General features: G+C 39.2%; 1 protein-coding gene and 1 pseudogene across 2 annotated transcripts; both read right to left on the bottom strand.

The window, feature by feature from the left end:
* Window positions 1–46,212: 46,212 nt before the first annotated feature.
* Window positions 46,213–203,977, bottom strand: LOC149163989 (LEAF RUST 10 DISEASE-RESISTANCE LOCUS RECEPTOR-LIKE PROTEIN KINASE-like 2.4). Of its 2 annotated transcripts, none has more exons than XM_089431919.1 (3): window positions 203,080–203,977; window positions 202,945–202,989; window positions 46,213–47,603 (listed from the first exon to the last, which is right to left on the bottom strand). In XM_089431919.1, exons 1-3 carry the CDS (start codon window positions 203,882–203,884, stop codon window positions 46,327–46,329), a joined length of 2,127 nt encoding a protein of 708 aa, XP_089288045.1. In that variant the 5' UTR covers window positions 203,885–203,977; the 3' UTR covers window positions 46,213–46,326. The 2 variants fall into 2 exon arrangements, with proteins under 2 accessions (XP_089288045.1, XP_089288044.1); XM_089431918.1 differs by lacking the exons at window positions 202,945–202,989; window positions 203,080–203,977 and adding exons at window positions 47,678–47,722; window positions 47,814–48,747.
* On the bottom strand, window positions 201,402–202,901 carry LOC149163990 (LEAF RUST 10 DISEASE-RESISTANCE LOCUS RECEPTOR-LIKE PROTEIN KINASE-like 2.5 pseudogene; annotated as a pseudogene).
* Window positions 203,978–288,358: the final 84,381 nt, after the last annotated feature.

Raw genomic sequence — 288,358 nt, 5'->3', positions numbered from 1 at the left:
TTAAAGCTCGACTGAAAAAAGCAATTGGCTTTTCAGCTCCTTGTTCATCCTTTTGCAGCACGACAGCAGCTATCGTATGCTCAGATGCAAATGAAAATATGATGAAATCTTTATCGAACTGTGGACTAGTTAGGACAGGGGTTTGAGTTAAGGCAGATTTGATACTCTCAAATGATTGCTTAACTTCCAATGACCATCTTACCTTGGCATCCTTTTTTAACATGTTGCTTAATAATCTTATTAATTCAGCCAGATTTGGAATGAATCTTCTCAAGAAGTTGATTTTTCCAAGGAATTCTTGTAACTCTTTTATGTTTCTGGGGTATGGGATTTGGAGGATGGCTTGTATTCTCTCAGGGTCAATCCTGATCCCATCTTTTGATATGATGTGGCCAAGTAATTTTCCTTCCTCAAGGCCAAATAAGGACTTCTTAGGATTTAAGGAAATTCCATATTTTCTGCATGTTATGAAAATTTGCCTAAGATGCTTGAGATGTTCTTCATCAGATTTGGAAAATGGGGTTAAATCATTGAGGTACACAACTAGGAAGTCATGTATTTCTTTGGCGAAAGCAATATCCATTGCTCGTTTAAAAGTAACACCAGCGTTTTTAAGTCCGAATGGCATTTTTACATATTTAAATGTTCCCCAGGGTGTGGTAAAAGCTGTTTTGTCTTGGTCATCTGGGTGAACAAGTATCTGGTTAAAACCTGAAAATCCATCTAGTAAAGAGATTCTAGATGATCCTACTACTCTCTGTAATATGTGGTCCATTTTGGTCAAAGGGTAGTGGTCTTTTAAGGAGACTTGGTTTAAGTTTCTGAGGTCTACACAAAGTCTGATTTCACCTGTCTTTTTCCTTGTAGGGACAAAATTGGACACCCACTCGGAGAATCTGATAGGTGCTATAATGCCTGCTTCCCACATCCTTTTTACTTCTTTTTCAATAGGGGGAAGCAGCACGGGGTTGATTCTTCTCAATTTCTGTTTGAAGGGTTTCTGATTGGGCTTCAATGGGATAGTGTGTTGAATTACTGATGTATCATAGGACTTCAAATCCTCATAGCTCCAAGCAAATACATCTTGAAATTCTTTGAATAAGTCAATGTACTTGGGCTTTTGATCGGGTGGCAAGTTTTTGGACAGTTTGATCATTTTTGGATTCTCTGGTGTCCCAATGTTGTGTTCTTCAATTTCCGTGTTTATTGGTTGCAATTTTGGTTTTCTGGGAACATCATTAGAGTCAAACATGTCTTCTAGTGGAGTTAGCCCAGCGGGCAAAAAATTATCCTTTAGGTCAATGATTTCTACTTCTATTTTGTCTATTTCTTCTGCTTGGGTTTGTCTTAGCTGTTCAATGTTTTCATTGTCAAAAACAGTTGGCTTCAGAATCAGTTTGGCTGTTGCAGCATCTAAAGCTTGTTGACTTTCATTTCTCTGCTGTTCAGAATTTGTCATGGCATCCGTATCAATGTGAATATTTGAGAATTCGTTCGCAAGGGTAAGGAAATTGTTAATCTAGGCATCATTCTCGAACACTTGCCAATCTCTTACATTATTTGGGATGGTGGGTCTATGTTTTATTTCATCTGTTAAGTGATGATTTGGGTCAAAAGGGAGCTTGCATGTACTCGCGAAGGTGGCTAGGCTGTGTGCATGAATGTTGTGACTTCTAGAAATCTTGTCAAGCTTGAATTCAGTGAATGACTGGAGCATGCCAATAGAAGTTGTTCTGTAGGCTCTCATTCTATTGTCATTGGTAACAAAATTACCTTTTATCTATTGTATAACTAGATCCAAGTCACCTAAGATGGATATTTTTACAGCACCTAGAGTTTTCAGCAGTTTAAGGCCTAACAGCAGAGCTTCATACTCTGCCATGTTATTTGTGCATTTGAAATTCAGTCTGTAGGCATGTCCTTCTGCATGGTTATCGTGTGTATTGTGAATCCAGATACCTGCGCCTGCTCCTAACTTATTAACAGAACCATCAAACTCTAAGAACCATGTGATTTCTTGCTTGTAATCAGTATCAAGGAACTGAGCTGTTTTAGGATTGGGCAGATTTGGAGTTTCTGTCTGGGGAGGTTCTTGTAACATGCTGGTTGCATTTACTGTTTTGAAAATCTTTTTATCTTGGGTAACCGCTTCGTCACTGATGGGCATTTGTTGTTCTAGAGCGAAAGGTTCCTTATTGGTGGGCAGATCCAAATCATCATTAAACAAAATAAAAGAATCCATATCAGAATGGATTGAATAAATGGGAAAATTCTCAGGCTTGTTTTCACTACTCACTACATATTTCATGAGCGTTTCTCTGTATAGTCTCTTTGGTTGCCCAAAGACTGAAATGGTAGCATAGGAAAGGTCTAGTTGGAGGGATCCTTGAAGCTTTGCTCCCCATGATCTTGATAGGAGCATACCATACTTGGGAGGAATATCGGCGACCACTACATCCATGAGAATGGTCTTGTTCGGATATTGGACTAGGGAAACACATAGGTCTTTGATGAGACCTAGACATTTCACTTGACTCGAGTCAAATGAGTATAAATCTTTGTAAGGTCTTGTAATATCGAGGTTCAGTTTTTCCATCACTTCTTTGGGCATAAGATTGTGTGATGCCCCTGAGTCAAACATAGCATTGTGTAGGACTTTGTCATGTATATGCAGACTAACATAAAAGGGCGGGATAGGTCCATAGGTAGATTTTCCATTAACTTCTGGGCCAAATAGCAGTTCAGGGGAATCATCCAAAACATTTACATCATCTTTATTCTCTGACATTTGCAATGATCTTTGAATTTGTTGCCTATACACATCGTGCTTAGCCAATTCTGAAAGAGGAATGGCTATCTTGAGTTTTCCAATCTCTGTTTCTAAACTAAAAGGCTTCTCCAAGGGAGTCTTGGTATTGGCATTGGCAGTTTTTCCCTCCTCATTTAAATTCTCAGCAACTTTCTCCAGTTTATCAATGCTATGGGATGTATTTGCTTGTGGTTTGGCAATTTTAGGAGTACTTTTTGGGACGCTGTTTGAGTTTTGTTTTGAAAAAGGAGGTGTCAAAGGCTGCTCAACAGCAAGCTGCGTGTCTGTTATATCCTCTACGATCACTTGACTTGAGTTTAAGGCAGTCATGTCAGCTGGCTGGGTTGTGTTCTTAATCTTGTTGGGCTGTTTGGTTTCCTTTGTCTTGCTGGGCTCAGAGATGTCGATGGTCCTAGTTTTGAGCTTATACTGTCTGTGTACTTCATATACAGCAGTATCATAACCTTGTTTAAAATCAAAAGATTCGCAAGTTTTAGTTTGAAATTGATTATCATCATGTTCATTCTGGTCTTCTTGTGTCAGGAAAGTTTGATGCTCACCCTTTAGATCCATTACATTTATGTGATCGTCTTCTATAGGCTGACTGGATGTGGATCCTTCTACGTAGTTATCTTGAAAAGGGGGTCTAATGTCCTGGTCTTGGTTAGGCCTACCAACATTTATGTTCTGTGTTTTCCTAAAATTCGGGTTCCTTATAGTGTTGGACTGTTGCCCTTCCCATGATGCCTTTCTCTCAACGTGTTCTACTCTTTCTCCTAGTCTTTGCAGGCCATTAATGATAGCATCAAGTTTCCGGTCAAAGGCTGAGGGTTCTTCCTTAAAGGTGGTTCTCTTTTCCATTCTTGCTCTGTTTCTTTTGGCAATCAAGTTGGCTTCTACGGTTACAGCAACCTTTTGCGCCTCTTCAAGGGTAGCTGGAGCTCTTTCTTTCAACTGATATGCCATATCAGGGTCAAAACCGTCGGGAAATTTGTACAAGGCTAAATCTGGTGGAGGTCTTAAATTCTGTGGTATCGCATTATATACATTGTTGAATCTTACACAGTACTCCAAAATGGTCTCTTGAGGACCTCGTTTGATTGTATCATATTCACCTAGTACGTGCAAATGATCTTTCGTTTTCTCCCATCTGTTGGTAAAGGCTTGGTAAAGCTCATCAGGAGTGGTTATGGAGTTTGGAGCAAGTGATCTGAACCAAGTTCTTACATCACCTGTCAGGCTCTGAACAAAAATTCTCATTCTTATGCTGTCATCATCTATTTCATTGTTCTCAAAATAGTCTTGCATCATTTTGGCATGCTGAATAGCTGTGAAGGCACCAGTGGAATGAAAATATGTGATTTTGGATTGGTAATCCTGAGGTAAAGCTGCAGCGTTAGCAGGCAACTGCAAGGGTGCGTATCTATTAGCCATATTTGCAGGGTTTATAGGAATGACAAGGATAACTGGGACAACGGGAACGACTGGTACAACAGGGGTGATGGGAACGGTCGAAACAACAGTGGTTGTGATGGGAATATGTGCAGTAAATGAAGGTGTGAAGGGAGGGATTTGAGATGTAGATGATGAACTAGGGTAAGCAAGGGTGGACCGGAATAAAACCTTGACAGGGGTTGGAACAGAGCTAGGGTAAGTTGTTTCAGGACTCAAATCAGCAAAATTTTCCTGTCCTTGTTGCTTCCTAAGGATTTTAGGGATTATGTTAGGGTTTTGAAAAACAGCTGGAGGATCTGGGTTTGGGTTTGACCTTGTATATCGCGGGTTTTTCTTGGGAGCTAGCTTCCAAACTTGTTTTTGGGTATATTTTTGGAATATTTTTGTATTTACTAGGGCCATATTAGATTTTGAAATGGCTGTGTATATCTTAAAACTAGCATGAAGATTGACCGAAGCAGCTTTTATCAAAACCTGTTAATGCAAAACAAAAACAGTTTCAAAGGCTTCCCGGCTGGCATTCAGGCTTCTTCTGTAGTTTTAGGAAATATATAGCAATTAGAAAATCGATTTCTACAGGATGTTTTTAACCTTCTTCGTGAAACTTTGTAAAATTAACTGAGGAAGTTCCCCAGTGGAGTCGCCATTATGTTATCACTTAGGTTGTCCCTGAAGGTTAAGAAAGGGATACGGCTGAGGTAACCACAAACCAACTTTGGACTACAGGTTCTAGCCAACCTGCAATCAGAGAGGGCTCTCTCTTTTAGATTTAACTTTGTTTGAAAGGATTTTAGGCTAGGTCTTGGGTTCAGGGGGTTCTTTGTTTTGTTTTGGTGGGAAAATTGATTTTTCAGGTGGAGAGGCAGTGTATAGTCCAAGTTTCTTGAACCATTGGGCGTGGAGTCAAAGATGAGAAAAGTTGTTATATTTCTTTAAACACAGAGAGGGAAGATGGAGCAGGATAGCTGAGGTTGAAGCAGCTTTTAGGTTTTATGGATGGAAGAGATGCCAAGCAATGAGAGGCAGTTAAGAATCTCTCAATCGACTTAACAGAGAAAGTAACAGGGCGCTACCTAGGGGTAGGTAAGAATCCCTAGGCAATTGGCCAGCACAAGTGAACTGGGGTAAACATGAGCGAGAAGGAATTCAATGTTCATGACCAATTCATTCAGAAGAAAACATCAAGAAACATCAGGAATTGAGCATAGAGAGTATTTAACTAATTCTAGGCTATTCTTTCTTCCTGCTACTTAGATAATGGCAAACACATAAACAGAGATAAGAGGCACTTATTGCTTCAGGCGCAGCGCAGGAATTCCATCTTTAGCTTCTCAAAACATTCATCAACAATAGACAGTTCTTTCTTCGAGCCTTCAGCAATCTTTCATTATGGAAAAACTCAGGTGTACACTGCGAGTCTCTGATGAAATTCTCAATTGACCAACCCTTAGAACTATATAGAGGGTGGTATATATAGGGCAAAACTGTCTATTTACTGCTTTTATTACAACTTGACAATCGGGTCATAAAACATCATTTATTGACCTAACTCTATGTGGAATTAAATGCAAAAAATCTATTGAGCAGCACTGAGGGTCGCCGTATCATGAATAAGTGAATGATGTGGTCCTTGGTGGCTTGCTGTAGTGTCTTCTGAAATAAATATGTATGGGTTCCTGTTCCTTGATGTCTGCCTGCATTTAAGTTTGAGCTATGATTTGAGTGCAGGAATGGGCTTTTAGCCACCTGATTTGACTTCCTGATGGGCTCATTAATTCTTAGCTGCTTCGAGCCACTAAAATATCTTCGGCTGATACTCTTTGGCGTCTTCTCCTTCTCTGATACTCTTTGACAAAATCTTGGCCGCTGATCTGATGTACTGAGGGTCTATTCACGGATTAATGGCTGCTGCTCGGCCTCTGCACCTTTGCAATGGCTTTCTGATCCTTTCGCCATACTCTGTGAAGAAAATGGATCACTTCTATGCCTTTTCGGGCTTCCTGGGGCTTCAGGTGAAGATTCCTTGAAGATTCCCTGAAGATTCCCTCTTGCCCAAAAAATCCTACGATGAGAAATTTGCGATAGGCGCAAATCGCTCATCAAAAACTGCCTCAGAATTCGATTCCGGGGCTCCGAAGTACGATTTTCGCGCCTCTGCATCCAAAAAGGCTGATAACGTCAGTATGACGTCAGCATTGTACGACGGGTGACGTCAGCATGGCGATGTGGCGGGATGACATCAGCATGACGTCATCACGTACGATCGATGACGTGGCAGGAGGCCACGCAGGCAGGTGACTGTGCAGAGCGGTAAGCGGTATGTGTCGCACCGCTTATGGGGGATGGTGATTTCGGAGGGAGGGGCTCCGCCAAAACCAGGCGCTTGACGCATGGCGGGAGTACGGCGGCAAAACCGCCGAACTCCCGGACGTTAAAGGCCGGGCGCTTTGGAGATGGGACGGCCCGCCCACCGTAGATCTGTGGGGCAGGGGATCTAACGGTTGGCGGCAGACGCGAGGTGACGGCGGGTTAGTGCGGGGAATATTCGCAGGAATATTTAGAATTTGACAATGTGCGTGATGGGTTTAGACTTAGGTTTAAGTGGGTTATGGGGGTTATATGCGGCGGGTTAAATATTTAATGGATAAAAACTTTGGATAAGGCGTGGAAAGTGGGTTTTTGTGGTGTTTTTTGCGTCGGGGGTAGATATTTACATGATAAACACTGGGATAAAGGTGAAAACATGGGGTTTTTAGGGTTAGGGTCTAGGGGGAATGGCTGTTATTCTGACTAGATGTCAGAGTAACTCCAGGACACGGATGGGCTAAAAACAGCCCCAGATGGACTGAGATTTCCCGAACTTGGTAGAAAATTATGGCTATAATGCCAGGGATGGGATATTTACATAGGGGAGTGTTAAATACATGATCTTTAGTAGGGGAAAGCGAAAGTTGTTAGGGAGCTATATAATAAAGTTAAAAGTTAATATGGAGATGAAGAGAGGGCGCTAAGGTGTGAGACCTTATGCCATTTGGGGAAAAGAAAGCTCACAGATGATGAGTGAGCAGTCCTTGAGTGAAGGGGATCCTCACCAAGGCACATGTCATGGAAATGGTGTGACTGGGAGGCTCAAGCAGATCTTGACCTCTTGGGGGATGTTAGTAAGTGACTTGGGGGGGAATGAAGAGAGGGGGATGTTAATGAATCTTCAGCCTGAGTACCTCCATGAAACTGCAAAAAGCTGCCTGATAATTGTGATCAGCAAAGATAAGGCATTGTGGAATACAAAATTGATTGCTAGTTATGATTCTGCCACACCAAAGCTACCTAGCCAGCCAACTGTCCTAAAAAAATTTCTTCTTTTTATTTTGGGTGCACTTGGACTTGTAGACCCAGATTCACAGTTTTTTCTTTTGAATTTTCCTATCTAGATCTGCACTTATTTCTGCCAGGGCCCAGATTAAACAGTTGGGTCCCCTTGATTCTCTACCTATCTACAAATCTGCCAAGATTAAATGGTTTGGACAGATTTCATTCTCTATATTCTAAAACAGAAAATTGAAACCTAGGGAGACCAGGATTAGACTGTCTGGACCTCCCTTCAAGAACTTCTTCAAAACTGGAACAATTCACCAAAATTGGAAACAGCAGTAACATTTGTATTGGCATAGTTTATTACTCCTTCTTTGGTTTTCTTCTCTGGAAATATGGAACCTTGCTGCAAGAAAGATGACATATTTGGCATGTAAAAATGTCAATCATGAAATATGAAACCTATTGTAACAGGAGGCTAACACTAACCTAGTCAAGTCAACCATTCTCTTAGCTTATTGTATGATTTTCTGATTATATTTATGCTTATAGGGTGAGTTGAGTTAGTTGTTATGCCATGTGGTCTAACATGTATTTAATGCATATTATTGATGGATTTCGAGGTCAAAGTCAAGGATATATTGGTCAAACTGTAGCAATAAATTGAAGTAATCCCCCTCATTTATTTCTCCTCACTTCGAATTCCCCTTCATTCAGCTTGGAGTACAAGCAGTCGAATCATGCACTAGAAGGTAGCCAAGCAAGTGGAAGATGATTGATAGTTATCTCAAGTTTTGGGAGCCAAGCCTCCTTGATTTTAAGGAAGCTATTGGTAGCTTCAGATGTATAAGTATAGAGTCCTAGGGCCTCACTAGGGTCGACTTTTTTTCTTCTGTAAACTCTGCTCAAATTTCAAGCTTACTATTTTATGACAATTTTATGTAATCTTGCTATTTTTTGATAATGAAGATGGAATCCTTTTTGAGCTAGCACTGAGTTACCTCAGAGGTCTGAAGCTATTGGGTTATGTACCAATCCAAGCAGCTAAGATTCTCTTTACTTGTATTTTTATTCTTTACTTTAGTTTGTAGATTAGTTTGTTGTTAGATGTATTTCTCTTATGGTTAAGAATAGGTTGCTTCTGATGATTTAGTAGCTTGCTTCCATTTGTTCTTTCTATAGTAGGTTAAGTAGTGATCAGAGAAGATTCAAAAGGCTAGAAAAAGTGCCTTGGCCTCTCTTCATCCCTCTAGGACCATGATTTGAGGCAAAGACTCTCTTGCTGCCCCAAAAACACAAATTTTCCTCATTCCTAGGACTTCTAGTGTTTGCAGCTCTCTAGTAGGTTGATAGTCCAACTTTGCTTTTCTTTAGATCTTCTTTATCATGTTCACTTCTAATTCTCAATAGTACTTTCGCATGATTTCCTTTCTTACAACATTTCCCAACATTTCCTTCTATACATCATAATTTAGGCCATTTTAATTTCCTAGGATGCACTCATTTCAATGGTTGCTTGATTTTCTTGATTGACTGTCAGTTTCTATGCAACAGATCTTTTCCAATGGTAGGAAAGCTTACTACAAATCATCTGATCTATGTCCTATAGGTCTCCCAAACCTCACCTCGATTCTGCCCTAGTTTCCTTCATTTTTCATAGATCTTCTTCCTTTCTACTTTGAGCAAACCCAATCATCTTTCTCTCTCCTGGTGATTCATGGTAGACCTTAGGCACCCTAACACCTCATTCCAACCTTCATCCACCTTTCCCACCCACTCTCACACTCTCAAAACAAACAAATTGCTCTCGGCCTCCTCTTGTAAGCCTCCTATAGTTTCCTTGTTTTCCTCCTATAGTTTTCTTGTGTCCTCCTGTAGTTTTTCTTGTAGGCTTTCTTTTGAAGGCTGAGTGTGGGAAAAGCCTCCAAAAGGCCACCTAAGACATCCTAGGACCCATTCACACCATCCTACATCCTCCCAAGCTCCAAAACCACCCACTAACTCCACCTGTTTGCTACCACACTCACACACAATAAATTAAATGCATGTTAAATTCACATAAAAAAACATAAAAATCCAGAATATTTTTTTTCTTATTTACTTCCAGAAATAGCATGGTTAGATTTTTTTACTTGCTTGAGTAGGTAATGGAATTTCTTTCATGGTTTTCATAATGTTTTTGGAAAAAGTAGAATTAGCTTGTTAATTAGGGTTTACTAGGTTTTGCTTTACATTCCATTCTTTCTCCTTTCTGCAGTCACAATAGCATCTGTGGAGTAATATTTCTTTCCTTTCATCACACATAGAGCTTCTTTTGAAATCTATAGAAGTTGGCTTGAGCTCCTAGTGATCTCGCGTTGACTGGCCAAGTGACAACTTGCAGCGAGAACTAGTACTTGTGCATATAGCATCGACGCTTCCAAGTTTGTTATGAACTACCGGGTTGATAAAAGTAAAGTTGGTAGCCCAGGAGTTGCAAAATTCTTGCTGCAATACTAGCACCCACCAGTAACTAGAACTTCCAACAAGAGTTCTTCTATTTTCTACTCCAACTTCTTTTTAACATAGAATTTCACATTATGGATGGTTTTCCTAAACATACCTTGAAGGATTTTTTTTTTTTTCTTATGTGCTTTCAATTCCTTCTTCTAGTACTTCATTAATTACATATTATAAAACCTTTTGTCTTGTTGTACGAGCATGTTCGTCATCTGTTGGTTCTTCCTTTTCGGTACCTATGGGTGCAACATCAATTAGTACAACATCAATGTATTCAACAATATTTTGAATCCTTTTATTATAGCATTTATATTCTTTTCTTCTAGAGAAGTATCCAAGGATAATTCCTTCATCAAATCTAGATTCAAACTTTACAATCTTGTTATCATCTTCAATCAATTACACAAGTCGAGCAGAATGGGAGCAGTACATGACTTCCCTAACATCTCTCTGCTAGAAAACAACATATGTAAATCATGTCAATTCAATAAGAAAACCAGAGTTCAATTTAATGCTCAGGAAGATACTTCAAGTAAGCTACTTGAACTTATTCATACTAATTTGTTGGTCCTATGAGAAATAATTCTCCTCGGGGTGAACAATACTTCATAGTATTCAGCGATGATTTTACTAGAATGTGATGGATTATCTTATTGAAACATAAATATGAATCATCTAATAAATTTAAAGTCTTCAAATATCAAGTAGAGAATGAGTTAGATTTGAAAATCAAATGTCTTGGATCTTATAGAGGAGGAGAGTTTCTATCAAATTATTTTTTCAACTTTTGTGAGCATCATGTTGTCAAGAGGCGATTTTCTATAGATAAAACTCCTTAACAAAATGGAATGGCAGAAAGAATGAACAAAACAATCCAACAAATGGAACGTGCCATGCTTGATAATATTTTCAAGAGATGGGTTTAATCTTGATTCCTTTGATGATTATAACAATACTTCTTTTTTCTTCCTTATATTATTATTGTATAATGTGTGAGCTTCCCAAGAAAACTTCAAATGTAGATTCCTTCTTTGAATGAGGTAGGGCCTTTGAGGTCTTATTCTTCTACAAAGTTCTTATCCTTATAGATGACATGATCCTTGTGATGAGATGGGTAGTACTCTTTGATTCTCCTTAATTATTTCCTTTAATATGATGATCTTCTTCAAGCTACCTTTCCTTGTTGATGATCTTACCTCTCATACAACGTTGATAAGTCTAAGGGTAGCTAGATTAGGTTATTTCTCTTACTTTGATAACTTTTTTTATGTTGTTTTACTTAAATTTATTAGCTTCTTCTTCCACTTGATTATTATTTTGTTTTATATCATCAAACAACTACAAAACAATGAATATCAATGAGGCAAGGGGATACAAAATGCAAGTTGTAAGCCATGGCCAAAACCTCTGCTCTTGAGAGGAAAACCCACAAGAATTCTTCTCTTATTATAGAACTTGAAATGACAAATTCCAAGACTCAAGACCCTTGTCAAAGACCCCTCCAAGACCAAGTCAATCTTCTTCTTGAATAACTTCCTTCTCACAAAGTTAACCCAAGTAAAACTTTCCTTATGAAACTACAACTTCTTTTTTGATCAAGATTTTAGAGCTGCACCTTAAGACTGCGATTTGGACCTGTAGTTGTTGGCTGCTACAGAAACCCTAGCTCACATGTGTGGGTGGAAGATGGTAAATTATTTCTTCTTTGTTCTTTACTTGGGGAAATTTTTCTTGTTTAGAAATTTAGCTTGCAAAAATTCTCTTTTTAGATACCTAATTTCAGGCTTTCACTATTGAAAGGGGAAGGGGCAATCAATAGTGATAGAAAATATAAAAATTTAATTTGTTTTAAAAATTTACTAAATAATCAGTAAACATCATAACATCAGTATATCTAAGCATGTAACATCATCAAATAATCAACACAAATGAAACTTGACAAGCATCAAGAAGAAAAGACACAAGGGACACAAGTGTTTCTAAAGGAACGTCTTAGGGGGAGAAAATCCACCCTGATACTTTATCTCTTTCTTCTCTTATTATCAATCAATCTCGTTTAAATAGTTATTTAGCCACTACTAGTAAGGAGCCACAAGACCTACAATAGATTTTTGACCATTACCAACTATGGAGCCCCAACTCCTTATCAACCATTTACTGGCCACTACAAGCAAGGGATAACTACTCCTATCTTGGAAAGCCACCACACTTTGGAGGCCCAAACCTCCCCAAACTCTATGGGCTACCATTTTATGTATTTTTCAATTAGGCCTGAAAACAACCTGTCATAAGCAACAACATAAATTTATGCTCACACAATCATCACTTAAATTCTAGCACACCAACCCAACATTAACATCAAACTCAATAAACTAAAAAATACTCTTCTAAACCCTAATGTTAACATACAACCAACCGTAGAAAATCTATAAAAAATATATATCCAGATAGTTTGTATTTCTACTTACATAATCAAATCAAAAGAAACTCAGCAACAAATAAAGAAACATAAGTATTTCTCTACAATATTAAGCAACCTCAAAACATAATCCCTTGTAACCACAATGCAATCCCTATATAAACATTGCATCTTCCTCTGAATACATGATATCCTAGACATAACCAACATACAACTATAATCACTTCATCTGTACACACTACAAATACACCAAATTAATCCTCTTCCTTCTATTGATGATGTAACCTCAAATCATTTACAATGCACTTGCACAAGTATACTCTGTTAATCCGTAGGTCAATTTTCCAAAGAATTTGCATGCAATTCCTCCTTTCTCAATTTCTATAGACATGCACATTTACAAAACCTCCTTTTGTAGTTCTTTATCATAGCTACAAGAATCAACTCATTGCATTTGATCCATTGTTTCTTTGGTTCATAAAAATCATGCTATAGTGAAAACATCATAAGCACTCATAATCTACTAATGTTGCACATTATCCAACCTTTTCATAGTCTAGTGCACTACCATTAGTCTTCATAATGTGAAAAACCACCCATATCACACTATTTTTCACCTTTAGTGGCCACTTTCATATCTATTTCACAAAAATCTCAATCTCATCTCATCCATGCACACAAGCATTACTTAACTCTACCATAAATCATGCACTATCCAATTTTATTGTCAAACCATGAAGTGATATTTAACTTTCATACTCAACACTCTCATGATGGAAGAAATCACATACTTTCATTAACTCAATCACAACAATTATCTAGGGGTTTTGGACCATATCAGTTCTGCATTAACAAATAGAATAGACTCTACCACTCTTGGGCTTAGCTACGAAGGTTTCACTTGCTCTCCTTCTATCCATGGGATGCCAATGCACAATCTATCTAGACTTCTCCAATATCCACTACTCCTCCTCCTCCTATGTCCTCTTACCATCTCCTTCACTAGAATTTTGTCAACTATAGGTACTAATGCAAACTTCTCTTTTCTAACACTACCTCCTCTAAACCTTCTACTGTTATGAAAAATACGACCTTCAAACTCCACCTCATTCTACATTTCCTGCAATATTAAACCAAATATTCTTAGCACACCCTCTCTACCATCCTAGTTATTGATCTTTCATGCCTCCATTCTTTGTTTTCTTCTCATCCTATGTCTCAGTCTTGTCCCCATAGATTTACCCCCCAGTGATAACCCAATTCACCCTGACTGCACAATGGCCTTAGTCGCTCATGGCATTAGACTCCATCTTCAACACAACTTTCTCACACAACAACATCTTCATAGAATTCAACGATTATTTTATGAACCATATTGACAGGCCTCCTAAGAACATTCATTCAAAAACCATATATGATATCATAACCTCAATGGAAATCTTTTTGACATACGCCCCAATCATAATCTTAAGCCAAAAATCAATAACTAGATTGATTTGGTTATCCACCGACTAGAGTCTCCAAACTCATTCATGCATCCAATCTCTATGCTAATGCAATCTTGAATGTGGGTTTTTTCATTACCCCTCAAATCCACCCCACAAGTAGCTATGGAAATTCACAAAACAAGATTTCATAAAGGCTGTCTATAAACATATACTTTTCCACCAATTTTCAACACTAATGTCGTGATGCCCAATCATGCTAGAATCAAATTTATCAAAGTTAACTTGAAACCACCTATCAATTTCTTCTTTGGTAAGGTTCCACCATAGAACCATTTGTCGGTGCATTTTCAGTCTCTAACTCGTGTTATTGCACACAATGTGCCTAACAAAATCCCTATTGGTATCGTCCATTGTGGAAACGATTTCTTAATAGGCAATGTCTCACCTAAGGAAACTAGGGAGACTACAATAACTACATTTTTGTAGCTGAGAACGGAATGAGGGTTCGTTCTACACCATTTTCCTTCCAAAGTTGGCCTCTGGATTATGAAAATTCCTAAATCTGGAATCCCTGCTTCAACAAACTGATATTACTTCTCCTAATCTTTTATTCATACAAGTTATTTTTGGTGTTACACTGTAAATATCAAAGTAAACACTACTGAAACCTTCACTATTTAAATAAATGTGGAAATAAGAATTTGAGCAAGAAGAAAATACAACACAGTGACATCGTTATTTTTGGACAAATGTCCACGGAAAAACCCAATGCGGGAAAACCAATGTAGCTTCTAAGGGTTTGTATTATTAAGAGGTAGTAAATCTTAGTCCAATTCATTGGATGACCAAATGGCTATCTAATACATAGAAAAATTGGGAAAAAATAACAGTGAGATCACCTCTCCCTGTGACTAGAAGAACCGACATTGATCTGCACTGGAGATGAGCGTCTGCGTTGTCTCTATGCAAACTTTGCACAATTTTCTATCACTCTCAAGTAGTGACTATGTCACTGCAGCTGGGACTATGTGGCACCTCCTTCTGATCCTCTATTAGCTAGGAATTTAATCTCTCATACCTATTGGTCTCAGACTATGACTCCGACACTAGATCCTGACTATTCCTCAACATAATTTTGATCTCCCTCTAAATCACTGCTTTGACGCAACATAGCTTTGCATGGCCCTACGTCAGCCTGTTTGGATGTCTTTCTGCCCTCTCTACCTTGTACTCTCTAGACCATGAAAAATTCCCTCTGGATACTATCCATGCCGCTCACTACAAGAAATCACTTTGAATCTATCTCTGTGATTTTCTGCACTACTCGCTTTATAAATTTGATCTTTGATCTCTCCCTCGATGTATTTTCCAAATGCCCATCAAGCCTCTTCTTACAATCCTCTTGTTGATCAATTAACGTTCCAGGTTAGATTCTAATCAATGGATTAGATCATTTCGACTTCATCCTCGTCTTCTTCTAGATGTTTCACCCTTAGTTTGATTAATAACCCTTAATTATTTTAATTTCTTAAGTTTAGAATTAGGTACTCATTAAAAATAATTATTATTTTAATAAAATTGTCTCTGGGTGGAATTTCCCAAAACGATTTATGGGTATTGGGAATACATATGTCCAAGCCTCCCTATAAATTTTGAGGCTTAGAGAACATCTGATGCTACCAAAAATAAACACTCCCTCTTAGTGAGGAATGTGCTCTAGTAATGCAACCTGCTAAAGCATCACCTTGACTCCATAACATCTCCCTCTACAGTGCTGATGTCTGAAATCACTTTCCACCAACTACTATGCAAATGTTGCATCTGTATTGTTGTTGTCCCTACCACTGCCAACACTACATTTGTATAGAACCTTCTCCAATTGTTGTTTTTGCTGCAATAGCAATGGAAAAACATCTAAAGTTATTAAACTAGTGTTAAAAATAATGCATCTCCTGCTAGAGTTCAGATTTTTTCTAGTCTCTACGCTGACCGTCTAAAGCCTCTACATTGTTGTTGACTTTGCACTATGAGAGCTGCATTGCTTCCAAATCTTCTTTGTGCTACTCAGTCCCTGGCGCTCCTAGCCACTGCAATTGTCACTCCAACACACCTCTGCATCAACTGACACTAGTACAACCTACTATTTCTGACATGGGCTTCTGTAACAAGGTATTGATACAAGAGGTGGACCCCTCAAGGATCCTACCCAAATATAACTCTCGGAGGCTACAACTTCAAATCACCCCACCTATCCCCTCGAGGTATCTGGGAAATCATGGCAAACTCCTCCTCCTCAATTTTCACAATTGTAGCCTAGGGATCATGTTTCTCCTCATTGTCCTTCTTCTTGAGAGGACACTGTATAGCGCATTGACCAAATTCACCACACCAGAAAAACTTGATCTTTGAGATGTCCTTCTTTCGCCTCTGCCACTCCTGTTTCCCCTTCGATGCAAATGTTCCGTTCTCCTCCTCCTCCTTGGTCTTCATCCCACTATTGTTGTTTCCATCAAGTTTTCACTTGTCCAAGTCTCTCCTCATCTCTTCTTTCTCAAGAGCGGCCCACATCCCTTCCCAATTCAGTAATTTCTCTCTGCCCAGGAATCTCTAGATAAACACTTTCCACTCCTTTGAGACTGAATTAAGGGCCAACCTCACAATCTCGGTAGGCTGAGGTGATGATCCCACAACTACCAACTGATCTCAGATTTCTTGAAGTTTTGCAAGGAATGGATCAACCCACTCCCCCTTTTGAATCATCATGGATCTTCGCTTCTGCTCCAAGTAAATCTTTCACTGCGTGGAAGATCCCTGATATAGTATGGCCAAGGTTTCCAACGTCCCCTTGGAAGTCCCTTTGCTAGAATTATGGCATACAACGTGATACCTCACTCCACTGAGGATCAATCGCTTGGCCTTCTCCATTTTAGCCTTATACTTCTTGAGCGGATCTGCATCTGCGAGTACAACTACCACACTATCGACATACATCTTGAGATCATGCTCATCCTGAAGTTATGAGATCCTTGCCTCCCAGATCACATAGTTGGATGCACCATCTAACCGATCTTAATCTGTTAACCTGTTAGCTGCCATCTCTGCTAGTGAAAATGTTGAACTGCTCCCTCTCTCCTTTGCGTAACTACTGGGATGGCCCACACACTCCCTCCTAGAGTTTGTAGATTTGGTCCCAACTACTTCTTCTCAACAGTGAGAAATCCAACTCCCAGGTCATGAGTTCTCTGAGGAAGAAATTCCCTCAAAAGGTGTTTATTCTCTCTCTCTCTCCTGATGCTTTTCTTACTTGCAACTATTGCAGAAAATTGTGTCCCACCCAAAGCCTTCTCTGCGTTGAAGTTTTTGTTACACTACTCCCTCTGACGCTAACAAATTTCAATCTAGAAATACTACTCTATCGACTCACTCAGACAGATATTTTCCATGAAAATATTTCGCTCCTGCCCTTAACTGTGCAATCCCTCTAGTGATTCAATTTTCTATCTACGTAGCTCTTCGTTCTCCCTCCTTCTCTTCAGCATTGGGCTCTTCTGAGTCTTCTCTCTTGTTTCACCTGCCCTCTAATAGCATGTGAAAATTCCTAAATCTAGAATGCAAACTGCAACAAACTGTTGTTACTTCTCCTACTTGTTTATTCATACAAGTTATTTATGGTGGTACACTATAAATATCGAAGTAAATACTACTGTAGCCTTAACTATTTAAATAAATGTGGAAGCAAGAATCCGAGCAAGAAGAAAATACAACACATTGACACCGTTATTTTTGGACAAATGTCCCTGGAAAAACCCAATGTGGGAAAATCAGTATAGCAACTGAGCATTTGTATTATTATGCAGTAGTAAATCTAAGTACAATTCATTGGATGCCCAACCAACTATCCAGTATAGAGAAAAACTAGGAAAAAATAATTGTGAGATAATCTCACCCTGTCAGTAGAAGAACCAACACTGATCTGCACTAGAGATAGGCCTCTGTGTTGTATCTGTGGATTTGTAACGTCACTCTCATGAAGTCACTGTGTCACTATAGCTAAGACTGAGGTGCACCTCCTTCTAATTCTCTACTGGATGGGACTTTCAGCTCTCAGACCTCCTAGTCTCACACCACGGCTTTAGCACTAGATCCTAACTATTCCTCAACAAAATATTGATCTCCCTCTAAGGCTTTACACTACCACGACGTAGCTCTCTGTGGCCCTATGTGAGTATCTCTGGACGTCTTTCTATCCTCTCTACTTTGTACTCTTCGGATAAGGAAATCTTCCCTCTAGATACTATCCCTACCGCTCACTACAGTAGATCACTTTGAATCTCCCTCTAGCAATTTTTGTGTTGCTCACTTCAAAAATTCAATCTTTGATCTCTCCCTCGATGTATTTTCCAAATTCCCTTCAATACTCTTCTTACAATCCTCTCGTTGATAAATCAAAAACCCAAATTAAATTCTAATCAATGGCTTAGATGATTTTGACTTGATCCTCGTCTTCTTCTAGAAGTTTCACCCTCAATTTGATTAATACCCCTTAGTTATTTTAATTTCCTAAGTTTAAACTTTGGCACCCATTAAAAATAATTAATTATTTTAATAAATTGTCTCCGAGTGGAATTTCCTAAAATGGTTTGTAGGTATTGTAGAATACATGTGTCCAAGCCTCTTTACAATGTTGAAAATAGCAACAAGAAATGCTAAAAATAGCATTCAGAATATTCCAATTTTGATTTGTCCTTGAATTAAAATTTATAATTAAAATTCGAATTTAGTTTCACTAGCTACTTGAAAAATAATTAATTAATTCATCTTGAGTAAATTAGTTGGAGAAACTCAAACATGAAGTCTTTGTGAAGTCATGCAACAATTATCCCTTCGATTGAGGAAGTTATACCTTAATTAAGGAGATAAGGATGATTTGTATTTGCGTTGTAATTAGTTAGCTCAGTTATCTGAGTTAAGTCCAATTAGATTAGTTCCAAATAGTTTGAGGAAGTAATTGTGAGTTCAATTAGTTAATACATGCATGCATGAAACTAGTGTATTCCAGATAACTGAATATTTTCTCGTAAATATCTCATGCATGTCAATTCAGACAAATACGAGTTGAGATTAAAGATAGGAACATTTTACTATCAGTTGGAGGAATTTTCCTATAAAGGAAACTCATCCATGCAGAAGGAACAAGGTTCCTTGAGGATTGCGCAGTTCTGACAGTGTGTTAGAGCAGTGTGTGAGAGTAGTGTTACATTGGGTGAAGGAGATCATCCCAGAGGTAACTACACAAAGAAATGGGAGGCTATGAGGGTAGAGGAGAAGGCTTGTGAGAAGCTTTGTTTTCCTGTGAGCATCCAGGAGGATTGTATTGAGAGCTAGTTAGCTGTGGGAACTAAGGTTTTGAGTAATATTGATGTATTTCCACCTTGTATGATAATACAGATAACGGGGTTTTTAGCTGAGGCTTTCCCTAGAGTATTCTTCTGTGTTTCATGTGTATTGATTCTTCTTCTCTGTTATATCTGTTCTGTTTGATCTTGCTCAAATCGATTAAGCTTCCGCAAGTTTGATTATAGAAGTATATTAAGTATTTTTCTTTAGTTATATTGCATAATCAGTTTAATCTATAGTGAGAATTTCTACATGGTATCAAAAAAAAGGTGATCAGAGCTATGAACAACATACTAAGAAGGGAAAAGTCCAAGTTTGAAGTTCTTGATTGCAGGTACAAAATCGAATTCTTATCACATCTCAACGTTTATCAATGGCGTTCGATGGCTTGAGACTCGAGTATGCACTGGATGGCAACTCGAATTACATAGCATGGAAGGATCTCATGGAAGTAGTATTAGAAGACAATGGTTTGAATAATTTCATTGATTAAGAAATCCCCAAGCCAGCAGTAGCTAATGCCCAAGAATTGGCGGAATGGAAGAAGTGTGTGGCGAAGATGAGGAGGATTATTTTGGAGGTAGTTCGAGACCATATTATCTTGAGTCTCCATGGGAAGGAGGCTCCATTCTCAATGTGGAAGACATTGAAGGACCTATATCAAAATAGTAGCGACTAGAGGAAGCTGGCGCTCAAGGACAAGCTTCAGAAAATCAAGTGTGAAAAGGGCGACACTATTTCTACATATCTGAACAAGCTCACCACCTGCAGAGATGAGCTTGGAAGTGTAGGAATAACAATAGTCGATGATGATATGGTGAGCCTCTCTCTCCTTGGCCTTCTAAAGAGCTAGCATAGTTACCAAGACTTTGTGAATGGAAGGGAGAAACTGCCGTATTGGGAAAAACTATGGTCAGATCTCATGCAGGAGGAGATCAAGAGGAGCACACGAGATGGTTCTTCATCCAAGGAGGATGAAGAAAATCTGGCCTTAGCAAGTAAGGCAAGGAAAGGGAAGAAGAAGGATTCTCATCCCAAAATGAATTCTTCTCATGGAGGGAAGAAGCGTGACAAATCTAAAGTGAGATGCTTTAATTGTCACAAGATGGGTCATTATGCGACTAATTTCCCATCAAAGAAGTCCAAGAAGGGATCCTCGGGAGGATCTGAAGGTGAGGCATTGGCCTCTCAGTTCGAATGGACTTCACCCTCATCACATACATGGTGTCATCGATGATGGGTTGTGGTTGGTTTCTTGACAGTGGAGCCTCATTCCACATGACCGAAGATAAAAGTTTATTTAGTACCTTGGAGGAGAAAGACCTCAAGATACTCATAGAGATGGGTCAAGATGAAAGGTATAGTGTTTCAGGAGTGGGCACAGTAGCGTTTCAGAGGGAGCACGGAGCTCTTATCACCTTGAAATATGTGAAGTATGTGTCTAGACTAAAGAAGGACTTGGTATTGATCGCGATGTTGGAGTACAAAGGCTACGATGTTGTCTTCAATAAGGGAAAGGTTTTCCTTAGACACATCACCATGGGACAGGTGAAACAGATCGGTTCACGGGTACAAAACCTGTATGCTCTTGAGGTTCAAGATGCATGGAAAGCCTTGAGGAGAAAGGCCAATGTTAGAGACTTGGTGGTTGACAGGGAGAATAAATTACCTCTCAACATGCAGCCCCAGAAGAAGTCTCAGACAATTGTGGAGGAGCCACAATTCAAGAAGTTGAGAGGAGATCAAGTGGAGGCATCGACTCATGCAGAGACCTCCAGCAGGGGGAAATTTCGAGCCAAGTGGGCAGAGGGATCACATGTAGCCATACCTCCAGGTGTGAGGTGGGGCAATGTGAAGTGATAGTCCCAAGAAAGCTGAAATTGGGCAGGGTTCATTGAGAGGTTTTATCTCATGGATCGTACCTTACTACGGGAGCCTAAAGTATAGAGTAGCGGGAGAAATCAGTGGGATTGATGCAATCAGAGATCAAAGTGACAGAGGCTAGAGCAGTCAGATAATGAAGAGCGCAAAGAAGGATTGACAACAATGTAGAAAGGTTGAGTCAGCAGAGGCACATATTTTTCAGTCGATAGAGGCAATAGTAGCCAAAGACTTTGATGACAGAGGCATCATACTGATTCAGATTGGATGTTTTTTTGTTTCTGGAGTTTTTAGAGCAACAACACTAGAGAGAAGTGTTGTATGCAGAACATTCCAAAGGTTCAGGATCGATATCGAGTTGAATTCCTTTCTTGTTGAGAGGGAGTGTTGAAAATAGCAACAAGAAATTCTAAAAATAGAAATGCTAAAAATAACATTCAAAATATTCCAATTTTGATTTGTCCTTGAATTAAAATGAGAATTTACTCTCACGAGCTTCTTGAAAAAAATAAATAATCAATTCATCTTGAGTTAATTAGTTGGAGAAACTCAAACATGAAGTCTTTGTGAAGTCATGCAACAATTATTCCTTTGATTGAGGAAGTTATCCCTTAATTAAGGAGATAAGGATGAGTTCTATTTGAGTTGTAATTATTTAGCTCAGTTAACTAAGCTAAGTCTAGTTAGATTAGTTCCAAACAATTTGAGGAACTAATTGCGAGTTCAGTCAGTTAATGCATGCATGCATGAAGCTAGTGTACTCCAAATAATTGAATATTCTCTCATAAATAACTCATGCATTTTATTTCATACAAAGACCCAGTTGAGATTAAACATGGGGATGTTGTACTATCAGTTGGAGGAATTTTACTGTAAATGAAACTTATCCATGCAGAAGGAACAAGGTTCCTTGAGGATTGCATAGTTCTGACAGTGTGATAGAGCAGTGTGTGAGAGCAGTGTTACACTGGGTGAATGAGATCATCCCAGAGGTAACTGTGCAAGGAAATAAGATGCCTGGAGGGTAGAGGATAAGGCTTGTTGGAAGCTTTGTTTTCCTATGAGCATCTAGGAGGATTTTCATTGTATTGAGAGCTGGCTAGCTATGGGAGCTAAGGCTTTGTGTAATCTTGATGTATTTCCACCTTGTATGATAATACAGATAGCGGGGTTTTTAGCTGAGGGTTTCCCCAGAGTATTCATATGTGTTTCATGTGTATTGATTCTTCTTCTCTGTTATATGTGTTCTTCTTGATCTTGCTCAAATCGATTAAGCTTCCACAAGTTTGATTGTAGAATTAGATTAAATATTTTTCTTTAGTTATATTGCATAATCATGTTAATCTATATTGAGAATTTCTACATACAAATCTTGAGGCTTAGAGAACATCTGATGCTACGATAAATCAAGATTGATTACACATTAAATGCACTTATGAAAATTTGAGTTAATTACAACATATCATGATTGATGAAAAATTAAAAGAAGAGGTGCACCAGATGTTCATACAAAATCCTTAACTCATTCATCTTAAGTAAACATTGATATTTAAAGAAAGCATCAACCAGATACAAGAACAATGGAATGCATAACTTTGCCCTCTATTTTTCATTATCAATAAAAGGCATCAAGCATAGTACGCAAGTTTTTATCATTGGTTCCTTCAACACACCAACCTATCTTCTCATCATAGAATTGAGTCGTTACAAATGTCTATACTTCCAGAGGTACAAAGTATTGTCATCACCCATGTCTTAGCTAGCTAGCCAACAAAAATCCTATGATAAGAACCTTATGGAAGGGCTTGAAGTTAAAAGAAAAATAACCAAAAAAGCCCAAAAAAATACTCTACCCGAGTCGACATCCATTTATTTTTACAAAATTACATCCATATATTGTCCATGGGCCATAACTCGATAAAACCCCTAATTATTCATACATGAATATAATGTTACCAAAAATTAGCTTGACCCATAGTCGGGGGTAGAAGATATTTTGTTCAAATTGGGAATTTTCCTGCCTAGTTGCTCCTCCACATTCATGTTATTACCTACATCATGATTCTCCGCCTATGCACTGTTGACGCATGCTCTGATATATCTATGCAAAGCTCGAGCACATTATGTGAACATAACCAAAACTACAAAACTTACATCTAACAAATAACTTTACATTGGAAGCAGATTTCCCTCATGATGTGATTTCTATTTACACTTGTTTTTTCTCCTGTAATTCGTGAGATCCTCCCTCTCACATATGAAATGATGCTTGGTATTGATCCTTGACTTCCTACACAGAAAAGAGAAAACAACCTACTACTTTCCTACAACAACATGACTAGTGCATACAAATGATATCAAACAATGAAAATATAAATAGAAAACATTAATAAACATGGGGAATTATTTTAATTTTCATCAATATCAATGGAATATACAAAGTTGAGGTTCATGCAGCCTTTTCCTGAGTAACTCGCTCACCTACACTCGCTACTATCTGGATTTATGGATGAAATATTATCACAGAAGGACTTTGCCAACATTATTGTATTATGACACCTCCTACTCCTTTGCGACTTGTGGAGAGCTTGTTTATATATATTTTCCTTGAGGATGCTCACATTGTACCTAGATACATTATTGACCATATCTAGTGTTCTTATAAAACATGACCAAATCTATCATGACTTGATCAAAGATGACCATACCAATGTTATCCATGTAAAATATTCTCTCTATTATAATAATCTAGTGAAAAAATATTGTTGTTATCCTTTGTTTCTCCAGTTACACCAACAAAGGGTGTTATTAGGCCTATTGGTGCTCAACAACAACAATAATGAGCGTTGAAGCCCCAAATTCCACTCTTTTAGAGTCTTCCACTAATCACATTTTGACCTCTTGACTTGGAAAGGGTTGTTACCTTCTATTGGACCATAGGGGCTAGATATTTGAGCTATAACACTACCTATTCATGGAAGTTTAAAATTTCACCAAGGTGTGTATTTTGATGCCTTATGGAAAGACCGTCAACGAGCAAGAAGAAGTAAACTTGTTCTTTGGGTGGGTTTGAGTGCACTTTGGGATACCAAGGAGAATAATTTTAGACAAGGACACATAGTGCATATGGGGCTACATTGTGGGAGAAGAAAAACACAAATTTGAAGAGGTTGAGAACATTCCATCCCTAGATAGATGGGAAACTAGAGGTAGTTAACAAGACTTTGGTACAACTTTTGAGGGGTTACAATTAGACGCATCCAAAGACTTGGGATGAAAACCTTCCATGAACATTTTGAGGCAACAAATGACATTTTCTGTGGGTACAAGTTTACCTCTTTAATAAAGCACCTTTATTTCCTCTTCTACATAGCGACCTTTCCAATGGCACAAAAAATCGCCTCAATCAGAGTCCATATGGAAAATGTATGCCATTAAGAAGTTGATCTTAGTGTTTTATCAACTATAATTTAAGAGGATTCCACATTATCCACCATTAGACAAGGAAAATAGGCTAGCCATGTGATCATGATGTAGAAGATTATAGTGGATTCCATATTGTAACCCTCATTAAGAGTTGAGGAATTCAAACATAAGTACTATTATGCTATCGAGCTATGTCATAATTGGGTTTTTAAGAGCAAACAAGGTTCCATTCTTTTCAGGTGAATTTGTTCTGTAGATGAGAAAAGTAGCTAATAGGGATAGGGAGAATGTACACAGAAAGGATTTGTACAATGTACTTTCCCACAGGCCTCAAGTCTTACTTCTTCGTACTTGTGGCCAACTTTTATTCAGAGAAAGAGAGAAGAGTGGCCTCACCTTCCAATGTTTTCTCCTCAAAGGGTTTCCCAGGATATATATCGTGTCAATCATGGTTTGCAATTTTTTATTTCACTATTCTCTAATTTCTATGTATTTATCATTTGCATGCATATAAAATAAATTCAAAGATTCAAAAATCTAAAGAGGAAAAAAGCCTCATAATGTAGATTTTATATTTTTCTAAATATAATTTATCAGATATTATGATGAATTGTCTAGTTGAATAACAATGATAGTTTATCGTTCATTAACTAAAGATTAAGAATATACAAACATAGTTGAATGTTGTTGATTTCATTGTGCAAAGGGTTGAGCACTCTTGTCTATGTATATTTTCCATGCCATTGTTTAAAATGTTGATCACTCCTATTGATCTATAACAATAAAAACTAAGAAGATAGACATGAATGCTAATAAATTTAAGACCATGAATGGAATCATGATTTGATTTATAAAAATGGTTGATCCTTTCAATCAAGATGAAATGGGCGAGTCAAAATATTTTATGTTTCAACAATAACAATCAACAAAGCAAAGAAAAACAAATATCAAGGGATTACCTGTTAAGATATTCTGACACATAGGAAATAGTTAAGTATAACTTGGTCTATTGTAGAGTTAGGTAAAGTGTGTTTCTTTACTATGCACTTTTGTAACCTACAATCTGACGGTCATGATATGTCTTAGACATTAAGTGATCCGACAGTTCATTCTCTCCTCGGTATTACTGACACATGATCCGTGGCTTAACACCCGATTGGTCCACGATGTCTATTTAAAGAGCATGGCGGGTCATTTGTAGGGTGACCATTCATGAGATAAGCTTATGTAAATTTGATTTCTTTTATTAATAAATTGTTTGAAGTGGTCGTGTTGGTTCAGGCCATGGACTGTTTCCCTCTTTGAGGGTTTTAACCACGTCAAAGGTACAGGTGTATTAATTTGTGATCTGTTTGTGAGCGGTATCCTTTGTTGTTCTATTTGATGAACTTACCCTGTAAATTCCTACATGGTATTAGAGCTATTTGACGGCCACATCTATTGGTGATCCAAATCGGAAGCTAATACAACTACATATGCCTGTCATTTCCTAGATCTACTATTTCTGACCGCTTTTAGGCTGAGAGGACTACTCTATTGTGTTAGGAGAATCTGTTCCACTGAGGAACACCTTTCTGATAGCCATAGCTACATCATTTTTAAGATGTGGAGGTATACAGTCTTTATTTGCAATTTTAGTTATTCATCTCTTTGTATATTTCGGTTTATTTAGCTCTCTGTTTTTTATTACCAGATCTACACCTTTCATTTCTATGTATGCTCTTTGCCCCGTGACTCTGTGTGATCTGGGAAAATCAGAAACAAAAGAGAAGGATTTTTCTCATGCATATGCTATTTTCCACCGTGCCTTAGTGTGATCTCGAAAAATGAGAAACATTGAGGAAAATATTTAGTTTTCGGCGAAAGCTAACTTGAAGCCATAAGGTCTGCCTTTTTTTTGCATGTCTATGTTGGGTTGTGTGTTTTTTTGTTTTGTAGGAAAAAAGAGATTTTTCAAGTAAGCACGCACCCCAAAAATATAGTGAGTAAAAAATAAAAAATAAAACCTTTCCTCTTTTCGAAAAATTACTGACCTTTTAAACTAGCTCACTTGGTCCAAAGTTACTTTATGAGAATAGAGGTCTTGGGTTCAAGTCTTTGTTTTTGTTGAGTTACTTTTTCAAAAAGCACATGTAACTTATGTTTTAAAGTTACTTTATGTAAAAGTGTTCTCACCCATTATAAAATGTGAGTCACTTATAATTCCAAAGTCTCTTTATCTTTTATTTAGTGAGTAGCTCATAAAGTACCATTGTAAAAGTGACTTTCACTTGTTTATAAAACTCGGGCACATAAAATATTTTTTAAAGTGAGCTAATTAGATTATGTTTGGACGGGGGGGTGGATTTTTTTTAATATAACATTATCATTCACTTCCGCACATTCATGCACTTCGTCGGAATCTTCAACAACTTTTCTTCAAAAAGCCATAACTTCTTCATCCAGAAGCCGTTTTTAGCGCTGTTTTTTTTAATCGGCCTAATTTTTAGACATATTTCCATTGGAACACTTAGTTTCAGCACCTGTAGCTTTAGATTTTCTTAAAATGGAAAGTCCATGCCAATTTATTCTTGACAGCACCAACTACTTCCAATGGTGGGCCTACATTGTGGATTTACATAGAAGTAAAGGCCTTTACAGAATAGCCTCAGGCCAAGAAACTAAACCTAAAGATGAAGATAAGGTAGACAAATGGGAAAGTAGGCAACATCAAGCATGTGGGTTGATAGGGATGTCTATTTCTCTAGACCTTAAATTCCATATAGCGGAACTTGATACCCCTAATGAAGCAATGAAACAACTCACTAAAGTTTTTGGAATTAAAAATGAAATTAGGGCCCATCAACTCGAACATGAGCTTCTTATGTTGGAACCCAGTAATTTTTCTTCCATTGAATATTTTTTGTCCAAGTTCAAGACCCTTAGACTTCTCTTGGAAGGTGTTAAGGTTAAGAAAGAAGATGGTAGCCTTATCAATTGCATTCTTACTAAGTTCGGATCAGCCTACTCTATGTTTGTTTCCACCTTCCATTCTACTAGAGAAGCCTTTATTTTTGAAGGACAAGACTACAAGTACCCCTATTTTGATGCCTTTTGTGATTCTTTAATAAGAGAACAACAAAAACTCTTACATCTTGGTCTTCGTAATCTTGGAAACTCTTCTATGAAAGCCTTAGCTTCCCAGCAACAACCAAGTTCAAAGAATCCTAAGAATCAGTATCCTAAAAAGAATGGTCCTAAGCCAAACAAGGGTCCTAAGAAATTTCATTATCAAAATGAAAAATCAATTCAACAAAATTATAAGGAAAATAAAAGCAAAGGGAAGAAGATTGATAGGCATTGCAACTTTTGCAATCGAGGTGGCCGCTTCGAATCCAAATGCTTTAAGAGGATGGAAGCCTTTGAAACAACAATGAAGAAGCATAACATCCATTTGGAGCACTCTTAAAATTCAACTTCACCTTTAGGAATAACACTTTCTGCATGTGGTTGTCAAGCCTCTCAGTCTGGTTATGCACTAAATGTATCTTCTTCTTCTTATTTTCATGAGTGGATCATTGATTCTAGAGCTTCTTATCGCATGGCCAAAAAAAAGCCATGTTTTCTTATTTAAATGATTATAACACCAAAAATGTATATGTTGTTGATGATAGATCTCTTAGTGTTGTAGGGACTGGAACTATTAATCTAGACAATGGTCAATTTAATGATGTACTATGTGTTCCAACCTTATCTTGCATTACTTTCTATCTATATATCAGATAACTCATTCAGGTGAAGGTAAAACCGTTGAATTTTCACGTCACGATGTTGTAATTAAGGACATAAGAGATCCTAAATAGATTTTAGCTACTAGAATTACTAATGATTCTACAAGGTTGTATACATTTAACAACTTTGGGTCATCAACAGTTCCCTCGGTATTTGTTGCTCATAATGATGAAGTGAGCAAACTTTGGCATGAGCGATTTCGTCACTTAAACTATCGCTCCCTTCAAAATCTATGTAAATAAAATATGGTGACAGGTCTTCCTATGGCATCTTGTAGAGATGGTGTTTTTTCCAGATTTGTACTCAGAAAACATCATTGGGATAGTTTTGAAAAATGTGCCTCTTGGCATGCCTCAACCCCTTTACAGCTTGTGCATAGTGATTTATGTGGTCCACTTCCAGTTGTTTCATTCTTTGGCTACAAGTATTTATTAACTTTCATTGATGATTTCTCCAGATGCACTTGGGTATAATTCTTAAAACTCAAGAGTGAAGTATTTAACATGTTCTTGGCCTTTAAGGCCTTTATTGAGAAACAATATGGACATCAAATTCTTAAGCTAAGATCTGATAATGGCGAAGAATATGTTAACAAAAAAATCATCAACTTTTGCACTGAAAATGGAATTCAAATGCAACATACTATTCCATATACTCCACAACAAAATGGTGTAGATGAAAGGAAGAATCACACCTTAAAGGAAATGGGTAATTGTATGCTTCAATCTAAAGGATTTAGTCTTAATTTTTGGGCAGAAGCAATTAATTGTGCAAATTACATAGTAAATCACACTCATACTAAGGTTTTAAAGAATATCACTCCAGCAGAAGCATGGAGCTCAATTAAACAAGATGTAAGTCACTTTCATGTTTTTGGAAGTGAAGCATGGGCCCATATTCCGGATGAGAAACATAAAGCTTTAGAACCTAAGAGTGAAAAATGTATTTTTGTTGGATATTGTGAAGATGTCAAAGGATATAGACTTTTTTCACCTAACTCCAAAAATGTTATCATTATAAGAGATGTAAAGTTTGCTGAAAATATATCGGCCTATGAGCGTAGTTTGGCAGATGTGCCACCTCTCTCTATCCCTTCTACTTCTGAAAATAATTCTTCTTCAGATGATGACAGCGAGGATGACAATCCTCCCCCAACTTCTTAAGAGCCTCTTCTTTAATGAATGAAGCTTCCAAAATGGTTCCATGCTACTCAAGACGTAGAAGGTGCTCTTACAGGTGATCCTACAAATCAACGATGTACACGTCCTCAATTCGATAGAGCCTCTTCTTTACTGGCTCAAGCTTCAACGAATTGTGATCCTGACACCTTTGCAGAATCTTCAGGCCATGCAGATTGGGACACAACTATGTGAATAATATCACTCATTATTGGCAAATGATACATGGGATCTTGTTCCTCTTCCAAAGGGACGAACACTTGTTAGATGCAAATGGGTTTACATAACCAAGTATGGACCAAATGGGAAAGTTGATAACATAAAGCTCGTCTTGTTGCTAACGGTTTTTCACAAGTTGAAGGCATTGACCATACTGAAACCTTCTTCCCTATTGCCAAAATGAACTCTATCCGCCTTGTTCTTTTCATTGTTTCCTCTTTCAAATGGGAAGTCCATCAGATGGATGTTAAATTTGCCTTTTTGCATGGGGACTAGCATGAAGAAATCTATATGGAACAACCTACTAGCTTTATAGAAACAGACTCCAGCCTTGTATGTTAGCTTAAGAAATCCCTTTATGATCTCAAGCAAGCCCCTTAGGCTTGGTATGCAAAAATCGATAGCTTTCTTTTAAATACTAGTGTTTCTAGGTGTCATTCTGATAATACTGTCTACACCAAGAAAGTGGGTATTTCTCTTATCATTCTTTTTATTTATGTTGATGATCTTATCCTTACTGTTAGTGATCCCAACCTTATAAACCATGTGAAGTCTAGCCTTAAAAATCAGTTTGAAATGATAGACTTAGGACACTTGTATTATTTTCTTGGTCTTCAGGTCTTGCAAACCAAGGAAGGTATTTCCCTTTCCTAGTCCAAGTATGCTTGTGATCTTCTATGCCACTTTCACATGGAAGATTGTAAGTCAGCCCCTTCTCCCTTTCAATCTGGAGCAAAACTTTCATTCACATATACTTCCCCTGATGTTGATGATACCTTATACCATCGGCTTGTAGGAAAACTTTTGTATCTGACCCATAGTTGTCCTGACCTTTCCTTTGTTGTTGGTCTTATTGCTCGGTTTATGCAAAACCCACATGAAAGTCATTGGAAAGCATCTAAAATAATACTTCATTATGTTCGATGTATAGTTTAGTTTGGGATTCATTACAGTGAAGAAGCATCTCCTTTATTGGTTGGTTTCACTGATTCCAATTGGGCTGGTGACCCTGATGATCAGAAGTCTACTGCAGGTTATGTCTTCACTCTTAGTTTTGAACCTATTACATGGGCTTGCAAGAAACAAAGTGCCATTTCTCTTTCTTCAGCAAAAGCAGAGTATTGTGGTGCCATAGAAGCTAGTAAGGAAGCCTTATGGCTTTGTCAGATCCTTTCAGAGTTTGGCTTTCAGCAACAACATCCGACTACACTTTGGTGTGATAATCAAAGTGTCATTCAACTATGCAAAGATCCAGTCCAACATCAACGCAACAAACAGATTAAACTACACATGCACTTCATCAGAAAGCTCATTCATGACTATGTTCTTGAAGTGTAATATTGTTCAATAGATGATCAAGTTGCAAAGATCTTTACAAAGGCTCTCACAAAGGCGAAGTTTACTAAACTTCGATTTATGGTTGCAGTTCAGGTAGTTGTCGCTAAGGGGGGATAGGCTCTAATGCCTCCTTCCTTCTCTTATTGTGTCATATTTGTACATCCTTCTATCCTATCCCAAGTTGTTCTTAAGGGGGGATGTTAGGATATTCCGACACATAGGAAATAGTTAAGTATAACTTGGTCTAGTGTAGAGTTAGGTAAAGTGTGTTTCTTTACTATGTACTTTTGTAACTTACAATCCGACAGTCACGATATGTTCTAAACATTATGTGATCTAACGGTTCATTCTCTCCTCAGTATTATCGACACTTGATCCGTGGCTTAACACCTGATTGGTCCATGATCTCTATTTAAAGAGAATGGAGGGTCATTTATAGGGTGACCATTCATGAGAGAATCTTCTGTAAAATTTTTTTCCTTTATTAATAAATTGCCTGAAGTGGTCGCGTTGGCTCAGGCTGTGGACTATTTCCCTCTTTGAAGGTTTTAACCACCTCAAGAATACTGGTGTATTGATTTGTGATATGTTCGTGAGTGGTGTCCTTTGGTGTTCTATCAGAGGAACTTACCCTATAAATTCCTACATTACCTTGACTCAAGCAAAACAAATTCCTAAGGCACAATTTGTATTAGAAATATTTTGGTGGAAAATAGATAAATATGCTAACAAGAACAAATATAAAAATTATAATTGAATCTCACTCCCTTTTTTTATGGTCACTTAACCACATAAAGTGAAAAGCTATAATAGTGAACATATATTTGTAAAATCATACTAGCAAAAACTTAACCAAAATATGCACAAATGATAGCATGATATTGAGGTAATTGAAAAAATTATTAATGGATTAGATGTCCAAGATCTCTCAAAGAATTGAATTTCTTATCAAACTATTAGACTACTAATGTTAATAATGTTGAACTTATTCTTTGGTCTTATATTACTGATGATTGGAATATGAGAATGTTTCTTAAAAGTGTACAAGAGTGATCGCTTAGAAAACAATACAATTGAATTGAATATTATGACTCAAATAACATCCCTATCTTAAAAAAGAATTAGCATTATTGTGGTCAAATAAAATTCCAATATTTATAAAAAAATCATTAGTATATATTTATAAAAGTCATTAGTATAAAATATTTTTGTATAGACAAAAAAAAAATCCATAAAAAATATTATTAAAAACAAAATTTGGCTTCAAGGTTTTATCATATCTGATACAAAATGGTAAGTAAGATTAACAAAAAAAAAAAAAACATATATAAAGAAATTATGCCTTAAAAGGTCTCATGATGATAGATCTAGAAAGCATAAAAAAAAATCATTAGAAAAGTAAACATTTCTCTCAAAACAAAGGAAATGGTCTCTTTGAAGGTGTTCCCTCAAAAATAAACTAATAAAAATGGTACTATATACCAATGATAATAATTGGCATAAAATTGAAATTATATATTTATTAATGAATAATCTAGATCGAATAAAAATAAAAATGGAAATGAAAATGAAAATGTATATGATATAGATTGGATATACGATTCAAAAATGATGTGAAGAGGGAAGGAGACTAGAGCTAGGGTTGAAATTGGTGCTAGGGTTTTGAGTTCGGGTGCCATGGCGGGCCGTGTAGGGGGGAGTGCAACTCCATCCTACAGTCAGGTTGCTACAGAAAAAGGTAAGGATAAGGGAAAGTAACATTTTAAAAAACCTCTGGAATGGGTTTCAGAGGCAAGAAGCAAAGGAACATTGGGGAGAAACGGACTGTAGGAATAGGAAGGGGATCAGCTGGAAACTAACAAGGAGGAGGAGAATGTAGCAGTGAAAAACCTACTCCCATAAGAACAATTGGGGTCTGCAAACCCAAGTCGAGCACCATTCCCCGAGTCATTTTGAGTGATCCGGCACTTCAAGCACATAGGGATCATATGATGGAACATGCAATCATATGCAAATTCATGGGGTTATGGCCGACGGAGAGGGCACTACATGTCTGGATAAGGAGCCATTGGAAGCCAAAGGGGGAAATACACCTTCATCTGGGATCTAAGGGATTCTTCACAGTGGTGTTCACAAGCCTGGAGGATAAAGATAGAGTATTCGAAGGAGGGCCATACTTCTACATTGCTGTAGGACTATACATGTGGCCATGGATGATGAACTTTGTCCCGGAACGTGAAACTTTCACATCGGTACCGGTATGGATTAGACTATACTCCCTTCCTCTAGATTATTGGCTACCAGAATCTCTGAAAACAATAGGCAATAAGCTGGGACACTTTCTAAAGATCTTAGAGGAAACTCTGAAAGGAAAATAGACATCCTTCGTCCGTATATGTGTGGAGATGGACTTATCTGGAGGCCTTTCGAAAGCAATAATTTTAGAAGTATATGATGAGGAATGGGTGTAAACTGTGAACTATGAGCACATCCCATTCAGGTGCCACAAATGCCATGAACATGGGCATTTAATCAGAGACTGCCCAACAAACAATATGGAAGGAAATATGAAAACTACTGTGGATAAAAATCACGAGGGTTTCACCAAGGTTGGGGGCAAAGGAAAGGGAGGTAAACGTCCAAAAAAGAAGTTGAATGAGGATAGAAATTCATGACACAATCAGTTCAAGATCTAGACGAAGAAGAGGGGAACAAGGAATTAGTCCTCGATGAGGAGAACATACCAAATGAGAAGGAGAAAGAAGAGGATATGGAAGATATCATAGTAATAAACCAGCAAAAGGATGATCTACCAAGTTGCATGGAAATAAGTAGGGACTTAGAGATGACTCCAAACGAAGCGGATACAGAGGAGCATGAACTACAGGAGATTCTAGACAGGGAAAATCTAGATCTAGAAAAGATTCTAGAACAAGGGACGAGCACATGATTGGATTCCTTACCAAAAGAGGATTATGACAAAGTACAACAGCTCTTTCTATGGATACCACAATCGAAGGGAGCTGGAATCAAAAGAACTCATGAAAGCCAGGAGCATAGTGGGGTCAAAATGATGGAGAATGTACAGGGACAATCTCCAAAGAACTCAGGTAGAAAAAGAGGAAGAAAAAGACAGAATGAGCTGCTAAAAAAATGTGGAAAATTATTGATTAACTCAGGTAAGATGAAAGATCTTACTAGTTATTCCTTTACTAACCTTTCATAATGAAGCTTACAACCTGGAATATTAGAGGCATACGTAATAGAAGGAAACAAAGAAATATCAGCAATAGAATTAAAGAAGATAAACCAGATATGGTTTTTATTCAAGAGACAAAATGCTCAATGAATAAGATTATAGAAATTCATAATAAGTGGCTAAATTTCAAGTATGAGTATCTAGAGGTTAAAGCAGACAACTCGGTGGGGGGTATTCTCACACTGTGGGATCCACAGAAGTTTCAAATCCTGGATGCTGAAGAATATAGGAACTATCTCTCTCTGATATGTCAAACTGTAGGTGATAAGGTAATATACATGATCACAAATGTTTATGGACCTCAAAAGCAAGCAAATAAACTCAAACTTGTCATCTCCCTTGAGGATTCTAGAGCAAGACAGCCCAACATGCCCTGGATCATTGCAGGATATTTTAATATGATAAGATCTCTTTCAGAGAAGAAAGGTGGTATTAGATAGTTAGGAAGAGACTCCATGGCCTTCCAGAACTTCATAATGAACATGGGGCTAGTGGAAACAGAAACAATAAATGGAACCTTCACCTAGAACAACAAGACAGGAGGGGCTTCTCGAGTTGCCTCCAAACTTGACAGATTTATCATTTCAAAGGACATCATTCTCTCAGGCCCTGCCATGACTGCTTCCATTCTGCCCTTTGGAGGATCGGACCACTAGCCTATACAGTTGGAGGCAACCTTTATGGGCAAACCGAGAAACATACCTTTCAGGTTTGAAAACACCTCGCTATCCCACCCCAAATTCACCAGTAATATTGATGAATGGTGGAGGGAGGATTTGAACATTCAAGGCACTAGAATGTTCATGCTCCAGCAAAAACTCAAACACATCAAATCTAGACTTAAAGAGTGGAACAAATTGGAATTTGGAGATATCTTCCAAGCCAAAAGAGAAGCTCAGCCGAAACTCCAGGAGATCAATCAGATTAGCATCGCAGATGGCTTTACCTAGGAGTGGCAAAAGCTTACTGATTCTTTGCAAAAAGAATGGGAAGATCGATGCTTGCAAGAGGAAATTTTCCGGAGATAGAAATCAAGAATACAGTGGATCAGAGAGGGAGAAAGGAACACAAAATTCTTTCATAAATCTACGATGGCTCACAGGGCCCATAACAGAATCACAAAGCTCAAAGATTTTCAAGGGACAGAGCTTGTCTCACACAATGACATGGAATCAATCCTTGTACAACATTTTCTTAATATAGCAAAGGAGCCTCCAGAGGATAGATCCAGGTTCAGCAACCTGTTCACTCAGCATATCCCTCAATTGGTTACCAGAGAGGACAACCATAATCTTAATAAGTTAGTGTCAGAAGAGGAAGTCAGTGAAGTGATTAATGAAATGCAAAATGGAAAAGCCCCAGGCCCAGATGGATTCAATGTAGATTTCTTCAAAGCCTGCTGGGAAACAGTTAAACAAGATATCCTTGAGGTTGTGGAAGACTCAAGAAAATCCAAAAAGATTCTAAGGGCTCTTAATGCTTCCTTCATAGCTTTGATCCCAAAACAGGAAAATGCCATGACTCCAGAGGGTTTCAGACGCATAGCCTTGTGTAATGTGGTGTACAAAATTATTTCCAAAGTGATAGCCAATAGACTCAAGCCCCTTCTACCTTCTCTCATTTTGAAGGAGAAAACCGGATATGTGGAAGGAAGACAAATCCTCAACAACATCATCCAAGCTCATGATGTAGTACACTCTCTCAAATGCAACAAAGAAGCTGGAATGATCATTTAGTTGGACCTAGAAAAATCCTATGACAAGCTAAGTTGGCCTTATATAAGAGAAATTCTAAAAGCCTATGACTTCGACCAGAATTGGATAAGATGGGTTATGGCACTTATCACCATGACTAGTTTTTCCATTTTACTTAATGGAGCTCCATCAAGAACCTTCACACCCTCCAGAGGTCTCAGACAGTGAGATCCACTCTCTCCTTTCCTCTTCATCCTCATGATGGAAGGGTTGGGAAGAGCAATCAAAATAGCAAATGCTGAAGGACGGATCCAGGGAATCAAACTCACCTTGGATGGAGCATCAAACACTCATCAACAATTTGTGGATAACACAATACTGCAGGGCATCCACACAGTCAGGGAAGCCCAAGTGATAAAACATATCTTAAATGATTTTGTTATGGCAGCAGGCACAGAGGTAAGCCTCAACAAATCCAAAGTTTTTTTCTTTAACACTAACATTGCTATTCAAAGAAATATTACCAGAATTCTTGGGTTTCAAAGGGAACAGCTACCCTCAAAGTATCTAGGCATACATCTCACTGAAAAACCTCTGAGCAAGAAAGTGTGGGAGCCATTAATCAATAAACTTCAGGACAAGGTTAGAAAGTGGACATGTAGGGCAAGAAAATTAGCAAGATGACTTGTGCTCACACAGGCTGTCTTGCAGGCAATTCCCATTTTTATGTTCTCAGCTCTTCCTACTCCTAAAGGCATTAAGCAGCAAATCAGGAGCATACAAAGTAACTTTTTGTGGGGCAGAGAAGAAAAAAAGAAGTGGGCTTTAGTTGCCTGGGAAAAGATATGCAATCCTAAAATCCATGGTGGTTTGGGGCTTCATGACCCTGAAACCCTCAGTAGAGTTTCAGGAGCCAAACTTTGGTGGAGATGGATTAAGGAGCTGAAAGCTCACTGGGCTAAGCTTCAGAAACAAAAATATGCCAGGTATTGGCAGGAGAAGGATCACATTAGAATATCAAGGCAAATCAAGGGCTCCCATATTTGGAACCTTGCATGGGAAAATAAAAGTATTGTTCAGCAACACAGCTTTTGGGAAATTCGAGCAGGAATTTTTGGGAGGATAACTGACAACAGGAACCCAACATTTATAAGGAGGAATTAGTAGCTCTCAAGAGGGACACAGATAACAAATGTTTAATTATGGTCAAAGACTTTTGGGACCAGGAAAGGAATGAAGGAAAATGGAGGAAGTGGAAGGATCTAGGCCATAGTGATGAGAGTCCTATGAAAGCCCAAGAAAATGATCTCGCCCAGGAATTACAACATAGAAAGATTCTGGTATCCTCCTTACCTGACCAATTAAGATGGGGAAAGAATTCCGAAGGTGACTTCAACCTCAAAGAAGCTAAACAGGTAGTATCAGGATTTAACTATCTGAATCCTGATCAAGTTTGGAAAAACTTATGGCATAGCCCCCACTAGATGAAAATAAAGCTATTTATATGGCTAGTGCATCAAAGGAAAATCTTAACTTGGGAGAATCTCCTAAAAAAAGGCTTTATTGGACCCTCCAAATGTTACCTCTGTGATTTACATGAGGAGACGATGGAGCACCTTCTCAACCTCTGTCCTTTCATATCCCATGTGTGGGACTGGGTGGCCTCAATTTTTAGACAAACAAATAGGGATAACCTCAACATATCCAACACTTTGAAGCACTGGAGGAGGAACTTCTCAGGGAATGAAATTATCAATTCAGCCTGGACTCTGGTTCCAGGGTTTGTTATCTGGAATTTTTGGAAAGAGCATAACAGTTAGGTCTTCAAAAACAAGGCAAGCACGCCCCAACACATAACTGACCAAATCTTAAGACAGCTCAAAGACACAGTAAAAAGTTTGGTGAGGACACTTCCTAAGGATCCTCCTCTACCCCAAGAGGTGAGTATCATTCTTCAGTTGGGTCTTCAATCCATAAACCCTCAGGGCCTGACCAAGGGAGTAGGACAAATAAATGCAGATAGTATCATTTGGAAGCCTCCTCCTTATGGTTTCCTAAAGGTTAATATAGATGGAGCTTCTAAGGGTAACCCAGGATTAGCTGGTTTTGGGGGGGCTCTCAGAGATGAACAGGGTCAGATAAAGATGATCTTCCATGGCCATCTGGGAAAAGCCACCAATAACATGGCGGAGCTCATGGCATTAGAGCAGTGCTTGGAAATCCTGTTGGAATCAAATTCTCATAATGTTATCATTGAAGCAGATTCGGAATTAATTATCAAAGCTGCCAAGAAAATTTGTAATGGTACTTCTCCAGAAAAAGTTTCGAAGAATTGGAGACTTTTGCAGGTCTTTCACCACATCCACTCCCACCTGCAAACCTTAAAAATTGTTCGCTTTGTTCATGTGAAAAGGAAAGCTAACATGTTAGCAGATCGTTTGGCGAACGAAGGAGTTACCAATATGGCTAGGGACTCTCAATTTATTTGGGAGTTGTTACCTCCAGGAAAATTGTTGGAAGATTATCTCTGTCAGGTGGACAAAGATATGGAGCTATGGACTAACAGGATGAATCAAAATGGTTCAGTAGACAGAGAATCTAGGAGGAAGGAACAAGAATCGTTTGTTGCACCTGTTCAATGGCCAACACGAGGCGAAAGTGCGCGCAAGATAGCCCGCAAGAGTTTCATGCCAAAACACATTAGTGGTTTATCAAACGGGGTTCATATGGTTTCTAGTTTTTTTGGGCAAGGCTCCGATTCCATTCCAAGTATGACACGTAGCAACGAAAGGTGAGAGAATACCGCCCTCATCGGGCAGTTATTCCTCACACTTTTTGACCACCCGATATTAGCGTAGACCATTGGATCCATGTTGGGTTATCAATGGTGTAGATTGATCGTGCAAGTCAGTGTGGAGTCTTGGATTCGAAAAAGTTTTAAAAAGTTGGCCTAAAGTTTTCTTTGGGTCTGTGCTTGACAGGTTTTTTTGTAGGGCCCATGTGAATCAGTTGGTCGGTGGCACTTTAAGCTTACTAGTTTTTTTAGCTAAGCTTTGGTGGTATTCTCGAGGACCCTTGATGGTTCTTTCGAGGCATCTTTGTAAACTTCAGGTTCATGGTCCAGTCTTCCAGGAAGGTCAGGGTTCCTTTTGTGCTTGGAAGTTTCTTTTTTGTTTACTGCTTACTTTTGTCAAGAGTGTTTGGTTGTAATCCCTGGTTTGCCTTTTCGGGCTTCTCCTGGTCTTGGGGGCATGGCTTGGGTTTGGGCCTAACCAGCTGCTTGTTGCACTTTCACAGAGTTGGTGTGGAAACATGTAAATTATGTATCATTGGCTTGATTAATAGAAGGTCCTACTCTTACTTATCGAAAAAAAAGAAAATGTATATGATATAGACCCATCGGAGGGATATGAAGAAGAAATGATGCAGGAGCATTCAGACCAACAATATCATTGTATTTTAGTAGACATGGGGGGTGTTGTGTTTTAAGGAAGTTGGTTTCCTAAGTATTGAATTAATGTGAATATTTAGGCCTTTCAGTGATTTTAATGAGAATAGGAATTAATTAGATATTGTGAGACATATTTGTAAATGTTCTCAAATGTAGGAGAACATGAGAGGATTAGGATTAGTTAGGAATTAGTTTGAAGAAATTATTGAACAACTGAAAAGTTACTGAGGAACAGTGCCTCAACTATAAAGAAACTTCTAATGATGTATTGAAAAGAAGAAAAGAGAAAGGTTAGAGAGGTTAGCTAGCCAGCTAGGGAGAGTATGATTGTAAGCCTACAGGTAGATGAGGAAACAGAGGCCACTGTAAAGAAGAATCAGGCCTGAGAGACAAAGATTTCATTCTGTAATCATTGTTTATGTTTATAGATCCAAAGATTGATTCAAATCTATATAAATGTGTATTTCATGTGTTAGATGATGAATTATGTGTTATCAGAGATTTGTGTAATACAAATATGTGCAAGCAGAGTCGAGAAAAATCCACAGAGGAGAAGAAGAGACATAGCAGCGTAATGGATCATTGAATCCATTAGAAGGATAAAAGCCAAATCTCAGGAGGAAGTGTGTAGTGAAACAGCCAAGGGATCAGAACCCGAAGAAAACCCCAAGAACCACGATAAACATTGAAGAAATGGTGAAAACCAAGTAAATAGGTGGACAAAAGAATGAAGTATCTTTGAACAACAACCATTGGATCTTTAAGATCAATGGACCAGATCCAATCGCAAAGGAGACAGAGGAATATCGTATCGACGGAAACCCTTCAAGTGTTGTTGGATGGCCAAAGGGAATAAGCAATTATGATCATGCGATTAAGCGTTAACCATCGGATTACGAGCCTGATCGATGGTTTAGGTGTAATCGCATATCACAAAAGTTAGGAGTAGAGGGACGAAGTGATTGCAATAGTCGACAGCGATATTGCGATATCGCCGATGAGCGATGAGGCCAATCAGGGATCGGGATGATCAGAGATGCGATAGATTGGAGGCATCGATGATCGGGAATCCGAGGAGGAGCAACGCAGTAGAAGCATGGCGGACCCGACAATAAATATAAGTGAGGACGTATAAATTTTGAGATCCACTTATATGGTTTGGAGCAGAACTTTAGTGTATTTCCTTTGTATTCAATAAAGTGCATTGGCCATGTATTTTAAGGCTTAAGTATTTTTTAATCGCTTCCGATAATCGCATATCAGAGATAGAGAGGCGTTAAGAGTGTATATGTGGTATGGCCACAGTAACTTGCGATGAGTGATTGCGATAAAGGCAATCCTTGGAAAATGTGCAAAGGCTTATGTTTGGCGAAAAAGGTATGTTGGTGCATGTTATTATGTGTATTCTCTTATAAGAGAATTACAAAGGATTAAAGCGTCGATAGAAGGGTTTTATGGTTAAGTCTAGTTATAACCAAAGTTTATAAGATGAAGGTTTAATGTGAGGGCTTAAGGGTTTTATAAAGGTCATGAAGGGTTTTAAAAGTCCCAATAAGAAATATTTGAGGAAGGCTTTAATAAAAGGGTTAATGAAGGCTTGAGGGTTGATTTAATTCCCGATGTGTAGATTTTTCCTAAGAGTTAGGCTATGTTGGGTTTTAGCAAATCATTCAGCATTAAAATTGATAAAGGGGCCTTAACCACTGATGGTTGAAGATTTGACTCCTTAGAGAGTTAAATTCCTAGGGCAAATGTGATTATGCATTTGTATATGCATACTATGGGTAAAGCAAGGGTAACCCTGTGTCAATTGTTATCAGAGCAAGTTAAAGCTCTTTGAGAAAACTTAGAACAGAGTTATGTTTTAAGATGTTTATGTAGGCAACAGAGATCAGATTTTAATCTGAAAAACAGTAAGCACACAGAAGGTGATGTGTAGAAGAATTTGCAGATGCAAGAAGACAGTGAACAATCCATTCAAAGTACAGGAGAATGGTGGAACAAGATCATGCAGAGATATTGAAGGTGAGATGACATGTTTTGTTTTAAATTGATTTGAAGATTGGAGAATGTGTGTTTTTACACTAATACACAGGTAACAGCATAAGAAGGCGAGCAGGTTGTAGCAATCTAGAGTGAGGAGTGCTAAATTGGCTCAAGAGGAAAGAACCAGAGAAATGCTAACAGACTGAGCTAAGAGCAGAGAAGCTTAGTGTGGCATATGTAGCAGGGAGGAGACTTGTTACTGCAGAGGTATTGTTGCATCTCACAAAGGAAATTCCATAGAGGATGTGGGTAAAATTGCTAAGGGATGAAAGAAGGTGGTAAGACTTTCTAAATGAAAGAAGAGGTGGTCAGAACCAAGTATTTCATTGTGATTGTAATACAAGAGACAGTTGTGTTCTAAAAAGATGCAAGTGAGTTGAAGCCTAGAAGGAGTAGAGAGAAGTGCTCAAAGGAGGTTCCAGAGATAGAGAACTAAGTACTTACCAAAATACCAAGTACAGAGGAAATCTTGGTGAGGTAGGTTGCAACAAGGAGGACTTGTTGTTGCGGAGGCTTTAATACAACTCATAGTGAATGAATGAGGAACTTATAGATGTTGAGAAGAAGATGACTACTGATAGTTATAGCAGAGGTTCTGAGGAAGACCACAGTAGAAGAAAGATGAAGAAAGAGGTTTCCAAGGCAAATGGAAAGAGGATGAGTCAAGAGGAGATTGATAAGGAAATTGCAGAGATAAAAGAACAACTCAATGTATTGAGGATGATACTTGAGGAAAAACAAAGACAAGGTTGGGCCTTGAGGAAAAAGGCAGTGAAGTGGTCTAAGCTACATGGAAGACAACAACATAAGAAAGTAAAGTGGCAGGTGGAAGAACTCAGAGAGGCTGAGTTGGAAAATGAAGAATCTATTTGTGAACTAGAAGAGGGTGAAGTTCTGGGTGAAGATGAAGACTTGAAGGTTGAAACTTCAAGTGAGATCAAAAAGGTCACATGATTTTAAATCTGATAAATTGTGTATAGTTGCAAGTGGAACACATGAAGAAGGATGATTTTATGATATTGTCATAAACAAGGAAGAAGATAGGCAAAATCTAAATTATGTTCTAAAAGAAGAAGTAGAGAAGGATATCAAGCAACCAAGTGGGGGGCTTGAAGAGGCTGAGAAGAAGACCAATGAATATTTGTTGACTCATATAGAGGATTTCGAACAACAGGAGGATTTGATGATTGAATTGTCAAACGAGATCATAAAATCTTGTGGGTTTAAAATTGACAAGTTGTGTGTGAATGCAGGTATTGCAGAAGACAAACCATCCTATGGAATTATCTTGAATGAAGCTGAAAGTTTCCAAGAAAATTATGATGATGACTCTCTTTCAAATGAAGAAATAGTGTCACCATTAAGTTATGCTTGTGATAAAGAAGAAGATAGTGAGGACTGTATAAAACGTTTGGGAGAAATTCCTAGTGAGATGGAAAATTTGTGGCATGAGTTAAGTCTTTTGGAAGAAAGGCTAGAAGACCAAAAGATAAGAGTTCAGATTATAAAATCAGAACTGAATGAGAATGAAGAAGTTCACTACAGTGAACAAAGACAAGAAGACATAATTGGAGCAGAAGATGTGGAAGAGAGACTAGCTCACAGTCTCGTGAATTCTGCTGAGAATTCAGAGCAGCATACTGATGTGTTGCCAAAGGAAGAAGAGGCACTGAGGCCTTATGTTTTCTATTTTAATAATTATTTTATGAGTGCAGGTATAGTTGCAGATGCTGGAAGAAATTTGGCACAGATGAGCAGCCAAATGAAAATGAAAGAAGAAGATTCTATGGAAGAATTTAATCCATGGAACAAAGATGTTCAATTGCTAGAGAGAATGCTGGAAAGTCAGGATTTAGTACAGACAGAGATAATCTTGATAGAGGGTAAGGATGAAAGGGAGGTAGCAAGAATAATAGAACAAGTAAGAATGAGAGGAAGAGTAAGAGTAAGTGATAGCATTCGACAACTTCAAGAAGAAGAACATCAGATTGAAGAGTTGGTGGATAGCAGCAACAACCTGAAACAAAGAGAAAGAAGAAAAAGTAAGTGGCAGAGTATGGACCAACCCAAAGATGTGTTGGAAAAAGAAATTGAAGAATTGTGGCAACTGATGATGAAACAAGCCAAAGGGAGAACGTTGATGACAGCAGGAAGGATGATCAATCAGAGTATGAACCTAATTGAAAAGGAGAGAAAGATAAAGAAAAACATAGGAGACATGCAGCAACAACAAAGGAGCAAAGCATTTGGGTGGTTGCAAACTAAAGTTTGGGACCCTGGAGGTTTTTTTCTAACAACATATGAAGACACATGATCAGGAGATCATGATTATTTTCTACCTTGGGAGTCTGATGCAGGAGCATTCAGCCCAACAATATCATTGTATTTTAGTAGACATAGGGGGTCTTGTGTTTTAAGGAAGTTGGTTTCCTAAGTATTGAATTAATGTGAATATTTAAGCCTTTGAGTGAATTTAATGAGAATAGGAATTAAGTAGATATTGTGAGACATATTTGTAAATGTTCTCAAAAGTAGGAGAACATGAGAGGATTAGGATTAATTAGGAATTAGTTTGAAGAAAATGTTGAACAATTGAAAAGTAACTGAGGAATAATTCCTCAACTGTAAAGAAACTACTAATGATGTATTGAAAAGAAAAAGAGAGAAAGGTTGGAGAGGTTAGCTAGCCAGCCAGCCAGCCAAGGAGAGTGTGATTGTAAGCCTATGGGTAGATGAGGAAACAAAGACCATTGTAAAGAAGAATCAAACCTGAGAGACAGAGATTTCATTATGTAATCGTTGTTTATGTTTATAGATCCAGAGATTGATTCAAATCTGTATAAATGTGTATTTTGTGTGTTAGATGATGAATTATGTGTTATGAGAGATTTGCATAATACAAATATGTGTAGGCAGAGTCGAGAAAAACCCGCAGAGGAGAAGAAGAGATGGAGGAGCATAATGGAACATTGAATCCATTAGAAGGATCAAAGCTAAAGTTCAGGAGGAAGTGTGCAGTGAAACAGCCAAGGGATCAGAACCCAAAGAAAACCACAAGAACCACGATAAACATTGAAGAAATGACGAAAACCAAGATAAGATGTGGAACCGTTGGATCTTTAAGATCAATGGACCATATCCAATCACAGAGGAGACAGAGGAGTATCGCATTGGTGGAAACCTTTCAAGTGTTGTCGGATGGCCGAGGGGAATAAGTGATTGCGATCATGCGATTAATCGCCAACCATTGGATTATGAGCTTGATCGGCGGTTGAGGTGTAATTGAATATCACGAAAAGGTTAGGAGCAAAGGGATGGAGCGATAGCGATAGCCGACAGCGATATTGCAATATCACCGATGAGCGATGAGGCTGATCGGAGATGCAATAGATGAGAGGCATCGGTGATCGAGAATCAGAGGAGGTGCAGTGTAGCGAAAGCATGGCGGACTCGACGATAAATATAAGTGCGGACGTATAAATTTTGAGATCCGCTTATATGGTTCGGAGTGGAAATTTAGAGTATTTCCTTTGTATTCTATAAAGTGCATGGGCTGAGTCTTTTAAGGCTTAAGTGTCGTTTAACTGCTCTGATAATCACATATCGGAGTCGGAGAGGTGTTCAGAGTATATATGTGGTATGACCATAGTAACTTGTGATGAGCGATTGCGATAAAGGCAATCCTTGGAAAATGTGCAAAGGCTTATGTTTGGCGAAAAAGCTATGTTGGAGCATGTTTTTACGTGTATTCTCTTATAAGAGAATTAGAAAGAATTAAAGCGTCGATAGAAGGGTTTTACGGTTAAGTTGAGTTATGACCAAAGTTTATAAGATGAAGGTTTAATGTGAGGGCTTAAGGGTTTTATAGAGGTTATGAAGGGTTTTAAAAGTTGGGATAAGAGACATTTGAGGAAGGCTTTAATAAAAGGGTTAATGAAGGCTTGAGGGTTGATTTAATTCCTGATATGTGGATTTTGCCTAAGAGTTAGGCTATGTTGGGTTAAAGAGGTCTTAACCATTAATGGTTGAAGATTTGACTCCTTAGAGAGTTAAATTCCTGGGGAGAATGTGATTATGCATTTGTATATGCATACTGTGGGTAAACCCCTGCGTCAAGAAATGCCTAAAGTAAGTACAGAAAAATCAATAAAATCATACCTAATGGCATAGAAAGTAGGAGAACACTGATATACCAAGAAACAAAACATTTTGTCAATTCCAAAAATGGATAACAAGAAGGCATGAGAAGATAAGGACATAAACAAACTTTGAAATTGTGTGAGGGCTAGAAAGACAATAGAACCCAGAGCATAAAGGGGTTTAACAATAATTCTTCTTATGTAACCATGCAGCATTACTTTATGAAAACATAGTTAATATAAAATAAAAGCAAAAGCATATAGCGAAAAGGTCGAGACAGACTGCATCTTTTGCCTATTCAATTAAATATTAAAATATGGAATACAATTTCACTAATATAAAAACTTAATATTATATTAAAATCTTAACCTACAAATAAATGTAATAAATAACTTTAATTGAATTACAAATAATAACATAACAATTTCATTTCTCTGAAATTGAAAAGCAATACAATCATATTTGAAGCTGATAACTTGAACACCTGTTACATTAAAGTAGCCTTGAGAATCAGTTAAAGTGTCTCAAGAAAAAGAGAAAAGAAATATAATGTATGTTACATTATCTGAAACTATCTGGAGGTTTCACGTTTGGGCAGCGTCAGTACTGTTGGTGTTTTTCTTTTCAACCTCCAAAGAATAAGTTGCTGAAGAAGATGGCTCGACGGAGTCATGGTATTGCATAGCTGTCATCGGTGGATCAACAGGGAGTGGATATGGAGTGGTCGAGGAAGACGGGTCGGAAGCACACTGCTGCATTTGTATCGTCGGTGAGTCAACGGGGAATGGATATGGTGGAATGGTAATGTCTGCCCCTCCTTCGAGCATGTGGATGATTTTGCTCATTGGAGGACGACGAGCTGCATTGAACTGTATGCACCACAGCCCAACTAAACTTAACCTTTTTGCTATGCCCCGCTCTTCCTCTGACATGTTTCCTTCTCTCAAATTCTCAAACTGACCTTTCTCCACTTGCTTGAAAGCCCACTCTGGGTAGAAGAATTTGCTTGATGCACCCTCTTTATTTTGAAGATCAAGATTCTTTCTCGCCCCCACCATCTCCATCACCAACATCCCATAACTGTAAACATCAGATCTATCAGTAACAACTCCATACATCCTAGACCACATCTCTGGGGCAGAGTAACCTAGTGTTCCTCTGTTAGCAACAGAGATGTGGCTTTCTTCTCTATTGGTTATTTGGGCTAAACCAAAATCTGCAACTTTTGGGCAAAAAGTGGCATCAAGCAGAACATTGTGAGGCTTTATATCAAAATGCAAGATGCGATTTCTGCACTCATCATGTAGGTATCCAATACCGCGAGCTGTGCCAAGTGCAATTGAATATAGTTGTTTCCAGCTCAACTCGTCATGACGGCCTCCATGGATATATTTGTCAAGGGAACCATTCACCATATATTCATACACCAAAGCTTTCACGGGTCCCTGGGAACAATAACCCAAGAGGCGCACCAGGTTAACGTGACAGGTCGTCCCCACTGTTGCCACTTCGGCTATAAACTGCTGCTCACTCTGTTTGGATTCGTCCAAAATCTTGACAGCTATCCCACGCCCAGTGGGAAGTTCTCCTTTATAAACTGTTCCAAAACCTCCTTTACCAAGCTTTTCCGCCATGTTGTTTGTGTAACTCATAATCTGAGTATAAGAATATCTGATGGGCGCTTGTGAGGAATAATAATTTAAAAAATTCTCAACTGAGGGGGTTCCAGAGGCGACGGGGTCCATAAACGCTCGAATGCTCTGTTCCTCAGTGGCAGTCCTGGTACAACAAAATTGGCGACGGAGCACTATGCAAGAAACCACCACTATGCTGAACAGAGCACACAGTCCAAAAAATATCCCTGGAAATATTGTTGAAAAATTAAAAGATAATCATGACTAATGAATAGATCGGGTTTAAGGCTAAGAAGTTTACCTGCCGTAACTCGTACAGATAGCATATAACCTTGAGGGTGACCCCCTGCAGGGAAACGAAACAGAAACAGCGGAGTAAGATAAGGAAACAGAACGATCAATAAGCTTAATAAAAACAAGTTTTGGAGATTGCTCACCTTCAGAGCAATTACGGTGGTACAAACCATGAGGGCAAATGCAATAATCACCATAATTGAATTCCTCAAATGTGGTGAAATAATCGTCCTGATGATAATAACATGTTCCTCCAGTGGCGCTACATGAAAGACAAGTTTCGGGTATACTCCATGTAATTTGGACTCCTCTTTGGTTGAGTTGTTCCAAATTCTTATCACCGCTAATGTTGTAGTTCCTATCCGTTGGAACGACTACAGAATACCCACTGCAATTACTACACAAGACCTCCTTGGGTGTACTACAGAGCTCATCTATTAAAGCAACCATTGAACCATTATAGAAGAAGCAGTGGCCGTCCGTTTCTCCCCAATCGAGCCGCGTAAGGTTTTTGCTGATGTCCTGGATTTCTTGCGTACAATTAAGAATTGTTCCCACCGTGTATCCCTGAGAAACGTTGAAGATTGAGGGATCGGAAAAGGAAGAGTATGGGTAAGCCGTGATATCTTGGGCGATTTGGAGGGTTCGAGTATGGTAGGACGATTCCGTGATATTTCCAATTACTCTCCCATACAATACAGTGGCGGTGCCATAACTGTACATGGAAAGATGAATGGTCTGATTGTGTAAGCAATCAACAGATGCATAGCCACAATTTCCGAAGGGATATCGGATGGTCGAATTTCCACAAGTAGAAGGAGCGCAGTCTTTATAAGATGGATAATCCAGCTGATCAGTGGAGAGATAGGGGAGGATGTGGAACGAATACAATAATGCAAGCGTAGTAATAATAAGGACAATAGGTATGAGGATTGCGCGGCAGGAGCTCATTTTGCCAGGCCGAGAGAAAATCCAAGAATGATGGAAGATGATCTTGTTAGTGTGCAGAGAGAATTGCAAAGGGACTATTGTTTTCGGAAATATAAAACAAATTCTATGGACGGATTGTGTGCCTAAATAATAAGATGAGGGAAAAAGAAAAGGAAATATATGGATGGATTGTCTGCCTTGACTTGAAGTCTGGCTCGAACGGCCAATGAAGTAAGCCGGTTGAACTATTTTATTTTTACCAGTACACATTCTCAATCCTGCATGATTGACTTAGCTTCATTGGTCTTTTAGTATATATGAACACATTACTACAACAAGGGCACACTCTCAATCCTCCATGATTGACTTAGCTTCATTGTTCTTTTAATATATATGATGACATTTTACAATAAGGGTATCTTTAATAATAAAAAATTAAAAAAATAAAAGAATATTCTTTTGTGTTAAAAAGTCATTTTTTATTCTAGTTATTTCAGATTAAAGTTTAATGTCAATTGAATTGTTTTAAATATAAACTTTTTATAAAAAATGGTTAGACACAAAAATGGAGGGTTCGAGTATGGTAGGACGATTCCGTGATATTTCCAATTACTCTCCCATAGAATACAACGGTGGCGTCAAAATAACTGTACACGGAAAGATGAATGGTGTGATTGTCTAAGCAATCGACAGATGCATAGCCACAATTTCCGAAGGGATATCGGATGGTCGAATTTCTTTCTCATATATTTTATTTAGAGATATATTATTTAAGAATAAATATTTAGTTTTTATATGTGACGCGCATAAATGATTGACTTGGCTTGATTAGTGAATATTAGTCTTTCATCTTTGGATAATAGTCATTTTTACTTCTCTATTTGAAATTAATGGTTAATTGTCTCACTTTGATTTACTTTTAATATTTTTTTATTTAATATATATTTTTATAATATATATTCTAAAATTTCTTATAATATGTTGATAGATGATTGATTTGACCTGATTTTTTAAATATGTTATTAGTTGTTATTAGTTTAGGAATATGTTGTTTAGTTATATACATTCTGATTTCTATAGAGTAGGAATGCTTTGATTTAGGGATAAATTTTTATTTTTGAATAATACATAGTTTGACTCTTCCTCCATACTATATTATGGACGATTGACTTGACGTGATTTGTTTATTTAAATATGCTTTTATTTTAGGATTATGTATTCCTACCTTGATTTAGGAAGATATTTTCCATTTTAATAATAAACATTTTGACTCTTCTTATATAATATATTGATGGGTGATTACCTTGACTACTTCTTCATGGTAGGCTTTCTTTTGAAGGACGAGTGTGGGAAAAGCCTCTAGAAGGCCACTTAAGACCTCCTAGGACCCATCCACACCATCCTACATCATCTCAAGTACCACAACCACCCTCTGACACCACCTATTCGCTGCCACATTCACACACAATAAATTACATGCATGTCAATTTCACATAAAAATACATAAAAAACCAAAAATATGTCCTTTGCTTGTTTACTTCTAGAAATATAATAGTTAGATTTTGTTTACTTCCTTGAGTAGGTAATGGCATTCCTTTCATGGTTTTCATAGTGCTTTCTGCAAAAGTAGAATTAATTGGTTAATTAGGGTTTACTAGGTTTGCTTTACATTTCAGTCTTTCTCCTTTTTGCAGTTAGAATAGCATCTGTAGAGTAATATTTCTTTCCTTCCATCACATATAGAGCCTCTTCTAGAATCCATAGAAGTTGTCTTGAGCTCCTAGTGATCTCGTGCCAGCTGACCAAGTGACAATCTGCAGTGAGAACTAGTACTTGTGCATATAGCACCGACGCTTCCAAGTTTGTTACAAACTACCGGGTTGATAAGAGTAAAGTAGGTAGCCCAAGAGTTGCCACATTATTGCTGCAATACTGGTGCTCACCAACCCTCTTTACATTTTTTTAATTTATCAATATGGAAAACATTTGCAGAAAGAAAAGGTATGTACATATTACAAGTTTTAATATTAGTCATTCAAAAATTATGACTCCTATTGGTATAGGAACCTAACACCATCGTCAACACCAGATCTTCCAAAGCTTTGATCTTGGTGTCTTTGGCCAATGAGGAAACTTTCTCAAGCTTAAGCTGCGATTGTGTATTAGCCAAGGTAACCTGCATTTTTTACAGACTCATGGCAGTGTTAGTTAAAGTAGAAGTAATCATTTGGCCAATCTGTTTGTGCATCTGAATTTGGTCAATTAGATGTACATATTTCACATCAAATTCAAAGGAGGTTTGCTTATGGTAATGTGCAGCAGTCCTGGGCTGTGGAATCTGAGCTTGTAAGAAAGGCATCTGCATTTTACCTTTCTTAGAGTCAAAGACTGAAAGAAACCTAGCTTTAGAACTTGAAGAATGTTTCCAGAATTGAGTATAAATATTTAACTTTAACTCCTCATTCTTCTTCTTAATTTCATTGAAGACATGAAAAATTTCATCTTCTTTATCTTTCTGACTGCCTTCATGGGTTAGAATCTCCTGTTGTTCATGAGATGTGGTGGAATGAGTGGGAGAATGAATAGTCTATCCACCAGACTGTGTGAAAATAGAGGTTTCTCTAAGTCCATCAAATGTTGTTTTTTGTAACTCAATAGTTGCACTGACCTTCGAGGAGAGCCTAGGACTCTTCTTTCTATGTACAATTCTAAAACCTTGACTTGATGCTTCAGTTGTATGGGATGACTGTTCTTCCCTCCCTCATTTAGTTGTCTTTTCCTGTGCAAGCGGAGTTTGTACATTGGAAGTAGAGACTGCATGTTCTTTAGCTTCTTGAATGGTGTTCTCCTTCCACTATGACTTATTTTTGTAATGCTCTATTTCAGGCCTGGTAGTATGATGTTATGCAATGAATTTATTTTCAACCCTGAGCCTAGAAATCACTCCCATTGGATCATAAGACCAGGTGAAGCTGAGGCCAAACTTCATTTTCTTAAATAACCTGTCTGCTTCTTCTCATGCTGCTCTAGTATTACAGATGAATGGACCAACCTGAGCCTTTAGCTTGAATTTTGATTTCTTCTTTGCAGCCACAAAATGTATTTCATCTACATTTAACCTTTGCCTAATATATTCTAATTCAAAAATTCCGATAGGGAGGTACTTAGGAAGCTTGTAGGGTGGAAGCTCACAACCATAGACTCTGATCTTTGTATAATTTTGGTAAAGATACCAATCTCTTGTTGTGTCTTGAGCAACCAGCTGGAACACTTTCACAATTTCATCACCTATTCTTGGTACTGGAGTGCTGCTCATATGATTAATGGCTGGATGAATAAACAATTCTATGAATTGTTTATATGTAAATTCTTCCTTCTCCTTCATTCGCATCAAAGTTCAAAAGATCACTGATTGCTAGTTTCCTTCTTCATCTAGCTTCTGCAAGGTGAATGGAAACTTGTCTCCCTGAAAATATATTAAAAGATATACAAGTATTGAAGCATACTTAATTACCTCTTCAGTATTAAACTAGACAAATTGTTCATGAATGGCCACAGCTAGAAATTGGCTAAAGTTATAACGAATAGTGGGTTTGGAACCAACATAAAAGATAGATAAGAAACCAATGATGGCTTCATTTACATATTGATCATAATTGTAACCAAGAAGATAAGAAAGAATGGTGGTAATTTGTTTGGTTCTATCTAGGAATATGGATGAATCATAGGGAGGGTTTCTTTTAGGAAAAGGGTTATCTATGGCTAGGAAAATTTCTAGAGTTTGAGCTCTTTTAGTGAAATATAGCTTTTGATAGGCTTTTTTTAGGCTTTCATGAGTAAAGGATGGGTTTCTGCAATAGTTGGGGTCTGCAACATCTATTCAATGGACTGAGCATTGATGGAGCACACAATTTCTCTTGTAGGTGAGATTATAGCTCTTTGAATGGGGTCATAGGATTCATGGAATTTCCTGACAAACTCAGGTGCTCTGTGTATCTGAGGGAAAATGTAATGAGGAAGGTGGGAGTCCCAAAGTCCTATTTCATCTGTTTGATCAACTAATTGATCATCCATCCAGAAGTAGATTTCAAACAAATCAAATTCAGACAAAGACTCACTGATTTTACAGTCTCTGTCGATCAGGGGAGTATGATAGAATTCAACTTGTGGATGAATTAGAGGATTTGGGGGATCTGTAACTTCTTTTCCTTTAGGAGGCATTCTGTTAATTGAATTCAAAGCTGAAAGTGAAAGAACTTGGAAGAATTGGGCTGAAACATAATGATAATGGAATAACAGTGTAAGTGAAAATGGATTAGGTGGACCTAGATGTTGGATTGCTTCTGAAAAAAATTGAAAATCTGGTTGAATGATGAATCTGTCATTTTAGTTGCAAACAATAAGTATCTAGTGAATTATGGGAATCCATTGCGTAATTGTTTTTATGAAAATTAGGGTTTATAATGAATAAGATGGAGCGGGTCCGTTAATCAACGGTTAAATACTCATTAATTCTCCAATGGGGATGATAAACAGTTAAGTGGAATATTAATGTGTGAGGGGTTGTGAATTAATGGATAACGGGAAAAGAAAAAGCATTTGATTGGATAGAGGAAGTGACATGGGCGCGAATGTGGAAAACAACATAGAAGCAACGATAAACGGTTGAATGAAAATCACGTTTGGGAGTAAGCTTGAGTGGTAAGATGTTTCGGGATTTTAAGTCCCGAATAACTAGGATGGGGAAAAAGCAGTTGCGGAGGACGGTTTCCAAAACTGCCGACTTCGGACCCCCTCACTGATAACATTTGGACGGAAAGGGAGGGCCGAGGAGCGATGTAGGCCATAGGATCTTAGGGGAATGTGCGAGATGAAGAAGAACATGAGTGAGGTTTAATATCGTGGCAGAAAGTGATGGTGGGGTCAAGAGTTATGATGGATGTGACATGCATGGGGTATTGGCGAATGAATGGATAACACACATATATTACACCATAACATTCATATTTTGTAAATAATGTTTAATTTAAACCATTCATTATATGCACATGTATGTAATTTTCTGACTTTAGGATAAACATCCTTTCATGCTCCAATGGTATTTCATTTGTTTACCTACCCTTAACTTTCCTAACATTTTTTCACAATCTTAGTCACCTGAGTGCATTTAGACTAGCAAATCAACATTTTCCTTTTAATGATTCATCTACTTCTATCCCTTATTGCTTCCATTGGCTCAAATTACACTATTGAGCCAATTTTATTTGCTACCTATTGACAAAAATTTAAACCAAATCCAATCATGATTAAACTATATGATTGGATTGTATGAACTACTGTGGCATTTAAGCGATCTGAACATAACTTTTATTTGCAAAAATAAACTTGACTAAGAGTAGTGGCATTTGGATTTGCAACACTTTCAAAATTTATTATTTTTTCTTTTATTTCTAATCTAACATTTTATTTTTTCCTTCCTTTTTAGGGCATCTATTCTAACATTTTATTTGATATGGACTTCTTCATCAAAATATGCCTAACATTTTTTGATTCAATATTTCTTTTGTCCATATCCTAACTTAACATTTTTTGAAATATATTTTCATTTTTTGACTAATTGATGCCAACTTACCAAAACCAAAAAATGCCACAACAATGCCAATCCTGGTCTTCCTAGATTGGAAGAAGGAATTCCATGTGCATGTAGATGCCTCGTGTATTGCACTAGGAGCAGTTCTGACACTAGCTGGTGAAGGGGAGATGGATCATCCTATAGTGTTTGTGAGCAGGAAGTTATCAAAGGCTAAAAAGAATTATTCGACAACAGAGTGCGAAGGGTTGGCTATGGTGTACGCGCTACAGAAATTTAGACATTACCTGCTAGGTGGACATTTCAAGATGTATACAAACCATTCTACATTGAAATATCTAGTTAATAAACCTGTGTTGACGGGGGGGAATATGCAAATGGTTGTTGTTGTTTCAAGAATATGATTTTGAGGTTATTGTGAAGCCGGGAAGCTTGAATGTAGGGCTTGACCATCTGTCACGCATTGAGACAGGAGAGGAGCCTACTAATTTGGAGGAAGGGCTACTTGACATGCATCTCTTCATGGTGCGAGTAGCAGATAATCACTTCGCATATATTATCCACTTCTTGACTACAGGGATGACTCCAGAAGGATACACTAGTCAATAAAAGAAAGAGTTGGTGTTGCGCGTGGCGGATTTCTTAGTCATTGTAGGCCATTTTTATAAAATGAGATTAGACGAGATACTTCGATGTTATGTGCCCAATTTTGAGTGGAATAGTATCCTTGCGGAAGCTCATGGAGGAGTTGTGGGAGGGCTTTATGCAGGAAAAGAAACAACGCAGAAGATTTTGTGCGTTGGGTTTTGGTGGACGACGCTCCATAAAGATTCTAAAGTGTACTGTAGGGCATACGATGCATGTCAAAGAACGAGTAGACCATTGTGAAGGGATGAGCTGCCTCTAAATCCGTAGGTGTCATTGCAACCATTTGAGAAATGGGCAATTGATTTTGTAGGGCTGATTCAACCCCCAGGTAAGAAAACTGGTGCACGCTATATTATCACCATGATGGAATATTTGATGAGATGGGTGGAGGAATAGCCTGTGAAGGACTGTACAGTAGAAGTGAAGTTTTTATTTGAATATGTGTTGACTAGGTTTGGTTGCTTGAAGGTTTTGATGAGTGATCACAGTACACATTTTCTCAATGAAACGATCAACGCGCTGACAGAAGTGTTCCGAGTTTACCATCAGAAGAGTACGCCATATCATCCTCAAGCCAATGGAACGGTTGAGGCTTTTAATAAGATATTGGAGAATGCACTGAAAAATATTTGCAACATGTAGAAGAATGATTGGGACACACGCATACCAACAGTATTATGGGCATACAGGACAACTTGTAAAACGCTCACCAGCTAGACACCTTTTCGGTTGGTTTATGGTGTAGAATTTATGATGCCTATGGAGTACATCATACCTAGTATATGCATATCAGCTTTCACAAGAATGGTGGACTGTGGAGCCTTAAAAGAGAGGCTCACGCAGCTAATGGAGCTTGAGGAAGATCAGTTTTTGGCAGGATTCCATCGGCAGGTTCAGAAGGAATGTGAGAAATCTTGGCACGATCGGCACATCAAACTGTGCACCTTCAAGGTAAATGACTTGGTATTATTATATGATAGTAAGTTTGCTAAGTTTCCAGGGAAGTTTCATATGCACTGGTTGGAACCATATGTCATTTAAGAAATTATAGATGGTGGCGCAGTCCAACTCGTGAAGTTGAATGGAGACCCATTTCCAGAAATGGTAAATGGCATCCAATTGAAGCCATACACAGGGGATCCGACCCAATGACTACATGATAGCATCACCATCTTAGCACTTTAGGCAGCTGCAAGGGGGCATGGGACTATAAACTCTGCTGCCTATCTTGTAGAGCTCTACGACAGGAGGGCTACGCGAAAAGGGTGGTGTCATAATATTAGAAGAGGTGCGAAGGGAGTTGTGTTATAGGGGGAGAGACCACGCAATAGAACTAGAAAATGACCGTTATAGTCAATGTTCATGATTTGACAGCGAGGAGATGGTTAAGAGGAGTAGGGGGCAGCATTTAAGGCTGAATTTAAGAGTGAAATCTTTGAATACTTGTCGCCAAATCAGCATTTATGGATGAATTTTGGGGGGAACGATCAAATTTGAATTCAAATTCACCTATACATTACGCGTGGCCATCCAACAGAGAACACTTTGTATCCTTAGAATTTTTGTGATGTATTGTCCATCGTTTATGAATCCTCAAGTTTTGGCAGATTTCGTCGCTAGCTCTATGTTTGATAAATTACCCGAGGATACCTAGCGATTTATTCTGAGCACGATGTCGGGACCAGGAAAAACTGTAAGCATCAAAGGGACTATTGCTTCCGAAGTAGCAACCCCATAATTCGTGAGCGTGGAGGCTCCATCTCTTGTGCCTATGACACTGAGGTTGCCTAGGCCAAAGCCTACACCAGTGCGGGAAGTCCCCAAACTGAAGAAAGACAAGAAGAAGAAGCCAATGTCGGTGCGTGAGTTGTCGAGGAAGCACTCTACTACCCAGGCCCAGAAGAAAGAAAAACAGTTGGCAAAGGATAAGGGGAAAGTCATGGATTTCAAGGCCGAAGAGGGTGTGAAGTATATACATACTAAGGACGTGGAGCCTATATCCAAGTTGCCGGATTATATCCCTCTGTGTAAGGCAAAGGTGAAGGTCACTAAGGACCTAGATGCGGAAAATTCCTCGTAAATACACCCCTGCTACTGAAAACTATCACCTATGAAGGCCCGCGCCTGCCATGGATTCCCCATTCAAATATGGAGGACTGGGATTTGGCGGGCCATGAGAGGTTTCCGCACCTCGCGATGAAAAAATACATGAAGTGGGTGTACTATAAAGAATCTAGTGTCACTGCGTTGGATCCTGTGGAGTGGATTCGCAGAGGTTGAGGCCTTGGTGACTCGGGGGTGAGTCATGATCTTTGTGTTAGGGGCCTATTGAGATGGGGTCCCCTGGTTCAATTTTGGGGCAAAATCCCAAGTTTTGATGTAAAGAAATGTAAAGTCTCTGCAAAATTGTGTTCGCAGAGCATGTAGTTGATTAAAAGAGTCAAAAAGGGTTTTACCCTCTTTTATGTAAGTTGAGTCGGCTTTTTGAAGATCTACCCATGGTCCATGGGCCCTAGGATTGTATAAATAAGTTTCTCTTAGAGTTTCTAAGGCATAAGATAGAAGAATATAGTTTGTCTATGGGTACGACAGAAGGATTCTAAGTTAGCACATAAGAGTAGGAAGAAAGGCTCTATGGCTATGTGCGTAGAGACCTAGAGAAGTGTTTTGCGGCTGAGTGCGCAGACACCTGTAGCTGAGTGTGTTATCACTTAGATTTTCCTTGAAGTTGTTAGAAGAAGGAAAGGGGTCCGAGGTAACCACAAACCAACTTTAAATTACAGAATCTAGCCAATCTATACTCATAGACGACTCTCTCTTTATGATTTAGCTTTGTTTATGGGATGTTAGGATAGTTATGAAAGCTTGGGGGGTTTTGATTTTTTTTGGTGGTGGAGTTCAAGAGCAAATGGATAGAACAAGGTATTTCAGGCCATTGGGATATGGAGTCAACTGAAGATGGCTTAATTGGATCAGGTGGATTCGACAAAGGAGGGCTTCATAGGCCAAGATAGCTAAACAAGAGACAAATGGTAACTTGAAAGGGTGAAATGGTCTTGAAAAGGAGGAAGGGAAATTAAGAATCCTTCAACAAAGTTCAAGATGAGGGAAAGTGGGTGATCATTAACAAAAAGCTATTAAGAATATATTGTTAAATGGCCACAATGATAAACTAAGAAGTAGGGAGCAATTAAGAATTCCCTACCTATGATAGCTTGGAAGAAAACATTTAAGAATATAAACAAATTTAAAGACAAAATGCAGTAAAGCTCTTTTTGAAATATACTTTTTCGTTTCTCATTCAGATATGAAACACAAATGAAATATTTAAACTAGAAAATGGTAAAAACATAAGATATAGAGTACTTGTTTGTCTCTCGTTTGACACATGAATCCTGTAAAAGTCCTTTTCTTTATTACTTTTTCCAGCCAGCAATATAATAGTTGTTCAACAACACTTTTATTTCAAAATAAAGAGTCTACATAAATGCCTAAGAATCCACCCTCAGTACTTCGAATGAGGAAGTACTTATACAAAATTTACAAAAAAATATCTCTTAACTGAGAGAGATATATTCTATGAAAACTAAATATATTTTACATAAATGTAGAGACAAATGGTCTCGAAATTAGAAACTGAATGTGAACTGCTTGGTTGCTATCCCTGTTTTTGTTGAAGGAGTTGGAGGCAAGCCCTATGATTGTGCATCTTGTTGTCTTGCTCGTAATTCTGTGCTGGCTGATTGTTTTCATCTTTTCATTGATACTCTTTTACCTGTGACTGATACTCTTTACCTGTTTTACCATCATTCATCTTCTTTTACCAAAATTGACTATGGTAAATACTTCAATTTACTTTTTACCAAGGTAAATTATAAGATGTCTGTCATATCGGTCCACCAATCATCCCTTGGTATCCTAGTCCTTGTTAGCTTTCTGAAGATTTCATCAACTTCTATGTATTTTACAAAATTTGGTTGTACTGGGAACAAGTGTTTCAATTCATGCTCAACATAAAAAAGGTTCTCCAAACTATCATAGAGAACTCTCCCTGTGGGTAATGCTTTAGGTGCAGATGAACTGGCTTGGTTATTTGCATACTGATGTAATTTGTTGACATAATCATCCTGCCTCATTAACTTATCATTGATGACTAAAGGACTTGGAAGTCCTTTACTCTGTAAGATGCCAAATTTTTCCATAAATTCATCTATGTCTTCTTGCATATTCTGACATTTTCGTTCCAGGTTTTGCATTAGAGTCCTTTTGGTTAAGACTTTCTTGATTTCGAGGATGGTTCCAGTCCTATCCTCAATATTTAGTTGTTCCAATTGATGCTTGTTTCTGCTATTTAGAAAGTTTATTAACCTGATAGCTTCTTCAGGCTTCCCTCCTAGCTCTTCCTTGGTTTTTTCAATCTCTTGAAGAGCAACTTTGACTAAGTCAATTTGTTCAAAAATGATTTGAATTGATGACCAAACATCATTGATTGATTGAGTGATGTTGGTCCATAATATTTTCCTAATATCTGTTAAAGGCCTTTCAAATGTAAGACCTTTTTCCAGTGTTTTGACCTGTTGAGTCAAGCCTTTGTTTTTCCTCACTTCTTCAACAAAATTAATTTTTGACACATCGTACTTTTGTTCCAAGGTAATGAATTTTTCCTTTACCTTTTGGAGTTCAGTGACCTGGAGCTTCATCTCCTCCATGGACTTGATCAATTCTTCAGTGGTCTGGCTTGAGGTTCCTACCTATGCGGTACCTGTACCTATACTTGTAACTCTAATAGTTTCAGCTGTAGCCAAAGGGACATCTAGTGCTAGAGCAGTTGTCAATGTAGAAGGGACTGTTGTAGAAACCACTGGTACTACATTTTGAGGCTGAGGGGTCGACTCACTATGCCTACTTTGTAGTGCTTTTTCTAATTCCTGCTTTGTCTCCATTAATTTCGCATTTAGCTTGAGGACCAAGTCCATAATCTCTTCTTCATTCTTCTTTTCAATTACTTTAGTAGTGTGTGGATGCATAAGTGGTGGCAATTTTAACTGCTTTCTTAGGGCAGCTATATCTTCATTCTTTCTCTTTATTAGTGCCTCTGCAGATTTTAAAATCTTTGGGTTATGACCCAATCCAATAATCAAATCCTCCAATGATTTGATTCTGTTATCCTTTGCCTGTGAGGAGGCTCTTTCTAACTACAATTGAGCAGTGGTGTTGTTCAGTGAATTCTCCAATCTGTGTGCCATCATGGCCTTGCTTATCAATGTGGAATAAACCATTTCCCTTATTTACTTATGCAATTCTATTTGATCTATGGGGTGAATATCTTTGGCGAAGACTTGAAAATTAGTTTTGAGGTAATCTGCAATTGATCTGGGTTGTTGTACTGTAGGCTTTAGGAAGCTCCTCTGCATTTTGCCTTCTTTGGTGTCATAAGCTTACATCAACCTGGTTTGATTAGTAGGGGCCATTTTTAGGTATTGAGTGTAGGCTTGGGCCTTCAGTTGTTCATGTTTGGCCTTTATCTCCTTAAATTTTCCTTTGATGTCCAAGGTATTGTTAGATGAAGACCTGAAAGATGAAACTTCGGTACTTTGTTGTCTTTCAAGCTCCTATCTTTGTGAACTGGAAGGTGTCCCACCTATTGGGGATGTATGCAGACTGTCTCCACCTTCTTTCCTCAAATTCCCTGTTGTTTCTTCAAAAAATTCTTCTTCTAAATGTGGATTTAGCCTGTGCCTCTTAGCACTAGGCTGGTCTGAAGGACCACTGGCAAGGGTAGCTACTTCCCAGTCTCTTTTAAAGCTTTTTTCCTCATTCAGAGGAGTCTTCAAAACTGGAGGGGTCTCCCATATTAACCTGAGCTATATGGGACTGTGCTGGAGCTTGTTCTTCAGAGATTTTAGGCTACTTTGACATGTCTAATTGTCTTGATGCTGGATTACTGGTTCCCTGTCCTTTTCCCTGTGGTGGTTCCGCAAGGGGTGCACTAGTTTCCTGGGAGTTCGCTTGAGAAGTCTCTGTTGTAGAGGCACTAGTTCCTGGTGTTGGTTTCTGAGCAGTCCCAACTAGTACCTGTTCACAAGAGTCCAGGTCAAGGCTCTTTCCTAGGTCTTTCATCACATTATCTACATTGACCTAATCACTATCCATCTCAACTAGAGTTCCTTCCCTCCATTCATCCATATTTTCATATTTCTCTATTTCATGGATTCTGTGATGAAAATATGGTGATAACTTATGTTTCATTCTCCTATCACAAATGAAACTGTGTGGGTCATATCTCCAACCAAAAATTTTATTTAATTCCATGTGTTCTAGGATTTCTTCTACTTCTTTGCCTGCTTCTCTATTTTTGCAGACAAATGGGCCTAAGTGATCTTTAATTATAAACTATGCTTTCTTCTTGGCCCTGGTAAAGTGAATCTGATTAGAGTTTATCATTTTCCTATAATATTCCAACGCAAACAACCTCATAGGAACATATTTTGGTAGTTTGAATGGAAGAAGTTCACAACCATATATTCTGATCTCTGTGTGATTCTGGTACAAGTACCAGTCACCTATTTTGTACTGCTTGGATAGTTGAAGGATTCTTTTGATTTCATCACTAATCCTAGGAGGAGGATTTCCTGTTAGCATGGTGGTCACTGGGTGGATAAATTGGTCAATGAATTCATTGTATGAATAAGGACAAGAAAATGAATGGTGGAAGATAGAAGTCCAAAAAATGAATGCTGTCATGGATTTTCTCAGCAATGAATGCAGCATAGTTATACTTGACAGCAGGAGGTTGACGAGGGGTAAAAACGGACATTAAAACTAGGGTCAATTCATCCACATACTCACTAGTATTCAAACCCATGACAGCAGCTATCATATAAATTATATTCTTACCTGTCTCTATGAAGAAAACTGACAAATAAGGAGGGGGATTTTTGGGTTGATGATGCATATCCACAAAAGTCTAGCAAAGGCGACTGAGTTCAGACTGGTACAATTTAGATGATTTTTCCAGCAAATCTCCTAGGGAAATGGGGGTGAGGTATTGACTAGTCTGAAATTGAAGCATCTCATTGATTGAGTCTGTAGTAATTGTGAAGAGAATAGTTTGATTTGGGAACATTACTTCTCTAAGGTTGGGATCATAATTGGCATGTCAATGATGGATAATGTTAGGGAAAATGCGCACAGAGGGGAGAAAGTACATTGGGAGATTTGATTCCCAAAGTCCTATGGTATCATAGCCATTCATGTAACTGTTCTGGCATTGGCAAATACTTTCCGGTGGTCTTTGTCGGTATCCAGGTCTTTTATTTGAAAATCTTTATCTGCTAAGGGCAGATAATCCAAATCATGGTGAGGGGTAGTGATAGGTGCTACATTTAGGGCGACGGGGGTTTCCATTCTGGTTCTTGTGGACTCAGATAGGAAACTGGGGTTTTTCTGTGGAATTGGTGAAATAGAGGGTCTTGAGAATATTGAATTCCAAATTCAACAACTGAATTATAATGAAATTTGGGTTTTCAAATTATTTACAGAGGCAAGCAAGTATTTACAGGGTTTCTGGACAAAAACTGGTAAATACCTATTTTTAGTGACGGGCAATGGAATGTAGGTTCACTGGGTGCGAATGGCGGACTTGTAGCGGCACCGAACTGCAATTTGGAGGGTGGCTGATGGTTGGGTGTATGAGCTGGTTCACCTCAATGTTCAGGTTGCATGCATGCATTCTTAGAATAGGACGAAAAAATGATTAACTTTGTTTTTTATGCAAAGTCAAAACTTTTGGTGGGTTCGAGATTTGGACAGATGGCATCAGCGGGAAAATGATTTGACGTTTTTTCGGTAGTGAGAGGTGGTAAGCGGTTTTCATCACACCGCTAGTGGAGGGGAGGTGGTATTTGGGTGAGACCACACGATTCCATACAATGTTTGACATGTATCACAAGTACTATTTACAAAACCGCTTGCCATCGCACGCTAAAGGTCGACCGCGAAGGCCCGTGCGATATGCGCAACAACCGTCAGATCTGCGGGATTCGATCGGACGACTGTTGGGGAGGTCAAGTGGCAGAAGGTTAACGGAGGGTGGGCCCAATATAATTAAAGGCTTTTAATTACATCGAGAGCGACGTGATTGGTTGAAATTATTAATTAATCATGAGTATTAATTAATCCTTTTATTGGCATGGCAGGGGTCGGGGTCTTAATTAACTACAGATTAGTTAATTAATCCCATTTATTGATTGTATTATGGCTATATTTAACAAAGGGGCGGGGTATATAAAAATTTGGGGAATTTGCATATTTATAATAATACGGGAGTGGGTAACCTTTATATAGGGGAATTATATAATATCATGAATTAGTGGTTAATATGAATTTGTGAAATGCACGCTAAGTTTAAAACATTTTTATATGTATATTTAAAACTTGGGCTAAGTGAATATGAGGGTTTATATAGAAAGTGTTTTCATTTTCCCTAAGTAAAATAGGATTTTACTTAGGAAGAGATTTATTAGGGAAATGAATGACTATTGGCGAAGTGGATTAAGTGCTTAAGGTATTATAAATTATTTGGCCGAGGGTCCGGTCCCTCCAAAAGTCAGAGAAATGCTCTGAGCCCCTCTAATTTGATAGATACCTTGGCACTTAGGGGAAATTAGTGAAAATTTAGGGGAAATGAGTAGGGAAGTTAATTATTTTTGACTTTGCTTGCTTGATGTGCCTTCCTTGTGATACATGCCTTTGCCTTGTGATGAAAGTAAAATATTTACGCATTTAGACTTATCATTCACCACATATTATTCTGCAACCATCATCTACTTACCCTACCTACTTAACCTAGCATTTTTACTTCTTTATTAGGGTGCACTTGGACTTGGCAAACCCTTTTCAAACTTTCTTTTCTTTTACATAGTGATGCCTATCTAAGTCTACACTGATTACATCCAATGGCTTAGATTAAACTGTTGTGCTCCTTGTATTCACTCTACCTATATACTTATCTACCAAGATTACACTGTTTCATTAGATCTTTATTCTCTATTTCTACAACATGAAATTGAAAATATGAAATAGCCAATCTTAAGTTGTTTGGCTATTCATGCATTGTGGCATAAGTGACAAGCTGCACACAATTTTTATTATACAAAAGTAAAAAGTAGTGGCATTTAGAATTGCACACTTTCTTGGTATTTATTTTGGTGGGGTTCATTTTCTTTCATTTTTGGACCTCTTTTTATTCTTTTCATCCTTTGATTTTTCTTTTAGGGTATACTCTCTTTACATTTTTTAAAATTTTGATTTTTTACAAATATGGAAAACCTTTGCAACAAGTAAAGGTATGAACATATTTCAAAGCTAAACAAGTCAATCATGATATATGACACCTATTGGTATAGGGGCATAACAGTGGCTCCACTTGGGGATGGCTTTTCCTGGTGGAAAGTCAAGAACAGTAGATCAATGGCCTCTTAATGACTTTGACTGTGCTTTGCAATCTTCTTTTGCTTGCTACTTTATTGTATGTATGATAGTGATACTTCTGAAGCTTAGGGCCTTCTCTTTGGGCTTCAACTCCAAAATCTTACTGTCCAATCAACACTATGACATTACAAAGGATATAATATGTACTTTGAATAACATGGTAACATTAGTAAGTAGGATCAAAGTAATGCTTTAACATCCGACCATTGACTGGTCCTTCTTCTGCTTCTGTACCATCTAACTCTTTAAGAAAATATGCATTGTTTCCTTTGAAAGCATAGATGATGTATGGTCCTTTCCATAGGAAGTCAAACTTCCCATGTTTCCCCTTGTCCTCTCTTCTGGAATCCCATCTTAACACTTTATCTCCAAGGTAGAAATCTTCTGCCTTGGTTCTTCTGTCAAATATCTTCTTAAGTTTCTCCTGCAACACTTGGGATCTTTGGTACACCTCCTCCCTGGTCTGCTGCAAATTGATAGTCTGGTTTATCCTTCTTTGAATATCATTAGGTTCCACTTGAGCTTCTTGGAGTATTTTCATGACAGGAACCCCTAGTGATGAAGGAAAAACAACCTCCATGCCATATACTAATTCATAAGGACTGGTTCCAATGGATTTTTTGGTTGTAAGCCTATCTGCCCACAAAGCATTGATCTTGTTCCAAGTTTTCTTATTTTCCTCCAACGGTTTTTTGATGATATTAATTAGACTCTTGTTGGAATATTCTGCCAGTCCATTCCCTTGAGGATAGTATGCTATGGAATGGCCCAGTGTAATGTGATACCTGTTATAGAAACTAATCATTTTCTTTGACTTGAAGGCTGCAGCATTATCAGTAATGATTTTAGTAGGGAAACCAAACTTGGACAATATATTGGTCTCTAGGAAACCTATGATCATAGTTTCATTGGCCTGTCTGGAAGGGATGGCCTCTATCCATTTAGTAAAATAGTCAGTGGCAGTGAGTATCCATTTGTGTTGGCCTGAAGAGGGTGGATGGATTTCTCCAACGAAGTTGACACCCCATTGTTGAAAAGGTTTCTCGGTGGACATGGGCTTTAAGGGTAAAGGTAACAACTTTCTTTTGCCTTCAAAGATTTGACATTTATGGCAAGAAGTTACAAATTTCTTCACATCTGCAAACAAGGTTGGCCAATAGAATCCAACCCTTAGGATTTTATCTGCAGTTGACTTCCAATAGAGGTGTCCACCATAGTCTCCTACATGAAATTCTTAGAGAGCCTTGTCAACTTCATATTTTAATAAACAATTTAATAAAATTCCTTCATGATTTTTCCAAAAAAGAGTATTATCTAAGATACAAAACTTTGAAGCTTTCATTTTTAAAAACCTATTCTTGGTTCTCAATAACCCTGGAGGAGTCTGTAGGTTTTGTAAAACATAAATTACATCAACATACCAAGGTGAGTCTAAAAAGGCCTGGCTGATTTGTGGAGTCGCCATCTCCTATTCATTATCTAGTTCATTTATGTCTAGGGCTTGACAATTAGTTTCTGCCATAAGTTTAGCCAATCCCTTACCTTTTATTAGTTTTGTAGGTTTTATCTCTATATCATACTTGTTGGCATTATGAGACAAGTGTTGTCCTTGATGGCAAATCACACAGATGACAGATCATAGTGCAGCAGGTCAACAGCAAGGATTTGATGATCAGACTACAAGAATGAAGAGAAAATATATATACGCAGGTTCATTGTGACCAAGCCGCGTATACACGCAGGTTAGTCGTTGAAAATACGCGTATGCATATACATGCACTTTCATGCAAGAGAAGGCGCGTACATTGGGTTTTGGTCCATGATAGTTAGTCCTTGGTATTTGAACCTATGGTTTTGGACCAGAGTGTTGATTCCAAGTATTGGGTCCATGGTATCGGTTTGTTATGGTTTTGGACCATGGTATTGAGCAAGGCCTAAGACTATAAAAGGAGAAGAAGATCATTAGGCAAGTGTATCGAGAAAGTCTTGAATATCTGATGAATTATGAGATCTAGTATGCAAGTTATGGGTTGATGATGCATTGCTTGATCTGAGCTAAGGAGGGATCTCACCGGTTGATGGAGAACAAGATCTAAGGATAGATCGGGATCAAATGGTTTGAAATGAACTATCTCTATATGATTGATTATTTTTATTCTAGATCTGTATACTGACGCATGTAATGATCTGAACTGGGTATAACTTAATTTTGAAATCGCTGCAACTCATGATTGAATATTTATAGATCTGTACGTGGGTTGGCTTTGGTGTAAGCGTGTATGTACATGGGTTTGGTTCATTGTAGTAGCGTATACCATTTCAGCTATGATGTTTGAAGTTACAGGTGGTTCTGGTTGTTGATGAGTTCTGATGACAGTTTAAAGGTGTCAGTATTTGGCATATCCTGTTTGGTTGATTGTGTTTAGCTTCAGTATTGATGGATGAGAACTAACTCATATTTATGTGATCTGATGGACTAGATCTGGGTGCTAACACACATATTATCCTTGTATATGTAATAATCTCGATATGTTTGAAGTCAGGAAGTGCATCAAGTTATAAGTAAGTAATTGATGACATATACGCTGGTTCACCTTGGTGAAGTTGCGTATACACGCCGGTTCAACACTTCCAAGTAGCGTATGCACTCTGATGCATGATTTTGATGATACAGTTGATTCTGAATATTGTTGCAGAGTTCAGTGTTCTGCTCTGTGTTCTAGTGACTATGTTGTTGACAGGGTTTCAGTGTTTCAGAAATTGATGACGCTAGTATTGATTGTTTTGTGCTTCAATGATATTAATGGGTCCAGTATGAAAATTTGATGAAACGTGGCCTTCCGATTATAATGTTGTGCTTCAGGAGTATCCAGTCTGAAAATGTATGAAATGTGGTCCTTAGAGGGTGAAAGGAGATTGTAGGCCGGCACCTACGTACTAGTACATCAGCTAGTACAAGAGCAAAGGGGGTAGTAGCTCCCTTCCAGTAGCAGCTAGAGAACAAGTGAAGATTGGAGCATTCAGTAGGCAAGCACCTACATAATAGTGAATGGATCAGCTAGTACAAGAGCTAAGGGGGGTTGTAGCTCACATCCAGGAGAGTCTGGAGAATGAGAGAAGGTTGTAGCCTTCTACAGGTAGAAGCCTGTGTACTGGTATAAGACTGCACCAGTACAGAAATATTGTAAAATGAAGTTTCTTGTTAAAAGAAGATAGAGATGACTTGCAGCAGGTGGTTTTCACCCACATTGGGTTTCCACCTTATATCATGGTGTTCATGTGTGCTTCTTGTGTGTGATGATCTGTTCTGTTTTATTGCACCTGCTTACTATTCATATGGTTAATGAAGTTCTGATGCACTAACTAAACATCAACATTTAATGGATTAATTGAATCATAAGTATTCTGGATATACGCTAGTTGCATTAGACACAGTTACGTATACACGCGGGTTCCATTAACTGAAGTAGCGTATATGTATCTAAGTATGGAAATGAAAAAGTTTTATTGATTTGATAATACTGATTCACCCCCCCCCCCCCTTAGTATTATTTCCAACAATTGGTATCAGAGCAGGTCCTTTGGTAGAAGCTTGATCGTTTGAAGGAGATCCGTGGAACAATGGGAAAGAAGCTTAAGAAGAAAGCACCTAAGAAGAAAAAGACATCTCAGAAAGACTATGACAGTGGGAGCATCGATTGGGGATTATGTGGAAGAAGCACTTCAGATTCAGAATCACTTCAGAATGAAGATGAACAAGATCTATCAGGTATGAATTTTTTATCCTCTAGTGATACATCTATTTATCCATTTGAAGATGATGAAAGTGATAGCGAAGCAACTGAATTTTCTCTTATGGGTGAGCAAGAAAGATATCAAATAGAGGCAGAATTTAAAAGGCTAATAGACAAAATTAGAGATCAACGAGATCTATTGAAAAAAAGGGAATGTGCCTTCAAAGAAGTAGCTACCAGACTAAAAGCTCAACTAGAGGACAGTAACAAGGTAAGGAAGTTATTCAAGGAAAAATATCAAAAGTTGCAGGATGAAGTGACATCATTAAGAAATGAAGTAAATGAAAGAAGCACAACAATTAAGAAACTCGGAGATAGATCCAGTTACTATGAACGGCTTGAAGCTACGATCCTCTCGCTAAAGGAAGATCTTGAGGAATCAAAGAAGCAAAATAAAGAACTACTCCAAGCTCATGAAAAACAAGAAAATGAAGTTCTTGATCTAAGACATCAGTTAGAAGAAGGAAGAAACGTTGAAGGAAACATGAAGAAGAAGTACCTTGAAAAGGAAGAGCAACATCAGGTTGAGGTAAATATTCTAAAAGATAAATTAGAAGAAAAAGATAAGCTCTTATGATTTCAAGATAGTACTAACATCTTGGATGATATTCTTAGTAGTCAAAGGTCTCCTACTATCAAAGCTGGTCTTGGTTTTCATGAATCTGTTGAAGAAGAATCTAGTTCACAAAGTAAGACAAGGGAATCTAATGCAAAATCTGAAATGCTCAACAAGGAGATGAGAGGTCAACCCCATCAACAACCAAGGAAAGAAATTCTTCAAAGAAAATCTTTCACTCCTCCAATGAATAATGTTGAATGTTATGTATGTCATAATTTTGGACATGTTGCAGCCAGATGCAGAAGTAGAATGGTTCAAGACCATCACACAGAAAGAACATCACATTTCAGGTACTTTAATGGATATTATTTTTCTTGCAATATGTTTGGTCACAAAGCTGCTGATTGCTACAGGAGAAATATGAAACATGTAAGATGTTATGCATGTAACAAGCTTGGACATACAACAAAGGAATGCAGGAACAAAGTATGGGCACCATACCAAAAGGAGAAAACATCATCATCACACTTGAAGTTATGGAAGAAGAAGGAAGTACAGTCAGAAAGATGTGGCACAGCACAATATACTCAGACACAACACAACGCAGACATAACAGACTCAGGGGGAGCTGAAAGTGTAAAACTCCAGTGTCCTAAATCTCACACGCAAGTTTCATAAAGGGAAGTCGTGTATATATGCGAGTTATACACTGCAAAGTCGCGTATATGTCAGTCTGAGGAAAAGCAGTGGGGACGGGCTCAGAAAAAGGGTCTGATATGATTCAATCCATTATTTTCTCTATTGGTTAATAGTTACAGTCTGTTGAGGATGTGTGGAAATGTCTTGATACTTGTAGGATGTTTAGAAGTGTTTTGATCCTAACTTGATGATGATGATGTCTTGATGCTTATTGTTGATATATGCATGATCAGATCTAACAGTAAACAGATGGCACAGGTTGAGGGGAAACATATGCCTTTAATAATGCATTGTTGGCATTATGGTTAATAGTCCTTGGTGATGATGTTTATATGGCTAAATGATATATCTTGCTATGATGTGGTTATGAGTTTTCCATGATAAAATCTCATATCATTCTTGGGGTTACATAGTAGATTTTCAGATCATATTTGTGGATTGATTCTTAGATGGTGCATATATAATGCTTACATGGTGATCTTCATAAGGATAAGGAGAAGTACAAAGCTTGAATACACAACTTCATTACTTGATGATGAGTCTCTCATATGCTACTGTCGTCATATGCATAAAGATCATGATGCAGGATTCCTATAGTTCTTGGTACTCATGTGGATGAGGATTGTTGAAGTTGATGATATAAAGAAGCCTTGACAAAAGATCTTGAGCTCAAGATACATAGCACTGGATACATGAATGATTACTCAAAGTTGCATTGTTGGAGACATGATGATGATGAGTTCTTACCTATATGATGATAGGTTGATACTTACATATGTTGATTGATGCAGATATTCCCAAGTGATGATACATGGATGATCTTGTTGATAAGATGGCTATGGTGTTTTACACATATGATATAATGTGAATGATTTTATGATGATGAGTTGATATCTATATGCAGACATACCCTGTCATAGGACATTTACAGGTTGCTGATCTGGAAATGGTTGTACGCGAGTTTCATAAGGAGTATCCGCGTATATACGCCTGTTTCTGTGGATACAGTCGCGTATATGTTAATTTGAAGGAAATCAGTGGGCCAAACTCAGAATGAGAAGAGTCTGATATGGGCTTGACAGAAACCATCTGGCACAGATGGAATAGGTACAGAGGGAGAACATGATTGGTGGTCTAGATGTTGTTGAAAGATGCTTATGGAGCAGATCATACATTATGTATGATAGTTGCTAATGAATATCATGGTCTTATTTAGCTGTTTGGTTTCATGTAAAGGTCATATCAAGACTCATGATGTAATAGTGTGTATCTATCTATTGTAGTCATTTGATGATATCTCTTCTGTAGATTCATCTAGTTATATGTAAGTGAGTTGTTCTTCTATGAGAGGGTTGCCATCAAGTACAACACATGCATCATAATTCCAACAAGTTCAGCAAGAGCGGAGCTTTCAGCGTGTAGCATGGACAGATTGGTACACCTTGGCATATACAAAGGGGGAGCTCATTCAGAGATTTCAGCAAGTACTCAAGGTGAGTATGGACAGCGGAATGTTTATCTAGGAAAGAGAATATCTTGGTTTGCCCTTTGCCCTTGATGTCAAAGGGGGAGAGTGATTTGGTGTTGTTGCCATCAAGTCCAAAGGGGGAGATTGTTGGCATTATGATGCATGTGTTGTACTTGATGGCAACCCTCTCGTAGAAGAACAACTCACTTACATATAACTAGATGAATCTACAGAAGAGATATCAAATGTAGGACAACTCAAAGGAATCAGATGATAGTTCTAAGTGTGACAAGTTAGCTTTGCCATCAAGTCCAAAGGGGGAGATTGTTGGCATTATGAGAAAAGTGTTGTCCTTGATGGCAAATCACACAGATGAAAGATCATAGTGCAGCAGGTCAGCAGCAAGGATTTGATGATCAGACTAGAAGAACGAAGAGAAAATATATATGCGCAGGTTCATCGTGACCAAGCTGCGTATACACGTGGGTTAGTCATTGAAAAGACACATATGCATATACACGCACTTTCATGCAAGAGAAGGTGCGTACATTGGGTTTTGGTCCATGACAGTTAGTCCTTGGTATTTGAACCTATGGTTTTGGACCAGAGTGTTGATTCCAAGTATTGGGTCCATGGTATTAGTTTGTTATGGTTTTGGACCATGGTGTTGAGCAAGGCCTAAGACTATAAAAGGAGAAGAAGATCATTAGGAAAGTGTATCGAGAAAGCCTTGAATATCTGATGAAGTATGAGATCCAGTATGCAAGTTATGGGTTGATGATGCATTGCTTGATCTGAGCTAAGGAGGGATCTCACCGTTTGATGGAGAACAAGATCTAAGGATAGATCGGGATCAAATGGTTTGAAATGAACTATCTCTATATGATTGATTATGTTTATTCTAGATCTGTATACTGATGCATGTAATGATCTAAACTGGGTATAACTTAAGTTTGAAATCCTTGCAAGTCATGATTTAAGATTTATAGATCTGTACGCGGGTTGGCTTTGGTGTAAGCGCGTATGTACGCGGGTTTGGTTCATTGTAGTAGAGTATACCATTTGAGCTATGATGTTTGAAGTTACAGGTGGTTCTGGTTGTTGATGAGTTCTGATGACAGTTTAAAGGTGTCAGTATTCTGCATATCCTGTTTGGTTGATTGTGTTTAGCTTCAGTATTGATGGATGAGAACTAACTCATATTTATGTGATCTGATGGACTAGATCTGGGTGCTAACACACATATTATCCTTGTATATGTAATAATCTGGATATGTCTGAAGTCAGGAAGTGCATCAAGTTATAAGTAAGTAATTGATGACATATACGCTGGTTCACCTTGGTGAAGTTGCGTATACACGCCGGTTCAGCACTTCCAAGTAGCGTATGCACTCTGATGCATGATTTTCATTATACAGTTGGTTCTGAATATTGTTGCAGATTTCAGTGTTCTACTCTGTGTTCTGGTGACTGTGCTGTTGACAGGGTTCAGTGTTTCAGAAATTGATGAGGCTAGTATTGATTGTTTTGTTCTTCAATGATATTAATGGGTCCAGTATGAAAATTTGATGAAACGTGGCCTTCAGATTATAGTGTTGTGCTTCAGGAGTATCCAGTCTGAAAATGTATGAAATGTGGTCCTTGGAGGGTGAAAGGAGATTGTAGGCCAGCGCCTACGTACTAGTACATCAGCTAGTACAAGAGCAAAGGGGGTAGTAGCTCCCTTCCAGTAGTAGCTAGAGAACAAGTGAAGATTGGAGCATTTAGTAGGCAGGCACCTATGTACTTGTTATAGACATTTTTGTGCCTTGCAACACTAAGCATGAAATGTCAATAATCTAAGGGATCCAAAGTCCCTAAACATGTTGTTCCTACCCCTAGAGGAACAAGGCTAACAAACCACAGCAATTCACAGAAGTTCTCCACCTAAAACTGCTCAAAAACAAGTCAATTCAGGATCATGTCAATTGCTCCACTAACCATCTGCGCTAAATGTCAATGGCTCCATTGTCTACCTGCGTTGAATGTCAACTCCAACACTAGCTACCTGCGTTGAGCGAGTTTGGACAAGTGGTAGGCTCATTTCTCAAGGTGTCAAAACCCAGGAAGACACTTGCCTCAGGGAATTCGACTGGTGATGAGTAAGAGGTTCCAAATCTCCAAGTGGAAGAAAGAACCTCCAAGTGGACTCAAGAACTGATAGAGGGAGAGGACACTAGTCAAATCTCAAGCTGACTCATCCTCTCTCCAAACATCTATATATGGATCTCTTCTCCATGAGATCTGGAGGCTGGAATTTTGTTATTGCAAAGAATTGCTGCTGGTTTGAGACTGAGATCATTGGGTGCTTAATGCTTTGACGGGAGGTGAAGATAGGAACTCAATTCTGCTGGGAAGGAGATGCTAGATTGGAGCCCTCTGGGTTGTATCTCTTCCTGAACCTTGTTATTTATCAATAAAGCTATCTTGGTTTTCTCCTATATACTGATATATCTTTGATGTATGATTGCATTAGTGTATTTGATTTACTTCTTATCCTGAATCATTTATGAATATGAATATTTGCCTTCGTGTTGTGTTCTTCTCTTGTCGCAAGTAGCTGCTCTCTTGTCGCAACTAGCTGTTCTCTTGTGATCTCGCAGGAATCAAGTAGATGTTCTCTTGGGCGAGTGAGGAGGCAAGTAGTTGTGAACACCAAAAGAGAAGAGGATCTAGATCGAGGGACAAACGGAAGACATTGGTAAGTCTATTGATCTCTCTTCTTTCGTAATTCATAAAGGAAGAAACCAGAATAGCTGTATCTGTTTGTTGCTAAGGCACTGTCACACCTTAGGTGGATAGGATCATCCTGCATAGGCATTTTTCCCCACAACAAATTGGCGACTCCGCTGGGGAGATCTGTTTAGTCATTTTATTTGTTTTTCTATCATTGTTTGCATCATAGACTTGACAGCAACAATCGAACTGCATCTTTCCCGGATGCAAAGTAGAAAGTTGCTGCTTTGATCCAATCACTGGATTTGTCTATGATCTGAACAATGGACTAACAAATGATTTGATGATCCTTTGTGATAGATCTTAGTACCCCCTCAAAGCATCCATTTGATTGTACCTTGCTTGTGTTTCTGATTTGGCCTGAAACCGTTGATTATTGAGCAATCTGTGACCCAGAACTTGTGGGAAACGAGAGTTTCTCCTTCAGCGCAGACCCAGTGAAGGCATTCTGCATTTCAACGCATGTCCCGTGAAGGCTACCTGCGCTGAATGTCAAAACCCCTGTGTTGAGGTTGCGCTGAACCAGTTTGTCCTTGTGCAACTGGGGTTCTCTGCTCTCTGTTGCCCTGTTTTGATCTCTGTTTTTGCAGCCTGTAACCAACATAGGTACCAATCAGATAACTCCTTTTCTTTGCTTAAATTCTGCCTCCTTTTGTACAAAAATACTGTGAGTGTTTTTATGTGTTTGTGGCGTCATTTACAGTTTTCCTTTGCATGAGTGAAATAATCATCCTGTAGCCCTTGATTCAGATCTGTTGATTGTGATCTTAGGAGAGAGTTCATTGGCTGTTTACAGTTGATTATACATTTGCTTTTGCTTATTGGTTTGAGTTTGTCTCTTTTAAGTGTCGAAACAAGTGTTCATTTTGAAGGTCGCAAAGTGTTGTAATCTCTTCTACCCTTGTTGATTTCGAAAAAGTAAACTTGTTTGTATCTATCATTTAAAAGCAAATTCAAAGTTGTACAAAAAGCTTTCTTTGTAGGCATCAATACTAAGAAAGCGGAAAACAAACACCTGCATTGTGCATTTTCATTTTGATAAGTTTGCATGCTTGATTTAGGAAAAGTGCATTAGAGTGTGCTGATTGCTCTTTGAGAAAAGATGGTGTCTTTCTTTTCCCTTAGTAGCTAGGATTTTCAAAGTTGAAAAGATTATAAAGCTTGCTTATCATCTTAGACTGCATTTAGGAATTGTACCATACATCTCGTGGTGATCCAGAAAGGCAAACTTCTAAAAAGATCAACTTAAAATAAACTGAATTAACTTAACAACGCTTTGCAACATAACGCACAACATAGAGGTCTAGGCTAGAGACGTGTTCCGGCGTCATTAAGTCTAGTGACTGTCGATCTCGTGGAAGGTGGGTGATTCCTCCTGAGGGACGATAGCGCTAGTACGGATTGCGCTCCCACGTACCGTCGCGTATATATTGGGATACCCCTATAGGCATATATCCTTTATCCTTAGGAATTCGTGTCAGCCGCCCTACTGATCGCAATGCAGTGAACACAACATTCACGAAGATCGACTGCCCATACCCTAAAAAGTATTCTGCGGTTTTGCGAAAAGTTTGGCACACCATCTCCCTAGAACTCCAGAGCAGTTTCTTTTGGCCTTTTTCAGACTCTATAATAGAAAAAGTCCATCCGAGCATTTGTCACTTCGGGCTCGTTAAAACATCGAAGGAGACTAGAGTCATCTTTAGCTTTCTCTCGACTCTTTAAAAGTGAAAAAGCAAGTTGTGTCTAAAGCGTCGTTAACAATTTATTTTAAACGGAACAATCACCCTTTATTCCCGCGTTTATATTTAGGTTGAAAAGATGGAGCACACCAACCAAAGAATTCCCCTTGGTGGAAATCCTAGTCCCTTATCCTCTTGGGGAGATGTTGGTGCGCCCCACATGGCCACTTTGTCACTTCCAGGATTGACAATTGGCCTACCAGTCTGGCTCTTTTCAACCAATGTCGTTCAGAACACCACCATTCCTGAACAGTCGAGTCAACAGTTAGACCAGACCAGAGTTGCCCACCAGCCTTCGACTTCTAATTCTTCCTCCCCTCCTTCCTCTTCGCTTGACGGAACTGGTAGAACAAAAAACCGAGTTCTTAAGAAGAAGAAAGAGAAGAAGAAGAAGGAGCCAAAGGTGACTGGGGGCAAACAAGTGTCGTCTGACAAAAATCCACACACTGCACTAGCAAGGCCTAAATCGCCATGCGTCATATGCAAGGGAGACCACTTCCACCGAGATTGTCCCTATATCCCCCGGATACTAAGAGACTGGTCCCCCCGTTTGCACAATTCAGTAGCGTCGACCTCTGATAACCATGTTGGCTGCTCACCATCAACTAGCGGAAGTGAAGCCCCAAGACAGAGAGGGAAAGCTAAATTTCCCTGCAGACTATGTGAAGGCGATCACGTCATCCACCGCTGTCCCTTCTTAGACGAGGCAAAAAGAGTCCTCGAAGATCGCCCGATTTTACGAGCGCAACTTACTCTTGGATATCAAAGACTCCTGCCAAGTCCTTCGCTAGTTGAGAACCCGGCTGACCCGCCCAGGTGGTCAGCCGAAGCACCTGTCATTGAAGATGAACCGTCTGAATCCATACCTGACGAAAGTCTAAAGGTTGAAACGGTAGTTGACCCGGTTTTTCCTTCAAAGGCTTTATCTTCGAATGACACCATCACAGAGGAGAATAAAGACGACACCGTCCAAATTCTCTTCATCAGCACTGACTCTGATGATCAAGGGGGAAATGCCACCATTCCTTTCTCTCAGGAAGGAAGTTCGTCAGAGCGATATCCGGCCGTCTATTCGGTCCCACCTCCAAGTAACCTAGTTGTGTCCTTTGACTGGAACCAACTAGGCAGACCCCGCTTGCCAGCTAGCATACCATTCAGAATTATTGTCCAAATATACAGAATGGTAATGGCTGGCACAGTTATTGATGAAGGGGCATCTATGAGTATCCTTTCCTCTATTGCTTGGAAAGCGCTTGGTTCGCCAGCACTTTTGCCTGAAATGAGAAATCTATCAGGCTTTGATAAGAGAACTAGTCGACCTTTAGGGATCCTCCCCAATGTGCCCATAACATTGAAAGGGAAGACCGTTCAAATGAACATGATGGTCATTCAAGGACCCTTGGATTATAACCTACTCCTTGGACGAGACTATATATATTGCATGGGAGTCGTCGTCTCCTCACTCTTTAGAGTAATGTGTTTTCCGCATGAAGGAAGAGTGGTCAAGCTCGTGGACCAACTTTCATTCCCCGGATCACGCATCGCAAATAGTCATGAACCATCCCTAAAAGGTCTATTCACGCAAGAAGTGTCTCAACCCATGGTCCGTCCTCCTGATGAGCGCGAGTAATTCGAGAGGATATGACTGGAACCCAGGGGGCATGCGTCCTGGTCTGCTTTGGCAGAGAACTTTGCGTATAGGGTAGGTTTCCGCGGGAGAATATGACTAGTCCGTACCCCATCTGTAGAGGAAGAGGGGTTGTTCTAGAATATGATTCTTTTTTCAAAGTTATGTGAGTCGGCGGGCGTCGTCGCTCACCGATGGTAGACATCACCGAAGAAGTGTTTTGTTCGTAGCCGCGAACAAGACAGTCTTTGGGTAACCTGAAAGAGGTAAGCCTCTCTCATTAGAACAAATGTTTTGACGGAAAAGAAGTAGAGGTAACCTTGAAACTCTGTCTTATGCCTGGTGTTGTATGGAAAAGTATCCAATATGGAATGACCCTATCCCACTCTAAGGGTGATAGTTCCTTAGCAACAATCGAAGCAAAGCTATCTAAGATTTCTTCTTTATGAAAGTAAAAGGAGGGAGAAAGAGATCCACTAACCGATGTCTTTCGCTAATGGTTGATCCAATCTTCTCTCCTTGCTGCTTGCTCCCAGCTCCTTGCTCTTTCACGGGCCCAGCTACACAGAGATCCTGCAAAATGACAAGAGAGGGAAACTACAAGAAGCATACATTCATAATTGATTCAAGGATTAGAATAAATCAAATACACAAGTACAACAATACATCATTGAAACACATGCATATAGAATAACCTCAAATGCTTTATTAATGGAAGAAAGTAAGGTTCAGGAAGTGATACAACCATAAGAGGCCCAATCCAGCATCACCTTCCCGGCAGAAAGAAATCTCCTCTTCACCTCCTTCAAAGAAAATCACCTCAATAATTCTATACTAAAACCAACAGCAATTCTTTGCACAAAATTCCAGCCTTTTGATCTCATAGGGTAGAGATCCTTATATAGAGTTTTGGAGAGAGCATTAGTCAGCTTGATGTGTGACTAGTGTCCTCTCTAACTCCAGTTCTTCTTCAGTTCTTGAGTCCACTTGGAGATCCTTGCTTCCACTTGGAGTTATAGAACCTCTTACTCATCACTAGGCGAATTCCCTGATCCAAGTGTCACTTTAGAAGCTTCCTGGGCACTGACACATTGAGGAATGAGACCTCCACATGTCAAAACTCACTCAGCGCAGGTAGCCTTTGTTGGAGTTGACATTCAATGCAGGTAGACCATGGAGCAGTTGACATTCAGCGCAGATGCTCAGTGGAGCAGTTGACATGATCCAGAATTGACTTGTTTTTTGAGTAATTTTCAGTGGAGAACTGTTTTGAATTGCTGTGGTTTGCTGACCTTGTTCCTCTAGGGGTAGGAACAACATGTTTAGGGACTTTGGATCCCTTAGATTATGGACATTTCATGCTTCATGCTGTAAGGCACAAAAATGTCTATAACAGTTGCCCCCTAAAGTATGAGGTCATTTATCGGGTGAAATGCTTTATCAGGAGGATCCGAATTTCATTCAATCGCTGGGAGGTGACCTATAATAAGATACAATACAATACATTATTTTTCATACTGATTTCATGATCTAGCTGAGGCGGGCATTCTCCATGCTCAGCTTTATAAATACATTTTCTGTACATAGAACAGACAATCGTCTGAAGGAAGACTGATAATTCTCTGCTGAAATTATCATCCTTTGAGTAGGATGATTATCTGCTGCACATGTCAATGTCTTTATTTCCTGAATATACATCGCAGCCCGGATGGATGAAACTAGATCCGGGGTCTTCAAACTCGTTCGATCTTCACTCTAAGTACAAGTCAATCCACGTGAGAATTTCTTGGAGTCGAACATGGAAAGACATCGCTTGATTACCAGTCAATAATTTAAACTGTTAACAAGCGCGAGAGGAATCACCGATAATGATGATGACCCTCAAGGTACTGCAGTACAATTCACGTGGTGTGAATAGAGGACTTGGTGTCGAACACCACGCAAGATCTTTCAGTTGAAGGTCATTAATGTATACCTGTCGCCAAAAGCGAGAAACTTGCCATTGAGGCATGCAAGCTTCAAAGTACTGAGGGGGGTGTTCCTAGATCAACTTCTTGGATAATGAGCTGATGTCGACAAGAAGCGATCCGTCAAAGGAGGGCCTTAATGAATCCCACATCAGTGACACGGAACGGAGCTGATGATTGTGATGAAGGTGAAAACGATCTGTGAAATATGATTCAGGGTGGCGGTCATGAAAGGATGAAAGATGATGTATGGTAGTGGATGGGACACGGTTGACTCTTTCTGAACGACATCTCTTGAACATATAACGACACTGATGTGATGGATCGGTAGCATTACCCCAAATGTGGATGGTATGGCGAGACCATGGTGATGAGACCGGTGAATGAAACAACCCAACCCGATGTGGTACGGAGGCAAAAGTGTCATGTTCAAGAGCGACTTGCTACCATCAAAGCTTTGAGATTCTCCCAATTTTTCCCCAGTCATTTCTGACCAGTACCTCTTTATTTTTGTCAAGCTTGAGGAAGATAACATGTGCTTGTTCTATAACCGGCCCTTCGGGCAAGCCCATCGCTATGTTTTAACGAGCCTAGCGATAGGGAAACTCGTTCTCGTCTAAAGACAAGTTTGTCGCTATTTAATGTATTTAACGAGTCTATCGACAAAGACAACTCGGTCCTTTTCATTTTTAGAGAGTCTAAAAAGGTACGTAAAGTTAACTCCAAAGGTCCTTTTTTGTCATCTAATCCCTTAAGTCCGAAAAGGTATAAAACAATACAGAATGGATGAATGTTCGATAGTTTTATCGAGCCGAACTAGACAAGCGCTCGATCTTTTTGTGCAATAATCCCTCAGGTCCAAAAAGATTAAAATCTAGAGGAGGGATAGCTCTTCCAGTCGTTTTAACGAGCTGGAAGGCAAAAACTCGGCAAACTTTTCATATTTTACGAGTCAGATGAAAAGAGCTCAAAGAAGACTCATATTTTGAGGAACAAGTGATAAACAGGGATAGCAGCAGATTCCAGGTACAGGTTGGAATTTTCCAATCACGGCAGTGTCACAAGGATGGCTAGGTGAAATCACTCTTCGCAGCTATTCCTCAAAATAGGTAAACAATCAAGTGGAGGTGAATGATCGACCAAATGAAAAGTGGAGGTGACGGTGCAAACACGACCAAGGATTTTATGGTTGATGAATTTACGATCTCAAATGGTTATTTACCGGTTCATTTTTTCTGGATGAGCTTGAAATCTGGAGGAAGCCTGCTCACATGCTTATGTTTATTTTTTAACGAGCATGAATTCCGCGTTAAAACTGCTCGGTTTGCATTTATTTTTTAACGAGCATGAACCTTGCCAAAACTGCTCGCTTATACCAGTCATAAGATAAGAATGTCTTCTGGGGATCGCTATTTTTTATGGAGCTTCATCACCCTACGCTTTGCTCCATATCCTTTCTTTATGCAAGTTTGGTCACGACTAATCCAAAAAGCAGATAAATAACTGCTCCTTGCTTGCACTCCAAAAGGTTTGCATGCCCCCAGGTATAAAGTACAATTTCAAGGTTACCCCTCCAGTTTCCACATCTGCTTTTCTTTGGGTGTTCACAGCTACTTGTCTCCTTGCTAGTCTAGTTTTACTGGGACTATACGAGATCACAAGAGAGCAGCTACTTGGTTTTTCTCGTTAGTCTAACTTTAAAGGATCTTTGCAAGATCGCAAGAGAACAGCTACTTGCGACAAGAGAAGAACACTCCTCAAAGACAAAACATTTGTTTTACCAAAGGGATACCTCTTTCAGGTTATCCAAAGATTGTTCCATTAGCATTTAAACAGAACATTCCTTGGCGGTGTCTACCGAAGTAGACAAAGGTGAGTGGCGCTGCCTTAAACACATAACTTTGACAAAAGAATCTTTTTCCAGAACAACCCCTCTTCCTTCATCTCCTTCTTCTCCATGGGAGCTTGGCTTTTGCCGGCTCTACCTTACGAAGAGGAAGGATGAGACGGGGTACGTACTAGTCATATTCTCCCGCGGAAATTCTACCTTATACCTGTTGTAGGGAAAAGTATCCGACTGTTGATGCCCCGAAATTCGTTGCAACAACATCGGGGAAACCACCCGGTCCGGAACTTAGTGCAGCTCCTTTTTCGTTTGGAATAGTGGCTCCGACTGGGGATAATGGGACCAGTTTCCCAAAGATTATAAGTAAACGGGATGGATGAATGATCTACGATATAAGGTGATAATAAGTAAATAACTAAACTACAAGAGAAATATAATAACTATAAGCTAATCCCGGGACTTATCGATTCGTAGAATGCAGCATTTGATAATCTATGCTTAATGGCAGGCATATAGATGACTCTAACACTAAAGCATAGATGTTTAAATCATTTGAGATTGCTCTGCATAATTAGTTATGCAGAGCGATAATAGCGAATTACTGCACTCAGTCATTTATATTATTGTTACACGCATGAGTAAGAGAGATAACAAATCACAAAACATTCAATAGTGATATGAAATGAAGACTTGCTGTTATATTGCATACATGTATTCAACAATAGCAAAAATAATAACACAGCAACTCATATAATAGAAAAGAGAACAGATACAGATAATAGTACCATGTAAGCTGTTTGATCAATCCAGTATATTAATTACTATGTCGCGGTCCTTCCTTCAAACCAGAAAGCATTCCAAGCAAACGACAGTAGTGCACAATTTACTTAAAACAGCCTTCTAAGCAAAATTAAGAACCAATGGTCGAGTTTCAAAAAAGAATATAGACTGAAGCACAATAGTGCAAACTTCAGCCTTTAAGTCTTTTACAAAATTTTACGACCCTTTCCAAAACAATGAAAGGATCTATAAATACTATGCTAATCTAAATATCTAAATATCTAAAACTGAAAAGCTACTAAATCGGCATTAACAAACATCATCTTGTATTCTGGTGATTTGGCAGTCGGCGGCGATGCTTCATTCAGAGGTCTCTTTGCCTTTACTCCTTCGCTGACATATCGCCAGCATTGGCTCTACTTCTGGTGGAGTATTGAGGCGTGAAGTTAGCTGTGCATCATATGTGGCATCTTGAATGTCGGCAATCAGGTATCGGAGAGCATCTGTTAGACAGTTAAGAGCCGACCTTTGAGAATGTGGTTTAATTAGAAAGAGCCAGTATGCGTCGGCGGTCAAGGTATTTACTCCGGCAATTAACCGCCCTTGTTTCTCCAGATCAGGGTAATTCCTATGCTCCAGCATGTTTGCTGTTGTTACGTTTCCAGGTGTGCATTGGGAAATCATGTTTGCCAGATACAATGTATCATTGACTAGATTGATCATGTTGCTGGCAATCATTTTGCATCTTGAGGCTGCCCTTTCTGCTTTCATCACCTGTGTGTTCCATTCCATGAAGAGTATGTCCTTGTATGTTACATGGATTCGGGACAAGTTTGCTGCTTTCCCTTCTGGAGTGTCTTGCCATTCAATATATTCTGTTATATCATCTTCAGCCTGATCCAGCTTATTCCTGGCTTTCTCTATTTGTTCACACACTGCTGTAGATGTTTCACAAAGTGATTCAGCGTCAACAAGTTGTTGGCACAAGAGCCTGATTTGAGATATCAATGCGCTGTTTATTCGAGTTGCCTCTGTTCTGAAATCATCAATACTCTGGGCGCCCTTGATACCTTCGAGCTGTGCTGATAGCTGAATTATTTGCTCGTCTTTAGCTTTTGTCATCAGCTCATTCGATGCTTTTAACTGGGATAATGCCTCTGACAATTCCTTTTCTTTCTGAATGTCACTTTGGTCTATCCTCTGTTTTTCGATTTGCTGGGTTAACAAATTATTTTCTTGCTGTTGGGCCAGCAATTGTTCCTCTACCTGCGCTGCCTTATTTCTTGCCTCAATTACTTCTGCTTGCAATGCATATATCTCATGATCTTTAGTCTTCAAAAGAAGACTTACTTCTGAGGCTTTGTCAATAGTTGCCACTGAATAAGCTCCCGCAAATTGCGATAGCTTTGTCAGATCTTCAGAGGGATCTGATTCTCCCTTCCAGACCACATTGCCCGTGACTGTTTGCTCAGGTGAAATAGAAGGTTGATCAAGCCTTCGTCTTTTCCTAGAGCGCCTTATAATGGCTCTATGCTTTGGGCTGTAGAAAATGTCTAGGGGAGGAATTTCCTCCACCTGAAGATCAATTTGATCGGATGGGTCTTGAGTGATTATCTCAACATTCTGTACCATGGGTGGGCCGCTGGTTCCTTCTAGAACCGGAGAAGAAGTAGTATCGGGAGCATTATTTGTTTTAGAGGCGTCTGAGTCTTTGGAGGCTTCCTTACCACTTATAATGGAATTGAGTTGGTTCCATTCTTTAATCAATTCAGGATCAGTAGAGATTTGCTCACTTTGTTCTGTGTGGGCTTTACTCTGTTCTTTCTCTCTTTCAATCCTCTGCTGTTCCTCGAATGCCTTCCGCTGTTGCTCCTCTTGTGCTCTTTGCTGCTGTTCCTCCAATTCCCTTTTCTGGCTATCTTCCAGTTCTTTCTTTGCTTTCTCTTCTTCTTCTCTTTTCCTTTGTTCTTCTAACTCCTTTTGTTTTCTTTGCTCTTGATCCTTTTGTGCCTTTTGTTGCCGTTCTATCTGCTCCCTTTTATGCTTCTCTGCTTGCAGCTTGTTTTGCCTTTCCTCCTGTTGTTTATCATACTCTTTAGTTGTAACAGGAGATAGGTGTATTTGCTGCTGAACAGACTCGCTTGAGGAGGATGTTGGGGTTGTGGATAATAAATCTAGAGGCAAAGTTTGCAACCTTTGCTTTCTAAGTTTATTAAATTCAGTTAACTCCACATCTTCATATCTCAATGTAGCAAGTTTTTTGACTTGGCTTATTGAATCGGCACTCACGAACAGGTCATCAAACTGATCTTCCTGATGGACAACCTTTGACAGTTTGGCATGTTCCAAGGCAATGAAAGCAGTCTTCTTTGGATCATAGAGTCTATTTGGAATAGAAGCCAGGTATATCATTTGGAGTTTTGCTGCTTCCTTCTCTGCATGCTTGTAATTTAGCAGCGTATAAACTCCAATTCTTAAAGGAAAAGAGGGCCATCCTCTCTTTTTCTCCTCTTTGAGAGTTTGTGTGACACCCTCAGACATAATCTGGTAGGAGATTTCCCGGGCTAACAATTTATCTGGGATGTACAGGGGGAGAACATGTGGCCTAGCCTTGCTTCCAAAAACTCTAATATAGGTAAAATGCTCTTCGCCGAACCAATGGGCTACGGCTGGTAGGTCAAAAGAAGCTTCATAGGAAATTCTTGGGATAGGTCTGTCAAAAATAGAATAGTGAACGGGCACCATGAAACCATTGCAAATTTGATACAAATGGTCTTTCTGAGAGGGTTTCCACAATTTCCGATGGTACAAGTGAATGGGTGTTGGGTCATGGGTGGTCCATCTCCAACCAAGGACAGGAAATTCAGAATTAAAACAAAGGGTATCCATAATGTAGGCAGAGTAATAGAAGGGTGGGATTTTCCTCTCGGTGACTCTGGTTTTGGCCCTAAACTCACGAATAGCTATGACCAATTTATCAGACAGAATAGTGGCCCAATCCATGATTGTACTATTGACGGCCGCTTCCATTAAGGGGACCATATCAATATGGATATTTGCAGAGTCATGTAATCCCCACAATCTACACATCATAATCCCAACATAGCAATAAGGTGAAGCCAAAGAAGCATTGGAGTACTTACCCGACATATCATGCTTGTGTTTAGCTGGATTCTGCCTCCAATCTCGGAGAGGTTCGGATGGTGATTCATTCTCTTTCGCGAACTTCTCGACAAAGGCTCTGTTATAGACTAGCTCAGGTTCAGACAAATGATACATTCGTCTCAAGTCATCAGGCTTGAAGGAACCGAAAATTCTTCCATCCTTTGTATGAAAGGTTCTATCAGTGAGGGTAATTTCCTCAATTGCCCAGCGTACCACATCAATATAAGGCAGGACTTGTTCTCTGGCTGCTATTCTGTGCAGAAAGGAGTCGGCCAAATCTTTGAGAGTTGCCTCAGACTTCCTTAATTCATCCACACTAGCCTCAGTTACTGTCTTTTCTGGTTGCTCTGCCTCTAGCAAATTGTATGTACCTTGCCATGTAGTGCTAGGAAGACCAGTGCATGTAGTATCTGAGATTAAGCCTTTCTTTGAAACTATAGCAGCTTGGCCTGAGACAGGTGTCGCAGTAGAACCTGCCACCTTCTTGAATTTCTTTCCCATCATATTCAGACTTCTCTCGACGGTTGAATTCTACACAAATGCAAGAGAAATCGTAACAAGGAAATAACAATGACGATCCATAACGGGATAGATATATTACTTGAAGCATGGTGAGATTAATTCTAAAAGTGGCTGCGGATCTAATGATTTCAGAAGGCACCGCAGATGCAATGATGGTGATTTTACAGCCTGCAGCTCCATAAATGACCATTACTTAAGTTATTAAACCGAATGACCCCTTAAAGCATGCAACAGATTTTTCCAAAGGTCTAATCGTAATTGTTCGTTAATTCGAAGGGGCAAAGCTTTAAATACGCATGCATTACCTTATCCCTTTATTTAACGACATTTTGAAATCTATGCTTTTGTCAAATCGGATTTAAATATAACTTTAAAGCTTTGAAATAATCACCTTTTAGGAATTCTGGTCATCATTAAGAGTCATCGCGTCGCATCGGGGGTGTGAGTGACATTATCATTTGGGAGAGATCTTGGCGAATGCCGATTGCGACATTGCATCATATTAGCGTGCGAACATAATCCCTAAATGTATATCAATTGATTTACCGACTACCGATAGCGATATCACATCGCATCGGGAAAAGATCTGAACGTCTTATGAAGATGTATGGGATTCTGCCGACTACCGATAGCGATATCGCATCGGGTCGAAGCTTAAAACACTTTTCATAAGAAGCAGCGCCGATAGTTGATCACCGATATCGTGTCGCATCGGGGAAAAGGCATGTGCTTTTTGTGTGTGTGCATTTTCTATCGCCGATGACCGATAGCGATATCGCATCGGAAAGAACCAAGGTAGCAAACGATTTGGCGATTGCTTTTCGGACTTAACCAAAAATTGCTTATTATTTGTTCAAAAAGGCTTTTATTCACAAATTCATTTGATTATCATACCTTTTTAGAACAAATTCGTTAATGCCAATTAAAATTTTAAAAAGGGACCCATTTCATATGTTAATTGTTTGTGATAAAATGTTATGAAATGGGGGGTTGTTGTAGGGCACAACAATTGGCGATTCGCTGGTAGAACCAGTTATCTCTGGACTAATAAATATACTTACACCTTTTCAAATAGAATCTTTATAAAGGAAAGGAAATTTCTAATATAACTGGATGTCTATTGATTCTGAATAAAACAGGCTTCTTCATTTGACTTCCTCTTTTTATAAAGAAAATAAATGCACTTTAAGTTTTAAAACAAGTCTTTATTGGTTCATAAAGGTAAAATAGAAAACTTTTCCATATCAGCTTTTTAAAATAAACTCCTCTGTCACAGGTAGAGCCTCTGCTGCCAGCAAACGTTCATAGTCTCGGCAGGGTTACCTTTTAACCATGTTGTTGTCCATTGTTCCATTCACTTAAGAGTGTGACTAAACAGAATGAATTCAAAAGATATTTTCGTAATTTTTTGAATTTCACTTTCTTCTTTGCTTAAGAAAAAAGCCATTGTCCTGGTTTGGTGGCCAGATAAGACAATGCCATTCACGGGTAGTAATCAAACTGAACAAGCTGGCTCGTGATGAGACCCCTTGTCTTGAAATTTCAAGCCATTACCCTGTTTGATATGCAGTTTTGGTAATGTCAGTTAAATTATTTTCCTATGAACATGGTAAGCAGGCTTGTAATAAGACCTCTTATCTTTAATCTTTTATATTTTAGAATTACACTCTGAGTAATCATAAACTTTTGGTGAATGGGATGAACAACTATCTTCATAAGAGTAAATGGATGACAGGTTTAAGAGTTAAAGATGCTGAAGATGAATTAGCTCCTATTTTAATATGGATAACCTTTGAAGACTAATTTTGAAAACCCAAGATGACTCATAGAACTTCGTTCAGAGTGAAGTTTACAAAGGTTAGACTGTGATGTTCAGAATAAAAAGATATCTAATTTCCTAGAAATGATCTCTCTTGGTTTAAGACGCTATTATCCAAAAGTAAATACTAATAGTGTCGTGGCGAGACAACTTTTAATTACAGCGAAAGGTCAATGGAAGATGTCCCACATCCTTATTTCTACAAATCCTACAAACTATATAAAAACTATCAAACTACAAAGAGAAGGGGTTACCTCCTCAATTAAAGAATTTCTTCAAGATCAGACCATTGACAGGGAGAGAATCCCTCACCCCTGATAGATTTTGCAGTATAAAAGTGGAATGGCCTACTTTTTCACAGATCTGAAATGGTCCAAGCCACAGTTTCTGAAACTTGGAGTGTTTACCTTTGTCTTCATGGGCTTTGTCCCATTTCAGGACTAAATCTCCGACTTGGAATTGTTTAGGACTAGATGAAGCTAGATCAAAAGCTGCTTTAATGACCTGCTGATGTTTTGCGTGTATAACCTTGGCTTTTTCCCTTTCTTCTTCAAGTTTGAGAATTTGATCATACCTAAACTGGATAGAGGAAGAAGGAGTTTCGTCAATAAATTGCACTAGGGCTAGAGATGGAAGAAGAAGATTGGTTGGTACGATTGCTTCTTTTCCGTAGACAAGATTAAACGGAGAGGTCCCTATGGAAGCTTTTTGTGTTATCCTATCCGCCCATAATGCAAATACCAAGGATTTATGCCAGTTCTTATGATTCTCTTCGATTGTTCGCTTAATGATTTTGATTAGATTTTTATTAGTTGATTCTGCTAGGCCATTACCCTGAGGATAGTAATTAGCAGAATACTTTAATTTAAATCCCCTTTTGATAGAGAAATCAATCATTGCATTGCCTGAGAAGTAAGAAGCATTATCAAAGACAAGAGCGTTTGGTACACCAAACCTGGTAATGATGAACTGATCTATAAATTCAATGATCGCCTCAGAGTTTGTTGTCTCTAACGGAACTGCTTCTACCCACTTTGTAAAGTAATCAGTTGCTGTAAGAATATATTTGTGCTGCCTGGAAGAAGTTGGATTAATTTCTCCAATGATGTCCAATCCCCATTGTTCAAAAGGCTGTTCAATGTTGATTGGTTGCAAAGGGAAAGCTGGTTTTTGTTGTCTTCCACTGGCAGTTTGGCATTTAAGGCATTTCCTTACATATTCGTGAGCGTCCTTAAACAAAGTAGGCCAATAGTATCTAGCATGAATGACTTTATGAGCTGTTGTATCAGCTCCGAAATGTCCTCCTGCTGGTCCGTCGTGTAGCTCCTGCAAAACCCTTTGAGCCTCAGGTTTCTCAAGGCATCTTAATAGGATAGAATCATAGTTTCTTCTGAAGAGCACATCATCAATAATGGAAAAACTCTTAGCTTTCAATCTAATGGCTCTTTTGTTCTTGTAGGACAAATTGGTAGGTGCATAACCATTCTTTAAATAAAAGACCAGATCTGCATATTGAGATTCGGAATCGGGAATACTTAGCTGATTAACTTCTTGGGTTTGCTCTGTATCACTTGATTCCGGAATGTTTGATGCTCCTGCTAATATCCTGCAAAAACCTTGACCTTTAACAAACTTTGCTGGCTTTATTTCTAGATCATATTCTTGGAGAGCTGCGACCCAATTTGCCCTCTTTTCACCCAATTCCTTTTGGATTAATAGTTGCCTAACTGCTGAGAAAGGAACTATCACTTTAGTATGGGTTTTTAAAAGAAAGGGTCGATAATGTTTGACTGCTTTAAAGACAGCAAAAGCTTGTTTCTCAATATTGGAATAGTTCAATTCGGCGCCTTGAAAGTTTGAACTGAAGAACGAGATGGGCGCTTCCAAATTGTCATCATTCAACTGGGTGAGCACTGCTGCGTAAGATAAGTCAGATGCAATGGTATATAATGTAAAATGATTAGAAAGATTTGGAGTATTCAGAGCTGGGACATTGATTATTGATTGCTTAATATCATTAAAAGCTTGCTTTTCTTCTAATCCCCATCTGAAGGTTGAATTCTTTTTAATCATCGTTTGTAGTGGTAGTACAATCTGTGAAAAATCTGGAACAAATTGTTTAACGAAATTAATGTCCTAGAAACGACTGCATCGATTTTTTGTTGTGTGGAAAAGGAATTTCAGAAATTTCCTTAATTCAATCAGGATCTACATAAATGCCATCCTTAGATACAATAAACCCTAAAAGCTTACCCTGGTTAAGGGCAAAGAAAGACTTTTTCGGTTTAAGAGAGATACCATGTGTTTTGCATCGTTGAAAAATCTGATTTAAATCATGCAAGTGATTATATCTCTTCTTAGAATATACAGTAATATCATCGAGGTAGACGACTACTGTTCGATTAATTAACCCTCTAAAGGCTGTATCCATAGCTCTTTGGAATGTTGCTCCTGCATTTATGAGTCCAAAAGGCATCTTTTGATATGCATAAGTCCCCCATTTTGTTCTGAATGTGGTTTTTAGTTGGTCATCAGGATGAACCAGCACTTGATTATATCCTGAGAAACCGTCGAGAAAGGACATCAATTCAGATCCTGCTACCGATTGGAGGATTTGCTCCATGGTAGGCAGTGGGAAATTATCTTTCAAGCTTGCCTTATTCAAGTTTCTGAAATCAATACAGATTCGGATGTCGCCGTTTTTCTTCCTGACTGGTACCATATTAGAGACCCAGTTTGAGTGTCGGACAGGGAAGATAATCTTAGCCTTTAAGAGCTTATTAAGTTCCGACTTTATCTGGCTCTCCAAATTCGGATGTATTTTTCTTAACTTCTGCTGGATCGGTTTTTGATTGGGAAGCATAGGAATAGTATGTTGTATGATAGATGTGTCATATGTCTTGAGGTCGTCATACTTCCAAGCAAAAACTTGTTTGTTTTTCCTTAAGAGTTTGATGAATGCTTCCTTTTCTTCTATAGAAAGTCCTAACCCTAAGTTGATATTTTGAGGAGCTTGATCTGTTCCCAAATTAATCAATTCAAACCTAAGAGTAGAGCTTTGGAGTTTTGCATTAATTACAGGTTTGAACCTGTCTTTAATGTCATAAAGGTCTTCGAGCTTTACTACGGGCTTAGGAATTGCGTTATCTTGAGATGTTCTTTTCATTTGAGAATCATGGTCATGCTCTTCAATGATTTGATTGTCATAGGACTTTTCAGAGGTTAAGAATTGCAAGATGTCCTCGTCATGGTTGAAAACCCTCCAGTTGGTGATATTATCAGGAACTGAAGGCCTAAAAATTAATTCTATAGAAAATCTATCAAGACTATAGTCTTCGGAAGGCAGAAGTTTGGAAGCTACGTTGGCTAGTAAATCGGCTGCTGAGTTCTGTGATCTAGGAATTGAAGAAATGTTGAATGCTGAGAAATGCGAAGTAAGATCTTGCACTAGCGATTGATAATGCTTAAGGTGGCTTGAAAGGCAATGAATTGTATTCCTTACCTGCTTAACAATGATCTCACTATCGCTGAATACTTTAATATATTGGACTTTAAGGTCAATTGCCTTATATAATCCCTGCACTAAAGCTTCGTATTCGGCCGTGTTATTGGTGCATTCAAATTCTAATCTACAGGAAAGCATCGTCTTTTCGCCTTGCGGACTAACCAAAATGCAACCTGCTCCTGAGCCCTCGCTGGACTTAGAGCCATCAAAATACAAAGACCAAAATAAAGGAGAATCAACAAAAATATTTACATCCTTTTGATTTTCATTGAAGCATTTGGATAAATTGGTTTGTGAAAAATTTTCTACCTGAGATGTACAATGGTTAACTGAAAAAGGGGAAGATTGGGCAACAAAGTTGCCAAAGAATGATTCTGAGGAATAATTTCCCAAAATGTTGTTGTTGAAGGCCACAGGCTGGTTTTCTTGTTCGAAATCGGTTACTGTGTGGGTCATGTGTTTCTCACGGTCGATCCTTATTTGATTTGGCTTACCCTTGTAGGGGAGCCACATATGTGACCAATCGGTGGAAATGTATCCATGGAGTTTTTCAGACCAATCTCTGCTCAAAATTAAGCCGTAGAATTCAGGTATGTCAGCTATCAAAATATCTATTCTCTGTACTATTCTGGGATCAGCAGACAACCTGATAGTCACGGAATTAATTTCTCCTATAACCTGTACTTTGGTTCTGTCTAACTGTACAATGTGGATGGCGGACTTCTGGGGTTCTATGTTCAGTTTAGAACAAACTGAAGCTGCCATAATATTAGATGAAGCCCCTGAATCGATTAAACAGTTATGCAGATTTCGATTATAGATTTCATAGGTGAGCAAGAAAGGTGGGGTATGAGAATTGGATCTATCTCCGATCAGAACCGAATCGGTAGCTTCGACCATATCTGGAGGGGGTTGTCCTGAATCATTAGCAGCTTTTGAACTGGGAAGAGGAGAAGAGGGGACAGCATTAAATTCTCTTAGGAGTAATTTCTGCTGATGTTTTAACTTACTTAGTTCAAACATGGTTATGTTTGCCTTAGTCTTTTTCATATCATCAACAATATTATACTCCATGGAGTCAGATACCACTAGTGTCTTAGATGTCGAAGGAGAATTAGAAATTGGAGGCTGGTTTTGAGGGGCTGCTACCGGAGACTTTTTTAGGAGAACTTTTTCTTTTGGTGTGGCAGTACCTGCACTCCTCTTTTTTGTAGTTGTTTGAGTAGGTTCAGAGGCAATTTTACTTCTTGTAGTAATAGGAAATGCTTCTTCTTGATTCTTAGTGTCAGAGTTTGGGAGTATAAAATCCCACATGCCGTGGCATTCAACTACTTCTTCTTCATCATCTATTTGAGAAGTTGTTTCCTCTTCCTCTTCATCCTGTTCTGAGTCTGCATTAGATATAACATTGGGTGGCTTTGTTTCAGTTTTCTTGAAAGTTCTAAATGGTCTTTTGTTTGAAGTCTCAGCCACCTGTTTTTTAATCTCAACCATTTCATTAGACAATGTTTTGAGGACTTTTTGTAAACCTTCCATGTCGTATGGGTCCTTTGGGGTCTTTTTCTTAGAATCTTCTTTAAATGAAACTTTTTTGGTTTTTCTATCCTCCAAGGCTGCTTTCTTCTCTAGAGCATTAATACGCTTTTCAACGGCAAGTGCTTCCTTCATATTTTCAGCTAAGGTAGGTTTGCTAGCCCTGTCAACAAAAATAGCTATGTTGGAAGGGAGGGCAGTAATATACCATTCGCTCCTAATTTGTTCACTTGGTTTCGAAGCGGTGGGGATTTTATTTAGGAGTTTGTTGAATCGAGCATTAAACTCCTTTATTGGTTCCCTATGCTCTGTTCTCAAATTGGAGAGGTCATTTATTAAAGTGGCTAGAGACCTGTCATCTCCATATTTGGTAAGGAATTGCTCTTGGCATGTGGTCCAGCTGGTAATAGAACCAGAAGGTAAGGAGAAGTACCAGGATCTTGCCGATCCTTGCAGGGTATAAGGGAAAAGCCTGACAACAACATCTTGTTCTGTCACTCCTTTTAAATTAACTGCTAACATGAAATTGTTAATATGTTCTTCAGCTTGTGTTCCGTTATCTGGATTAAATTTAGGCAACCATTTTTCGGGAGCATCAGGTAGATCATGCAATGGTGCGGGCATATTGACTGCACCTGGTGTAGTCCATGGATCTGCCATTATGCTGGCGATAATAGTTGTAACTACTGTTGGGATTCCAGATGACTGAGGAGAAGAGGTTGTTGAAGAATGAGCAGTTTGAGATGCTGTAGTACTTATTCCCTGATGAACAACAGTATGTAACAGAGGAGTGGATGGTTGACTTCGCAGAGGAGGAGTTGAGATGGAGGATATGGAAGAAAGATCTTCACTATCAGATACTTCAGTAATCTTCTTAGCCTTTTTCCTTTTCGGTAAAGGGAACTCAGTAGGTTCAATACCGAGTTTTTCGCTCTGAAGTCTGGTAAGTGGATGGGATAAATTTAACTGCGAGGTCACACTGCTTTGTGATACTTCAGATTTCTGAGGTGAAATCGAGAAGCTCTGAAGTTTATGGATAAGAGACTGAACTTCAGGAGATTCAAGACTTAAATGTTCTGAAATATGATGGGTATGAGCAGTGGTGATTGATTCCTCTTTTTCTCGATTGTGTGCTGGAGAACTAGCATGTGATTGAGAAGGGGAAGAGGATTTGGAGGGGGAATTACTCTTAGAATGGTTTGCAGATTTGGACCTACTTGCCATTCACAGTCGATGGCCCTCCTTCTAGCGCCAAAAATGTTGATGCCCCGAAATTCGTTGCAACAACATCGGGGAAACCACCCGGTCCGGAACTTAGTGCAGCTCCTTTTCCGTTTGGAATAGTGGCTCCGACTGGGGATAATGGGACCAGTTTCCCAAAGATTATAAGTAAACGAGATGGATGAATGATCTACGATATAAGGTGATAATAAGTAAATAACTAAACTACAAGAGAAATATAATAACTATAAGCTAATCCCGGGACTTATCGATTCGTAGAATGCAGCGTTTGATAATCTATGCTTAATGGCAGGCATATAGATGACTCTAACACTAAAGCATAGATGTTTAAATCATTTGAGATTGCTCTGCATAATTAGTTATGCAGAGCGATAATAGCGAATTACTGCACTCAGTCATTTATATTATTGTTACACGCATGAGTAAGAGAGATAACAAATCACAAAACATTCAATAGTGATATGAAATGAAGACTTGCTGTTATATTGCATACATGTATTCAACAATAGCAAAAATAATAACACAGCAACTCATATAATAGAAAAGAGAACAGATACAGATAATAGTACCATGTAAGCTGTTTGATCAATCCAATATATTAATTACTATGTCGCGGTCCTTCCTTCAAACCAGAAAGCATTCCAAGCAAACGACAGTAGTGCACAATTTACTTAAAACAGCCTTCTAAGCAAAATTAAGAACCAATGGTCGAGTTTCAAAAAAGAATATAGACTGAAGCACAATAGTGCAAACTTCAGCCTTTAAGTCTTTTACAAAATTTTACGACCCTTTCCAAAACAATGAAAGGATCTATAAATACTATGCTAATCTAAATATCTAAATATCTAAAAACTAAAAAGCTACTAAATCGACATTAACAAACATCATCTTGTATTCTGGTGATTTGGCAGTCGGCGGCGATGCTTCATTCAGAGGTCTCTTTGCCTTTACTCCTTCGCTGACATATCGCCAGCATTGGCTCTACTTCTGGTGGAGTATTGAGGCGTGAAGTTAGCTGTGCATCATATGTGGCATCTTGAATGTCGGCAATCAGGTATCGGAGAGCATCTGTTAGACAGTTAAGAGCCAACCTTTGAGAATGTGGTTTAATCAGAAAGAGCCAGTATGCGTCGGCGGTCAAGGTATTTACTCCGGCAATTAACCGCCCTTGTTTCTCCAGATCAGGGTAATTCCTATGCTCCAGCATGTTTGCTGTTGTTACGTTTCCAGGTGTGCATTGGGAAATCATGTTTGCCAGATACAATGTCATTGACTAGATTGATCATGTTGCTGGCAATCATTTTGCATCTTGAGGTTGCCCTTTCTGCTTTCATCACCTGTGTGTTCCATTCCATGAAGAGTATGTCCTTGTATGTTACATGGATTCGGGACAAGTTTGCTGCTTTCCCTTCTGGAGTGTCTTGCCATTCAATATATTCTGTTATATCATCTTCAGCCTGATCCAACTTATTCTTGGCTTTCTCTATTTGTTCACACACTGCTGTAGATGTTTCACAAAGTGATTCAGCGTCAACAAGTTGTTGGCACAAGAGCCTGATTTGAGATATCAATGCGCTGTTTATTCGAGTTGCCTCTGTTCTGAAATCATCAATACTCTGGGTGCCCTTGATACCTTCGAGCTGTGCTGATAGCTGAATTATTTTCTCGTCTTTAGCTTTTGTCATCAGCTCATTCGATGCTTTTAACTGGGATAATGCCTCTGACAATTCCTTTGCTTTCTGAATGTCACTTTGGTCTATCCTCTGTTTTTCGATTTGCTGGGTTAACAAATTATTTTCTTGCTGTTGGGCCAGCAATTGTTCCTCTACCTGCGCTGCCTTATTTCTTGCCTCAATTACTTCTGCTTGCAATGCATATATCTCATGATCTTTAGTCTTCAAAAGAAGACTTACTTCTGAGGCTTTGTCAATAGTTGCCGCTGAATAAGCTCCCGCAAATTGCGATAGCTTTGTCAGATCTTCAGAGGGATCTGATTCTCCCTTCCAGATCACATTGCCCGTGACTGTTTGCTCAGGTGAAATAGAAGGTTGATCAAGCCTTCGTCTTTTCCTAGAGCGCCTTACAATGGCTCTATGCTTTGGGCTGTAGAGAATGTCTAGGGGAGGAATTTCCTCCACCTGAAGATCAATTTGATCGGATGGGTCTTGAGTGATTATCTCAACATTCTGTACCATGGGTGGGCCGCTGGTTCCTTCTAGAACCGGAGAAGAAGTAGTATCGGGAGCATTATTTGTTTTAGAGGCGTCTGAGTCTTTGGAGGCTTCCTTACCACTTATAATGGAATCGAATTGGTTCCATTCTTTAATCAATTCAGGATCAGTAGAGATTTGCTCACTTTGTTCTGTGTGGGCTTTACTCTGTTCTTTCTCTCTTTCAATCCTCTGCTGTTCCTCGAATGCCTTCCGCTATTCCTCCTCTTGTGCTCTTTGCTGCTGTTCCTCCAATTCCCTTTTCTGCCTATCTTCCAGTTCTTTCTTTGCTTTCTCTTCTTCTTCTCTTTTCCTTTGTTCTTCTAACTCCTTTTGTTTTCTTTGCTCTTGATCCTTTTGTGCCTTTTGCTGCCGTTCTATCTGCTCCCTTTTATGCTTCTCTGCTTACAGCTTGTTTTGCCTTTCCTCCTGTTGTTTATCATACTCTTTAGTTGTAACAGGAGATAGGTGTATTTGCTGCTGACCAGACTCGCTTGAGGAGGATGTTGGGGTTGTGGATAATAAATCTAGAGGCAAAGTTTGCAACCTTTGCTTTCTAAGTTTATTAAATTCAGTTAACTCCACATCTTCATATCTCAATGTAGCAAGTTTTTTGACTTGGCTTATTGAATCGGCACTCACGAACAAGTCATCAAACTGATCCTCCTGATGGACAACCTTTGACAGTTTGGCCTGTTCCAAGGCAATGAAAGCAGTCTTCTTTGGATCATAGAGTCTATTTGGAATAGAAGCCAAGTATATCATTTGGAGTTTTGCTGCTTCCTTCTCTGCATGCTTGTAATTTAGCAGCGTATAAACTCCAATTCTTAAAGGAAAAGAGGGCCATCCTCTCTTTTTCTCCTCTTTGAGAGTTTGTGTGACACCCTCGGACATAATCTGGTAGGAGATTTCCCGGGCTAACAATTTATATGGGATGTACAGGGGGAGAACATGTGGCCTAGCCTTGCTTCCAAAAACTCTAATATAGGTAAAATGCTCTTCGCCGAACCAATGGGCTACGGCTGGTAGGTCAAAAGAAGCTTCATAGGAAATTCTTGGGATAGGTCTGTCAAAAATAGAATAGTGAACGGGCACCATGAAACCATTGCAAATTTGATACAAATGGTCTTTGTGAGAGGGTTTCCACAATTTCCGATGGTACAAGTGAATGGGTGTTGGGTCATGGGTGGTCCATCTCCAACCAAGGACAGGAAATTCAGAATTAAAACAAAGGGTATCCATAATGTAGGCAGAGTAATAGAAGGGTGGGATTTTCCTCTCGGTGACTCTGGTTTTGGCCCTAAACTCACGAATAGCTATGACCAATTTATCAGACAGAATAGTGGCCCAATCCATGATTGTACTATTGACGGCCGCTTCCATTAAGGGGACCATATCAATATGGATATTTGCAGAGTCATGTAATCCCCACAATCTACACATCATAATCCCAGCATAGCAATAAGGTGAAGCCAAAGAAGCATTGGAGTACTTACCCGACATATCATGCTTGTGTTTAGCTGGATTCTGCCTCCAATCTCGGAGAGGTTCGGATGGTGATTCATTCTCTTTCACGAACTTCTCGACAAAGGCTCTGTTATAGACTAGCTCAGGTTCAGGCAAATGATACATTCGTCTCAAGTCATCAGGCTTGAATGAACCGAAAATTCTTCCATCCTTTGTATGAAAGGTTCTATCAGTGAGGGTAATTTCCTCAATTGCCCAGCGTACCACATCAGTATAAGGCAGGACTTGTTCTCTGGCTGCTATTCTGTGCAGAAAGGAGTCGGCCAAATCTTTGAGAGTTGCCTCGGACTTCCTTAATTCATCCACACTAGCCTCAGTTACTGTCTTTTCTGGTTGCTCTGCCTCTAACAAATTGTATGTACCTTGCCATGTAGTGCTAGGAAGACCAGTGCATGTAGTATCTGAGATTAAGCCTTTCTTTGAAACTATAGCAGCTTGGCCTGAGACAGGTGTCGCAGTAGAACCTGCCACCTTCTTGAATTTCTTTCCCATCATATTCAGACTTCTCTCGACGGTTGAATTCTACACAAATGCAAGAGAAATCGTAACAAGGAAATAACAATGACGATCCATAACGGGATAGATATATTACTTGAAGCGTGGTGAGATTAATTCTAAAAGTGGTTGCGGATCTAATGATTTGAGAAGGCACCACAGATGCAATGATGGTGATTTTACAGCCTGCAGCTCCATAAATGACCATTACTTAAGTTATTAAACCGAATGACCCCTTAAAGCATGCAACAGATTTTTCCAAAGGTCTAATCGTAATTGTTCGTTAATTCGAAGGGGCAAAGCTTTAAATACGCATGCATTACCTTATCCCTTTATTTAACGGCATTTTGAAATCTGTGCTTTTGTCAAATCGGATTTAAATATAACTTTAAAGCTTTGAAATAATCACCTTTTAGGAATTCTGATCATCATTAAGAGTCATCGCGTCGCATCGGGGGTGTGAGTGACATTATCATTTGGGAGAGATCTTGGCGAATGCCGATTGCGACATTGCATCATATTAGCGTGCGAACATAATCCCTAAATGTATATCAATTGATTTACCGACTACCGATAGCGATATCACATCGCATCGGGAAAAGATCTGAACGTCTTATGAAGATGTATGGGATTCTGCCGACTACCGATAGCGATATCGCATCGGGTCGAAGCTTAAAACATTGTTCATAAGAAGCAGCGCCGATAGTTGATCACCGATATCGTGTCGCATCGGGGAAAAGGCATGTGCTTTTTGTGTGTGTGCATTGGCTATCGCTGATGACCGATAGCGATATCGCATCGGAAAGAACCAAGGTAGCAAACGATTTGGCGATTGCTTTTTCGGACTTAACCAAAAATTGCTTATTATTTGTTCAAAAAGGCTTTTATTCACAAATTCATTTGATTATCATACCTTTTTAGAACAAATTCGTTAATGCCAATTAAAATTTTAAAAAGGGACCCATTTCATATGTTAATTGTTTGTGATAAAATGTTATGAAATGGGGGGTTGTTGTAGGGCACAACACCGACTCGGATGACCCTATCCCACTCTAAGGGTGACAGTTCCTTAGCAACAACTGTAAAACAAACTACTGAAGGTTTACTTCTTTATGAAAGCAAAAGAGAATGGAGAAAGCACTAACCGTTGCCTTGCGCTTAATGTTGAATCCAAACTCTTCTCTTTGGCCGCTTGCTCCTAGCTCTTTGTTCTTCTGCTCGCCCAGCTACAATGAGATCCTACACAATAACAAAGAAGGAAACTACAAGAGGCACGCAATCATAACTGGTTCATGGATTAGTGTAAACCAAACATGCAATCATCACAATATATAATTGAAACAAGAGCACATAGAAGAACCTCAATAGCTTTTATTAATGAAGAAATAAAGGTTCTGAGAGTATTACGACCATTGCAGGCTCCAACCCAGCAACACCTCCCAGCAGAAAGAATTGCTCTTCTTCACCTCTCTCAAACAATCACCCAATAACTCAATAATGAAACCAACAGCATATCATTACTTTGCACAAAATTCCAGCCTCCTGAGCTCATAGGAGAGAGCTCAATATATAGATGAATTGAGAAAGGATGAGTCAGCTTGCAACTGATGTGTAGTTGCCTTGTGTCCTCTCTCTCTTCAGTTAATCTTTAGTTGATCTTCAGTTCTTGAGTCCACTTGGTGAACCTTGCTTCCACTTGGAGAAACAAAGCCTCTGACTCATCACAAGGCGAAATCCCTGATCCAAGTGTCATTTTTGGAAGATTCCAGAGCAATGACTCAGTGTGCCACATGTCCAAACTCACTCAACGCAGGTGGGCTTTGTTCTACCTGCTTTGCAACGCAGGTACACCATGGAGCAGTTGTGTTTCAGCGCAGAAGCCTAGTGGAGCACCTGCTTTGATTTCAGGATTGCTTGTTTTTGAGTGTTTTCAGGTGGAGAACTGATCTGAGAGCTGTTGGTTTGCTGACCTTGTTCCTCTAGGGGTAGGAACATCATGTTTAGGGAACTTTGGATCCCTTGGATTATTGACAATTCATGCTTGTTGCTGTAAGGCACAAAATTGTCTATAACAGATGACCCCTAAAGTATGAGGTCGTTTATCGGGTGAAATGCTTTATTGAGAGGATCCGAAGTTCATTCAATCTGTTGAGAAGTGTCCTATAATAAGATACAATACAATACATTATTTTTCATACATTTTTCATGATCTAGCTGAGGCGGGCATTCCCATGCTCAGCTTTATAAATACATTTTGGTACATAGAACAGACGATCGTCTGATTGTAGACTGATAATTCTCTGCCGAAGTTATCATCCTTTGAGAAGGATGATCATCTGCTGTAATGATGTACATATCAAATGTCTTTATGTCCTGAATATATATCGCAACCCGGATGGATGAAACTAGATCCGGGGTCTTCAATCTCTTCCGATCTTCACTCGATGTACAAGTCGATCCATGTGAGAATTTCTTGAAGTCGAACATGGAAAGACATCGTTTGATTACCGGTCAATGATGTGAACCGTTAGCAAGCGCGAGAGGAGTCACCGATAAGGATGATGACCCTCAAGGTACGGCAGTACAATCCGCATGGTGGGAATAAAGGACTTGGCGTCGACCACCATGCAAAATCTTCTGGTCGAAGGTCATTGATGTATACCTGTCGCCGGAAGTGAGAAACTTGCCATTGAGGCATGCAAGCTTCAAAGTACTGAGGGGGTTGTTCCTAGATCAACTCCTTGGATAATGAGCTGATGTCGACAAGGATCGATCCGTCAAAGGAGGGCCTTAATGAATCCCACATCAGTGACACGGAACGGAGCTAGTGATTGTGATGAGGTGAAAACAAACTGTGATGTATGATTCAGGGTGGCGGTCATGAAGTGGATGAAGGATAATGTATGGCAGTGGGTGGAACATAGTTGACTCTTTACAGAACCACATCTCTTGAACATATAACGACACTGATGTGATGGATTGGTAGCATTACCCCAATTGCGGATGGTGTGGCGAGGACCATGGTTATGAGACCGGTGAATGAAACAACCCAACCCGATGTGATACGGAGGACAAAGTGTCATGTTCAAGAGCGACTTGCTACCATTAATGCTGTGAGGTTCTCCCAATTTTTCCCCAGTCATTGCTGACCAGTACCTCTTTATTTTTGTCAAGCTTGAGGAGGATAACATATGCTTGTTCTGTAACCTGCCCTTCGGGCAAGCCTATCACTATGTTTTAACGAGCCTAGCGATAGGGAAACTCGTTCTCGTCTAAAGACAAGTTTGTCACTATTTAATCATTTTAACGAGTCTAACGACAAGGAAAACTCGGTCCTTTTCATTTTTAGAGAGTCTGAAAAGGTACGAAAAGTTAACTCCAAAATTCCTTTTTCGTCATCTAATCCCTTAAGTCCGAAAAAGTATAAAACAATACACAAGGGATGAATTTTCGATTGCTTTAACGAGCCGAACAAAACAAGCGCTCGATCTTTTTGTGCAATAATCCCTCAGGTCCAAAAAGATTAAAATCTAGAGGAGGGATAGCTTTCTGGCCGCTTTAACGAGCTGGAAGGCCAAAACTCGGCAAACTTTTCATATTTTACGAGTCAGTGAAAAGAGCTCAAAGAAGACTCGTCTTTTGAGGAACGAGTGATGAACAGGGATAGCAGCAGATTCCAGGTACAGGTTGGAATTCTCCAATCACGGCAGTGTCACAAGGATGGCTAAGTGAAATCACTCTTCGCAGCTGTTCCTCAAAATGGGTAAACAAACATATGCAGGTGAACGATTGGCCAAATGAACGGATGGAGGTGATGGCATATAAACACGACCAAGGGCTTTTTAATATGGCTTTCAAAGGTTACATTTCTCGAGGTTGTTTACCGGTTCATTTTTTTTGGATGAGCTTGAACTGCTAGGGAAAGATTGCTCACAATTTATGTTTATTTTTTAACGAGCATGAACTCTATACAAAAACTGCTCGATTCTTGCGTTTATTTTTTAACGAGCATGAACATTGCTAAAACTGCTCGATTATACCAGTCTTAATACAAGGAATGCTTTAGGTGAGGTAATCTTATTTAAGGAGCGATACCTCACTAATTACTCCAATTTGGCAGGTTTTAACTTTTGCCCTTCATCCTTTCTTTATGCAAGCTGGAAACGGCTAATCCTACGAGTTTAACGAGTTAGACCTACAGGTTTAAAGGGAGGACCTAAAAATTTAAAAAAATAAATAGTCATCCCGTGCTTGCACTCCAAAAGGTTTGCATGCCCCCAGGTATAAAGTATAATTTCGAGATTCTGCCATCTCTTACTTATTATCCGAAAAATGGTTTTGTTTGCTGCCACAAACTAAACTCTCTTTTCGGCGATGTCTATCATTAGGTTGCTAAGGATGGTGACTACTTGTTGGAGCAATTTCCTCTCTTTCTTTAAAGACTGCCCCTACTTCTCTTTTAAAACAACTTGTTTTAATGGGTGAGGCTTGACATTCAAAGATGGTGCCTTCTTGCTGCCACAAATAGATCCCCTCCTTAGGAGAGCCCACTTCTTTAGACAAAGGGAGTGATTCTTCTGCTTCAACATAACTTTGACAAAAGAATTTTATCCTAGAACAACCCTCTCTTCCTCTGCCGGACGGGGTACGGACTAGTCCATCCTTCTGCGGAAATTAACTTTATACCTAAGGTTTTCTCTGCCCGAGGCAGGCCAGGGTGCATGCCCCCTGGGTCCCCATTCTTTTCTTCTTGAATTACTCGCATTCATCGGGAAGTAGAACCGGGGGCGGTGGCATTCCTTGAGTGAATAAACCGTTAAGGGATGGTATTTGACTATTTGCAATGCGTGATCCTGGAAATGAAAGTTGGTCTACGAGCTTGACCATTTTTCCTTCGTGCGGAAAACACATGACTCTAAAGAGCGAGGACACTATCGCCTCCATGCAATATATATAGTCTCTTCCAAGGAGTAAGTTATATGCCAAGGGTCCCTGGACGACCATGATGTTCATGCGAACTGTCTTCCCTTTCAATGTAACCGGAACATTGGGGAGAATCCCTAACGGGTGACTAGTTCCTTTATCAAAACCTGATAGATTTCTCATCTCAGGTAAAAGCGCCGGGCAACCCAGTGCTTTCCAAGCAACAGAGGAAATGATACTCACAGATGCCCCTTCATCAATGATAGTTCCAGCCATCACCATTCTGTAGATTTGGACTATGATTCTGAATGGGATACTGGCTGGTAACCGGGGTCTGCCTAGTTGATTCCAATCAAAGGATACAACTAGGTTGCTTGGTGGTGGGACCGAATATACGGCCGGATACGACCCTGATGATGTTCCTTCCTGCGATAAAGGAATGGGCGCATTGCCCTGGTGCTCATCAGAGTCTGTGTTGATGAAAAGAATATGGACGGTGTCATCCTTATCCTCTTCAGTGAGGGTGTCATTTGAAGATGGGTCTTCAATGACGGAATCATTGGATGATGAAACCTCTGAAGGAAGAACCGGGTCAACTGCCGTTTCAACCTTTAGACTTTCGTCTGGTCTGGATTCAGTAGGTTCATTCTCAATGACCGACACTTTAGCTGACCACTTGGGCGGGTCAGCTGGATTTTCAACTATCGAGGGATTAGGCGCGAGTTTTTGGTATCCAGGAGGAAGTCGTAACGGTGAAACCGGACGATCTTCTAAAACTCTCTTTGCCTCATCTAAGAATGGACATCGGTGGATGGCATGCTCGCCTTCACACAATATACAGGGTGATCTTGGTCTCCCTCTTCGTCCTTCACTCTTGCTAGTTGACGGACTGCAATCAACATGACTACCAGAGGTTGATGCTACCGGATTGTGCAACCTCGGGGACCAGTCCCTTAGTATCCGGGGAATACAAGGACAATCACGATGGAAGTGGGCCCCTTTGCAAATGACACATGGCGATTTAGGCCCGGTCGGTGCAGTGTGTGGGTTTTTGTCAGCTGTCTTTTGCTTGCCCCCAGTCGCCTTCGCCATAGGCCCCTTCTGCTTCTTTTCTCTTTTCTTCTTTTCCTTCTTCTCCATGGGAGGCTGACTTTTGCCGGCTCTACCTTGTGAAGGTGAAGGATCAGAGGAAGAATTGTAAGAAGTGGAAGGCTGGTGGGTAGCTCTAGACTGTTCTGACTGTTGATTCGACTGCTCAGGATTAGTGGTGATCTGGACTACATTAGCTGAAAAGAGCCATACAGGTAGGCAAATTGTCAATCCTGGAAGTGACAATGTGGCCATATGAGGCGCACCAACATCTCCCCAAGAGGAGAAGGGATTTGGATTTCCGCCAAGGTTGCTTCCTTGGTTGGTGGGCTCCATACTTTTCAACTGAAAGATCAACGTGGGAATAACAGGTGATTATGTTCCGCTTAAAATAAATTTTATTAACGACGCTTTTAGACACAAACTTGCTTTTTCATGTTTTAAGAGTCGAGAAAAAGCTAAAGATGACTCTAGTCGCCTTCGATGTTTTAACGAGCCCGAAGTGACAAATGCTCGGATGGACTTTTTCAGTTATAGAGTTTGAAAAAGGCCAAAAGAAACTTCTCTGGAGTTCTAGGCAGAGGGTGTGCCAAACTTTTCGTGAAACCACAGAATACGTTTTACGGTACGGGTGGTCGATCTTCGTGAATGCTGTGTTCACTGCATCGCGATCAGTAGGGCGGTCGACACGGCTTCCTATGGATAAAGGATAATTGCCTATAGGGGTCTCCCAATATATACGTGACGGTACGTAGGAGCACAAGTCCATATTAGTGCCACCGACTCTCAGGAGGAATCACCCACCTTCGTAGAGATCGACAGTCACTATGTTTAACGACGCCGGAACACGTCTCTACCTAGACCTCTATGTGTTTGCGTTATGTTACAAAGCGTTGTTATGTAAATTGGATTTATTTTAATGTTGATCTTGCTTATCAGTTTGCCTTTAAGGATCACCACGAGATGTATATAACAAATTCCTGAATGCAGTCTAAGATGAGAAGCAAACTTTTCAATCTTTCAACTTTGAAAACCTTAACTACTGGGGGAAAAGAAAGGCAAATCTTTTCACACAGATCATAGAGCACACACTAAAATGCAAATTTTTCCTAAATCGTCAAGCACACAGTCAGATGCAAAATGCACAATGCATGTATTTTCTTTTCCCTTTCTTAATGTGGATGGATACAAAAAGAAAGTGGTTATATAACTTTGATTTCGATTTAAAGCGACAGTAAACAAGTTTGTCCAAAATCAAAAGACACCTTAAGATTCACTTGCTTAATCACTGGAAATACATAAAATCAAACCATACTAACGAAAGTAAAATGACTAATCAGCTATGGACAGCAAACAAGCTAACTCTTTAGACCAGCAAAATGCCTAACACAGGTTCAGATCTAAGAGGCCAAAAGCATGACTAGTTTACTTTTCGTTATGGGAAATTGTAAATGAGTAAGAAATACAAAGAACAAGTACAATTTCATTATATAACAGAGGCAGAATGATGGCAAGTAATATTGGTTTCAAAATAGGCACAAGACTGACACCTAGCAGCAAAACTAAGTGAAAACAAGCAAGAGAAAGGAGGAAACCCCAAATGCACTAGGCAAATTTGGGCCAACGCAGGCTCTACACAGCCAAACTGGCTCTCAGCGCAGGTAGCCCCTTCGGGACCTGCGTTGCAAAGCAGGTAGCCTGTGTACTACCTGCTTTGGAAAACGAGAATTGCGTTTTCACAGTTATGGATTTGAGACTTCTGCGATTAGTGTTCTTTGTGGTTGTATCTTCCAGATTCATCGCATCTGTTGTTTAAGTGTATCGACGTTTCGAACCAGCCTCTGTGGTTCATCATCAGGATGAGAATTTATTGAAGAAGTCAGAGATGGGATTTGGTGAATAAATAGGTAGGTTTCGGGAGTTTTTAAGACAGTGTTTTATGGAGGCAAATGGAGGGATAATGGAGGCGTCTCTGCAACGTTTGAGAAAGGTGAGGTCTGACTTCTTCTTCACTATTTTTACCCTGTATTGTTCCAGCAAACGGACATCTTGTAATTTCTCCCTTCCGTATAGGTCGAAAATTATGGATTTGAGACTTCTGCGATTAGTGTTCTTTGTGGTTGTATCTTCCGGATTCATCGCATCTGTTGTTTAAGTGTATCGACGTTTCGAACCAGCCTCTGTGGTTCATCATCAGGATGAGAATTTATTGAAGAAGTCAGAGATGGGATTTGGTGAATAAATAGGTAGGTTTCGGGAGTTTTTAAGACAGTGTTTTATGGAGGCAAATGGAGGGATAATGGAGGCGTCTCTGCAACGTTTGAGAAAGGTGAGGTCTGACTTCTTCTTCGCTATTTTTACCCTGTATTGGTCCAGCAAACGGACATCTTGTAATTTCTCCCTTCTGTATAGGTCGAAAATTATGGATTTGAGACTTCTGCGATTAGTCTTCTTTGTGGTTGTTTTCACAGTTTCCGGGTCATAATTTTCTCAAAAATGCACGGTTTTTGCTCAAATCAGAAGCAATCAGTCAAGCACACTCAAAGGGATGATTTAGAAGGTGCAAAGCTATCACTAAGAGCTTACAAGGATCCTTGTAGATCAGCTCTTCAAATCATGAATCTGCTCAGAAAATGAGCAAGAGTAGCTGCCCTCTACTTCGCTTTTGATATAGTCAAAAAGCTTTTCGATATGGTACTCTTTCGTTCAGGAAATGAATAGCAAAATACTACAAACACAATCAAACGGATACGATCCCCAGCGGAGTCGCCAGTTTGTTGTAGGGAAAAGTATCCGACTCGGATGACCCTATCCCACTCTAAGGGTGACAGTTCCTTAGCAACAACTGTAAAACAAACTACTGAAGGTTTACTTCTTTATGAAAGAAAAAGAGAATGGAGAAAGCACTAACCGTTGCCTTGCGCTTAATGTTGAATCCAAACTCTTCTCTTTGGCCGCTTGCTCCTAGCTCTTTGTTCTTCTGCTCGCCCAGCTACAATGAGATCCTGCACAATAACAAAGAAGGAAACTACAAGAGGCATGCAATCATAACTGGTTCATGGATTAGTGTAAACCAAACATGCAATCATCACAATATATAATTGAAACAAGAGCACATAGAAGAACCTCAATAGCTTTTATTAATGAAGAAATAAAGGTTCTGAGAGTATTACAACCATTGCAGGCTCCAACCCAGCAACACCTCCCAGCAGAAAGAATTGCTCTTCTTCACCTCTCTCAAACAATCACCCAATAACTCAATAATGAAACCAACAACATATCATTACTTTGCACAAAATTCCAGCCTCCTGAGCTCATAGGAGAGAGCTCAATATATAGATGAATTGAGAAAGGATGAGTCATCTTGCAACTGATGTGTAGCTGCCTTGTGTCCTCTCTCTCTTCAGTTAATCTTTAGTTGATCTTCAGTTCTTGAGTCCACTTGGTGAACCTTGCTTCCACTTGGAGAAACAAAGCCTCTGACTCATCACAAGGCGAACTCCCTGATCCAAGTGTCATTTTTGGAAGATTCCAGAGCAATGACTCAGTGTGCCACATGTCCAAACTCGCTCAACGCAGGTGGGCTTTGTTCTACTTGCTTTGCAACGCAGGTACACCATGGAGCAGTTGTGTTTCAGCGCAGAAGCCTAGTGGAGCACCTGCTTTGATTTCAGGATTGCTTGTTTTTGAGTGTTTTTAGGTGGAGAACTGATCTGAGAGCTGTTGGTTTGCTGACCTTGTTCCTCTAGGGGTAGGAACATCATGTTTAGGGAACTTTGGATCCCTTGGATTATTGACAATTCATGCTTGTTGCTGTAAGGCACAAAATTGTCTATAACAATACCCAGGGTTTTCTCTGCCCAAAGCAGACCAGGATGCATGCCCCCTGGGTTCCAGTCCTCCCTTCCGAATCACTCACACTCATCTGGAAGGAGTACTGGGGGTGGAGACATTTCTTGATTGAATAGACCATTAAGGGTTGGTATGTGACTATTTGCGATGCGTGATCCCGGAAATGAAAGTTAGTCTACGAGCTTGACCATTCTTCCTTCGTGTGGAAAACACATTACTCTAAAGAGTGAGGAGACTACTGCTCCCATGCAATATATAAAGTCCCGTCCAAGGAGTAGGTTATAATCCAAGGGTCCTTGAACGACCATCACGTTCATTTGAATGGCCTTCCCTTTCAATGTAATGGGCACATTGGGGAGGATCCCTAATGGTCGACTGATTCCTTTATCGAAACCCGAGAGATTTCTTAACTCAGGCAAAAGCGCCGGGGAACCCAGTGCTTTCCAAGCAATAGAGGAAAGGATACTCACAGATGCCCCTTCATCAATGATAGTTCCAGCCATTACCATCCTGTATATTTGGACTATAATTCTGAATGGTATACTGGCTGGCAACCGGGGTCTGCCTAGTTGGTTCCAATCAAAGGATACAACCAGGTTGCTTGGTGGTGGGACCGAATACACAGCCGGATATGACCCTGACGATGTTCCTTCCTGCGATAAAGGAATGGGCGCATTGCCCTGATGCTCATCAGAATCGGTGTTGATGAAAAGAATCTGGATGGTGTCATCCTTATTCTCTTCAGTGAGGGTGTCAGCTGAAGATGAATCTTCAGTGACGGTGTCATTTGAAGATGAAACTTCTGAAGGGAGAACCGGGTCAACTGCCGTTTCGACCTTTGGAATTTCGTCCAGTCTGGATTCAGTAGGTTCATTTTCAGTGACTGACGCTTCAGCCGACCACTTGAGAGGGCCAGCTGTATTTTCAACCAACGAAGGACTTGGCACGAGTTTTTGGTATCCAGGAGGAAGTCGTAACAGTGAAACCGGACGATCTTCCAAAACTCTCTTCGCTTCGTCTAAGAAGGGACAACGGTGGATGGCGTGATCGCCTTCACATAGTCTGCAGGGGGATCTAGCTCCCCCTCTCTGTCTTGAACCTTCACTTTCGCTGGTTGACGGTAAGCATTCAACATGGCTATCAGAGGTTGATGCTCCCGAACTGTGCAAACGAGGGGACCAGTCCCTTAGTATCTGGGGAATACAGGGACAATCTCGGTGGAAGTGGTCTCCTCTACATATGACACATGGCGATTTGGGCCCGGTCTGTGCTGTGTGTGGATTTTTGTTAGATGTCTTTTGCTTGCCCCCAGTCGCCTTTGGCTCCTTCTGCTTCTTTTCTTTCTTCTTCTTCTCCTTCTTCTCCATGGGAGCTTGGCTTTTTCCGGCTCTACCTTGCGAAGAGGAAGGATTGGAGGAAGATTTATAAGAAGTAGAAGGCTGGAGGGTAGCTCTAGACTGATCTAACTGTTGACTCGACTGTTCAGGAACCGTGGTATTCTGAACTACACTAGTTGAGAATAGCCAAACTGGCAGGCCAATTGTCAGTCCTGGAAGCGACAATGTGGCCATGTGGGGCGCACCAACTTCTCCCCAAGAGGAGAAAGGACTAGGATTTCCATCATGGGGAATTCCTTGGTTGGTGTGTTCCATGTTCTCAACCTAAAGATCAACGCAGGAATGGGAGGTGATTATGTTCCGTTTAAAATAAATTTTTATATAACGACGCTTTAGACACAACTTGCTTTTTCACTTTTTAAGAGTCGAGAAAAAGCTAAAGATGACTCTAGTCCCCTTCGATGTTTTAACGAGCCGAAGTGACAAATGTTCGGGTGGACTTTTTCAGTTATAGAGTTTGAAAAAGGCCAAGAGAAACTGCTCTGGAGTTCTAGGCAGAGGGTGTGCCAAACTTTTCACAAAACCACAGAATACATTTTACGGTACGGGTGGTCGATCTTCGTGAATGCTGTGTTCACTGCATTGCGATCAGTAGGGCGGCTGACACGGCTTCCTATGGATAAAGGCTTTATTCCTATAGGGGTCTCCCAATATATACGCGACGGTACGTGGGAGCACAAGTCCATATTGATACTTATCGCTTCACCGTGGAGGAATCACCCAACCACTCGACGGTAAGATATCAAGTTTAACGACGCCGGAACACATCTCTAGCTTAGACCTCTATGTGTTTGCGTTATGTTTCAAAGCGTTGTTATGTAAATTCAATTTATTTTAGGTTGATCTTGTTTAGCAGTTTGCCTTTATGGATCACCACGTGATGTATGGTACAACTCCTAAATGCAGTCTAAGAATGATAAGCAAGCTTTTTCAATTCTTTGAACTTATGAAAATCTTAACTACTGAGGGAAAAGAAAGACATCATCTTTTCACACAGATCATAGAGCACACACTGATGCACTTTTTCCTAAATCAACATGCAAGCTGTCAAAATGCACATGCACAATGCAGGTATTTCTTTTCTCTTTCTTAATGTTGATGTATTACAAAAAGAAAGCTGTTGTATAATATTGAATTCAATTTCAAGTGAAAGCAAACAAGCTTTTGTCCAAAATCAAAAGACACCTTAAGATTTACTTGTTTCAATACTGGAAATATTTAAATTCAAACCATATGACAAAAGCAAAAGCTCAATCAGCTATGAACAGCAAATAAACTAACTCTTAGGATCAACACGACACTTTATCACAGGTCTAGATCTAAGAGGCCACAGCAAGACTAGTTCACTTTCGTTATGGGAAACTGTAAATGAAGTAAGAAATACAAAAAGAACAATCACAGTTTCTTTATACAACCGAGGCGGAATAGTGGCAAAGAAAGGTAGTTTCAGATTGGTACACTGGTTGATAACAGGCTGCAAAAAAAATACTGAAAACTGGGCAACAGAAAACAGAGAACCCCAGTTGCACAATGCAAAGCTGGTTCAGCGCAGGCTCTGCACTGTCAGTTTGACATTCAGCGCAGGTAGACCCTTCGGGACCTGCGTTGAAATGCAGACTGCCTTCACAGTGCCTGCGTTGAAGAGGAAACTCTCGTTTCCCTCAGGTTCCGGGTTACAGATTGCTCAAAAATCAACTGTTTTAGGCCAAATCAAAGGCTATCAATCAAGTAGACACTAGAGGATGATTAAAGGAAGATGAAGACTATCACAAAGAGCTATAGAGTCCTTGTAGATCAGCTCTTCAAATCATAAACACACCCAAAAACTGAGCTAGAGTAGCTGCCCTCTACTTTGAATTTGAAAGATCAACATGCAGTTCGATTCGGTACTCCCTGTGTTTATAAAATGAATAGCAAAAACACAAACAACCAACAAGATACGATCCCCAGTGGAGTCGCCAGTTTGTTGTAGGGAAAAGTATCCAATATGGAATGACCCTATCCCACTCTAAGGGTGATAGTTCCTTAGCAACAATCGAAGCAAAGCTATCTAAGATTTCTTCTTTATGAAAGTAAAAGGAGGGAGAAAGAGATCCACTAACCGATGTCTTTCGCTAATGGTTGATCCAATCTTCTCTCCTTGCTGCTTGCTCCCAGCTCCTTGCTCTTTCACGGGCCCAGCTACACAAAGATCCTGCAAAATGACAAGAGAGGGAAACTACAAGAAGCATACATTCATAATTGATTCAAGGATTAGAATAAATCAAATACACAAGTACAACAATACATCATTGAAACACATGCATATAGAAGAACCTCAAATGCTTTATTAATGGAAGAAAGTAAGGTTCAGGAAGTGATACAACCATAAGAGGCCCAATCCAGCATCACCTTCCCGGCGGAAAGAAATCTCCTCTTCACCTCCTTCAAAGCAAATCACCTCAATAATTCTATACTAAAACCAACAACAATTCTTTGCACAAAATTCTAGCCTTTTGATCTCATAGGGTAGAGATCCTTATATAGAGTTTTGGAGAGAGCATGAGTCAGCTTGATGTGTGACTAGTGTCCTCTCTAACTCTAGTTCTTCTTCAGTTCTTTAGTCCACTTGGAGATCCTTGCTTCCACTTGGAGTTATAGAACCTCTTACTCATCACTAGGTGAATTCCCTGATCCAAGTGTCACTTTAGAAGCTTCCTGGGCACTGACACATTGAGGAATGAGACCTTCACATGTCAAAACTCGCTCAGCGCAGGTAGCCTTTGTTGGAGTTGACATTCAACGCAGGTAGACCATGGAGCAGTTGACATTTAGCGCAGATGCTCAGTGGAGCAGTTGACATGATCCAGAATTGACTTGTTTTTTGAGTAATTTTCAGTGGAGAACTGTTTTGAATTGTTGTGGTTTGCTGACCTTGTTCCTCTAGGGGTAGGAACAACATGTTTAGGGACTTTGGATCCCTTAGATTATGGACATTTCATGCTTCATGCTGTAAGGCACAAAAATGTCTATAACACCTGGGGGCATGCAAACCTTTTGGAGTGCAAGCAAGGGGCGGCTATTTATTTTTAAAATTTTTAGGACCTCTAACCCTCTAAACTCGTAGGATTAGTCGTTTCCGAACTTGCATAACGAAAGGATCCGAGGCAAAGCGTCGTGAGATGAAGCTCCATAAAAAATAGAATCTCAATGAGACACTCTTATCATATGACTGGTATAAACGAGCAGTTTTAGCACAAAGTTCATGCTCGTTAAAAAATAAACGCAAGATCCGAGAAGTTTTAACGCGGACTTCATGCTCGTTAAAAAATAAACATAAGCACTACCTGGTAAATAACCACTGTGAATGTAACTTTATCAGCCATTAAAGCCTTGGTCGTGTTTGCGCCGTCACCTCCACTTTTCATTTGGCCGATCGTTCACCTCCATATGATTGTTTACCCATTTTGAGGAACAGCTGCGAAGAGTGATTTCACCTAGCCATCCTTGTGACACTGCCGTGATTGGAAAATTCCAACCTGTACCTGGAATCAACTGCTAACCCTGTTTATCACTCGTTCCTCAAAAGACGAGTCTTCTTTAAGCTCTTTTCATCCGACTCGTAAAATATGAAAAGATTGCCGAGTTTTGGCCTTCCAGCTCGTTAAAGTGACCGGAAGAGCTATCCCTCCTCTAGATTTTAATCTTTTTGGACCTGAGGGATTATTGCACAAAAAGATCGAGCGCTTGTTTTATTCAGCTCGTTAAAACTATCGAAAACTCATCCCTTCTGTATTGTTTTATACTTTTTCGGACTAAAGGGATTAGATGACAAAAAAGGACTTTCGAAGTGAACTTTATGTGCCTTTTTAGACTCTCTAAAAATGAAAAGGACTGAGTTATCTTTGTCCTTAGACTCGTTAAAATCATTAAGTAGCGACAAACTTGTCTTTAGACAAGAACGAGTTTCACTATTGCTAGGCTCGTTAAAACATAGCAATGGGCTTGCCTGAAGGGCAGGTTATAGAACAAGCATATGTTATCGTCCTCAAGCTTGACAAAAATAAAGAGGTACTGGTCAGCAATGACTGGGGAAAAATTGGGAGAAACTAAAGAAAACTTTGATGGTAGCAAGTCGCTCTTGAACATGACACTTTTCCTCCGTACCACAATCGGGTTGGGTTGTTTCATTCACCGGTCACATCACCATGGTCTCACCATACCATCCATATTTGGGGTAATGCTATCGATCCATCGCATCAGTGTCGCCATATGTTCAAGAGAAGTCGTTCAGAAAGAGTCAAACGGGTCCCATCCACTGCCGTACATTATCCTTCATCCATTCATGACCGCCACCCTGAATCATATGTCACAGATCGTTTTCACCTCCATCAAAATCATTAGCTCCGTTCCGTGTCACTGATGTGGGATTCATTAAGGCCCTCCTTTGACGGATCGCTTCTTGTCGACATCAGCTCATTATCCAATAAGTTGATCTAGGAACAACCCCTTCAGTACTTTGAAGCTTGCATGCCTCAATGACAAGTTTCTCACTTCCGGCGACAGGTATACATCAATGACCTTCGACCAGAAGATTTTGCATGGTGTTCGATGCCAAGTCCTTTATTCACACCACGTGAATTGTACTACAGTACCTTGAGGGTCATTATCATTATCGGTGATTCCTCTCGCGCTTGTTAACGGTTTACCTCATTGACCGGTAATCAAGCGATGTCTTTCCATGTTCGACTTCAGAGCAATTCTCACATGGATCGACTTGTACTTAGAGTGAAGATAGAACGAGTTTGAAGACCCTGGATCTAGTTCCATCCATCCGGGCTGCGATATATATTCAGGAAAGATAAAGACATTTGACATGTACATCCTTGCAGTAGATGATCATCCTACTCAAAGGATGATAATTTCACCAAAATTATCAGTCTACCATCAGACGATCGTCTGTTCTATGTACAAAAATGAATTTATAAAGGTGAGCATGGGAATGCCCGCCTCAGCTAGATCATGAAAGCAGTATGAAAAATAATGTATTGTATTGTATCTTATTACAGGTCTCCTCCCAGCAAATGGATGAACTTCGGACCCTCCTGGATAAAGCATTTCACCCGATAAATGGCCTCATACTTTAGGGGCCAACTGTTATAGACATTTTTGTGCCTTGCAACACTAAGCATGAAATGTCAATAATCTAAGGGATCCAAAGTCCCTAAACATGTTGTTCCTACCCCTAGAGGAACAAGGCTAACAAACCACAACAATTCACAGAAGTTCTCCACCTAAAACTGCTCAAAAACAAGTCAATTCAGGATCATGTCAATTGCTCCACTGACCATCTGTGCTGAATGTCAGTGGCTCCACTGTCTACCTGCGTTGAATGTCAACTCCAACACTAGCTACCTGCGCTGAGCGAGTTTGGACAAGTGGCAAGCTCATTTCTCAAGGTGTCAAAACCCGGGAAGACACTTGCCTCATGGAATTCGACTGGTGATGAGTAAAAGGTTCCAAATCTCCAAGTGGAAGCAAGAACCTCCAAGTGGACTTAAGAACTGACAGAGGGAGAGGACACTAGTCAGATCTCAAGCTGACTCATCCTCTCTCCAAACATCTATATATGGATCTCTTCTCCATGAGATCTGGAGGCTGGAATTTTGTTCTTGCAAAGAATTGCTGCTGGTTTGAGACTGAGATCATTGGGTGCTTAATGCTTTGAAGGGAGGTGAAGATAGGAATTCCATTCTGCTGGGAAGGAGATGCTGGATTGGAGCCCTCTAGGTTGTATCTCTTCCTAAACCTTGTTATTTATCAATAAAGCTATCTTGGTTTTCTCCTATATACTGATATATATTTGATGTATGATTGCATTAGTGTATTTGATTTACTTCTAATCCTGAATCATTTATGAATATGAATATTTGCCTTTGTGTTGTGTTCTTCTCTTGTCGCAAGTACTTGTTCTCTTGGGCGAGCGAGGAGGCAAGTAGCTGTGAACACCCAAAGAGAAGAGGATCTAGATCGAGGGACAAACGGAAGACACCGGTAAGTCTATTGATCTCTCTTCTTTCGGAATTCATAAAGGAAGAAACTAGAATAGTTGTATCTGTTTGTTGCTAAGGCACTGTCACACCTTAGGTGGATAGGATCGTCCTGCATAGGCATTTTTCCCCACAACAGTACTAGTAAATGGATCAGCTAGTACAAGAGCTAAGGGGGGTTGTATCTCCCATCCAGGAGAGTCTGGAGAACGAGAGAAGGTTGTAGCCTTCTATAGGTAGAAGCCTATGTACTGGTATAAGACTGCACCAGTACAGAAATATTGTAAAATGAAGTTTCTTATTAAAATAAGATAGATATGACTTGTAGCAGGTGGTTTTCACCCACATTGGGTTTCCACCTTATATCATGGTGTTCATGTGTGCTTCTTGTGTGTGATGATCTATTCTGTTTTACTGCACCTGCTTACTGTTCATATGGTTAATGAAGTTCTGATGCACTAACTAAAGATCAACATTTAATGGATTAACTTAATCATAAGTATTCTGGATATACGCTAGTTGCATTAGACACAGTTGCGTATACATGTGGGTTCCATTAACTAAAGTAGCCTATATGTATCTAAGTATGGAAATGAAAAAGTTTAATTGATTTGATAATACTGATTCACCCCCCCCCCCCCCCCCCCCCTCTCAGTATTATTTCCAACAATACTCTAAGATGGTGGCTATCCATTTACCTCTTTTTCCATGAATTCCATCATGAGTCAGGATGTCTTTGACAACTGCATCAGGAACATAAGTTATCACATGGGAGTATAATATGTAGACTCTAAAGTCTTTAATGGCTTTTAGCAGTGCAAAATCTTGTTTCTCCATTATTTTTTATTTTAATGATGCATCTCTAAGTGATTTACTAAAAAAGGCTATAGGTTTTTCACATCCTTGATCATCCTTTTGTAATAAAACTGCAGCTATAGTGTGTTCTGATGCAAAAGAAAAAATTATGAAGTCTCTATCAAATTGTGGACTGGTGAGGACGGTGTTTTGGTTAAGGCCATTTTAATTTCTTCAAATGATTGCTTGGCCTCTACTGTCCATTTGATACTTGAATCCTTTTTTAGCATGTTATTTAGTAATCTAATGAGTTTAGCTAAGTTAGAAATGAATCTTCTTAAAAAAATTATCTTCCCTAGGAAAGCTTGAAGTTCTTTAATACTTCTTGGATGAGGTATCTGTAGAATAGCTTCAATCTTGGAAGGGTCAATTCGAATGCCATCTTTGGAAATGATGTGACCTAGAAGTTTACCCTCCTCCAGACCGAACAAGGACTTCTTTGGATTTAAAGAAATGCCATATTTTCTGCATTTTAAAAAGACTTGCCTGAGATGGTCCAAGTGTTGTTGATCTGATTTAGAAAAAATAGTTAGATCATCTAGATATATAACAAGAAAATCATGAATTTCTTTGGCAAAGGCAATGTCCATTGCCCTTTGGAAGGTTTCTCTTGCGTTTTTTAGTCCAAATGGAATTTTGATGTACATAAAAGTGCCCCATGGTGTTGTAAAAGCAGTTTTCTCTTGGTCATCAAGATGAACCAAGATTTGGTTATATCCTAAAAACCCATCTAAAAGTGAAATTCTAGAAGAACCCACTACCCTCTGCAAAATATGATCCATTTTGGGGAAAGGATAGTTATCTTTAAGAGAGACCTTATTCACATTCCTCAGATCAACACATAACCTTATTTCCCCAGTTTTCTTCCTAGTAGGTACCAAGTTAGACGCCCACTTTAAAAATCTAATAGGGGCAATAATCCCTGCTTCGTACATGCGTTTAATTTCTTTCTAAATTAATGGTAATAAGACAGGGTTAATTCTTCTGAGTTTTTTCTTAAAGGGCTTTTGATTTTATTTCAGAGGTATAGTGTGATGAATAATAGAGGTGTCATAGCACTTCAAATATTCGTAACTCCAGGAAAAGACATCCTGGACTTCTCTCATAAGTTCAACATAATTTAGCTTATGTTCAGGAGGTAAATATTTTGACAATTTTATCATTTTTGGATTGTCTTGAGTTTCTAAGTTGTATTCTTCAATATCTACTTTTAATGGTTCCATTTTAGGTTTCTTGGAAATGTCATTGGAATCAAGCAAATCTTCTAGAGGAGTTAATCCTTTGGGTAAATGATTGTCCTTTAGGTTGATAACCTCTGTTTCTTCTTCAATTATTTCATCTAGGTCCATTTGTTTCAGATCTTGAACTTCTTTTTGTGTGAATTTTTTGGGATGAAGCATATTTACTAAATTTTCTTCGAAAATGTTTATTTCTACCTCATCTATTTGATTAGAACTAACAATTGTATCAAAATCTATGTTACTGCTAAAAAACTCTTCATCTAAAGTTAAAAAGTTATTGATCTACTCATCACTATCAAAAACCTGCCAGTTCTTTAGATTATTAGGGATGGCTGGTCTGTGCCTAATCTCAGCAGTATACTGATGATTAGGTTGAAAAGGTAATTTTCAGGTGCTAGCAAATGTAGCCAGGCTATGGGCTTGTATGTTGTGTTTTCTAGGAATAGTTGCAAGCTGAGTTTCCAAAAAAGTATTGAGAATTTCTATGACTGTTCCTCTATAATATCCTAGTCTAGGATCACTGGTTGAGTAAGTTCCTTTAATCTGTTTGATTATTAATTCTGAATCTCATATGACAGACACTCTGATTGCTCCTAATCTTTTGACCAGTTTAAGACCCAACAAGAGAGCCTCATATTCTGCTATGTTATTGGTGCACTTAAAAATTAATCTGTAGGCATGGCCTTCAACATTATCATTTTCTAAATTGTACACCCAAACTCCTGCTCCTGCCCCTAGTTTATTGAATGAGCCATCAAATTCTAAATGCCAAAGGATTTCATGCTCATAGTTGGTGTTTGGGGTAGCAGGAATTTGTTTAACAGTAGGATCTGGTTTTTCATTCTCATCTGATTTTTCTTTGTTATCTGATATTTCCTTAATATGAACATTTGATTTTCTTTTTTAATTTCTTTTGATTCTATTGCTAAAACTTCTAAAGTATTGGAAAGATTGGTTTCTGCATTGTAAAGAATGAACGAGTCCATATCAGAGTGTACTGAGTAGATTGGGAAATTTTGGGGTCTTTCCTGACTACTTACTACATATTTTATCAATGTTTCTCTGTATACTTTCTTTGGTTGTCAAAAAACCGAGATAGTAGCATATGGCATATCCAATTGAAGAGATCCCTGAAGCTTAGCACCCCAGGATCTGGATAACAACATGCCATATTTAGGTGGTATATCTACTGCCACTATGTCCATTAAAATTGTTTTTGCAGGGTATTGAACCAATGAGACACACAAGTATTTTATCAATCCTAAACATCTCACCTGACTAGAATCAAAAGAGAACAGATCTTTCTATGGTCTAGTGATGTCTAGGTCTAGCTTTTCCATTACAGACTTGGGCATGAGATTATGAGATGCCCCGGAGTCAAACATGGCATTGTGAAGAATCTTATCATGTATGTTTAAGCTCACATAGAAGGTAGGAATTCCTCCTTCCAATGTGTTATAGACATTTTTGTGCCTTACAGCTTTGAGCATGAGATGTCCATAATCCAAGTGATCCAAAGTCCCTAAAAGTGTTGTTCCTGCCCCTAAAGGAACAAGGTCAACCAATAACAGCTTCTCCCAGAAGTTCTCCACCAAAAACTACTCAGAATCAGTCAATTCAAGATCAATTTAGATGCTCCACTAGCTGCCTGCATTGCAATGCACCCTAGTACACTAGCTAGGTGCATTGCAATGCACCTAAATGCACTACCATGGTGCGTTGAGCAAGAAATGCCAACTGTCAGTGTCATTCCGCGAGGTGTACAGACACTGGAAGCTTCCAGAATCTTCCTCAATGACACTTGCCTCACTGAGTTCGACCAAGGATGAGTAAGAGGCTCTTAGCCTCCAAGTGGAAGCAAGAACTGATAGAGAGAAGCCACAAGTCAAAACATAAGCTGACTCATCCTCTCTGCTTACATCTATATATGGATCCCTCATCCCAGAGATCCAGAGGCTGGAATTTTGTACTTTGCAGAGAATTGCTGTTGGTTTGAGATTGAGATTAGTGCATTGGGTGATTTATGCTTTGTTGGAGGTGAGGAAGGGATTCCTTTGCTGGGAGGTAGATGCTAGATCGGGACTCACTTGGTTGTATCTCCTCTTGGAATTTCTTATTATATCAATAAAACTATTTGAGTTTCTCCTACATGTTGTGTATCAATGATGCTTTGTTATATTTGCATGTTTAGCTTAAATCTGATCCTAAGCTAGTTATGAATGTAAATCTATGTCTATTGTGTAGTTTTCCTCTTCTATGATCTTGCAGGAACTTGGTGAAGCTGGGCTAGTAAGGGAGCAGGCAGCGGGAAGCGAACAAAGAGGAGAGCGAGTGGATCGACAAACTAGTGAAAGACACAGGTTAGTTACATCCTTCCTCTTCGTTTACATTTCATAAAGAAGAATACGAAAATAGTTTTCTTTGTTTGTTGCTAATGAACTGTCACACCTTAGAGTGGGATAGGGGCGTTCTGAATGGATACTTTTCCCAACAACAAATTGGCGACTCCACTGGGGATCGTATCTAGTTACTTTATTTGTGTTTCTATTGTTGTTCATCTCATAAACTCAGGAGTGCCGAATCGAACTGCATTTTCCATTTACAAATGCAAAGTACAGATCTGCTACTCTAGTCCATTCACTGGGCCAGTTTATGATCTGAACAGCTGATCCACAAATGCTCTAATAGCCCTTTTTGATAGCTCTTAGTCCTCCTTTAAATCATCCCTCTAATTGTACCTCGTTGATAGCTTTTATCCGGCCAAAAACCTTAGATCAAACTGCAAACCGTGACCCAGAACCCAGAGACAATTCTTGTTTCTACTTCAGCGTAGGCTCTGTGAAGAGACTCTGCGTTTCAATGCAGGTCCCGAGAGGGCTACCTGCACTGCAATTCAGTTTCTTTGTGCAACAGGTGCGCTAATCAGCCTTTGCCCTGTCCAGCTGTGGTTCTTTGCTTCTTTTTGTTCAGTTTTATCTTTGATTTTTGCAGCCTATTATCAGTGAGTGTACCTATCTGAAAACCCCTTTTCTTTGCCTTAATTCCGCCTCAGTTGTATAAAAGAAACTGTATTTTTTTGTGTATTTGTTACATCATTTGCAGTTTCCCATTACAAAAGTAAACTAGTTATACTGTCGCCCTTAGATCTAGACATGTCGTAAGTGTCGTTTTGATCTTAGGAGTAAGTTTGTTTGCTGTTGACAGTCGATTACGCTTTTACTTTTGTCTTTTGGTTTGAATTTATGAATTTCTAGTGTCGAAACAGTTGTTTACTTCAAAATCATAAAGTGTCGTAATCGTCTTTTTGATTTCAAAAAGAAGCTTGTTTGTGTTTTCACTTGAAATCGAGTTCAAATTTTTACAACAACTTTCTTTTTAGGCATCAATATTAAGAAAGTGAAAACAAATACATGCACAAGTGCATTTGCATTTTGACAGTTTGTATGGTTTGATTTAGGAAAAGTGTATTTACAGTGTGCTCTATGCTCTTTGAGAAAATATTGTGTCTTTCTTTTCCCCTTGTAGCTAGGATTTTCATTGTTGAAAAGAGATAAAAGCTTGCTTATCATCTTTAGACTGCATTTAGGAATTGTATCTACATCTCATGGTGATCCAAAAAGGAAAACTTCTAAGAAAGATCAACCTAAAATAAATTGAATGAACTTAACAACGCTTTGTAACTTAACGCACAACATAGAGGTCTAGGCTAGAGACGTGTTCCGGCGTCGTAAAACCTGGTAACTGTTGCCTCACTGATGGTTGGGTGATTCCTCCTGAGAGACGATAAGTGCCAGTACGGATTGTGCTCCCACGTACCATCGAGTATATATTGGGAGACCCCTATAGGCATAAAACCTTTATCCATAGGAAGCCGTGTCGGCCGCCCTACTGATCGCAATGCACTGAACACAGCATTCGGGAAGATTGACCGCCCGTACCCTAAAAAGTATTCTGTGGTTTTGCGAAACGTTTGGCACACCCTCTACCTAGAACTCCAGAGCAGTCTCTTTTGTTCCTTTTCAGACTCCTTAATGGAAAAGGTCCATCTGAGCACTTGTCACTTCAGGCTCATTAAAAATCGAAGGAGACTAGAGTCATCTTTTGCTTTTTCTCGACTCTTTAAAATTGAAAAAGCAAGTTGTGTCCAAGCGTCATTAAAATTTATTTTAAACGGAATATTCATACCCTTTTTCCTACGTTGACCTTTAGGTTGAGAAAATGGAGCCTACCAACCAAGGAATTCTCCTTGGTGGAAATCCTAGTCCCTTCTCCTCTTGGGGAGATGTTGGTGCGCCCCATATGGCCACATTGTCGCTTCCAGGACTGACGATTGGCTTGCCGGTCTGGCTCTTCTCAACCAATGTCGTTCAGAACACCACTATTCCTTAACAGTCAAATCAACAATTAGACGAGTCCATAATTTCCCACCAACCTTCTACTTCCTCTAATTCTTCCTCTCTTCCTTCCTCTTCGCGTGACGGGACTGGTAAAGCTAAAAACCAAGTTCCTAAGAAGAAAAAGGAAAAGAAGAAGAAAGAGAAAAAGAAGAAGGAGCCAAAGGCAAATAAGGGAAAACAAGTTTCGTCTAATGAAAATCCACACACAGCACTGACCAGGCTTAAATCGCCATGTGTCATTTGCAAGGGAGACCACTTTCACAGAGATTGTCCTTGCATCCCTCGGATACTAAGGGACTGGTCTCCCCATTTGCACAATCCGGTGTCATCAACCTCTGATAGCCATGTTGAAAGCACACCATCAACTAGCGAAAGTGAAGTTCCAGGACAAAAAGGGAGGGCTAAACCTCCCTGTAGACTGTACAAAGGCAACCATGCCCTCCACCGTTTTCCCTTCTTAGACGAGGCTAAAAGAGTCTTGGAAGATCGTCCGGTTTCACCGTTACGACTTCCTCCTGGATATAAAATACTCTTGCCGAGTCCTTCGTTAGTTGAGAATCCAGCTGGCCCACTCAAGTGGTCAGGTAAAGCGTCTACCATTGAAGGTAAACCAACTGAATCCATACCAGACGAAAGTCAAAAGGTCGAGGCGGCAGTTGACCCGGTCTTGCCTTCTGAGGTTTTATCTCCGAATGATACAGTCACTAAAGAGGATAAGGATGACACCATCCAAATTCTCTTCATCAACACAGACTCCGACGAACATGGGGGCAATCCACCCATTCCTTTATCGCAGGAAGGAAGTTCGTCTGAGCTATACCTGGTCGTCTACTCGGTCCCACCACCAAGCAACCTAGTTGTATCCTTCGACTGGAACCAACTAGGCAGACCCCGTTTGCCAGCAAGCATACCATTCCGAATTATCGTCCAAATATACAGAATGGTCATTGCTGTCACCATCATTGATGACGGGGCATCTGTGAGTATCCTTTCCTCTATTGCTTGGAAAGCGCTTGGTTCGCCATCGCTTTTGCCTGAGATGAGAAATCTGACAGGCTTCGATAAAGGAACCAGTCGACCTTTAGGGATCCTCCCCAATGTGCCTATCACATTGAAAGGGAAGACCATTCAAATGAACGTGATGGTTGTTCAAGGACCCTTGGATTATAACCTACTCCTTGGACGAGACTATATATATTGCATGGGAGCCATCGTCTCCTCACTCTTTAGAGTAATGTGTTTTCCGCACGAAGGAAGAGTGGTCAAGCTCGTGGACCAGCTTTCATTTCCCAGATCACGCATCGCAAATAGTCATATACCATCCCTAAATGGTCTCTTCACGCAAGAAATGTCTCAACCCACGGTCCGTCCTCCCGATGAGCGCGAGTAATTCGGAGGGATATGACTGGAACCCAGGGGGCATGCATCCTGGTTTGCTTCGGCAGGAAAACTTTGGGTATAGGGTAGGTTTCCGCGGGAGAATATGACTAGTCCGTACCCCGTCCGTGATTGGAAGAGGGGTTGTTCTAGAATAAGATTCTTTTGTCAAAGTTATGTGTTTGGCGCTCGTTGTCACTCACCTTTGTCTATCTCGGTAGACATCGCCGAAGAAGTGTTTTGTTTGCTGCGCAAATGAGACAATCTTTGGTAACCTGAAAGAGGTAGGCCTTTCCTGGTAGAACAAATGTTTTATCTGCAAATTGAGGGGTAACCTTGAAATTGTATTTTATACCTGGGGGCATGCAAACTTTTTGGAGTGCAAGCAAGGGGCGGCTATTTATTTTTTAAATTTTTAGGTCCGCCCTTTAAACCCGTAGGTCTAACCCTTTAAACTCGTAGGATTAGTCGTTTCCGAACTTGCATAACGAAAGGATCCGGGGCAAAGCTTTGTAAGGTGCAAGCTCCATAAAAAATGGCATCTTCAATGAGACATTCTTATCATATGACTGGATTAATCGAGCAATTTTAGCACATAGTTCATGCTCGTTAACAAATAAACATAAGATCGAGCAGTTTTAGCACATAGTTCATGCTCGTTAAAAAATAAACATAAGATCGAGCAAGTGTTTCAATCCGCGTTTAAGCTCGTTAAAAAATGAACAATCCTCCGGTAAATAACCACCGTGAATGTAACATTATCAACCATTAAAGCCTTGGTCATGTTTGCACCGTCACCTCCACTTTTCCATTGGCCGATCATTCACCTCCATTTGATTGTTTACCCATTTTGAGGAACAGCTGCGAAGAGTGATTTCGCTAGCCATCCTTGTGACACTGCCGTGATTGGAAAATTCCAACCCTTACCTGGAATCAGCTGCTACCTGTTTTATCACTTGTTCCTCAAAAGACGAGTCTTCTTTAAGCTCTTTTCATCTGACTCGTAAAATATGAAAAGATTGCCGAGTTTTGGCCTTCCAACTCGTTAAAGCGACCGGAAGTGTTATCCCTCCTCTAGATTTTAATCTTTTTGGGCCTGAGGGATTATTGCACAAAAAGATCGAGCGCTTGTTTTGTTCGGCTCGTTAAAACTATCGAAAATTCATCCCTTCTGTATTGTTTTATACTTTTTTGGACTTAAGGGATTAGATGACGAAAAAGGACTTCCGGAGTTATCTTTACGTACCTTTTCAGACTCTCTAAAAAGGAAAAGGACCGAGTCATCTTTGTCTTTAAACTCGTTAAAAACATTAATAGCGACAAACTTGTCTTTAGACGAGAACGAGTTTCACTATCGCTAGGCTCGTTAAAACATAGCGATGGGTTTGCCCGAAGGGCAAATTATAGAACAAGCATATGTTATCCTCCTCAAGCTTGACAAAAATAAAGAGGTACTGGTCAGCAATGACTAGGGAAAAATTGGGAAGAAACTCAAAGAACCTTTATTGGTAGCAAGTCGCTCTTGAACATGACACTTCCACTCCGTGCCTGAGTTGGGTTGGGTTGTTTCATTCACCAGTCACATCACCATGGTCTCGCCATACCATCCATCTTTGGGATAAATGCTACCAATCCATCATATAAGTGTCGCCGATATGTTCAAGAGAAGTCATCCAGAGAAGTCACCCGTGTCCCATCCACTACCATACATTATACTTCATTCTTTCATGACCGCCACCCTGAACCATATATCATCAGATCGTTTTCACCTCCATCAAAATCATTTCCTCCGTTTCGTGTCACTGATGTGGGATACATTAAGGCCCTCCTTTGACGGATCGCTTCTTGTCGACATCAGCTCATTATCCAAGAAGTTGATCTAGGAACACCCCTTCAGTACTTTGAGGCTTGCATGCCTCAATGGCAAGTTTCTCACTTCCGGCGACAGGTATACATCAATGACCTTCGACCAAAAGATTTTGCATGGTGTTCAACGCCAAGTCCTTTATTCATAACACGTGAATTGTACTGCAGTACCTTGAGGGTCATTATCATTATCGGTGATTCCTCTCGCGCTTGTTAACAGTTACATCATTGACTGGTAATCAAGCGATGTCTTTCCATGTTCGACTTCAGAACATTTCTCACATGGATCGACTTGTACTTAGAGTGAAGATCAGACGAGATTGAAGACCCCAAATCTAGTTTCATCCATCCGGGTTGTGATATATATTCAGGAAAAAATAAAGACATTGACATGTACAGCATTACAGCACAGATAATCATCCTACCAAAAGGATGATGATTTCATCAAAATCATCAGTCTACCATCAGACGGTTGTCTGTCCTATGTACATAAAAATGAATTTATAAAGCTGAGCATGGGAATGCCTGCCTCAGCTATATCATGAAAATAGTATGAAAATAATGTATTGTATTGTGTCTTATTACAGGTCTCCTCCCAGCATTGAAAGAACTTCGGATCCTCCTAATAAAGCATTTCACCCGATAAACGGCCTCATACTTTAGGGGGCAACTATTATAGAAATTTTTGTGCCTTACAGCTTTGAGAATGAGATGTCCATAATCCAAGGGATCCAAAGTCCCTAAAAGTGTTGTTTCTGCCCCTAAAGGAACAAGGTCAACCAATGACAGCTTCTCCCAGAAGTTCTCCACCAAAAACTACTCAGAATCAGTCAATTCAGGATCAATTTAGATGCTCCACTAACTTCCTGCGTTGCAATGCACCCTAGTACACTAGCTAGGTGCATTGCAACGCACCTAAATGCACTACCAGGGTGTACTGAGCGACAAATGCCAAATGATAGTGTCATTCCGCGAGGTGTACAGACACTGGAAGCTTCTAGAATATTCCTCAATGACACTTGCCTCACTGAGTTCGATCAAGGATGAGTAAGAGGCTCTTAGCCTCCAAGTGGAAGCAAAAACTGACAGAGAGAAGCCACAAGTCAAAACATAAGCTGACTCATCCTCTCTGCTTACATCTATATATGGATCCCTCATCCCAGAGATCCAGAGGCTGGAATTTTGTACTTTGCAGAGAATTGCTGTTGGTTTGAGATTGAGATTAGTGCGTTGGGTGATTTATGCTTTGTTGGAGGTGAGGAAGGGATTCCTTTGCTGGGAGGTAGATGCTGGATCGGGACTCACTTGGTTGTATCTCCTCTTGGACTTTCTTATTATATCAATAAAACTATTTGAGTTTCTCCTACATGTTTTGTATCAATGATGCTTTGTTATATTTGCATGTTTAGCTTAAATCTGATCCTAAGCTAGTTATGAATGTAAATCTATGTCTATTGTGTATTTTTCCTCTTCTGTGATCTTGCAGGAACTTGGTGAAGCTGGGCCAGTAAGGGAGCAGGCAGCGAGAAGTGAAAAAAGAGGAGAGCGAGTGGATCGACAAACTAGCGAAAGACACAGGTTAGTTACATCCTTCCTCTTCGTTTACATTTCATAAAGAAGAATACGAAAATAGTTTTCTTTGTTTGTTGCTAAGGCACTGTCACACCTTAGAGTGGGATAGGGGTGTTTTGAATGGATACTTTTCCCAACAACACAATGGTTTTCCATTCACTTTTGGGCCGAAGATTAATTCGGGCTGGTCATAAAAAAGATTAACTGAGTCTTCAGTTCCAGTAATTTTCAGTGATCTATTGATTCAAGTTTGGTAGGCATCATGTTTAGCTAATTCAAATAATGTGTTGGAAATAATACTGAGAGGGGGGGTGAATCAGTATTATCAGATTAATCAAACTTTTTAAATGCCCAGAAACATATACGCTACTTCAGTTAAGTGAACCAGCGTGTACACGCTACTGTGACGAAGTAAAACAGCGTATAAGAAGAAAACTCACAATTTAGTTAGCTTATTCTTCAATTAAGTGCATCAGGACATTATTCATCACATTAACAGTAAACATGTGCAGTATAACAGAACAGATAAAAAGCCACACACATGAACACCAAGATATAAGGTGGAAACCCAATGTGGGTGAAAACCACCTGCTGCAAGTTGTCTCTATCTTTCTTTAATATGAAACTTCAGTTTACAATCTTTTGTACTGGTGCAGCCTTATACCAGTACGCAGGCTACAACCTGTAGAAGGCTTCAACCTTCTCTCGTTCTCCAAACTTCCTTGGAAGGGAGCTCCAACCCCCTTTGCTCTTGTACTAGCCAAGATACTAGTACGTAGGTGCTGACCTACAATCTTCCTTCTTTCAGGTATCACTTTTCATACATTTTCAGACTTGGATATTCCTGAAGCACAACATTACAATCTGAAGACCACAATTCATTCAATTTCCACAACAGATCATTGAAGCATAAAACAACCAAACTTTGAATCACTGAACCACTGAACCCTGTCAATCACCAGTTACCAGAACACAGAGCAGACTACAGAACTCTGCAATAACAGTCAGACCCCACTGTAAACCCAAAATCAAGCTTCAAAAGATATACGCTACTTTAATGAGCAGAACCCGCGTATACACGCTCTTTTACTGAAGCCAACCTGCGTACAGATCTAAAAATAAACTTTCTCAATTTGCAGCTGTACCAGACATTAGTTAGACCCAGAACGTAACATTGCGACAATATGCAGATCTAGAAATACGCATAATCAACCATATCATGATAGTGCATTTCAAACCATTAGATCCCGATCTATCCTTAGATCTAGTCTTCCATCAACCGATGTGATCTCTCCTTGGCTTAGATCAAGCAACTCAGAACCTGCATATCAGATCTCTTTCTCTCTTAGATATTCAAGCCTTGTCGAAAGATGATTTTGCCTAATGATCTTCTTCTCCTTATATAGCCTTAGGCCTTTCTCAATACCAAGAGCCAAAACCATAGTAACACAATACCATCAACTTTAAAACTAGGGATTGACACGCCCGTCGAGACATAATGGTCCGAAATCATAGGCACAACTTCCAAGGACTAACCACCATGAACCAAAGGAACCTTTCCACATACACGCGCTTTTTCTGAATCGAACTAGCGTGTACACGCGACTTGGGCTTAACGAAACGGCGTGTATGAGCTTCCTTGGCATGCTGTACTGAGATCTGTCTTCTGATTAAGTTGCCATCACCTGTACCAACCTCTGAGCACCTGTACCATCCTCTGAGTGAGTTGCCATCAAGGACAACACTTGAATCATAATGCCAACAATCTCCCCCTTTGGACTTGATGGCAACCACCACACCAAGTCACTCTCCCCCTTTGACATCAAGGGCAAAGGGCTATGCTCCCCCTGAGGACATGCTGATACCTCTGCTTGGCTGTGCTGACTCGTGCTCCCCCTGACAGTAGGCCAGATCTGCAAAAGATGTTCTTCAACAAGAACCAAGACTTATACACCATAAGGGACCTTTCTATCACCAAAGGACTCAATACATACAACCATAACATATCAGAAACAACCAATTATATTACAGCATTCATCCCAGGCATAGTGGGGAAACCAACAAAGGCCGTTACATGACCTTGACACCATAAAAGAGACAATAGAGATACATGACATAGAGACAACAGATCTAGACCAAGACTTAGGAAAGACACCAGCAGCATCTGATAAACATCTTGTTAGATCAGCAACTAGAATTTCTTTCTGAGCTCCTTCTCCTGAAGCCAACAACCAAAACATCTGAATGCCAACAATGCTTTATGAGACTTTTGAGCTGCTCCCCCTGAACCTGTGCCTATTGCACTCCCTGAAACTGTGCCTGAATAATTCTGACATTCCTATTGCTGTTCAGAACTTCAGAGTTTTCCCTTGCTGTTCAGAACTTCATATACGCGTTTTATCCTGTATAAAACAGCGTATGTACGCGGATATTCTTTCTGCAACAAGCGTCCAGCATACACGCGACTTACCCAGCATGAATCCGCGTGTATACGCTCATATCCCTTCCGTAACCTGCGTATACCAACTTTTCTGTAGAACAAACAAACTTCAACAACAGGATGAAGCATCAACTACTCCCAGCTTTTGTCTGAGATATTCAAAAGTTTCCCTAGGCAGTGGTTTTGTGAGAATATCAGCAACTTGCTCCTTAGAAGGAACATACTCCAACTTGACCTTCTGCTCAAGCACTTGTTCCCGAAGAAAATGGTACTTGATTGGTATGTGCTTGGTCTTTGAGTGCATGACTGGATTCTTTGAAATGATGATTGCACTTGTATTATCACATAAGATAGAGACAGGTGGAGTGCAAGTGATTTGAAAGTCCTGCAAGGTCTGCATCATCCAAAGAAGTTGTGTGCAACAAGATGCTGCAGCCACATATTCTGCTTCAGCTGTAGATAAGGCAATCGAACTTTGTTTCTTGCTGAACCAAGATACTAATCTGGAACCCATGAAGAAAGCACCTCCACTTGTGCTTTTCCTATCATCCACACTTCCAGCCCAATCTGCATCTGTGTAAGCATGAAGAGTGAGATCTGTATTTCTAGGATACCATAAGCCATAGTTTTGGGTCCCTTGAAGATATTTGAAGATTCTTTTGACTGCCTGAAGATGAGTTTCCTTTGGGTTGGCTTGAAATCTTCCAACCATTCCTACTGCATGTGTAATATCTGGTCGAGTACCTGTCAAATAAAGCAAACTCCCAATCATGGATCTATAAGTGGGTTGGTGGACTGCTGCTGATTCATCATTTGCACTGAGGCTGCATCCTGTAACCATGGGTGTACATACTGGCTTTGACTCTTCCATGCCATACTTCTTCAAGATCTGCTTGAGGTATTTGGTTTGAGACAAGAAGATACCTCCTTCATTTTGTTGGATTTGCAATCTAAGAAAATATGTCAATTCTCCAAGAAGTGACATTTCGAATTCTTTCTGCATAACCAAGGCAAAGTTTTGACTCATAGTCTCTTCATTGCTGCCAAAAATAATATCATCTACATAAACAACAAGAATTAGCAATTTGTTATTTTCAACTTTTATATAGAGATTGCTATCTGCTGATCCTTTTGAAAAGCCTTGTTGGTGAAGATATTTGTCCAACCGATAGTACCAAGCCCTTGGAGCTTGTTTGAGCCCATAGAGAGCCTTTTTCAATCTGCATACAAGGTTTGGATCATTCCCAAGAATGAACCCATCTGGCTGCTCAATATATACTTCTTCTTCTAAGTCTCCATTCAGGAAGGCTGATTTCACGTCCATTTGAAATACCTTGAAGTTTTGAAAGCTTGAGAGAGCAAGGAACATTCGGATGGCCTCTAGTCTTGCCACAGGAGCAAAGGTCTCTTCAAAATCTATTCCTTCTTGCTGTGCATACCCTTTACAAACAAGTCTGGCCTTGTTTCTAATTACTTCTCCATTTTCATTTAACTTATTCTTGAAGACCCATTTTGTTCCTATTACATTCTTATCTTTTGGTCTAGGAACTAATTCCCAAGTGTTGTTCCTTTCGATTTGCTCAAGTTCTTCATCCATTGCTTTGACCCAACATTCATCTTTGCATGCTTCTTTCACATTTTGTGGTTCAATGGAGGAGAGTAGAGCCAAGTAGCTTGAAGCTTCTGCAAGTGTCCTTCTTGTTTGTACTCCTGCTTCTTTCTGCCCCACAATCTGAGTTTCTGGATGATTCTTTTGGACATATCTGGATGGAGTCTTCTCTTCTATTCTTGTCTGCTCCTCTGGTTCTTCTTGAGATTCTTCTTCTTCTTGAGGTTCTTCTTCTTCATCATTTCGCCTTTGAGAGTAACCTTCATCTTCTTCAATGTCTTCATGATGAACTTGCCTAGGAATATATCCCTTCTCATCAACCACTATATCAATACTGTCAACAATTCTGCCAAGTCTTTTATTGTAGCACTTGTATGCTTTGCTATGTGGAGAATAACCAAGAAGAATGCCCTCATCTGCTCTAGGTTCAAGTTTGCCAAGTTGCTCATCAGTATTCTTAATATAACATTTGCTCCCAAAGATTTTGAAATGCTTCACGGAAGGAGTTTTACCACTCCAAAGCTCATGAGGTGTTTGAGTGCTGTTTACTCGGACATTTGTTTTGTTAAGAATGATAACAGCAGCATGTGCAGCTTCACCCCAGAAGGTTGCAGGAGTACCTGATTCATCGAGCATAGCACGAGCCATTTGTTGGATAGTTCTGTTCATTCTTTCCACAACCCCATTTTGCTGAGGAGTTCTAGCTGTAGAGAATTCTCTTCTTATCCCATGTTCATCGCAGAAATCGAAAAATTCATTTGATGTGAACTCCCCACCTCTGTCAGATCTGAGGCACTTGATTTTGTGTCCTGATTCATTTTCAGCCAATGCTTTGAAGGATTTGAATTTTTCGAATGCTTCATCTTTGTGCTTCATAAGCCCTAACCAAACAAACCTTGAGAAATCATCAATGAATAATATCAGATATTCTTCTCCTCGAGGTGTCCTTTTCCTAAATGGACCACATACATCTGTATGGACTAGCTCAAGAGGCAAGCTAGCTGATCCTTCCTTCTCTGGAAAGTTAGTTCTGGTTTGCTTTCCAAACTGACAAGATTTGCATATGGTGTTGTCTGGAATTTTGATATCTGGAAGATCGCGAACTGCCTGATATTTGCATGCTTTCCTTATTTGTGAGAAGCTTAGATGTCCCAACCTTCGATGCCATAACCAGTGCTCTTCATCCTTGCTAAGATAGCATTGTTGTTGTCCTTCTTCAAATATGTACAGATTATTTGGAGTTCTTTTGCCTTTGAGAACTGTTTTACCTGTATCAAGATCACGAACAAGACATCCATTCGATCTGAAAATAACCTCTGTTTTTTGATCACACATCTGGCTGACACTTAGAAGATTATGCTTCAATCCATCAACATACAAAACATTTCCAGCCTTGACCTTTTCTTTCAAAGGAGCAATACCTTTTCCTTTTATAGTTGCAGGAGTATCATTTCCAAAAGAAACTTTCTTTCCCTTTTCTAAAGTAGAATAAGATTCAAGTTTTTCTTTATCACCTGTCATATGTTTCGAACATCCACTGTCAATGTACCATAGATTTTCCTGTCCTTCTGCATAAAATGCTATCCCACATCTTTCTGTTTGAGGTTCCTTTATTCTCCATGTTTTGGTGCTTGTGGCTTGTTCCTTTTTCTCCTGAAACCTGCTCCTGCATTCAGAGTCTTTATGACCAAAATTATTGCAAATAGAACATTCAACTTCATTTTCAAGCACCGAAAAGTTGTTATAGGTCCTTTTTGTAATCCCTGTCATACTTCTTTGTTTTTGAGCTTCCCTAGTCATGATTGTTTTATATGCAACACATTGAGCTGCTCTGTGACCAAATTTGTGGCAAGAAAAGCATTGTCCATTGAAGAAGCTTCTGCGGTTATTGAATCTACCAGCCAACTGATTGTAATTTCTATTTTCATCTATTCTTGAGCCAAACTGAGAAGATTTTACCTGTGGTTGGTTGTAGCTTTTGTTCATCCTTAAGGAGGATTGTCCCTGATAGTTTCTGTTTGTAATTCGTCCCTGCTTTACCTGATTATCTTCATTGTTCTTCCGCTCATTTCTTCTTGCTGCATCAAGATAACTTTTTGAGGTGGATGCTTGAGAGGTTTCTCCATTATAGCCCAAACCTGTCTTGTTTAGAGGAGACCGCTGCACACTGATAATCTCATCCAAAGTTTCAGATCCTTTGACAAATTTAAGATTAATAGCTTTTGTTTTCTCAATTTCTTTTCTGAGACCAACAATTTCACCTTCTAGTTTTTCAAGATGTTTTTCCTTTTCATCAATCTGAAATTGCAAAGTATCAATGATCACATTCTTTTCTTCTATGCCTCTCTTGAGTCTAGTGATTTCATTATAGAGATTATCCACATCTACAGCATCCTCATAATCATCATCTTCAAATGCCATTAACAGCTTATATTTATTACCTTGTTCATCTTCATCACTGTTTGATAAGCCATCACTATCTTCATGGGTGTAGTAGCTTTTCTTATTTGCACTTTGTTTCTTGTTCCATCTAGCAGGTTCTTTTCCTTTATCCTTATAAGGACATTTTGCAGCATAATGACCTACTCTCCACAAGCAAAGCATTTGAAAGGTAGCTTACCTCTGAACCTTCCAGAACCCCTTTGAAGATTTCTGACAAAATTTGATTCTTCTTCCTCTTCTTCTGGAACATGGCTTGCTTCATAGTAATCTTCTTTTCCTGATGCCTTAAAAGCAGCTTCCCTTCTGTCAGATGGACCTCCCTTTCTCATTTCATAGGCGGTTAGAATTCCATGTAGCTGAGACATAGTGAGAACACGGAGATTTTCTTTTTCTTCTATTGCAGATACTTTAGATTCAAACTTGGGGGATAATGATCTTAGAATCTTTTGAACTACTATAGTTTCTCTTATTTCTTCACCCAAATTTTTCATACAATTAACAATCTCATCTACCCGAAGAAAATAATTAGCCACACTTTCATCATTATACATCTTGAGAGTCTCATATTGAATCCTGAGTGTTTGAAGTTTAGCTTGCTTTACCTGTTCATCTCCTTCATAGCTAGTGATCATTTTGTCCCATATTTCTTTTGCTGATTTGAAGTGCATGACCTTCATGAATTCTGTTTGAGATATACTTCCTAATAGAGTACTGACTGCTTTTTCATTTGTTTCATATGCCTTTTTCTCAGCTGGATCTGTAGGAGTAGCTGAAGGAAAAGCATAGCCTGTTTCTACAATGTCCCAAAATTCTGTACCAAGAGATTGAAGATATGCAATAACTCTTACCTTCCAATAATTGAAATTTGTTCCATCAAAAACCGGTGGCCTGATTGATGCTTCTTTCTCGTAGTTGCTCATGATGAATGATCTTCCTTCAAGCGATCAAGCTTCTCTGAAGGACCTGCTCCGATACCAATTGTTGGAAATAATACTGAGAGGGGGGGTGAATCAGTATTATCAGATTAATCAAACTTTTTAAATGCCCAGAAACATATACGCTACTTCAGTTAAGTGAACCAGCGTGTACACGCTACTGTGACGAAGTAAAACAGCGTATAAGAAGAAAACTCACAATTTAGTTAGCTTATTCTTCAATTAAGTGCATCAGGACATTATTCATCACATTAACAGTAAACATGTGCAGTATAACAGAACAGATAAAAAGCCACACACATGAACACCAAGATATAAGGTGGAAACCCAATGTGGGTGAAAACCACCTGCTGCAAGTTGTCTCTATCTTTCTTTAATATGAAACTTCAGTTTACAATCTTTTGTACTGGTGCAGCCTTATACTAGTACGCAGGCTACAACCTGCAGAAGGCTTCAACCTTCTCTCGTTCTCCAAACTTCCTTGGAAGGGAGCTCCAACCCCCTTTGCTCTTGTACTAGCCAAGATACTAGTACGTAGGTGCTGACCTACAATCTTCCTTCTTTCAGGTATCACTTTTCATACATTTTCAGACTTGGATATTCCTGAAGCACAACATTACAATCTGAAGACCACAATTCATTCAATTTCCACAACAGATCATTGAAGCATAAAACAACCAAACTTTGAATCACTGAACCACTGAACCCTGTCAATCACCAGTTACCAGAACACAGAGCAGACTACAGAACTCTGCAATAACAGTCAGACCCCACTGTAAACCCAAAATCAAGCTTCAAAAGATATACGCTACTTTAATGAGCAGAACCCGCGTATACACGCTCTTTTACCGAAGCCAACCTGCGTACAGATCTAAAAATAAACTTTCTCAATTTGCAGCTGTACCAGACATTAGTTAGACCCAGAACGTAACATTGCGACAATATGCAGATCTAGAAATACGCATAATCAACCATATCATGATAGTGCATTTCAAACCATTAGATCCCGATCTATCCTTAGATCTAGTCTTCCATCAACCGATGTGATCTCTCCTTGGCTTAGATCAAGCAACTCAGAACCTGCATATCAGATCTCTTTCTCTCTTAGATATTCAAGCCTTGTCGAAAGATGATTTTGCCTAATGATCTTCTTCTCCTTATATAGCCTTAGGCCTTTCTCAATACCAAGAGCCAAAACCATAGTAACACAATACCATCAACTTTAAAACTAGGGATCGACATGCCCGTCGAGACATAATGGTCTGAAATCATAGGCACAACTTCCAAGGACTAACCACCATGAACCAAAGGAACCTTTCCACATACACGCGCTTTTTCTGAATCGAACTAGCGTGTACACGCGACTTGGGCTTAACGAAACGGCGTGTATGAGCTTCCTTGGCATGCTGTACTGAGATCTGTCTTCTGATTAAGTTGCCATCACCTGTACCAACCTCTGAGCACCTGTACCATCCTCTGAGTGAGTTGCCATCAAGGACAACACTTGAATCATAATGCCAACATAATGGGATATAAATTTTTAGCTTACCTACTTAAATTTCCAGATTAAAGGGTTTTCCTATTTGGGCTTTTAGATTTTGAACAACAGTATTCTCTCTATTTTCTGTGTTTTCTATGTTTTTCTCCTTTTCAGGAGTGGAATCATGATTTGTTGATTCTCCTAAATCAACTTCTGGAGGTTCTTCCACAGTTCCCTTGGAAGGAAGAGAAGTGGAGGGTTGTTTATTGTTTGGTTGATTATCAAAGACATCTTCAATTATGGGGTTAGAAGGATTAGTGTTTGATCTAGAAAGAATATGTACATGTGTGGTTACTGTCTTACCTCTTTTGGGCTGATTTGGAACCTTTTGCTTGTTTTCTTCAAGGACATCAATTCTCCTACTTCTTAGATTGTATTGCTTGTGCACCCAGAAGATGGTTGTGTCATATCCTTCCCTAAATTCAAATGATTCCCCTGATTGAGTTTGAAACTATTTAAGTATGTGGGCCTCTTGATCCTCTTGGGTCAAGAAAAATTCTCCTTCATTACCAAGCCCCATCAGATTAATTTGAGTATCTTCTTCTGGACCTTTAGAGTTGGAAGCTTCTGCATAATTCTCTGGAAAGGGGGTCTAATGTTTTGGTCAAGACCATTCTTCCCAGTGTTCGGGTTTTTATTTTTTCTGAAATTAGGATTTCTCCCTATGTTGGTTTGCTGACCATCCAAAGGAGCTTTCATTTCAATTATCTCCACTCTATCTCCTTGTCTATCCATCCCTTTAATTATGGCATCTAGCGTTTGTTCAAAGGGTGAGCTTTCTTCCTTTAATGATATCCTCCTTTCACTCCTAGCCCTGGCTCTTTTAGATATCAGGTTGGCTTCAACATTGACTACTATGCTTTGCATATCTTCCAATGTAGGGGGGTTTCATTCTCTCAGCTGGAAAGCCATATCAGAATCAAATCCATCTAGGAATTTGATTAAAGCTAAACTAGGTGGGGGTCTAAGATTTTGAGGGATGGCATTATACACGCTATTGAATCTAGTGCAATAATCCTGCACAGTCTCTTGTTTTCCTCTCTTTAGGTTTTCATATTCAGATAGAATCTGAAGAGGGTCTTTCTTTTTCTCCCACCTGTTCAGAAATTTTTGATAGAGAGTTGCTAGGTTGTCTATACTATTTGCTGCTAAACCTTTGAACTAGGTTCTAACTTCCTGAGATAAACTATGAAGGAATATTCTCATTTGCGCATCATCAGTATCTATTTCATAAATTTCAAAATAATCATTCATCTTCTTGGTGTATTGCTGGGCTGTATAGGTACCAGTGCCATCAAAAGTAGTGATCTTACATTGGTAATCTTGGGGCATGGCACCTAAGTTCGCTGGTAGTACCAGGGGGGCATATCTATTTGCCACTGCTACTGGTAATGATGAAACAAAAGCTGGGGTTGGAATAACAATGGATGTTTGAGTTGTGGATGGAGAGCTAGAGGTGATGGTCTAATGTGGAGTGGTTTGAGGTTGAGATGTATGAGGAAATGGTGATGAGCTTGCAGAAATAGTAGTGATTACAGAGGGATTAGGGGTTCTTTCGGTGATAAGATCAGATTGGAGTGAGTTCTGCAAATATCTATCAATTGACAAATTGGCTGGTTGGAGCTCTAATTCTCGGATGAACTCTGGGTCTTGGACTAGGTCAATTAATTCATAATCAGATGAAGTCCTAAACAAAGAGGTCTTAAAGTATTCGTCAAAGGGTTGGTCTTCGAGGTAAATCCACCTAACAGGACAAGATGAGGATCTGAAGGTGGGCCGAGGACTAATAGAACTTTCTTGTCTCCTAAGAATTCTAGGGATCAGATTGGGGTTCTCAAACACTTGTGGTGGATTGGGATCAAGATTAGCTCTAGTGTAACAAGTCCTTTCTGAAGCCAGATTTTTGGGTTTTGTTTTTGGTTTTCTTAACTGATATCAAAACAACTTCTATTATTTCTTTAAGATGCTTTATATTTAGGGTTTAGATTTTCTTAAAGATTTGTTTTGACTGAGTTTTTTCCCCAGTGGAGTCACCACTATGTTATCACTCAGATTTTCCTTGAAGTTGTCAGAAGAAGGAAAGGGGTCCGAGGTAACCACAAACCAACTTTTAAGTACAAAATCTAGCCAATCTGTACTCAGAGAGGGCTCTCTCTTTATGATTTAGATTTGTTTATGGGATATTAGGCTAGTTATGAAAGCATCGGGGGTTTTGATTTTTTTTGGTGGTGGAATTCAGGAGTAGATGGATAGAACAAGGTATTTCAGGCCATTGGTCTATGGAGTCAACTGAACATGGCTTAACTAGATCAGGTTGATTCAACAACGGAGGGTTTCACAGGCCAAGATAGCTAAACAAGAGACAAATGGTAACTTGAAAGGGTGAAATGGTCTTGAAAGGGAGGAAGGGCAATTAAGAATCCTTCAACAAAGTTCAAGATGAGGGAAAGTGGGTGATCATTAACAAAAAGATATTAAGAATTTCTCGCTGAATGGCCACAATGATAAACTTAGAAGAAGGGAGAAATTAAGAATTCCCTACCTATGATAGCTTGGAAGAAAACATTTAAGAATATAAACGATTTTTAAGATAGAATGCAGTAAAGCTCATTCTGAAATATACTTTTTCATTTATCATTTAGATATGAAACAAAAATGAAATATTTAAACCAAAAAACAGTATAAACATAAGATATAGAGTACTTATTTGTCTCTCATTTGACACATGAATCCTGTAAAAGTCCTTTGATTTATTACTTTGTCCAGCCAGCCATACAATAGTTGTTCAACAACACTTTTATTCCAAAATAAAGATTCTACAGAAATGTCTAAGAATCCACCCTCAGTACTTCGAACGAGGAAGTACTTATAGAAAATTTACAACAAAATATCTCTTAACTGAGAGAGATATATTCTAGGAAAACTAAATATATTTTACATAAATGTAGAGACAGATGGTCTCAAAAGTAGAAACTCAATGTGAACTGCTTGATTGTTGTCCCTGTTTTTGTTGAAGGAGCTGGAGGCAAGCCCTATGATTGTGCATCTTGTTGTCTTGGTCGTAATTCTATGCTGGCTAATTGTTTCCATCTTCTCACTGATACTCTTTTACTTGTGACTGATACTCTTTATCTGTTTCACCATCATTATCTTCTTTTACCAAAATTGACTATGGTAAATTCTTCAATTTACTTTTTTACCAAGGTAAATTATAAAATTTCTGTCAAATCAGTCCACCAATCATCCCTTGGTATCCTAGTCCTTGTTAGCTTTCTGAACATTTCACCAGCTTCTGTGTATTTTACAAAATTTGGTTGTACTGGGAACACGAGTTTCAATTCATGCTCAACATAAAAAAGGTTCTCCAAACTATTATAGAGAACTCTCCTTGTGGGTAATGCTTTAGGTGCAGATGAACTAGCTTCGTTATTTGCATACTGATGTAATTTGTTGACATAATCATCCTGCCTCATTAACTTATCATTGATGACTAAAGGACTTGGAAGTCCTTTACTCTGTAAGATGCTTAATTTTTCCATAAATTCATCTGTCTTCTTGCATATTCTGACATTTTTGTTCCAGGTTTTGCATTAGAGTCATTTTGGTTAAGACTTTATTGATTTCGAGGATGGTTCCAGTCTTATCCTCAATATTGAGCTATTTCAATTGATGCCTGTTTCTACTACTTAGAAAGTTTATTAACCTGATAGCTTCTTCAGGCTTCCCTCCTAGCTCTTCCTTGGTTTTTTCAATATCTTGAAGAGCAAATTTGACTAAGTCAATCTGTTCAAAAATGATTTGAATAGATGACCAAACATCATTAGTTGATTGAGTGATGTTGTTCCATAATATTTTCCTGATATCTGTTAAAGGCCTTTCAAATGTAAGATCTTTTTCCAGTGTTTTGACCTGTTGATTCAAGCCTTTATTTTTCCTCACTTCTTCAGCAAAATTAATTTTTGACACATCATACTTTTGTTCCAAGGTAATGAATTTCTCCTTTACCTTTTGGAGTTCAGTGACCTGGAGCTTCATTTCCTCCATGGACTTGATCAATTCTTCAGTGCTCTGACTTGAGGTTCCTACTTATGCGGTACCTGTACCTGTACCTGTACCTGTAACTCCAATAGTTTTAGTTGTTGCCAAAGGGACATTTGGTGTTAGAGCAATTGCCAATGTAGAAGGGACTGCTGTAGAAACCACTGGTACTACATTCTGAGGTTGAGAGCTCGACTCACTCTGCCTGCTTTGTAGTGTTTTTTCTAATTCCTGCTCTATCTCCTTTAATTGCTCATTTAGCTTGAGGACCAAGTCCATAAGCTCTTCTTCATTCTTCTTTTCAATTACTTCAGCAGTCTGTGGATGCATAAGTGGTGGAAATTTCAATTTCTTTCTTAGGGCAGCTATATCTTCATTCTTTTTCTTTATTAGGGCCTCTGCAGCTTTGACATCCTTTGGGTTATGACAATCCAATAATCAAATCCTCCGATGATTTGATTCTATTATCCTTTACTTGTGAGAAGGCTCTTTCTAACTGTAATTGAGCAATGGTGTTGTTCAGTGAATTCTCCAATCTGTGTGCCATCATGGCCTTGCTTGTCAATGTGGAATAAACCATTTCCCCTATTTGCTTATGAAATTCTATTTGATCTATGGGGTGAATATCTTTGGCCAAGACCTCAAAATTAGTTTTGAGGTAATCTGCAATTGATTTGGGCTGTTTTACTGTAGGCTTTATAAAGCTCATCTACATTTTCCCTTCTTTGATGTCATAAGCTGACATCAACCTGGTTTGATTAGTAGGGCCCATTTTCAGGTATTGAGTGTAGGCTTGGGCCTTTAGTTGTTCATGTTTTGCCTTTATCTCCTCAAATTTTCCTTTGATGTCCAAGGTCTTGTCAGATGAAGACCTGAAAGATGAAACTTCGGTACTTTGTTGTCTTTCAATCTCCTGTCTTTGTGAACTGGAAGGTGTCCCACCTATTGGGGATGTATGCAGACTGTCTCCACCTTCTTTCCTCAAACTCCCTATTGTTTCTGCAAAAAATTCTTCTTCTAAATGTAGATTTAGCCTGTGCCTCTTAGCACCAGTCTGGTCTGAAGGATCACTGGTAGGGGTAGCTACTTCCCTGTCTCTTTTTAAGCTTTTTTCCTCATTAAGAGGAGTCTGCAAAACTGGGGGGTCTCGCATATTAACCTGAGCTGGATGGAACTGTGGTGGAGCCCGTTCTTCAGAGATTTTAGGTTTCTTTGACATGTCTGATTGTCCTGATGCTGGAGTATTGGTTCCCTGTCCTTTTCCATGTGGTGGTTCTACAAGGGGTGCACTAGTTTCTTGGGAGCACCTTTGAGAAGTCTCTACTATAGAGGCACTAGTTCCTGGTGTTGGTTTCTGAGCAGTCCCAACTGGTACCTGTTCACAAGAGTCTAGGTCAAGTTTTTTTCCTAGGTCTTTCATCACATTATCTACATTGACCTGATCACTATCCATATCAACTAGAGTTCCTGCCCTCCATTCATCCATATTTTCATATTGCTCTATTTCATGGATTATGTGATGAAAATATGGTGATAACTTATATTTCATTCTCATATGACAAATGAACATATTTCAATCATGATATATGACACCTATTGGTATAGGGGCATAATAGAGTGCACAGGGAAGTCATGTGTCTGTAAGCATTAACTGTATATCAATAAAGAAGATTGTTGCAGAAATTCTTGTGTTTACCTCTTTACTTTTCTTATGCATGAATGCGCTTTATGATGTGATTAATAATGATTGTATGAAATAATGATGTATTGATGCGCGACTTTACTTAATCTATATTATTGTCTGAATGCAATTGATGTTAAGTGTTTACGTGAAGATTATATCATTGTATGTTAAATCTATTGAACACTTGAGTAGATATGCATAAACATTGGGTTAAGAGTAATCTATGATGTGCGTAAATAGTTAGTTCGTCTATTCAGGGTCCGCAAAAGCTAGTTGTAGACCTTCGCGGAGTTCTAGAGGCTGACTAAAGGAAGTTACATCTATAACCCATAAGGGCTTATAAGGAAGATCTAGGGCACAAAATGACATCATGCTGATCTTTGGGTGTGGAAAATTAGTTCCAACATCCCCCCATACTACTTCGGGTGAGACTTTAGTACGCACTTCGCAGATTGATGCTGAAAAGGCCAGTAGTGTAGGGATTTGTTTGGCACAACTAACTCTGAACCTGGGTTATGTTATAGCTTCAAATCTCACTCTTGAGGTTTCTGAAGCTCCACTTATGGCCTAGGGCAAACCCACTTTACAGACCTGGTCCCAAAATTTAAAAAATAATGTTTTATTCCCTATACGTGACATTGCCCTGAGATAAATGCGTGTATATGTGGGCTTATGTATATCCAACCCGCGTATATGTACTAAAACATGTAAAAATATATAAATCTCCTTAATTTCGAGCGGAGATCACGGGTTTCACTTGTTGATTACCTGTTAGTGCCCGTGGCCCAACTGTTCCCAATGAATTCCCAACTAAAAAAACTACTTTGGAAGAAGTATATAATGCTTCAATGGGAAGGCCTAAAAGGAGGAGAGAAGAGAGAGAAAGATTGTTATGCTAAGACTTCCCTGATCAGGTCTGAAGATCTTGGTACTTCCTGTACTTCCCCCATTTTTACAGGAAACCCTTGTTTCCTTGTGTATATAGATGTCTTCATACTACTTGAGATATCATGGAGTAAGTCATGGAAGGAGTTTGTTAATGGCTTGAGACTGGACGAATCCAGAGGACGGTTCTGCTTGGAGCCTGCGAAAGGACGAATCAGGTGAAATTATTCCTTTATGTACTTTATTTGTCTATAATAAAAGAAACACGTGTCTTTGTTCCCGATATAAATCCTCTTCATGTTTATGGTGTTCATATCATGATTCATATATGAATGGTAGTTTAATTACATAACTAACTAGCTTTCTTTACAATATGAAGATGATTTATTTATGATGTTTAGTACATATACTGTTGTACTTTCTGGAATTGATTGTTTTGCAGGTTGAAGGAGCAAAGGAACTCCAAGAAGGGTTTGGACCGGAAGGCTCTTCTCAAACGTAGGACCATAGGTACGCCCCTATCATAGAGTTTGTTTATATTAGCATTAGGGTTGTATGGAATGTGTGTTTCTCTATATAGATAACCTCCAGTCTGCTAGGGTATCAATCCAAGTACCCTAGGGGAATTTATCCCATAAATAGGAACACTAGACAAGAAGTTAATACATCCCACATATAAACTTCATATAAAATCTCGTGTTATAGAATTCAAAACTTGAAAATGCGTACCTCATATATACAATATGGTACAGGGAACCACACAACCTTGCGGCTTACGCATAATAGTTCTTCTAGACAAACCCCTTGCAGGGCTCAGGCCAAGGACTCCTTTGGTAGTCAAAACTCATGGCTTCAAAGAGTTCCTCCTATGAAGGCAAATCAAGTTCTGAGAACTCATGAGAACTACAAGGATCAAAAGAGGGAATTAAGGGGTCCCATATCCCTATAGGAAGAATCTCTTAGTCAATCGCCGGGACCAAGTCCCAAGAAGGAGAATAATCAGTCAAAGGATCCTTCTCAGAACCAATTGAACATTGAGGATTCAATGCCACATAATTAACCAGTGGCGGGGTAGAGTCTACTTGAACACTTGGAACAAACCAAGGGGTATTTTACAGTAAAGTTGAATTAGGGTGGTAATTATCAGATGGAAGCTGGTCAATAATGACAATATTCCCATGATGAGGAAAGAACATTACTCGAAAGAGTTAAGACACCACAGCATTCATAGCATACACATAATCATGCCCAAGTAGCATATTAAAGTCTAAAGGGATATCAACCACCATCATATCTATTAAGACAGTCTTCCCAGCTAAAGTAATAGGCAACTGAGGAAGAACACCCATAGATTCACCAGGTCTTCTATCATAGGCTAACAACTGACTCTGAGCTGTCAACAAATTTGGGGAATCCAAAGCTTTCCAAGTCAAAGAGGATATAATACTTGCAGAGGATCCTTCATCCACCATACATCGATAGACGTTTGTGGAATTAACTCTGACCTTTATTTGGAAAGGTGCAGCAGAAGGAAGATGAGGCTCGACAAGACTATCCCAATCAAAGGAGACACTCTTAGAACTTGGAGGGGGAACATTTGAAGCAACCGGAATGCCCCCTATACCAGAAGACTCTGTACTAGAGATCAAACAAACTCTTTTGTTAGGAACTTCACCCCCCAAAAGTGGAGTGTAATCGGCCAGAGATTGCACTGGCTCTACCACATTATCGACCAATGGTTGATGGGATTGAGGAGAAACCATATCAGATGCAGGAGTAGAAGAACTTTCAGACTCGAACCATATCCTTTGTACTTTTGGGATGCCAGGGCATAACTGAGTAAGATTTTCTCCCTTGCATATCTTACAAGGGAACTTAGGTTTAAAACTTCTACGTCCAGGTTTCTTATCAACCTCCATTCCACCAACATGACTAGCAGTGGTTTGCGGAGAGTCCTGAACATGACTTGCAGAGGTCGGTGACTCTTTACTAGTATGACTTGCAGTGACTAGATTTATGCCCCTAGCATGCAAGGATAATTTTAGGGGCAAATGTTCGCCCTTTGGAAAAATTAAGGGGTTTTAAATTTTTAGTGGGCGAATATTTTGTATCATAGTACATTTTTACAAATCACCTCAAATAGCCCACCTTATTTTAAGGGAGAGGGTAAAAAAGGTAAATTTAGCCCTTGAAATTAGGACTTACAACCTTCCATTCGCCCATTTTCAAGAATATGTTTTATTTAAGTGAATCCATTCACCCATTTTCATGAATAGGTTTTATTTAAGTGAATCCTATGGGCCAAATACCATATTTATAAAAGAGGTATGGTAAATTAATAAAAATATAAATAAATGAGAGGTATGGTAAATAAATAAAACATTTTTTATATTTACTCCATAAGTCACCTTATATACATGTAAGGGTGTAAGCAAATAAAAATATAAGTAAAGTGGAGGTATGGTAAATAAATAAAACGTCTTTTTATACTTACTCAAAAGGTATGGTAAATAAATAAAAATATAAGTAAACTAGACGTATCGTAAATAAATAAAACCTCTTTTTATATTTAGTCCATAACCCTCGTTCTATTTATGAAGGCTCAAGAAAGAGGTTTTATTTAAGTGAATCCTACGGGCCAAATACCATATTTGTAAAAGAGGTATGGTAAATTAATAAAAATATAAATAAACGACAGGTATGGTAAACAAATAATTTTTTTTTTTATATTTACTCCATAAGTCACCTTATATTTACGAACACTCAAAAAATGGGTTATATTTAGGTGAAACCTATGGCCAAAATACTATGGGACAAATACCATGGACTAGATTGTTATTAATACCATGCAAAAAACCATTATTAACCCTAATATTAGAATTAATAAAAATAAAAATGGCACATGGTATTGACCCATGGTATTCACCAAAATGGCACATGTTATTGACCCATGGTATTCACCTGGAATGTAGCCTATTTAAATGGGGGAATTAAAACAACATGTAGCCTATGCTAAGATTCACTAGGACTTTACAAAGTTTTATTATTTAGTGAAAGACTCGCCAATACCTTACAAGATTTTATAATTGAGTAAAATATTCGCCATGCCTCGTGAGAGATTCGCCAAAAAATTATATATACATATTATATTATTGATAAAATCGCCTTCAATTTTTCTTATATACCATGGAGATTCGCCCATTTATTATATTTATAAATTTAGGGGGGGTTCTTAAAATTTTCCCTACTAGCATGACTTGCAGTGGCTGAAGACTCATCTTCAACATGACTAGCAGAGGTTGATGATGAAGTGCTAGTATGACTTGCAGTGACTAGAATTGTGCCTCCAGCATGACTTGCATCGGCTGAAGGCTCATCTCCAACATCACTAGCAGAGGTTGATGATGAAGTGCTAGTATAACCTATAGTGACTAGAATTGTGCCCCCATCATGACTTGCGGCGGCTGAAGACGCATCTTCAACATGACTAGTAGAGGTTGATGATGAAGTGCTAGTATGACTTGCAGTGACTAGACTTGTGCCCCCAGCATGACTTGCAGTGGCTGAAGACTCATATTCAACATGACTAGCAGAGGTTGATGATGAAGTGCTAGTATGACTTGCAGTGACTAGACTTGTGCCCCCAGCATGACTTGCAGCGGCTGAAGACTCATCTTCAACATGACTAGCAGAGGTTGATGATGAAGTGCTAGTATGACTTGCAATGACTAGACTTGTTGTTATAGACATTTTTGTGCCTTACAGCTATAAGCATGAAATGTCCATAATATAAGGGATCCAAAGTCCCTAAACATGTTGTTCCTACCCCTAGCGGAACAAGGCTAACAAACCATAGCAATTCACAGAAGTTCTCCACCAGAAACTGCTCAAAAACAAGTCAATTTAGGATCAATTCAGAGGCTCCACTAGCTGTCTGCGCTGAAATTCAAAGTATGCACTGGCTACCTGCACTGAAACGTAGGTAGAAGCACTACCAGGGTGCGTTGAGCGGGAATTGACAAATGGCAAGCTCATTCAACGAGGTGTCAAGACCCTGGAGGCTTCCAGAATCTTCCTCAATGACACTTGCCTCAGTGAATTCGACTAGTGATGAGTAAGAGGTTCTCAACCTCCAAGTGGAAGCAAGAACCTCCAAGTGGAAACAAGAACTGACAGAGGGAGAGGACACTAGTCAGATCTCAAGCTGACTCATCCTCTCTCCAAACATCTATATATGGATCTCTCCTCCATGAGATCCAGAGGCTGGAATTTTGTTATTGCAAAGAATTGTTGTTGGTTTGAGATTGGAATCATTGGGTGCTTAATGCCTTGAAGGGAGGTGAAGATAGGAATTTCATTTGCTGGGAAGGAGATGTTGGATTGGAGCCTTATTGGTTGTATCTCTTCCTGAACCTTGTTATTCATCAATAAAGCTATCTTGGTTTCTCCTATATACTGGTGTATCTTTGATGTATGATTGCATTAGTATGTTTAGTTTATTTCTAATCCTGAACTAGTTATGAATATGAATCTATGTCTTTGTGTAGTGTTCTCTTCTTTTGATCTTGCAGAGACCTGTTGAAGCTGGGCGAGCGAGAAGGCAAGCAGCTGGGAACTCTCAAAGAGAAGAGAAACCGGATCGAGGGACAAACGGAAGACACCGGTTAGTCCATACATCTCTCTTCATTCTTAATTCATAAAGGAAGAATACTAGAATAGATGTTTCTGTTTGTTGCTAAGGCACTGTCACACCTTAGGTGGATAGGATCGTCCTGCATAGCCATTTTTTCCCACAACAAATTGGCGAATCCGCTGGGGAAATCTGTTTAGTCATTTTATTTGTGTCTCTATCATTGTTTGTTTCATAGACTCAATAGCAACAATCGAACTTCATCTGTTATTCTCAGATGCAAAGTAGATAACTGCTGCTTTGATCCAATCACTAGATTTGTCTATGATCTGAACAATGGACTCACAAATGGTTTGATGATCCTTTGTGATAGATCTTAGTCCTCCCTCAAAACATCCCTTTGATTATACCTTGCTTGCTGCTTTTATTTGGCCTGAAATCGTAGATTAATCAGCAAACTATGACCCAGAACCCAGTGAGGAACTCTCGTTTCTCCTTCAGCGCAGACCTGTGAAGAGGTTCTGCATTTCAACGGAGGTCCCGTGAAGGCTACCTACGCTGAATGTAAAAACCTCTGTGTTGAGGGTGCGTTGATCCAGCTAGGCCTTGTGCAGCTGGGGTTCTCTGCTCTGTTTTGCCTTGTTTTGATCTCTGATTTTTGCAGCCTGTAACCAGCATAGGTATCTGTCTGATAACTCCTTTTCTCTGCTTAAATTTCGCCTCCTTTTGTACAAAAAGAATGTGAGTGTTTTTATGTGTTTGTGGTGTCATTTACAGTTTTCCTTTGCAAGAGTGAAATAATCATCCTGTAGCCCTTGATTCAGATCTGTTGATTGTGATCTTAGGAGAGAGTTCATTGGCTGTTTGCAGTTGTTTATACATTTACTTTTGCTTTTGGTTTGAGTTTGTCTCTTTTAAGTGTCGAAACAAGTGTTCATTTCGAAAGTTGTAAAGTGTTGTATTCTCTTCTACCCTTTCTGATTTCGAAAAAGTAAACTTGTTTGTATTTGTCATTTAAAAGGAAATTCAAAGTTGTACAAAAAGCTTTCTTTTTAGGCATCAATATTAAGAAAGCGGAAAACAAACACCTTCATTGTGCATTTTCATCTTGATAGTTTGCATGCTTGATTTAGGAAAAGTGCATTAGAGTGTGCTGATTGCTCTTTGAGAAAAGATGGTGTCTTTCTTTTCCCTTTGTAGCTAGGATTTTCATAGTTGAAAAGATATAAAAGCTTGCTTATCATCTTTAGACTGCATTTAGGAATTGTATCATACATCTCGTGGTGATCCAAAAAGGCAAACTTCTAAAAAGATCAACCTAAAATAAATCGAATGAACTTAACAACGCTTTCCAACATAACGCACAACATAGAGGTCTAGGCTAGAGACGTGTTCCGGCATCGTAAAACCTGGTCACTGGTCGCCTCACTGATGGTTGGGTGATTCCTCCTGAGGGACGATTAGTACCAGTACGGATTGTGCTCCCACGTACCGTCGCGTATATATTGGGAGACCCCTATAGGCATAAAACCTTTATCCTTAGGAAGCCGTGTCGACCGCCCTACTGATCGCAATGCACTGAACACAGCATTCAGGAAGATCGACCTCCCGTACCCTAAAAAGTATTCTGCGGTTTTGCGAAAAGTTTGGCACACCCTCTGCCTAGAACTCCAGAGCAGTTCCTTTTGGCCTTTTTCTGACTCTATAACAGAAAAAGTCCATCCGAGCATTTGTCACTTCGGGCTCGTTAAAACATCGAAGGAGACTAGAGTCATCTTTGGCTTTTTCTCCACTCTTTAAAATTGAAAAAGCAAGTTGTGTCTAAGCGTCATTAAAAATTTGTTTTAAACGGAACAATCACCCTTTATTCCTGCGTTGATCTTTAGGTTGAGAAAATGGAGCCCACCAACCAAGGAATTCCCCTTGGTCGAAATCCTAGTCCATTCTCCTCTTGGGGAGATGTTGGTGCGCCCCATATGGCCACATTGTCGCTTCCAGGACTGACAATTGGCCTGCCGGTCTGGCTCTTTTCAACCAATGTCGTTCAGAACACCACTATTCCTGAACAGTCGAAATAACAGTTAGACCAGACCAGAGTTACCCACCAGCCTTCTACTTCATCTAATTCTTCCTCTCCTCCTTCCTCTTCGCTTGAAGGAACTGGTAAAACAAAAAACCAAGTTCTTAAGGAGAAGAAGGAAAAGAAGAAGAAAGAGAAGAAGAAGAAGGAGCCAAAAGCGACTGGGGGCAAACAAGTGTCGTCTGACAAAAATCCACACACAGCACTAACTACGCCTAAATCGCCATGTGTCATATGCAAGGGAGACCACTTCCACAGAGATTGTCCCTGCATCCCTCGGATACTTAGGGACTGGTCTCCCCGTTTGCACAATTCGGTGGCGTCCACCTCTGATAGCCATGTTGACAGCACACCGTCAACTAGTGAAAGTGAAGCCACAGGACAGAGAGGGAAAGCTAGATTTCCCTGCAAATTGTGTGAAGGTGACCATGCCATCCACCGTTGTCCCTTCTTAGACGAGGCTAAAAGAGTTTTGGAAGATTGCCGGTTTTACCAGTGCGACTTCCTCCTGGATATCAAAAACTCCTGCCAAGTCCTTCACCAGTTGAGAACCCGACTGGCCCGCTCAGGTGGTCAGCCGAAGCACTTATCATTGAGGATGAACCGTCCGAATCCATACCTGACGAAAGTCAAAAGGTCGAGGCGGCAGTTGACCCGGTCTTGCCTTCAGAGGTTTTGTCTTCGAATGATACCATCACAGAAGAGAATAAAGACGACACCGTCCAAGTTCTCTTCATCAACACAGACTTCGACGAACACGGGGGCAATGCACCCATTCCTTTATCGCAGGAAGGAAGTTCGTCAGAGCGATACCCGGCCGTCTATTCGGTCCCACCACCAAGCAACCTAGTTGTATCCTTCGACTGGAACCAACTAGGCAGACCCCGGTTGCCAGCAAGCATACCATTCAGAATTATCGTTCAAATATACAGAATGGTAATGGATGGCACCATCATTGATCAAGGGGCGTCTGTGAGTATCCTTTCCTCTATTGCTTGGAAAGCACTTGGTTTGCCAGCACTTTTGCCTGAAATGAGAAACCTGACAGGCTTTGATAAAGGAACCAGTCGACCTTTAGGGATTCTTCCCAATGTGCCAATCACATTGAAAGGGAAGACTGTTCAAATGAATGTGATGGTCATTCAAGGACCCTTGGATTATAACCTACTCCTTGGACGAGACTATATATATTTCATGGGAGCCGTCGTCTCCTCACTCTTTAGAGTAATGTGTTTTCCGCACGAAGGAAGAATGGTCAAGCTTGTCGACCAACTTTCATTTCCCAGATCACGCATCGCAAATAGTCATATACCATCCCTAAATGGTCTCTTTACGCAAGAAGTGTCTCAACCCACGGTCCGTCCTCCCGATAAGCGCGAGTGATTCGGAAGGATATGACTGGAACCCAGGGGGCATGCGTCCTGGTCTGCTTCGGCAGGAAAACTTTGGGTATAGGGTAGGCTTCCGCGAGAGAATATGACTAGTCCGTACCCCGTCCGTGATTGGAAGAGGGGTTGTTCTAGAATAAGATTCTTTTGTCAAAGTTATGTGAGTTGGCGGGCATCGTCGCTCACCTTTGTTTATCTCGGCAGACATCACTGAAGAAGTGTTTTGTTTGAAATATTAATGGAACAATCTTTGGCTAACCTGAAAGAGGTAGGCCTCTCTCGGTAAAACAAATGTTTTGGTGGAAGTGAAGTAGAGGTAACCTTGAAATCGTACTTTATACCTGGGGGCATGCAAACCTTTTGGAGTGCAAGCCAGGGGTGGCTATTTATTTTTTAAATTTTTAGGTCCTCCCTTTAAACCTGTAGGTCTAACCCTTTAAACTCGTAGGATTAGTCGTTTCCGAACTTGCATAACGAAAGGATCCGGAGCAAAGATTTGTAAGATCTAAGCTCCATACAAAATAGCATCTTCAATGAGACATTCTTATCATATGACTGGATTAATCGAGCAGTTTTAGCACACAGTTCATGCTCGTTAAAAAATAAACGCAAGATCCGAGCAGTTTTAGCACATAGTTCATGCTCGTTAAAAAATAAACATAAGATTGAGCAGTGTTTTTCCACGTTTAAGCTCATTAAAAAATGAACTATCTTTCGGTAAATAACCACTGTGAATGTAACATTATCAGCTATTAAAGCCTTGGTCGTGTTTGCACCGTCACCTCCACTTTTCCATTGGCCGATCGTTCACCTCCATATGATTGTTTACCCATTTTGAGGAACAACTGCGAAGAGTGATTTCACTAGCCATCCTTGTGACACTGTCGTGATTTGGAAAATTCCAACCTGTACCTGGAATCAGCTGCTAACCCATTTTATCACTCGTTCCTCAAAAGACGAGTCTTCTTTAAGCTCTTTTCAATTTGACTCGTAAAATATGAAAAGATTGCCGAGTTTTGGCCTTCCAGCTCGTTAAAGCGATCGGAAGTGCTATCACTCCTCTAGATTTTAATCTTTTTGGACCTGAGGGATTATTGCACAAAAAGATCAAGCGCTTGTTTTATTCGGCTCGTTAAAACTATCGAAAACTCATCCCTTCTGTATTATTTTATACATTTTCGGACTTAAGGGATTACATGACGAAAAAGGACTCTCGGAGTTGACTTTATGTACCTTTTCAGACTCTCTAAAAATGAAAAGGACCGAGTTATCTTTGTCGTTAGACTCGTTAAAATCATTAAATAGCGACAAACTTGTCTTTAGACGAGAACGAGTTTCACTATCGCTAGGCTCGTTAAAATATAGCGCTGGGCTTGCCCGAAGGGCAAGTTATAGAACAAGCATATGTTATCCTCCTCAAGCTTGACAAAAATAAAGAGGTATTGGTCAGCAATGACTGGGGAAATTTGGGAGAAACTCAAGAAAACTTTGATGGTAGCAAGTCGCTCTTGAACATGACACTTTTCCTCCGTACCACAATCGGGTTGGGTTGTTTCATTCACCGGTCACATCACCATGGTCTCGCCATACCATCCATATTTGGGGTAATTCTACCGATCCATCGCATAAGTGTCGCCATATGTTCAAGAGAAGTCGTTCAGAGAAGTCAACCGTGTCCCATCCACTACCGTACATTATCCTTCATCCTTTCATGACCGCCACCCTGAATCATATGTCCTCAGATCGTTTTCGCCTCCATAAAAATCATTTACTCCGTTCCGTGTCACTGATGTGGGATACATCAAGGCCCTCCTTTGACGGATCACTTCTTGTCGACATCAGCTCATTATCCAAGAAGTTGATCTAGGAACACCCCATTCAGTACTTTGAAGCTTGCATGCCTCAATGGCAAGTTTCTCACTTCCGGCAACAGGTATACATCAATGACCTTCGACCGAAAGATTTTGCGTGGTGTTCGACGCCAAGTCCTTTATTCACACCACGTGAATTGTACTACAATACCTTGAGGGTCATTATCATTATCGGTGATTCCTCTCGCGCTTGTTAACGGTTTACCTCATTGACCGGTAATCAAGCGATGTCTTTCCATGTTCGACTTCAGAACATTTCTCACATGGATCGATTTGTACTTAGAGTGAAGATCGAACGAGTTTGAAGACCCCGGATCTAGTTTCATCCATCCGGGCTGCGATATATATTCAGGAAAGATAAAGACATTGACATGTACATCATTGCAGCAGATAATCATCCTACCCAAAGGATGATAATTTCATCAAAATTATCAGTCTACCATCAGACGATTGTCTGTTCGATGTACAGAAAAATGAATTTATAAAGCTGAGCATGGGAATGCCCGCCTCAGCTAGATCATGAAAGCAGTATAAAAAATAATGTATTGTATTGTATCTTTTTACAGGTTTCCTCCCAGCATTGGATGAACTTCGGATCCTCCTAATAAAGCATTTCACTCGATAAACGGCCTCATACTTTAGGGGGCAACTGTTATAGACATTTTTGTGCCTTACAGCTATAAGCATGAAATGTCCATAATCTAAGGGATCCAAAGTCCCTAAACATGTTGATCCTACCCCTAGAGGAACAAGGCTAACAAACCACAACAATTCACAGAAGTTCTCCACCAGAAACTGCTAAAAAACAAGTCAATTTAGGATCAATTCAGAGGCTCCACTAGCTGTCTGCGCTGAAATGCAAAGTATGCACTGGCTACCTGCACTGCAACGCAGGTAGAAGCACTACAAGGGTGCGCTGAGCGGGAATTCACAAATGGCAAGCTCATTCAACGAGGTGTCAAGACCCTGGAAGCTTCCAGAATCTTCCTCAATGACACTTGCCTCAATGAATTCGACTAGTGATGAGTAAGAGGTTCTCAACCTCCAAGTGGAAGCAAGAACCTCCAAGTGGAAACTAGAACTGACAGAGGGAGAGGACACTAGTCAGATCTCAAGCTGACTCATCCTCTCTCCAAACATCTATATATGGATCTCTCCTCCATGAGATCCAGAGGCTGGAATTTTGTTATTGCAAAGAATTGTTGTTGGTTTGAGATTGGAATCATTGGGTGCTTAATGCTTTGAAGGGAGGTGAAGATAGGAATTTCATTTGCTGGGAAGGAGATGCTGGATTGGAGCCTTCTTGGTTGTATCTCTTCCTAAACCTTGTTATTCATCAATAAAGCTATCTTGGTTTCTCCTATATACTGGTGTATCTTTGATGTATGATTGCATTAGTATGTTTATTTTATTTCTAATCCTGAACTAGTTATGAATATGAATCTATGTCTTTGTGTAGTGTTCTCTTCTTGTGATCTTGCAGAGACCTGTTGAAGCTGGGCGAGCGAGAAGGCAAGTAGCTGGGAACTCTCAAAGAGAAGAGAAACCGGATCGAGGGACAAACGGAAGACACCGATTAGTCCATCCATCTCTCTTCATTCTTAATTCATAAAGGAAGAATACTAGAATAGTTGTTTCTGTTTGTTGCTAAGGCACTGTCACACCTTAGGTGGATAGGATCGTCCTGCATAGGCATTTTTCCCCACAACACTTGTGCCCCCAGCATGACTTGCAGCGGCTTAAGACTCATCTTCAACATGACTTGCAGAGGTTGATGATGAATGGATAGAATTATTCTTCTTCATCATCTTCCTCTTTCTCCTCTTTTTAGATTTATTATTACAAGAAGGAGGAGAAAAAGGAATCCTAGATTTCTCTTTGAAAGAAGATGAGCAATTAGCACCCATCTGATGCCCCTGAAATCAAGCATTCATCTGAGAAGCTTCAAGAGCATTTGGAATATTCGGAGTGGACCACAGCCAAACTGGTAGTCCAACATTCAATCTAGGAATATTCAAAGTGGCCATCAAGGGAGTACCAACGTTTCCAAAGAAAGGAAAAGCACAAGGATCCCCTTTTGGGAGGGTACCTTGGTTGGTTTCCACAGGAATATGGGCCATATCTAATTGATTCACAGACCCTTCCCTTATGGGAATGTAGAAATTACTTTTCAAGGAAGATAGACACACAATCAAGACCTTTTCCCTTGAGGAGGCAACTCCACAACTTCCGAAAGAACGACCAAAAGCCTTTCAAGATCGGCAGAGTGGTAAGTCAGTCACTCAGGATATCAAGTCCAAAAAGTGACTAGACAAAAATACCTAAAGCCAACTATATACAAGGAGCAAAGAGCACTCAACTATAAAGTCCCTAAAAGATGTCAGCCAGTCAAACAACTTCCAAGTATTTCCACTCTGGGTGATTTCGACCGGACACCAAAATACCTAAAAGTGAAGTAAGGAGCCTTCCGAAGATAGTCTAGGATAATGACGGCCCAGTCCTATCAGCGAAGGTAACAGAGGAAGTTACGCTGACCTCCTAACAACAGCCTGCGTCGGTGCAAGCCCCCAAGCTTCGCAAGGGTGCCCTCTAGTAGTACCGTTGAGAGTGATGCAATGTCGACCTCAAGTGCCATGGGATTCCCCTCCGCAGCCACATGTGTAGATCCCTAGGAGTAGCAACTAAGGTTACCAAATCATCGCAAAATCCAGGCGGAACAGTCGTGAGGTAAGTTCAGACAAGTAGGAGAGGGGGTATCTCTCTTCCCTGTCTTCACAGACCCTCGTGCTTAACTCCCAGATCCGGAGCTTTCCTGGTCTTCCTAACACTGTTGGATTTCCACTCACTATTTAGACTCCTATGTTTGATAGTTTAAATGGCCTTGGAGAGTTGTCTCTCCATTCACCTGATCCAAGGCCCTAAAATATCCTAAAACTTGTTGGTGTTTCTAACTTGACAATTATAAAAAGTTCTAGTATATTTTAATTTAGCGCTTGATTTTAAATAGGCTGTTCTTTAAGTCAAGGGATAAACGGAAGTGAAACTAGTGGTGTTTTGACGCAAAAGAAATTAATAAAAACCAACTACATGCATATGCACTTGTTTTTGTTTTTCGATGAAAGAAATTTCTACTAGGTTCAGAGGAGCAGCAAATTTTCTTTTTCTTTTCTTTTACTTCAAACTTCACACTCACAAAGTTTCAAGAAGTTTCCTACAAAAGCAAAACACAAATGTCTTTTCAAAAATGCTCTCAACAAGACTGAAACTTTATGATTGAAGAATAGGCAACAAACACTTTTGCAAGTTGACAACACACAATGGATGAAAACTCAACAAAAAGAAATGTGTTTAAAGATGCTCTTAACAATCAAAAGGAGGAATGAAAGCTTTGGCAACAAAGACCAAAAGATTGAAAAGACAATTTTCAAGAAAGTGTGAATCAACAGCTTTAATGAAACAAGAAAAGCAGATGGTCACAAAAAGTATTTTTGTCAAGCAAACAAAAAAGGTCACCAAAGCAAAACTTAACACAAACATTGAAATCAACCTTCCTTCCCTGAAAACGTAGAGCAGCCAAGATTCCTACCAAGAAATCTTGCGTGTTTAAGCAAAAACAATGATGTTTGCAAGAAAAACAAAATAGACCAACCTTTTCACAATCAGAGAGAATTCGAGATCAGATGCTTGCTGTAAAACTAAAGACTGTGACAGAAAATTAATTGTTCAGGATTGAATCAGACCAGCAGACAGACTTCCAGAAAAAAAAAGATTTAACAAATCTTGAAAATTGCAAGATATACATGACTGTATTGATATACAGTTGCGTGTATATGTGACTGTGCCTAAGGAAACCTGTGTATACGCGGGTCCACTTGAGGAATAATGCGTATATATGCCTCTGTAAACAAGAAAAACAACGTATATAAAAGCTTTCAAGAAAAAATAAAAAACAGTCTGGCAAAAAACTGAACAAATTTGCAATTCAGGAACAGACCACACAGTAACAGGAAGCAAACAGACAGTTGAGCCCTGATTGGCTTGAACACACCCAAACTAGGAACAACAATGTTGTTGTCCCCAGTGGAGTCGCCAATTCTGTTATGGGATAAATTCCCCTAGGGTCTTGGGTTGATACCCTAGCAGACTAGAGGTTATCTATACAGAGAAACACACATTCCATACAACCCTAATTCTAATATAAACAAACTCTATGATAGGGGCGTACCTAAGGTCCTACGTTTGAGAAGAGCCTTCCAGGGTCCAAACCCTTCTTGGAGTTCCTTTGCTCCTTCAACCTACAAAACAACCAATTCCAGAAAGTACAACAGTATATGGACTAAAAATCATAAAGAAATCATCTTCATATTGTAAAGAAAGGTAGTTAGTTATGCAATTAAACTACCATTCATATATGAATCATGACATGAACACCATAAACATGAAGAGGATTTATATAAAGACATGTGTTTCTGTTATTATAGAAAAATAAAGTACAGAAAGGAATAATTTCACCTGATTCGTCCTTTCGCAGGCTCCAAGCGGAACCGTCCTTTGGATTCGTCTAGTCTCAAGCCATTAACAAACTCCTTCCATGACTTACTCCTTGATATCTCAAGTAGTATGAAGACATCTATACACACAATGAAACAAGGGTTTCCTGTAAAAATGGGGGAATTACATGAAGTACCAGGATCTTCAGACCTGATCAGGGAAATCTCAGCATAACAATATTTCTCTCTCTTCTCTCCTCCTTTTAGGCCTTCCCATTGAAGCATTATATACTTCTCCCAAAGTAGTTTTTCTAGTTGGGAATTCGTTGGGAATAGTTGGGCCACAGGCACTAACAGGTAATCAACAAGTGAAACCCGTGATCTCCACCCAAAATTAAGGAGATTTATATTTTTTTACGTGTTTTAGTACATATACGCGGGTTGGGTATACACAGACCCACGTATACACGAGTTTATCTCAGGGTAATGTCGCATATAGGGAATAAAACACTGTCTTTTAAATTTTGCGACCAAGTCTGGAAAGAGGGGTTTCCCTAGGCCATAAGAGGAGCTTCACAAACCTCAAGAGTGAGATTTGGAGCTATAACAGGTTAGGACCCACTAAGCCAACATTCCATTTATCTTATATAGTTCAAAAAAGAAAAATATATGATCCTGTTTTACCTACTCCATGATTTTCTTCTCTTTCATTATGTGACTTAATGATGGATCTAGTGTTTCTAGATGGTTTTTATAGGACAAGGTGGAATTTTTATTGTGACATCCTTTGGACCTTAGGTGTGTTTATCTTGAACATGGAATGTAGGATAGGTCACATATCGCCATCTTCATTGCTTTATCGATCATCATTTCCATCTTCATTGTGCGTTACGTTCAACCCTGTCAAGTTGCTGCATTAGCCCTCTCTTCTATGGACATCGTAATTTCATGGCAGAGCCTACCTATACATGGACTCCCTAGCTTACAACCTCTTTTCCATATTGGTGTCCATGCAGTGTCTAATTTATTTTCTTCTCACAATCCATCCTTTGACCCACTATGATTTAGTATATGAGCCTCATTCTTCTCTTATTCGTCACTTTTGGCCTTACCTTGGGAGGGTTCCACACTTTATCCTTTGTGATTACCACATTCTAAATGCCTATTTATCCATGATGAGCCTTGGTTTTGTTTTGTCACCATCGTTATCATCTACTTGGCCTATTATCTCATTATCACTTGGTGTTTTTCCCATTCCTAGGGGGACAACTGCGATGAGTGGTTTTATTAGCTAGCCTCTTGACCTTTACATGTTTTGAGTCGTTCCACCATGATTGGAACTAGTTGCTATTTTTATACCACTAATTCCTCCAAGAGGATTTCCCTTTAATATTTTTTCAAACTCCTTAACATAGAAAAGGTTGTTGAGTGAACTTTTGTCCTTCATGCTCATTAAATTAATTGAAGGGATGCTTATTTACTATAAGTTTAACCCTTTTTTGGAATGAATAGACTAGTTATGAAATCTATAATCCCTTATGGCTAGAAGAGTTCTTCCTTGTATTATTTTATCTCCTTTTCAGGATCGTGGGAGTAACCGTAAAAAAAAGGAACCTATTGAGCATACTTGTCTTCTCTTTCATGCTCATTAAAATATGAAGGAGACTAAAATAGGGGAAAGGGGAAGGTAATATTTTACTTTTGTTGATAGTCAAAATAGCAGCGTCAGTTACGTCACCCTTAAACGTGGCACCTATTTGTGTCATCATCTTACAAATAGGTTTTAGCTTCCTTAGGAGCCATATCATACATATGATTCTCTTCACTCCTCTGGTTTGTTACCCTTCTAGTCATATGGAGCGTGCTTCAATTCCTCCTAGTTGTTGCATGATATCATGTGGTGCTCATTAGTCATGTTCTTAAGTCACACTTGTGTTGTGTCGCTATATGTTCAAAGGAAGTCTAAGCCTTTGCTAGATAGCTACAGTTACTTGTTGACCATTTTAATTTGGCCATCCCTGTGTCAATTGTACTTCATTTATTCATTACTTCATCTATTCACAACCTCATCTATTCACTAAATTATCTAGGTCTATTCCATGTCGATTGATGGGGAATACCCTAAGGCCCTCCTTCAACAAATCTCCTCTTGTTGACTTTAGCGCATTATCTAGGAGCTTGATTTAGAAACCAATAGCACCTTGGAGCTTGTTGTCCTTGGTGGCAGGCTTCCTCATGATTTAAAGTAGGTTTACATCACTAAATCTTGATCAGTTGAGTTCATGAGTATTTGGCGTCAACTCATTCATTCACACTTAGTGGACTATGCTAGGAACCTTGGGGTCCTTTTACTCATTGGTGGATTCCCTCATGTATGTTACTATTATACCTCATTGACTTGTAATCAAGAATTTTATACCATGCTCGACATCAACTCACTTGTTTGTATGTTGTAGATATGTACCATAGGGGTTATGTCGAAGACCCCGGGTTAGGGAGATTTCACTCTTATATGACACCCTTCCCAGGTTGCGTTGGAGTTATGTATTCATTATGTACTTTTAGGATTACTCTGGGGCACCATCTATATTATGTGTCCATGATAAGGTGCTCAGTATTTAGCTCAAAAATCAAAGTTCTTAGAATCTCTCGAAACCTAAACGACCGCGTCCATCTTGGAAAAATGATCCTAACGCAACTCGTTTCGCTGAAAACCGAGTTTGTATGAGGAAGTTATTGTGTTCTTTTCACTTTTCTAAATAGGCGAAATTTCCAAAAAAACACCCAGTCACTGCATAGTTAGGAGTCTGTATTGCTGACGTGGCAAGTGACTACGTAGGGTCAATTTGGTCCACATGCAATCACAGTTTGACAAGTGGCACACTTCTATTGGGTTTCAGGTGGTGATGTGGCATAGTGATTGGTCAGTTTTTGGAGCAATGAGAGAATGCCACATGGCAAGCTGGGAGGCTGCCACGTGGCACCTACCAAAGGCCTAGGAAGAGCTCGGCACAGTCGAACAAAATTTTGGTGGAAGTCGGGGTTGAACTCGTGACCTCTATCATACAGTCCACAAGCCTTAACCGCTTCCGCTACCATGTGTTACTTAACCATACAATTCTTCATATATATTTAAAGTTTAATGCAGATGGAATGAGTAGTTAGGAGGAACAACCCGTAGGCCAGCCCTCCACATGTGAACAAAATGTGGTTACCACAATCGCCCCACAAAACCTTCACTGCAACGGTTAAGACACATGTGAATGTATCTATGGTGACTACAACAGTTATGTGGCAGCCACATCTAGCATAAACATGACCACAACAGTTAGCCATGTGAATGGATCCGACAGTTAATGATATGGTTAAGGTGTCGGCAGAGGTTAGTTAACGTGGAAGTTTGCACTACTAAACCGCATCATGTGACCCTCTGACGAGACTACCAGCAGTTTCAGATTATGGTTAGCCTAATATGTGGGATTAACACTAATCACTCTAGTTAAACTTGCTTAACATTTAATTAAGATTGAGTTTAAACTGGCGGTGGTTTAGGCGACTCTGACATTTTTTGTGCCAGGCCCAAATTTAACGCCTGTTGTGCTATACAACACCCCCCCCCCCCCATTTCATATAAACCTTTGCACATGATCTTAATATGAAATGGGTCCCTTTTAAAATAAAATTAGTTAGATGCGTGAATAAAATGGTATTTACCTCATCACAAGAAAAATTCTTAGTAAAAGGCCTGATGTAAATGAATCATTTTATAAAGCCTTTTAAACAAAAACAAAGTGTTCCTTTAGTAAATATTATAAAACCATTCTATATTGCAATAAAGTGATCAGAGATCACATATCGCAATATCAAAGGAAACACACACAAAAGCGAAACCTTACCCAATTCTCTGATCCAAAAAGGTAATCACAATTGGACATCGAGGAAAACAAATCCTGAAGGTACATAAAATAAAGCCCCTCAACTCCTCTGATCTGATAAAGAAATCACAATCAGTAAATTGGTTGTGTCAATGATAAAGGGATATACGAAAAGGCCTAATCAAAAACTCCCGATCCAATAAAGTAAATCGCAATCGGCAATCGGCAGAGTCACATGACAAAGTAATAAAAGCTCAAGCCAAACCTCAACTTCAATCCATTACTTGGGCATGCATCTCGAAAAGTAAATATACATTAAAAATAGTTTGTATGCATTATGTTGTATCACCTTTCGGTAATCGGAGATATTTACAGCAGATGCTAAAGCCCTTCCCTTTGACACTCTTGATCACCAATTTGTGATTTATCACCGATCACCGATTAATGAAATCTAAAGCACGCTTGTAATAATCATTCGGTATATGAGCGACGTGATGGGCATTTATGATATTATTTACCACGACTGGCAGTTCGGATGACTATTTAATATTACAGTTAAGGATAGATCCTTCAAAATATTTTATCCTTGGTAATCCTTAACTATATCATACGACAATCAACGTAATTCTACTCATTGTCATATTGGCTTACAGTATCACTATCCCTGCATTACGGTTTGCAACTGTTTGTGCAAAATTCCTCCAGGACCAGAAATCTAGAGAAAATGGGGAAGAAATCAAAAAGTCCACGACAGCAGCTCCTGCAGCCAAAGATCTAGGACCAAGCAAGAAAGGATTAATCTCGGATACCACCTGCCTTGGACTTGGAAATACTATCTAGGAAAGCATTTATAATCTGATAGAAGCAGAGGAACCCGAAGAGTTATCAGACGAAACCACAACCCATTCATCCAACAAATCGGAGGGAACTCTTAAAGAATTGGCTTGTTCTTACCTTCACAGGATAGTAGCGCGAGCTAAAATCCTGCCATACACGGATGTGGTAAGATGGGTGGTAGAGAAAATTCCAGTGATAGATAGAACACTCTGCATAGCTGATAGGAGGATATTTGGCTCATTCAAGCCTGAAGATTTCAGGAAAATGTATCATCTACTGCCACCCGAGAAGCGATACAACAAAGAGTTCCTAGAAGCATTTGGAAACGAAAACGACTCAGAGTCAGCCCCGATAAAGCAATGGAGGCATTTCTCGGAAAAACACAAGCACGAGTCATCGGGTAAGTACTCTATTGACTCATTGTGTTGCGCTAAAAATTGTCACCTTGACATTCTGCAATCTGTGTGAGTCCATTACCACTCATACTTTCCTCCTTTGCAAGTCTTAAACCTCAGTTCCCCATACTAAGCCTTGAAAATAAGAGAAAGCACTTAAAAGTCTCTAAAACTTTAGTTCTGCACTTTCTCTTGGTGTTACCTGCGGTCCCACACCCAATGGTCATGTTACCTACATACCTGACCACTCTGTATCTGTGTTATGGGTGCGGACCCCTGTAAAAGTTAAAAAGGCACGTGTACATTTTAAAAAATTCACTTCCAGTCATTTCTAGAAACTTCTGGAAGGAATCTTGAGCTGGCGAGTTCGCTCCCTTAACGTTCTTGCACCCCATACCTTAAGGAGCTAATCCCTTGATGTGAGGAGCTTATCCCTTTGAAGGAGGATTCTATCCCTTCATAGGTGGTCCTGTAACCTCCTTCCCTGCACTATAAAATGAAGCATTGGGTGGGTTACTTTGGAGTTGGAAAGTTGAATATTTTTGAGGGGAAATGCTGCTGGAACTTAGTCTTCTTTAGTTGAGTTTTTGAGGAGAGATTACATACCTCTTAAATCTCATTTGGAGGAGTGCAAGGCTTGTCAAAGTAAAGAAAATTCCTTTTTCGGACCCCAGGAAGAGCTTGTTCAACATCAAGGCTGCAAAGGTTGTAAAGTTCTTCTTTTTCAAAGTTAATACAAAGAAGTTTATTTTTCTCAATAAGCTCTTTGTTTATGTTTTATTTTATGAATTCCTTGATCATCATAATAGGCATGATTTAAAATATTTACTATGCAGGTGCTATTTAATGTTTGCTTGTTTGTGACTGCAGGTCTTCAAAGGAAGCTCTTTGGATCGATGGAAGGATGACTGCTACAAACGAGCATTGGATCTAAGGTAGGATCTTGTCACCCTTATAGTATTTATTTATTAAATTTCATATGTCTAGAGAAAAATAGGTTTGTTTGTCTATTTGTTGCTAGATATCTTTTGATACTAGGGAGATCGATCTTGTCCACAATATCGGTTTATCCGGCCAACACATTGGTTTACCCTTATTGCTATGCTCGAGCTATGATGTGTAGGATGTGGGGAATACATGATTCTGCCAAATTCACCATAGAAATGGTCCCCTTAATGGAAGCTGCAATTAATGGTTATGTTATGGATTGGGCAAATATTCTGTCTGATAGACTAGCCACTGAGATTTTCGAGTATATAAGGAATGCACATAGAACTTCTAGGACCATTCCCCCTTTCTATTACAGTGCTTATATTATGGATACTATTTGCTTTAATTCTAAATATCTGGTACTCAGATGGAAATGGACTACCCAGGATCCGAACCCAATTCATATCTATCATAAGCAGTTGTGGAAAGCACACTATAAAAATCACTTGTATAGGATTTGCAATGGTTTTAGTTTACCTGTATATTATTCTATTTTTGATAAGCCTGCCCCCAGGATTTCCCAGGAGGCAGAAATTGACTTGACAACAGTAGGTAGTTGGTTCGGGGAGGAAAATTTTACCTATATAAGGCTTTTTGGTAGCCTTACTAAACCCCATGTCCTCCCCTTATATATACCTGATAAATTGTTAGCTCGGGAATTGGCTTATAAAATAACAGTGGAAGGGACATCTAGAACCGTTAGGGATTGAAAGAAACACATGTGGCCAATATTTCCCTTATGATGTGGCATTTTCACTTTACATGACTACAAGCATGCAGAGAAAGAGACCAAAAAGATTCAAATGTTGAATCTTGCCACAATTCCTAATAGGCAATATGATCCAAGACAGGTTGCTTATAATGTCACATTTCAAGCTAAGCTTGCTAAATTTGATCATGAAGTGGATGTCTTCGATGATTTATTTGCCTCAGCTGAATCATTACTCCAGGTTAAAGGATTGGCCAGGATCAAGTATGAAGATGAAAGGTTATAAATGTTTAGTAAGCTTAGAGATGAGAGGTTGCAAACTCTGCCTTTAGACCTATTAGCCACAACCCCTATAGTTCAGCCATCCAATCAAACTGAACAAAAAGCTACTGGTAAGACTCCTGTACTGGAAAAAATCTCCGAGAAAGAAAAAACACCAGAGAAAGAACACGAACAGGGAAAAGTAGTGAACTCATTGATTCAGACATTCATATTGATCCCAAACTACTCAAAGAATGGCAACAGTTTGACTTAATCATAAGCAAGACTGAGAGCCTACAGGGATTTAACACACTTGAAGTGACAACTGGTCATAATATAGCAACTAATATAGTTCCAACTGAAGGAACTAGTGGCCCATCCATGACTCAAAAGGATGTAGAGATGATTCCAGAGAATCCATCCAATGAAATTGTTCTACATGTAGAAGAAATACCACCTTCGAATGTCTTCTACAGCCCTAAGCATAGGGCTGTAATAAAGAGACAAAGGAAAAAGAGAAAACTTGATCAATCTTCTCTTTTGCCTGCACAGATGGAGATAACTAATGTGGTATGAAGAGAGGAAGTCAACCCTTCCGAAGATCTTACTAAACTCTCTCAGTATGCTGGAGCATACACAACAGCTACTATGGACAAGGCATTAGAAGTCAGCAATTTGCTTAAAGAAAAGGATCAAGCAATTGTTTCACTGGAGACACAGGTACATGAGAAGCAGCAGAGGATAGAGCAGTTAGAACAGCAGTTAGCAGCACAGAAGCAGTCAAACGACCAATTAAACGAGCAATTGCTCAAAGAGAAATAGAGGATAGATCAACATGCAGTTCAAAAGCAAAAGGAACTATCTCAAGCATTGAACAAGCTGAAGTCAATGAATGAATAGTTAAGCAAATCAAAAAATGAACAAATCGCTCAACTGTCACTGCAAATAGAAAAGTTCAAAGGATTTCCTCAAGTGGAAGAATTCAAATCAGAGGCTCTCCAAATTACTAAAGCACTATCTAATCAGTTGATCTTCTTATGTAATAATATGTCTCTTGTTTTTCCCTTATGTGAAATTTCCTTGTCTATGATTGATAAGTCAGTCAATGCGAGACAAAAATTGGAGCAAGTAGATGAAACATTAACAGAGTTTCTCTCTTGGCAAGAAACCAAGGAAGAACAAGCTGCAAATCTACCCCAAATTCTGGAATCACTCAAGGAAATCCTATTCCTTGAGTGGCAATCACAACTGATGAAAGTAGAAAGGGCAACATCAAGATGTAGATCGGCGACTAGTAATCTGGTTGAATTGATTAATGATACTCTTTATTTGTTAAACTTAATTTCAGAATGTTCTCCAGGGAAATTATCATCGGTGAAGGCATTGGAGCAGAAATGGAAACAGGAATTAGAAAAGAAGGAAAGATTGATCGCAAGCATTCAAACTTTAACATGGGAAACCTTTTGGTTCTTCCTTGTTAAACCACATAGTCAAAGGACAATGATGAAATGCCTTACCAATGCAATCAGTTACATGATTCCTGAAATAATTGATGCCACATATACTGCCCAGTTACATTCGCACATGAGTCATCCTCCAGAACTGCAACCGATGCTCGCCATATGCCAACTCAAGCCAAAATGTAGTTAGTAGAAACAATGAACTATTCTCACCGACTGCAAGCATGCCTATTTTGGGAAGATTTTCATATATTTGTGATTTGGTTATACCAGCGCACAACATTTTTATTTCATAGTTAGTTAGTTTAGATAGTATTTATAGACCCTTTCATGTTTTTAGAAAAGGTCTTCAAATTTTGTATTAAGACTGAATCGGAGGTTGCACTACTATGGTTCCAATATATATTTTTATAAAACTGGACCCGAATTCTGAGTTTTAATAAAGAGTACTTTTATGTGATATGCACTATTGCTTTTTTGTAAAAGTATTTCCAAGTTGAAAGGTAGAATCTGAATGCGGTTGATATCGGACGGGATTCAAATTACATATGGTACTACTATCTATGTCTTTGCTTCATTCTTTTATATGAATCGGCATTTATTCATTTTCCTATCATTGATATATGTATGTGCTTTCACAACAGTTCTTTGGCTTATCACTATTGAATGTTTAAGGGTTGTTATTCGTCATTCATATTTATGTAAATGGTATATAAAGAATATTGTAATAATGTTTTAATTATTACTTTGTTCAACTAATTGAACAAACTAATTATCATATTGTTGTGGGAATAAATTCCCCTAGGGTACTTGGGTGGATACCCTAGCAGACTGGAGGTTATCTATACAGAGAAACACACATTCCATATAGCCATAATGCTAATATAAGCAAACTCTATGATAGGGGCGTATCTGAGGTCCTACGTTTGAGAAGAGCCTTCCAGGGTCTAAACCCTTCTTGGATTTCCTTTGCTCCTTCAACCTGCAAAACAATCAATTCTAGAAAGTACAACAGTATATGGACTAAACATCATAAAGAAACCATCTTCATGTTGTAAAGAAAGGTAGTTAGTTATGCAATTAAACGACCATTCATACATGAATCATGACATGAACATCATAAACATGGAGAGGATTTATATCGGGAACAAAGACATGTGTTTCTTTTATTATAGACAAATAAAGTACAGAAAGGAATAATTTCACCTGATTCATCCTTTCGCAGGCTCCAAGCGGAACTGTCCTCCAGATTGGTCCAGTCTCAAGCCTTTAACAAACTCCTTCCATGACTTACTCCATGATATCTCAAGTAGTATGAAGACATCAATACACACAAGGAAACAAGGGTTTCCTGTAAAAATGGGGGAAGTGATGGAAGCACTAGGATATTTAGACCTAGTCAGAGAAATCTCAGCATAACAATCTTTCGCTCTCTTCTCTCCTCCCTTTAGGCCTTCCCATTGAAACATTATATACTTCTCCCAAAGTATTTTTTTAGTTGGGAATTCGTTGGGAATAGTTGGGCCATGGGCACTAACAGGTAATCAATAGGTGAAACCCATGATCTCTGCCTGAAATTAAGGAGATGTATATTTTTTATGTGTTTTAGTACATATACGCGGGTTGGGTATACACAGACCCGTGTATACACGCGTTTATCTGAGGGAAATGTCGCGTATAGGGAATAAAACACTGTTTTTTAGATTTTGGGACCAAGTCTGGAAGGAGGGGTTGCCCTAGGCCATAAGTGGAGCTTCACAAACCTCAAGAGTGAGATTTGGAGCTATAACAGATGTCCCCTAATATATGAGGTCAGAAGGGGTACATGATGGCCGAAATATATTAAGCAAGTTAATGGAAAGGAAATCTATCGAAAACTGAGAAGGACTTCCCCAGAGTTCAGCCTGCCAAGCCAAAAAAGGAGATCAGAAAGAAACATTATCTAAGGCGGGCATACCCATGCTCAGAAAAAGTACATCATGTCCGCATATCAAGTACAAGCGGTCCACTAAGTATACAAGTATAAATGACTGGAAAATACATAATGGATCATATGATCATAAATGAACAAGTAAATGTGGGAATATCACATATAAGACTGTCAATGATGCTGAAGAATGAAGCGGATCACTGATATCAAAGACTGATCTCGAAAAGTACCAAATGAACATGATGGAATAAGATGGTACTACACTGCAAACTCAGGTGCCAGCATATAAAATGTCACCATGAATGACTGCAACATATAAGGTGGAGTGGTATCAACTAGCAGCAACAGGAGCAACTGTCAAGTGAACCAATGAATGTTGATACAACTTGAGGTATTCACCGACCACCGTGGTACATTTCTACATCATGGGAATAAATGATCTGAAGCCGACCATGTGAGAAATCATTTGATTACTGGTCATTGATGTATACCATTAACAAACACGAGACCACTCACCGATAATGATGATGAGCGTCAAGGTACCCAGTACAATCTAACAAGTGTGAATAGATGAGCTGGAGTCGAACACCTGTAAGAATCTATCAATCAGGAGATGATGATTGTTTCCCACTGTCGATAGCGAAGGATCTACCACTAATGACTGCAAACCCCAAGGTACTAATAAATGGACTCTAGATCTTTGCCCCAGAGCAATGAGTCGAAGTCGATAGGGAAAGATCCGCTAGAAGGAAGGAATTAAGGCATCCTTCATCAATGTAGCACGAGTGTAACCCATAGGCCAATAATGTGGAAGGAATCAGATGAAAAAGATGTAGTAACCCAACCGAAGTATGTTTCTGGTGTACACAAGATGTGGCTAGCGCACGACAGAAACCCTCTGAAGCAACCAATAATGAAAGCTGACACAGAGGCGTGGTAGCCACCAATAGGGTCAAATGGAAACCAAGGTATTGCACGAATCCCAATGTGTGATAATGTAAGCTGATGTCGAACACAAGGGAAACCACTCAGTCAAAGACCCATGATACTAATCGATGTTGAGCACAAGGTGACCTATCAATAATGAAAATAGGGCCAGGGTGCAGCTCGAGGCCTGTCCTCAGAGCAAGATGTCGTTGTCGATAAGGACAAGACCCGCCAGCAAGAAGTCAATGGAGACCTTCTCAAACCAGCACGAGTAAAGGACCAATGTAACTGATGTGATGATAGACATGATACTGACAACCAGGGATGGGCGACTGAAAATTGAGTCAAGAGACACCGCAGAGAGGCCGACTCAGGCTAACTTCCCTTGAACAAAAGCACGACTCAATGAGACTATGTGGCAGCATATGATGACTCTGTATAAGCTCATTGTGCAGGAGGCACAAACAAACCCTCCATGTGATTGGAAGAGATAACCAATCGGGGGAGAACTGACTCAATAACAACGTTAAGGCATACCTAAGTCAAACTAAATCCCGCCCAAACAGAGGAGACTTTGTTTTGAGTGCTTTGTTCAAGGGCGACATGACTGACTCTAGCTACCAACAATAAATGGAAATAATGTCCCGTTCCCGCTCTTTTTGGAATATATAATTTTTTTGTCTTTTTCTTTTAAGCTGGAAAAAGAATAAAATAATGCTATAGTACAGTGGAAAGAACGAGTGTCCGTGAAGCAGATGATCTAGTTCCTGGGATTGGAATAGTCCTATGCTCAATGCAGGGAGGTGAAAACTGGTTAAAGACACTCAAAGGTGTGTTCCTTCCACAGGTCAAGGTGTGTCAAGTTGCAGAAGTCAAAGGTATGCAAGGTTGATTTTGCAGTCGTCATGGTCAAAAGTTGGCTTAAACACGAGTCCAAGTGAAGCTGGATCAAGGCCAAAAGGCACAAATAGTCAACATGCAATGCAGTAGTACAACTCAACAAAAAGGAGCCTCTAGGGTATAAGGCCAGAACGAAGCGAAGAAGCAAAGAGGAATGAGTCTTTAATGCATAAGTCATGGTGGGACTATAGAGGACTCCCGAGCTACTCAAGTCATAGCAGCATGGGCAACAAATGTTAGTGAGGTGCTAACTACGATGCCCATGTAAAAGATGGCTTCTACCATCGTGTCATGATTTAAAGAATCGGCGAGTGAAAATGGTTTACGAACCATAACATGATGGGATTGACCCTATGGAAAATGTATCGACAAATGGAGGCTAGTATGAATAATGCAATGGAAAAATGGCTTCCCTAACCTATATGCCAGTGAAAAAATGATACCTGCCATGACGGGTCAGCAGTCATGGAACCGTCCCGAAACTATCGAAAAAACATCCAAAATGTCCTGAAAACAAACCATTCTCGATATTCCAAGCTCCCAAGTTTAAAGGTACATGAGACCAAATAAAATGAAGTTTTGAAAAAAAAATTCATTTTCAAAGCCTATAAAATAGTTTTTGGACTCACCATTTTCATCATTTGAGTTTGAGAGCAAAGAAGTGGAGCAAAAGGAGCAAACTTCCCATACGCTAGATTCAACCATTCAGATTGCTCCAAAATTCCCAGGTAACTCTTATACTTATCTTGCAATTGATTGTGACTAGTTTTAGAAATTTTAATTAATGTTTTACCATTGAATTTTTGGCCAAAAATTTCTCCGCGGCGTATATGCGAGTTTGCAACATGAAACCCGCGTACACACGGGCCCAACACGTGACTATGTGTTAAGGTACCTGTTATCAATCCAGGAAACTCTCCGAGGTTGTAAATCAGAGATGCCTGGTAACATATAGTTTTTTGATATTTGTTCTTTGAACTATTGGAATGAAATATGGTTTGGATCAAGTCGGATAACCATTTCAGCTCTATTCACACTCAAGACATGCATGAACACCCCCAATAACACAAGGCTTTAGACTGCTAGTGCTCAATAGTTTGTAGATTTAATGGATAGATGGAGAACATAGACTATGCCAGTAGATTGCATACATGGACCCATATGAATGGCTAGCTACAGGCAGCAAGTGAACTTACTGACTGTATCGGCAGATACATATATAATCACACATATAAATGGCTAGCCATAGGCAGCAAAGAAGCTTGCAAATCTAATATATCAAAGCAGAGATAAGATGACAGTTATCTGGCCTCAAACACATAGAAAACCTGAACAAACTGTTCAAGTGCAAGCATAGAACAGAAGAGAAATGGACATTAAACATGTAGCAGCAAAAGAAGCTTGTATTACTAAAGACTACAGATGAGAAGCTTGAGAGAACAGGGAAGGAATAATCTCCAAAAGTTGAACCCTTGTTACATCTTGTTTTCGGCTATTTATAGCTTGTTTACAATGGTCCTCAGCCTTTTGAGGCTTCAGGTATCTTAATCTATCCTTCTGTCTTGTTTAACTAATTGATTCCCTCAATAGGTAAGCATGGCTCGGCGGTTTTCCTCTTCTGACAGAGAAATAACCATACTCAGATATTTTGGGTGGCCTGCTGTGATGCATAGGAGCTCCCTCGTGCCAAAGATGCCGCATTATGTTCGTTAGGATGACTGCTACACTGGCAGGGCCGTTAATGCTCCATGATTTTATTTGATTTGGGTTGAGGCGTGTAGTGGCCCTTCCCCTTCCCTTTCTAGGTTCTGTTTTTCGGTCGTTGTCCCTCCGCCGAATCCTTCTTCTGGTATATAACATAACTGCACGGTTCCTTCAAGGATGGCTTGTCGCTTGAACCTGTAATGGAGTAGCTATCGTTCTTATGAAATCCCTGCACCGATCCCTTTCAGACGATAGCTGCGAATGTTTCTTTTCTGTTATTGTGTCTGTCTGGGTCATAAACAACGAAAACGCTGCAACATTGCTAAATCCCGCCCATTTCTGCTTCACTCGGACTTCAAACGTCCTCAAACATGGCATAACTTTCTATCGGGTCCGCCTTTCGGGTCACAGTCGCATATCGCAGCCGATCGATCCCTTGCTTTTCTTTATATCTGGAAATTTATGAACAATGCTGCAAAACATGAGGAAATCGACTTTGGCGGACCTGAAAATATATGTATTTCGCTTCCCGGACCCTCTCGGGTCCGGGCTTCACCGCTATCGGCATTCGCTAAGGCTACCTGTGTATTTCCTTATATATTTGAAATACACAAAATACAATGAAAATGGCCCCCACGCGGACTCGAAATATTATTAAAAATCCTTTAAAGTGTCATTGGGTCCGATCCATCGGATAAGAGGCATACTATATGTAAAGGCCCCGCCCCTCAGAAAACGCCAATAGCGATATTCACCGCGGACCCGATAAATTATCAAAAATAACTCATAACACCATCGGGTCCAGCCCATCGGTGATCGCTGATATATGTTAAAGGCCCATCCCTTTGTTGTCACCGATATCAATACGCCGAAGCGATATCGGCGATCGCTCATCGGCAATGTCTTATGTTGCTGCCACTGCCTCCTCCGACTTGCGAAATGCCGACGCGATCTGGACTGTTGATCGGCCAGGTCCAACAGTTGAGATCAGAGTGAATCCTTAAGCCTGTGATTTTGATTTCAACATGGTTTTTGGTGTATTCCCGCCTCCCGATAGTGTAATTCTGTCCTTCAAAGGGCTTTCCTCTTGCAACCTCTTGGATCGGTGGTCAACTTTTGTCATGTCTTGATGATTTGGACAGCAAACATGGATTTTGGGCATGACTATAAGCATATTTGTAGCCTTGAGAGCTTTTTTTTGAATCTATTTTTAATCCATTTGCATGGCAAAGCTAACAGTACCCATGTATACGCCGCGAACTTTTCAAACACAAAAACTAACGATTCAAATTCATTTTTCTTTCAGGATGCCTATCACATGGCGAGAAAGAGAGAATACCACAATGGATGATGAGGTCATGAACGATCATGTTGCTTTAGATGCCCTACAGGGATGTGGTTTGCTTAAATTCTTCAAACTGCCGAATATGAAGGCAAACACACGTCTGCTTGAGATGCTCATTGATTATTGGAATATTGAGGAGGATGCTTTTGTTATTGATCAGATGCCACTCAGGATAGAAGTGGAAGATATTTATTTCATCACGAGCCTTTCCCGAAGGGGAGAGGTAGTACATCCCCGGGGCAGAACCCGGAGCAGTCTCTCAATCGAGGACTACGTACACATATATTGCCTGAGACATCCAACAAAGGTTGGAAGTCAAATTCCTATCACACATGTGGCGAGTTTACCACTGAGGATAATCCTGTTCACCATAGCTAGAGTGAACGGATCAGCTTCTCTGCACCAGGCATCACGGCTAACCATGAGCTTGGCGGTGGACTGTCTCACCACTATATTCGACTGGTGTACTCCTCTTCTGGCGAGCTTAAAAAGCCAGCTCACTTCTATCAAGTGAGTGCAGAAAAAAAAACTTTGGATATGGGACTATTCTGTGTTCTTTCTTTTTTGAGAGGGTCCCAGAACTTGGCCCTAGGGTAGCAGTTTCGATCAGCACCCCACGAGATCCACGCATGGGCAGGTGGGCTGACTTGATGAAATGCCTAGGAGGTGGGGATGTCCCACGGACCACTTTTGACGATGACTTCTTCTCCTGGTGGGATGAGCAAGTCATTGCCATAGATGACTACCCTTATGCTGGGTTGGATTTCCGAGGAGATCCCGATCTAGTATTACCACCGACAGCAGCATGGGGCGACATTGGTAAGTCATTTTTGATTTTATGATTTTTTTGGATTTTTCAAATATAATAATGAATTTTGAAAAATATTTTTGATGGGATTCAAATGAATAATATGATGGTCATGTTCCAGATATTCGGCCAGTATGACCAGATGGGTTCCCGTGGCATGGACGGCACAGCTGAGGAGCCAAAGAGGCGGCTGCTGATATAGAACGACTTCTACATAAAGTTCAGCGACACTTGGTGAGACTAACTCACCGAGTATCGATGGCTACCGTAGAGGACCTTCCTGAGGATATGCAACGTCATGTGGTTGGCATGCCACGTGACTGGGTTCACACTTTTAGGCCTGTAGCCAATGTAGTAGTTGCCTACTTAGCCGCTCATCCTCAGCTGGGGCGATAGATATACTAGACATGATTATGGGCATTTGAGTCCCAATTTTGTATATATTTTTTGGACAAACTTATGTACACTTGAGATGTTTTATGACATATATATAGATATATATATATATATATATATATATATATATATATATATATATATATATATATATATATATATATATATATATATATATAGATATAGATATATATATATATATATAGTTCAACTTTTTGATGCTTGATTTTATTGTGATGAATGATTGATGTGCCAGTCTAATGCTTGATTAGCGATAGAATCAGCTAACCAATTATGAGATCTTGGAATGTGAAAATAATTAATATAAGTAAATGATCTTTGCAACAACCTCACTCTTAAATACTGGCGATATAAAGATGGATCCCTTACCCGATAAATGTTATTTAATTGTGACACTATCAATTGTGAATCAAGATAAACTACCAATGAGTTGATTTCACATGAAATTGCCTCGGATAGTAAATTAATGACGGCAGTATACTCAGCCATATTATTTGAAGCGGGACCAATGCATACTCCCCTTGATACCATCAACTGACCAGTTGGGTAGTAGAGTACCCAAGCTGCGGAAGCAAGATTCCGAGTGTGCCGACTAGCACCATCGGCGAATCCAAAATAGACCAAGTCATCCATCAACACCTGCCACAACAGATCAAAAAGTGTGGATATCAAAAACCCTCGATGAGATATGTACAAATATACATAATGCACAAAGAAGCCATTGCCTAGCTTCTACTTAAGCAAAGTACTTCTTGAGGTAGAGCCCGTTTCGGGGCTCCGCCAACTTGTTTCCCTCAAAATTGATTAACTCATACGACCCTTTCTCTAAAACTCGTTTAATAATGAAGGGACCGTACCACATAGGTTTGAATTTTCCTATCCCAAAGGTGTCCTTATCTTGATCATAGACCAAGACAAGGTCGCCTTCAGAAAAGACACGAGGAGGGACAGCTTTATCATACTGAGTTTTAACCCTTTTCTTATGAGCCTCATTTACTGTGGCAGTGTCTCGACGCTGCTCATCGAGATGCTCCAAGTGAAGGAGGCGCTCTTCAAGACTAGAAGTCTCTGGAAGGATCTCAATAGCTAACTTAAGAGATGGAATTTCACATTCAATAGGAAAGATAGATTCCATTCCATAAACTAACTAAAAAGGTGTAAAACCAGTAGCAGTCTTCACGGAGGTCCGGTATGCCCAAAGGGCTGAATACAACATAAGATGCCAATTGGATCTATTTTTGTCGATTGTCTTTTGCAGGATTGTCTTTATAGTTTTGTTTACAGCCTTGACCTGTCCATTGGCCTGAGGATAATAAGGAGACAAGTGTTCCTTCCAGAAACCCAATTTAAGAGCCAATTCAGACATTAGTTGATTTTGGAAATGACTGCCATGGTCAGTGACAATCTCCCTCGGGATACCGAACCTTGAGATAATCTGATTAATAAGGAACAATTCCACTGTTTCACTGTCATTTTTATAAGTGGGCATGGCCTCAGCCCACTTGGTGAAGTAGTCGACAGCCACGATAATGTACTTGTGATTCGCTGCTGAAGGCAGATTACAAGTTGTAAAATCAATACCCCACTTAGTAAAGGGGCCGACAGTGACAACGGGAAAAAGAGGAGCTGGATGTGCACGCATCTTCTGAGTATAAACTTGGCACGGGTGGCAGCATTTGACCGCTTCAACACAATCTTGGAAGAGTGAAGGCCAAAAATAGCCGACACGCAAGATACACTGAGCTGTAGCAAGCCCTGATAGATGACCACCAAAATCTCCACTGTGGCACTCATTAAGCAGTGACTCTACTTCCTCTAAGTTTAAACAGCACCGGAAGATCGAATCAACCCCTCATCGATATAAAGTATCACCTATGATAACATAATTTTTAGCTAGGTGACGTAATTTTCGACGTTCATCCTTAGAAAAAGTAGAGGGAAACTTAGAAGTCTGGAGATAAACAATGATGTCTCCGTACCAAGGGTCGAGTGAAGAGATGAGGAATAAATGTTCGTCGGGAAAACTTTCCTCATAAATGGTATCCTCTCCACAAGGCAGCTCAGAAATTAGGTCGGCAAAAACCATGGATTTCTTAGATTTAGCGGATAAGAACTCGAGATCGAATTCTTTTAGAATTACTATCCATCAATTATATTTGCCCCCAATCACTCATCTACTGAGGAAAAACTGGAATGGATTGACCGTTGCTAAGACAAAATTTTTGCGTAGCAAGATATAATGACGGAGCCGCTGAATAGCATGGATAGCTGCCAAGGCCAATTTCTCAACCGGAGAATAGCAAAGTTCATGACCTATCAAGCCTTGACTCAAATAATAAATCACATGCTCTGTGAGAGCATCGTATTCCTTAATGATAACCATACCAATGGTTGATTCTGCTGCTGTGACATATAAAAGGAAGTCCCTACCATAATCCGGTGGACTCAAAAGAGGGGCAGAGACTAACGCCTTTTTCAAAGCATCAAACGACCGCTAGGCAAAGTCGTCCCATACGAATGGAACCCCTTTGCGGAGCAAACGCATAAACCCTTTAGTGATCTCGGAATAGTTCGCTATAAACCGTCTTAGGAAATTAGCCTTCCCTTGAAGAAATTGAAGTTGTCGAATTGAGGACGGGGGAGGCAACTGAACTATTGCCTCTACCTTGAAGGGATCAACCCGAATCCCTTCATTTGATACTATGAACCCTAATAACTGACCGGATGTAATCGCGAAAATGCACTTGTTGGGATTCAACCAGATTTTATAAAAATGACATCGCTCGAAAACCAACCGAAGATGATTAGGGTGATCTGTTCTCTTCCGAGAACGAGTAGCGAGATCATCCAAGTATGCTTTGATGATATGTTTAATGTCATGGAACGCATATGACATGGCCCGTTGGAAAGTAGCTCCAGCATTTTTAAGACCAAAAGGCATCTTTCTCGATGCAAAGGTGCCCCAAGGACATATAAAAGCCGTCTTATATTGATCTTCAGGATGGATAGAAATTTGATTATAACTGGAAAAACCATCCATGAAGGAAAAAATCTCATTACCCACACACTTGTCGATTATCTGATCAATGAATGGCGTAGGGTAACTATCTTTAGGACAAGCCTTGTTTAGGTCACTGAAATCGATGCACACTCAGATTGTTCCTTGCTTTTTATCTACAGGGACTGGATTAGAAACCCAATCGGTAAGAGGAACAGGGTATATAAAACCCACCTTGAGCGGCTTCTCAACTTCAGCTTTAATGGTTGTTGCTTTCTTAGGATTAACCGATTGAAGTCTTTGGAAAACCGGCTTGGCGTTTTCATACGTCTTGATCTCATGTTGAACTATAGAAGGATCAATGCTAGGCATTTCCTCATAAGACCAAGTAAATACATCCCGAAATTCCTTGAAAAGGTCGGTGTATATTTGAATTTCTTTAGGGGAACATTCGATTCCCATGAAGAGATTCTCAATCATGTTAGGGTCCCTAGAGATGTTTATAGATGTCATTTTTGAAATCACCAACATATTACCTTCAGCACGAAAGTGTGCTGGAGGCAAAGGGTTCGATATCATACAAACATCACTAGCAAAGAGCTGGGAGAGCCAAGATTCCACTTCCTGCAATGGAGGAAGAAAATATGAACGATGGTGTAAGTCTTCCCAAGGTTGATCTGTACCCATCATGACTTCGAGGATTGCTTCTTCAGAAGGTAAAACCGAATCTAAGTAGAGCAAAGCAGAGGTAGAATCAAGGGCCCAGGCCGGGGTCACATGACCATCTAGCTCCTCTTCGGAAAAAGGAGTGGAGTGATCGTCTGCAGAGTTAACGATGGACTGATATCTAAGCTCAGCTGCAGACATAGGAAATGCCATCCCATTAACTTGTCCTTCAGCTGATATGGTAGTAGGTGAAGCAAAGATCCAAGGGTCCGAAAAATAATGAGTTCGGAAGAACTCTTCTCGAGGAGACTCCTTAGATGATCAAACGACATTGATTCTTGTGATAGGAGAGGGAAAATCAAAGGTACCCATCAATGAGGAATACATCCCGACTCCTAGATTCTCAGTAGGCGAGCGAGGGTTATCCACTAAAGGAACAGTAGAGTCAGAAGTCGCTTGAGGATTAACTGGACAATAATCCAATTGATCAACCTTAACGATTTTCCCTTCATAAGGAAAGCAAATGACACGAAACAGAGTCGAAACGACAGCATCCATTTCATATACCCAGTTCCTTCCTAAGAGGAGATTGTAGTCTAGGTTAGCATCTATGACTTCTACTTCAATATTGATGACCTTTCCCCCAACACATATAGTAAAGGTCGAGATAATCCCACGTGGCTTATGAGAATTCCCATCAAATGTAGTCAGCAAGGTGGGTGAAGGAACAGCCGAAGGCGATCCAATGGCCTTCCAGCATGACATCGACATGATGCATGTGGAAGCTCCTTCATCAATAACGGTGCAAAAAATGTTAATCTTTCGATATGTAGACTTTATCTGAAAAGCCATATGATGAGGGAGTCACTTTTTGGCATTTAACATGTCGAAAGTGAGCACTAAAGAGTTAGTTGGATCAACTGCCCCAATTGTCGAAAGTAAAGCACTTTGTTGAGCCGGACATGACTCGAGAACCTCTATAGCGGACATGGCGCACGGACTCTGAGCTAGATCCTCAACAATGGAGTAGTTTTGGGTAGCCCTAGCGTTAGGATTAATAGTCATGCGTTTAGCGGAACCTTTCAGTATCCATGGTATAGTCTCAACAGGGGGTCGCTCAATATGAAGGTTGGTGTTTCCGGGAGTAGTTTTGTCCTTGGAAGTTTCGGCTTCACCATAATCACATGACCGGGTGGCCACATGGACATTAGAACCCATCATGAAAACATTTGACAATTTATCCCCTTCCTGGCTGCCCCCTGCGGAGGTACCAGGGTTCGAACTCGCCCCAGCAAGCAATTGCTGCCTTTGGGGAAAAGGGTTGGGTAGCACAGCTTGAGAACTAGAAGCCCCTTGCTGCCCTAACAAGCACTGAGCGTCCTGAATCTTTGGGCAGAGATGAGTTAAATGGTCTCCACTGCATAACTTGCATGGAAACTTGACTTTCTCTCTAGACTCATTTCTACCACCACCAGCATTATTGCCGAATTTATTTGTGTCAGCCTTCCCATCCTGATTCTTTTTCTTACCTCGTCCTTTCTTTTTCCCATTGGAATTTTGATTTCCTTTAGGTTTCTCAGATTGAACGACATTAATCAAAGAGGGTTGGGAAGACGAAGTGTTAAACGATGTGACTTGGTTGTTGGGAGCAGTTTGCAAAGACAACTGCTGCAATTGACTCAACAATTTCAATGCATTTGTGTCTACCGATCCAATGATACCATCCGCATGGGGACCTGGCTTTGACTTGGCTATATCAACCTTTGACCTAGGAGCATCTAGCAAGTATTTTTGTAGGATCCCAGACTGAGAGTAGATCAATTCTAATTGCTGGGCCCTAAAAATGGCTTGCTCCTCATAATAGACTCTAGACATGGAGACATTCTTAGAGATCTCAGGTTGTAAAGATTTCAAAAACCATTCGAGAAGGTACTTCAGAGCGATTTCGGTTTTAATGAGCCTCTTTCTCCGTCTCCATTCCTAAATATGATTAGAAATGTGAGTTGTCGTGTCCTGACGAAAATTGGCTAGAAGTTCAGTTCCAGCATCATAACGGACAGGCAACTAGAAATGATTCAAGAAAATATTAGCTAAGTCGGCAAAAGATGTAAAGCTGCCCCCTAGCAACTCTATATACCACTTGGCCGCATTACTAGTCAAGGTGCGTTGAAAAAGTCTCAACCTAATTGAATCATCAATGAGGGAGTTCAATGAGCACCACATATGGAATGTGGTTACAGGGTCGCCTAGGTCTTCACCACTTTTCCATTCGAATTTTGGAATGTCCGAAGGGAGTTTGGTTGGGACCGGAGGCCAGCCCAGATTGTATTTGATTGGATCGTTTGTTAATTTTGTGAGATCTGGCAAATTCAAAGTTGCCAGAGATGGAAGCCTAGGAGGACCTTGGGGATTCCACCCAAACTGGGCGGAGTTCCCAAGGTTCTGAAAATATTGGCCTGGATTTTGGGAGGCACCAAGCTGCCCGAAGTAACTAGTAGAACCAACTGAACCAAAATGCAAACCTTGTGGCCCAGCAAAATTCGGAGTTTGACCAACTCCAGCCGCAAAACCTCCAAAACCGGCGAAGTTCCCTCCTAAAGGATTACAAGGAGTTGATAACCCCTGATAAGGATTCCAAGTAGAAGCTAAGGGAGGAATACTTTGAAATGAAATAAATGTGGAGTATGGCCCATTCCCTTGTTGGCCAAAAAACGGATTCCCAATTCCTATGCCACTAACCACAGGGTTAGTCCAACCTTGAAAAGGATTGCTACTTTGACCTATAGAAGAAAAAGGCATAGATCCAATTGTTGGGTTGGAATGTGGTATATGACCACTTCCAAAAGGAAAACCCTAAAATGAAGTTGATCCACCCATCATGGATGTGGCGACACTAAACTAAACTGACGAAATACCCTATGATTGGGTGCAAAACTGGAAAAATCCAGAACTAAAAGCATTGGTTTGGGAATTTCCACTCGTAGAAGGAATGGAGGTAGACCCAACTAAAGATGTGCTAGCAAAAGACCCAAATAAAGAAACAGAGGGGATAGACATAGTTCCTCCCCCTTGTACTGGTATGGGAGTCTGCATAGTTGTAGCACTTGTAGTAGAAGCCATGCTTCCAGTAGTGGTCATCGATGGTAAGTTCGTAACGTAACCTGGACTTGATGGTCTATGCCTTAGAGACCCAATGTATTGTAATACTTCCGAATGACTAGAGGGTAGGGAAGAATTCGGAGCCGCTAATGACTCTGAGGCTTCTTCTACCTCTATGTTATCTTTAGTCTAAAAGAGAACTCGAGAAATAACTGGAGTGTTCCTCTCTTGTTCTGTGGAAGTACCAGGCCTATTTTGAGCACTAATGCCCCCAAGAGGAGGATCAATCCCCGATGCGTTAGCTGCCACAGGATGTAATCCACTGACAGTATTCCCTCTGTGCCTTCTAGGCGAAGGCTCTAAACTTGGTGGTGAAAGACCACGAAGTCCTCAAGACTGTCTAGGTTATCAGTTAGCCACTTTGAATTTTTTATTAAGATCTAACTAAAGACTCAAAAAAAATTGAAAGCTAGGCCAACTAAGAGTACAGAGCACACACTATAAAGTCCCTGAAAGATATGAGCTAGTCAAACAACTTCCAAGTATTTCCGCTCCGGGTGATTAGGACCAGACACCAAAATACAGGAAAGTGAAGTAAGGGGCCTTCCGAAGATAGTTGGGATAATGACGGCCCAGTCCTATCAATGAAGGTAACAGAGGAAGTTACGCTGACCTCCTAACAACAGCCTGCGCCGGTGCAAGCCCCCAAGCTTCACAAGGGTGCCCTCGAGTAGTACCGTTGAGAGTGATGCAACGTTGACCTCAGGTGCCATGAGATTCCCCTCCACAGCCACCTATGTAGATCCCTAGTAGTAGAACCTAAGGTTACCAACTCATCGCAGAAGCTAGGCGGAACAGTCGTGAGGTAAGTTCAGACAAGTAGGAGAGGGGGTATCTCTCTTCCCTGTCTTCACAGACCCTCGTGCTTAACTCCCAGATCCGAAGCTTTCCTGGTCTTCCTAACACTATTGGATTTCCACTAACTATTCAGACTCCTATGTTTGACAATTTAAATGGCCTTGGAGAGTTGTCTCTCCACTCACCTAATTCAAGGCCCTAAAATATCCTAAAAGTTGTTGGTGTGTCTAACTTGACAATTATAAAAAGTTCTAGTATATTTTAATTTAGTGCTTGATTTTAAATAGGTTGTTCTTTAAGTCAAGGGACAAACGGAAGTGAAACTAGTGGTGTTTTGATGCAAAAGAAATTAATAAAAACCAAACTACATGTAGATGCACTTGTTTTCGTTTTTCGATGAAAGAAATTTCTACTAGGTTCAGAGGAACTTCAAATAAAGCAACAAATTTTCTTTTTCTTTTCTTTTATTTCAAACTTCGCACTCACAAACATTAACAAAACTAGGGATTCCTAAAAAGATGCACAAATTATCCTAATGCAACAAATACATGCTGATGCAAAACTCAAAATTACTCTTAAATCAAGAAATGAAAGTTGCTTGTTTATCAATTTTTTAATTTGCCATTTAAAATGTTTAGATGGAATATAAGATTTTGTTGCTTATTTCGTCTAACCACTAAAAGCAAGATGAAGACAAACAAAAATGAACTTTCACTCACTAAAAGGAAAACTAAATCAAAACAAATTTCAAGAAAGAAAAACAAAGTTTCAAGATGTTTCCTTCAAAAGCAAAACACAAATGTCTTTTCAAAAATGCTCTCAACAAGACTAAAACTTTATGATTGAAGAATAGGCAACAAACACTTTTGCAAGTTGACAACACACAATGGATGAAAACTCAACCAAAAAAAAAAAAAATGTGTTTAAAGATGCTCTTAACAATCAAAAGCAGAAATGAAAGCTTTGGTAACAAAGACCAAAAGATCGAGAAGACAATTTTCAAGAAAGTGTCAATCAACAACTTTGATGAAATAAGAAAAGCAAATGGTCACAAAAAGTAGTTTTTTCAAGCAAACAAAAAGGTCACCAAATCAAAACTTAACACAAAGATTGAAATCAACCTTCCTGCCCTAAAAACACAGAGCAGCCAAGATTCCTACCAAGAAATCTTGCGTGTTTAAGAAAAAACGATGATGTTTGCAAGAAAAAGAAACAAGACCAACCTTTTCACAATCAGAGAGAATTCGAGATCAGATGCTTGTTGTAGAACTAAAGACTGTGACAGAAAAGTGATTGTTCAGGATTGAATCAGACCAGCAGACAGACTTACAGAAAGAAAAAGATTTAACAAATCTTGAAAATTGCAAGATATACACGACTGTATTGATATACAGTTGCATGTATACGCGATTGTGCCTAAGGAAACCTGCATATATGCAGGTACACTTGAGGAATAATGTGTATATATGCCTCTATAAACAAGAAAAACTACGTATATAAAAGCTTTCAAGAAAAAATTAAAAACAAATCTGGCAAAAAACTGATCAAACTTGCAATTCAGGAACAGACCACACAGTAACAGGAAGCAAACAGACAGCTGAGCCCTGATTGGCTTGAACACACCCAAACTAGGAACAACAATGTTGTTGTCCCCAGTGGAGTCACCAATTCTGTTGTGGGAATAAATTCCCCTAGGGTACTTGGGTGGATACCCTAGCAGACTGGAGGTTATCTATACAGAGAAACACACATTCCATACAACCATAATGCTAATATAAGAAAACTCTATGATAGGGGCGTACATGAGGTCCTACGTTTGAGAAGAGCCTTCCAGGGTCCAAACCCTTCTTGGAGTTCCTTTGCTCCTTCAACCTGCAAAACAATCAATTCCAGAAAGTATAGCAGTATATGGACTAAACATCATAAAGAAACCATCTTCATGTTGTAAAGAAAGGTAGTTAGTTATGCAATTAAATCACCATTCACACATGAATCATGACATGAACACCATAAACATGGAGAGGATTTATATCAGGAACAAAGACATGTGTTTCTTTTATTATAGACAAATAAAGTATAGAAAGGCATAATTTCGCCTGATTCATCCTTTCGCAAGCTCCAAGTGGAACCATCCTCCGGATTTGTCCAGTCTCAAGCCTTTAACAAACTCCTTCCATGACTTACTCCATGATATCTCAAGTAGTATGAAGACATCAATACACACAAGGAAACAAGGGTTTCCTGTAAAAATGGGGGAAGTGCAGGAAGCACTAGGATCTTCAAACCTGGTTAGGGAAATCACAGCATAACAATCTTTCTCTCTCTTCTCTCCTCCCTTTAGGCCTTCCCATTGAAGCATTATATACTTCTCCCAAAGTAGTTTTTTAGTTGGGAATTCATTGGGAACAGTTGGGCCACGGGCACTAACAGGTAATCAATAGGTGAAACCCGTGATCTCCGCCTGAAATTAAGGAGATTTATATTTTTTACGTGTTTTAGTACATATGTGCGCGTTAGGTATACACAGACTCGCGTATACATGGATTTATCTCAAGGAAATGTCGCGTATAGGGAATAACACACTGTTTTTTAGATTTTGGGACCAGGTCTGGAAGGAGGGGTTGCCCTAGGCCATAAGTGGAGCTTCACAAACCTCAAGAGTGAGATTTGGAGCTATAACACATATGAATAAATATTTTTGTTTATGAGTAGAGTCATCTATATGCCTACTTATTAATAAGAATAATCAAGAATTACACTAAAGAGAAAGATTTCCCGGGATAGATTAGTTATTTACATTATTGCACTTTTAGAATAAATCATCCATCATTCTCATTAGAAATTAGAAAACCGATCACTTATCCATCCCATTTACAAATCATTGGGAAACTAGTCCCATTATATCCAGTCGGAGCCACCACACCAAACAGAAAAGGAGTTGCCTTTAAGGTCCGGACCAAGTGGTTTTCCCTGATGTCGATGCAGTGAATTTCAAGGCATCAACATTTTTGGTGCTAGAAGGAGGGCATGAACTGTGAATGGCGAGAAAACCCAAATCTACAATCCATTCTGAGAGTAAATCTCACTCCACCTCACCTGACTTCTCCCTCGCATGCTGGAACTCCAGTTTTCAAGCGGGAAGTAGAGGAAACAATTACCACTGCTCAACCCCAAAATATCTCAGATAAATTAACTCCAGAATCCCACGAAGTACAATCTCCAATCCACAAACTTCAAGGACTCTCAATATCACCACAGAAATCTGAGGTATCTTAAGGCAGTGTGACTTCCCGATTCATTCCTTCTCACCCCCTCACTAGATTTCAAAGCGAAAAACTTGGTATAGAACCTACTGAGTTACCTTTGCCTAAAACGAAAAGGGCAAAGAAAACAACTGAAGGATCTAACAGTGAAACTTTCTCATCATCATCCTCCATTTCATCTTCTCTATTGCAAAGTCAACCATCCACTCCTCCACTCCAAATTGTCGTTCAACAGGGAATTGCAACTTCAACATCTCTTTCTCAACCTCCTCAAACTTTAATATCTGCCCCCTCCCAACCATCTAGAACCTCATTGGCATTACCATTTATTAGCTACTCAACAATGGCACAAAATCCATGGAACAATCCTAGTGCAGTCACTATGCCTGCACCTTTGTACCCATTGCCAACCCATCCTGAAAAATGGTTACTGAAATTCAATCCAGATGCAGGCATACAAGCAGATGAACACATTAACAACTTTATGTTGTCAGTTAACTTTAAAGGAGTTATAGAAGAATATGTAGTTTTCAGACTTTTCCCTTATACCCTACAAGGATCAGCTGGGTCTTGGTACTTTTCCTTACCACCAGGATCAATTACCAGTTGGAATATTTTTCAAGAACAGTTCTTGACTAAATACGGTGATGATAGATCTGTAGCAACATTAATCAATGATCTTTCAAAACTTAGGACAGAGTCTAAAGAACCTATAAAAGAGTTCAATTCACAGTTTAATAAGCTCTTAAATAAGATTTCCACTGCCTCTAAACCTAGTGAGCAAGTTAGAAGCGAATGGTATATAATAGCTTTACCTTCAAATATAGCTATCTTTGTAGATAGAGCTGCAAAAACTACTCTAGCTAAAAATATGAAAGAGGCAATTGATGTGGAAAAACGTATCATTGCCTTAGAGAAGAAAGCTGCTCTTGAAGATAGAAAATCTAAAAAGGCCTCCTTCAAAGATGATTCAAAGAAGAAAATGGCTAAAGATCCTTATGATATGGAAGGACTTCAAAAAGTTCTCAAGACTGTCAAATGAAATGATAGAAATCAAGAAGCAAGTAGCTGAGACTTCAACTAAAAATCCATTTAGAAACTTTAAGAAACCAGAATCAAAACCCCCAAATGCTATATCCAACTCAGAGTTAGACCCTGAGCAATATGAAGAAGAAGAGACAGTCTTATCATCTGAAGAAACAGAAGAAGAGGTAACTGTAGAATGTCATGGGATGTGGGAATTTATTTTGCCTAATTCCGATACAGAAAATGAACAGGAAGCTTTCCTTATAACTACCAGGAGTAAAGCCACTCCTGGACCTGTTCAAGTAACTCAAAAGAAAAGGAACACGGGTACCGCTACTAAAGAAAAAGTTCCCACAAACATGTCTATAGCCCCACCTTCCCAAAATCAACCATCAGCTTCAAATCCACCTTCAACATCTAAAACATTAGTAGTTACAAATTCTATGGATTACAACATTATTGAAGACATGAAGAAAACAAAGGCAAATATCACTATGTTTGAACTTAGTAAGCTCAAACATCAACAAAAAATGATGCTTAAGGAGTTAGATGCAGTACCTTCTTCTCCTCTTCCAAATGTTGTATTGTCTAAAGCTGCTAATGAAACAGGTAAACCACCTCCCGGTAGAGTAAAAGCTACTGATGCTATTTTAATCAGAGATAGATCAAATTCTCATACTCCTCCTTTTCTCCTGACCTACGAAATTTATAATAGAAACTTGCAGAATTGCTTAATAGACTCAGGGGCTTCCTCGAATATAATGCCAGCTTCAGTTTGTTCCAAACTAAACATTGAACCCCAAAAGTTTGCAATCCATATTGTCTAGTTGGATAGAACTAAGGTCCAGGTATTAGGAGAGATCAACTCTGTTACCATTAGGTTATCAGCTGATCCAAGAGTGGTTCAAAGAATTAATATTTTAATCGCTGATATTCCTGAGTTTTATGGTTTGATTTTAAGTAGAGACTGGTCTGAGAAACTTCATTGTTATATTTCCACTGATTGGTCTCATATGTGGCTACCTTATAAAGGAAAGCCAAATCAAATAAAGATCGACCGGGAGAAACATATGACTCATACTATTAGTGAGTTTGAACAAGAAAACCAGGCAATAGCATTCAACAACAACATTATGGGTAACTACTCATCCGAATAATTCTTTGGTAATTTTACTGCTCAATTATCACCTTTCTCAGTTAATAGTTTCACATCTCAAATCGAATTTTTTTCCCAAATAGATACATCAAGGTGTGTTAAAATTGCTGAGGAAACTATAAATAAAACTGTAGATAAACCTTTGTTTTGGTCATTATATTTTGATGGGTCTAAATCCAATGAAGGTGCCGGGGCAGGCTGTATTTTAGTTAGTCCTAAGGGAGAAAAGACCATGTTAGCATGCAAATTAGAATTTGAGTGCACAAACAATACTGCTGAATATGAAGCCTTGATTCAAGGAATTTATAAAGAAATCGGTTTTAAGGTTCAATATTTGAAAGTGTTTGGTGACTCTAAAATTGTTATAAGACAAGTCAAGAATACTATACATTGTCTTTCTAGTCACCTTAAACATTATCAATCCTTGGTGCAAGACTTTGTATCTCATTTTCTAGCATTTAATATCTCTCCCATCCCTAGATCTCAGAATGTAGCAGCAGACTTACTATCCAATGTTGCTTCTAAGATCCTTCCATTTGAAGATTACAGTCCTGATAGATTTTCAGTTGAGTTAATTTTCAGACCATTGATTTCCGATAATGTCACTAACTGGCGAGTATTCAATCATGATAATGACATTTTGAATTTCTTAACTTCTGATAAGTCTTATGATGATCAAATTATTGATGAAAGTGAGCATGATCTTCAAATGAAGGAAAAACCTGAAGAAAATTCAATACCTAAACTAGTGATCAAACTTGAAGACCTTTATGACATCAAAGATAGGTTTAAATAGGTTACTAATTCAAAGCTTCAAAGTTCTACTTTGAGATTTGAATTAATAAACCTTGGTACTGAAGACAATCCACAAAACATCAATTTGGGAATAGGACTTACTTCAGAAGAAAGAGTCGCATTTATCATATTATTGCATAGATATAAAAATATCTTCGCTTGGAAATATGATGATTTAAAAACGTATGATACATCTTTCATACAACATACAATTCCGATGCTATATGAACAAAAACCAATACAGTAGAAATTAAGGAAGATTCATCCCAACTTAGAGAGTCAAATAAAGGTTGAATTAAACAAACTCTTGAAAGCTAAGATAATTTTTCCTGTTAGACGTTCAAATTGGGTGTCCAACATGGTTCCAGTAAGGAAGAAAAATGGTGACAATAGAATTTGTATTGATTTCAGAAATCTTAATAAAGCAAGTCAAAAGGATAATTTCCCTCTACCAACAATGGAGAAAACTCTCCATTCAGTAGCTGGTTTTGAATTAATGTCCTTGTTAGATGGTTTTTCAGGGTATAACCAAATTTTGGTCCACCCCGATGACAGACTTAAGACTACTTTCAGAACCAAGTGGGGAACTTATGCCTATCAAAAAATGCCTTTCGGATTAATTAATGCTAGAGCCACATTCCAAAGAGTGATGGACATAGCATTCAAAGGTCTAATCAATAAATCAATAGTTGTCTATTTAGATGACATTACTATTTTCTCTAAAAAAATATCAAATCACTTGCATGATTTAAAACAAAATTTTGAGCGCTGCAAAAGGTATGGCATTTCACTCAACCCTAAGAATTCCTTTTTTGCTCTTGACCAAGGTAAACTCTTGGGTTTCGTTGTTTCAAAGAATGGTATTTATATTGATCCAGATAGAATCAAAGATATTTTTGACATCGCATTTCCACATAATAAAAAAATAATGCAATCATTTTTAGGTCAAATTAATTTTGTAAAAATATTTGTTCCAGATTTTTCATAGATTGTTTTACCATTACAAACCATGATTAAGAAAAACTCAGTGTTTAAATGGGGACATATAGAAAAGGAAGCGTTTGATTCAATCAAACAAGAAATCATAAATGCTCCTACATTAAATACCCCTGATTTTTCAAATCATTTCATTTTATATATTCTTGCATCTAATTCATCTTACGCAGCAGTGCTAACAAAAATCAATGATCAAAACTTGGAAGCACCAATTTCATTTTATAGTTCAAATTTTCAAGGTGCTAAACTTAATTACTCCGAAGTTGAAAAGAAAGCCTTTGATGTATACAAAGCCATTAAACACTTTCGGCGCTTTCTCTTAAAAGCTCACAAAAAAGTTATAGTCCCTTTTTCAGCAGCAAGACAGTTACTAGTTCAAAAGGAATTGGGAGAAAAAAGGGCAAATTGGGTCAGGACATTACAAGAATATGATGTAGACATTAGACCAGCAAGGATTGTCAAAGGCCAAGGTTTTTTCAGGTTTTTAGCAGGAGCTTCTAATATTCAGGAACATGAAGATACAAACAATATTAAAGAAATCAATAAGATAAGTACCATTACTCTTGAATCCCAATATACAGATTTGATATTCTATTTGAAAAATGGATATGCTCCTTCTAATATTTCCTATCAAAATAAGCATGCCATAAGACTGAAAGCAAAAAACTTCCTGATTGTTGATGATGTGTTGTTTAGACGGAATTATGATTCAATTTTGTTAAGATGCTTAGAAAAACCTGAAGCGCAAAAGGTCTTGCAAGAACTACATGATGGTCCGGCAGGAGGACATTTTGGAGCTGATACAACAGCCTACAAAATCATTCATGTTGGGTATTACTAGTCCAACTTATTTAAAGATACTCATGAATATGTAAGGAAATGCCAAATGTGTCAAACTACCAGTAGAAGAGAAAGGAAGCTAGCTTTTCCTTTGCAGCCAGTCAACATTGAACAACCCTTTGAACAATGGGGATTGGATATCATTGTAGAAATCACTCTACATTCATCCAAACAGCATAGGTATATCCTTACAACTACCGATTACTTTACTAAGTGGGTGGAAGCAATTCCTTTGAAAATAGCAAACTCTGAGGCAATCATTGAGTTCATAGATCAATTCATCATTACCAGGTTTGGTGTCGCAAATGCTCTTATTTTTTATAATGCATCTTACTTCTATGGTAATTCTATACTTGAATTTGCTATCAAAAGAGGATTCAAATTGAAATATTCTCCAAACTACTACCCTCAGGGTAATGGTTTAGCAGAATCTACCAATAAAAATCTTATCAAAATCATTAAGAGAACTATTGAGCAGAATCATAAAAACTGGCATAAATCTTTGATATTTGCACTATGGGTAGACCGTATAACACAGAAGGCCTCAATAGGCACTTCTCCATTTAATCTAGTGTATGGAAAAGAAGCTGTCCTACCATCAAATTTAGTACTTCCATCACTAGCATTAATGCAGTTTATTGAAGAAAGTCCCTCATCTTCTATTCAATTGAGACATGATCAGATCTTGAAACTAGGGGAATAAAGGGAGAAAGCCCGAATTACATATGCAAAGCATCAACAAATTATTAAGTCTTCTTTTGATACAACTTCAGCCGGCTCAAAACATTTACAAGTTGGTGATATGGTTTTGAAATGGGACAAAGCTCATGAAGATAAAGGAAAACACACTAAATTTCAAAAAATATGGCTCGGACCATTTCAAATTTGTGAGAAGATAGGTCCATTAACATTCATATTACAAGATCTATCAAGGAAGAGAGATTCTCTTCCTGTCAATAGGCTTATTTGGAAAAAAATCTTCAATTGAGGAGGTAACCCCTTCTCACTTTGTAAATATTCAATTTCTAGTTATATTTGTGTGAATAATTAGTTATTTTATCTCTTAGGAAATAAAAGTTGTAAATAGCCTTCTATTGGTCTCTATTATATTGAGAAAGTCACTCAAAAGAAAATAGTTTTAATATTTACTTTTGATAGATGGAAGCCTTGAAGAAAAAGGAAAATTCTAGGGAATTTGGTATAATTAAATTCTAAAAATCCTTTTCATTTTTGTGAAATCTTCTCAAAACTTGAAAACACTGTAAATCATTCTAAAGTTTTAGAAGCCTAAAAACGGTTATCAATACAAAACAAATACTAATTAAATCTTAGCATTTTCAACTCTCAAAATTTTTATCCATGTTCTCTTAAGGAGAAAATTATTCACCTCATCCATCAGAGTTTATATTTTCTCAGAGTGTAATTCTAAAATATATTTGATATAAAATATAATAAGTCTTATCATAAGCCTGCTTACCATGTTCATAGGGGACTAGTTCAACTGACATTACCATCACTGCATACCAAAACAGGGTAATGGCTTATAATTATAAGACAAGGGGTCTCATCACGAGCCATCTTGTTCAGTTAGATTACAACCAATGAATGGCATTGTCAACAGCTGGCCACCAAACCAGGACAATGGCTTTTTATCTTACAAAATAAAGAAGTATAAGGAAAAAAGAAAATGCAATACAAAAAATGTGGAAACATATCTTTTGAATTCATTCTTTTAAATTATACTCTGAAATGGATGAGACAATGAATGATTAGATGGTTATAAGGTAATCCTGCCGAGACTATGGACGTTTGCTGGAAGCAGTGGCTCTACCTATGACAAAGGAGTCATTATACAAGCTAAGTTGAAGAATTCTTTTGTTTTACCATTATCAAGCAATTAAGGTTTACTTAAAACTTATAATGTATTTAATTTTGAGATGAAAAAGAAATATCAAAAATAGTCTTCATTATATTCAGAATTTATGATTACCTAGTTATATTAGATTTCCTTTATCTATTAAGGTTTTCAGATTAAGAAAGTTAAAATATTATATTATTTTCTTAGAGATAATTGTTTCTTCCAGTGAATCGCTAATTGTTGTGCTATACAACACCCCCCCACCCCACCCCCCATTTCATATAAATCTTTGCACATGATCTTAATATGAAATGGTTCCCTTTTAAAATAAACTTAGTTAGATGCGTGAATAAAATGGTATTTACCTCATCACAAGAAAAATTCTTAGTAAAAGGCCTGATGTAAATGAATCATTTTATAAAGCCTTTTAAACAAAAACAAAGTGTTCCTTTAGTAAATATTACAAAACCATATATTGCGATAAAGCGATCAGAGATCACATATCGCAATATCAAAGGAAACACACACAAAAGCGAAACCTTACCCAATTCTTCGATCTGAAAAGGTAATCACAATCGGCAATCGGGGAAAACAAATCCAAAAGGTACATAAAATAAAGCCCCTCAACTCCTCCGATCCGATAAAGAAATCACAATCGGTAAATCGGCTGTGTCAATGATAAAGGGATATACGAAAAGGCCTAATCAAAAACTCTCGATCCAATAAAGTAAATTGCAATCGGCAAACGACGGAGTCACATGACAAAGGGATAAAAGCTCAAGCCAAACCTCGACTGCGATCTATTAATTGGGCACGCATCTCGAAAGGTAAATATACATTAAAAATAGTTTGTATGCATTATATTGTATCACCTTTCGGTAATCGGAGATATTTACAGCAGATGCTAAAGCCCTTTCCTTTGACACTCCCGATCGCTAATTTGCGATTTATCGCCGATCACCGATTAATGAAATCTAAATCATGCTTGTAATAATCATTCGGTATATGAGCGACATGATGGGCATTTATGATATTATTTACCATGACTGGCAATTCGGATGGCTATTTAATATTACAGTTAAGGATAGATCCTTCAAAATATTTTATCCCTGGTAATCCTTAACTATATCATACGACAATCAACGTAATTCTATTCATTGTCATATTGGCTTATAGTATCACTATCCCTGCATTACGGTTTGCAACTTTTTGTGAAAAATTCCTCTAGAACCAGAAATCTAGAGAAAATGGGGAAGAAATCAAAAAAGTCCACGACAGCAGCTCCTGCAGCCAAAGATCTAGGACCAAGCAAGAAAGGATTAATCTCGGATACCACCTGCCTTGGACTCGGAAATACTATCTAGGAAAGCATTTATAATATGATAGAAGTAGAGGAACCAAAAGAGTTATCAGAGGAAGCCACGGCCAATTCATCCAATAGATCGGAGGGAACTCTTAAAGAATTGGCTTGTTCTTACCTTCACAGTATAGCAGTGCGAGCTAAAATCCTGCCATACACGGATGTGGTAAGATGGGTGGTAGAGAAAATTCCAGTGCTAGATAGAACAATTTGCACAACTGATGGGAGGATATTTGGCTCATTCAAGCCTAAAGATCTTAGGCAAATGTATCATCTGCCGCCACCCGAGAAGCGATACAACAAGGAGTTCGTAGAAGCATTTGCAAACGAAAACGACTTAGAGTCAGCCCCGATAAAGTAATGGAGGCATTTCCCAGAAAAACACAAGCACGAAGCATCGGGTAAGTACTCTGTTGACTCATTGGCTTCCCCTTATTGCTATGCTAGAGCTATGATGTGTAGGATGTGGGGAATACATGATTCTACCAAATTCACCATAGAAATGGTCCCCTTAATGGAAGCTGCAATTAATGGTTATGTTATGGATTGGGCAAATATTTTGTCTGATAGACTAGCCACTGAGATTTTAGAGCATAGAAGGAATGCACATAAAACTTCCAATATCATTCCCCCTTTCTATTACAGTGCTTATATTATGGATACTATTTGCTTTAATTTTGAATATCTGGTACTCGGATGGAAATGGACTACCTAGGATCCGAATCCAATTCATATCTATCATAAGCAGTTGTGGAAAGAACACTATAAAAATCACTTGTATAGGATTTGCAATGGTTTTAGCTTACCTGTATATTATTGTATTTTTGATAAGCCTACCCCCAGGATTTCCCATGAAGCAGAAATTGACTTGACAACAGTAGGTAGTTGGTTCGGGGAGGAAAAATTTACCTATATAAGGCTTTTTGGTAGCCTTACTAAACCCCATGTTCTCCCCTTATATATACCTGATAAATTGTTAGCTCGGGAATTGGCTTATCAAATAACAGTGGAAGGGACATCCAGAACCCTTAGGGATTCAAAGAAACACATGTGGCCAATCTTTCCCTTACGATGTGGCATTTTCACTTTACATGACTACAAGCATGCAAAGAAAGAGGCCGAAAATATTCGAATGTTGAATCTTGCCACAATTCCTAACAGGCAATATGATCCAAGACAGATTGCTTATAATGTCACATCTCAAGCTAAGCTTGCTAAATTTGATCATGAAGTGGATGTCTTCGATGATTTATTTGCCTCAGCTGAATCATTACTTTAGGTTAAAGGATTGGCCAGGATCAAGTATGAAGATGAAGGGTTAGAAACGTTTTATAGGCTTAGAGACTAGAGGTTGCAAACTCTGCCTTCAGACCTATTATCCACAACCCCTACAGTTCAACCATTCAATCAAACTGAACAAAAAGCTACTAGTAAGACTCCTGTAGTGGAAAAGATCTCTGAGAAAGAAAAAACACCAAAGCAAGAATAGGAACAGGGAAAAGGCAGTGAAATCATTGATTCAGACATTCATATTAATCCCAAACTACTCAAAGAATGGCAACAGTTCGACTCAATCATAAGCAAGACTGAGAGCCTACAGGGATTTAACACACCTGAAGTGACAACTGGTCATAAGACAACAACTAATACATCTCCGACTGAAGGAACTAGTGGCCCACCCATGACTCAAAAGGATGTAGAGATGATTCTAGAGAACCCATCAGATGAAATTGTTCTACATGTAGAAGAAATGCCACCTTTGGATGTCTTCTACAACCCTAAGCATAGGGCTATAAAAAAGAGACAAAGGAGAAAGAGAAACTTAATCAATCTTCTCTTTTGCCTGCACAGATGGAGATAACTAATGTGGTATGGGGAGTGGAAGTCAACCCTTCGGAAGATCTTACCAAACTCTCCCAGTATACTGGAGCATACACAACAACTACTATGGACAAGGCATCATAAGTCAGCAATTTGCTTAAAGAAAAGGATCAAGCAATCGTTTCACTAGAGACACAGGTACATGAGAAGAAACAAAGGATAGAGCAGTTAGAACAATAGTTAGCAGCACAGAAGCAGTAAAACGACCAATTAAATGAGCAATTTCTCAAAGAGAAACAGAGGATAGATCAACATGCAGTTCAAAAGCAAAAGGAACTATCTCAAGCATTGAACAAGCTGAAGTCAATGAATGAACAGTTGAGCAAATCAAAAGATGAATAGATCGCTCAACTTTCACTGCAAATAGAAAAGTTCAAAGGATTTCCTCAAGTGGAAGAATTCAAATCAGAGGCTCTCCAAATTACTAAAGCACTATCTAATCAGTTGAGCTTGTTATGTAATAATATGTCTCTTATTTTTCCCTTATGTGAAATTTCCTCATCTATGATTGATAAGTCAGTCGATGCGAGACAGAAATTGGAGTAAGCAGATGAAACATTAACATATTTTCTCTCTTGGCAAGAAACCAAGGAAGGAAAAGCTGAAAATCTTCCCCAAATTCTGGAATCACATAAGGAAATCCTATTCCTTGAGTGGCAATCACAACTGATGAAAGTAGAAAGGGCAACATCAAGATGTAGATCGGCGACTAGTAATCTGGTTGAATTGATTAATGATACTCTTTATTTGTTAAACTTAATTTCATAATGTTCTTCAGGGAAACTACCATCGGTGAAGGCATTGGAGCAGACATGGAAACAAGAATTGGAAAAGAAGGAAAGATTGATCGCGATCATTCAAACTTTAAAATGGGAAACCTTTTGGTTCTTCCTTATTAAACCACATAGTCAAAGGACAATGATGAAATACCTTACCAATGCAATCAGTTACATGATTCCCGAAATAATTTATGCCACATATACTGCCCAGTTACATTCGCACATGAGTCATCCTCCAGAACTGCAACCGATGCTTGCCATATGCCAGCTCAAGCCAAAAGATAGTCAGTCAAAACAATGAACTATTCTGATCGACTGCAAGCATGCCTATTTCGGGAAGATTTTCATATATTTGTGATTTGGTTATACCATCACACAACATTTTTATTTCATAGTTAGTTAGTTTAGATAGTATTTATAGGCCCTTTCATGTTTTTAGAAAAGGTCCTCAAATTTTGTATTAAGACTGGATTGGAGGTTGCGCTACTGTGCTTCCGATATATATTTTTATAAAATTGGACCCAAATTCTGAGTTTTAATAAAGAGTACTTTTATGTGATATGCACTATTGCTTTTTTGTAAAAGTATTTCCAAGTTGAAAGGCGGAATCTGAATGCGGTTGATATTGGACGGGATTCAAATTACATATGGTACTACTATCTATGTCTTTGCTTCATTCTTTTATATGAATCGGCATTTATTCATTTTGCTATCATTGATATATGTATGTGCTTTCACAGCAGTTCTTTGGCTTATCACTATTGAATGTTTAAGGGTTGTTATTTTTCATTCATATTTATGTCAATGGTATATCAAGAATAGCGTAATAATGTTTTAATTATTTCTTTGTTCAACTATTTGAACAAAGTAATTATCATATGAATAAATATTTTTGTTTATGAGTAGAGTCATCTATATGCCTACTTATTAATAAGAATAATCAAGAATTACACTAAAGAGAAAAATTTCCTGTGATAGATTAGTTATTTATATTGTCACACTTTTAGAATAAATCATCCATCATTCTCATTAGAAATTAGAAAACCGATCACTTATCCATCCCATTTACAAATCATTGGGAAACTGGTCCCATTATATCCAGTCGAAGCCACCACACCAAATGGAAAAGGAGTTGCCTTTAAGGTTCGGACCGGGTGGTTTTCCCGGATGTCAATGCAGCGATTTTCGAGGCATCAACAGCACCGTAACTAGAGTTTTCCAGATTTAGAGGAGCTTTTCAAGGAAAAAATTGTCTGAGTCATAGGGAGAGCAATTTTCGACCAAATTGAGCTCAGGAAAAGGTGTTCCTAGCTAATTTTGACATTCTGAACACATTGGTGTAGGTATCAGGAGTAGTAGAGCTTTGTAAAACAACATTTTTCCATAATTTATCTAATACAGAGGCTCAAGCCATGGAAGCTAGACCAAGGAGATGTAGCCCAGGAGGGGTGAACTCCTTCATCAAAACTCTGTGTTATGTGTCTATCTGATGGTTTGATGTACTTTTTACTATTGTTGTTCAACATTGTTCATTTAAGTTATTTTTCTCATGAATGTCATATTAAACTTAAGTAAATTTACATGTTTACATGCACAAACAACTAAAGAAACCTCAAGACAAGAAGAAATAAGAAACCACATATTTATAAATTTGTAATTGATGTTAGCACAAAAAAATAACAATAAAAATCAGATCAATCCATAGTCCTACTCATGTTTATTGTGACATAGATCCACATTGTATTTTCTACTGGCTATGCTCATTTTTATGACTAACATGGATCCAATGTGTATTAATGATGGTCATGTTCAAGCATGTCATTTCATAGATCCACAATGTATATCATGGTGGCATGTTCACTTTCTCTTCATGACCGAACAAGGGTATGCCATCCTTGGGGATTTGTATTAGCACGGATGGGACTACAACATTGGGATTTGTCTAATCTAGATTCTCGACTTTATCTCCTTCCTCCCGTTTTGACACTTGATCTTTCATGTAATGCATTTTGGCCATCAGTTCCTTTTCTAACCTCATGCATTGGGGGCATCTGTTATAACCCTATTTACGATTCCATTAGAGTGAAATAAACCTAATTTTAGCTTACCTCAGTTGATGGATAGAATGCATCCCTTTTCACCTCTAAATTTACTTATGTGGGAGTTATTCCATGTTAAAAGGGTGAAATTACATAATTGAGCAATTTCTCATAATTATTTTGCCAAAATATTCTAATTATGAGATAATATTTATTTCATAATTAACAACAATTGAGAAAGGGTCGTAATTGAGAAAAACGTTTCTTGAGGCTTGCTTTCCTAAGGAGATCAAATTGACCCACTTGTGTATGAGTTGGCTAAGGGTATCTTATTTTATAAGATTCATTAACACTTCATCACCCTTAGCGTCTACATACACCCCCTGGGATTTCCTCTACAAATGTATATACGGGTCTATTCTCTAGTGACAAGCTAGTCAAAATTAGAGAGTTAGAACTCTAGAGCTATAGTGAGTTATCTTACATCTCCTTGCTAGAGTTATTCTGCTTCTTTTATACCAGAACAAATTGTTTCTCTTTTCATTGGTCATTTTCTCTAGAAAGAGGGGGAAACTCTCCCAGATTTCAGAGACAATAATCTGGATGGTATACTTAATGTACTATTGTTATTTTGATATTAATGAATAATTTGATTCCTTTCCTTCATATTTTTATATCAGATATATTATCTATTATGTTGGTTTTATGAGCTAATCAGTCTTCTACAAAAGATCTTGTTGTCTTGTTTGTGTGTGAATGTGTGTAGGGCATAAAGTGACTATAGGGAGTGAGATCTCTTGATTTGGAGCGTGATCTTTGTTGCAAGCTCAAAACCCACCCACGACATGAGAGGAGGTTATGTTTTCACTTAAACCAAACCCTATATTTGGGTTCTTACTTATAGATCTTTAGATCTCTTTTGGATTGGAATTGGATTGTTGTTTTCATTGACATAGTCTCTATGATCTGGTAGTCCTGTCAGGGCCAGGATTACAGGCCAATAATTCCTAGTGGTTGTTCCAAAATAGACACAACACTATTGGGTCCCATAGGGGCTAGTCCCTTTGTGTTATTTCTTTTGTATCGAGCTTTGGAGGTAATTTAGAGTGCACGAAATAATTCATGGTGCAATACTCTTCGACCCCTAGATTCTCTAGATATCTAGATCCTCTCCTTTTAGGATACTTATGGTGGAGACCACGAGACAACCACATATCCACCCTAACCAATAGAGCATACTCCATCTCATATCCCTTCGTAGTTCCCATAGTGACTACATCATTTGCACTTTATCTTATTCCATGTTATATCTAGTTCTTGGGGAAAATTTGGGTGCACCAAAATTTGGACTTTGGTGTATTCCCTGAACAACTATATAACTTGTATGCTTCAATGATTATTTGACTCTCGCTATAATGTTTCCCACACTGAATATCCCATGCTTTGATATAGTATCCATCTCAGAAGAATTATTCCACCATGTCAGACCCCACCCCAGATAAACAATACTTTACATCATTCAAATCTGGTCCTTTTGAAATGTTCACCCAAGTGGGGCATATCCCAAATAAATTTTCACTTATGAGGGAACACTGGTTGGAGTTGATAATAACTATTGTGGAGTGCACTTTAGATACTCTACATTCAATGGGGAAATCTAGTCCATTCTAAATCTGGTGTCGCAAACATTTGCATTATGTTCAAACTCTTGGATCACCCAAATATCGGACTACTTGGTCAAACAACTTAACATCCTTCTTAGCCCAAGGGGGATCCCCAACCAAATATTTCAACTACAATAATTCTCATGGTAGATCTAGGTGATTAGAAATCTGATGCAATTTGAAAGTGCACGTCAGCTGACTATCTCAATGCCCAAATTTCGAGATACATCTTCTAGGGCCAAATGCATAGCCCATCTTCGCATATCGAGATGCACTAAATAACAAAGGCTAAAAAGGTATATTGTCCTAGATACTTGGTCTACCCAAAATTCCATTTGGACATGGATGCAAATGCCAACCTCTACACATTAGTTAGACTTAAAAAATAAGAAAACTTCAAGGGGTTTTGCTAGAACTTCCTGGAAGTAGGGAATTTCCTAGAATATTAACTTTATAGGGATAAAAACCTTATCCAAACATAGAACATTCTACTCACTATACTTAGCCATCATTCATTCCATGGATCCATTAACTAGCCTATTATCAAACTCAAAAACAAGTTAAGCCACATAGATATATCATACATTACATCATTCTCAATCATTTACCAGGATTGACACCTAACACTCTTAAATAGTTAGAGATCCATGATATTTATAACGTATCAGACAATGGAATTAACATAGTGTAACATTTTAGCTAAGCACATCAAGGAAACATACATCACTATGAATATAGCTCTTCATTTCATGATTGTAATAGAAAACGGATGACCTCTAGGCCCCTCATCATCATGAAGACACTCATATACAACATTTCATCATAGACAAATAAGAATACCATATTTGTCCATTAGCAATGTTATTACATACAATGTTAGAACACATAGCAAATATCGTATATCATTCATGGTGTAATATATATGAAAATAAATACACTTATTTAATTAATTCCTCCACATAAGAAGGAGTCAATATCCTTTAATAGTGAATTAACCCATGATAATCATAACATGTTAGATAGAGAAAATCACATGCTATAATGGTGTAGCTGAAACACATCAAGAAACCATGCATTTTCATTACACACACACACACACACACACAGATATATAACTAATGGGAGCAATGGTAAACAAAAAATCTCATAAGTTTCACATCACCATGACAAGACATTTGCAAGCATCCACCATAGAAATACAAAGATGGCAACATTCCTCCAAATATAGTATTGAACCATACACGTTAGTATCACAAATTAGGCATTATTCACCATCCATAATACAATGGGTACGAAAACTGTACTTATTTGTTCAACTTGTTTGGCTCACAACAAAAAAAGGGCCTTCAAATCTCCACCCAACGATAACATAGTTACATTGCAATATTTCTTACAATATTTCTTACAGTTGACCACCCCTGAGCTTGATTGAAAGTATGAGGAGTTAAGTGCTCAAGGGAATTCATACCAATAATTAGTTACACAAAGAATCAAGAGGAGTCCACTATCCACGTGGTTGATCAACTTCTCTCAAGAAGTAAGCTGCACAACAACCTTTTTATCTCTCAGAAAAGAAATCAATGATAGGGATTCACCCAAGATTCAGTGAGGGTTTTCTTAGTCCAGGTGTATGATCTCACTCTAAGGGTGGTTTTTCAACCCCAAGGTAATCACCAAGTGAATGAATATCTCCACTGGGACTTCTCATCCAAATCCGCTGAGCCATCTCATCCCAATCACACCACAAAGGCTTCATGATGTTATTTCTCATGATGTTTTTGTTCTCCTACACACATCTTCTTTCACTGCTATCGCCCCTCCGTCCTTTTTTTCACGCCCCCTCTCTTGTCCCTCTATTGAATGTTGACTTCCTCAACACATCCCATGAGGATAAGGGGCAATCCATACACAACTTCAACACTTGTACAAACACAACATTTAATTTATAATAGAGACACCTGGGGGAATAAGTGAAGTGACATGGGTTTCAATTTAAACATTGTACAAGCAACTCCTCTTCCTCAGGCTATGAATCCATGTCCAATCTTAGCCTCAAAGATATTTTACATTTTCACATAATTTCACAAAAACAAATATACAAAGTGACATTTACATTGAGGGTAGAAAAAAGGGGCTGCTACAATAATTCAAAGTATTAATGTATTGGATGTCCAAGTTACCTTAAATAATTGAAGTCTGTGTTAAAATATTAGTTCAGTAACCTCAATACTCTCAAACACAATATTGGTGTATTCTTTGGTCTTTAAAAGCATATTAATGATGAAAATGTTGCTTAACAATGTTCAAGAATGATAACTTAGATAATAACACAAATAAATTGAATATTATGTTTATGTTTAAAACGACAATCCTAATCCTAGACAAAGTTAACATCATTCTTGTAGAGTAAAACTGTCATATTGAAAATAAGTCACTTGTAATGATTGTAGAAGTCTTTAGCATAGAATATTTTTGTATATACAAGAAGTTCATAAAAAATATTATTAAAAACAAAGTTGAACCTCAAGATTATCATTATTTCTCATCACTAAAATAATATGATAAGTATGAAAGAAACATAAAATATTTGAAGAAAAATAATTTTCCTAAAAATTTCTCATTATAATAAATAAAGAAGTGTGAAAAAATCAGTTGAAAAGTAAGCCTTTCTCTCGAAACAAAAGAAACCTTTCTCATTGCAAAGTGCCCCTCTCAAAAATAAGCGAAAGGTAATGGGATTATGCACTAATGATGAATAATTTAGATATTGAAATTATATTTGTACTAACAATAATCTAAATCAAATGAAAATGTATATAATGTTATCCCATGTAATGAATATGAAGAAGACAATTCAAAGGTAAACACAGAACAAACATGGAAATCATGAGTAAGGTAAACACAAAACAATCATGGAAATCTATTTGGGATACAAAGTATGAGAATAATGATATGCCAAGAAGCAAAACATTTTGTGAATTCTGAAAAAATGGAGAACAGGAAAGCATGAGAAGATAAAGACAAAGTAAGGATTAAAAAGACAATAAATTGAGTGGCATAAAGTGGTTCAATGGTAATTCTTCCCATGTAACCATGAAGCATCACTTGATGAAAACATACATAGTGCACAACAAGAGTAAATGTATACCGGGAAAAGACCAAAACAAACTCCAACTTTTGCCTCTGAATTAAATATTGAAAAAAGAAATAAAAATTTAATACTATAAAATATTAAAATTTTAATAACTAAATAAATACAATAAATAACTCTTAACTCAGTTGCAAGTGATAACCTAACAATTTCTCCTATGAAATAGAGAAATACTGCAATAATACAGCTATTATTACTTCAAATGCACACTGCGATAACACAACTATTATTACTTCAATCATTTTGAAGGTAATAACTTAAAAACCTATTACATTAAATTACCCAAGAGAATCAATTGATAACTGATTCGGGGAATTCCTTTTCTTTTCCCCCGGATACTATGATGTGAATTACATTATCCGGAGGTTTGAGCTTTGGGAACCGTGAGTACTTTTGGGCTTTTCCTTTTCAACCTCCAAAGAATAAGTTATCGAAGAAGATGGAACGGAGGCATGGTGTTGCATGGTGGTTATCGATGGATCCACGGGGAATGGAAATGGAGTGGTAATCGCTGAAGAAGACGGATCAGAGACAGAGAGTTGTATTTCTGTCATCGGTGGATCAACGGGGAATGGATATGGAGGAGTGCTAATGTCGACCCCTCCTTCGAGCATGTGGATGATTTTGCTCATTGGAGGACGACGAGCTGCATTGAACTGTATGCACCACAGCCCAACTAAACTTAACCTTTTTGCTATGCCCCGCTCTTCCTCTGACATGTTTCCTTCTCTCAAATTCTCAAACTGACCTTTCTCCACTTGCTTGAAAGCCCACTCTGGGTAGAAGAATTTGCTTGATGTACCCTCTTTATTTTGAAGATCAAGATTCTTTCTCGCCCCCACCATCTCCATCACCAACATCCCATAACTGTAAACATCAGATCTATCAGTAACAACTCCATACATCCTAGACCACATCTCTGGGGCAGAGTAACCTAGTGTTCCTCTGTTAGCAACAGAGATGTGGCTTTCCTCTCTATCAGTTATTTGGGCTAAGCCAAAATCTGCAACTTTTGGGCAAAAAGTGTCATCAAGGAGAACATTGTGGGGCTTTATATCACAATGCAAGATGCGATTTCTGCACTCTTCATGTAGGTATGCAATACCGCGAGCTGTGCCAAGTGCAATTGAATATAGTTGTTGCCAGCTCAACTCGTCATGACGGCCTCCATGGATATATTTGTCAAGGGAACCATTCACCATGTATTCATACACCAAAGCTTTGATGGATCCCTGGGAACAATAACCCAAGAGGCGCACCAGGTTAACATGACAGGTCGTACCCACTGTTGCCACTTCAGCTATAAACTGTTGTTCACTCTGTTTGGATTCATCCAAAATCTTCACAGCTATCTCGCGTCCAGTGGGAAGTTGTCCTTTATAAACTGTTCCAAAACCTCCTTTACCAAGCTTTTCTGCCAAGTTGTTTGTGTAAATCATAATCTGAGCATAAGAATATCTGGTGGGCACTTGAGAGGAATAATAATTTAAAAAAATTTCAACAGAGGGAGTTCCAGAGGCGATGGGGTCCATAAACGCTCGAATACTCTGCTCCTCGGTGGCAGTCCTGGTACAACAAAATTGCCGACGGAGCACTATGCAAGAAACCACTACTATGCTGAAGAGAGCACATACTCCAAAAAATATCCCTGGAAATATTGTTGAAAAATTAAAAGATAATCATGACTAATGAATAGATCGGGTTTAAGGCTAAGAAGTTTACCTGCCGTAACTCGTACAGATAGCATATAACCTTGAGGGTGACCTCCTGCAGGGAAACGAAACAGAAACAGCGGAGTAAGATAAGGAAACAGAAGGATCAATAAGCTTAATAAAACAAGTTTTGGAGATTCCTCACCTTCAGAGCAATCACTGAGGTACAAACCATGAGGGCAAATGCAATAATCACCATAATTGAATTCCTCAACTGCATTTTCATCATAGTCACGATGACGATAACATGTTCCTCCAGTGGCGCTACATGAATGACAAGTTTCGGGTATACTCCATGTAATTTGGACTCCTCTTTGGTTGAGTTGTTCCAAATTCTTATCACCGCTAATGTTGTAGTTCCTATCCGTTGGAACGACTACAGAAGACTCATTGCAATTATAACTGTACATGGGTTGTCGTATATAGGAGTCATCTATTGAACCATTATAGAAGAAGCAGTGGCCATACGTTTCTCCCCAATCGAGCCGCGTAAGGTTTTTGCTGATGTCCTGGATTTCATGTCTACATTTAAGAATTGTTCCCACCGTGTATCCCTGAGAAACGTCGAAGATTGAGAAACGTTGAAGAAAGGCGGAGGAATCCGTGATATTTTGGGCGATTTGGAGGGTTTGAGTATGGTAGGACGATTCCGTGATATTTCCAATTACTCTCGCATGGAATACAGCGGCAAGATCGTCTGACACGGAAAGATGAATGGACACGGAAAGATGAATGGTCTGATTGTGTAAGCACTCAGCAGGTGCATAGCCACAATTTCCGAAGGGATATCGGATGGTCGAATTTCCACAATTAGAAGGAGCGCAGTCTTTATAAGATGGATAATCCAGCTGATCAGTGGAGAGATAGGGGAGGATGTGGAACGAATACAATAATGCAAGCGTAGTAATAATAAGGACAATAGGTATGAGGATTGCGCGGCAGGAGCTCATTTTGCCAGGCCGAGAGAAAATCCAAGAATGATGGAAGATGATCTTGTTAGTGTGCAGAGAGAATTGCAAAGGGAGTATTGTTTTAGGAAATATAAAACAAATTCTATGGACGGATTGTGTGCCTAAATAATAAGATGGGGAAAAAGAAAAAGAAATATATGGATGGATTGTCTGCCTTGACTTGAAGTCTGGCTCGAACGGCCAATGAAGTAAGCCGCTTGAACTATTTTATTTTTACCAGTACACATTCTCAATCCTGCATGATTGACTTAGCTTCATTGGTCTTTTAGTATATATGATCACATAACTACAACAAGGGCACACTCTCAATCCTCAATGATTGACTTAGTTTCATTGTTCTTTTAATATATATGATGACATTTTACAATAAGGGTATCTTTAATAATAAAAAAATAAAAGAAAAGAATTTTTTGTTGGGTTAAAAAGTCATTTTTTATTCTAGTTATTTTAGATTAAAGTTTAATGTCAATTGAATTGTTTTAAATATAAACTTTTTATACAAAAATGGTTAGACACAAAAATGGAGGGTTCGAGTATGGTAGGACGATTCCGCGATATTTCCAATTACTCTCCCATAGAATACAACGGTGGCGTCAAAATAACTGTACATGGAAAGATGAATGGTGTGATTGTCTAAGCAATCGACAGATGCATAGCCACAATTTCCGAAGGGATATCGGATGGTCGAATTTCTTTCTCATATATTTTATTTAGAGATATATTATTTAAGAATAAATATTTAGTTTTTATATGTGACGTGCATAAATGATTGACTTGGCTTGATTAGTGAAGATTAGTCTTTCATCTTTGGATAATAGTCATTTTAATGGTTAATTGTCTCACTTTGATTTACTTCTTTTAATATTTTTTTATTTAATATATATTTTTATAATATATATTCTAAATTTTTTTACGATATGTTGATAGATGATTGATTTGACTTGATTTTTTAAATATGTTATTAGTTGTTATTAGTTTAGGAATATGTATTGTTTAGTTATATACATTTTGATTTCTATAGAGTAGGAATGCGGGTTTCCATTTTAATAATAAACATTTCGACTCTTCTTATATAATATATTGATGGGTGATTACCTTGAGTTGATTTGTTTATTTAAATATGTTTTAGGAATGGGTATTTCTTTATTGAATAATCTAAATTCTCTTTTATACAAAGTAAGGGTAAGGATATATTTTAATTTTTTAATAATATGTTTTTTACCTTTTGAATAGTATTTTTTTAGTGAGAGAGAGATTATTTCATATTATCATTACTAATGGAATCATATATTTAATGATATTTTCTTTTAATAATTGCATAATTACCTAGAATTGAGGTAAATTGGCTCTGAATGGGTGACTGGCAACTGCAAATGGTCGAAAGGGCTCTGTGTAAGCTGGAAAGCTAACTGGGAAATGGTCGAAAGGGCTCTGTGTAAGCTGGAAAGCTAACTGGGTGCTTTGTGGCATATTTGGAGTGTAGTTGGACTTGGGTTAACGGCTTCGACGTTCACATGTGCGTGCATGCGTTTCAAAGGTTTACAGTTGAAATTCTAATGAAAACAAAAGATTTGGGGCTTTTTTGGCTTTATGCGCAAAAGTCAATTTTGGCGGGTACACGGTGAACAGTGGTCAATTTGTCGTGTAGCGGGTGGGCGGTAAACAGTTTCTATCACATCGCTTTTGGGCGCTTGGTGGTATTCGGGAGGGGTCGTCCGATGCCATTCATCGGCTGACACGTAGCATCGGAGGCTATTGGCCAAACCACTTTATCGAGCGGGTATCATTCGGTGGCTGGGTTGGCCCGATATGAATAAGGGTCATCAGATGTGGAGGGAAGCGATTGCACGGTGATCAGGTGGGGAAACTGCAGTGAGGCTAGTGGTGGTCCCGACGAGCGCTTAAGCGCAGCGGTATCGACTTAACGATGGATTAAGGCGGGATTATTCTATCGGGGTGATTAACGAAGGCTTTAAAATGGCACTTTATTTATTTTGATCGTAGATCGATCAATTAGATATTTTGGTCAGGGTGACTATATATTATAGTTTATATTTAAGCTAAGGGGTAGGGTTAATTAATATGTAGGAGCTATATATATACGGGGAAATGGGTTTTTCATCGGGAATTAATATAATAAAATTAATAATTAATATGAAAAGATGGATGAAAAGGGAAAAATCAATAAGTAAATGCTCTTTTTGTGAATTTGATGTTTTCACATATTTAACATTAATACTTAGGGTAATGTGTTTTGGTGGGTTTTTGATATGAAAATGCTTTATGTGGGGGAGAAAAATGTTTTTCCTAGGCAAAAGTGTTTTATCCTTAGGAAAGGAACATTATTTAGGAAAATGAATGAACTAAAGGGGGGGATGAACTTTTGTGAGGGGAATTTAGTACTTAACATCCATAAGTCATTGAGCCAAGGGTCTGGTTCCTCCAAAATTCAGAGAAATCCTCTGAGCCTCTTTGACTTAAAGGTTTTTGAGTACTTTGAACTTTATTTATGGGAAATTAGTAAAGTAAAGGGGTGAAATGAATGGGGGAAGTTAATTAATTGACTTTGTAAATCATTTGCATGCTTGATTGTTCATTCATATCTGGAACTTTTATGATGAGAATGATAAATATGCTTTTTGTCTAACCAATCATCATACTTCTACAACCTTTATTCTACTTACCCATCTACTCATCCTATCATTTTTTATTCTCTTTATTAGGGTGCATTTGAGCTAGCAAACCCTTATCAAACATTTTTATTTCTTTTTACAATAGTAAACTAACTAAATCTAACCTTCCTACATCCAAGGGCTCAGATTATACACTTGAGCTCCTTTTATTTACTGTACCTATCTACTTATCTGCCAAAGTTACACTGTTTGGCCAGATTTTTATTCTCTATCTATAGACATGAGATTGAAAACATGAAATAGTTAAGTTTAAACATTTTTCCCATCATGGATTGTGGCAAGGATTACATGCTGCACACAATCACTTATTCTGCACAAAAAGTAAATAGTAGTGGCATTTTGGCTTGCTCACTTTCATGGTCTTTTTCCTTTTCTTGGGATTCATATTTTTCATCTTTTTTGACCTTTTTATTCTTTTTGTCCTTTGATTATTCTTTTAGGACATACCCTTGATGAGCCCCATAAATGGGTAATTATATGGCCTCATTTTACTTCCTAACATAGTCAAATCAACCATTCTCTTAGCTTATTGTATGTTTTTTTAATTATATTTAGGCTTATGGAGTGAGTTGAGTTAGTTATGATGCCATGTGGTCTAATGTGTGTTTAATGCAACTTATTGTTGAATTTTGAAGACAAAGTCAAAGATCCAGTGGACAAATGGCAGCGATAACTGAAAGTGGACAAAGGAGAGGACTTATAGGAGGGAATCCCCCTCATTTATTACTCCCCACTTCAAATTTCCCTTCATTCAGCTCGGAGTACAAACAGCCAAATCAATGCACTAGGAGGCAGCCGAGCAAGTGGAGGATAACTGACGATTATCTCGAGTTTTGGGAGCCAAGCCTCCCTGATTTTAAGGAAGTTGTTGGTAGCTTCATTTGTATAAGTAGAGAGGCTTAGGGCCTCACTAGGGTTAGATTTCTGTTGGATTGTTGCTGCAGTTTTTCTTATGTAAACTCCGCTCAACTTCGAGCTTATTTTTGTGAAAGTTTCATGTAATCTTGTTATTGTTTTGATAATAAAGATGGAATACTTTTTGGGCTAGCATTGAGTTACCTCAGAGGGCTAAAGCTCTTGGGTTAGGGCCCAATCCAAGCAGCCAAGCTCCTATTTACTTGTATCTGTATGCTTTGTTTCAGTTTGTAGATTAGTTTTTGTTAGATGTATTTTGTTTATGGTTAAGAATAGGTTGTTTTTGATGATTTAATAGTTTGCTTCCATTTGTGCTTTCTGTAGCAGGTTAAACAGTGATAAAAAAAATTTCAAAAGGCTAGCAATAGGGCCTTGGCCTCTCTTCCTCCCTCTGGGACCATGATTTGAGGCAAAGACTCTCTTGCTTCCCCAAAAACACAGACTTCCCTCCTTCATAGGACTTCTAGTGTTTCCAGCTTTTTAGAAGGTTAATAGTCCAGTTTTGCTTCGCTTTAGATCTTCTTCATCATGCTTACTTCCTGATTTGCAATATTCTTCTTTCATGCTTTCCTTTCCTACATTATTTCTCAGTGTTTCCTTTCATAGATCATAGTTTAGACACTTTTTATGAAAAAATTTGTTTTCCTCAATGCATTCATTTCACTTATTGCTTGATTTCCGTGGTTGACTGTTATTTCCTATGCAGCAAATCTCTTCCAGCAGTAGGCCAGCTTATCAACAATCACACCCTCCATCTAATCCATGCCCTATTGGTCTCCTAAACCTCACCTCAATTCTGCCTTAGTTTCCTGCATTTTTCCTAGAACTTCTTCCTCTCTCCTTGAGCAAATCCAATCATCTTTCTCTCTCCTAGTGGTTCATGGTAGACCATAGGCACCCTAACACCTCATTCCAACCTTCATCCACCTTTTTCACCCACTCTCACACCCTCAAAATAGTGAAAACTGCTCTCGGCCTCCTCCTGTAGGCCTCTTGTAGGACATTGTTTTTCCTCCTGTAGATTTCCTGTGTCCTCCTATAGATTTTCCTGTAGGCTTTCTTTTGAAGGCTGAGTGTGGGAAATGCCTCCAGAAGGCCACCTGATACCTCCTAGGACCCATCCACACCATCCTAAATCCTCTCAAGTACCAAAACCACCCTCCCACACCACGTATTCGCTGCCACATTCACACACAATAAATTACATGCATGTCAATTTCACAAAAACACATAAAAATCCAAAAATATGTTCTTTGTTTGTTTATTTCCAGAAATAACATAGTTATATGTTGTTTACTTCCTTGAGTAGGTAATGGCATTCCTTTCATGGTTTTCATAGTGCTTTTTGCAAAAGTAGAATTAGTTGGTTAATTAGGGTTTACTAGGTTTGCTTTACATTTCAGTCTTTCTCCTTTCTGCAGTTAGAATAACTTTTGTAGAGTAATATTTCTTTCCTTCCATCACATATAGAGCCTCTTTTGGAATCCGTAGAAGTTGGCTTGAGCTCCTAGTGATCTCGCATTAGCTGACCAAGTGACAACCTGCAATGAGAACTAGTACTTGTGCATACAACACTGACGCTTCCAAGTTTGTTACGAACTACCAGGTTGATAAGAGTAAAGTAGGTAGCCCAGGAGTTGCAGCATTATTGTTGCAATACTAGTGCTCACCAGTTTTTGGCGCCATTGCTAGGGAAGTGTTAGAGTATTTTGTAATTATTTCTTTCTTCTATTTTCTATCGCAATATTATGCTAATAGTTTATTTCATTTCAGCAAGTTCATTTTAGTTAGTTGCAATTTGTTTTGTTCAATCAATTTGAGTTTTGAAGGTACAATCAGTGTGGGGAAAAAGAAACAAAAACCAACCAAAAAGATTTCCTTTCATGCCTTGTAGGAATAGAGATAATTTAGGAAATTTTTTGCCCAACACCCCCACTACCTCACATAGCCAACTTTCTCTCTTCTTCGGTGGCAGTGATCAAGAAGAACCTTTAGGTGAGCAACCTGAGATATTTGAAGAGCCTATAGGGGAAGAAGAAGAAGAAGACATTCCTTTAGAGCCAATGGTTGAACACAGAAATGGTAGGGGGAATGGAGAGAGAATAGAGGGTACCTTTCCCATTCGAGAGACCAATGGGGACACCAAAATGAAGAATATAAGTCCTTCAGCCCTACCTCACTTCCATGGTTTGACTAGTTAAGATCCTGACACCTTCTTGTTTGAGTTTGTTGTCATCTGTCGAACCTATGACTATGTAGAAGATGAGAAAAAGTTGAAACTATTCCCTTCTACTCTCAAGGATGCAGCATTGCGCTAGTTCATGGGGTTAGCTGGAAACAACATCACAACTTGGGCTCAGATGCAGCAGGCCTTTAATGAAAAGTATCGAGACTACTGTAGGTCAAAAGATACCAAAGAAGAAATCTTTCGAATGACCATGGGAAGTGATGAATCCTTGGAAGATTATGAAGAGAGGTTCCAGCTCAGTTACAAAAGGGCCAGGTGTACACTTGACCTTGAATCTCTGAAGTTGGTCCTGCTCAGGGGAATTCCGGAAGACCTTCTAGACACCCTCCATCTGTTAGCTGGGGGAGACATCTACCAACTATCTTATGAGGACATAAAGACTATTTTTAGAAACCATTCTAGAGCAGCCAGAAAGAAAGGTAGGGGGAGTCAACCCATAGCTAGTACCTCTTCTTCCAATTCATCCATTAAAGGAGAAATTGGAAACATGCTGGAAGACTTCAAGAGTGAGATGCTACAGACTCTTGCAATGCAAATGGATACCTTACATATCAAAATAAACTAAGAGGAAGCAGAGAGGGCTTTGGCCATTTTTTGTCCTAGATGCAGCAAGAGGCATTCTAGGAACGAATGTCCATTGAACTCTATAGAGGTTTCTTCAGCCTGTGAAGAAGATCATTCTATAGATAAGTGTTCTTCCTTGCCTGGACTTGAAGTGGTATACCAAGGGGTTGAAGGGGCCTCTAAACCACTCTATTTCATGAACCAAAGGAGACCGCATGGACCTAGACCATACCATCAGGGGATGCAAGGGACATCTCAGGCATACTACCACCCCAACCAAGTCACTTCCATACCTTCTTGTGGCCCTCCTACTCATCCTTCCTAGTCCACACCTCCTCTTTGGTCCTTCCCATCTCAATATCATGCCCAACCAGCTGCTCATTTATTTCAATCCTATGCTCAGCAGCAACCTCAGTGGAATGCATCTCATCAGGGATGGAGGCCCCTGTACAACTCTCCTCCCGCTCTTTTGCCTCCACCACCTACTCAACCACAACCATTACCTTCTGCTCCACCAAGACAACCCCAAATGCCTGCCCAACCAAACTCGAACCCAAACAACAGACAGGCTCAACAAGTGTATAGTGGGGAACCATCATGCCCAACTTATGCTATGGAGATTCAGGAGATTAACCTGCGATCTGGGAAGGTTCTCCTAGATAGCCAACCTCCACCCAGGGAGGTTGAGGAAGATAAAGAGGGAAGTGAACCTAAAGCAATTCCACCCTTTCCTGAGAGACTATCCAGGACAACACAACCTACCCCAGAAGAAACTAAACTTCTGGGAGAATTGAAACAGTTATGTGTGAAGATACCACTTCTCCAAGCCATAAAAGATGTGCTTATCTACAATAGGTTGATCAAAGAGAAGTGATTTAGGCATCTAGGAAGGCGCAAGAGAGATGCCCCAACCATCAATGTCATAGGACAACTATCCGACCTGATGTTGGGGCAGGTAATCTGTCCAAAATATCTGGACCCTAGAAGCCCAGTAGTTGATGTCCACATCAATGGCACCATGATCCCACATACCTTGATTGATCTGGGACTGCCATGAATGTGATGACAAAGGACACAATGCTCAAACTTAACCTCCAGGGCTCCTTGAGGAAGATCATGACAATACTGCATCTAGCAGACTGCTCCACCATGACGCCTGAAGGGATTGTGGAAGATATGATGGTCTCCATTGATTCTGGGGAGTACCCTGCAGATTTCTTAGTTCTCCAACCGAAGGCAAAGCTCACTGGGTATCCTCTCATCCTGGGAAGACCCTGGTTGGCTACCGTTGATGCCTACATCAGCTGTCGAGTTGGGAACATGACCATAAAGAATGGGCATATGTCCAAGCAGTTAATCCTATACCCTCCTACCCAACCCTTGCTAGAACATGATCTACCTCTCTGGTTGGAGGAGGAGGATGAGGATGAAGTCTATTCTGCACCACTTTGTGCATTAGAAACTGCCATGGAGGGAAAACCGCAAGATGAGGATGATATGATTGAAAATTTGATTTAGAATCCACCTCCCAGTGTATTACCCTTAGAGGACATAGTGAGAGAAACCCAAAACAACCCCTCAACTGATCTCTGTGTGGCCGACCCGACCTCTCTTCATGTTAAGAATATAGAGTTCAGCCCAGAAAGAACCTTGAAAATCAATCCATCCCTATCCACTTCCCAGGAGAAGGAGCTGTGCAGCTTACTAAGAAAACATTTAGATGCCTTCGCCTAGAGTTATAAGGAGATGAAGGGAGTGCACCCTTCAGTATGTACTCATCATATATACATTAAGGAATATTGCAAACTAGTCAGGCAGCCTCAAAGGAGGATGAATCCAGAACTTAAAAATATTGTTAAGGAAGAACTGCAGAAATTGCTTGATGCAGGATTCATCTATCCCATCTCTGACAGTGAATGAGTCTCTCCTTTGGTGCTAGTGCCAAAGGAAAATGGCAAGTGGAGAATCTGTGTCGACTATCTGGAATTGAACAAAGCCACTAAAAAGGACCATTTTCCTTTACCTTTCATAGATCAAGTGTTAGATGTTCTAGCACGGAAAAAGTTTTTTTCCTTCCTAGATGGGTTTAGCGGATACAATCAAATTCAAATCAGCCCGGAAGACCAAGATAAGACCACTTTCACTTGTCCTTGGGGTACCTTTTCATACCGGGTCCTTCCTTTTGGTTTGTGCAATGCTCCAACCACTTTCCAAAGAGCGGTATTAAGTATATTTTCTAAACTGGTTCATGATGCAGTGGAAATATACATAAATGATTTTACTCCATATGGTTCTGACTTTCAGGAAGCTTTAGTTAACCTAGGTAAAGTTCTAGACAAGTGTATGGAGATGAACCTATCCCTCAGTCCGGAAAAATGCGAATTTTTTATGACTGAAGGGATTGTTTTAGGTCATGAAATATCTCAACAAGTACTGTAGGTGGACCCCAACAAGATTGCCATCATCCAAAGGGTCCCACCTCCTCAAAAGGTGAGAGATGTCAGAAGTTTCCTAGGCTTAGCTAGGTATTATAGAAGATTCATTAAGGATTTCAGTAAGCTAGTCTCTCCTTTTTTTGGCCTCTTAAGCAAACATGTTTAGTTCATATGGTCCGAAAACTATGAAGAAGCCATAGATACCTTGAAGAGCAAGTTAGTAACTGCCCCAATTCTCAGAGGCCCAAACTGGGCCCTACCTTTCCACATTCACATTGATGCCTCGAACAAAGTGATAGGAGCAACCTTGGGACAAATTGATGAAAATTTTCCTTATGCCATATACTTTATAAGCAAAAACTTGTCAAAGGTGGAGCTAAACTATACAGTCACTGAAAAGGAACTCCTAGCTGTAGTGCATTCCTTAAAAAAATTTAGACATTATATCACAAGTTATCAAACCTTTGTGCACATTGATCATGCTGCAATTAGATATTTAATGAACAAACTAGATGTCAATACACGCATTATTAGATGGTTTCTTTTACTGCAGCAGTTTGATTTGACCATTATTGATAAGCCTGGTAAAGAAAATGTTGTTACTGACTTTTTGTCTAGAGTAAATTTGCCTACAGGTGAAGAAGTAATGGTGGATGATCAAATTCCAGATGAACACCTGTTTTCTATCTCAGTACTCTCTCCATGGTTTGCTGATATAGAAAACTATTGTTTCAGCACAGTTCCCACCACACTTATCCTCAAAAGAGAAGAGAAAGATAGTAAGGAAAAGCGCCCCTTTCACTTGGATTGGGGGCAATCTCTTCAAACTTGGCCCAGGTCAGTTCTTGAGAAGATGTGTCAGGGAGGAGGAAGTTTTTGACATCCTCCTGACCTTTCATGATGGGCCTTATGGAGGTCATTTTGCAACAAAAAGAACTGCCTTCAAGATACTGCAAGCAGGATACTATTGGCCAACTCTTCATCAAGATGTGAGGAGATACACCAGCTAGTGTGATCGGTGTTAAAGGATGGGGAACCTACTCCAAATGATGAAATGCCCATGCAAACTCAAGTGACCTTTGAGCCATTTGAGAAGTGGGGCATGGACTTTGTGGGGCCTATCAACCCTCCTTCAAAGTAGAATCAATACATCATTGTGTGCACCGATTACCTGACAAAGTGGGCAGAGACAAAAGAAATCAAAGTAGTGACAAAGGAAAAAGTAGTTGAATTTTTGAGAGGGAACATATTCTACAAGTTCGGGTATCCAAGAGAATTGGTCACAGATCAGGGCAGCCAGTTCACTTCCAATTTGATTGAAGTCCTCCTCACACATCATAAAATCAAGCACAGGACTTCTACCCCTTACCATCCACAAGCCAATGGGCAGGTGGAAGTCACTAACAAAGCTTTGGAAGGGATCCTGACCAAGGCAGTGAGCAGCAACAGAAAACACTGAGCGGATAGATTAGTTGAGGCCACCTGGGCCTACAACACAACATGGAAGACCACTACAGGGTTCACACCCTATGAACTGGTCTATGGGAAGAAGGCTTTTTTTTCAATAGAATTTGAATTCTATACACTAAGGATGGTAGCTCAGCTAGACCTAGACCTCAGCCATGAACAAAAGGAAAGATTACTCTAGCTCAATGGATTGGATGAAAAAAGATTTCAGGCCCTTCTCCACACAGAGGTAGTTCAGTTTCAGAGGAAGATATGGCATGACAAAAATATCAAGGAGAAGAAATTTCAAGAGGGAGATTGGGCACTACTCTATGATTCAAGATATAAATATTTCAAAGGCAAGCTCAGGACAAGATGGCTGGGACCCTACACTATGGAAAAATGCAATGACAATGGTTAAGTTCAAATCAGAACCATTGATGATGAAGCCATCCCCATGCTTGTCAATGGACATCGGTTGAAAGTTTACAAAAAGCCCCTCTCCAAGCGAGAGTTCATTGAAGATTTGAATAAGACAGTGATGGTAGTGGAGCATGTATTAGCCTCCACTTCACCCACTCACTGAAGGAAAAGAAAAAATAAGGACTCAAGTGAAAACCTCCATGAGGTGCTTGAGTCCCATCACTGGGTTGAAAACCTCTCCTGAGGCGGCCCAGTGATGTTAAAAGCAAAAAGAAAATAAAAAGAGAATAAGATCCCTGGGTGAAAACCTCCCTTGGAGGTGCCCAGGGTAGGCAATTAGGGTGATAACCTCCTTGAGGCGCCCTAGTTGTTTTCAAAAAAAGAAAAAAAAAATTAATGTGCATTGCAGGTTTGCAGGAGGACTACAAAGAGCAAGAGAAGATGCCACAGAGCCCTGACATTCACACCAGTAGCTATCTTATCTCCTCCACACTCTTCTCCATCATATCTAACATTTCTTTCACCCCACTGTGCTTCTTTTTTAGAAACTGTGTGTTCTATAGGAGGCTCTGTGTTTTCTACAGGAGGCTCCTGTAGGAATTATAGAGAGCCAAAAATGAATATAAGAAGCAGTTTGAGGGGCAAGGAAGCTTTAGGAAGAACATATAAACCATCCTATAGTCTTAAATCCTCCTTTCCATCCATTCCACACCTTCATCACACCCCAATCATTATTTTTTCTTCATGTCCCAGAAAAACACAAAAAAAATAGTTTTTAGTAAAGAGAAATAAAACAAAAATAAGAGAGGAAGCAGCGCCTTAAATCTCACTTGCAGCTTACCTATTACCTCTCCATCTCCATCTACATCTCTGGCATCATCCTCACATCTCCCAACATAGAAAGAAGCTGAAGATTCAAGGGGAGAAGCAGCTACAGGAGCTCCTGTACAAATTCCTGTAGCAGCTCATCCCGTTAAAATCCAGCCACAGCAACAAAAGAAGTGAAACCATGAGGATTGAAGGAGACATCTAAAGCTTAGATCCAGCTAGAGGATACTTTCACAAGACAAAAAACCACACATCAGCAAGTAGACAACATTCATGAAAGGCAATACAGGCATGCAGCAGCAGAAAGAGCCAAAATACCTCACAACACATGCATTCGAATCACAGGTAAGTGACTAACCCGCTCCTCTGTTTGCATTTGTGTAATTGAAAGATATGCATGAGCAACGAGATGGTTGAGGTTGAATGAGGAAAAGGTGGCCAGTTAACTTGGCCACCTTCATCTAGTTGACTGCACTCATCCAAAGATGTCACCCACACGTGCACACAGTCAACTCAAGAGAGATGTCAAGGACAGGTAGTGGAGGGTGTGTAAACTCCGATGCAATGATGAGAGGTGATTGTGGGGAGAAACCATGATGAAAAGGTAGGTGGGGACCAACAGTCCAAATATGGCCAATGTACACTTTTTCCAGCTCACCCCCATCAACGAAAATATCCAAAAAGAGTAATAAGTACTCCTCCTCGAGCACTCTCACCACCTTTTCTTTCATTCTCTCCTTGTAAACTAAGCTGCAGCAGACTCCTTATGCCCCCACAGCCTCGAAACCATCATTCTCCATCGATCTCTCCCATCTTCCTACTCTCAGCGTTCTCTACAGGAGCACTTACAGGTTCTATAGGAGCACCTACAGGCAGTTCTACAGGAGGGGCAGTGAGCTGTTTTGAAGAAGAAAACACAGGTTTTTAGCATGATTTCTGACCTGAGGAGGTAGGTTCCATGCATACCCACCTTGATTATCAGTATATGCAAGAAATTATATCAATTTAAGGAGGAATTAAGTCCATAGAAGAAGGAGAAATACATAAAAATTTATGCTTGTTTTCTTAAAAAAAAAACACAGTTTTCCTCTATTTTCCTGTTTTCTTCAAAAATATTGTCTCCATCTCCACATTTGGTGTTCCAAAGGGGTATAAACACAATGATAGGAGGGTTCATGAGGAAGGAGCCCACTAATTCCACCAGGCTCCATGAACATCCCCAAGTAGTGGCCATATTCACAAGGGCAAATTGGATGAACTTTTTTGAGAAATTCCAAGGGTTTGATGAGGAAATTGCCCAAGAATTTGCCCTCTCTTTAGTCCCTCACTCAAGAACACATGCCACTATCACTTTTAGAGGTCTTTCCATGGAGATAACCCCTGAATTTATCAGTAGGGTTACTACCCTTCATCTTGGATTACCTTGTGGCAAAGATGAAAAACCAATTGGATAGGCTTCCATGAAAAACTTCTTCCAAAACAATGAAACCCCTATAAAGGATAAAAATTGCATTAGAAGGGCAAGCATACCATACCCTTGGGATGAGGTTAGTTACCAAATTATCAAATACATTTCCTGTGAAGGGAGGTACAACATAGTCTATGGTTACCATTTTAGAATCCTTCATGAACTAAGATATGGCATGGACACTCCAACACCCCAGAAACTTAGCATTCCCTATTTCCTCCTGCAGTCCCTCATAGACTCTAGCATTAAGGTCAAGGAAGGGAATTCAGATCAGCTGGATCACCATGGGTTAATCAAAATCTTAGTGGAAGAAGCCCTCCATACATTCACACTCCCTATAGCATGGGAAGTCTTTCGAAACATGACAGCAGAAGATTACATAAAGGCCCTCACCTATGATATCAGTCCTTATGACAGTGAGGAGAAAAAGCAGAAAGTGGGAGAAGGTGAAGCAAATGATGACTCAGCAGGACAAGAAAGGGAGGAGGAAGAAACTAAGATAGAAGAGGAGAAGGGTGAAGAAACAAAACAGGAATAAACAGAGAAACAAAGAAAGAAAAAGAGACAAAGGGAGGAGAAAAAGAGGTAGCAGAAGCAAAACAAAGAGAAGGGTCCCCTGAGACTCTAGGAAAGGAGGTAGCAACTACCCTCACTACCCTGAGCACACCAATTAAGCCAAAAGAAAAGAGAAAAAGGTAGGCCTCCATGTATTTCAAGGCCAGGAAAAGCACAAGGATCAAAACAGGGAAACCCCAGCCATCTTCAACAGTGCCAATTACAATTGAAGATTCACCCTCTGTCAAAGGGGAAGAATCTCCTTCCAAAACACCTATCACATATGAAAGAGGGACTCCTAGATCTTCCACCTGGAAGGAGAAAGTGCAACTACAGGACCCAAAAATAGTCCTACAGGAGGCTCAGACAGTTCTACAGGAGACACTGTCAAAATTACAGGAGACCCAATAGCTTGAGAAAAGAATAGAAGAACAACCAAAGGGGAAGGAGGAAGCTACAGAGCTACAAGAACCTAATCCCCAGCCCAACCTTGCCTCCTATTACCATCTTCTTGAAGGAGGTAGGATAATTCCACAAACATTTGCAATTCCACTATTCTTTGAATTAGAAAAGGAAAGAATAAGAACACATCAGTGGATGAAAATAGCCAAATCCAAGGGAGTTGAGGATGTTGGCCATATGGAAAATAAACTTAGAGAAATGGGTAGAGAGTTAAGTGTTGTCAGACATAGAGAAGAAATTGCAAGAAGCCAACTAGAAACTGAAAATGAATTGCTAAGGAGGCAGCTAAAGGAGAAAGAAACCCAGCTGGCATGCATGGCCAACTTATCCATGGAGGCATTGCAGTGTAGAACACCAGCAAAATCCTATGGCTTATATCTCAAGGACCAATGGCTACAATTTCAGATCAAGACTTTGGCACAAAGAGGCACAATGCCTTTTCAAGATTACAGGCAGTTTATGGACCTGTGTGACCAAAGCACAATAGAAGATAAGGCAAAGATGGCAGAATTTTACCTACATAATATGGCCCTCACAAACATGAATGTGTGGGATCCCAATGCTAGGCTAGGGGACCTACAACTAATGGCCATGGCCTCATGGATGAACCATGAAGAGTTGAGGGCAGAATGAACCATTAATGATCAAAGCTGAGCCATTAGATCCCATGGCACTCATCAACACACCAGTTGCTTGCCAATAATCCTCAGATTGCCCCTAGATATATATCAAGCACAAGCCATTGCACATTTTGAGAACATGGAATGGCTACTTGGGGATGACTTTATGCATGCATGTATGAGGAGATGGAACACCTTACCACACAGTCTGAAGATCAGGAAATATCATTCCCCCATGAGGATGAAGGAGGCACTAAGGAGAGTACCAATGTACAAGTACTCCATGCAGAGGCTGCAGGTCAACTGGATTGGCCTCAAACTGAGTCCCCCACTACTGTTAGGCATGATAGAAGGAAGAATAGAAGAAGAAGAGCAGAAGCAGTGGGAAGAGATAGACAGAAAGGTAGGCTTCTATGACAAAGAAGAGGAAACAACATCAGAAGCTTGGGATGCTAGAGAGGCCACCAAGGCCATAAAAGATGAGGAGATGGACTAAGTTGCTTAGAGGATGAGCAACACCTTCAGTAGGGGGGTGATGATGAACCCCATAAATGGGTAATTATATGGGCTCATTTTACCTCCTAACATAGTCAAATCAACCATTCTCTTAGCTTATTGTATGTTTTTTTTTTTATATTTATGCTTATGGAGTGAGTTGAGGTAGTTATGATGCCATGTGGTTTAATGTGTGTTTAATGCAGCTTATTGTTGAATTTTGAAGACAAAGTCAAAGATTCAGTGGAAAAATGGTAGCAATAACTCGAAGTGGACAAAGGAGAGGACTTATAGGAGGGAATCCCCCTCATTTATTACTCCCCACTTCTAATTTCCCTTCATTAAGCTCGGAGTACAAACAGCCAAATCAATGCACTAGGAGGCAGTCGAGCAAGTGGAAGATAACTGATGATTATATCGATTTTTGGGAGCCAAGCCTCCCTGATTTTAAGGAAGTTGTTGGTAGCTTCAGTTGTATAAGTAGAGAGGCTTAGGGCCTCACTAGGGTCAGATTTTTATTGGATTTTTGTTGCAATTTTGCTTATGTAAACTCTGCGCAACTTTGAGCTTATTTTTGTGACAATTTCATATAATCTTGTTGTTGTTTTGATAATAAAGATGGAATACTTTTTGGGCTAGCATTGAGTTACCTTAGAGGGCTGAAGATCTTAGGTTAGGGCCCAATCCAAGTAGCCAAGCTCCTCTTTACTTGTATCTGTATGCTTTGTTTCAGTTTGTAGATTAGTTGCTGTTAGATGTATTTCGTTTGGTTGAGAATAGGTTGCTTTTGATCATTTAGTAGTTTGCTTCCATTTGTGCTTTCTGTAGAAGGTTAAACAGTGATCAACAAAGGTTCAAAAGGCTATCAATAGTGCCTTGGCCTCTTATCCTCCCTCTGGGACCATGATTTGAGGCAAAGACTCTCTTGCTTCCCCAAAAACACAGATTTCCCTCCTTCATATGACTTCTAGTGTTTGTAGCTTTTTAGAAGATTAATAGTCTAGTTTTGCTTCACTTTAGATCTTATTCATCATGATTACTTCCTGATTTTCAATAGTCTTCTTTCATGTTTTCCTTTCCTACATTATTTCTCAGCATTTCCTTTCATATATCATAGTTTAGACACTTTTTATGCAAAACTTTGTTTTTCCTCAATGCATTCATTTCACTTGTTGCTTGATTTCCTTGGTTGACTGTCAGTTTCTATGCAGAAGATCTCTTCCAGTAGTAGGCCAACTTATCAGCAATCACACCCTCCATCTAATCCATGCCCTATTGGTCTCCTAAACCTCACCTCAATTTTGCCTTATTTTCTTGCATTTTTCCTAGAGCTTATTCCTCTCTCCTTGAGAAAATCCAATCATCTTTCTCTCTCCTGGTGGTTCATGGTAGACCATAGGTGCCCTAACACCTCATTCCAACCTTCATCCACCTTTTTCACCCACTCTCACACCCTCAAAACAGTGAAAAATTCTCTCGGCCTCCTCTTGTAGGATGTTGTTTTTCCTCCTGTATATTTCATGTGTCCTCCTGTAGATTTTCATGTAGGCTTTATTTTGAAGGACGAGTGTGGGAAAAGCCTCTAAAAGGCCACCTAAGACCTCCTAGGACCCATCCACACCATCCTACATCATCTCAAGTACCACAACCACCCTTTGACACCACCTATTCGCTGCCACATTCACACACAATAAATTACATGCATGTCAATTTCACATAAAAATACATAAAAAACCAAAAATATGTTCTTTGCTTATTTACTTCTAGAAATATAATAGTTAGATGTTGTTTACTTCCTTGAGTAGGTAATGGCATTCCTTTCATGGTTTTCATAGTGCTTTCTGCAAAAGTAGAATTAATTGGTTAATTAGGGTTTACTAGGTTTTCTTTACATTTCAGTCTTTCTCCTTTTTGCAGTTAGAATAGCATCTGTAGAGTAATATTTCTTTCCTTCCATCACATATAGAGCTTCTTCTAGAATCCATAGAAGTTGTCTTGAGCTCCTAGTGATCTTGTGTCAGCTGGCCAAGTGACAACCTGTAGTGAGAACTAGTACTTGTGCATATAGCACCGACGCTTCCAAGTTTGTTACAAACTATCGGGTTGATAAGAGTAAAGTAGGCAGCCCAGGAGTTGCCGCATTATTGCTGCAATACTGGTGCTCACCAACCCTCTTTACATTTTTTTAATTTATCAATATGGAAAACATTTGCAAAAAGAAAAGGTATGTACATATTACAAGTTTTAATATTAGTCATTCAAAAATTATGACTCCTATTGGTATAGGAACCTAACACCATCGTCAACACCAGATCTTCCAAAGCTTTGATCTTGGTGTCTTTGGCCAATGAGCAAACTTTCTCAAGCTTAAGCTGTGATTGTGTATTAGCCAAGGTAACCGCATTTTTTACAGACTCATGGCAGTGTTAGTTAATGTAGAAGTAATCATTTGGCCAGTCTGTTTGTGCATCTGAATTTGGTCAATTGGATGTACATATTTCACATCAAATTCAAAGGAGGTTTGATTATGGTAATGTGCAGCAGTCCTGGGCTGTGGAATCTGAGCTTGTAAGAAAGGCATCTGCATTTTACCTTTCTTAGAGTCAAAGACTGAAAGAAACCTAGCTTGAGAACTTGAAAAATGTTTCCAGAATTGAGTATAAGTATTTAACTTTAACTCCTCATTCTTCTTCTTAATTTCATTGAAGACATAAAAAATGTCATCTTCTTTATCTTTCTGACTGCCTTCATGGGTTAGAATCACCTGTTGTTCATGAGATGTGGTGGAATGAGTGGGAGACTGAATAGTCTATCCACCAGACTGTGTGAAAATAGAGGTTTCTCTAAGTCCATCAAATGTTGTTTTTTGTAACTCAATAGTTGCACTGACCTTCGAGGAGAGCCTAGGACTCTTCTTTCTATGTACAATTCTAAAACCTTGACTTGATGCTTCAGTTGTATGGGATGACTATTCTTCCCTCCCTCATTTAGCTGTCTTTTCCTATGCAAGTGGAGTTTGTACATTGGAAGTAGAGACTGCATGTTCTTTAGCTTCTTGAATGGTGTTCTCCTTCCACTATGACTTATTTTTGTAATGCTCTATTTCAGGCCTGGCAGTATGATGTTATGCAATGAATTTGTTTTCAACCCTGAGCCTAGAAATCACTCCCATTGGATCATAAGACTAGGTGAAGCTGAGGCCAAACTTCATTTTCTTAAATAACCTGTCTGCTTCTTCTCATGCTGCTCTAGTATTAAAGATGAATGGACCAACCTGAGCCTTTAGCTTGAATTTTGATTTCTTCTTTGCAGCCACAAAATGTATTTCATCTACATTTAACCTTTGCCTAATATATTCTAATTCAAAAATTCCGATAGGGAGGTACTTAGGAAGCTTGTAGGGTGGAAGCTCACAACCATAGATTCTGATCTCTGTATAATTTTGGTAAAGATACCAATCTCTTGTTGTGTCTTGAGCAACCAGCTGCAACACTTTCACAATTTCATCACTTATTCTTGGTACTGGAGTGCTGCTCATATGATTAATGGCTGGATGAATAAACAATTCTATGAATTGTTTATATGTAAATTCTTCCTTCTCCTTCATTCCCATCAAAGTTCAAAAGATCACTGATTGCTAGTTTCCTTCTTCATCTAGCTTCTGCAAGGTGAATGGAAACTTGTCTCCCTGAAAATATATTAAAAGATATACAAGTACCGAAGCATACTTAATTACCTCTTCAGTATTAAACTAGACAAATTGTTGATGAATGGCCACAGCTAGAAATTGGCTAAAGTTATAACGAATAGTGGGTTTGGAACCAACATAAAAGATAGATAAGAAACCAATGATGGCTTCATTTACATATTGATCATAATTGTAACCAAGAAGATAAGAAAGAATGGTGGTAATTTGTTTGGTTCTGTCTGGGAATATGGATGAATCATAGGGAGGGTTTCTTTTAGGAAAAGGGTTATTTATGGCTAGGAAAATTTCTAGAGTTTGAGCTCTTTTAGTGAAATATAGCTTTTGATAGGATTTTGTTAGGCTTTCATGAGTAAAGGATGGGTTGCTGCAATAGTTGGGGTCTGCAACATCTGTTCAATGGACTGAGCATTGATGGAGCACACAATTTCTCTTGTAGGTGAGATTATAGCTCTTTGAATGGGGTCATAGGATTCATGGAATTTCCTGACAAACTCAGGTGCTCTGTGTATCTGAGGGAAAATGTAATGAGGAAGGTGGGAGTCCCAAAGTCCTATTTCATCTGTTTGATCAACTAATTGATCATCCATCTAGAAGTAGATTTCAAACAAATCAAATTCAGACAAAGACTCATTGATTTTACAGTCTCTGTCGATCAGGGGAGTATGATAGAATTCAACTTGTGGATGAATTAGAGGATTTGGGGGATCTGTAACTTCTTTTCCTTTAGGAGGCATTCTGTTAATTGAATTCAAAGCTGAAAGTGAAAGAAATTGGAAGAATTGGGCTGAAACATAATGATAATGGAATAACAGTGTAAGTGAAAATGGATTAGGTGGACCTAGATGTCGGATTGCTTCTGAACAAAATTGAAAATCTGGTTGAATGATGAATCTGTCATTTTAGTTGCAAACAATAAGTATCTAGTGAATTATGGGAATCCATTGCGTAATTGTTTTTATGAAAATTAGGGTTTATAATGAATAAGATGGAGCGGGTCTGTTAATCAACGGTTAAATCCTCATTAATTCTCCAACGGGGATGATAAACAGTTAAGTGGAATATTAATGTGTGAGGGGTTGTGAATTAATGGATAACGGGAAAAGAAAAAGCAGTTGATTGGATAGAGGAAGTGACATGGGTGCGGATGTGGAAAACAACATAGGAGCGACGGTAAACGGTTGAATGAAAATCACGTTTGGGAGTAAGCTTGAGTGATAAGATGTTTCGGGATTTTAAGTCCCGAATAACTAGGATGGGGGAAAAGCAGTTGTGGAGGATAGTTTCCAAAACTGCCGACTTCGGAACCCCCCCGCTGATAACATTTGGACGGAAAGGGAGGGCCGAGGAGCGATGTAGGCCATAGGATCTTAGGGGAATGTGCGAGATGAAGAAGAACATGAGTGAGGTTTAATATCGTGGCGGAAAGTGATGGTGGGGTCAAGAGTTATGATGGATGTGACATGCATGGGGTATTGGCGAATGAATGGATAACACACAGATATTACACCATAACATTGATATTTTGTAAATAATGTTTAATTTAAACCATTCATTATATGCACATGTATGTAATGTTCTGACTTTAGGATAAAAATCCTTTCATGCTCCAATGGTATTTCATTTGTCTACCTACCCTTAACTTTCCTAACATTTTTTCACAATCTTAGTCACCTGAGTGCATTTAGACTAGCAACTCAACATTTTCCTTTTAATGATTAATCTACTTCTATCCCTTATTGCTTCCATTGGCTCAAATTAAACTATTGAGCCAATTTTATTTGCTACCTATTGACAAAAATTTAAACCAAATCCAATCATGATTAAACTATATGATTGGATTGTATGAACTAGAGTGGCATTTAAGTGATCTGAACACAACTTTTATTTGCAAAAATAAACTTGACTAAGAGTAGTGGCATTTGGATTTGCAACACTTTCAGAATTTATTATTTTTTCTTTTATTTCTAATCTAACATTTTATTTTTTCCTTCCTTTTTAGGGCATCTATTCTAACATTTTATTTGATATAGACTTCTTCATCAAAATATGCCTAACATTTTTTGAAATATATTTTCATTTTTTGACTAATTGATGCCAACTTACCAAAACCAAAAAATGCCACAACAATGCCAATCCTGGTCTTCCTAGATTGGAAGAAGGAATTCCATGTGCATGTAGATGCCTCATGTATTGCACTAGGAGCAGTTCTGACACAAGCTGGTGAAGGGGAGATGGATCATCCTATAGTGTTTGTGAGCAGGAAGTTGTCAAAGGCTAAAAATAATTATTCGACGACAGAGTGCGAAGGGTTGGCTATGGTGTACGCGCTACAGAAATTTAGACATTACCTGCTAGGTGGACATTTCAAGATGTATACAAACCATTCTACATTGAAATATCTAGTTAATAAAACTATGTTGGCAGGGGGGAATATGTAGATGGTTGTTGTTGTTTCAAGAATATGATTTTGAGGTTATTGTGAACCCGGGAAGCTTGAATGTAGGGCTTTACCATCTATCACGCATTGAGACAGGAGAGGAGCCTACTAATTTGGAGGAAGGGCTACTTGACATGCATCTCTTCATGGTGCGGGTAGCAGATAATCACTTCGCAGATATTATCCACTTCTTGACTACAGGGATGACTCCAGAAGGATACACTAGTCAATAAAAGAAAGAGTTGGTGTTGCTCGTGGCGGATTTCTTAGTCATTGTAGGCCATTTTTATAAAATGAGATTAGACGAGATACTTCGATGTTATGTGCCCAATTTTGAGTGGAATAGTATCCTTGCGGAAGCTCATGGAGGAGTTGTGGGAAGGCTTTATGCAGAAAAAGAAACAACGCATAATATTTTGTGCGTTGGGTTTTGGTGGCCGACGCTCCATAAAGATTCTAAAGCGTACTGTAGGGCATATGATGCATGTCAAAGAACGAGTAGACCATCGTGAAGGGATGAGCTGCCTCTAAATCCATAGGTGTCATTGCAACCATTTGAGAAATGGGCAACTGATTTTATAGGGTTGATTCAACCCCCAGGTAAGAAAACTGGTGCACGCTATATTATCACCACGATGGAATATTTGACCAGATGGGTGGAGGAATAGCCTATGAAGGACTGTACAGTAGAAGTGAAGTTTTTGTTTGAATATGTGTTGACTAGGTTTGGTTGCTTGAAGGTTTTGATGAGTGATCATAGTACACATTTTCTCAATGAAACGATCAACGCGCTGACAGAAGTGTTCTGGGTTTACCATCAGAAGAGTACGCCATATCATCCTCAGGGCAATGGAACGGTTGAGGCTTTTAATAAGATATTGGATAATGCACTGAAAAATATTTGCAACATGCAGAAGAATGATTGGGACACACGCATACCAATAGTATTATGGGCATACAGGACAACTTGTAAAACGCTCACTGGCCAGACACCTTTTCGGTTGGTTTATGGTGTAGAATTTATGATGCCTATGGAGTACATCATACCTAGTATATGCATATCAACTTTCACAAGAATGGTGGACCGTGGAGCCTTAAAAGAGAGGCTCACGCAGCTAATGGAGCTTGAGGAAGATCAGTTTTTGGCAGGATTCCATCAGCAGGTTTAGAAGGAATGTGAGAAATCTTGGCACGATCGGCACATCAAACTGTGCACATTCAAGGTAAATGACTTGGTATTATTATATGATAGTAAGTTTGCTAAGTTTCCAGGGAAGTTTCAGATGCACTAGTTGGGACCATATGTCATTTAAGAAATTATAGATGGTGGCGCAGTCCAACTCGTGAAGTTGAATGGAGACCCATTTCCGGAAATGGTAAATGGCAACCAATTGAAGCCATACACAGGGGATCCGACCCAATGAATACATGATAACATCACCATCTTAGCACTTTAGGCAGCTGCAAGGGGGCACGGGACTATAAACTACGCTGCCTGTCTTGTAGAGCTCTGCGACAGGAGGGCTGCGCGAAAAGGGTGGTGTCATAATATTAGAAGAGGTGCGAAGGGAGTTGTGTTATAGGGGGAGAGACCACGCAATAGAACTAGAAAATGACCGTTATAGACAATGTTCATGATTTGACAGCGAGGAGATGGTTAAGAGGAGTAGGGGGCAGCATTTAAGGCTGAATTTAAGAGTGAAATCTTTGAATACTTGTCGCCAAATCAACATTTATGGATGAATTTTGGGGGGAACGATCAAATTTGAATTCAAATACACCTATACATTACGCGTGGCCATCCAAAAGAGAACACTTTGTATCCTTAGAATTTTTGTGCTGTATTGTCCATCATTTATGAATCCTCAGGTTTTGGCAGATTTCGTTGCTAGCTCTATGTTTGATAAATTACCCGAGGATACCCAGCGATTTATTCTGAGCATGATGTCGGGACCAGGAAAAACGGTAAGCATCAAAGGGACTATTGCTTCCGAAGTAGCAACCCCATAAGTCGTGAGCGTGGAGGCTCCATCTCTTGTGCCTACGACACTGAGGTTTCCTAGGCCGAAGCCTACACCAGTGCGGGAAGTCCCCAAACTGAAGAAAGACAAGAAGAAGAAGCCAATGTCGGTGTGTGAGTCGTTGAGGAAGCACTCTACTACCTAGGCCCAGAAGAAAGAAAAACATTTGGCAAAGGATAAGGGGAAAGTCATGGATTTCAAGGCCGAAGAGGGTGTGAAGTATATACATACTGAGGACGTGGAGCCTATATCCAAGTTGCCAGATTATATCCCTCTGTGTAAGGCAAAGGTGAAGGCCACTAAGGACCTAGATGCGGAAAATTCCTCGTAAATACACCCCTGCTACTGAAAACTATCACCTATGAAGGCTCGCGCCTACCATGGATTCCCCATTCAAATATGGAGGACTGGGATTTGGCGGACCATGAGAGGTTTCCGCACCTCGCGATGAAAAAATACATGAAGTGGGTGTACTATAAAGAATCTAGTGTCACTGCGTTGGATCCTGTGGAGTGGATTCGCAGAGGTTGAGGCCTTGGTGACTCGGGGGTGAGTCATGATCTTTGTGTTAGGGGCCTATTGAGATGGGGTCCCCTGGGTCAATTTTGGGGCAAAATCCCAAGTTTTGATGTAAAGAAATGTAAAGTCTCTGCAAAATTGTGTTCGCAGAGCGTGCAGTTGATTAAAAGAGTCAAAAACGGTTTTACCCTCCTTTATGTGAGTCGGCTTTTTGAAGATCTACCCATGGTCCATGGGCCCTAGGATTGTATAAATAAGTTTCTCTTAGATTTTCTAAGAAATAAGATAGAAGAATAGAGTTTGCCTATGGGTACGACAGAAGGATTCTAAGTTAGCACATAAGAGTAGGAAGAAAGGCTCTATAGCTATGTGCGTAGAGACCTAGAGAAGTGTTTTGTGGCTGAGTGCGCGGACACCTGTAGCTGAGTGTGTTATCACTTATATTTTCCTTGAAGTTGTCAGAAGAAGGAAAGGGGTCCGAGGTAACCACAAACCAACTTTTAATTACAAAATCTAGCCAATCTATACTCATAGACAACTCTCTCTTTATGATTTAGCTTTGTTTATGGGATGTTAGGATAGTTATGAAAGCTTGGGGGGTTTTGATTTTTTTTGGTGGTGGAGTTCAGGAGCAAATGGATAGAACAAGGTATTTCAGGCCATTGGGATATGGAGTCAACTGAAGATGGCTTAACTGGATCAGGTGGATTCGACAAAGGAGGGCTTCATAGGCCAAGATAGCTAAACAAGAGACAAATGGTAACTTGAAAGGGTGAAATGGTCTTGAAAGGGAGGAAGGGAAATTAAGAATCCTTCAACAAAGTTCAAGATGAGGGAAAGTGGGTGATCATGAACAAAAAGCCATTAATAATATCTTGTTAAATGGCCAAAATGATAAACTAAGAAGTAGGGAGCAATTAAGAATTCCCTACCTATGACAGCTTGGAAGAAAACATTTAAGAATATAAACAAATTTAAAGACAAAATGCAGTAAAGCTCTTTCTGAAATATACTTTTTCGTTTCTCTTTCAGATATGAAACACAAATAAAATATTTAAACCAGAAAATGGTAAAAACATAAGATATAGAGTACTTGTTTGTCTCTCGTTCGACACATGAATCCTATTAAAGTCCTTTGCTTTATTACTTTTTCCAGCCAGCCATATAATAGTTGTTCAACAGAACTTTTATTTCAAAATAAAGAGTCTACATAAATGCCTAAGAATCCACCCTCAGTACTTCGAATGAGGAAGTACTTATACAAAATTTACAACAAAATATCTCTTAACTGAGAGAGATATATTCTATGAAAACTAAATATATTTTACATAAATGTAGAGACAAATGGTCTCGAAATTAGAAACTGAATGTGAACTGCTTGGTTTCTATCCCTGTTTTTGTTGAAGGAGTTGGAGGCAAGCCCTATGATTGTGCATCTTGTTGTCTTGCTCGTAATTCTGTGCTGGCTGATTGTTTTCATCTTTTCACTGATACTCTTTATCTGTTTCACCATAATTCATCTTCTTTTACCAAAATTGATTATGGTAAATTCTTCAATTTACTTTTTTACCAAGGTAAATTATAAGATGTCCACCAATCATCCATTGGTATCCTAGTCCTTGTTAGCTTTCTGAAGATTTCATCAGCTTCTATGTATTTTACAAAATTTGGTTGTACTGGGAACAAGTGTTTCAATTCATGCTCAACATAAAAATGGTTCTCCAAACTATCATAGAGAACTCTCCCTGTGGGTAATGCTTTAGGTGCAGATGAACTGGCAGATGAACTGGCTTGGTTATTTGCATACTGATGTAATTTGTTGACATAATCATCCTGCTTCATTAACTTATCGTCCTTTACTCTGTAAGCGCCAATTTTTTCCATAAATTCATCTATGTCTTCTTGCATATTCTTACATTTTCGTTCCAAGTTTTGCATTAGAGTCCTTTTGGTTAAGACTTTCTTGATTTCAAGGATGGTTCCAGTCCTATCCTCAATATTTAGCTGTTCCAATTGATGCCTATTTCTGCTATTTAGAAAGTTTATTAACCTGATAGCTTCTTCAGGCTTCCCTCCTAGCTCTTCCTTGGTTTTTTCAATCTCTTGAAGAGCAACTTTGACTAAGTCAATCTGTTAAAAAATGATTTGAATTGATGACCAAACATCATTGATTGATTGAGTGATGTTGGTCCATAATATTTTCCTAATATCTGTTAAAGGCTTTTCAAATGTAAGATCTTTTTCCAGTGTTTTGACCTGTTGAGTCAAGCCTTTGTTTTTCCTCACTTCTTCAACAAAATTAATTTTTGACACATCGTACTTTTGTTCCAAGGTAATGAATTTCTACTTTACCTTTTGGAGTTCAGTGACCTAGATCTTCATCTCTTCCATGGACTTGATCAATTCTTCAGTGCTCTGGCTTGAGGTTCCTACCTATGCGGTACCTATACCTATACTTGTAACTCCAATAGTTTCAGCTGTAGCCAAAGGGACATCTGGTGCTAGAGCAGTTGTCAATGTAGAAAGGACTGTTGTAGAAACCACTGGTACTATATTTTGAGGCTGAGAGGTCGACTCACTATGCCTGCTTTGTAGTGTTTTTTCTAATTCCTGCTCTGTCTCCTTTAATTTCTCATTTAGCTTGGGGACCAAGTCCATAATCTCTTCTTCATTCTTCTTTTCAATTACTTTAGCAGTGTGTGGATGCATAAGTGGTGGCAATTTTAGCTGCTTTCTTAGGGCAGCTATATCTTCATTCTTTCTCTTTATTAGGGCCTCTGCAGATTTTACAATCTTTGGGTTATGACCCAATCCAATAATCAAATCCTCCAATGATTTGATTCTGTTATCCTTTGCCTGTGAGGAGGCTCTTTCTAACTGCAATTGAGCAGTGGTGTTGTTCAGTGAATTCTCCAATCTGTGTGCCATCATGGCCTTGCTTGTCAATGTGGAATAAACCATTTCCCCTATTTGCTTATGCAATTCTATTTGATCTATGGGGTGAATATCTTTGGCCAAGACTTGAAAATTAGTTTTGAGGTAAATATGCATTTTGCCTCCTTTGATGTCATAAGCTTACATCAACCTGGTTTGATTAGTAGGGGCCATTTTTAGGTATTGAGTGTAGGCTTGGGCCTTCAGCTGTTCATTTTTGGCCTTTATCTCCTTAAATTTTCCTTTGATGTCCAAGGTCTTGTTAGATGAAGACCTGAAAGATGAAACTTAGGTACTTTGTTGTCTTTCAAGCTCTTGTCTTTGTGAACTGGAAGGTGTCCCACCTATTGGGGATGTATGCAGACTGTCTCCACCTTCTTTCCTCAAATTCCCTGTTGTTTCTTAAAAAAATTCTTCTTCTAAATGTGGATTTAGCCTATGCCTCTTAGCACCAGGCTGGTCTGAAGGACCACTGGCAAGGGTAGCTACTTCCCTGTCTCTTTTTAAGCTTTTTTCCTCATTCAGAGGAGTCTGCAAAACTGGGGGGTCTCCCATATTAACCTGAGCTAGATGGGACTGTGGTGGAGCCTGTTCTTCAGAGATTTTAGGCTACTTTGACATGTATAATTGTCTTGATGCTGGATTACTGGTTCCCTATCCTTTTCCCTGTGGTGGTTCTACAAGGGGTGCACTAGTTTCCTGGGAGTGCCTTTGAGAAGTCTCTGCTGTAGAGGCACTAGTTCCTGGTGTTGGCTTCTGAGCAGTCCCAACTGGTACCTGTTCACAAGAGTCCAGGTCAAGTCTCTTTTCTAGGTCTTTCATCACATTATCTACATTGACCTGATCACTATCCATCTCAACTAGAGTTCCTTCCCTCCATTCATCCATATTTTCATATTTCTCTATTTCAGGGATTCTGTGATGAAAATATGGTGATAACTTATGTTTCATTCTCCTATCACAAATGAAACTGTGTGGGTCATATCTCCAACCAAAACTTTTATTTAATTTCATGTGTTCTAGGATTTCTTCTGCTTCTTTGCCTGCTTCTCTATTGTTGCAGACAAATGGGCCTAAGTGATCTTTAATTCTCAACTGTGCTTTCTTCTTGGCCCTGGTAAAGTGAATCTGATCAGAGTTTATCATTTGCCTATAATATTCCAATGCAAACAACCTCATAGGAACATATTTTGGTAGTTTGAATGGAGGAAGTTCACAACCATATATTCTGATCTCTGTGTGATTCTGGTACAAGTACCAGTCACCTATTTTGTACTGCTTGGATAGCTGAAGGATTCTTTTGATTTCATCACTAATCCTAGGAGGAGGATTTCCTGTCAGCATGGTGGTCACTGGGTGGACAAACTGGTCAATGAATTCATTGTATGAATAAGGACAAGAAAATGAATGGTGGAAGATAGAAGTCCAAAAAATGACTGATCTGGGATTACCCTTTGTATCAAGTTTATTTATAGAGAATGGGAACTTGTCAGACTGATAGTAAAGGATAAGGTGATATATGAATGTGGAATACTTGAATACTTTTTCATTTTCCAGCCTCATGAACTGGTCATGGATTTTCTCAGCAATGAATGCAGCATAGTTATACTTGACAGCAGGAGGTTGACCAGGGGTAAAAATGGACATTAAAACTAGGGTCAATTCATCCACATACTCACTAGTATTGAAACCCATGACTGCAACTATCATATCAATTATATTCTTACCTGTCTCTATGAAGAAAACTGACAAATAAGGAGGGGGATTTTTGGGTTGATGTTGCTTATCCACAAAAGTCTAGCAAAGGCGACTGAGTTCAGACTGGGACAATTTAGATGATTTTTCTAGCAAATCTCCTAGGGAAATGGGGGTGAGGTCTTGACTAGTCTGAAATTGAAGCATCTCATTGATTGACTCTGTAGTAATTGTGAAGAGAATAGTTTGATTTGGGAACATTACTTCTCTAAGGTTGGGATCATAATTGGCATGTCACTGATGGATAATGTTAGGGAAAATGCGCACAGAGGGGAGAAAGTACATTGGGAGATTTGATTCCCAAAGTCGTATGGTATCATAGCCATTCATGTAACTGTCCTGGCATTGGCAAAATACTTTCAGGTGGTCTTTGTCGGTATCCAGGTCTTTTATTTGAAAATCTTTATCTGCTAAGGGCAGATAATCCAAATCATGGTGAGGGGTAGTGATAGGTGCTACATTGAGGGCTACGGGGGTTTCCATTCTGGTTCTTGTGGATTCAGATAGGAAACTGGGGTTTTTCTGTGGAATTGGTGAAATAGAGGGTCTGGAGAATCTTGAATTCCAAATTCAACAACTGAATTATAATGAAATTTGGGTTTTCAAATTATTTACAGAGGCAAGCAAGTATTTATAGGGTTTCTGGACAAAAACTGGTAAATACCTATTTTTAGTGACGGGCAATGGAATGTAGGTTCACTGGGTGCGAATGGCGGACTTGTAGCGGCACCGAATTGTAATTTGGAGGGTGGCTGATGGTTGGGTGTATGAGCTGGTTGACCTCAATGTTCAGGTTGCATGCATGCATTCGCAGAATAGGACGAAAAATTGATTAACTTTGTTTTTTATGCAAAGTCAAAACTTTTGGTGGGTTCGAGATTTGGACAGATGGCATCAGCGGGAAAATGATTTGACGTTTTTTCGGTAGTGAGAGGTGGTAAGCGGTTTTCATCACACCACTAGTGGATGGGAGGTGGTATTTGGGTGAGACCACATTTTTCCATACAATGTTTGACACGTAGCACAAGTACTATTTACATAACCGCTTGCCATCGCACGCTAAAGGTCGACTGCGAAGGCCCGTGCGATATGCGCAACAACCGTCAGATCTGCAGGATTCGATCGGACGGCTGTCGGGGAGGTGAAGTGGCGGAAGGTTAACGGAGGGTGGGCCCAATATAATTAAAGGCTTTTAATTACATCGGGGGCGATGTGATTGGTTGAAGTTATTAATTAATCGTGAGGATTAATTAATTCTTTTATTAGCATGGCAGGGGTCGGGCTCTTAATTAACTACAGATTAGTTAATTAATCCCATTTATTGATTGTATTATGGTTATATTTAACCAAGGGGCGGGATATATAAAAATTTGGGGAATTTGTATATTTATAATAATACGGGAGTGGGTAACTTTTATATAGGGGAATTATATAATAACATGAATTAGTGGTTAATATGATTTTGTGAAATGCGCGCTAAGTTTAAAACATTTTCATATGTATATTTAAAACTTAGGCTAAGTGAACATGAGGGTTTATATAGAAAGTGTTTTTATTTTCCCTAAGTAAAATAGGATTTTACTTAGGAAAAGATTTATTAGGGAAATGAATGACTTATGAAGGGGTGTGATTATTGGTGAAGTGGCTTAAGTGCTTAAGGTATTATAAATTATTGGGCCGAGGGTCCGGTCCCTCGAAAAGTCAGAGAAATGCTCTGAGCCCCTCTAATTTGATAGATACCTTGGCACTTAGGGGAAATTAGTGAAAATTTAGGGGAAATGAGTAGGGAAGTTAATTATTTTTTACTTTGCTTGCTTGATGTGCCTTCCATGTGATACATGCCTTTGCCTTGTGATGAAAGTAAAATATTTACACATTTAGACTTATCATTCACCACATATTATTCTGCAACCATCATCTACTTACCCTACCTACTTAACCTAGCATTTTTACTTCTTTATTAGGGTGCACTTGAACTTGGCAAACCCTTTTCAAACTTTCTTTTCTTTTACATAGTGATGCCTATCTAAGTCTACACTGATTCACTCTACCTATCTACTTATCTGCCAAGATTACACTGTTTCATTAGATCTTTATTCTCTATTTCTACAACATGAAATTGAAAATATGAAATAGCCAATCTTAAGTTGTTTGGCTATTCATGCATTGTGGCATAAGTGACAAGCTGCACACAATTTTTATTATACAAAAGTAAAAAGTAGTGGCATTTAGAATTGCACACTTTCTTGGTCTTTCTTTTGCTGGGGTTCATTTTCTTTCATTTTTGGACCTCTTTTTATTCTTTTCATCCTTTGATTTTCTTTTAGGGTAGACTCTCTTTACATTTTTTAAAATTTTGATTTTTTACAAATATGGAAAACCTTTGCAACAAGTAAAGGTATGAACATATTTCAAAGCTAAACAAGTCAATCATGATATATGACACCTATTGGTATAGGGGCATAACAATGGCTCCACTTGGGGATGGCTTTTCCTGGTGGAAAGTCAAGAATAGTATATCAGTGGACTCTTAATGACTTTGACTGTGCTCTGCAATCTTTTTTAGCTTGCTACTTTATTGTATGTATGATAGTGATACTTCCGAAGCTTAGGGCCTTCTCTTTGGGCTTGAACTCCAAAATCTTACTGTCCAATCAAAACTATGATATTACAAAGGATATAATATGTTCTGTAAAGAACATGGTAACATTAGTAAGTAGGATCAAAGTAATCCTTTAACATCCGACCATTGACTGGTCCTTCTTCTGTTTTTGTACCATCTAACTCTTTAAGAAAATATGCATTGTTTCCTTTGAAAGCATAGATGATGTATGGTCCTTTCCATAGGAAGTCAAACTTCCCATGTTTCCCCTTGTCCTCTCTTCTGGAATCCCATCTTAACACTTTATATCCAAGGTAGAAATCCTCTGCCTTGGTTCTTCTGTCAAATATCTTCTTAAGTTTCTCCTGCAACACTTGGGATCTTTGGTACACCTCCTCCCTGGTCTGCTGCAAATTGATAGTTTGGTTTATCCTTCTTTGAATATCATTAGGTTCCACTTGAGCTTCTTGGAGTATTTTCATGACAGGAACCCCTAGTGATGAAGGAAAAACAACCTCCATGCCATATACTAATTCATAAGGACTGGTTCCAATGGATTTTTTGGTTGTAAGCCTATCTGCCCACAAAGCATTGATCAATTTTTTGTTCCAAGTTTTCTTATTTTCCTCCAACAGTTTTTTGATGATATTAATTAGACTCTTGTTGGAAGAGTCTGCCAGTCCATTCCCTTGAGGATAGTATGCTGTGGAATGGCCCAGTGTAATGTGATACCTGTTATAGAAATTAATCATTTTCTTTGACTTGAAGGCTGCAAGCATTATCAGTAATGATTTTAGTAGGGCAACCAAACCTGGACAATATATTGGTCTCTAGGAAACCTATGATCATAGTTTCATTGGCCTGTCTGGAAGGGATGGCCTCTATCCATTTAGTAAAATAGTCAATGGCAGTGAGTATCCATTTGTGTTGGCCTGAAGAGGGTGGATGGATTTCTCCAACGAAGTTGACACCCCATTGTTGAAAAGGTTTCTCGGTGGACATGGGCTTTAAGGGTAAAGGTAACAACTTTCTTTTGCCTTCAAAGATTTGACATTTATGGTAAGAAGTTACAAATTTCTTCACATCTGCAAACAAGGTTGGCCAATAGAATCCAGCCCTTAGGATTTTATCTGCAGATGACTTCCAATAGAGGTGTCCACCACAGTCTCCTGCATGAAATTCTTAGAGAGCCTTGTCATCTTCATCTTTTAATAAACAATTTAATAAAATTCCTTGATGATTTTTCCAAAAAAGAGTATTATCTAAGATACAAAACTTTGAAGCTTTCATTTTTAAAAACCTATTCTTGGTTCTCAATAACCCTGGAGGAGTCTGTAGGTTTTGTAAAACATAAATTACATCAACATACCAAGGTGAGTCTGAAAAGGCCTGGCTGATTTGTGGAGTCGCCATCTCCTATTCATTATCCAGTTCATTTATGTCTAGGGCTTGACAATTAGTTTCTGCCATAAGTTTAGCCAATCCCTTACCTTTTATTAGTTTTGTAGGTTTTATCTCTATATCATACTCGTTGGCATTATGAGACAAGTGTTGTCCTTGATGGAAAATCACACAGATGGCAGATCATAGTGAAGCAGGTCAACAACAAGGATTTGATGATCAGACTACAAGAATGAAGATAAAATATATATATGCAGGTTCATCGTGACCAAGCCGCGTATACACGCAGGTTAGTCGTTGAAAATACGTGTATGCGTATACATGCACTTTCATGCAAGAGAAGGTGCGTACATTGGGTTTTGGTCCATGACAGTTAGTCCTTGGTATTTGAACCTATGGTTTTGGACCAGAGTGTTGATTCCAAGTATTGGGTCCATGGTATTGGTTTGTTATGGTTTTGGACCATGGTATTGAGCAAGGCCTAAGACTATAAAAGGAGAAGAAGATCATTAGGCAAGTGTATCGAGAAAGCCTTGAATATCTGATGAATTATGAGATCCAGTATGCAAGTTATGGGTTGATGATGCATTGCTTGATTTGAGCTAAGGAGGGATCTCACCGGTTGATGGAGAACAAGATCTAAGGATAGATCGGGATCAAATGGTTTGAAATGAATTATCTCTATATGATTGATTATATTTATTCTAGATCTGTATACTGACGCATGTAATGATCTGAATTGGTTATAACTTAATTTTGAAATCGCTGCAAGTCATGATTGAATATTTATAGATCTGTACGCGGGTTGGCTTTGGTGTAAGCGCGTATGTACGCGGGTTTGGTTCGTTGTAGTAGCATATACCATTTTAGCTATGATGTTTGAAGTTACAGGTGGTTCTGGTTGTTGATGAGTTCTGATGACAGTTTAAAGGTGTCAGTATTCTGCATATCCTGTTTGGTTGATTTTGTTTAGCTTCAGTATTGATGGATGAGAACTAACTCATATTTATGTGATCTGATGGACTAGATCTGGGTGCTAACACACATATTATCCTTGTATATGTAATAATCTGGATATGTTTGAAGTCAGGAAGTGCATCAAGTTATAAGTAAGTAATTGATGACACATACGCTGGCTCACCTTGGTGAAGTTGCGTATACACGCCGGTTCAGCACTTCCAAGTAGCGTATGCACTCTGATGCATGATTTTGATGATACAGTTTATTTTGAATATTGTTGCAGACTTCAGTGTTCTGCTCTGTGTTCTGGTGACTATGTTGTTGACAGGGTTTCAGTGTTTCAGTGATTCAGAAATTGATGAGGCTAGTATTGATTGTTTTGTGCTTCAATGATATTAATGGGTCCAATATGAAAATTTGATGAAACGTGGCCTTCAGATTATAATGTTGTGCTTCAAGAGTATCCAGTCTGAAAATGTATGAAATTTGGTCCTTGGAGGGTGAAAGGAGATTGTAGGTCGACGCCAACGTACTAGTACATCAGCTAGTACAAGAGCAAAGGGGGTAGTAGCTCCCTTCCAGTAGCAGCTAGAGAACAAGTGAAGATTGGAGCATTCAGTAGGCAGGCACCTACGTACTAGTAAATGGATCAGCTAGTATAAGAGCTAAGGGGGGTTGTAGCTCCCATCCAGGAGAGTCTGGAGAACGAGAGAAGGTTGTAGCCTTCTACAGGTAGAAGCCTGCGTACTGGTATAAGACTGCACCAGTACAGAAATATTGTAAAATGAAGTCTCTTGTTAAAAGAAGATAGAGGTGACTTGCAACAGGTGGTTTTCACCCACATTGGGTTTCCACCTTATATCATGGTGTTCATGTGTGCTTCTTGTGTGTGATGATCTGTTCTGTTTTACTGCACCTGCTTACTATTCATATGGTTAATGAAGTTCTGATGCACTAACTTAACATCAACATTTAATGGATTAACTGAATCATAAGTATTTTGGATATATGCTAGTTGCATTAGACACAGTTACGTATACACGCGGGTTCCATTAACTGAAGTAGCGTATATGTATCTAAGTATGGAAATGAAAAAGTTTTATTGATTTGATAATACTGATTCACCCCCCCCCCCCCCCTCAGTATTATTTCCAACAATTGGTATTAGAGCAGGTCCTTTGGTAGAAGCTTGATCGCTTGAAGGAGATCCCTGGAACAATGGGAAAGAAGCTTAAGAAGAAAGCACCTAAGAAGAAAAAGACATCTCCGAAAGACTATGAAAGTGGGAGCATCGATTAGGGATTATGTGGAAGAAGCACTTCAGATTCAGAATCACTTCAGAATGAAGATGAACAAGATCTATCAGGTATGAATTTTTTATCCTCTGGTGATACATCTATTTATCCATTTGAAGATGATGAAAGCGATAGCGAAACAACTGAATTTTCTCTTATGGGTGAGCAAGAAAGATATCAAATAGAGGCAGAATTTAAAAGGCTAACAGACAAAATTAGAGATCAACAAGATCTATTGAACAAAAGGGAATGTGCCTTCAAAGAAGTAGCTACCAGACTAAAAGCTCAACTAGAGGACAGTAACAAGGTAAGGAAGCTATTCAAGGAAAAATATCGAAAGTTGCAGGATGAAGTGACATCATTAAGAAATGAAGTAAATGAAAGAAGCACAACAATCAAGAAACTCAGAGATAGATCCAGTTACTATGAACGGCTTGAAGCTACGATCCTCTCGCTAAAGGAAGATCTTGAAGAATCAAAGAAGCAAAATAAAGAACTACTCCAAGCTCATGAAAAACAAGAAAATGAAGTTCTTGATCTAAGACATCAGTTAGAAGAAGGAAGAAACTTTGAAGGAAACATGAAGAAGGAGTACCTTGAAAAGGAAGAGCAACATCAAGTTGAGGTAAATATTCTAAAAGATAAATTAGAAGAAAAAGATAAGCTCTTATGATTTCAAGATAGTACTAACATCTTGGATGATATTCTTAGTAGTCAAAGGTCTCCTACTATCAAAGCTGGTCTTGGTTTTCATGCATCTGTTGAAGAAGAATCTAGTTCACAAAGTAAGACAAGGGAATCTAATGCAAAATCTGAAATGCTCAACAAGGAGATGAGAGGTCAACCCCATCAACAACGAAGGAAAGAAATTCTTCAAAGAAAATCTTTCACTCCTCCAATGAATAATGTTGAATGTTATGTATGTATGAAGCATGAAATGTCCATAATCTAAGGGATCCAAAGTCCCTAAACATGTTGTTCCTACCCCTAGAGGAACAAGGTTAGCAAACCACAACAATTCAAATCAGTTCTCCACTGAAAATTACTCAAAAACAAGTCAATTCTGGATCATGTCAACTGCTCCACTGAGCATCTGCGCTGAATGTCAACTGCTCCATGGTCTACCTGCGTTGAGTTTCAACTCCAACAAAGGCTACCTGCGCTGAGCGAGTTTTGACATGTGGAGGTCTCATTCCTCAATGTGTCAGTGCCCAGGAAGCTTCCAAAGTGACACTTGGATCAAGGAATTCGCCTAGTGATGAGTAAGAGGTTCTATAACTCCAAGTGGAAGCAAGGATCTCCAAGTGGACTCAAGAACTAAAGAAGAACTGGAGTTAGAGAGGACACTAGTCACACATCAAGCTGACTCATGCTCTCTCCAAAACTCTATATAAGGATCTCTACCCTATGAGATCTGGAGGCTGGAATTTTGTGCAAAGAATTGCTGTTGGTTTTAGTATAGAATTATTGAGGTGATTTTCTTTGAAGGAGGTGAAGAGGATATTTCTTTTTGCCGAGAAGGTGATATTGGATTGGGCCTCTTATGGTTGTATCACTTCCTGAACCTTACTTTCTTCCATTAATAAAGCATTTGAGGTTCTTCTATATGCATGTGTTTCAATGATGTATTGTTGTACTTGTGTATTTGATTTATTATAATCCTTGAATCAATTATGGATGTATGCTTCTTGTAGTTTCCCTCTCTTGTCATTTTGCAGGATCTCTGTGCAGCTGGGCCCGTGAAAGAGCAAGGAGCTGGGAGCAAGCAGCTAGGAGAGAAGATTGGATCAACCATTAGCGAAAGACATCGGTTAGTGGATCTCTTTCTCCCTCCTTTTACTTTCATAAAGAAGAAATCTTAGATAGCTTTGCTTCGATTGTTGCTAAGGAACTATCACCCTTAGAGTGGGATAGGGTCATTCCGTATTGGATACTTTTCCCTACAACAAACTGGCGACTCCACTGGGGATCGTATCTTGTTGGTTGTTTGTGTTTTTTCTATTCATTTTATAAACACAGGGAGTACCAAATCAAACTGCATTTTGATCTTTCAAATGCAAAGTAGAGGGCAGCTACTCTAGCTCAGTTTTCTGGGCATGTTTATGATTTGAAGAGCTGATCCACAAGGACTCTATAGCTCTTTGTGATAGCTTTTCATCCTCCTTTAATCATCCTCTAGTGTGTACTTGATTGATAGCCTTTGATTTGGCTTAAAACAGTTGATTTCTGAGCAATCTGTGACCCAGAACCTAAGGGAAACGGGACTTTTCCCTTCAGCGCAACTGTTTTGAAGGCAATCTGCATTTCAACGCAGGTCCCGTGAAGGCTACCTGCGCTGAATGTCAAACTGACAATGTTGAGGTTGCGCTGAACCAGTTTTTCCTTGTGCAACTGGGGTTCTCTGCTTTCTGTTGCCCAGTTTTCAGTATTGTTTTTTGCAGCCTGTTAGCAGTCAATGTACCTATCTGAAACCACCTTTCTTTGCCACTATTCCGCCTCGGTTGTATAAAGAAACTGTTTTTTTTCTTAGTGTATTTCTTACATCATTTGCAGTTTCCCATAACGAAAGTGAACTAGTCTTGCTGTGGCCTCTTAGATCTAGACCTGTGATAAGTGTCGTTTTGATCCTAAGAGTCAGTTTATTTGCTGTTCATAGCTGATTGAGCTTTTGCTTTCGTCATATGGTTTGAATTTAAATATTTCCAGTATTGAAACAAGTAAATCTTAAGGTGTCTTTTGATTTTGGACAAAATCTTGTTTGCTTTCACTTGAAATTGAATTCAAAGTTATACAACAACTTTCTTTTTGTAATACATCAACATTAAGAAAGAGAAAAGAAATACCTGCACTGTGCATGTGCATTTTGACAGCTTGCATGTTGATTTAGGGAAAAAGTGCATTAGTGTGTGCTCTTTGATCTGTGTGAGAAGATGATGTATTTCTTTTCCCTCAGTAGTTAAGATTTTCATAAGTTGAAACAATTGAAAAAGTTTGCTTATCATTCTTAGACTGCATTTAGGAAGTTGTACCATACATCTCGTGGTGATCCATAAAGGCAAACTGCTAAACAAGATCAACCTAAAATAAATTGAATTTACATAACAACGCTTTGAAACATAACACAAACACATAGAGGTCTAAGCTAGAGACGTGTTCCGGTGTCGTTAAACTTGATATCTTGCCGTCGAGTGGTTGGGTGATTCCTCCACGGTGAAGCGATAAGTATCAATACGGACTTGTGCTCCCACGTACCGTCGCGCATATATTGGGAGACCCCTATAGGAATAAAGCCTTTATCCATAGGAAGCCGTGTCGGCCGCCCTACTGATCGTAATGCAGTGAACACAGCATTCACGAAGATCGACCACCTGTACCGTAAAACGTATTCTGTGGTTTTGCGAAAAGTTTGGCACACCCTCTGCCTAGAACTCTAGAGCAGTTTCTTTTGGCCTTTTTCAAACTCTATAACTGAAAAATTCCATCCGAGCATTTGTCACATCGGGCTCGTTAAAACATCGAAGGAGACTAGAGTCATCTTTAGCTTTTTCTCGACTCTTAAAAAGTGAAAAAGCAAGTTGTGTCTAAAGCGTCGTTATATAAAAATTTATTTTAAACGGAACATAATCACCTCCCATTCCTGCGTTGATATTTAGGTTGAGAACATGGAACGCACCAACCAAGGAATTCCCCATGATGGAAATCCTAGTCCTTTCTCCTCTTGGGGAGAAGTTGGTGCGCCCCACATGGCCACATTGTCGCTTCCAGGACTGACAATTGGCCTGCCAGTTTGGCTATTCTCAACTAGTGTAGTTCAGAACACCACGGTTCCTGAACAGTCGAGTCAACAGTTAGATCAGTCTAGAGCTGCCCTCCAGCCTTCTACTTCTTATAAATCTTCCTCCAATCCTTCCTCTTCGCAAAGTAGAGCCGACAAAAGCCAAGCTCCCAAGGAGAAGAAGGAGAAGAAGAAGAAAGAGAAGAAGTAGAAGGAGCCAAAGGCGACTGGGGGTAAGCAAAAGACATCTGACAAAAATCCACACACAGCATAGACCGGGCCCAAATCGCCATGTGTCATATGTAGAGGAGACCACTTCCACCGAGATTTTCCCTGTATTCCCCGGATACTAAGGGACTAGTCCCCTCGTTTGCACAGTTCGGGAGCATCAACCTCTGATAGCCATGTTGAATGCTTACCGTCAACCAGCGAAAGTGAAGGTTCAAGACAGAGAGGGGGAGCTAGATCCCCCTGCAGACTGTGTGAAGGTGATCACGCCATCCACCGTTGTCCCTTCTTAGACGAAGCGAAGAGAGTTTTGGAAGATTGTCCCGTTTCACCGTTACGACTTCCTCCTGGATACCAAAAACTCGTGCCAAGTCCTTCGTTGATTGAAAATACAGCTGGCCCACTCAAGTGGTCAGCTGAAGCGTCAGTCATTGAAAATGAACCTACTGAATCCAGACCGGACGAAAGTCCAAAGGTCGAAATGGCAGTTGACCTGGTTCTCCCTTCAGAAGTTTCATCTTCAAATGACACTGTCACTGAAGATTCATCTTCAGCTGACACCCTCACTGAAGAGAATAAGGATGAAACCATCCAGATGCTTTTCATCAACACCGACTCTGATGAGCATCAGGGCAATACGCCCATTCCTTTATCGCAGGAAGGAACATCGTCAGGGTCATATCTGGTCGTGTATTCGGTCCCACCACCAAGCAACCTGGTTGTATCCTTTGATTGGAACCAACTAGGCAGACCCCGGTTGCCAGCCAGTATACCATTCAGAATTATAGTCCAAATATACAGGATGGTAATGGCTGGAACTATCATTGATGAAGGGGCATGTGTGAGTATCCTTTCCTCTATTGCTTGGAAAGCACTGGGTTCCCCGGTGCTTTTGCCTGAGTTAAGAAATCTCTCGGGTTTCGATAAAGGAACCAGTCGACCATTAGGGATCCTCCCCAATGTGCCCATTACATTGAAAGGGAAGGCCGTTCAAATGAATGTGATGGTCGTTCAAGGACCCTTGGATTATAACCTACTCCTTGGACGAGACTATATATATTGCATGGGAGTAGTAGTCTCCTCACTCTTTAGAGTAATGTGTTTTCCACACGAAGGAAAGATGGTCAAGCTCGTAGACCAACTTTCATTTCCGGGCTCACGCATCGCAAATAGTCACATACCAACCCTGAATGGTCTATTTACTCAAGAAATGTCTCCACCTCCGGTTCTTCTTCCCGATGAATGCGAGTGATTCGATAAAATAGGATTGGAACCCAGGGGGCATGCATCCTGGCCTGCTTCGGGCAGAGAAAACCCTGGGTATAAGGTAGAATTTCCGCGGGAGAATATGGCTAGTCCGTACCCCGTCCGAATTAGGAAGAGGGGTTGTTCTGGAACAAGATTCTTTTGTCAAAGTTATGTGTTTAAGGCAGCGCCACTCACCTTTGTTTACTTCAGTAAACACCGCCGAGGGATGTTCTATTTAAACTTCTAATGGAATGATCTTTGGATAACCTGAAAGTGGTACCGTTCTTGGTAAAACAAATGTTTTATCTTTGACTAGTGTTCTTCTCTTGTCGCGAGTAGCTGTTCTCTCATCGCAAGTAGCTGTTCTCTTGTGATCTTGCAAAGTTTGACTAACGAGAAAAAACAAGTAGCTACTCTCTTGTGATCTCGTATAGTCCCGTTAATTAGACTAGCAAGGAGACAAGTAGCTGTGAACGCCCAAAGAAAAACAGATGTGGAAACCGGAGGGATAACCTTGAAATTGTATTTTATACCTGGGGGCATGCAAACCTTTTGGAGTGCAAGCAAGGAGCGATCATTTATCTGCTTTTTGGATTAGTCGTAACCAAACTTGCATAAAGAAAGGAGAGAGAGCATAGCTTTGGTAAGGCGCAAGCTCTATAAAAAATGGGATCTTTTAGGAGACATTCTTATCTTATGACTGGTATAAACGAGCAGTTTTGGCAAGGTTCATGCTCGTTAAAAAATAAACGCAAAACCGAGCAGTTTTAACGCGGAATTCATGCTCGTTAAAAAATAAACATAAGCATGTGAGCAAGCTTCCCCCTAGAGTTCGAGCTCATCCAGAAAAAACGAACCGGTAAATAACCATTTGAGATCGTAAATTCATCAGCCATAAAAGCCTTGGTTGTGTTTGCACCGTCACCTCCACTTTTCATTTGGCCAATCATTCACCTCCACTTGATTGTTTACCTATTTTGAGGAACAGCTGCGAAGAGTGATTTCACCTAGCCATCCTTGTGACACTGTCGTGATTGGAAAATTCCATCCTGTACCTGGAATCTACTGCTATCCCTGTTTATCACTCGTTCCTCAAAATACGAGTCTTCTTTGAGCTCTTTTCATCTGACTCGTAAAATATGAAAAGTTTGCCGAGTTTTGGCCTTCCAGCTCGTTAAACTGACCGGAAGAGCTATCCCTCCTCCAGATTTTAATCTTTTTGGACCTGAGGGATTATTGCACAAAAAGATCGAGCGCTTGTCTAGTTCGGCTCGATAAAACTATCGAACATTCATCCCTTCTATATTGTTTTATACTTTTTCGGACTTAAGGGATTAGATGACAAAAAAGGACCTTTGGAGTTAACTTTACGTACCTTTTCAGACTCTCTAAAAATGAAAAGGACCGAGTTGTCTTTGTCGCTAGACTCGTTAAATACATTAAATAGTGACAAACTTGTCTTTAGACGAGAACGAGTTTCCCTATCGCTAGGCTCGTTAAAACATAGCGATGGGCTTGCCCGAAGGGTAGGTTATAGAACAAGCATATGTTATCCTCCTCAAGCTTGAAAAAAATAAAGAGGTACTGGTCAGAAATGACTGGGGAAAAATTGGGAGAATCTTAAAGCTTTGATGGTAGCAAGTCGCTCTTGAACATGACACTTTTGCCTCCGTACCGCATCGGGTTGGGTTGTTTCATTCACAGGTCTCATCACCATGGTCTCGCCATACCATCCAAATTTGGGGTAATGCTACCAATCCATCACATCAGTGTCGTTATATGTTCAAGAGATGTCGTTCAGAAAGAGTCAACCGTGTCCCATCCACTGCCATACATCATCTTTCATCCTTTCATGACCGCCACCTTGAATCATATTTCACAGATCGTTTTCACCTTCATCACAATCATTAGCTCCGTTCCGTGTCACTGATGTGGGATTCATTAAGGCCCTCCTTTGACGGATCGCTTCTTGTCGACATCAGCTCATTATCCAAGAAGTTGATCTAGGAACACCCCCCTCAGTACTTTGAAGCTTGCATGCCTCAATGGCAAGTTTCTCACTTTCGGCGACAGGTATACATTAATGACCTTCGACCGAAAGATTTTACGTGGTGTTCGATGCCAAGTCCTCTATTCACACCACGTGAATTGTACTGCAGTACCTTGAGGGTCATCATCATTATCAGTGATTCCTCTCGTGCTTGTTAACAATTTAAATTATTGACTGGTAATCAAGCGACGTCTTTCCATGTTCGACTCCAAGAAATTCTCACATGGATCGACTTGTACTTAGAGTGAAGATCGGACGAGTTTGAAGACCCCGGATCTAGTTTCATCCATCCGGGCTGCGATATATATTCAGGAAATAAAGACATTGACATGTGCAGCAGATAATCATCCTACTCAAAGGATGATAATTTCAGCAGAGAATTATCAGTCTTCCTTCAGACGATTGTCTGTTCTATGTACAGAAAATGTATTTATAAAGCTGAGCATGGGGATGCCCGCCTCAGCTAGATCATGAAAGCTGTATGAAAAATAATGTATTGTATTGTATCTTATTACAGGTCACCTCCCAGCGATTGAATGAACTTCGGATCCTCCTGATAAAGCATTTCACCCGATAAACGACCTCATACTTTAGGGGGCAACTGTTATAGACATTTTTGTGCCTTACAGCATGAAGCATGAAATGTCCATAATCTAAGGGATCCAAAGTCCCTAAACATGTTGTTCCTACCCCTAGAGGAACAAGGTCAGCAAACCACAGCAATTCAAATCAGTTCTCCACTGAAAATTACTCAAAAACAAGTCAATTCTGGATCATGTCAACTGCTCCACTGAGCATCTGCACTGAATGTCAACTACTCCATGGTCTACCTGCGTTGAATGTCAACTCCAACAAAGGATACCTGTGCTGAGCGAGTTTTGACATGTGTAGGTCTCATTCCTCAATGTGTCAGTGCCCAGGAAGCTTCCAAAGTGACACTTGGATCAAGGAATTCGCCTAGTGATGAGTAAGAGGTTCTATAACTCCAAGTGGAAGCAAGGATCTCCAAGTGGACTCAAGAACTGAAGAAGAACTAGAGTTAGAGAGGACACTAGTCACACATCAAGCTGACTCATGCTCTCTCCAAAACTCTATATAAGGATCTCTACCCTATGAGATCTGGAGGCTGGAATTTTGTGCAAAGAATTGCTGTTGGTTTTAGTATAGAATTATTGAGGTGATTTTCTTTGAAGGAGGTGAAGAGGAGATTTCTTTCTGTTGGGAAGGTGATGCTAGATTGGGCCTCTTATGGTTGTATCACTTCCTGAACCTTACTTTCTTCCATTAATAAAGCATTTGAGGTTCTTCTATATGCATGTGTTTCAATGATGTATTGTTGTACTTGTGTATTTGATTTATTATAATCCTTGAATCAATTATGGATGTATTCTTCTTGTAGTTTCCCTCTCTTGTCATTTTGCAGGATCTCTGTGCAGCTGGGCCCGTGAAAGAGCAAGGAGCTGGGAGCAAGCAGCTAGGAGAGAAGATTGGATCAACCATTAGCGAAAGACATCGGTTAGTGGATCTCTTTCTCCCTCCTTTTACTTTCATAAAGAAGAAATCTTAGATAGCTTTGCTTCGATTGTTGCTAAGGAACTATCACCCTTAGAGTGGGATAGGGTCATTCCATATTGGATACTTTTCCCTACAACAATCATGGAAGGAGTTTGTTAATGGCTTGAGACTAGACGAATCCAGAGGACAGTTCTGCTTGGAGCCCGCAAAAGGATGAATCAGGTGAAATTATTCCTTTATGTACTTTATTTGTCTATAATAAAAGAAACACATGTATTTGTTCCCGATATAAATCCTCTTCATGTTTATGGTGTTCATATCATGATTCATATATGAATGGTAGTTTAATTACATAACTAACTAGCTTTCTTTACAATATGAAGATGATTTATTTATGATGTTTAGTACATATACTGTTGTACTTTCTGGAATTGATTGTTTTGCAGGTTGAAGGAGCAAAGGAACTCCAAGAAGGGTTTGGACCCTTGAAGGCTCTTCTCAAACATAGGACCATAGGTACGCCCCTATCATAGAGTTTGTTTATATTAGCATTAGGGTTGTATGGAATGTGTGTTTCTCTGTATAGATAACCTCCAGTCTACTAGGGTATCAACCCAAGTACCCTAGGGGAATTTATCCCATAAATAGGAACACTAGACAAGAAGTTAATACATCCCACATATAAACTTCATATAAAATCTCGTGTTATAGAATTCAAAACTTGAAAATGAGTACCTCATATATACAATATAGTATAGGGAACCACACAACCTTGTGGCTTACGCATAATAATTCTTCTAGACAAACCCCTTGCAGGGCTCAGGCCAAGGACTCCTTTGGTAGTCAAAACTCATGGCTTCAACGAGTTCCTCCTATGAAGGCAAATCAAGTTCTGAGAAATCATGAGAACTACAAGGATCAGGGAATTAAGGGGTCCCATATCCCTATAGGAAGAATCTCTCGGTCAATCGTCGGCACCAAGTCCCAAGAAGGAGAATAATCAGTCAAAGGATCCTTCTCAGAACCAATTGAACATTGAGGATTCAATGCCACATAATTAACCTGTGGCGGGGTAGAGTCTACTTGAACACTTGGAACAAACCAAGGGGTATTCTACAGTAAAGTTGAATTAGGGTGGTAATTATCAGATGCAAGCTGATCAATAATGAAAATATTCATGTTATGAGGAAAGCACATTACTCGAAAGAGTGAAGACACCACAACATTCATAGCATAGACATAATCATGGCCAAGTAGCATATTAAAGTCTAAAGGGATATCAACCACCATCATATCGATTAAGACAGTCTTCCCAGCTAAAGTAATATGCAACTCAGGAAGAACACCCATAGATTCACCAGGTCTTCTATCATAGGCTAACAACTGACTCTGAGCTGTCAACAACTTTGGGGAACCCAAAGCTTTCCAAGTCAAAGAGGATATAATACTTGTAGAGGATCCTTCGTCCACCATACATCGATAGATGTTTGTGGAATTAACTCTGACCTTTATTTGGAAAGGTGTAGCAGAAGGAAGACGAGGCTCGACAAGATATCCCAATCAAAGGAGACACTCTTAGAACTTGGAGGGGGAACATTTGAAGCAACTGGAATGCCCCCTATACTAGAAGACTCTATACTAGAGATCAAACAAACTCTTTTGTTAGGCACTTCACCCCCCAAAAGTGGAGTGTAATTGGCCAGAGATTGCACTGGATCTACCACATTATCGACCAATGGTTGATGGGATTGAGGAGAAACCATAGCAGATGCAGGAGTAGAAGAACTTTCAGACTCGGACCATATCCTTTGTGCCTTTGGGATACCAGGGCATAATTGAGTAATAATGTCTCCCTTTCATATCTTACAAGGGAACTTAGGTTTAAAACTTCTACATCCAGGTTTCTTATCAACCTCCATTCCACCAACATGACTAGCAGTGGTTTGCAGAGAGTCTTGAACATGACTTGCAGAGGTCAGTGACTCTTTACTAGTATGACTTGCAGTGACTAGATTTATGCCCCTAGCATGACTTGCAGCGGCTGAAGACTCATCTTCAACATGACTAGCAGAGGTTGATGATGAAGTGCTAGTATGACTTGCAGTGACTAGAATTGTGCCTCCAACATGACTTGCAGCGGCTGAAGGCTCATCTCCAAGATCACTAGCAGAGGTTGATGATGAAGTTCTAGTATAACCTATAGTGACTAGACTTGTGCCCCCAGCATGACTTGCAGCGGCTGAAGACTCATCTTCAACATGACTAGCAGAGGTTGATGATGAAGTGCTAGTATGACTTGCAGTGACTAGACTTGTGCCCCCAGCATGACTTGCAGTGGCTGAAGGCTCATCTTCAACATGACTAGCAGAGGTTGATGATGAAGTGCTAGTATGACTTGCAGTGACTAGACTTGTGCCCCCAGCATGACTTGCAACGGCTGAAGACTCATCTTCAACATGACTAGCAGAGGTTGATGATGAAGTGCTAGTATGACTTGCAGTGACTAGACTTGTGCCCCCAGCATGACTTGCAGCGGCTGAAGACTCATCTTCAACATGACTTGCAGAGGTTGATGATGAATGGATAGAATTATTCTTCTTCTTCATCTTCCTCTTTCTCCTATTTTTAGATTTATTATTACAAGAAGGAGGAGAAAAAGGAATCCTAGATTTCTCTTTGAAAGAAGATGAACAATTAGCACCCATGTGATGCCCCTGAAATAAAGCATTCATCTCAGAAGCTTCAAGAGCATTTGGAATATTCGGAGTGGACCACAGCCAAACTGGTAGTCCAACATTCAATCCAGAAATATTCAAAGTGGCCATCAAGGGAGTACCAACGTTTCCAAAGAAAGCAAAAGCACAAGGATCCCCTTTTGGGAGGGTACCTTGGTTGGTTTCCACGGGAATATGGGCCATATCTAACTGATTCACAAACCCTTCCCTTACGGGAATGTAGAAATTACTTTTCAAGGAAGATAGACACACAATCAAGACCTTTTCCCTTGAGGAGGCAACTCCACAACCTCTGAAAGAACGACCAAAAGCCTTTCAAGATCGGCAGAGTGGTAAGTCAGTCACTCAGGATATCAAGTCCAAAAAGTGACTAGACAAAAATACCTAAAGCCAACTATATACAAGGAGCAAAGGGCACTCAAATATAAAGTCCCTAAAAGATGCCAGCCAGTCAAACAACTTCCAAGTATTTCCACTCTGGGTGATTAGGACCAGACACCAAAATACCGGAAAGTGAAGTAAGGGGCCTTTCGAAGATAGTTTGGGATAATGACGGCCCAGTCCTATCAGCGAAGGTAACAGAGGAAGTTACGCTGACCTCCCAACAACAGCCTGCGTCATTGCAAGCCCCCAAGTTTCACAAGGGTTCCCTCCAATAGTACCGTTGAGAGTGATGAAATGTCGACCTCAGGTGCCATGGGATTCCCCTTCGCAGCCACCTGTGTAGATCCCTAGGAGTAGAAACTAAGGTTACCAAATCGTCGCAAAAGCCAGGCGGAACAGTCGTGAGGTAAGTTCAGACAAGTAGGAGAGGGGGTATCTCTCTTCTCTGTCTTCACAGACCCTCATGCTTAACTCCCAGATCCGGATCTTTCCTGGTCTTCCTAACGCTGTTGGATTTCCACTCACTATTCAGACTCCTATGTTTGATAGTTTAAATGGACTTGGAGAGTTTTCTCTCCATTCACCTGATCCAAGGCCCTAAAATATCCTAAAACTTGTTGGTGTGTCTAACTTGACAATTATAAAAAGTTCTAGTATATTTTAATTTAGCGCTTGATTTTAAATAGGCTGTTCTTTAAGTCAATGGATAAACGGAAGTGAAACTAGTGGTGTTTTGACGCAAAATAAATTAATAAAAACCAACTACATGCAGATGCACTTGTTTTTGTTTTTCGATGAAAGAAATTTCTACTAGGTTCAGAGGAGCAGCAAATTTTCTTTTTCTTTTCTTTTACTTCAAACTTCACACTCACAAAGTTTCAAGAAGTTTCCTACAAAAGAGAAACACAAATGTCTTTCCAAAAATGCTCTCAACAAGACTGAAACTTTATGATTGAAGAATAGTCAACAAACACTTTTGCAAGTTGACAACACACAATGGATGAAAACTCAACAAAAAGAAATGTGTTTAAAGATGCTCTTAACAATCAAAAGCAGGAATGAAAGCTTTGGCAACAAAGACCAAAAGATTGAAAAGACAATTTTCAAGAAAGTGTGAATCAACAACTTTAATGAAACAAGAAAAGCAGATGGTCACAAAAAGTAGTTTTGTCAAGCAAACAAAAAAGGTCACCAAAGCAAAACTTAACACAAAGATTGAAATCAACCTTCCTGCCCTGAAAACACAGAGAAGCTAAGATTCCTACCAAGAAATCTTGCATGTTTAAGAAAAAACGATGATGTTTGCAAGAAAAACAAACTAGACCAACCTTTTCACAATCAGAGAGAATTCGAGATCAGATGCTTGCTGTAAAACTAAAGGCTGTGACAGAAAATTAATTGTTCAGGATTGAATCAGACCAACAGACAGACTTCCAGAAAGAAAACGATTTAACAAATCTTGAAAATTGCAAGATATACACGACTGTATTGATATACAGTTGCGTGTATACGTGACTGTGCCTAAGGAAACCTGTGTATAGGTGGGTCAACTTGAGGAATAATGCGTATATATGCCTCTGTAAACAAGAAAAACAGCGTATATAAAAGCTTTCAAGAAAAAACAAAAAATAGTCTGGCAAAAAATTGATCAAACTTGCAATTCAGGAATAGACCACACAGTAAGAGGAAGCAAACAGACAGTTGAGCCCTGATTGGCTTGAACACACCCAAACTAGGAACAACAATGTTGTTGTCCCCGATGGAGTCGCCAATTCTGTTATGGGATAAATTCCCCTAGGGTACTCGGGTTGATAACCTAGCAGACTGGAGGTTATCTATACAGAGAAACACACATTCGATACAACCCTAATTCTAATATAAACAAACTCTATGATAGGGGCGTACCTAAGGTCCTACGTTTGAGAAGAGCCTTCTAGGGTCCAAACCCTTCTTGGAGTTCCTTTTCTCCTTCAACCTGCAAAACAATCAATTCCAGAAAGTACAATAGTATATGGACTAAACATCATAAAGAAATCATCTTCATATTGTAAAGAAAGGTAGTTATTTATGCAATTAAACTACCATTCATATATGAATCATGACATGAACACCATAAACATGAAGAGGATTTATATAAAGACATGTGTTTATGTTATTATAGACAAATAAACTACAAAAAGGAATAATTTCACCTGATTCGTCCTTTCGCAGGCTCCAAGCGGAACCGTCCTCTGGATTCATCCAGTCTCAAGCCATTAACAAACTCCTTCCATGACTTACTCCTTGATATCTCAAGTAGTATGAAGACATCTATACACACAAGGAAACAAGGGTTTCCTGTAAAAATGGGGGAAGTACATGAAGTGCTAGGATCTTCAGACCTGATCAGGGAAATCTCAGCATAACAATCTTTCTCTCTCTTCTCTCCTCCTTTTAGGCCTTCCCATTGAAGCATTATATACTTCTCCCAAAGTAGTTTTTCTAGTTGGGAATTCGTTGGGAACAGTTGGGCCACGATAACTAACAGGTAATCAACAAGTGAAACCCGTGATATCCGCCCAAAATTAAGGAGATTTATATTTTTTTACGTGTTTTAGTACATATACGCGGGTTGGGTATGCACAGACCTACTCCGTGATTTTCTTCTCTTTCATTATGTGATTTAATGATGGATCTAGTGTTTCTAGATGGTTTTTATAGGACAGGGTGGAATTTTTATTGTGACATCCTTTGGACCTTAGGTGTGTTTATCTTGAACATGGAATGTAGGATAGGTCACATATCGCCATCTTCATTACTTTATCGATCATCATTTCCATCTTCATTGTGCATTACCTTCAACCCCGTCAAGTTGCTGCATTTGCCCTCTCTTCTATGGACATCGTAATTTCATGGCAGAGCCTACCTATACATGGACTCCCTAGCTTACAACCTCTTTTCCATAATGGTGTTCATGCAGTGTCTAATTTATTTTCTTCTCACAGTCCATCCTTTTGACCCACTATGATTTAGAATATGAGCCTCATTCTTCTCTTATTCGTCACTTTTGGCCTTACCTTGGGAGGATTCCACACTTTATCCTTTGTGATTACCACATTCTAAATGCCTATTTATCCATGATGAGCCTTGGTTTTGTTTTGTCACCATCGTTATCATCTACTTGGCCTATTATCTCATTATCACTTGGTGTTTTTCCCATTCCTAGGGGGACAACTGCGATGAGTGGTTTTATTAGCTAGCCTCTTGACCTTTACATGTTTTGAGTCATTCCACCATGATTGGAACTAGTTGCTATTTTTATACCACTAATTCCTCCAAGAGGATTTCCCTTTAATATTTTTTCAAACTCCTTAACATAGAAAAGGTTGTTGAGTGAACTTTTGTCCTTCATGCTCATTAAAGTAATTGAAGGGATGCTTATTTACTATACGTTTAACCCTTTTTTGGAATGAATAGACTAGTTATGAAAAGTGAATACTATAATCCCTTATGGCTAGAAGAGTTCTTCCTTGTATTATTTTATCTCCTTTTCAGGATCGTGGGAGTAACCTTAAAAAAAAGGAACCTATTGAGCATACTTGTCTTCTCTTTCATGCTCATTAAAATATGAAGGAGACTAAAATAGGGGAAAGGGGAAGGTAATATTTTACTTTTGTTGATAGTCAAAATAGCAATGTCAGTTACGTCACCCTTAAACATGGCACCTATTTGTGTCATCGTCTTACAAATAGGTTTTAGCTTCCTTAGGAGCCATATCATACATATGATTCTCTTCACTCCTCTGGTTGGTTACCCTTCTAGTCATATGGAGCGTGCTTCAATTCCTCCTAGTTGTTGCATGATATCATGTGGTGCTCATTAGTCATGTTCTTAAGTCACACTTGTGTTGTGTCGCTATATGTTCAAAGGAAGTCTCAGCCTTTGCTGGATAGCTACAGTTACTTGTTGACCATTTTAATTTGGCCATCCCTGTGTCAAGTGTACTTCATTTATTCATTACTTCATCTGTTCACAACCTCATCTATTCACTAAATTATCAAGGTCTATTCCATGTCGATTGGCGGGGAATACCCTAAGGCCCTCCTTCAACAAATCTCCTCTTGTTGACTTTAGCGCATTATCTAGGAGCTTGATTTAGGAACCAGTAGCACCTTGGAGCTTGTTGTCCTTGGTGGCAGGCTTCCTCATGATTTAAAGTAGGTTTACATCACTAACTCTTGATCAGTTGAGTTCATGAGTATTTGGCGTCAACTCATTCATTCACACTTAGTGGACTATGCTAGGAACCTTGGGGTCCTTTTACTCATTGGTGGATTCCCTCATGTATGTTACTATTATACCTCATTGACCTGTAATCAAGAATTTTATACCATGATCGACATCAACTCACTTGTTTGTATGTTGTAGATATGTACCATAGGGGTTATGTCGAAGACCCCGGGTTAGGGATATTTCACTCTTATATGACACCCTTCCCAGGTTGCGTTGGAGTTATGTATTCATTATGTACTTTTAGGATTACTCTGGGGCACCATCTATATTATGTGTCCATGATAAGGTGCTCAGTATTTAGCTCAAAAATCAAAGTTCTTAGAATCTCCCGAAACCTAAATGACCGCGTCCATCTTGGAAAAATGATCCTAACACAACTCTTTTCGCTGAAAACCGAGTTTGTATGAGGAAGTTATTCTGTTCTTTTCGCTTTTCTAAATAGGCGAAATTTCCAAAAAAACACCCAGTCACTGCATAGTTAGGAGTCTATATTGCTGACGTGGCAAGTGACTAGGCAGGGTCAATTTGGTCAACATGCAATCACAGTTTGACAAGTGGCACACTTCTATTGGGTTTCAGGTGGTGATGTGGCATAGTGATTGGTCAGTTTTTGGACCAATGAGAGAATGCCACATGGCAAGCTCGGAGGCTGCCACGTGGCACCTCCCAAAGGCCTAGGCAGGGCTCGGCACAGTCGAACAAAATTTTGGTGGAAGTCGGGGTCGAACTCGTGACCTCTGGCATATAGTCCACAAGCCTTAACCGCCTCTGCTACCATGTGTTACTTAACCATACAGTTCTTCATATATATTTAAAGTTTAATGCAGATGGAACGAGTAGTTAGGAGGGACAACCCGTAGGCCAGCCCTCCACATGTGAACAAAATGTGGTTATCACAAACATTTACCACAATCACCCCACAAAACCTTCACTGCAACGGTTAAGACACATGTGAATGTATCTATGGTGACTACAACAGTTATGTGGCAGCCACATCCAGCATAAACATGACCACAACAGTTAGCCATGTGAATGGATCCGACAGTTAATGCTATGGTCAAGGTTTCGGCAGAGGTTAGTTAACGTGGAAGTTTGCACTACGAAACCACGTCATGTGACCCTCCGACGAGACTGCCAGCAGTTTCAGACTATGGTTAGCCTAATCTGCGGGATTAGCACTAATCACTCCAGTTAAACTCGCTTAACATTTAATTAAGCTTGAGTTTAAACTGGCGGTGGTTTAGGCGACTCTGACATTTTTTGTGCCAGGCCCAAATTTAGCGCCTATTGTGCTATACAACACCCGCCCCCCATTTCATATAAACCTTTGCACATGATCTTAATATGAAATGGGTCCCTTTTAAAATAAACTTAGTTAGATGCGTGAATAAAATGGCATTTACCTCATCACAAGAAAAATTCTTAGTAAAAGGCCTGATGTAAATGAATCATTTTATAAAGCCTTTTAAACGAAAACAAAGTGTTCCTTTAGTAAATATTATAAAACCATTCTATATTGAAATAAAGCGATCAGAGATCACATATCGCAATATCAAAGGAAACACACACAAAAGCGAAACCTTACCCAATTCTCTGATCCGAAAAGGTAATCACAATCGGCAATCGGGGAAAACAAATCCCGAAGGTACATAAAATAAAGCCCCTCAACTCCTTCGATATGATAAAGAAATCACAATCAGTAAATCGGTTGTGTCAATGATAAAGGGATATACGAAAAGGCCTAATCAAAAACTCCCGATCCAATAAAGTAAATCGCAATCGGCAATTGGCGGAGTCACATGACAAAGTAATAAAAGCTCAAGCCAAACCTCAACTTCAATCTATTACTTGGGCATGCATCTCGAAAGGTAAATATACATTAAAAACAGTTTGTATGCATTATATTGTATCACCTTTCGGTAATCGGAGATATTTACAGCAGATGCTAAAGCCCTTCCCGTTGACACTCCCGATCACCAATTTGTGATTTATCGCCGATCGCCGATTAATGAAATATAAAGCACGCTTGTAATAATCATTCGGTATATGAGCGACATGATGGGCATTTATGATATTATTTACCACGACTGGCAGTTCGAATGACTATTTAATATTACAGTTAAGGATAGATCCTTCAAAATATTTTATCCTTGGTAATCCTTAACTATATCATACGACAATCAACGTAATTCTACTCATTGTCTTATTGGCTTACAGTATCACTATCCCTGCATTACGGTTTGCAACTGTTTGTGAAAAATTACTCCAGAACTAGAAATCTAGAGAAAATGGGGAAGAAATCAAAAAAGTCCACGACAACAGCTCCTGCAGCCAAAGGTCTAGGACCAAGCAAGAAAGGATTAATCTCGGATACCACCTGCCTTGGACTTGGAAATACTATCTGGGAAAGCATTTATAATCTGATAGAAGCATAGGAACTCGAAGAGTTATCAGAGGAAGCCACGACCCATTCATCCAATAAATCTGAGGGAACTCTTAAATAATTGGCTTGTTCTTACCTTCATAGGATAGTAGCGCGAGCTAAAATATTGCCATACACGGATGTGGTAAGATGGGTGGTAGAGAAAATTCCAGTGACAGATAGAACACTCTGCATAGTTGATAGGAGGATATTTGGCTCATTCAAGCTTGAAGATCTCAAGAAAATGTATCATCTGCCGCCACCCGAGAAGCGATACAACAAAGAGTTCCTAGAAGCATTTGCAAACGAAAACGACTCAGAGTCAGCCCCGATAAAGCAATGGGGGCATTTCTCGGAAAAACACAAGCACGAGTCATCGGGTAAGTACTCTATTGACTCATTGTGTTGCGCTGAAAATTGTCACCTTGACATTCTGAAATCCGTGTGAGTCCATTACCACTCATACTTTCCTCCTTTGCAAGTCTTAAACCTCAGTTCCCCATACTAAGCCTTGAAAATGAGAGAAAGCACTTAAAAGTCTCTAAAACTCTAGTTCCGCACTTTCTCTTGGTGTTACCTACGGTCCCACACCCAATGGTCATGTTACCTACATACATGACCGCTCTGTATCTGTGTTATGGGTGCGGACCCCTATAAAAGTTAAAAAGGCACGTGTACATTTTAAAAAATTCACTTCCAGTCATTTCTAGAAACTTCTGGAAGGAATCTTGAGCTGGCGAGTTCGCTCCCTTAAGGTTCATGCACCCCATACCTTAAGGAGCTAATCCCTTGATGTGAGGAGCTTATCCCTTTGAAGGAGGATTCTATCCCTTCATAGGTGGACCTGTAACCTCCTTCCCTGCACTATAAAATGAAGCATTGGGCGGGTTACTTTGGAGTTGAAAAGTTGAATATTTTTGAGGGGAAATGCTGTTGGAACTTAGTCTTTTTTAGTTGAGTTTTTGAGGAGAGATTACATACCTCTTAAATCTCATTTGGAGGAGTGCAAGGCTTGTCAAAGTAAAGAAAATTCCTTTTTCGGACCCCAGGAAGAGCTTGTTCAACATCAAGGCTGTAAAGGTTGTAAAATTCTTCTTTTTCAAAGTTAATACAAAGAAGTTTATTTTTCTCAATAAGCTATTTGTTTATGGTTTATTTTATGAATTCCTTGATCATCATAATAGGCATGATTTAAAATATTTACTATGCAGGTGCTATTTAATGTTTGCTTGTTTGTGACTGCAGGTCTTCAAAGGAAGCTCTTTGCATCGATGGAAGGATGACTGCTACAAACGAGCATTGGATCTAAGGTAGGATCTTGTCACCCTTATAGTATTTATTTATTAAATTGCATATGTCTAGAGAAAAATAGGTTTGTTTGTCTATTTGTTGCTAGATATCTTTTGATACTAGGGAGATCGGTCTTGTCCACAAGATCGATTTATCCGGCGAACACATTGGTTTACCCTTATTGCTATGCTAGAGCTATGATGTGTAGGATGTGGGGAATACATGATTCTGCCAAATTCACCATAGAAATGGTCTCGTGAATGGAAGCTGCAATTAATGGTTATGTTATGGATTAGGCAAATATTCTGTCTGATAGACTAGCCACTGAGATTTTCGAGTATAGAAGGAATGCACATAGAACTTCCAGGACCATTCCCCCTTTCTATTACAGTGCTTATATTATGGATACTATTTGCTTTAATTCTAAATATCTGGTACTCAAATGGAAATGGACTACCCAGGATCCAAACCCAATTCATATCTATCATAAGCGGTTGTGGAAAGCACACTATAAAAATCACTTGTATAGGATTTGCAATGGTTTTAGTTTACTTGTATATTATTGTATTTTTGATAAGCCTACCCCCAAGATTTCCCAGGAAGCATAAATTGACTTGACAGCAGTAGGTAGTTGGTTCGGGGAGGAAAAATTTACCTATATAAGGCTTTTTGGTAGCCTTACTAAACCCCATGTTCTCCCCTTATATATACCTGATAAATTGTTAGCTTGGGAATTGGCTTATCAAATAACAGTGGAAGGGACATCCAGAACCCTTAGGGATTCAAAGAAACACATGTGGCCTATCTTTCCCTTACGATGTGGCATTTTCACTTTACATGACTACAAGCATGCAGAGAAAGAGGCAGAAAAGATTCAAATGCTGAATCTTGCCACAATTCCTAACAGGAAATATGATCCAAGACAGGTTGCTTATAATGTCACATCTCAAGCTAAGCTTGCTAAATTTGATCATGAAGTGGATGTCTTCGATGATTTATTTAACTCAGTTGAATGATTACTTCAGGTTAAAGGATTGGCCAGGATCAAGTATGAAGATGAAAGGTTATAAACGTTTAGTAGGCTTAGAGATGAGAGGTTGCAAACTCTGCCTTTAGACCTATTAGCCACAACCCCTATAGTTCAGCCATCCAATCAAACTGAACAAAAAGCTACTGGTAAGACTCCTGTACTGGAAAAAATCTCCGAGAAAGAAAAAACACCAGAGAAAGAACACGAACAAGGAAAATGTAGTGAACTCATTGATTCAGACATTCATATTGATCCCAAACTACTCAAAGAATGGCAACAGTTTGACTTAACCATAAGCAATACTGAGAGCCTACAGGGATTTAACACACTTGAAGTGACAACTGGTCATAAGATAGCAACTAATATAGTTCCAACTGAAGGAACTAGTGGCCCACCCATGACTCAAAAGGATGTAGAGATGATTCCAGAGAATCCATTCGATGAAATTGTTCTACATGTAGAAGAAATACCACCTTTGGATGTCTTCTACAGCCCTAAGCATATGGATGTAATAAAGAGACAAAGGAAAAAGAGAAAACTTGATCAATCTTCTCTTTTTCCTGCACAGATGGAGATAACTAATGTGGTATGATGAGAGGAAGTCAACCCTTCCGAAGATCTTACCAAACTCTCTCAGTATGCTGGAGCATACACAACAGCTACTATGGACAAGGCATCAGAAGTCAGCAATTTGCTTAAAGAAAAGGATCAAGCAATCGTTTCACTGGAGACACAGGTACATGAGAAGCAGCAGAGGATAGAGCAGTTAGAACTGCAGTTAGCAGCACAGAAGCAGTCAAACGACCAATTAAACGGGAAACTGCTGAAAGAGAAATAGATGATAGATCAACATGCAGTTCAAAAGCAAAGGGAAATATCTCAAGCTCTGAACAAGCTGAAGTCAATGAATGAATAGTTAAGCAAATAAAAAATGAACAAATCGCTCAACTGTCACTGCAAATAGAAAAGTTCAAAGGATTTCCTCAAGTGGAAGAATTCAAATCATAGGCTCTCCAAATTACTAAAGCACTATCTAATCAGTTGAGCTTGTTATGTAATAATATGTCTCTTGTTTTTCCATTATGTGAAATTTCCTCGTCTATGATTGATAAGTCAGTCAATGCGAGACAAAAATTGGAGCAAGTAGTTGAAACATTAACAGATTTTCTCTCTTGGCAAGAAACCAAGGAAGGAAAAGCTGCAAATCTGCCCCAATTTCTGGAATCACTCAAGGAAATCCTATTCCTTGAGTGGCAATCACAACTGATGAAAGTAGAAAGGGCAACATCAAGATGTAGATCGACGACTAGTAATCTGGTTGAATTGATTAATGATACTCTTTATTTGTTAAACTTAATTTCAGAATGTTCTCCAGGGAAACTACCATCGGTGAAGGCATTGGAGCAGAAATGGAAACAGGAATTAGAAAAGAAGGAAAGATTGATCGCGAGCATTCAAACTTTAACATGGGAAACCTTTTGGTTCTTCCTTGTTAAACCACATAGTCAAAGGATAGCGATGAAATGCCTTACCGATGCAATCAGTTACATGATTCCCGAAATAATTGATGCCACATATACTGTCCAGTTACATTCGCACATGAGTCATCCTCCAGAACTGCAACCGATGCTCGCCATATGCCAACTCAAGCCAAAATATAGTCAGTCGAAACAATGAGCTATTCTCACCGACTGCAAGCACGCCTATTTTGGGAAGATTTTCATATATTTGTGATTTGGTTATACCAGCGCACAACATTTTTATTTCATAGTTAGTTAGTTTAGATAGTATTTATAGACCCTTTCATGTTTTTAGAAAAGGTCTTCAAATTTTGTATTAAGACTAGATCGGAGGTTGCACTACTGTGCTTCTGATATATATTTTTATAAAACTGGACCCGAATTCTGAGTTTTAATAAAGAGTACTTTTATGTGATATGCACTATTGCTTTTTTGTAAAAGTATTTCCAAGTTGAAAGGCGGAATCTGAATGCGGTTGATATCGGACGGGATTCAAATCACATATGGTACTACTATCTATGTCTTTGCTTCATTCTTTTATATGAATCGACATTTATTCATTTTCCTATCATTGATATATGTATGTGCTTTCACAATAGTTCTTTGGCTTATCACTATTGAATGTTTAAGGGTTGTTATTCGTCATTCATATTTATGTAAATGGTATATAAAGAATATTGTAATAATGTTTTAATTATTACTTTTTTCAACTATTTGAACAAAGTAATTATCATATTGTTGTGGGAATAAATTCCCCTAGGGTACTTGGGTGGATACCCTAGAAGACTGGAGGTTATCTATACAGAGAAACACACATTCCATACAGCCATAATGCTAATATAAGCAAACTCTATGATAGGGGTGTATATGAGGTCCTACGTTTGAGAAGAGCCTTCCAGGGTCCAAACCCTTCTTGGAGTTCCTTTTCTCCTTCAACCTGCAAAACAATCAATTCTAGAAAGTACAACAGTATATGGACTAAACATCATAAAGAAACCATCTTCATGTTGTAAAGAAAGGTAGTTAGTTATGCAAATAAACGACCATTCATACATGAATCATGACATGAACACCATTAACATGGAGAGGATTTATATCGGGAAAAAAGACATGTGTTTCTTTTATTATAGACAAATAAAGTACAGAAATGAATAATTTCACCTGATTCGTCCTTTCGTAGGCTCCAAGCAGAACTGTCCTCTAGATTCGTCCAGTCTCAAGCCTTTAACAAACTCCTTCCATGACTTACTCCATGATATCTCAAGTAGTATGAAGACATAAATACACACAAGGAAACAAGGGTTTCCTGTAAAAATGGGGGAAGTGTAGGAAGCACTAGGATCTTTAGACCTAGTCAGGGAAATCTCAGCATAACAATCTTTCTCTCTCTTCTCTCCTCCCTTTAGGCCTTCCCATTGAAACATTATATACTTCTCCCAAAGTATTTTTTTAGTTGGGAATTCATTGGGAATAGTTGGGCCATGGGCACTAACAGGTAATCAACAGTTGAAACCCATGATCTCCGCCTGAAATTAAGGAGATTTATATTTTTTACGTGTTTTAGTACATATACGCGGGTTAGGTATACACAGACCCGTGTATACATGCATTTATCTCAGGGCAATGTCGCGTATAGGGAACAAAACACTGTTTTTTAGATTTTGGGACCAAGTCTGGAAGGAGGTGTTGCCCTAGGCCATAAGTGGAGCTTCACAAACCTCAAGAGTGAGATTTTGAGCTATAACAGATGCCCCCTAATATATGAGGTCAGAAGGGGTACATGATGGCCGAAATATATTAAGCAAGTTCATGGAAAGGAAATCTATTGAAAACTGAGAAGGACTTCCCCAGAGTTCAGCCTGCCAAGCCACAAAAGGAGATCAGAAAGAAACACTGTCTGAGGCGGGCATACCCATGCTCAGAAAAAGTACAGCATGTCCGCATATCAAGTACAAGCGGATCCACTAAGTATACAAGTATAAATGACTGGAAAATACATAATGGATCATATGATCATAAATGAACAAGTAAATGTCGGATATCACATATAAGACTGTCAATGATGCTGAAGAATGAAGCGGATCACTGATATCAAAGACTGATCTCGAAAAGTACCAAATGAACATGATGGAATAAGATGGTACTACACTGCAAACTCAGGTGCTAGCATATAAAATGTCGCCATGAATGACTGCAACATATAAGGTGGAGTGGTATCAACTAGCAGCAACAGGAGTAACTGTCAAGTGAACCAATGAACTTTGATACAACTTGAGGTCTTCACCGACCACCGTGGTACATTTCTACATCATGGGAATAAATGATCTGAAGCCGACCATGTGAGAAGTCGTTTGATTACCGGTCATTGATGTATACCATTAACAAACACGAGACCACTCACCGATAATGATGATGAGCGTCAAGGTACCTAGTACAATCTAACAAGTGTGAATAGATGAGCCGGAGTCGAACACCTGTAAGAATCTATCAATCAGGAGACGATGATGGTTTCCCACTGTCGATAGCGAAGGATCTACCACTAATGACTGCAAACCCCAAGGTACTGATAAATGGACTCTAGATCTTTGCCCCAGAGCAATGAGTCGAAGTCGATAGGGAAAGATCTGCTAGAAGGAAGGCATTAAATCATCCTTCATCAATCTAGCACGAGTGTAACCCATAGGCCAATAATGTGGAAGGAATCGGACGAAAAAGATGTAGTAACCCAATCGAAGTATGTTTCTGGCGTACAGAAGATGTGGCTAGCGCACGGAAGAAACCCTCTGAAGCAACCAATAATGAAAGCTGACACAGAGGCATGGTATCCACCAATAGGGTCAAATGGAAACCAAGGTATTGCACGAATCCCAATGTGTGATAATCTAAGCTGATGTCGAACACAAGGGAAACCACTCAGTCAAAGACCCATGATACTAATCGATGCTGAGCACAAGGTGACCTATCAATAATGAAAATAGGGCCACGGTGCAGCTCTAGGCCTGTCCTCAGAGCAAGATGTCGTCGTCGATAAGGACAAGACCCGCCAGCAAGAAGTCAATGGAGACCTTCTCAAACCGGCACGACTAAAGGACCAATATAACTGATGTGATGATAGACATGATACTGACAACCAGGGATGGCCGACTGAAAAATGAGTCAAGAGACACCGCAGAGAGGCCGACTCAGGCTAACTTCCCTTGAACAAAAGCACGACTCAGTGAGACTATGTGGCAGCATATGATGACTCTATATAAGCTCGTTGTGCAGGAGGCACAAACAAACCCTCCATGTGATTGGAAGAGATAACCAATCGGGGGAGAACTGACTCAATAACAATGTTAAGGCATACCTAAGTCAAACTAAATCCGGCCCAAACGGAGGAGACTTTGTTTTGAGTGCTTTGTTCAAGGGCGACACGACTGACTCTAGCTGCCAACAATAAATGGAAATAATGTCCTGTTCCCGCTCTTTTTGGAATATATAATTTTTTTGTCTTTTTATTTAAGCTAGAAAAAGAATAAAATAATGCTATAGTACAGTGGAAAGAATGAGTGTCAGTGAAGCAGATGATCTAGTTCCTGGGATTGGAACAATCCTATGCTCAATGCAGGGAGGTGAAAACTGGTCAAAGACACTCAAAGGTGTGTTCCTTCCACGGGTCAAGGTGTGTCAAGTTGCAGAAGTCAAAGGTATGCAAGGTTGATTTTGCAGTCGTCATGGTAAAAAGTTGGCTTAAACACGAGTCTAAGTGAAGCTGGATCAAGGCCAAAAGGCACAAATGGTCAACATGCAATGCAGTAGTACAACTCAACACAAAGGATCCTCTAGGGTATAAGGCCAGAACAAAGCGAAGAAGCAAAGAGGAATGAGTCTTCAATGCATAAGTCATGGTGGGACTACAGAGGACTCCCGAGCCTACTCAAGTCAGAGCAACATGGGCAACAAATGTCAGTGAGGTGCTAACTACGATGCCCATGTAAAGGATGGCTTCTACCATCGTGTCATGATTTAAAGAGTCGGTGAGTGAAAATGGTTTACGAACCTTAACATGATGGGATTGACCCTATGGCAAATGTATTGACAAATGGAGGCTAGTATGAATAATGCAACGGAAAATGGCTTCCCTAACCTATATGCCAGTGAAAGAATGATACCTGCCATGACGGGTCAGCAGTCATGCAACCGTCCTGAAACTATCGAAAAAACATCCAAAATGTCATGAAAACAAACCATTCTCGATATTCCAAGCTCCCAAGTTTAAAGGTACATGAGACCAAACAAAATCAAGTTTTGAAAAAATTTTGCATTTTCAAAGCCTATAAAATAGTTTTTGGACTCACCATTTTCATCATTTGAGTTTGAGAGCAAAGAAGTGGAGAAAAAGGAGCAAACTTCCCATACGCCAGATTCAACCATTCAGATTGCTCCAAAATTCCCAGGTAACTCTTATACTTATCTTGCAATTGATTGTGACTAGTTTTAGAAATTTTAATTAATGTTTTACCGTTGAATTTTTGGCCAAAAATTTCTCCGCGGCGTATACGCGAGTTTGCAATATGAAACCCACGTACACGCAGGCCCTACACGCGACTATGTGTTAAGCGACCCGCGTATACACCGCGAACTTTTCAAACACAAAAACTAACGATTCAAATTCATTTTTCTTTCAAGATGCCTATCACATGGTGAGAAAGAGAGAATACCATAGTGGATGATGAGGTCATGAATGATCATGTTGCTTTAGATGCCCTACGGGGATGTGGTTTGCTTAAATTCTTCAAACTGCCGAATATGAAGGCAAACACACGTCTGCTTAAGATGCTCATTGATTATTGGAATATTGAGGAGGATGCTTTTATTATTGATCAGATGCCACTCAGGATAGAAGTGGAAGATATTTATTTCATCACGGGCCTTTCTCGAAGGGGAGAGGTAGTACATCCCCAGGGCAGAACCCGGAGCAGTCTCTTAGTCGAGGACTACATACACATATATTGCCCGGGACATCCAACAAAGGTTGGAAGTCAAATTACTATCACACATGTGGCGAGTTTACCACTGAGGATAATCCTGTTCACCATAGCTAGAGTGAACGGATCAGCTTCTCTGCACCAGGCATCACGGCTAACCATGAGCTTGGCGATGGACTGTCTCACCACTATATTCGACTGGTGTACTCCTCTTCTGGCCAGCTTAAAAAGCTAGCTCACTTCTATCAAGAGAGGGCAGACAAAAAACTTTGGATACGGGACTATTCTGTGTTCTTTCTTTTTTGAGAGGGTCCCAGAACTCGGCCCTAGGGTAGCAGTTTCGATCAGCACCCCACGAGATCCACGCATGGGCAGGTGGGCTGACTTGATGAAATGCCTAGGAGGTGGGGACGTCCCACGGACCACTTTTGATGATGACTTCTTCTCCTGGTGGGATGAGCAGGTCATTGCCATAGATGACTACCCTTATGTTGGGTTGGATTTCTGAGGAGATCCCGATCTAGTATTACCACCGACAGCAGCATGGGGCGACATTGGTAAGTGATTTTTGATTTTATGATTTTTTTGGATTTTTCAAATATAATAATGAATTTTGAAAAATATTTTTGATGCGATTCAAATGAATAATATGATGATCATGTTCCAGATATTGGGCCAGTATGACCAGATGGGTTCCCGCGGCATGGACGGCGCAGCCGAGGAGCCAAAGAGGCGGCTGCTTATATAGAACGACTTATGCATAAAGTTCAGCGACACTTGGTGAGACTAACTCACTGAGTATTGATGGCTGCCGTAGAGGACCTTCCTGAGGATATGCAACGTCATGTGGTTGGCATGCCACGTGACTGGGTTCGCACTTTTAGGCGTGTAGCCAATGCAGTAGTTGCCTACTTAGCCGCTCATCCTCAGCTGGGGCGATAGATATACTAGACATGATTATGGGCATTTGAGTCCCAATTTTGTATATATTTTTTGGACAAACTTATGTACACTCGAGATGTTTTATGACATATATATATATATATATATATATATACAGTTCAACTTTTTGATGCTTGATTTTATTGTGATGAATGATTGATGTGCCAGTCTAATGCTTGATTAGTGATACAATCAGCTAACCAATTATGAGATCTTGGAATGTGAAAATAATTAATATAAGTAAATGATCTTTGCAACAACCTCACTCTTAAATACTAGAAATATAAACATGGATCCCTTACCCGATAAATGTTATTTAATTGTGACACTATCAATTGTGAATCAAGATAAACTACCAATGAGTCGATTTCACGTGAAATTGCCTCGATAGTAAATTAATGACGGCAGTATACTCAGCCATATTATTTGAAGCGGGACCAATGCATACTCCTCTTGATACCATCAACTGACCAGTTGGGTAGTAAAGTACCCAAGCTGCGGAGGCAAGATTCCGAGTGTGCCGACTAGCACCATCGGTGAATCCAAAATAGACCAAGTCATCCATTAACACCTGCCACAGCAGATCAAAAAGTGTGGATATCGAAAACCCTCGATGAGATATGTACAACTATACATAATGCACAAAGAAGCCATTGCCTAGCTGCTACTTAAGCAAAGTACTTCTTGAGGTAGAACCCGTTTCGGGGCTCTACCAACTTGTTTCCCTCAAAATCGATTAACTCATACGACCCTTTCTCTAAAACTCGTTTAATAATGAAGGGACCGTACCACATAGGTTTGAATTCTCCTACCCCCAAGGTGTCCTTATCTTGATCATAGACCAAGACAAGGTCGCCTTCAGAAAAGACACGAGGACGGACAACTTTATCATACTGAGTTTTAACTCTTTTCTTATGAGCCTCATTTACTGTGGCAGAGTCTCGACGCTGCTCATCAAGATGCTCCAAGTGAAGGAGGCGCTCTTCGAGACTAGAAGTCTCTGGAAGGAGCTCAATAGCTAACTTAAGAGATGGAATTTCACATTCAATAGGAAATATAGATTCCATTCCATAAACTAACTGAAAAGGTGTAAAACCAGTAGCAGTCTTCACGGAGGTCCGGTATGCCCAAAGGGCCGAATACAACATAAGATTCCAATTGGATCTATTTTTGTTGATTGTCCTTTGCAGGATTGTCTTTATAGTTTTGTTTACAGCCTCGACTTGTCCATTGGCCTGAGAATATTAAGGAGATGAGTTTTCCTGCCGGAAACCCAATTTAAGAGCCAATTTAGACATTAGTTGATTTTGGAAATGACTGCCATGGTCAATGACAATCTCCCTCGGGATACCGAACCTTGAGATAATCTGATTAATAAGGAACAATGCCACTGTTTCACTATCGTTTTTATAAGTGGGCATGGCCTCAGCCCACTTGGTGAAGTAGTCGACAGCCACGATAATGTACTTGTGATTCGTTGCTGAAGGCAGATTACAAGTTGTAAAATCAATACCCCACTTAGTAAAGGGGCCGACAGTGACAACGGGAAAAAGAGGAGCTGGATGTGCACGCATCTTCTGAGTATAAACCTGGCACGGGTGGTAGCGTTTGACTGCTTCAACACAATCTTGGAAGAGTGAAGGCCAAAAATAGCCGGCACGCAAGATACACTGAGCTGTAGCAAGCCCTGATAGATGACCACCACAAGCTCCACTGTGGCAGTCATTAAGCAGTGACTCTGCTTCCTCTAAGGTTAAACAGCGTCGGAGGATTGAATCAACCCCTCAACGATATAAAGTATCACCTATGATAACATAATTTTTAGCTAGGTGACGTAATTTTCGACGTTCATCCTTAGAAAAAGTAGAGGGAAACTTCGAAGTCTGGAGATAAACAATGATGTCTCCGTACCAAGGTTCGAGTGAAGAGATGAGGAATAAATGTTCGTCGGGAAAACTTTCCTCATAAATGGTATCCTCTCCACAAGGCAGCTCAGAGATTAGGTTGGAAAAAACCATGGATTTCTTAGATTTAGCGGATAAGAACTCGAGATCAAATTCTTGTAGAATTACTATCCATCAATTATATTTGCCCCCAATCACTCATCTACTGAGGACAAACTGGAATGGATTGACCGTTTCTAAGACAAAAGTTTTGCGTAGCAAGATATAATGACGGAGCTGCTGAATAGCATGGATAGCTGCCAAGGACAATTTCTCAACCGGAGAATAGCAAAGTTCAGGACCTATCAAGCCTCGACTCAAATAATAAATCACATGCTCTGTGAGAGCATCGTATTCCTAAATGATAACCATACCAATGGTTGATTCTGCTGCAGCGAGATATAAAAGGAAGTCCCTACCATAATCTGGTGGAATCAAAAGCGGGGCAGAGACTAACGCCTTTTTCAAAGCATCAAACGACCGCTGGGAAAAGTCATCCCATAAAAATGGAACCCCTTTGTAGAGCAAATGCATAAACCCTTTAGTGATTTCGGCATAGTTCGCTATAAACCGTCTTAGGAAATTAATCTTCCCTTGAAGACTTTGAAGTTGTCGAATTGAGGACGGGGGAGGCAACTGAACTATTACCTCTACCTTGAAGGGATCAACCCGAATCCCTTCATTTGACACTATGAACCCTAATAACTAACTGGATGTAACCGTGAAAATGCACTTGTTGGGATTCAACCAGATTTATAAAAATGACATCGCTCGAAAACCAACCGAGGATGACTAGGGTGATCTGTTCTCTTCCGAGAACGAGTAGCGAGATCATCCAAGTATGCTTCGATGATATGTTTAATGTCGTGGAAAGCATATGACATGGCCCGTTGGAAAGTAGCTCTAGCATTTTTAAGACCAAAAGGCATCTTTCTGTATGCAAAGGTGCCCCAAGGACATATAAAAGCCGTCTTATATTGATCTTCAGGATGGATAGAAATTTGATTATAACCGGAAAAACCGTCCATGAAGGAAAAAAGCTCATTACCCACACACTTGATGATTATCTTATCAATGAATGCCGTAGGGTAATTATCTTTAGGACAAGCCTTGTTTAGGTCACTGAAATCGATGCACACTCAGATTGTTCCTTGCTTTTTATCTATAGGGACTGGATTAGAAACCCAATCGGTAAGAGGAACAGGGTATATAAAACCCGCCTTGAGCAGCTTCTCAACTTCAGCTTTAATGGTTGTTTCTTTCTTAGGATTAACTGGTCGAAGCCTTTGGAAAACTGGCTTGGCATTTTCATACGTCTTGATCTCATGTTGAACTATAGAAGGATCAATGCCAGGCATTTCGTCATAAGACCAAGAAAATACATCCCGAAATTCCTTGAAAACGTCAGTGTATATTTGAATTTCTTTAGGGGAACATTCGATTCCCATGAAGAGATTCTCAATCACGTTAGGGTCCCTAGAGATGTTTATAGATGTCATTTTTGAAATCACCAACATATTACCTTCGGCACGAAAGTGTGCTGGAGCCAAAGGGTTCGATATCATACAAACATCACTAGCAAAGAGCTGGGAGAGCCAAGATTCCACTTCCTGCAATGGAGGAAGAAAATATGAATGATGGTGTAAGTCTTCCCAAGGTTGATCTGTACCCATCATTACTTTGAGGATTGCTTCTTCAGAAGGTAAAACCGAATCTAAGTAGAGCAAAGTAGAGGTAGAATCAATAGCCCAGGCCGGGGTCACATGACCATCTAGCTCCTGTTCGGAAAAAGGAATGGAGTGATTGTCTGCAGAGTTAACGATGGACTGATATCTAAGCTCAGCTGCAGACATAGGAAATGCCATCCCATTAACTTGTCCTTTAGCTGATATGGTCGTAGGTGAAGGAAAGAGCCAAGGGTCCGAAAAATAATGAGTTCGGAAGAACTCTTCTCGAGGAGACTCCTTAGATGATGAAACGACATTGATTCTTGTGATAGGAGAGGGAAAATCAAAGGTACCCATCAATGAGGAATACATCCTGACTCCTAGATTCTCAGTAGGCGGGCGAGGGTTATCCACTAAAGGAACAGTAGAGTCAGAAGTCGCTTGAGGATTAACTGGACAATAATCCAATTGATCAACCTTAACAATTTTCCCTTCATGAGGAAAGCAAATGACACGAAACAGAGTCGAAACGACATCATCCATTTCATATACCCAGTTCCTTCCTAAGAGGAGATTGTAGTCTAGGTTAGCATATATGACTTCTACTTCAATATTGATGACCTTTCCCCCAACACATATAGGAAAGGCCGGGATAATCCGATGCGGCTTATGAGAATTCCCATCAAATGCAGTCAGCAGGGTGGATGAAGGAACAGCCGAAGGCGATCTAATGGCCTTCCAGCATGACATCGACATGATGCATGTGGAAGCTCCTTCATCAATAACGGTGCGAAAAATGTTAATCTTTCGATATGTAGACTTTATCTGAAAAGCCATATGATGAGGGAGTCACTTTTTGACATTTAACATGTCGAAAGTGAGCACTAAAGAGTTAGTTGGATCAACTGCCCCAATTGCCAAAAGTAAAGCACTTTGTTGAGCCGGACATGACTCGAGAACCTCTATAGCGGACATGGCGCACGGACTCTGAGCCAGATCCTCAACAATGGAGTAGTTTTGGGCAGCCCTAGCGTTAGGATTAATAGTCACACGTTTGGCGGAACCTTTCAGTATCCATGGTATAGTCTCAACAGGGGGTCGCTCAATATGAAGGTCGGTGTTTCCGGGAGTAGTTTTGTCCTTGGAAGTTTTGGCTTCACCATAATCACATGACCTGGTGGCCACATGGACATTAGAACCCATCATGAAAACATTTGACGATTTATCCCCTTCCTGGCTACCCCCTGCGGAGGTACCAGGGTTCGAACTCGCACCAGCAAGCAATTGCTGCCTTTGGGGAAAAGGGTTGGTTAGCACAGCTTGAGAACTAGAAGCCCCTTGCTGCCCTAACAAGCGCTGAGCGTCCTGAATCTTTGGGAAGAGATGAGTTAAATGGTCTCCACTGCATAACTTTCATGGAAACTTGACTTTCTTTCTAGACTCATTTCTACCACCACCAGCATTATTGCTGAATTTATTTGTGTCAGCCTTCCCATCCTGATTCTTTTTCTTACCTCGTCCTTTCTTTTTCCCATTGGAATTTTGATTTCCTTTGGGTTTCTCAGATTGAACGGCATTAATCGAAGAGGGTTGGGAAGACGAAGTGTTAAACGATGTGACTTGGTTGTTGGGAGCAGTTTGCAAAGACAACTACTGCAATTGACTCAACAAGTTCACGCATTTGCGTCTACCGATCCAACGATACCATCCTCATGGGGACCTGGCTTCGACTTGGCTATATCAACCTTGGACCTAGGAGCATCTAGCAAGTATTTTTGTAGGATCCCAGATTGAGAGTAGATCAATTCTAATTGCTAGGCCCTAAAAATGGCTTACTCCTCATAATAGACTCTAGACATGGAGACATCCTTAGAGATCTCAGGTTGTAAAGATTTAAAAAACCATTCGAGATGGTACTTTAGAGGGATTTCGGCTTTAATGAGCCTCTTTCTCCGTCTCCATTCCTGAATATGATCAGAAATGTGAGTTGCCGTGTCCTGACGAAAATTGGCCAGAAGTTCAGTTCCGGCATCATAACGGACAGGCAACTAGAAATGATTTAAGAAAATATTAGCTAAGTCGGCAAAAGATGTAAAGCTGCCCCTTAGCAACTCTATATACCACTTGGCCGCATTACTAGTCAAGGTGCGTTGAAAAAGTCTCAACCTAATTGAATCATCAATGAGGGAGTTCAATGAGCACCACAAATGGAATGTGGTTACATGGTCGCCTAGGTCTTCACCGCATTTCCCTTCGAATTTTGGAATGTCCGAAGGGAGTTTGGTTGGGACTGGAGGCCAGCCCAGATTGTATTTGATTGGATCGTTTGTTAATTTTGTGAGATCTGGCAAATTCAAAGTTGCCAGAAATGGAAGCCTAGGAGGACCTTGGGGATTCCACCCAAACTGGGTGGAGTTCCCAAGGTTCTGAAAAGATTGGCCTAGATTTTGGGAGGCACCAGGCTACCCGAAGTAACCAGTAGAACCAACTGAACCAAAAGGCAAACCTTGTGGCCCAGCAAAATTCGGAGTTTGACCAACTCGAGCCGCAAAACCTCCAAAACCGGCGAAGTTCCCTCCTAAAGGATTATAAGGAGTTGATAACCCCTAATAAGGATTCCAAGCAGAAGCTAAGGGAGGAATACTTTGAAATGAACTAACTGTGGAGTACGGCCCATTCCCTTGTTGGCCAAAAAACGGATTCCCAATTCCTATGCCACTAACCGCAGGGTTAGTCCAACCTTGAAAAGGATTGCTACTTTGACCTATAGAAGAAAAAGGCATAGATCCAATTGTTGGGTTGGAATGTGGTATATGACCACTTCCAAAAGGAAAACCCTGAAATGAAGTTGATCCACCCATCATGGATGTGGCGGCACTAAACGAAACTGACGGAATACCCTGTGATTGGGTGCCAAACGGGAAAAATCCAGAACTAAAAGCATTGGTTTGGGAATTTCCACTCGTAGAAGGAATGGAGGTAGACCCAACTAAAGATGTGCTAGCAAAAGACCCAAATAAAGAAACAGAGGGGATGGAAATAGTTCCTCCCCCTTGTACTGATATGGGAGTCTGCATAGTTGTAGCACTTGTAGTAGAAGCCATGCTTCCAGTAGTGGTCATCGATGGTAAGTTCATAACGTGACCTGGACTTGATGGTCTATGCCTTAGAGACCCAATTTATTGTAATACTTCCGGATGACTAGAGGGTAGGGAAGAATTCAGAGCCGCTAATGACTCTGAGACTTCTTCTACCTCTATGTTATCTTTAGTCTGAAAGAGAACTCGAGAAAGAACTGGAGTGTTCCTCTCTTGTTCTGTGGAAGTACCAGGCCTATTTTGAGCACTAATTCCCCCAAGAGGAGGATTAATCCCCGATGCGTCAGCTGCCACGGGATGTAATCCACTGGCAGTATTCCCTCTGCGTCTTCTAGGCGAAGGCTCTAAACTTGGTGGTGAAAGACCATGAAGTCTTCAAGACCATCTAGGTGACCGGTCAACCACTTTGAATTTTTTATTAAGATCTAACTAAAGACTCAAAAAAAATTGAAAGCTAGGCCAACTAAGAGTACAGAGCACACACTATAAAGTCCCTGAAAGATATGAGCCAGTCAAACAACTTCCAAGTATTTCCGCTCCGGGTGATTAGGACCGGACACCAAAATACAAGAAAGTGAAGTAAGGGGCCTTCCGAAGATAGTTGGGATAATGACGGCCCAGTCATATCAACGAAGGTAATAGAGGAAGTTATGCTGACCTCCTAACAACAGCCTGTGCTTGTGCAAGCCCCCAAGCTTCACAAGGGTGCCCTCCAGTAGTACCGTTGAGAGTGATGCAACGTTGACCTCAGGTGCCACGAGATTCCCCTCCACAGCCACTTGTGTAGATCCCTAGGAGTAGCAACTAAGGTTACCAACTCGTCGTAGAAGCTAGGCGGAACAGTCGTGAGGTAAGTTTGGACAAGTAGGAGAGGGGGTATCTCTCTTCCATGTCTTCACAGACCCTCGTGCTTAACTCCCAGATCCGGAGCTTTCCTGTTCTTCCTAACGCTATTGGATTTCCACTAACTATTCAGACTCCTATGTTTGACAGTTTAAATGGCCTTAGAGAGTTGTCTCTCCACTCACCTAATCCAAGGCCCTAAAATATCCTGTTGTTGGTGTGTCTAACTTGACAATTATAAAAAGTTCTAGTATATTTTAATTTAGCGCTTCATTTTAAATAGGTTTTTCTTTAAGTCAAGGGACAAACGGAAGTGAAACTAGTGGTGTTTTGATGCAAAAGAAATTAATAAAAACCAAACTACATGCAGATGCACTTGTTTTCATTTTTCGATGAAAGAAATTTCTACTAGGTTAAGAGGAACTTCAAATAAAGCAACAAATTTTCTTTTTCTTTTATTTTATTTCAAACTTCGCACTCACAAACATTAACAAAACTAGGAATGCCTAAAAATATGCAAAAATTATCCTAATGCAACAAATACATGCTGATGCAAAACTCAAAACTACTCTTAAATCAAGAAATGAAAGTTGCTTGTTTATCAGTTTTTTAATTTGCCATTTAAAATGTTTAGATGGAATATAAGATTTTGTTGCTTATTTCGTCTAAACACTAAAAGCAAGATGAAGACAAACAAAAATGAACTTTCACTCACTAAAAGGAAAACTAAATCAAAACAAAGTTCAAGAAAGCAAAACAAAGTTTCAAGAAGTTTCCTTCAAAATCAAAACACAAATGTCTTTTCAAAACTGCTCTCAACAAGACTAAAACTTTATGATTGAAGAATAGGCAACAAACACTTTTGCAAGTTGACAACACACAATGGATGAAAACTCAACCAAAAAAAAAAAAAATGTGTTTAAAGATGCTCTTAACAATCAAAAGCAGAAATGAAAGCTTTGGTAACAAAGACCAAAAGATCGAAAAGACAATTTTCAAGAAAGTGTCAATCAAAAACTTTGATGAAATAAGAAAATCAGATGGTCACAAAAAGTAGTTTTGTCAAGCAAACAAAAAGGTCACCAAATCAAAACTTAACACAAATATTGAAATCAACCTTCCTGCCCTAAAAACACAGAGCAGCCAAGATTCCTACCAAGAAATATTGCGTGTTTAAGAAAAAACGATGATGTTCGCAAGAAAAACAAACAAGACCAACCTTTTCACAATCAGAGAGAATTCGAGATTAGATGCTTGTTGTAGAACTAAAGACTGTTACAGAAAAGTAATTGTTCAGGATTGAATCAGACCAGCAAACAGACTTACAAAAAGAAAAATATTTAACAAATCTTGAAAATTGCAAGATATACGCGACTGTATTGATATACAGTTGCGTGTATACGCGATTGTGCCTAAGGAAACCTGCGTATATGCAGGTCCACTTGAGGAATAATGTGTATATACGCCTCTATAAACAAGAAAACCAACGTATATAAAAGCTTTCAAGAAAAAATAAAAAACAATCTGGCAAAACAGTGATCAAACTTGCAATTCAGGAACAGACCACACAGTAACAGGAAGCAAACAGACAGCTGAGCCCTGATTGGCTTGACCACACCCAAACTAGGAACAACAATGTTGTTGTCCCTAGCGGAGTCACCAATTTTGTTGTGGGAATAAATTCCCCTAGGGTACTTGGGTGGATACCCTAGCAGACTGGAGGTTATCTATACAGAGAAACACAAATTCCATACAGCCATAATGCTAATATAAGAAAACTCTATGATAGGGGTGTACATGAGGTCCTACGTTTGAGAAGAGCCTTCCAGGGTCCAAACCCTTCTTGGAGTTCCTTTGCCCCTTCAACCTGCAAAACAATCAATTCCAGAAAGTACAGCAGTATATGGACTAAACATCATAAAGAAACCATCTTCATGTTGTAAAGAAAGGTAGTTACTTATGCAATTAAATGACCATTCATACATGAATCATGACATGAACACCATAAACATGGAGAGGATTTATATGAGGAACAAAGACATGTGTTTCTTTTATTATAGACAAATAAAGTACAGAAATGAATAATTTCACCTGATTCGTCCTTTTGCAAGCTCCAAGTGGAACCGTCCTCCGGATTCGTCCAGTCTCAAGCCTTTAACAAACTCCTTCCATGACTTCATGATATCTCAAGTAGTATGAAGACATCAATACACACAAGGAAACAAGGGTTTCCTGTAAAAATGGGGGAAGTGTAGGAAGCACTAGGATCTTCAGACCTGGTCAGGGAAATCTCAGCATAACAATCTCTCTCTCTCTTCTCTCCTCCCTTTAGGCCTTCCCATTGAAGCATTATATACTTCTCCCAAAGTAGTTTTTTAGTTGGGAATTCATTGGGAACAGTTGGGCCACGGGAACTAACAGGTAATCAACAGGTGAAACCCGTGATCTCCACCCGAAATTAAGGAGATTTATATTTTTACATGTTTTAGTACATATACGCGGGTTAGGTATACACAGACCCACGTATACATGCGTTTATCACAGGGCAATGTCACGTATAGGGAATAACACACTGCTTTTTACATTTTGGGACCAGGTCTGGAAGGAGGGGTTGCCCTAGGCCATAAGTGGAGCTTCACAAACCTCAAGAGTGAGATTTGGAGCTATAACACATATGAATAAATATTTTTGTTTATGAGTAGAGTTATCTATATGCCTACTTATTAATAAGAATAATCAAGAATTACACTAAAGAGAAAGATTTCCCGGGATAGATTAGTTATTTTATTATTGCACTTTTAGAATAAATCATCCATCATTCTCATTAGAAATTAGAAAATTGATCACTTATCCATCCCATTTACAAATCATTGGGAAACTGGTCCCATTATATCCAGTCGGAGCCACCACACCAAACAGAAAACGAGTTGCCTTTAAGGTCCGGACCAAGTGGTTTTCCTCGATGTCGATGCAGCGATTTTCAATGAATCAACATTTTTGGTGCTAGAAGGAGGGCATGAACTGCGAATGGCGAGCAAACCCAAATCTACAATCCATTCTGATAGTAAATCTCACTCCACCTCACCTCTGACTTCTTCCTCGCATGCTGGAACTCCAGTTTTCAAGCGAGAAGTAGGGGAAACAATTACCACTGCTCAACCCAAAATATCTCAGATAAATTAACTCTAGAATCCTCCGAAGTACAATCTCTAATCCACAAACTTCAAGGACTCTCAATATCACCACAGAAATCTGAGGTATCTTAAGGCAGTGTGACTTCCCGATTCATTCCTTCTCACCCCCTCACTAGATTTCAAAGCGAAAACTTGGTATAGAACCTACTGAGTTACCTTTGCCTAAAACAAAAAGGGAAAAGAAAACAACTGAAGGATCTGACAGTGAAACTTTCTCATCATCATCCTCCATTTCATCTTCTCTATTGCAAAGTCAACCATCCACTCCTCCACTCCAAATTGTCGTTCAACAGGGAATTGCAACTTCAACATCTCTTTCTCAACCTCCTCAAACTTTAATATTTGCCCCCTCCCAACCATCTGGAACCTCATTGGCATTATCATTTATTAGCTACTCAACAATGGCACAAAATCCATGGAACAATCCTAGTGCAGGCACTATGCCTGCACCTTTGTACCCATTGCCAACCCATCTTGAAAAATGGTTACTGAAATTCAATCCAGATGCAGGCATACAAGCAGATGAACACATTAACAACTTTATGTTTTCAGTTAACTTTAAAGGAGTTATAGAAGAAGATGTAGTTTTCAGACTTTTCCCTTATACCCTACAAGGATTAGCTGGGTCTTGGTACTTTTCCTTACCATCAGGATCAATTACCAGTTGCAATATTTTTCAAGAACAGTTCTTGACTAAATATGGTGATGACAGATCTGTAGCAACATTAATCAATGATCTTTCAAATCTTAGGACAGAGTCTAAAGAACCTATAAAGGAGTTCAATTCACAATTTAATAAGCTCTTAAATAAGATTTCCACTGCCTCTAAACCTAGTGAGCAAGTTAGAAGCGAATGGTATATAATAGCTTTACCTTCAAATATAGCTACCTTTGTAGATAGAGCTGCAAAAACTACTCTAGCTGAAAATATGAAAGAGGCAATTACTGTGGAAAAACGTATCATTGCCTTAGAGAAGAAAGTTGCTCTTGAAGATAGAAAATCTAAAAAGGCCTCCTTCAAAGATGATTCAAAGAAGAAAATGGCTAAAGATCCTTATGATATGGAAGGACTTCAAAAAGTTCTCAATACTGTCAAATGAAATGATAGAAATCAAGAAGCAAGTAGCTGAGACTTCAACTAAAAATCCATTTAGAAACTTTAAGAAACCAGAATCAAAACCCCCAAATGCTATATCCAACGCAGATTCAGACCCCGAGCAAGATGAAGAAGAAGAGACAGTCTTATCATCTGAAGAAACAGAAGAAGAGGTAACTGTAGAATGTCATGGGATGTGGGACTTTATTTTGCCTAATTCCGATACAGAAAATGCAGAGGAAGCTTTCCTTATAACTACCAGGAGTAAAGCCACTCCTGGACCTGTTCAAGTAACTCAAAAGAAAAGGAACATGGGTACCGCTACTAAAGAAAAAGTTCCCACAAACAAGTCTATAGCCCCACCTTCCCAAAGCCAACCATCAGCTTCAAATCCACCTTCAACATCTAAAACATTAGTAGTTACAAATTCTATGGATTACAACATTATTGAAGACATGAAGAAAACAAAGGCAAATATCACTATGTTTGAACTTAGTAAGCTCAAACATCAACAAAAATTGATGCTTAAGGAGTGAGATGTAGTACCTTCTTCTCCTCTTCCAAATGTTGTATTGTCTAAAGCTGCTAATGAAACAGGTAAACCACCTCCCAGTAGAGTAAAAGCTACTGATGCTATTTTAATCGGAGATAGATCAAATTCGCATACTCCTCCTTTTCTCATGACCTATGAAATTTATAATAGAAACTTGCACAATTGCTTAATAGACTTAGGGGCTTCCTCGAATATAATGCCAGCTTCAGTTTGTTCCAAACTAAACATTGAACCCCAAAAGTTTGCAATCCATATTGTCCAGTTGGATAGAACTAAGGTCCATGTATTAGGAGAGATCAACTCGGTTACCATTAGGTTATCAACTGATCCAAGAGTGGTTCAAAGAATTAATATTTTAATCGCTGATATTCCTGAGTTTTATGGTTTGATTTTAAGTAGAGACTGTTCTGAGAAACTTCATGGTTATATTTCCACTGATTGGTCTCATATGTGGCTACCTTATAAAGGAAAGCCAAATCAAATAAAGATCGATCAGGAGAAACATATGACTCATACTGTTACTGAGTTTGAACAAGAAAACCAGGCAATAGCATTCAACAACAACATTATGGGTAACTACTCATCCGAATCATTCTTTGGTAATTTTACTGCTCAATTATCACCTTTCTCAGTTAATAGTTTCACATCTCAAATCGAATTTTTTTCCTAAACAGATACATCAAGGTGTGTTAAAATTGCTGAGGAAACTATAAATAAAACTGTAGATAAACCTTTGTTTTGGTCATTATATTTTGATGGGTCTAAATCTAATGAAGGTGGAGGAGCAAGATGTATTTTAGTTAGTCCTAAGGGAGAAAAGACCATGTTATCATGCAAATTAGAATTTGAGTGCACAAACAATATTGCTGAATATGAAGCCTTGATTCAAAGACATTATAAAGAAATCGGTTTTAAGGTTCAATATTTGAAAGTGTTTGGTGACTCTAAAATTGTTATAAGACAAGTCAAGAATACTATACATTGTCATTCTAGTCACCTTAAACATTATCAATCCTTGGTGCAAGACTTTGTATCTCATTTTCTAGCATTTAATATCTCTCCCATCCCTAGATCTCAGAATGTAACAGCAGACTTACTATCCAATGTTGCTTCTAAGCTCCTTCCATTTGAAGATTACAGTCCTGATAGATTTTCATTTGAGTTAATTTTCAGACCATCGATTTCCGATAATGTCACTAACTGGTGAGTATTCAATCATGATAATGACATTTTGAATTTCTTAACTTCTGATAAGTCTTATGATGATCAAATTATTGATGAAAGTGAGCATGATCTTCAAATGAAGGAAAAACCTGAAGAAAATTCAATACCTAAACCAGTGATCAAACTTGAAGACCTTTATGACATCAAAGATAGGTTTAAATAGGTTACTAATTCAAAGCTTCAAAGTTCTACTTTGAGATTTGAATTAATAAACCTTGGTACTGAAGACAATCCACAAAACATCAATTTGGGAATAGGACTTACTTCAGAAGAAAGAGTCGCATTTATCATATTATTGCATAGATATAAAAATGTCTTCGCTTGGAAATATGATGATTTAAAAACGTATGATACATCTTTCATACAACATACAATTCCGATGCTATATGAACAAAAACCAATACAGCAGAAATTAAGGAAGATTCATCCTAACTTAGAGAGTCAAATAAAGGTTGAATTAAACAAACTCTTGAAAGCTAAGATAATTTTTCCTGTTAGACATTCAAATTGGGTGTCCAACATGGTGCCATTAAGGAAGAAAAATGGTGACAATAGAATTTGTATTGATTTCAGAAATCTTAATAAAGCAAGTCAAAAGGATAACTTCCCTCTACCAACAATGGAACAAACTCTCCATTCAGTAGCTGGTTCTGAATTAATGTCCTTCTTAGATGGTTTTTTAGGGTATAACCAAATTTTGGTCCACCCCGATGACAGACTTAAGACTACTTTTAGAACCAAGTGGGGAACTTATGCCTATCAAAAAATGCCTTTCGGATTAATCAATTCTAGAGCCACATTCCAAAGAGTGATGGAAATAGCATTCAAAGGTCTAATCAATAAATCAGTAGTTGTCTATTTAGATGACATTACTATTTTCTCTAAAAAAATATCAAATCACTTGCATGATTTGAAACAAATTTTTGAGCGCTGCAAAAGGTATGGCATTTCACTCTACCCTAAGAATTCCTTTTTTGCTCTTGACCAAGGTAAACTCTTGGGTTTAATTGTTTCAAAGAATGGTATTTATATTGATCCAGATAGAATCAAATATATTTCTGACATCCCATTTCCACATAATAAAAAAACAATGCAATCATTTTTAGGTCAAATTAATTTTGTAAAAAGATTTGTTCCAGATTTTTCATAGATTGTTTTACCATTACAAACCATGATTAAGAAAAACTCAGTGTTTAAATGGGGACATATAGAAAAGGAAGCGTTTGATTCAATCAAACAAGCAATCATAAATTCTCCTACATTAAATACCCCTGATTTTTCAAATCATTTCATTTTATATATTCTTGCATCTAATTCATCTTACGCAGCAGTGCTAACACAAATCAATGATCAAAACTTGGAAGCACCAATTTCATTTTATAGTTCAAATTTTCAAGGTGCTGAACTTAATTACTCTGAAGTTGAAAAGCAAGCCTTTGATGTATAAAAATCCATTAAACACTTTCGTCCCTTTCTCTTAAAAGCTCACACAAAATTTATAGTCCCTTTTTCAGCAGTAAGACAATTACTAGTTCAAAAGGAATTGGGAGAAAAAAGGGCAAATTGGGTCACGACATTACAAGAATATGATGTAGACATTAGACCAGCAAAGATTGTCAAAGGCCAAGGTTTTTGCAGGTTGTTAGCAGGAGCTTCTAATATTCAGGAACATGAAGATACAAACAATATTAAAGAAATCAATAAGATAAGTACCATTACTCCTGAATCCCAATATATAGATTTAATATTCTATTTGAAAAATGGATATGCTCCTTCCAATATTTCCTATCAAAATAAGCGTGCCATAAGACTGAAAGCAAAAAACTTCCTGATTGTTGATGATGTTTTGTTTAGACAGAATTATGATTCAATTTTGTTAAGATGCTTAGAAAAACCTGAAGCGCAAAAGGTCTTGCAAGAACTACATGATGGTCCGACAGGAGGACATTTTGGAGCTGATACAACAGCCTACAAAATCATTCATGTTGGGTATTACTGGTCCAACTTATTTAAAGATACTCATGAATATGTAAGGAAATGCCAAATGTGTCAAACTACCAGTAGAAGACAAAGGAAGCCAGCTTTTCCTTTGCAGCCAGTCAACATTGAACAACCCTTTGAACAATGGGGATTGGATATCATTGGAGAAATCACTCTACATTCATCCAAACAGCATAGGTATATCCTTACAGCTACCGATTACTTTACTAAGTGGGTGGAAGCAATTCCTTTGAAAATAGCAAACTCTGAGGCAATCATTGAGTTCATAGATCAATTCATCATTACCAGGTTTGGTGTCCCAAACACTCTTATTTTTTATAATGCATCTTACTTCTATGGTAATTCTATACTTGAATTTGCTATCAAAAGAGGATTCAAATTGAAATATTCTATAAACTACTACCCTCAGGGTAATGGTTTAGCAGAATCTACCAATAAAAATCTTATCAAAATCATTAAGAGAACTATTGAGCAGAATCATAAAAACTGGCATAAATCTTTGATATTTGCACTATGGGTAGACCGTATAACACAGAAGGCCTCAATAGGCACTTCTCCATTTAATCTAGTGTATGGAAAAGAAGCTGTCCTACCATCAAATTTAGTACTTCCATCACTAGCCTTAGTGCAGTTTATTGAAGAAAGTCCCTCATCTTCTATTCAATTGAGACATGATCAGATCTTGAAACTAGAGGAATAAAGGGAGAAAGCCCGAATTACATATGCAAAGCATCAACAAATTATTAAGTCTTCTTTTGATACAACTTCAGTCGGCTCAAAACATTTACAAGTTGGTGATATGGTTTTGAAATGGGACAAAGCTCATGAAGATAAAGGAAAACACACTAAATTTCAGAAAATATGGCTCGGACCATTTCAAATTTGTGAGAAGATAGGTCCATCAACATTCATATTACAAGATCTATCAAGGAAGAGAGATTCTCTTCCTGTCAATAGGCTTATTTGGAAAAAATTCTTCAATTGAGGAGGTAACCCCTTCTCACTTTGTAAATATTCAATTTCCAGTTATATTTGTGTGAATAATTAGTTATTTATCTCTTAGGAAATAAAAGTTGTAAATAGCCTTCTATTGGTCTCTATTATATTGAGAAAGTCACTCAAAAGAAAATAGTTTTAATATTTACTTTTGATAGATGGAAGCCTTGAAGGAAAAGGAAAATTCTAGGGAATTTGGTATAATTAAATTCTAAAAATCCTTTTCATTTTTGTGAAATCTTCTCAAAACATGAAAATACTGTAAATCATTCTAAAGTTTTAGAAGCCTAAAAACAGGTATCAATACAAAACAAATACTAATTAAATCTTAGCATTTTCAACTCTCAAAATTGTTATCCATGTTCTCTTAAGGAGAAAATTATTCACCTCATCCATCAAAGTTTATAATTTTTTAGAGTGTAATTCTAAAATATATTTGATATAAAATATAAGAGGCCTTATCATAAGCCTGCTTACCATGTTCATAGGGGACTAGTTCAACTGACATTACCATCACTGCATACCAAAACATGGTAATGGCTTATAATTATAAGATAAGGGGTCTCATCACGAGCCAGCTTGTTCAGTTAGATTACAACCAATGAATGACATTGTCAACAACTGGCCACCAAACCAAGACAATGGCTTTTTATCTTACAAAATAAAGAAGTATAAGGAAAAAAGAAAATGCAATACAAAAAATGTGGAAACATATATTTTGAATTCATTCTTTTAAATTATACTCTGAAATGGATGAGACAATGAATGATTAGATGGTTATAAGGTAATCCTGCCGGGACTATGGACGTTTGCTGGAAGCAGTGGCTCTACCTATGACAAAGGAGTCATTATACAAGCTAAGTTGAAGAAGTCTTTTGTTTTATCATTATCAATCAATTAAGGTTTACTTAAAACTTATAATGTATTTAATTTTGAGATGAGAAAGAAATAGCAAAAATAGTCTTCATTATATTCAGAATTTATGATTACCTAGTTATATTAGATTTCCTTTATCTATTAAGGTTTTCAGATTAAGAAAGTTAAAATATTATATTATTTTCTCAGAGATAACTGTTTCTTCCAGTGAATGGCTAATTGTTGTGCTATACAACACCCCCCCACCCCCCATTTCATATAAATCTTTGCACATGATCTTAATATGAAATGGGTCCATTTTAAAATAAACTTAGTTAGATGTGTGAATAAAATGGTATTTACCTCATCACAAGAAAAATTCTTAGTAAAAGGCCTGATGTAAATGAATCATTTTATAAAGCCTTTTAAACAAAAACAAAGTGTTCCTTTAGTAAATATTATAAAACCATTCTATATTGCGATAAAGCGATCGGAGATCGCATATCACAATATCAAAGGAAACACACACAGAAGCGAAACCTTACCCAATTCTTTGATCTGAAAAGGTAATCACAATCGGCAATCGGGGAAAACAAATCCCAAAGGTACATAAAATAAAGCACCTCAACTCCTCCGATCCGATAAAGAAATCACAATCGGTAAATCGGCTATGTCAATGATAAAGGGATATACGAAAAGGCCTAATCAAAAACTCTCGATCCAATAAAGTAAATTGCAATCGGCAATCGGCGGAGTCACATGACAAAGGGATAAAAGCTCAAGCCAAACCTCGACTGCGATCTATTAATTGGGCACGCATCTTGAAAGGTAAATATACATTAAAAATAGTTTGTATGCATTATATTGTATCACCTTTCGGTAATCGGAGATATTTACAGCAGATGCTAAAGCCCTTTCCTTTGACACTCCCGATTGCTGATTTGTGATTTATTGCCGATCGCCGATTAATGAAATCTAAATCATGCTTTTAATAATCATTCGGTATATGAGAGACATGATGGGCATTTATGATATTATTTACCATGACTGGCAATTCGGACGGCTATTTAATATTACAGTTAAGGATAGATCCTTCAAAATATTTTATCCCTGGTAATCGTTAACTATATCATACGACAATCAATGTAATTCTATTCATTGTCATATTGGCTTACAGTATCACTATCCCTGCATTACGGTTTGCAACTGTTTGTGCAAAATTCCTCCAGAACCAGAAATCTAGAGAAAATGGGGAAGAAATAAAAAAAGTCCACGACAGCAGCTCCTGCAGCCAAAGATCTAGGACCAAGCAAGAAAGGATTAATCTCAGATACCACCTGCCTTGGACTCGGAAATACTATCTAGGAAAGCATTTATAATCTGATAGAAGTAGAGGAACCCAAAGAGTTATCAGAGGAAGCCACGGCCGATTCATCTAATAGATTGGAGGGAACTCTTAAAGAATTGGCTTGTTCTTACCTTCACAGTATAGCAGTGCGAGCTAAAATCCTGCCATACACGGATGTGGTAAGATGGGTGGTAGAGAAAATTCCAGTGATAGATAGAACAATTTGCACAACTGATGGGAGGATATTTGGCTCATTCAAGCCTAAAGATCTTAGGCAAATGTATCATCTACCGCCACCTGAGAAGCGATACAACAAGGAGTTCTTAGAAGCATTTGCAAATGAAAACGACTTAGAGTCAGCCCCGATAAAGCAATGGAGGCATTTCCCAGAAAAACACAAGCATGAAGCATCGGGTAAGTACTCTGTTGACTCATTGGCTTCCCCTTATTGCTATGCTAGAGCTATGATGTGTAGGATGTGGGGAATACATGATTCTACCAAATTCACCATAGAAATGGTCCCCTTAATGGAAGCTGCAATTAATGGTTATGTTATGGATTGGGCAAATATTTTATCTGATAGACTAGCCACTTAGATTTTAGAGCATAGAAGGAATGCACATAAAACTTCCAAGACCATTCCCCCTTTCTATTACAGTGCTTATATTATGGATACTATTTTCTTTAATTATGAATATCTGGTACTCGGATGGAAATGGACTACCTAGGATCCGAATCCAATTCATATCTATCATAAGCAGTTGTGGAAAGAACACTATAAAAATCACTTGTATAGGATTTGCAATGGTTTTAGCTTACCTGTATATTATTCTATTTTTGATAAGCCTACCCCCAGGATTTCCCATGAAGCAGAAATTGACTTGACAGCAGTAGGTAGTTGGTTCGGGGAGGAAAAGTTTACCTATATAAGGCTTTTTGGTAGCCTTACTAAACCCCATGTTCTCCCCTTATATATACCTGATAAATTGTTAGCTCGGGAATTGGCTTATCAAATAACAGTGGAAGGGACATCCAGAACCCTTAGGGATTCAAAGAAACACATGTGGCCAATCTTTCCCTTACGATGTGGCATTTTCACTTTACATGACTACAAGCATGCAGAGAAAGAGGCCGAAAAGATTCAAATGTTGAATCTTGGCACAATTCCTAACAGGCAATATGATCCAAGACAGATTGCTTATAATGTCACATCTCAAGCTAAGCTTGCTAAATTTGATCATGAAGTGGATGTCTTCGATGATTTATTTGCCTCTGCTGAATCATTACTTCAGGTTAAAGGATTGGCTAGGATCAAGTATGAAGATGAAGGGTTAGAAACGTTTAATAGGCTTAGAGACTAGAGGTTGCAAACTCTGCCTTCAGACCTATTAGCCACAACCCCTACAGTTTAGCCATCCAATCAAACTGAAGAAAAAGCCACTAGTAAGACTCCTGTAGTGGAAAATATCTCTGAGAAAGAAAAAACACCAAAGCAAGAACAGGAACAGGGAAAAGGTAGTGAAATAATTGATTCAGACAATCATATTAATCCCAAACTACTCAAAGAATGGCAACAGTTCAACTCAATCATAAGAAAGACTGAGAGCCTACAGGGATTTAATGCACCTGAAGTGACAACTGGTCATAAGACAACAACTAATACATCTCCGACTGAAGGAACTAGTGGCCCACCCATGACTCAAAAGGATGTAGAGATGATTCTAGAGAATCCATCAGATGAAATTGTTCTACATGTAGAAGAAATACCACCTTTGGATGTCTTCTATAGCCCTAAGCATAGGGCTGTAAAAAAGAGACAAAGAAAAAAGAGAAACTTAATCAATCTTCTCTTTTGCCTGCACAGATGGAGATAACTAATGTGGTATGGGGAGAGGAAGTCAACCCTTCGGAAGATCTTACCAAACTCTCTCAATATGCTGGAGCATACACAACAGCTACTATGGACAAGGCATCATAATTCAGCAATTTGCTTAAAGAAAAGGATCAAGCAATCGTTTCACTAGAGACACAGGTACATGAGAAGAAACAGAGCATAGAGCAGTTAGAACAATAGTTAGCAGCACAGAAGCAGTCAAACGACCAATTAAATGAGCAATTTCTCAAAGAGAAACAGAAGATAGATCAACATGCAATTCAAAAGCAAAAGGAAATATCTCAAGCATCGAACAAGCTGAAGTCAATGAATGAACAGTTGAGCAAATCAAAAAATGAACAGATCACTCAACCTTAACTGCAAATAGAAAAGTTCAAAGGATTTCCTCAAGTGGAAGAATTGAAATCAGAGGCTCTCCAAATTACTAAAGCACTATCTAATCAGTTGAGCTTGTTATGTAATAATATCTCTCTTGTTCCTCCCTTATGTGAAATTTCCTCATCTATGATTGATAAGTTAGTTGATGCAAGACAGAAATTGGAGCAAGCAGATGAAACATTAACAGAGTTTCTCTC

Source organism: Pinus tabuliformis, chromosome 5_1 (assembly GCF_031772625.1).
Source record: "Pinus tabuliformis cultivar Carrire ecotype Pingquan chromosome 5_1, CPIR1, whole genome shotgun sequence".
In the NCBI taxonomy this organism is placed as follows: Eukaryota; Viridiplantae; Streptophyta; class Pinopsida; order Pinales; family Pinaceae; genus Pinus; species Pinus tabuliformis.
The sequence above is the reverse complement of the archived record's forward strand: the minus strand, read 5'-3'. Positions and strand labels throughout refer to the sequence as shown.

Coding starts and splice junctions, on each gene's coding strand:
- LOC149163989 (XM_089431918.1), bottom strand. CDS start 48,621: ATGAGCTCCTGCCGCGCAATCCTCATACCTATTGTCCTTATTATTACT. Junction 47,723..47,813: donor CCACCGTAATTGCTCTGAAG/GTGAGCAATCTC, acceptor GTTTCCCTGCAG/GGGGTCACCCTCAAGGTTAT. Junction 47,604..47,677: donor ATCTGTACGAGTTACGGCAG/GTAAACTTCTTA, acceptor CAATATTTCCAG/GGATATTTTTTGGACTGTGT.